Source organism: Pseudoliparis swirei, chromosome 22, assembly GCF_029220125.1.
Source record: "Pseudoliparis swirei isolate HS2019 ecotype Mariana Trench chromosome 22, NWPU_hadal_v1, whole genome shotgun sequence".
NCBI classification, from domain to species: Eukaryota; Metazoa; Chordata; class Actinopteri; order Perciformes; family Liparidae; genus Pseudoliparis; species Pseudoliparis swirei.
In genome coordinates, this window is record NC_079409.1 from 14,832,183 (window position 1) to 15,113,129 (window position 280,947).

The window sequence follows — 280,947 nt, forward strand, 5'->3', positions numbered from 1 at the left end:
CACTGAGCTCCTCTCTCCTCTCCTCTCTCCTTATGGACGTTTAGGATACACTGAGCTCCTCTCTCCTTATGGACGTTTAGGATACACTGAGCATCTCTCTCCTCTCCTCTCTCCTTATGGACGTTTAGGATACACTGAGCACCTCTCCTCTCTCCTTATGGACGTTTAGGATACACTGAGCTCCTCTCTCCTTATGGATGAATGCACATCTCTTCATTGCACATTACTAGCTCTGCTTCCTCCCTGAGTCCTTGTGACTTCTCGCCCTCAGGTTTCCATTGGGTTGTGTCTGGAGCCGGTCCAGTCTCCTTGCCCCTGCCACCTGCCTCCTGCCTCCACGGCCCTGCTGATGCTCCTCCTCTCTACCTCCTTCTGTTTCATGTATTGTGGAAAGCTGCATCGTGCTCCATGTCTACGACTAATTATTCATACACTCTGTCATATTCATTGAATGTTGATGTAACTCTGTTCATCTGGTCACATGACATCTGTTCTTCTGTCCATCCTGTTCTCTCGTGAAGGGTTCTTTAACTTTTTTGTTCCTGATCCGATGTGAGGTCAAAGGTCAGGGATGTCATATGTGTACAGATTGTAAAGAGGAACATTGTGATTTGTGATTTTGGGCTCAACAAAACAAACTGAATTAAAATTGAATTATACAAGTACAATTAATTTATCATTTATTAATAATTCACAAGGACATTGTGTGGCGTAGTCCACCGACTTCTACCTTCTCTCTCAACCACACACACACACACACACACACACATGCACACACACACACGCAGTGTCAATTCAATTCAATTCAGTTTATTTGTATAGCCCAATTTCACAAATTACAAATTTGTCTCGGAGTGCTTTACAATCTGTACACATAGACATCCCTGCCCCAAAACCTCACATCGGACCAGGAAAAACTCCCAAATAACCCTTCAGGGGGGAAAAAAGGGAAGAAACCTGCAGGAGAGAACAGAGGAGGATCCCTCTCCAGGATGGACAGATGCAATAGATGTAATGTGTACAGAAGGACAGATTTAGAGTTAAAATACATTCAATGAATATGACAGAGTGTATGAATAGTTCATAGTAGGCATATTCCACGATGGAGATCTCCACGATCCATCAGGCAGATGGCGGTGGGGAGGAGGAGTGGGCGGAGTCTCAACAGTGGGCGGAGTCTCAACAGGACAGTGGCGTAGTCAGGAGCAGGAATTCCACGACCCAGACCTCGATGATCCATCAGGCAGATAGGATCTATGCCGTCTCATAGGGTCCGATGACCCCATGAGACGTGAAGTCACAAAGGACTCCGGGGAGAAAGCAGAGTTAGTAACGTGTGATTGAGAGATGAAAATTCATCCTTAAGGAGAGAAAAAAAGAGGATAGGTACTCAGTGCATCCTAAAACGTCCCCCGGCAGCTATAAGCCTATAAGTCAATACTTATTCCATAAAGATAGATGTAATAATTTCACAGGTTTCTCCTGGGATCAAAAGCAGTAAATAAGTGAAGGCACTTAAATATATATATATATATATATATATATGAATGTATATATCAATATATCTAAATATATATATATAGAAATAAATATATAAATATATATATATAATACTTGTACTGATGTCATGTGACCAGATGAACAATAGATGTCATGTGACCAGATGAACAATAGACAAAGGGAATACATATGTGAGGATGCTGTTCATTGACTACAGTTCAGCATTCAATACCATCATCCCCTCCAGACTCGTCTCGAAGCTCGTGGACCTGGGACTAAGCACCTCCCTATGCAAATGGGTCTTCGACTTCCTGACGGGGAGGCCACAGGTGGTGAGAATCGGTGACCGCACCTCATCTACAGTCATCACCAACACAGGCACCCCCCAGGGCTGTGTGCTCAGCCCCCTCCTGTTCTCCTTGTTCACACATGACTGTGTAGCTACGCACAGCTCCAACCTCATTGTCAAGTTTGCTGATGACACAACCATTGTGGGCCTCATCACTGGCAATGATGAGTCAGCCTACAGAGAGGAGGTTGCTACCCTGACTACATGGTGTCAGGATAATAGCCTCTCTCTCAACATCAGCAAGACAAAGGAGATGATTGTGGACTTTAGGAGACGGCAGGTGGAGGAGCACGCACCCCTGTATATCAACGGTTCTGCAGTGGAAATGGTCAGCTGCTTCAGGTTCCTCGGGGTCAACATCAGCAACGACCTCACCTGGTCTGCTCACACAGACAAGGTGGTCAAAGCGGCCCGGAAGCGCCTCTTCTTCCTGAGGAGACTGAAGAGGTTTGGCATGGATTCAGTCATCCTCACCAATTTCTACAGATGCACAATAGAAAGCATCCTGACTGGGTGCATCACAGTGTGGTATGGGAGCTGCACAGCCAAGGACCGCAAGGCCCTACGCCGTGTGGTCAGGTCAGGACTGGGTTCATCATCGGTAGGGAGCTCCCAGCCCTGCAGGACACATACCGTACACGATGCCTCAGGAAGACTGGCAGGATCCTAAAGGACTGCCATCATCCAGCCTTCAGCCTGTTCACCCTACTGCCTTCTGGAAGGCGGTACCGTAGCATCCGGTCTCGCACACAGAGACTGGAGAACAGTTTCTTCCCGAGAGCCATCAGGCTGCTCAATGGACACTGACACGATCGACACTTTTGCACTCGACACTTTTGCACTCGACACTTTACACTCGTCACTTTACATACACTGTCACTTTCAGCCTGTACTTACACTACACTTTCTATTGCACTACCTGCTTTCACTACCTGCTACTCCCATTTGTCTGTAGTTTAGTTATGTGTATTATATGTTAGTATTATGTTCAGAGTTCTTGTACAGTGTGTATGTCATGTTATATTATGTTCGGCTATGATAGTTGTTGTGTGGGGCCTTGTCCTAAGAATTTCAGTGCCCAGTCTGACCCTGTGTCATTCTGTGTATCTGACAATAAAAGACTTGAAACTTGAAACTTGATGTCATGTATTTTTGTTTGTGTATTTTATTCAGTCAATCAAATCAAATACAATATTATTCTATATCATATACGAAAGAGAAAGACTGAAAAGGTAAAGAAGCAAAAAATGCTTCTAAATTCCTATCCTAAATTATAATTAAAATAAATCAGAAAATATAAAATAAAGAAAAAAACAACAAACAAAATATATTTATATATACTACCACATACATCTTCCATATAAATACGTTTTTAATCACATTTATAACTCTCAAGAATTGTTTTATAAATAATTCCCTTGAAAACCCAAAAGGAGTTCACCAGTCTTACATCCATTTCAACATTATTCCATAATTGGACTCTTACAACAGAAATACATCTTTGTTGGAGCTATTTAATTTGACATTTGTATTTAGGTTTTATTGTAAAGTAATATTGATTGTTTATTGCTTATTTAGGTTATATTTTGATATGTTAGTTGTTTCTTATGATAGTTGTAGCTTAGTTTAATATATTTAGTTTTAGGTTCACTGATTGGGTAACACTGGGCACCTGTGGTTATATGTAGAGGTGGATAGGCACAGGACCAGCATGCACCAGGGTGGCCAATGGTTTTTTACCACAGCACAGGGAAGTGTCAACATTTTGTTTGTTCTTTTTTTGTTGGTTTAAGAAATAAATTATCAGAATACTAACAGGCGGAAATGGACACTGTAAAAAAAAGAACGTAGATTTTACAGTGAAAAACTGTTAAATCACAACAGTAAGAGACCGTTAATTCAAAATAGGTTATATTCCGTTTCTATCACATTGCAACACCGTATATGTATATATCAGCCCAAACAGTAATTTATGCATGTATTTCTTGTAAAAAATACATTTTGTCACCGTTAATTGTACTAAACATTGTACTGATAACGGAAATACACCGTATTATGAACAATAATCAATACTGTCATTTTTACATCCAGAACTTTTAGAAAATACAATCTGTCACTGTTAAATGTACGTATTAATGTGCTGACAACCGAAATGTAACGTATCATGACTAACAGCCAGCTCTATAATTTTCACATTTATTGATTGTACAAAATACAGTTTATAACTTTTAATTGCACTAAACATTGTACTGATAACGGAAATACACTGTAATATGAACAATCAATACCATAGATTTTGCATGTATTACTCTTTAAAAATACATTTTGTTACTGTTAAATGTACGGACTATTGTGCTGCAAATGGAAATATAACGTATTATGAATTTACCAGTCCTGTATTGTTTGCATTTATTATTTGTAAAAGATACAGTTTGTCACTGTTAATTGCACTAAACAGTGTACAGATTACAGAAATACACCATTATATATCTAGGAAGGCTTGACCGATCTTAACCAGAGTGGTGTCTCGCTATTGAACTGTGTGCACGGCTTGTCCATAACGAACACCATTTTCGAATATACGGTGGATCATAAGTGTACCTGGTACCAGAACACCTTAGTGTGGGGGGGATTTTACCAGAAAACAGAATTGTGAACAACAAAGTCGGTTTGACATAAAACAGGAAACAAGTGAAGATGTTTAATGAGCTTCATTCAGCCGTGTCATCGTGTGAATACAGCATCAGGTCCCCCTCAGGTGGTGTACCATGCCACAGATGGTTCAAGAGCTTCATTCAAGGTCCTGAACACGGCGGGTCACGGCCGGCGCCAGGAGGAGATCCCCGAGGAGGTGAACACGGCGGGTCACGGCCGGCGCCAGGAGGAGCTGGAGAGGAGACAGGTGCTGTGGCGCCTCATCGTCAGGCAGGTTAGGGCCGCACCGCGACGCTCAGAAATATTCCCATTCTTAAAATGTCTCGTGGCTTCAGAGCTTCTGGGAACGTTCCTCCTCCAGATCCGAGTGGTGAACACCTACATGAACAACATATTTTCCCTCTACGAGGGCCGGCAGACCTTCGAGTTGCGCATCGAGGACTTGGCCCCCGAGATCCCCCCATGGACGAGGGCGACGCCCCCCGCCAAGCGCAACAGCGTCGTCGTCCCGCCGCCTCCGGTGGACGACCAATTGGACGACTGGCCGCCGCTGCCCGGCCTGATCCCTCACTGATCCCTCCCTGATCCCTCCCATTCCAGGGAGCCCGCTGCACAGCCTGGAGGCCCTGTGTAGCCAGTTCCAATCATTAAGGGGCATGCAATTAAAGTTTGTTCATCCAGCAGGTGCATCATTGTTTGGATGAATTTATATGTATTAATTAATCAATTGTATTTAATTCAATTCATTTAATTTATTATCTGGTACCAGAACACCTTAGGCCAGAGATCAATGATCGACTTTGTAATTGTATCATCTGATCTGTGGCCATATGTCTTGGACACTCGGGTGACCTGTTAGTGAGGGTGAATAGGAATGTCTGGCGGACGATCCTGTCCGGCAGGTCTTCAACTCCCACCTTTGGAAGAACTTCTCACACTTCCCGAGGGAAGATGGGGACATTGAATCCGAGTAGACCATGTTCAAAGCCTCTTTTGTGAACCCAGCCGCTAGGAGCTTTGGCCAGAAGGTCATAGGTGCCTGTTTTGGCGGCAACCTGAGAACCTGGTGGTGGACACCGGGGGTGAGGGAAGCCGTCAAGCTGAAGAAGGAGGCCTTTCGGGCCTGGTTGGCCCAGGGGTCTCCTGAAACACAGCTCTGTAAAGTACCAGCAGGCCGGAAGGGCTACAGCTGTGGTGGTCGCAGATGCTAAAACACAGGCATGGAAGGAGTTCGAGGAGGGCATGGAGAAGGACTTTCGGTTGGCCTCAAGGAGGCCATATCCCTGGCAGAGGTGGCAAGGCGCCTGGGGTGGATGAGATCCACCCTGAGATGCTGAAGGCACTGGACATTGTTGGGCTGTCTTGGCTCAGATGCCTTTTCTATTGAGTATTTTTTATTTTGTAAACATTGTTTTGTAAAAAATAACACTGCTTTCAAGGCATTTCTGCACATACCAATGTCTCCTCTTTTTTTACAATGACAACGTTAGTCACACGTTAGTAAAGTTAGATACACGTTAGCCACACGTTGGTAACGTTAGACACGCGGTAGCTAGCAAGAAAGAAAAGATTGACAAAACGTATCTAAAGGGAGCTAGCGCACCAACACACACATACATGGTGTTGAATTAGACAATTTACTAAAGCAATATGTAAATTAGGATTTACTAATATACCATAACTTCTGCATGTTGTTATGGAATGTGTGTTATTGTTTAATAATTTACAATATTGCTTGGTAAATGTCTGTGGATTATTATTTAATGGATTACTGTAACTCGTAAAATGAATATTTCTGTGACAAGAAACAGATCACTTGCAGCAAGGAATCCCCCCCCCCCCCCCCCCCCCGGCATGGAGAGAGCCCCTGAAGGAAACCCCATTCATGCAGTGGACCGCATGTCAGAGGGCAAATGGTGGCCGGAGTGATGACATCTTGTGGATATGCAAATCTACCAACAGCCAGACGGCTCGGCCAATGAGCGAATTGGGGAAAGGTGTTACCAAGACAATGTATCCAATGAGAAGTGGATATTTCCCCTGGGGCGGACGCCGAAATACAAAATGAACTTTCGGATGCTGCGAGACACTTCTTTTAGGTGGAGCAAGAGACAGTTAACTACGATTGGTATAGCCAGGAGTGGTCTGTGGATTGTGAAGCCTTAGAAGTCCTCGGCCGAGAATTTATACTCTGTATCTGAACAGTTATTAGTTATTATCAACGATTGATAATACTTTTTATTAAATACATTTTATTAGAACTTTTCGACTCCGGACATTTTCTTCGGTTCAGCACCAGGGGATTTCTGAATACTTAACAATGGCGACAGCGTCAGATAAGCGCTCCAATAATTTTTTAATTTACACTAAACTATTGATAACTGATGCCGTTATCAACTAAATGAAGCCAAATGGTTTAATATTACAATTTAAAGGCAATATTAGTAACACTAACGCTCGCTTACTAGTGCAGAAAAGTGTCTCCCTACTTCTCTCTGAAAGTCATGTAGACAGCTAACAGTAACTTTCCTTGAGAAGACGACTGCTTCTGGGCCCCATAATTCGTCTTGCTCACTCTCCCAAGTCCTCGTACTCCCATGAACCGATACCAGAGCTACAGATACTAACTGCACAGCCTGGCCTTACAAGAGCATATACGTCCATTTTACATGTTTATAATACAATTCAAACATAAATATTAACATAAACCACAAATAATACTCGAGAGGACTCTAAAGTGACTTGGGAGAGCTCCCCAAGTTATGTAAATATTATTTTTTATAACCCTAGCTTGATGCTACACATGATTGGCGCACTTTTGTGGAAAGCTTACAACCTACGGAATCCGCCAATTTCGCCAAAACCACTGTCAGACAAAGCCTCAGCAAGATATCAACCACATTCCAGTGTGAAAAAACTGAAATGTGACTTACTTATGGATTAAATAATACTTGCTTGGTATGTATTGGTGCATCTGCTTGAGCAGAGCCCCTCTGTTGTGGAACCACAGGCTTCCAAAGTCCAGGAAGAAAGTTAGGGCATTTTGGCTCTCAGCGGACCTAAACCTTACGGTTCACGAAATGTGCACTAAACGAATTACTAAATATATTTAACTTCACTTAATCAAAGTCAAACTTTGCGGAGATACACTTAACACACAATGCTATTTTATCGTAGGAAAAAAAGCGATGATATGCATAGTTAAAAAGAGGAAATACATCCTGAAGTTTTTCTCTTTTCGGAAGTTCAGCTCTGAGAGAAGCAAGTGTCCATTGATATATGAACATATGGTCTGTGTCTGCATCATAGGAAAAACTAACAATTCTATTGGAAATAATGCAAGATAATTCAATCTGATTCATGTTTATAGCCTACTGGTGAAAGAAATGACTGTATTGTGATTGACTTGACTTTATTTGATATGGACATCACCATTGCATTAGAATTGTAACTGTGATGCACTGTGTTGAAAACTGTGGTGGCCATATGGGCTCTATGGCAGATATTGCTATAAAAACGGCATTTTCAATTCTGTAGACAGTTTCATAGTTTTTCTCCTTGAACAGAGAAGACTTGTCCAAATGAGGTCTTGCATAGAAATACGACAGTTCCCGTTTCCTGAGGCCTGTGTGTTCACTCTGCTGGTGTGCTGGTGTCTTGTAACAAATTATTTAAGAAGGGAAGGAGTATGACCATGTAGGCCTTTCAAAAATAAGCTTTAGACCCCGTTTACACGATGGGAAAACAGATATTCTCATGCGTTTTGGCCTTTCATTTACACAAAAACTGAGGTTTTATCACGGAAAACAATCATTTCTAAAAACTCCGGCCAAAGTGGAGATTTCTAAAAACTCAGTTTTTGTGTTTGCGTGTGAACTAGGTCAAACAGAGTTTTATGTTGTCAAACGTCACAGTATGCGACTAAAAATGCTTCACGTCATGTGAGCGTCCTATGTTTACAGTTAGTTTGGCGCTCCTACGTCCAGTGTCGACTGCATTCCGGTACTTTCCTCTGACTGCCTTCATTTTCGTTGTCAGGTGCGCCCAAGTTATTTCCTCCTTGACATGAGGATACTCCTCGGAGGTCTCGGACGGGTACTGTTCTAAGAACAATGCCAACATATCCCTATATTTAGTTTGGCATGATTCCCAATCCACATTATCGAGTGCTGCATTTGCCTTATAATCTAAGGCGACTCGAAGCAGCAGCTCCACTTCGTTGTCTGTCCATACAAATGAACCTCATGCCATATCTCTTAAGGAAAAGGAAGTTGATCGTGTTTTTCGTAGTTGTTGTTGGTTTTGAGAATTCTGATTGGTTTGCATGTCTTTATCCTTCTACACTGCCAACTACAGGTTTGGCATAGTTATGATGGCGCCTGGCGTATTTATGCGGGTTCATAAAGCAGAAACTTTTTTGAAAACGACCTTGTGTGTACAACATTATTTTTGAAAACAGAGGGGCAGAAATATTCGTTTCTGTAAATACCCAGCTATGTGTAAATGTGGCCTTAATCTTGAATCGCTTAAAAAGCTTTCAAAGTTGAACATAATATGTTCTTGCAAGATCTGACAATGGTGCCACCTCATTGTTTTTTGTCCATAATTTTGATGGGTTGTATAGTTATTTGATAGGTGTGAGAATATTATGGCATGCATGTAAAGCTGGGCTGTACTGAATGGCAGATACTTTCTGATGAATCTGAAGCAGTTGAAATATGTTTTAACTTTTTTGCTGATGTTACGTACTTGTATACACAGTAATATAACTGTGAAAACTAGAGAAACGTGTTACAGTTCAACACTTTGGTTTTTGAAAGACATTTCATCAGTTTCAACATTCAACATGAACAAAGATTAACAAACAAAACAAAATAATAAGTTCTAGTTGCTATTTAGTCTGCCCATTCAAAGCAGTGGAGAGTAACCTTGTACCCCTTGCTTAAGTTCTCCTTGTTTTGACGAACTTTTTTTGCAGAGCCTAAATGCATCTCACCCCATCCCCCACCCATGCTTTGCAGGTGCAGATGCAGATCTCAGGAGAGAAAGGGGGAAAAAGGGAGACAGATGGAGAGATAGAGAGAAACACATAGAAAGAGGGAGAGACAGACAGAGAGAAAGAGGGGAGAGAGAGAGAAAAAGAGAGAGATAAGTGACAGTTTAAAAAAAATAAAAATAAAAAACACGACGTAGCTACATGACGTTTGGAGATTGAACTTTTCAAGTCATTTTAGCGCCATTTCTATGAAATGGACCAGCAATCTTGAGCTGAAAAAAGTTTAGAAGAATACACATTTGTTCATTCGGTTATTGTTATTTATTTTTCAAAGCCTTTTACCAGCCCAGAATGGTGTTGTTGGCTAGCCGCGGCCCACACTTTGGGAATGGCTGTTCTAGGTCATTGAAGCTCAGTTTAACACCAGTGAATGTTTCTCTGCTCGAGGACTGCATCAATCTAACTTTTCCTTTGTTTCTGTTTTGAGGCTGCAGAGAGGATCCTCCCAATCCACAGTGAAGATGGTCAACATGCGAGTCCTCAAGCAGAACTTCCTGAACAGCTCAGCTTCCTGAACTGTGTGTCCGTGTTATGATCAAGTGGCTAATCTTTTCATGTTTATTCATGATATACCTTCATGTCCACATGCTGTTTCTTCAAGATCTCAACAATGCCTTGTGAGTATACGGTTAAGTTATTGGATCAGTGCAACCTGTTTCTCACAGAGAATGTTAGTTTCTTAAGGTTTATCAACGATGGTCTGAATCTTGATTTACAATAGGCATTATTTGATATTTCCATTGTAATTTACAATAAGTGAATGTTGACTGTAAAATCTATGCCAACCAATTGTAATACGTTGTACCATATTTTTTGCAACGGAACTTGGGCAACTGCTGGCCATTTACTTTGAACTTGGTAATAAAATACCGTAACTCATACAGTTGTAGCCTACTGTGTTTATCTCTGAGAAAAACTGTAATTAGGTTTACAGTATAACTGCTGTTTTTTCAAAACATACCGTCATGTATTATACGTTGTCATTTTACTTTTTACGGTGAATTTCTGGCAACCATAGCTGCCGGTAATTCACCGTTAAGTTGAACTTTTCAATCAAGTACTGTAATGTATTATACAGTTGTACTGTGTTTTTCACTGAGAGACTGAATTAGCTTTACAGTATAACTGCTGTTTTTACAAGAATTTACTGTAAACACGTTTATAACAGCTGTTTTTTCTAAAGCAAATAACCGTAAACGGATTTATGATATATCCGTTTTTTTAATATTAATTTACCGTAAACAAAAAGCAGTTCTCAACTGTGAATTTTACGGTTTCAAAAACGTATACCGTAATGTCTTATACGTTCTCACTTTATTTTTTACGGTGAAGTTCTGGCAACCACAGCTGCCAGTAATTTACCGTATATTTCACAGATTTTTTTTTACGATGATTTTTAAAAAAAATAGTAATTTACCGTAAACAAAAGCAGTTCTCAACTGAATTTTACGGTTTCAAAAACGTAGAGCGTATTCACGTGACGTCAGAATCTCAATCGCGCCATCTTGGGGTCCCACTTATTAATTGTCAGAAGAAGTTGACCTGGCTATCGTGTCCGCTGTTTGATTATGCGGGGCATAGTCGGGGGGTGGCTTTTTCTTTTTCTCGCCTCTCTTCCCTCATGTTATGCTGTCATCTTTCATCCACCCTTTCCTAGATGGCGCCATGCTCGGTGTCTTGGTGCGCGACTCTTGCACCTTCCGCCAAAAAAAGTTCCTCGTTTGTTTGTGAAAACATTCTTTGGCAATAAACCTGTTTCTGATTCTGATTCTGATTCTGAGAGCCCAGCAACCTCATGTCCTTCTGCATTACCAAAGAAAGATTTCAGCGGTTGGAATTGAATATTTGCAACGCTTTTTTACCTGATTTTACTCGCTCAACACTTTGTGATTAATTTGCTAGTTACCAGTACATAGCCCGGTCACATTCCTGTAAAACTGTTTTCATTTCCGCTATCGACCATGGGACATTAACAACTATTTCTGCGTTATACTTGTTGTGGAAATACCACAAATATCGGAACATCAAGCGCCCCGTGTCTGGGTTCATATATGATCCGTAGTCGCACAGCTCCGCCTCCAGGACGAGTGTCTGGATGAAGCCGCTTCCAGCTCCTTCAGGACCAGCAGTGACTGTTTGGCTGGCCGTGCTGAGTGCTGTTCCCATGGAGCCAGTGTTTTATTTTACCTTGAAATGAATCACAGAGTAAAGGCAAACATCGCCCGACGGAGTTGCCATGTTCATGGCTTCCTCCCAAGTTTCCATCCACAGTTCCTTTTGCGCAAGTGAAAGACTGATTTTCGCTCGGCGAAAAAGCAAAAGAGATTATTGACGAGAGTGTCAATGGAAATGTGCCCACAACCCGATGTATCAACAGAATAGTCCTAACGCTCATGAGTGAAGCCAAGTAGATGCATGACAAGTTGAAGTAATAGCCGCCTTGTTGATAAACCCATATTCTGAATCATTAGTCCCACATCCAACAGTGAGGCGCAGCACCATAATCACAAGGCACACCGCTTTGAACTGAAATCGTGTCTACTTCAGAATATAATGGTCATTTCTAAAGAGCGGCATACAAACAAGCAAAACAATGCCGTGCATGGACCCCAACATGGCCGTCAGAGTTTGTTGTGGTCACGTGAGTGAATACGCTCTATACCGTAATGTCTTATACGTTCTCACTTTATTTTTTACGGTGAAGTTCTGGCAACCACAGCTGCCAGTAATTTACCGTATATTTCACAGATATTTTTTTTTACGGTGATTTGTTTTTTTAATAGTAATTTACCGACAAAAGCACTTCTCAACTGTGAATTCTACGGTTTCAAAAACGTATAGAGCGTATTCACGTGACGTCAGAATCTCAATCGCGCCATCTTGGGGTCCCACTTATTAAATGTCAGAAGAGGTTGACTTGGCTATCGTGTCCGCTGTTTGATTATGTAGAGCCCAGCAACCTCATGTCCTTCTGCATTACAAAGAAAGATTTCAGCGGTTGGAATTGAATATTTGCAACGCTTTTTTACCTGATTTTACTCGCTCAACACTTTGTGATTAATTCGCTAGTTACCAGTACATAGCCCGGTCACATTCCTGTAAAACTGTTTTCATTTCCGCTATCGACCATGGGACATTAACAACTATTTCTGCGTTATACTTGTTGTGGAAATACCACAAATATCGGAACATCAAGCGCCCCGTGTCTGGGTTCATATATGATCCGTAGTCGCACAGCTCCGCCTCCAGGACGAGTGTCTGGATGAAGCCGCTTCCAGCTCCTTCAGGACCAGCAGTGACTGTTTGGCTGGCCGTGCTGAGTGCTGTTCCCATGGAGCCAGTGTTTTATTTTACCTTGAAATGAATCACAGAGTAAAGGCAAACATCGCCCGACGGAGTTGCCATGTTCATGGCTTCCTCCCAAGTTTCCATCCACAGTTCCTTTTGCGCAAGTGAAAGACTGATTTTCGCTCGGCGAAAAAAGCAAAAAGAGATTATTGACGAGAGTGTGTCAATGGAAATGTGCCCACAACCCGATGTATCAACAGAATAGTCCTAACGCTCATACGCCGAGTGAAGCCGAAGTAGATGCATGACAAGTTGAAGTAATAGCCCGTCTTGTTGATAAACCCATATTCTGAATCATTAGTCCCACATCCAACAGTGAGGCGCAGCACCATAATCACAAGGCACACCGCTTTGAACTGAAATCGTGTCTCCTTCAGGATATAATGGTCATTTCTAAGCGAAGAGCGGCATACAAACAAGCAAAACAATGCCGTGGTGGGACCCCAACATGGCCGCCAGAGTTTGTTGTGGTCACGTGAGTGAATACGCTCTATACCGTAATGTCTTATACGTTCTCACTTTATTTTTTACGGTGAAGTTCTGGCAACCACAGCTGCCAGTAATTTACCGTATATTTCACAGATATTTTTTTTTACGGTGATTTGTTTTTTTAATAGTAATTTACCGTAAACAAAAGCACTTCTCAACTGTGAATTCTACGGTTTCAAAAACGTATAGAGCGTATTCACGTGACGTCAGAATCTCAATCGCGCCATCTTGGGGTCCCACTTATTAAATGTCAGAAGAGGTTGACTTGGCTATCGTGTCCGCTGTTTGATTATGCGAGAGCCCAGCAACCTCATGTCCTTCTGCATTACAAAGAAAGATTTCAGCGGTTGGAATTGAATATTTGCAACGCTTTTTTACCTGATTTTACTCGCTCAACACTTTGTGATTAATTCGCTAGTTACCAGTACATAGCCCGGTCACATTCCTGTAAAACTGTTTTCATTTCCGCTATCGACCATGGGACATTAACAACTATTTCTGCGTTATACTTGTTGTGGAAATACCACAAATATCGGAACATCAAGCGCCCCGTGTCTGGGTTCATATATGATCCGTAGTCGCACAGCTCCGCCTCCAGGACGAGTGTCTGGATGAAGCCGCTTCCAGCTCCTTCAGGACCAGCAGTGACTGTTTGGCTGGCCGTGCTGAGTGCTGTTCCCATGGAGCCAGTGTTTTATTTTACCTTGAAATGAATCACAGAATAAAGGCAGACATCGCCCGACGGAGTTGCCATGTTCATGGCTTCCTCCCAAGTTTCCATCCACAGTTCCTTTTGCGCAAGTGAAAGACTGATTTTCGGCGAAAAAGCAAAAGAGATTATTGACGAGAGTGTGTCAATGGAAATGTGCCCACAACCCGATGTATCAACAGAATAGTCCTAACGCTCATACGCCGAGTGAAGCCGAAGTAGATGCATGACAAGTTGAAGTAATAGCCCGTCTTGTTGATAAACCCATATTCTGAATCATTAGTCCCACATCCAACAGTGAGGCGCAGCACCATAATCACAAGGCACACCGCTTTGAACTGAAATCGTGTCTCCTTCAGGATATAATGGTCATTTCTAAGCGAAGAGCGGCATACAAACAAGCAAAACAATGCCGTGGTGGGACCCCAACATGGCCGCCAGAGTTTGTTGTGGTCACGTGAGTGAATACGCTCTATACCGTAATGTCTTATACGTTCTCACTTTATTTTTTACGGTGAAGTTCTGGCAACCACAGCTGCCAGTAATTTACCGTATATTTCACAGATATTTTTTTTTACGGTGATTTGTTTTTTTTATAGTAATTTACCGTAAACAAAAGCGCTTCTCAACTGTGAATTTTACGGTTTCAAAAACGTATACCGTAATGTATTATACGTTCTCACTATATTTTTTACTGTGAAGTTCTGGCAACCACAGCTGCCAGTAATTTACCGTATATTTCACAGATTTTTTTTTACAGTGCATGTTTCAGTCTGTTAGATTAAATACATCAATAAATACGAGATGCTGATGAACAATTCAATTTATTTGATTTATTTATTCAGATGATGGGGAGCTCCTCCTCCTCCGCCTCCTCCTCCTCCTCTATGGTAGATACACAAGACGCAGTGCCCTCTTAGATTTCATAATTTGTTTGAGTTCATCAATAAACATTTGAATGTGACTGTTTCACACCAACAAGCTGTTCAGTGGGAACAAGCCGGCAGCATTTAGGACTGAGAGGTGGATCTTCATACCTCTTCAGCTCCGTCAGACTCTCGCTCAGCTCCTTCCTCTTCTCCTTCAACTTTCTGAACATATCCTCCTCCTCCTCCTCCTCCTCTATACCCCTATGGTAGATAACATGACGCAGTGCCCTCTTAGATTTCATAATTTGTTTGAGTTCATCAATAAACATTTGAATGTGACTGTTTAACACCAACAATGTTCAGTGGGAACAAGCCGGCAGCATTTAGGACTGAGGTGGATCTTCATACCTCTTCACCAGCTTCTTCAGCTCTTTCCATTTCTCCTCGTTCCACTTCCTCAGCTCCTTCAGCTTCTTCACCTTCTTCTCCAAATCCTCCCACTTCACCTGCTTCATCGCTTTCTTTAGCTGCTCTTCCCACTCATTCACTGGTGTCAAACACTTGCTGTCTCCATCCGGTGGGAATAACTGGTCGTGTCTGACCTGTGGAGACGTCGCAGAGGAGCGTGGTCCCTTTTTCGCCAAATGGAACCTCCTCCAATTGCAGTCCCGTTGTTGCCGTCCTCAATTCCTGCACGCCTGGGTCCGAAACTTGATCCTCCGCCATCTAAGCATAATCCAGTCCCAAATGAACCGGCCTCACGATAGCTCTTGATAAACAATCTGCGACCAGGTTATGTTTGCCTGCCACATGTTGAACATCAGTGGTGAATTCGGAGAGCTGGCGCTGCTGGCGGCCTGACCATGGTTCAGCCGTCTTACGCATAGCGAATGTCAATGGCTTGTGATCCACAAAAGCTGTGAACTGTCGAGCTTCTAGCAGGAACCGGAAGTGTCGAATGGCAAGAAACAGGCCAAGGAGCTCCCGATCAAAAGTGCTGTATTTTCTCTCGTTTGGACGCAGCTGTCGACTAAAAAAAGCAAGTGGCTGCCATGCCCCTTTCACCCACTGCTCGTACACGGCGCCCACTGCAAAATCTGAAGCGTCAGTGGTAATGGCGATCGGAGCCTTGGGTGCGGGATGTGCCAGCATCGTTGCCTTTGCCAGAGCAGTCTTGGTATCCCCAAATGCCTGGTCCCTCTCCTCTGTCCAGTCAACCGCTTGTTTGACAGTCTTTCCTTTCAGGGCTTCGAAAAGGGGTCGCATCAACTGTGCTGCCCGGGGGATGAATCGATGGTAAAAGTTTACCATTCCTAAAAACTCCTGCAGTGCTTTCACTGTGAGCGGGCGCTGAAAGTTAGCCACCGCGTCCACCTTCGCTGGAAGGAGAACAGCCCCGTCTAACTGCACAGCCTGGCCTTACAAGAGCATATACGTCCATTTTACATGTTTATAATACAATTCAAACATAAATATTAACATAAACCATAAATAATACTCGAGAGGACTCGAAAGTGACTTGAGAGAGCTCCCCAAGTTATGTAAATATTATTTTTTATAACCCTAGCTTGATGCTACACATGATTGGCGCACTTTTTTGGAAAGCTTACAACCTACGGAATCCGCCAATTTCGCCAAAACCACTGTCAGACAAAGCCTCAGCAAGATATCAACCACATTCCAGTGTGAAAAAACTGAAATGTGACTTACTTATGGATTAAATAATACTTGCTTGGTATGTATTGGTGCATCTGCTTGAGCAGAGCCCCTCTGTTGTGGAACCACAGGCTTCCAAAGTCCAGGAAGAAAGTTAGGGCATTTTGGCTCTCAGCGGACCTAAACCTACGGTTCACGAAATGTGCACTAAACGAATTACTAAAAATATTTAACTTCACTTAATCAAAGTCAAACTTTGCGGAGATACACTTAACACACAATGCTATTTTATAGTAGGAAAAAAAGCGATGATATGCATAGTTAAAAAGAGGAAATACATCCTGAAGTTTTTCTCTTTTCGGAAGTTCAGCTCTGAGAGAAGCAAGTGTCCATTGATATATGAACATATGGTCTGTGTCTGCATCATAGGAAAAACTAACAATTCTATTGGAAATAATGCAAGATAATTCAATCTGATTCATGTTTATAGCCTACTGGTGAAAGAAATGACTGTATTGTGATTGACTTGACTTTATTTGATATGGACATCACCATTGCATTAGAATTGTAACTGTGATGCACTGTGTTGAAAACTGTGGTGGCCATATGGGCTCTATGGCAGATATTGCTATAAAAACGGCATTTTCAATTCTGTAGACAGTTTCATAGTTTTTCTCCTTGAACAGAGAAGACTTGTCCAAATGAGGTCTTGCGCATAGAAATACGACAGTTCCCGTTTCCTGAGGCCTGTGTGTTCACTCTGCTGGTGTGCTGGTGTCTTGTAACAAATTATTTAAGAAGGGAAGGAGTATGACCATGTAGGCCTTTCAAAATAAGCTTTAGACCCCGTTTACGATGGGAAAAACCCAGATATTCTCATGCGTTTTGGCCTATCATTTACACAGAAACTGAGGATTTATCGCGGAAAACAATCATTTCTAAAACTCCGCCAAAGTGGAGATTTCTAAAACTCAGTTTTGTGTTTTTGCGTGTGAACTAGGTCAAACAGAGTTTTATGTTGTCAAACGTCACAGTATGAGACTAAAAATGCTTCACGTCATGTGAGCGTCCTATGTTTACAGTTAGTTTGGCGCTCCGCCCAGTGTCCAGTGTCGACTGCATTCCTCCGTTCCTCTGACTGCCTTCATTTTCGTTGTCAGGTGCGCCCAAGTTATTTCCTCCTTGACATGAGGATACTCCTCGGAGGTCTCGGACGGGTACTGTTCTAAGAACAATGCCAACATATCCCTATATTTAGTTTGGCATGATTCCCAATCCACATTATCGAGTGCTGCATTTGCCTTATAATCTAAGGCGACTCGAAGCAGCAGCTCCACTTCGTTGTCTGTCCATACAAATGAACCTCATGCCATATCTCTTAAGGAAAAGGAAGTTGATCGTGTTTTTCGTAGTTATATTCCGTTTCTATCACATTGCAACACCGTATATGTATATATCAGCCCAAACAGTAATTTATGCATGTATTTCTTGTAAAAAATACATTTTGTCACCGTTAATTGTACTAAACATTGTACTGATAACGGAAATACACCGTATTATGAACAATAATCAATACCGTAATTTTTACATTAATAACTTTTTAAAAATACAATGTCACTGTTAAATGTACAAACTACTGTGCTGACAACTGAGCTATAACGTTTTATGAAAGTAACAGCCAGCCTTGTAATTTTCACATTTATTGTTTGTACAAAATACAGTTTATAACTTTTAATTGCACTAAACATTGTACTGATAACGGAAATATACCGTAATATGAACAACAATTAATACCGTAGTTTTTGCATGTATTTGCATGAACTCCACAAAGATCTATAGAGTGAACAAAATGACAATTACATTAAACATTCTTATACTCCGACATCCAACGCAAGCTGGGGGCGGCCGGGGTGCCGACGAAACACGGATAGCTGGGGGCGGCGGGTCACGGCCGGCGCCAGGCGGAGATCCCCAAGGAGGCAGCGGCGGCCAGTCATTCAATTGGTCGTCCTCCTCCGCCTCCTCTATAGCCCTATGGTAGATACACAAGACGCAGTGCCCTCTTAGATTTCATAATTTGTTTGAGTTGGAGAATTGGAGGAGGAACGTTCCCAGAAGCTCTGAAGCCACGAGACATTTTAAGAATGGGAATATTTCTGAGCGTCGCGGTGCGGCCCTAACCTGCCTGACGATGCGGCGCCACAGCACCTGGCTCCTCTCCAGCTCGCCGTGGTCGATCTCGTCCTCCTCGGGGATCTCCTCCTGGCGCCGGCCGTGACCCGCCGTGTTCACCTCCTCGGGGATCTCCTCCTGGCGCCGGCCGTGACCCGCCGTGTTCACCTCCTCGGGGATCTCCTACTGGCGCCGGCCGTGACCACCTCCTCGGGGATCTCCTCCTGACGACTTTTCACGTAACTTATTACAAGCTGTCCTCGTGACTGCCGCTTGGTTTAATTTTGTCACACTAAACCCCAAACGCTGAAGACATCTTGACGCTGATTGGCCGAGTTCTTCACATATTTACCTTGGACAGGTGAGGTTCTCAGTCTGGTGCACAGTCCGGCCACGCCTCCGTAACTGGTGGTGATCTTGTTTTTAGCGACTTGTCCTCTCAGCTCCATGAGGGCACATAGCTCCTTCAGCGAGCAGCTGAACTCGGCCTCGATAATGGCCTCGGCGTGCTTGGACCACCGAACAGAGTTGTTGGCCATGTCTCCTTCCTATAGGCCTCGACGGAGGCCTCCCGAAAAACACAGACTCAGTGGTCGGGTTGACTTGTATTATTTTTTTAGAAAAACATTGTTTTAATTATACCCAAGAAAATATTGTATCGTACTGTAGCAGGCCTGAGGCCGCCGCCCGTGGGTTTCCCCCCCCAGCACCAAGGATCCGCCAGACAGCAAGAGGTTTGGTCCAAGGACATATTTATTTCCACACACACGACACCGAGCAGACCGCAAAACACGTGCCTCTGCTCACCTCTCCCTCTCCACTCTCGAGTGGGAGCTTTTATAAGAGAGGCCTCGGCTGCTGAGTGATTGCAAATCACCAACAGCCGAGGCCAAATCAGACACAGCTGCCACACTCCCCACCACTCGATTTAGGCCGGGGCTCCATCCGGCCTGACCTCTCCCCTCCCCCATGAGAGCTTGGGGAGGGGCCCTGGGGACCGACCGGCTCGGCAGGAGGGGCTCTGGGGTCGACTGCTTAGGATGTGGGGCTCTGGGGTTCGGGACGGGGGACGGAGCTGGCGCCCGCCGGCCGGGACACCGCCGGACCGGCGGGAGCAGCGGTAGCTGGTACCTCCGACAGGGCCCGGGATCCAGTCGGCCCTCCACCGGCGGGTCGGCTCGAGGTCGGCAGCTCCGGATCCTGGACCTCGGGTTCGACGGCAGCACCGGCGGGTCCTGGACCTCAGCGGTCGGCAGCTCCGACGAGTTCTGGACCTCGGGGTTCGGCAGCTCCGACGAGTTCTGGGGCTCTGGGTCCGGCAGCTCCGGCGGCTCCTGGACCTCGGGGTCGGCAGCTCCGGCGGGTCCTGGGGCTCGGAGGTCGGCAGCTCCGGCGGATCCTGGACCTCGGGTTCTGCAGCTCCGGCGAGTCCTGGGGCTCTGGGTCCGAGCGGTCCTGGACCTCGGGGTCGGCAGCTCCGACGGGTCCTGGGGCTCTGGGTCGGCAGCTCCGATGGGTCCTGGACCTCGGGTTCGGCAGCTCCGACGGGTCCTGGACCTCGGGGTCGGCAGCTCCGACTGGTCCTGGGGCTCTGGAGTCGGCAGCTCCGACGGGCCCCGGACCTCGGGGGTCGGCAGCTCCGACGGCTCCTGGACCTCGGGGGTCGGCAGCTCCGACGGGTCCTGGGGCTCTGGAGTCGGCAGCTCGATGGGTCCTGGACCTCGGGGTCGGCAGCTCCGGCGGGTCCTGGACCTCGGGTTCGGCAGCTCCGCCTGGTCCTGGGGCTCTGGAGTCGGCAGCTCGGCGGCTCCGGGGTCGGTCCTGGAACGGGTCACTGGTCGGAGTCGGTTCTGCCACAGGTCTGCGCGACGGTCACGGGAACGGAGTCTGCCACAGGCGCGGGTTTCGGAGGGTTCTGAGGAACAGGCGGCTCTCCTCCGCCTGTGCCCGCCCCATCTCCTCTATCCGGGCCAGTATCTGGCCCAAGCTGCTCATCAGCTGTTCCTCCTGGTCTGGCTCCATCCCTTTCAGGCACTGGGTCCTCAGGGGCCCCACGTTGGGCTCCAATGTAGCAGGCCTGAGGCCGCCGCCCGTGGGTTTCCCCCCCCAGCACCAAGGATCCGCCAGACAGCAAGAGGTTTGGTCCAAGGACATATTTATTTCCACACACACGACACCGAGCAGACCGCAAAACACGTGCCTCTGCTCACCTCTCCCTCTCCACTCTCGAGTGGGAGCTTTTATAAGAGTGGCCTCGGCTGCTGAGTGATTGCCAATCACCAGCAGCCGAGGCCAAATCAGACACAGCTGCCACAGTACTTATCGCATGTCCAGCGGTTTGGGTCCATTTAATTTAAATCAGTGAGGGATCAGGCCGGGCAGCGGCGGTCAGTCGTCCAATTGGTCGTCCACCGGAGGCGGCGGGACGACGCTGTTGCGCTTGGCGGGGGGCGTCGCCCTCGTCCATGAGGGGGATCTCGGGGGCCAAGTCCTCGATGCGCAACTCGAGGGTCTGCCGGCCCTCGTAGAGGGAAAATATGTTCATGCAGGCGTTCACCACTCGGATCTGGTTTGATTTATCTTTTTGTTTGATTACGGACGACAAATGGCCACTACAATCTTCTTTTAATCCCTTTTTACTGTGAACTTACGAACATCTCAAATCATATTTACACTCATGTATTGAAAATAAATTTTGTACACAGTCTGGCAGTGACTTCACTTTCGCTCTGTACATTGTCTGCATTATTTTATAATAAACCAAATCATTAAATTTCATAACACGTGATCTGTAGAACAAAGGGTTTGTGTGCACTTAGTCGGGTTAGGGGTAGATGTTTTATGATTCCATGTTTCAGTCTGTTAGATTAAATAAATCAATAAATACGAGATGCTGATTAACAATTCAGTTTATTTATTTATTTATTCAGATGGGGAGCTCCTCCGCCTCCTCCTCCTCTCTGGTAGATACACAAGACACAGTGCCCTCTTAGATTTCATAATTTGTTTGAGTTCATCAATAAACATTTGAATGTGACTTAACACCAACAATCTGTTCAGTGGGAACAAGCCGGCAGCATTTAGGACTGAGGTGGATCTTCATACCTCATCAGCTTCTCCAGCTCCTTTCTCTTCTCCTTCAACTCCTTTTGAATCTCCCTCAGCACCTTCCTCTGCTTCATCCACTTTCTAAACGTATCCCCCTCCTCCTCCGCCTCCTCTATAGCCCTATGGTAGATACACAAGACGCAGTGCCCTCTTAGATTTCATAATTTGTTTGAGTTCATCAATAAACATTTGAATGTGACTTAACACCAACAATCTGTTCAGTGGGAACAAGCCGGCAGCATTTAGGACTGAGAGGTGGATCTTCATACCTCATCAGCAGCTGCTTCTGCTCCTTCAGACTCTCGCTCAGCACCTTCTTCTGCTCCATCCACTTTCTGAACATATCCTCCTCCACCTGCTCTATAACCCTATGGTAGATAACATGACGCAGTGCCCTCTTATATTTCATAATTAGTTTGAGTTCATCAATAAACATTTGAATGTGACTGTTTAACACCAACAATCTGTTCAGTGGGAACAAGCCGGCAGCATTTAGGACTGAGAGGTGGATCTTCATACCTCTTCTCCAGCTCCTTCCGTCTCTCCTTCCTCTTCTCCAACTCCTTCTGACTCTCCTTCCGCTCCTTCCTCTTCACCATCCACTTTCTGAACATATCCTCATCAGCTTCCATCTGCTCTATAGCCCTATGGTAGATACACAAGACGCAGTGCCCTCTTAGATTTCATAATTAGTTTGAGTTCATCAATAAACATTTGAATGTGACTTTAACACCAACAATCTGTTCAGTGGGAACAAGCCGGCAGCATTTAGGACTGAGAGGTGGATCTTCATAGCTCTTCACCAGCTCCTTCAGCACTTTCCATTTCTCCTCGTTCGACTTCCTCAGCTCATTCATCTTCTTCACCTTCTTCTCCAAATCCTCCCACTTCACCTGTGTAGTAGACCGTGGGTCTCCGTGGGCACAAAGTGGAAACGCACAAGCGGGTTTGACAGGAAGAACAACGTTTTATTGATACTCCGGCTCCCAGGACGCTGCTGCTCTGCTGCCAGGTCCTTTTTTCTGCTCACTCGCTAGCTCTGCACATATATTGGACAGAAAACACACCTAATTTGGTGCAGCTGAGGCCACTTTGCCACTCCGGCACCGTTCCTCGAGCCACACCCCCCCCCGCCTGCTTGCAGCTGTGCCACACGCCGCCCCCGCCTGCTTTACCTGCTTTATCACTTTCTTTAGCTGCTCTTCCCACTCATTCCTCTCCTTCCGCTTCAGTTCCACCTCCGTGATGAGCCTAATGGGCTCCTGGATCAGGCGGGTTTGAGTCAGCAGGGAGAGAAAGAGCGGTGTTAGAAATGAGTCACTTTACACCGGACACGTTCAAACGCAGCGGGCAGAGCTCGTTCACAACCCGACCGTCGCTCCGGGGCGCCAACAGGAGCCGGATCTTTGAGGGCGAAGAGCGGTGTTAGAAATGAGTCACTTTACGGACACGTTCAAAGCGCGGCCGAGCAAGCTGCGTTCACAACCGACCGACCGCTCCAGGCGCCCCAACCAGTGAAGCTGAGAGGATCGTTGCGTATTTAATAAAAGTGAATTAACTCCAGCGTTAAAGCTAAACACAAGAACCCAGAGACCCATTTCTCCTCCGAGGAAAATGACATGAAACAGATTAAATAGACCCCAAATAACACGTCTGTGTCATTGTTCCTAAACACAGGGTTCACACACATGTGGACGAATGGATTTCAGGACTTTAAACCAAATTTACACGACCAAACTGTTTATTTAATCTCGGTGTGAACATGAAAATGTGGTATTTAAACTAACAATGAGAATTGCAAAGCATACAGTATAAAACCTTAAATGACTCAAATGAATGAGAAAATAGTTTAGATTAAGAGAATAAACTATTCTTTTCAGTTATGGTGCGTTCACTTGCAGTGCAGAGAAATAGCAAAATGAGGTTTTATATTTTGAGCGTCATTCTTTTAAAAGCATATTAGTTATTTCAAACTCAGCGTGAATGCACATGTGAATATAACACAGTTACACGACTTTAACAAAACCTTTTGGGATTTTTTTCTCACAGGCTTGAAAATAAACATTTTTAAATATTTCATGACTTTTCCATGTTTTCCAAGACCGTGCGGACCCTGAACACAGAGTCATCATGTTGAATGTTACATGTACCATCGGGCTGTAATGGTACACTTTAAAAAAAAAAAATTTTTAATGAATATAATGTGATTTCTTTTGGTTTACATTTGTTTTGATATGGTTTGAATTGAACAGTATAAAATCCATGAGCTAAATATTGAGTCAGCCGAATGAACCGAGCAGATCATGATGATTTTATATCAGTTTGTTCAATACGTGTGTTTAATATAATAAAGGACATGTTGTATAAGCTTTATCGTTCTTAAACGGGTCAATCTGACATTTCGGCAACAGAAAAAAAAACAAGCTTTTTTAAAATTGAGCCACTTGCGTCTAATCTCTCACAACCGGGGAGAGAGGGCGAGTGCAATCACTGGCACCGACAACTCACTGGCAACTCTGTGGCAAGTGCCGCTCGGTGCCAGTACAAAGCGACAACTCAGTGACAATTCACTGGCAAGTCTGTGGCAAGTGCTACATATATATATATATATAATGTATATATATAGCAGTGTTAGCTCTGTTCGCACCATTAGCATCTTTAGCTCTGTTTACAACAGTTAGCAGTGTTGGCACTGTTAGCTCTTGTTAGCAATATTAGTAGCTTTATATATATATATTAGACTTACACGGAAATTGTTGTAACGGCAACACACTAGCTAAAAAGCGGTTTGTGAGTGTCATGGACAGTTTAAAGCTAAGAACAACAATCTTTACCACATTATAAACTCTTAATAAACACAGCACTGGAACTAGTGGAGGTTGCATCAGGAGCTCTGGACCCTCGGCGCCTCTAAAGTGAGTCGGGCTTACCGGATCTTCTTTGATTGTCTCCTGGAGGCTCCCGCTCGCGTCTGTTTTCCTGCTGGTCTCCATCTTGTTTTAAACTGACAAACTGATCGATGGTGACCGGTCCCCTTTCAAAGCATCGCATTGATCACTGAACAACATGTTGTAACCGTGACGACGGAATACCGTCTCATAGCACAGTTTCAAAACGAAACGGAGCAAAATATTCTTTTTAGATGCCTAAAAAATATGATATTAAGATGACACAACAGTGCCTTCTTAGATACCCCTATGGTAGATACACATGACACAGTGAACCAGGTTGTTTATTGTGACACGTTGCTAGCCGTCACCAGTAGGTTCTCCCTATAAGCATCAGGAACGGAGTAGTCGGGGGGGATGTTTGGCAATATCTTTTATTCGTCTAGACCAAGACAGCGTCTCTGCTCAGCACTCCACCCCGTCTTCAGTCCATCCAGCTCCTTTAAAGACCAAGCCTCACAGATACACAAAACACAGATTGTCATCAGCTGGACTAATTACCCATCAGACCAGCTGATGACAATCAGACACCGTTCCCTGAACCACACCCCCGCTCCACCCACTCTGCAGCCGAGCCTACACACCCCCCACTGCCACATACCTCCACCGCCCGACTTAGGCCGGGGCAACATCCGGCCTAACCTACTCCCCCTCCCCCCCATGAGAGCGGGAGAGAGTGACCACGACCATCTGTGTCCCCGGCCTATGAATCACCTTGAAATTAAAAGGCTGTAAAGCCAGATACCACCGAGTGATTCGGGCGTTGGTATCTTTCATGCGGTGGAGCCATTGGAGCGGGCGTGGTCCGACCAGAGGGTGAATGAGCGTCCCAGGAGGTAGTAGCGCAGGGAGTCGACCGCCCACCGGATGGCGAGCACTCCTTCTCCACCGTGCTGTACCTGCCCTCCCTCTCCGACAGCTTGCGGCTGATGTACAGCACGGGCGGTCAAACCCCTACCTGCTGGGACAAACGGCCCCAGCCCTCTGTTCGACGATCGGTCTGCAGAGTAAAGGAGAGAGAAGTTAGGTGTGTGAAGGTGGTTCCCCACAGAGAGCTTGCTTTACCTCCTCAAACGCCAACTGGCACCGCTCCGTCCACTGGACGGATCTGAGGCACCTTTCCGGGTCAGGTCAGTCATGGGGCTGGTCAGCTCCAAAGTTCGGGATGAACCGCCTGTAATAGCCCGCCAGCCCCAAAACTGCCTCACCTCTTTTTTAGTCTTGGGCCGCGGGCAGGCTGCGATGGCGGCGGTCTTGTCCACCTGAGGGCGCACCTGCCCGGCGCCCAAGTGGTACCCCAGATACCGTACCTCCCTCCGTCCAACTGCACACTTCCCCGGGTTGGCCGTGCCCGCCTGCCTCAGGGACTCCAGCACCGCGCCCACCTGCTGCACATGCTCCGCCCAGGTGGTGCTGTGTATGATCACATCATCCAGGTAGGCGGCCGCATATGCAGCGTGCGGACGCAGCACCCGGTCCATGAGGCGTTGAAAGGTGGCCGGGGCCCCGAACAACCCAAAGGCGTGGTGAATTGGTATAACCCAAGCGGAGTGGAGAAGGCCGTTTTTTCCTTAGACTCTGGCGACAGAGGAATCTGCCAGTAGCCCTTGGTTAAATCCAGTGTCGTAAAGAAACACGCAGTGCCCAGTCGGTCCAGGAGCTCGTCGACCCGGGCCATTGGGTAAGCATCGAACCGTGACACCTCATTCACCCTGCGATAGTCCACGCAGAACCGTATAGACCCATCCTTCTTGACCACAAGAACAATGGGACTACACCAGGCACTGTGGGATTCTTCTATTACCCCCATCTCCAGCATTGCCGCTAATTCCCGCTGAACCACTTTTCTCTTGTGTTCAGGTAACCTGTAGGGTCGTAACCACACTGTCACGCCCGGAGGAGTCTCAATCTCGTGCTCTATGAGGTTTGTGCGTCCTGGAAGGAGAGAAAACACATCAGCAAACTGCTTTTGCAACCGGGCAATGTCTGTTTTCTGGGTCCCGGAGACTGTCTTCACAAAGGAGCGAGGCCGGATTGGTGGATTTTGGGACCTCAGGCCCCAGCTCCTCTCTCTCAGATACCGAGGACACCAGAGAAACAGACTCCGCCTCCCTCCATGCTTTTAGGAGGTTGAGGTGGTAAATCTGTGTAGCTCCGCCCCTATCAGAACGCACCACCTCATAGTCAACATCCCCCACTCGCCGTGTGACCACAAAGGGCCCTTGCCACTTGGCGAGGAGTTTAGAGCTGGAAGAAGGAAGCAATACAAGTACCTTCTCTCCCGGTGTGAATTGTCTCAGCCTGGCACCTCTGTTGTACAGCCGCTGCTGACGCTCCTGGGCCTGGAGCAAATTCTCACGTGACAGCTGACCCAGGGTGTGGAGCTTTGCTCGCAGGTCCAGGACGTGTTGGATCTCGTTTTTACTGGTGCTCGGCCCTCCTCCCAGTTTTCTTTAATGAGGTCGAGCACCCCCGTGAGTCCTGCCGAACAAAAGTTCAAAGGAGAAAATCCCGTGGAGGCCTGGGAACCTCCCGTGCTGCAAACAACAGGCGTCAAGCCATTTATCCCAATTACGTTCATCGTCATTAATAAATTCTGGATCATGGACTTCAAAGTCTTATTCAGTCGCTCCACCAGACCGTCGGTCTGTGGGTGGTACACACTGGTCCGAATAGACTTGATGCCCAGTAACCCGTAAAGTTCTCTCAGTGTTCTTGACATGAACTGGGTGCCCTGGTCAGTCAGAATCTCTTCGGGATTCCGACTCGAGATGACCTGAAACAGCGCCTGTGCGACACTCTTTGCAGAAATGCTGCGCAAGGGCACCGCCTCCGGGTATCGTGTTGCGTAATCCACGAAGACTAACACAAAGCGATATCCGCGTGCACTCCGGTGAAATGGCCCGATGAGGTCCATAGCGATTCGCTCAAATGGAACCTCCATTAATGGCAGAGGGCGCAAAGGTGCCCTCGGAATGGCCGGGGTTTACCAATTGACAGTCCGGGCAGGACGCACACCAACGGCGCACATCCGCCCGGATGCCCGGCCAATAGAATCGGGTCATTATCCGGTCCAGAGTTTTATCATATCCCATGTGACCAGCCATCGGGTTATAGTGAGCCGCCTGGAAAACCATTTCCCGGCTCTTGCACCAGCAACTGGGTGCTTTCCTGCCCTGTGTGAGTGTCACGGCTCACTCTGTACAGTCTGTCCCTGATCAATGTGAAGTGCGGATAGGTCTGCGCTGCGTCAGGGCGCACCAGCTGACCATCAATTCGTATCACTTGGTCAAAGGCTGAGCGTGAGTATCATCCGAGACTGCTCGAGTGGAAAATCTTCCATGGAGTGAAACTCGGGGCGGAGGAGTCTCCTAGGAGGCTCCGCGGTTCCCTCCCGTCTGCAGTGTCGGACAACCTCGCGTCACCGCTGAGCACGGCGCACACACCGCATGACCCTGTCTGCCGTGAACGCACCCCCGCAGCCTTCCCCATTAACTTGCCAAAGCCCGGCCAATCGGTTCCCAAGATTAAAAGTGCGTAAGCGGAGCTAACCGCAACCTTCACGTTATGCTTTTCCCCGTATCTAATCTCCACTGACACTATGGGATACTCGTGAATGTCCCCATGCACACACCTTATCTTCACCCACAATGCCTCCACCAATGCCCCTGGTCGAACCAGGCTCTGGTGGATCATCGACTGTGTACAGCCGGAATCCACCATTGCCTGATGTATACCCCCCTGGATTCTTACCGGTACGCGGTATGTCGCTCCCGGACCTGGGGAGGTGTTGGAGAGCCGGCAACCCGGATCACCTGGCCCACCTCCATCAGCGGACACTCCCACCGGATGTGTCCGGGCTGTCTGCACCTCCAACACGCCTGCCCTGGTGTTTGAGGGACTACCTGTGGGTTGGGAAGGGTGCCGGTGTTTGCTGGGGCCTGTATGGGTCGCGTCGGTCTGGCCGGAGCCAGTGAGCTGTCGCTGTCCACCTGCCCGCCGGGGTGCACCGCCAGGTGATCCTCCGCCCGTGCAATGGCGGTCTCCAGCGACGTGGGGCCGTGACAGCGGACCCACTCTGCTGTTCCGGTCGGCAGCCCCTCCACGAACTGCTCCATAACGACCTTCTCCACCGCCGCCTGCGCCCCTCCGGAGTTCCCGGGCTGTAGCCATCTGGTGGCGGCGTCCTTCAGCTGGTGGCGTAGGCAAACGGCGGTCCTTGGGTCCCAGCGTTGCCTCCCGGAACCTCCGCTGGTGGTCCTGGAGTCAGTCCCAGCCGATCGATGGCGGCTTTTCGCGCAGCTGCGTGTCGCGCCGCTCTGTCGGGGCAGCGACAGCGCCGCTGTCTGCGCCTCCCGGTGAGAAGAGGCAGTAGACGGACCGCCCACTCCCCGCCGCCAGCCACACGCCTCCGCCACCTCAAACATCTCCAGAAATGATTGGACGTCGTCTGCCGTTGTCATCTTTGAGACCTCCACCCCCGCCAAGGGTGGAGGGTTTGGTGGAGCCGCAGCTGTCCGGGCGGCGAGCCGCTCCAGGGCTCCCGTCTGCCTCTCTGCCTGGGCCAGGAGTGCCCCCAATAGTTGCCGGTTCGCCTCTGCCTGGTCCCGCTGTATAGCTGCCATCCCCTCCAGCATCTGACCCAGCGCCATCAAAAGCTGGGTCGGTAGATCGGAGTGTTGCTGGCTGCTCTCCATGTGCTTTAAAAAAAATATATATATATTTTTTTTTTTTCCAAGAAAGGGCTTCACGTTTGGCTCCAGTGTGACACGTTGCTAGCCGTCACCAGTAGGTTCTCCCTATAAGCATCAGGAACGGAGTAGTCGGGGGGGATGTTTGGCAATATCTTTTATTCGTCTAGACCAAGACAGCGTCTCTGCTCAGCACTCCACCCCGTCTTCAGTCCATCCAGCTCCTTTAAAGACCAAGCCTCACAGATACACAAAACACAGATTGTCATCAGCTGGACTAATTACCCATCAGACCAGCTGATGACAATCAGACACCGTTCCCTGAACCACACCCCCGCTCCACCCACTCTGCAGCCGAGCCTACACACCCCCCACTGCCACATTTATGTTAATAAAGTTATTGTTAGGACTCAGCCAGCCGGGGCTCCACCTCCAGAGCACACCTGAAGCCACTCTGCACGTCGCAGCTGTAGCTCGTTAGACAGAGAGTAAATAGAAGGACTGCCAGTAGCTCGCTGCGAGTTCGTTCTTGAAGCTTAGTAGGAGAGCTCAGTCAACCCTGGAGTTTTTGATGTCAGAGCGTTTTTGGATTATCGTGGAGTAGACTTTTCCCGTGGATTATTTCAAGAGTGAGTTTTTGTTTTTGTTTGCGTGCTTCCCTCTGCCAAATTAAGGAGACTAACGGGCATACGGAGTGGATGAACCAGAGCGTGGAGTCGGCACTCCGCTGTGTGGCTGCCAGGAACCCATCCTCCTGGAGTCTGTTCCTTCCCTGGGTCGAGTACTCCATCAACTCCCTGGTCAGCTCTGCCACGGGCCTCCTCTCCCCGAGGTATCTCTGGGTACCAGCCACCGCTGTTTTCTGCACAGCAACCAGAGGTGGCAGTTCCTCAGATGCAGACCCATCTGGACAGATGTCGCCGCATCATCTGAGGTCACCAAAGCCGCCCTACTCCGAGCGGCAGAACGTGGCCGCCAGGGGGCCAACCGTCGCCGGAACCCAGCTCCGAAATACCACCCAGGGCAGAGAGTTTTGGCTGTTCTCGACGAGAAGCTCGGGTTCGGGGGAACCTGCCTGTCCTGCCGGGACGTGTGTTGCTGGTTACACGATGGACGAGTGGGGGAAGTGGTGTGTCTTGTGCCTAGCAGCCCTTTCCGTGGAGGACGTAGAAGACATCTACCTATTCGGAACTATGATTACAGGATTTCTGCTGTTTGGATTTGGCGCTGTCCTGCCTTATCGGAAAATTAAGGAAACGGTGACAGCTGTTAAAAGCCCCCTAAGGCTGCCCGACATGATTGACGCGTTGGGAGTTGTTGGCACTCAGACTGTGGCATTAAACCGCCAGAATGACAACATCGTGGAGAAGCTGACGGCTCTGCAAATGAAATTGGATCGATTTGAAATCCTATTGGGAAATGGGAGGAAAATGGAGGAATAGTAATTGCGCAAATTGAAATGCAGCTACTGGAAGACCAAACAATCCCAATCTTATCTGCTTTCGGCTCCCTCTACCAGGACGGGCCTTGGCCAAGGCCGTTACTGGAACAACAACTCCCCCGAAGATCACTGAAGCGAGAATCTCTCTCATTCCCTTCCCCCTATCCACAGACACCTGTGGTTGTTTTCTCCCCAGGACCCTTCAAGGCTATCTCCATGGCAACGACCATCTTGCGATCTGAGAACTCTGTCTGTTGTGGCCTGGGGGAGGACGACATACCAGGCCACCCACACACGAACTTCAACACACTGATATGCATTCACTACCCACCCCCCCATCCCACGCCTTCGTCTGCTTCGTCCCCCCAGTGTGACAGGACGGGGTCTGTGGCTGGCGCTGTAATGGCTGACGGACCGGGCTGGCTGCTTGTCGGTGCTGGTCACCTTCTGCCTCCAATGGCTGGGCTTAGATCACCCAGTCTTTGGCTTACCTCCCCTCCCCCCTTCCTACTCGTTGCAAGTCATGTTTAAGATGTATGTGCTAAGGTGTTTTTTCCTGCTCCCACACTGTACCCCTCTAGGGGCATAGTCGGGGGGTTGTTTTTTTCTCGCCTCTCTTCCCTCATGTTATGCTGTAATCTTCCATCCACCCTTTCTTTGCAATTTCGTTGCTTTTGTACCTGTATTCTAGTCAATGACAATAAAACCGAATACCATACCATACCAATACCATCTTCCCCTCCAGTCGGCCGCCAAGAAGCTGAGTCCCCGTTTCGTGGGCCCTTTTGAGATCACGAGGGTGCTCAGCCCTGCGGCAGTGAAGCTGAGACTTCCGGCTTCCATGCACATACATCCCGTGTTCCACGTATCGAGGATTAAGCCCGTCTCCCTCAGTCCCCTGATGCCTCCTGCCCCTGATCCACCTCCACCTACAATCGTAGACGGGCACCCTCAGTGGAGGGTCCGCCGACTTATGGACAGTCGGCGTCGAGGACGAGGGTACCAGTTCCTGGTGGACTGGGAGGGCTATGGCCCGGAGGAACGTAGCTGGGTGTCCCGCCAGCTCATCATGGACCCGGGGCTTCTGACCGATTTTTATCAGGCCCATCCCGACAAGCCTGGCAAGTCGCCAGGTGGCTCCCGTAGAGGGGAGGGTATTGTTAGGACTCAGCCAGCCGGGGCGCCACCTCCAGAGCACACCTGAAGCCACTCTGCATGTCGCAGCTGTAGCTCGTTAGACAGAGAGTAAGTAGGACTGCCAGTAGCTCGCTGCGAGTTCGTTCTTGAAGCTCAGTAGGAGAGCTCAGTCAACCCTGGAGTTTTTGATGTCAGAGCGTTTTTGGATTATCGTGGAGTAGACTTTTCCCATGGATTATTTCAAGAGTTTTTGTTTTTGTTTGCGTGCTTCCCTCTGCCAAATTAAGGAGGCAGTTTTTCTTTTGTTTTTCTCTGAACTTTCCGCTCCCTTGAGTATTGAAATAAATTACGCCGTGCTTTCCCGGCTAAACAGTAACAGTCTGTTGTCGTGCAATTGGGGTCGAAGACAAATCATAACAGTTATATGAACCAGGTTGTTTATATTAATAGTTATACTATGAACCAGGTTGTTTATGTTAATAAAGTTATACTATGAACCAGGTTGTTGATAGTAATAAAGTAATACTATGAACACAGGCTGCAGTGTGTCGTGAGCTCCTCTAGAGGGCGCCCTCACAGTTTATGTATGGTTCAGTGCTCACGCCCAGCCTGAACCATCAGCACATGATCTTACAGAACATGTATCTGACATGTGATGGGGTGTCAGTCAGCTGATGGTGTTTGAACCAATTCAATTTCAATTCAGTTTATTTGTATTGCCCAATTTCACAAATTACAAATTTGTCTCAGAGTGCTTTACAATCTGTACACATAGACATCCCTGACCTTTGACCTCACATCGGATCAGGAAAAACTCCCAAATAACCCTTCGGGGGGAAAAAAGGGAAGAAACCTTCAGGAGAGAACAGAGGAGGATCCCTCTCCAGGATGGACAGAACAACAGATGTCATGTGACCAGATGAACACTAGATGTCATGTGACCAGATGAACAATAGATGTCATGTGACCAGATGAACAACAGATGTCATGTGACCAGATGAACAATAGATGTCATGTGACCAGATGAACAATAGATGTCATGTTTGTTTGTTTGTGTATTTTATTCAGTCAATCAAATCGAATACAATACAATATTATTCTATATAATATACTAAAGAGAAAGACTGAAAAGCTATAGGTAGAAGCAAAAAATGCTTATAAATTCCTATCCTAAATTGAAATCAAAATAAATCAGAAAATATAAAATATAGAAGAAAAAAAACTAACTATATTTATATATACTACCACATACATCTTCCATATAAATACGTGTTTAATCACATTTATAACTCAAGAATCGTTTTATAATTAATTCCCTTGAAAACCAAAAAGGAGTTCACCAGTCTTACATCCATTTCAACATTATTCCAAAATTGGACTCTGACAACAGAAATACATCTTCTTTTAATCCCTTTTTTAGCCTTTTGTACCGTGAGCTTACGAACATCTCAAATCATATTCACACTCATGTATTGAAAATAAACTTTGTACACAGTCTGACAGTGACTTCACTTTCGCTCTGTACATTGTCTGCATTATTTTATAATAAACCAAATCATTACATTTCATAACACGTGATCTGTAGAACAAAGGGTTTGTGTGCACTTAGTAGGGTTAAGGGTAGATGTTTTATGATTTGATGTTTCAGTCTGTTAGATTAAATAAATCAATAAATACAGAGCTGCCAACTTTTCAAAAAACCTTGGAGTGAGATTTTGTCGGGGGTGACCAATATGTTGCCGCGCACGCAGCCACACATGTTGGTGGCTCAAATATCAGGAATCTTGATTTAATGTGGCGTTGTACCCATGTTGTATCCGGCATTCTGGCCTGGCAAAGGGCTTTTACGAGACCTCTTTGCTACCTGAAAGAATTAAAATGTTTTTTAATAACTCTACTCTCATTTCCAAAAACATGCCTAATTATATTGCACAAATGTCCTGTCTTTATGTTAAATTCTTTAGAATACATCTTACTTGTTCAAAGAGCTGTTTTGAAATTTTGTGAGAGGGTCCTTTTCCTAGGCCTGCAAATAAAAAGATAAATGCTTTGTGGGCAGCCTTCATAAACAATGCTCTGATGTGTTGAGCATGCAGTCTACCAAGAGGTTAACACGGTGCTCTCCTGCTGCTTGTTATGACAGCTGAGTTTACATCAACACACAAAATCACACGCACAACCACAACACATTATTTTTTTCAAGATGTAAAGTTTAAGAGAGTGAGTACTTAAAGCCCCATTATGTAGTTTTTCCCTTTTAGCGCCCCCTTCAGTTTTTGAGGTATTTAACGTTTACTTCAGTGTCGTAAATACCCAGTTACGATAGATGCAGCCTCGCATAAACTTGTATTGAGTTGGGATCATGTGTTGTCCTGTATTATAATAATAATTATTATTATTGTTATTATTTGTACGTGTCACGGGTTAGAAAAGGTGACGAGGGGGAGGTGACGCAAGTTTTTTTTTGTTTGGAGCGCGCTGACAGGCGCGCTCCAAACATGCTGATGGAAATGTCATTCTTGCCTGTCTTCAAAACTTGAGAGCCCTGCTAATACGAAGACTGCGCAGGAACACTGAACTGGGCCCAGCACCTACCGGACTAGGGTGAAGTAGCGCGGGGATTGAACGCGGCGCCTCGCCACGTTTCCGCCTGGTCGGTCAGCTGTTTGCCGGCTTTTGGGGGAGGGGTGTGTGTGTGTGTGCGCGTGCAGTCATTTACTTTTTTGGGGGGACTGCAAAGACTTTGGGACTGTCGGGATCCAGGGATTATACTTCGTTTTGAGTGGGTTTGATTGTTTGTAGTGGATGTGTTCATTTTGGGGGCTTGCCGATGCATTGAATTTGATTTAATATAATAACATTTGGGTTTCCGCATATCGACTGTGTTTTTTTCTTTTACGACCATTTGAGCAGAGAGAGTTAACACCAGAACTCGCAGATCCGCCCATTCCCTTTTTTTTGTGTGCGTATTGTACCTTTTCCCCTTGATTGAGTTGCTAAGGGCGAATTGTTACAACATAACCAAAAGAATGACAACATTTAGTTTAGATGAAATACCAATCGCGTTTTTAGCCTATATACGTTGTTTTCTAAATGTTTGAATGTGGAGTACGTGTGATCGAATACAATATTGTTGACAACACCAAAAAGCTACATAAAAAAGCTACCCTTATACTGTAGCTGCGAGCGTGGAGTGGCACTATATGACATTGCGTAATCACTGCCGGAAAGCAGGTCGAAGTACATCCGCCCCGGAGCGGGCGGCTCCAGAATCTTACATAGCGGAGTTATTTCCCCACAGACCCCCGATGGCAATGGCGGAGACGCAAATCGCCATATTAAAAGTCATTGTAGCGGCACAATTTTTTTCAAGCTGTTATTTTAACGTACAATTGTTACATAGTGTTGCTTTAAGTCTTAACTCTGGCTCTTTTAGCCATAAACCTCATTATATCACTCGAGGGCGGTCTTACACTTTAATCAGCACCTGCAAAGAAGCAAATGCCTTTCACCTGAGAAGATATATGTTGGTGAAACATGAGGGTATGAACACATTGCCAGGCTCAGGGAGGAGTCCATTGGGCACATTGTGCTTTTTGTCTGGATAATTACACAAAGAATTAAAAAATCATGATTCTCCTTAATTATCATTAACTGGTATAAAAAAAAAACATAAAACATACATAATCATAAATATAAGAATAAATCCTAGAACAAATGAATGAATTATAATAAAAAAGAGAAAATGATATGACAGTTTGTTGCCGTCTATGAACATTTCTCATGTGCAGCTCTTCCCGGCTGTCTGTGTAAACATAACTGTGTGTAGTCCACATATTACATTACATACACATTAAGACAACTGTTCCAGCTGTATTGGTGTGTTTTGATACACCATGAGTTATTGAAGGGATTGTTTTACATGTGAGGGCATGTTTGTCTGATAAAAAGCTTCATCAGTGAAACATACAGTGCTGAGCGAAAGACACATGCATACATGATTAAACACATATACAAATATTAAGTGTTAAATTGTTCGGAGTCCCCTGATAGAAAATGTGTTTTTGTGTGTATCTGAGGATTAACAGACAAAATGACAGTCTATTATTTAAATGGTTGGAACACACATCCTCCAGTTGATTTGAAAATTCCTTTCATACAGGACGGTATGAATTAACAACGTGATCACAGCATAACATGTTGTTGGTACATTTGATAACAAGATTGTATTCTTTATTTCCAAAAATATTTCCTGAAATTGATAACAATGTTATGTTTAGTAGAAAAGTATGTCCCCCCCCCTCATCTTTCCTCTCTCATACTTTTATGTTGCATCTATTGTCTCCTTAATCCAGTCCACATAATTAGCCACCTTGGTGTAATAGCCCTTGTACTGCCTCTCTTGACAGGGGGGTCCCCAGGACACAATGCCGGTCAGGCGATACGGCTCACTGCCTCCAGTCAGCATGGGCAAAACAAACGGACCCCCGCTGTCTTTCTTGCAGCTGTCCTTTCCCTCTGCTCCAGCACAGAACATATTATCAGTGAAAGTCATACGTTTCTCAGTGAAAGAAGTATTCTTACACTCTGCAAGGGAGTAGATCCCAATATGAGCGTATCTTAATAAAGCAGATGTGATGAAACGATCCTCCTCCACCTTTGTTATCCCCCAGCCTGACACGGTGCCTTGCTCATTTTCCAACAGGTCCCTGTTTACCATTGGCAGACAAATGGGAAGGAGGTGTGGACCTAAATTCACCCTGGAAGCGAATATAATAAGAGCAATATCATTGTCAAAATTGGTGCGTTTTACAGGAGGAATGCCTTTTATGTATTTTGGATGAATTATGATCCTCTCACTGTCCATGACGACTACATTAGACGACCTTTTTGATACGGTTCTTCCATCCATCAATCCAACGAACAGGCTCAAAGAGGTTTCCTCTGCCTCTCCCACGACATGAGCTGCTGTGACAGCCCATCGGTCATTGATCAGTGAGGCTCCTCCTCTACTCGGCTCTTTAATCAAAAGATGCCACAGTATCTCTCCCATGGTTGCACTTCTAACTCCTAAAATTCTGGCTGCACTTGGAGGGTGATTTTCAGGCTTCCCGCACACTGAAATACACAAGAAGTCTTAATATAAATTTGTAAGATTAAAAAGTGGCTAATATGAGAAAATGTGAGAAATCATTGAAGGTCATACCTTCAATGCATTTCGGCATCTCTGTCTGGCCTCCCCTTGATACCCATTCACCACTGGCACCGCAAGTGTACACGTCTGAAAGATTAGAGAGCACTTTGGTGAAACAAAAGAAAACTTTACATCCTTAAAAGCTTGTGAAGGAATCAGAAAATAAAGTGTACACTCTTCTTATATTCACCATCTCCTCCCAGTGTGTAGTACGTTGAGCTGCAGTTAAACTGAATCTGGTCTTTGCACCGAGTATGTGGGTTATCTGAGCCCACCAACTGAAGGATGCCATCTTCTGGGATATTAGGATATCCACAATCCACAGCTGCACATGGGGTAAAAAAACATTGTGGAAGACAATGTAAAAAAAAAACACCAAGAAATTCAATAGAACATTTCAGATAAAATGGTTACAGTCAAACTCACGTTCACAGGCGTCATTGGGAGTCCATACACCCGTGTTCTGACAGACCGCCACATACTGTGATGACGGGGTGTCTTGCTACTTATCAAAAGGATAACTTAATTAGCTTAAAAATGAGCTTAAATACAAGCAATGTACATATATGAAAACTTCTGCTTCTCTGTATACTCACAGTATCTAAAAAGTGGCCAAGATCACAAGTTACTGTCACTGTTTCACCCTCACGATATTCCGCCTGCTGAGGAGTCGCAGTGGAGTGCGAGGTCACCACAGACGGACAGACCACGTCTGTAACGGACATGTGAAAAGAACAAACAGGATCACTTGAGATCCGTCAACGACACATTTCATCACAAATACTGCTTTCCCATCGTGTCACAGGTGAGGAGGCTGCAGCACCTCTGGTCCTGAAGTGGAGCCTGAAGCGATGGTTAGTGCCGAAGCCATCAGAGGTGAAGCGGATCTGGACGCGATGTGAGTGAGTGAGAAAGGGAGATGGGGGCGGCGTGCGGCCACAGAACGGCCCCAGAATCCCAGAGGGAGTCTCAATCTGCAAACACCAGAGGAGACGTCTCACATGGTACGCGTCTCAAGCTTCTCTCTGCTCAGGCGCCTCTTGAAACATACAGTGGGTACGGAAAGTATTCAGACCCCTTTAAAATCACTCTTTGTTTCATTGCAGCCATTTGCTAAATTCTAAAAAGTTCATTTTATTTCTCATTAATGTACACTCAGCACCGCATCTTGACAGAAAACAGAAATGTAGAAATGTTTGCAAATTTATAAAAGAAGAAAAACTGATATATCACATGGTCCTAAGTATTTATACCCTTTGCTCACCATTGAGTAGAAGCACCCTGTGGAGCTAGTACAGCCATGAGTCTTCTTGGGAATGATGCAACAAGTTTTCCGTACCTACTGTACATGTGTCTGAGAGTCAGTCTGCACAGGGCCTAGAAAATGACTAACCGCAAATATAAATAAAAAAACAGGTTTGCACAAATATTCCAACTGAAGAGAAAGCCACCATTATTATTATTATTATTTTGTAACTTGTCTGATGACTAAATGCCATGAAATGACCTGGTAACACGGAGAGCCTATAAAATGTTAAAAATAAGATGTGTACTAGTTGTTAAATTCATTTGTCTGAACTTCCACTTTGTTTCCGGCTTTGTCCAGTGTAGAACAATCTGGTATTTAAGTATTTGAACTCAACACCTACCCTGAGTGCATCTATGCACTGGCCATCAGGGCTTTGCTCCACATTGAAATCTTCATAAAAGTGCAACTCCAGCTGCAGGGTGGCCTCCGCAGACAAGGTGTAGCGACAGTTAGCGTTCTCTGCATAGGGAGCAGGAGCCAGGAGGGTCTGGATACGTCTCCATTGTTCAGCTCTGACAGATCCTGAGTACAACTCACTGTGTTGAAGAAAACATTTCATTGTCATCCCCGTCAACAAAATCCATGATTACACAATCATCCTCTGGTGTGATTCTCCTCCTCTCCCTCCTCTTCTCCCTCCTCTTCGCCCTCCTCTCCCCCAGTTGGCCTGCTTCTGCTTCCTTTATTGCGTCATTTTCACTTCATCTTACAGTTTTGATTCGCCTTCCTTGATTTGTCTTCCTCCGTCTAATTTGAACTCCTCATTCTGTACGTTATTTACTGGTCTGAGTCGTGAGGCTATTTGTACCTGTGCAAGTGTGTTTGTCCACATCCAGGTAGTCGCCATGGCGACAGGAGCAGTGGTACCCTCCGATGTCGTTGTGACAGAACTGTGTGCAGCCGTTGTCGGGGTCGTCCTTACATTCATCAAAGTCTGAGGGAGGAAATTAATGAGAGGTCAGTTTAAAGGAATCGTTGGACCTTTGTTGTTTCCGTGGTGATGATGATTCACTTGCTACAAAACCCCAGGAATTATAAAAATATAAAAACACTCTCACAGTAAAGCACTGTCAGAAGCAGAAGATCAACACGACTCTCATTTCTATACTTTAAAGACGTGGCTGGAGCCACCAGCTGTTTAGCTGAGCTTAGCATAAACTCTGGAAACAGAGGAAACCACCGGCTCTGCACAAAGGGGTCAGGAGTGAGATCAGACACCAGCTATACGGTCAGCACCTTTCAAATGAAACTCAAAGACTTAATATGCAAAAGATGGTTCAGAAGCATAGGCGTTACTTATTTATTTCATATCGGAAAATAAATGCAATTCACCATAGACAAAATAACCCTGGATGATGATTATTTTTTTACATTTTCACTTATTCAATTCAATTCAATTCAGTTTATTTTGTATAGCCCAATATCACAAATTACAAATTTGCCTCAGTGGGCTTTACAATCTGTACACATAGACATCCCTGACCCAGGACCTCACATCGGATCAGGAAAAACTCCCAAGAAATAGAAAAAACCCTTTCATGGGGAAAATACTTATGACATTATATATATATTATAACATAACTGTTTCCAATTCAGCTTTAACAGCTACAACCTACAGCCATTGTGAATTGTTGTCTGACAATATCACCATCCTCAGAATTAACAGTGTGATGACAAAAGCATTCAGAGTGATGGAATACATTCATGTACACATTGAATCTCCTGGGGAACATGGATAAATAAAGAGGCGCAAAACAACAGACTTTGGTGGGACTCTTACAACTCAGTGTTTCATTTATTTCCTCCTCCACATCTCACCTTGATCGGTGTAAAACCCTCTGAAGCCGCTGTGCCTCTTGGTGTTTGAGTAGTCGGAGTGGAACGTGAGGGAGAGGCAGCCGCCCGGGGAGGAGACGAGCGAGGGATTAACAGTGGACTGGAGATCCTCAAATTCCCTTTTGCCACACAGAACTGAGATTCGGTTTCCATTTGAAAAGACCTACATAATGGTGTTGTAGAGGATACAATAACATTACTGTCATCAGTTATTAACCGTGACTTCTTACGGGACAACCATTTGAAGTTTACCATGACCCCTGACCTTTAGTGCGTCGTTTTCACAGTCTTGGCTATCCTCCAGGTCCAGGTGGATGAGCTTGATGGAGAGGGTGTGACCCTTATGGGCACACCTGCTCCAGTTCTGACTGGCATGGGGCAAATATCCAGTGGGATACCCTGGAGACTCCACCCCTCCCAGCAGCATCGAGTCGGCCGGGCGGGAGAATAGGAGAATCAGAAGACTGGAGAAGGTATGGAAGATACAAATGTTCAAGAGAGGAGGTGATACGTTGTCAAGGAAGGAAGAGGGAAGCGGAGAAACAGCAAAGACCACAAAGTTTAGAAAGAAAAAGGTATTATTTAATGTGAGAAAATCCAGTACATTAAACAATTCCAGAGAGCCAGAGACGAAGATGCATAAATCACAAAAACACTCATTCACAATGCCATAATCTAAATGTATTCACATCTCCTATCTTACTCCACACATCGTGCTTCTCATTACAGAGCGGTAATCTGTTTTAATCAACTGAAAGGAAAAAATCCAAACCCACCTTAATCTTATCATCGTGATCCGATCAAATCCCTTTTCTCAAATAAACTACATCAACATCTCTCCTTCCCCTTTTCTCCATAATGTATTCTTTCTCTCTGCCCTCCTTTCTTTCTCACTCATATTTTGCAAACGCAGGCGTTTTATAAAGCGCCATATTTTTGGGGTATGTTTGCAGTAACGAGGGAGTGACTGCTAGAAAGTGGGATGGCAGGAAGACAGACCGAGCCAAACGCCTTTCAGATCGTCCGTTAACTACAAAACCTCTTTGCAGTGTAAGCTGGGCAACATGCCCGCGCCCCTGGGACAAAGGTTCAGTGGAAACAATGGCGATGGACTGAGAGGAAAGGGTGTAGTGGAGAGAGGAAATGTATCATTTGTGTGCTAAAATCAGTCTTTGGTCCTGTAGCTATCCGGAAACACACACACACAGTTCACTACGCAGTGAGAGGGCTAGTACAGGAAGGAAACGAGGAGAGAGACACAGAGAAAGAGACCGAGAGAGAGAGACATGGAAGGGAAACCAGCAGATTAGGGTCACTGGGGTTTTCCACTGTGTAGGATTAGAAAAGCCATGAGAAGTAGTTAAGGCAGACCGAGAAGGGGGAAACACATGTGGAGTCACAGACAGCCCGGCAGCAGAAGGAGAGTCGAGCTCGTCAGAACAGGACAAAGGGTAAAGACGTGGCACCTTGAATGACGCTCCTTGACTTGAGATAATTAAATAGCTGCTTCAAGGAAGAGTGAAGAGAAAGATTGTAGTTTTCAACTGAGATATTTAACACACAGGTGGAGGACTGTCATCGAATGGGCGACAACTGCGAATATGAATTGCTCAAGTGAGGATAAGTACACGAAAAAAGATGGGATATGCTGTGATCGCTGTGCTGCAGGTCAGTCACCGTCTTAAAGCTACAGTTACCGGCTTGTCTTTTCTCATTGGATACACACTTCTTTGTAGAACTGTGCACCACAACACAGTATTTACTCAGCATTCCTCGCACACTGTATTTGCCTTCCAGCCTGACATCAGATGAATCTGTATCTCTCTGTGTTCTCTCAGGTCAGTACATGCTGGCGGAGTGTGACGACACACACACAACCAAGTGTGGTCCATGTGGACCTGGTAGGTACACAGCCACCAAAAATCACTTGCCGAAGTGTTACGTCTGCAAGGACTGCAGTTCCAGTAAGTCACACACACACACACACACACACACACACAGTTTCTTAGTACATATTGCAATGATCACAAATAGCATCACAAATCAACTTTTTCTACATCTTCCTCTTTCCCATGTTTATCTCATAAACCTCCGAGCTACCTTTTACTTTACGTAAAGGAGTATCCTCAACAGGGACCACATGTTTACACACAAATACACTGAAAAGGAGAGACCTCAGTAGCAGCAACAGAGGACTGACCCCCCTTCCAGCCCAGACTATGCCTCTCTTTGACTCTTCCAGTTAACAACCAGAGGAAAGTAAAGGACTGTACAGAGCAGGAGAACACGGTGTGTCGGTGTATGCCGGGTTTCTACTGCGTCAACGACCCCTGTGACCACTGCTGGGAAGTGACCCTCTGCCTTCTGGGAGAAGGGGTCAAGGTTCAAGGTCAGCTTCCATTGTCAAATGCAAAGTGGATTCGCAGTACAGCGAGTATTTCCCACCATGCAGAACACAGTACGAAATGGCAACTGAACTTTTTTTACTTTTCACAGCCGCTCACACGAATGACACGCTCTGCGCTCCGTGTCAAGACGGAACCTACAGCAACGTGACAGATTTCCACTCGGCCTGTCAAGCACACACCAGGTGAGGCTGCCTCTCCACTATTATTGTGTATTTTAAGCTGAAGGACGCCTCTTTGAGTGTACTGATCCTCACTTGAGCAATTCATATTCGCAGTTGTTGCCCATTCGATGACAGTCCTCCACCTGTGTCTGTAATGTGATGGGATATGACGTGCATCATGTATTAGTCATCCATCGAGATGGGTTGACGTTATCAGTCTACGAGCTCGCAATATCCCCTCCACATCTTCTGGGACTATATTTCCTCCACACTCAAGGAACGGTTTCTTGAGCTTCTCTGGAGCGTTGACATGTCCCATGCAGTCGGCTGTACAGGGACCAACATTAAACATTCCCTGTGAAGAAAAAGGTGTCATTGTTTCGTAAATTTATAAAGAGTGTAACTTCCCTTGGAATATTTCCTTAAATATTCCCCCAAAATCCAATTTTTTTAACCCTAGTTGTAGATACACTACAGATTATGCAGGTACTAATTTGTTTGGGTTTGTATGTTGTTTTCAGATGTGAGGACTTCGGAAGAGTGTTGAAAACTCCAGGAACCCCAAAAGCTGACGCCATCTGTGGCAACTTCAAATCTCGTAGGTCTCCATATTAACATTAAGGCTGTTGGTACAGATGTAGATCATCTCTTTAGATCGTAAAATCTTCTAAAGTAAAAGAAAGAAGAGAAAACGTGTGCAATGAGCTCTTATCATGCGTGAGTTCCTCTCGACCTTCAGTTCCTCTGTCACATGACCAAATGAGAGGAAGTAGAAGTATCACAGCAAAAATCATTCCTGAGGAATAAAGTAATGGAGGCCACTTGCTGCAGTAAGTAAGAGTCAGAAGGGCGATTCTGTTGTGACTATGGCAATAAAGCGTCAGCCTATGAGAATAGACATTAAAGCTGCAGTAATCATAACATAAATGTATCAAATGACAATGAGAAGATAATAAATGACCATAAGAAGACAATAAATGACAATGAAAAGACAATAAATGACAATTAGAAGACAATAAATGACAATTAAAAGACAATAAATGACAGTGTGAAGATCATTTATTGTCTTCACATAGAGGGATTGAAGGGGTCTCTGGAGCTTCATAGCGACTGGTGAGTGTCAACGCATTGATCCGGGTCTTAACGTTGATCCTAGCGGCTCTCACGGAGGCATTTCTGGCCAAAACTGCTTTAAAAGGCACCAACAGTTAGCGAGTAGCTGGCAGACTTAATCGAGCGTTTCTGGAAACTAAATGTTTTCATCTGACGAAAAGAATAATCAGTTCAATCACAGGTGCTGAGGAGACAATAACAGTTTACATGATTGATTAGTAGTAAAGCATGAATAGTTCATATATCACTGGTGTAGAAAACATAATAGCACCGTAGTATTAGTTGTGTATGTTATTCACATTAATACAGTTTCAACCCACATGTGAATGACTTGTAAACGTGTATAAATAGTTAATAAAGAGGAGAAATAACTGCTGACAAACACATTCGTTAACACATCTCTCTTAATATTACAATATACATGTAACAGACATAACCATCACGCTCGTTTAGGTCACGTGATACCTCCGACCCCAAGAACAAACCTCCTCAAATGTAGATATTTTATGTGCAATCATTGCTTGGAATTTACTACCTCATCATGTATCTCATAGAGGTAATACATTTTCATTTAAAAAACAATTAATTTGATACACTTGGTATTAACTCCTTTTGTAGACATCTGATCTTTCTTTGTATAAATTACTGATGTACTGCACACATCCCGGTCCTCGATTGCACTTTATTTATTTATTATTATTCTGTCCGTACTATTTTTAACTGTTTGTTTCACGTCATGTTTTGCATGTTTGTATGCATTACATGTTTTCCTTTCTGTGGACCCCAGGAAGAAGCGCCAGCTAACGGGATCCCGTTAATAAACTGAAGTTTCTCCTCTCTCGGTTCTCCAGATTGTCCCTGGATATTACCCACAGGCCTGTGGTCCGGACTCTTGTTGACGGCACTCATCCTGTTCGGTCTCATTTGCTGGAGGGCCAAACGCAAGTCATACAAAGCAGGTGTGTACAACGTGTAGCATGCACAGGACTGTTCCTCACACACTTTGGTTAAAGTCTTCCAGAGGAGTCAACAAAGCGACGTACAGACATGCCCACTCGCCGTAGGAACTAAGCACACAACTCAGTTGAAGGTCACTGCATGAGTGTTTCACCAACACCTCGCCAGTGTTTCCTTCAAAGCCAATCTATCGTTAAAATCAGGTCGAATCCAATTTGCACACCTGATTTTTTTCATATTACTCGGTGCGGTCTAGAATTAATCTATGCAAAAGGAAATGTCACAAAAGAAGAAAGTGAAATCCCCAGAAAGGTCAAATAAGAAGTTGTGTACGGTGACGTTAGAGGAGCTCGCCGATCACGACAAACTGAGTGAGGAAACCACATCCTGCACATATTCAGACTCACACAACTATTTGGTATGATGTGACGCACGCTTCACAGGCAACAACTCATACAGAGAAAGCGACGCAGAGCGTCTCAGGATTGTTTTGGCTGACGTTCAGTTGTATTTCTTTGACATTTATGTGTTTCCAGTAAAGCAATGTGGCAATACTGGAAATCACAGACACCATACAATTAATTGAGACAAGATTGTGCTTAACTAGTTTAAGATTCCAGTCTGCATCTTACACAATAGGAGTGCAGGGATGATGTAACCTCAACAGTTAGCTCTATACTGGGTCCCTTGACCAAAATCCAATGGGATATTTCCATTGGACTTTTGATTATTTCAGAAAATAAAAAGTATAATACTTATAGATGTTGTTCAGCAAGGTCATCTTTTCCCTGTCTGCCGGAATTTGGTTTGACCCAAATATATCCAGGAGCATGCAGCGTGTCCCTTTCCCCACACGGCCACGAGACCAGATAACCTGTTGATTTGTAACTGCTGTGAGTCAAGTCAGACTTTTTATCCACAGAAAAAAAAGAAACGAGGACATTTTTACAAAACCCTTTCACGTCTACAGGAGGTGAGTGTTTCAGATATGTCTGAAGAGCACCAATTACATTTTAAATCACACTGAGTTTTGCTGAATTTTGTGTTTGAATGTTGTGTTTTGATGTGATTTAAATATAAAAAAGCTTTTCCTCGAAACAAATTTGTTCAGATACAAAAGTCACACTTCACATCTGAATGAATATTGGTGCCGAATAAATGATTGTTTGAATGTGAGAGATTATAGATTAAATCACACAAACCTTTTGTCTTGAGGTAGATTACCAAGTGAGAGACACTATTAAACTATCTTTTTACTGTAGATCGTGATCACAGTGGATAATGATTGTTGCATTAATACTGATGACGCCCTACATGTGACAGCCGACTCCTGTGTCGCCATTTCTCTGGTTGAAATGGCGGCGGCAGCACCGAGCCCTCAGCCGGAGACGTCTTCACCCATCACAGAGGGTCACCACCGGGACAGCTGCCCCCTGGAGGGCTGCACACCACCACTGTTTATCCCAGGTGCTGAGACCTTGACCACTGCTGCACGCACACCCACATACACATACACACACACACACACACACACACACACACCAGGTTTACACAATTCAATTAAAGTCTTTGTATATTGGCCTTTCTCAAATATCTTAATAAGAGATTATACATTTGAGAGATGATAGGCAATGTGAGCGACAGGGTGTGACCACGCAGTAGACGGATATGACTTTGTGCTTCATGGCCGGTGACGTCAATGTCATCTCTGAACCCGAAAACTACTTCAGAGAAAAGAGATAATCCACGTGTTACTGTTATTCAACTGAGCTCATACCCGTTGGCCATATGCACTGTCAGTTTGGGACGCCATGTTTGTCCAGTTTGATCTCTTTGCTAGGAATAAATCACAGGCCAAAAGCAACAACAACAACAACAACAACAACAACGTCTTCTTGGACAAACTTAAGTTTGAATTGTTTGTATCTGGAGAACCGCTCCCCTTTAAATGTGATTAGTTTGACCAGAAGATGAGTTCATGACATGTTCCCGCAGTTGTTATCTTCTTGAAAAAGACATGAGTTGCTCACAACGTCTGCTTTCCACGAGCGCTGTCCCCAAACTCGGGGCGATTCATTAAATATTGAGCGCGAGGCATAGCTGCCTATCATGCCGTGCTCATTTAACCCTTGTGTTGCCTTCGGGTCATTTTGACCCGATTAAATATTTAACCCTCCCCCCGCCTTTGGGTCATTTTGACCCGATTCAATGTTTCACCCTCCTGTTACCTTTATATTTACTAACATATTTTACCCTTTGGGTTCAATTTGACGCCAGCAATTAAAACCTCCAGAAAATTATTAGAATTAATATTGTTTTCCAAGTTTAAGTGTGAGGCACTTTATGTTTGTTTGTTGACTACCGAAAGAACACCGACATTAAACATTGAATGGGGTCAAATTAACCCGAAGGCGGCAGGAGGGTTAAATATTGAATCGGGTCAAAATGACCCGAAGGCAACACAAGGGTTAAAGCACATTTTAAAAAGTGACCTCATATTTTAGAGTAATAGTAAATGAAAGTGTGTGATTTTTATGTCATTCATTAATCTAAACTATATCAACTTCTAAGCTGACTAGTACCACACTTGTTTTCCTACTGCCAACCGGTATAGTATAGGGCTTTGTCTCACTTGCCCTCAATGACCTGTGACCAGTGTCCACATAAGTAAATGTTTTGATAAGAACCAACTAGGAAAATGTACACTACCGTTCAAAAGTTTGGGGTCACTTAGAAATGTCTTTATTTTTCAAAGAAAAGCACTGTTTTTTCAATAAAGATAACATTAATCAGAAATACACACTATACATTGTTAATGTGGTAAATGACTATTCAAGGTGGAAACGTCTGGTTTCTAATGAAATATCTCCATAGGTGTATAGAGGCCCATTTCCATCAACTATCACTCCAGTGTTCTAATGGTACATTGTGTTTGCTAATCGCCTTAGAAGACTAATATCTGATTAGAAAACCCTTGTGCAATTATGTTAGCACAGATGAAAACAGTTATGCTGGTGATATAAGCTATACAACTGGCCTTCCTTTGAGCTTGAAGTTTGAAGAACAAAATTAATACTTCAAATATTAATCATTATTTCTAACCTTGTCAATGTCTTGACTATATGTTTTATTCAATTTTCAATTCATTTGATAAATAAAAGTGAGTTTTCATGGAAGACACAAAATTGTCTGGATGACCCCAAACTTTTGAACGGTAGTGTAGATTGGTGACAAACCTGAATAAAAGTTAAGCAACATAAGAAAGCAGAGGCTTTGATCGATGATGTGGCCGCACAGTCACTAAATAACAACTCCTTTGTTAGACGGCGCTCTAAGTCAGCATCAAAACACCAGACGGGGTTATTATCTTTCGGCCGGTTTTCAACCCACAGGTATCACACACTTTTTGTTTAAAACAAATCCCTTTTCCTGCCAAGTCTATGTTGACTTCCCATGCTCATAAAAGCTTTCTGCCCCATTAAGATGACCCATAATCCACACAAAGAGCAATGCGTGTTTGAAGTAACTTTGATTGTATTGTTCGTCGTCCTCCTCAGATGACAGTGTGGTCAGTTGCGACACACATGAACACGTGGATGGCAGCCACCCCCAAACTCCACTGAGGGCTTCAGTTTCATTCACTGACTCCCACCACATCAATGGGAACGCTGGATATCGCCCCGGACACTTCTTGAGGACCTACTCAGAGCCACAGGAGGACGAGTGGTGTGGGACATGATCAAGTAAATATTCTTGAAACAGCAGAGTGAGCTCAGAGTCCTCTTCTGGCTTGGAGAAGCTCCAAACTGGACGAGTTTATACCAAAATAAAACAAGATTTCTCTCTTTATGAAGAGTTTAGGGGGGGCTGACGGTTTGCTGCCCCCTGCAGGACTGTAACAAGAAGTTCATCTAAAGTAATGAGATATTTCTGTGACGCATGTACAATAAACAAAACCTGTTATTTTAGAATCAGTCTCTCTGATGAGAACTCGTGTTAGTGGCTTGTAGCTCCAGCTCAGACGTGCCTCAATTAAAGTGAGTCTGGTATATTCTATATTTGTATTATTCTAGTCATATCCCATGAAAAAGCCCAAACCAACAATTAATGCATCCTTAACGAGTTGAAGGGTGACGTGTTACTTCATCACCATGACGATTAGCACTGCAGCTGAAGTTGAACCTATCCCCCTGCAAACGCTTTATTTACTCCCATTAGTAACTATTGATAAAAACTAGTGTCCAGCCACTTCAAATAATTACTGAACCCTTTTTTAGGTTGAACTAAATATTTGTGAGCAAGTCTCAAGTGCTCTGTTTTATTCTTTAAATGACATCTTACGACACACACACAGGATTGGGGCTGAGTGCCAGAGGCTGCTGAGAGACCGATCCACCGAAAGTCTTTTCATGGGATTCGTTTAACTATTTCCTGGCTTAACCTTTACTGTAAATGATGTATTTTGAAACGATAACTTAAAGGATATCTAATTAAACTTATATTGTTAAGGATTTGGATTCATAATTGTAATCTTTTAAAGTATAAAGTATTTCATATGACCATTACATTTCAGTATTTGTAAACTATAAAAAACTTTAAAATGTGTCGCGGCGCTGGTGTAATGAATTAAAGACGCAGCAGTGATGACGGATGTATGATTAGTTTATAACATATAAGATCGGTAGTGCAATACGAGGAAGTCGGTTGGGATGTTTACACAAGTCGTTCTTTTTTTCAGTTAGTACCACCAGACGATTAAGATGTACACGTACATTTAAGTATTTTCAAAGATGTTCAGTCATATTTTGACATTTCAAAATAGAGTTGATTAGAATAAAAATTAAAAACGATAAACATTATTCAGACTTGTACCTTATCCTTAACTACATTTAATTACGTATGAGTCCACTAAAACACATGTGCGGCTTCTTCAAACGGCCTTCTTGAAGACTTGCTTTGCAACGACGCCTTCAACTCTCATCTCCTGCAGAGAGGAAAACACCACATGGTGGGAGAAGGGGGGGGGAGACAGTGTGTCACATCAAAGGAAAGTGAAATAAGTGGCACACAAACCGCCAGGGACTGTATACAAAATACAATCCCGTCCCCACACACCTCCCTCTCCGACCTCTAATCCATCTCCTATTCAATCACCATCTACTCATCTCCTCCTTTGACCCCCCCTAGCCCCCTCCCCCAGCTCCCCCCTCATTCTCAAACACTCTTAATTATTCTCTCGCTGCTCTCCTCTCCTGCTTTGTGTAACCTTTCAAATCCACCATCTTAGAGCCTGATCCTCGCTGGTATTTCTTGAACAACGCGATACTTTGTCCTGCAACTTATGAGCGTTCCTGCCAGAGCTCTTTAGTGAGACAACGGAGAGGGAAATCTTAATCAGCATTGACAGATTATCTGACAGCTTCCACTGTTTTACAACCAAGACGAGAAGAAACTCTCTCTCTCTCTCTTGTCCCGAGTTAGGGCAGCACTTTATAAAAGGCATGCATTCAAGAGTCCTGCTGCCCTTCTTCTAGGCTCCTACTTCCCCCCTCAAGCCCTCAAGCCTCTTTCTTCCCACAGAGACAGTAGTGTAGTGCAACGGAAAGAGGAAATGATTACTTCAACTGAGTTATTTGCATGTTTAGCACATCACTTTTACCCCCCCCCCCCCCCCACACACACACACACACACCCTTACCAAGTGCAGCTTATCCCCCTCCAGCCAGTGTGTCCAGCCTCGTCCTTCCTTCTCTCCTTGCTGTTGACAAAGCAGGTTGTCTCCTTCCCAACTCACTGTGGTCTACATGAAGACAGACGTGTGGTGCCATTAGTATGTAGAGCAGCTCTCTGGAGTCTCTGTTCATTCAGGGTGACCGGGAGTTCACATTTATTTTCTTGTGTTTTGCTTCCGTTTTCTCTCTTTTTTTCGTTGTTATTTTGTCCACTGAACGTGCTGCTGTTTCTGATTCCTGGAAGGGTTTGGTGTTTTTTTTTATCCTCTGCTTTTTGAACACACGCATCCCTCAAAGGGCTTTAAAGCCAGTTCCAACACAAAGACACAGCGGTAGGTCGTTTGACTCTCCGCAGACATTCCTAATTAAATCTAACAAGTTATGATTCTATATATTTATTGTATCGGCTAGCCTGTCCACATGTCCACACAAGATCACGTTTATATTCAGAATAACACAACACACCTGACAAGTACGACCGTCCACGGGTCCCAAGTCTTCGGTGAATTCTTTTCCGATAGTGAAATCCATGTTGAAGTTCTTGAAGGTGGTGAGAGTGCGGATCTTCATGGCCCCTGTGGCCGGGTCATGGACGATCTCCTTGCTGGGCTTCAACAAACACACGATCTTCCTCAGGGCAAAATTAATATCTGAGAGAAGATAAGTAATAACAGGATTAATATACCATGAGCTCGACTGTATTGTTGCTTTATTAAAAGTGGATCTTTGTCTTGTCCCACAGACAGAGTGGATACACCCATGTGAATGTGTGTGTGTGTGTGTGGCTCCGGGGTCATGGAAAGGACAAGGTGGTGATTTCATTTCACTAATGTGCAGCTGCAAATGGAGATGATGCACATTATGAAATCAATGATTAAAACGATTAACTCAAAGCATCAAAAACAATAACAAATACACTAGTATCTAATTAAAGGTGAAACAAAGTCTGAACGTGAGGTTTAATACATGAAAAGCATATTCCGGGCTTGCAGCTGTGTGGGAGCTCCACCGGTGGACTGGCTTACCTAAAGCTGCGAGGTAGGAGTCCATGTTGTCCTGCTCCACCATATGAAACGTGCCGGAATAATCAGGTTTAGACATTTTGTTCCCTCCAAAACTCCAGGCGAGCAGAGATGTTGTACTCGGCCTCCTCTTCTGCTTCCTTCCCTCCTTGAGTCCGGCCTGCAGCCCGGGGCAGATGTGCTGGCGCCTGGCTGGAGATCAATTTCACTTGCGCAACGTTCCTGGATAATGCCGCGAGTCAAGACGCGTAAAATGAGACTGTTACTCGGTGGGTCGGTCTGCAGTGGACGTCCTCTCGGGTGGAGACTCAGCCGTGACTCAGAGGGGAGGGGTTTCATCCATCTCTGTACTCAGGGGGATCAAGTCAGAGGCGGTGCTTCGGATCCCTCACACATGTGGTGGGTGGGGTGAGGATGCACTTTGGGTTGGTTGCCATTTGATAAAGGTCCAAATGTCCAGCTGAAAAGCAGTGGTACAGCTCAGGAAATAGAGAGAGGAAGGTTCGATGATTTATTTATTATGGGTCTAAGAGGGAAAATAAACTGACTACAAATTTGATGTAAAAATGCAAAGTAACATTTGGGTAATTGTCTGAAGTAGAGCTAAAACACTTTGCTTCCCTAAACAACAAATTATAAACATATATCCTGCTTGTGATGCACTTATGTTCCTCTCAATTGCATCTAAATATAAAACAAATTTAGCTCGAGGACAAAAGAATAATAATTTAATTAACCTAAAGTGATGAAGTCTTTACATCTGCTGCTAAAACCCAACTGCTTTTAAATACTGAAGCACCCACACATAATGTGTGTGAGTTCAGATTAATGGCATTTAAAGAAAGACAATTACACAACAAAGTGTTCACACACTTTATTCTCAACAGATGCTTCAAACACACCGGATGTCCACTAACTCACACATTTAATTTGGTCTCCACTAAAATACAAATTCTTTAACAAAAGAGGGCCTGCATAAATATAACAGCATGAAGTACTTTGACAAAACAACTTTATTCTATCTTTTCTTTACGGAGCCACTTTTCTTGTCAGACTTTGGCTTCTTCACATCTTTTTTTTCTTTTGACAGATTCTCGTAAACGTCCTCCTTGTTCCTGGAAATAGTGGGAAAAAAATGTACACGGCTTTGTTAGAAGTGAACCAAAGATGCTTGAGGGGTTAATGAACTGAGATTAATAAACTAGAACTCTTAAAACAAACTAACCAACCATCAATACCTCAGAGCTGGCAGCAACTCTGAGATAAATAAAATGCATTATTATTATTTATTTAGCTCCAAGTGGTTCAAAGTTTACGCTGCGCTGGGCTCTACTGTTCAGTGTTGTGTGCTGTTTTGCTTCTTCCCTAATTGGTTAATTCGAACTCAGTTCATTGTGGCGTCCGGCCTGTGAGGTCACACACACACTCATATCGTGTTTATTCTGTTGTTGTTCTCTAAAGGGAGGCTCCACCCTTTTTACACATGAGGTTCAGTTTACTTGTCACGAGGAGTTAAACCAGTTGGATAATCTTTTCTGTTGCTCTGGAGGGGGATTTATTGAGTAAAAAATGACAAATTGCATACGTGTCAAGTTGCACGATGGAATTGTAGGAACCAGCTTTTTTTGGAACTTGAAGTCAGACTAAAACTCTAATAACGCGATGGTTAAACATTCAGGGGATCACAGAGCTTTCATAGCCATCCATCCAATAGTTGTTGAGACGTTTCAGTCTGCAGCAACGTGGTGGACTGACGTACCACGGCTGTGCATAACACGGGTATGTACTGGTACTATGGGACACTGTGGAAAAGGCTCCACAGTTTATACATTAATCAGCTTTTAAACAAAGATTAATTTCCAAACTCTGTTTTTTGTCTTCAGTTCTTTATATTCCAGAGATTAAAGCTAGACAACAAACACTGATTTTGTTTTTAGAAAGAAAATAATATTTCAAATCTGTGCAATGCAGTCCCTGAGATAAAAAACAATGGCCGTGAGGATTTGAGCTGCGACGACAATGCCTCGTCCCTCCAGCCACAACGTCTTCTCTAAACACGACTACGGCTCAAGGCTGAAGACCGTGTTTTTAAAGGAATGTTGTTGTGAGGTTTAGAGGCGCGAAGTAACTGTGTCACAGACATCCAATGCACACACACTTTGTTCTCTCTCTTATTCACAGACACACACTCGCTCGCTCACTTTGAGACCTTCCTGCTCGCTGGTTGGTGTTTAAGTTGCAGATTTCCATACTCCATCTCGGTTTCCTGGGGAAGAGAGAGACATTTCCGATATGACTTGAGGATTACTCAAACACGGAGATAGAAGGCATGCAACTGTTTTTGGTTGCCGTCGATAGTTTCTCTGGGTCAACGTTCATCTTTCACAAGCCACTCTGATAACGTATCATCCTGCTGACATAGACCAGCCGGCTCTGGACTTCAAATCAGCAGCCAAAAGTGCAAAGGCCTCTTGGCATACATATGCTCTCCTGTTTCCTATACGTCACCCACAAGATAAGACTACTTCCTGTATCCTCTCCGTAACGCCCTCCTGCCCTGTTGCTCACCATGGAGGCGCAGTCTTTGGCCTTGGTGGTCTGTATGTACTCAGACACAGACAGGTAGATGAACTTGTACTGGGCTTCCGTCTGCACCATCCCAGAGCGCTGCTCTCGCACCATCTGGATGTATTTCGGGATGTCAAGATCACAGTCCAGACCTGCAGTGTGTGAGGTATGAAACAATTGGATGGAGGCAGTATAGAAAAGGAAAATAAACGGTGTATTTTAAAAGTTGTTGTTGTTGAGAAATGATTTCAATCAACAGAAAAAAAAGTCACCTATTGTATCAATGGTCTCAATGATCATGTCGATCACCACGATGGTGCCTGTTCGACCGATTCCAGCACTGCAAGAATTCAAAGAAGAAACAAAGTTAAAGTATCTTTCCATCAATCAATCAAGACGGGGACATCATGACCTCTCCAACGCTCTGCCGCCATGCTAACGTGTTGATGTTCAGCAGGTGCAACGTGTAACATGTTCACCACCTTCGTTTAGAAGTCCAATATGTTGGTATTTGCTGAGCCTGATAGGATTCAAGAGGGTCATATGTCGGACGTTTTGGTCAAATGAAATAATGGGACATCTTATTGCTGCTGTGCAGCTTTGTGAACATGCTTGCATAAATACTTACACAAGGGGCATATAATCCTTCAACAACACGTTTTAAAATAGTACAAGCGGCCTCAGTGTCCCTCACACTACACATTCCTTAAGGACTCAAAACCTTTGGTTCAGCTACTACTAATCTTTATATGTAATCATTTAAAATCGTAAACCTTGAAGTGTTATGACCCAATTTATGGAGAACTTAGCGCTGTGTTGTTTTTCACAACATTACACCAGAGCAGACACGTCTTCCACATTTGGGGCGGCTGTAGCTCAGTGGGGTAAGGGGGTCATCCTGCAACCCCAAGGTTGTCGGTTCGATCCCCGCTCTCCCCATTAGTTGCAAGTCGAAGTGTCCTTGAGCAAGGCACTGAACCCCCAGTTGCTTCCCGGGCGCATCACTGCAGCCCACTGCTCCTTAATAACTAAGGATGGGTTAAATGCAGAGAACTAATTTCCCCTTGTGGATTAATAAAGTATATATCTCATCTTCATCTTAAAGTTTGAGGATTCACGATCTCCCCGACAAGTGGGACCCGTCGTTGCCTCGGATATTTGAAGTTTTTTAAAATATTTCTTGGGAGTTTTTCCTAATCCGATGTGAGGTCAAAGGTCAGGGATATCGTATGTGTACAGATTGTAAAGCCCTCTGAGGCAAATGTGTAATTTGTGATGTTGGGCTGAATAAAATATACTGAACTGAATTGAATTGAACAATAAGCGTCGTGAGGCGTTTGGCCCTCCAGGTACCTGCAGTGGATGATCATGGGTCCAGCGTCAGGATAGTCGGCCTGTTTGGAGTTCACCTGACTGAGGAAGCTCAGGACACCCCCCGGCTCCTGAGGGACGCCATGGTCCGGCCAGCTCATGTACTGGTAGTGCCAGATGGTGCGAGGATTATCTGGCTGGGAACGAGACAAAACGATGGGATTATGAAATAAAATTACATGTTTTATGCCAGCACATATACAGCGGTGAGGTCCGAGGGTACCTTGTCGACAGCAGCGATCTCCAGAACTCTGACTTTGTAATCAGCAGCTTCCTTCTCTGACTTACAGGTCACCACGTACCGACCCACGTCCTTGGAGGTCTGAAGGTCGGGCCAGTAAGGCACACATTTATTCTGCACAAAAATAAACAATAAATCAATGAAATTACATTTTTGTCTGCAAGAAAACTTTGCGTTTTCTTTGTTTTTGTTTATGTTTGTCTTTAGAATTATTTAGAATAATTTTGCATATTTTTTATGTTCATTCGACCTTTGTATTTGAACCTTTCGCACTTAAAAGTAAATAATTTTGTTCATAACTGAGGTACTTTCTATATATTCATACTATATGTTCACTAAATTCACCAAAGTCAATTTATTTTTCATGCTTTCAGTGATAAAAAATAAATAAATAAAACATTTAGAAAAAAAGCCCAAAGCTGCTTTCACGCTTCGTGTTTTGAAACTGACCCGCCCTTTCTCGACCTCTCTTGTTGTCATGACGATCACCCTCGTGTTCTCCTGCCATACCATCTGCCAGAAATCATTGACAGTTGTTGCGAGGCACCCCTGGGTGGCGATGTAAACCTTCTGATCGCCGGACTCCCACAGGTTGTTCTACAAACACAAAATGAACCAGTGAGCGCCGCTCGACCAACATCCTCCTGAAAAACCCAAAAGAGGACGACATCAGACGGCGTCGGTGTTCGTCATCGACGATGCCGGAGGCGGCGGAGACTCACTCTCACGAAGTTGGCGTTGATGTAATCTGAACCCACGACACCCGGATCCGTGTCCTGCAGTCTGACCCGGGTGTCATTGACTTGAACAAGTGGACGGGGTGAAGAAACGGAGGGAGACAAGAACATGTGTTCATGTTTTGTTAGCTTTGGTTAATTTTAAAAAGAAGATACGGAGAGGATTAAAAACTCACAGGGAAGAATGTTCTTGTATCTGTTTTTGCTCTTATTCTCCGGCCTCTGACCCTCCTCTCTGCTCTTTTTCATCTTGGCCTCAAACTTTTGAAGAGCCTTTTGGGAGAGACAGAAGACTCTGTGATACTTCCTGTGGCCCACATTACTACTACATACTAATATTAAACAGTGAGTGTTATACATTAGTTATGACAGTGTACCGCTTTAGCTGAAAGTCATTTAATTTTCTAGACCATTTCATGAATATAAGTCAATCAAACTATGATTTTGTCATGAAACTGGAGCTGAGTCCCCACTAAAGGTGATCCATAGCACATTAATAGATTAATCATTTAGGATTTGGTTTTCTGAAAAAATGCTAAATGTTCCCAAGTTCCAACTTCCAGATTATGAGAGGTTTGTTTTCTTCTTTCTCTTATACATTTTACATCATTAATTTAATATGTATGGGTTGTGGACAATTGTAGGAAACATTTATCAATTTAAAGACGTCCCCTTGTCCTGTGGGACATTGCAATTACCATTTTTCCAATTGTCTGACATTTAATGGACCAAACAATTGAGAAACTAATCACCACATAAGCCAGTAATGGAAATATTCATCAGTTGCATCCAAGCCACCACATGTTTATTTATTAACTTTCTGAAGTAGCTTTTGCATTTAATTACACTCAAAAGTGTTTTTGTGTGTGTAGTGAGTGTTTTAAGTAAAAAGAATATGGTCGATGCAATATCATGTAATATTGCACCGGGACCACAGGATGGTGGTAGAACTCCTCTAGTTCTGTCACACAGGAAAGAAGTCTTGGCGACCAATTTGTAATAAGACAACTGAAGTATCGTTGACTTCTTCCCACTTCAGGACGACCCTGAGGTTTTCTCACAAACGCGTCCCGATCAGAAACCGTCCCGAGGAACATGAGCGAGGCCGGGTCAGGTCTTACGTCAAACTCCTCCCAGAAGCCTGCCTTGCTCTTCTCTCCCTCCTCCAGCTGCTGTGTGGTCTGATCCAGCTGCTTCACTCGGCTGTCGATGTCTGCTGCATTCACTCTGGTGGAGTAATAAGGCTGCAGGGGAGAGATGGAGATGGAGAGAGAGAAGGAATCTTATTATAGAGATGGAACAAAATAGGAGTAAATTGAACCCAACACACGACCTCAGTCGTTAAGGCCACATTAAGACCGAGCTGTGAGTAATATTTCCTTTCTGTGGGCTGCTCGTCTCATCTTTTAAATTAATTAACGCCTGTTTCTGTTTTGCACAGCTCACTCACTTTCAACTCGTCCAACACAAAGATAAATCAGACATGTTGCAAATGATTTGACCTCTGTCATCTTGGGTTCACCTGTTTGAGATGCACCCAGTTCCCAGAGATCTCCTCGATGCCTTTGCGTTTGTAGTGCTCCACCAGCTCCGTCAGCGTGTCGAACAGCTCCGACCCCACTGTGTACCGGTCGACCTGCACACAACGCACAACAACACACGGCGCATCAGCCTGGATGACAACACAGAGGATGTAGAAGAGCAGAGGAGAAGATGCTGAACAAGTAGTTGTGTTAACACAAGACGTTGTGCATGTCCTCTAATCAACATGGTTGACTGCTTTCCAACACATTAATGGAGTAACTAACATGAATGTATCTTGTGTAAACACAGGTATACTGGTGCAGCCTCTTCACTGGCCAGCAGGTCGTCGGCTCAGGTAACTAATCTGCCACGTGCGAATGAAAAGGCCGTTGTGACCCTCCACTGATCTCACATTACTCTTCTGCACCTCATTGGTGCATAAAAACAAGGCCTCCATTTAAATGAGGCCTGGACAGTGTTTTCTGTAAGAGGCGGACACCACCTCTAAAAATAAAATGCAAACGTGGTGATGACGGAAAGACACAATCTATGAAAATGAGTTTGAGGACTGCGGTGTGACCTGTTGCTACAGCGTGAATATCACAAGCAACTGTTTCCACCGGCTGTACTAACGCCCGGATACAAGCGTTGGTTTCACGTATGCTTTTTACTGAGACATAACTCTGTTTCCTTGTGAGGATAACTGTTGGGGAACATCTTAAGTGAACCTGTGCCGGACATTTATGAACAATTGCAGAGTTTAAATATGAGCAACAGTCCTTTATTGCCTAAGCCGGAGGAAATGAGACTTTAAACATATTTCAAAGAGCATTGCACAACCGTGGGAAAACCAGAACACATTCTACATGATGTCAGTTTCAGAGAATCCACACACACACACACACACACACACACACACACACACACACACACACAAAGACAAATGCCCACCTGGCACATTATCTTGATGTGGGAGACCCTCTTTCCTCCAGTTTTGCTCTTCTCCTCCGTCAGAACCGACAGGACGAAGTCTCCGGGTTTGGACAGCGACTCTCGGACCAGGAAGGTCCCCGACTCGTCTCGAGCTCCCAGCAGCTTCTCTGCATTCGGCCCAGACAGGTGACCGTGGTACCACCTGAGAGGAAAAAAAGGCACTGAATATCCAGACTGCGAGCTGCATGTTTGAGGCGACGGTTCACCGCTCTGCAAAAAGTTAGTTGACTGTGAATTACTTTTCTTGAGAAAATGTCTTGACGCCTGACATGATGTCCGCAGCAACTCAACAACACACCTCCTCCTGCTGTATTCACCGTCTTGTGTGAGCGGAGCCCCGTTAGTGACTGACATGTGTACGTCTATTCAAGGTGGAGCGGTTGTCAGACACTCATGCGGTACACAGGACACAGTCAGGTGTATTGTTAAAAAGTAAAAACAGCTTGTACAGATGTTGTTCTAGCAGGCAGGTTATATTTATGTCCACCACCCTATCTGTGTGTGTGTGTGTGTGTTTGTGTGCAGCGTGTGTGAATTAGTGAAGGTGCACTCGGCTGTGTTGGGTTGTGGCTTAATTCTTTATTTTAGGCACTGTTCTCGATTTCTTCTTCTAAACTTCCTGCTTTGCGGTCGGAAAATTTCAGATGACAGATTTCATGGCTGAAGAGAACAAAGTATTTATAGCCTCTATGTAACAACCACAGATATCCCATGCACACACCGTGTGTCTGCTCCCTTTATAGCCTTATGCACATGTTTTTATTGATTCAGTTCTTTGACTGACTCGTCAAATTACAGTGGATAGATTTACATAAACTTAAATTAGACTCTGGTTTTTAATAAGAGCACGTTGCATGAAGCTAAAGAACAGCCTCTCCAGGGGAATAGTTGATGGAGGTCTAACATACAAACATGCCCTGCCAGGTTTGTTCCACCTATAATTGTGATTAATGCCAATAACATAATGGCCTGATCATATTTATCCTCTTTTCTGAGACGAGATCAGCCGCCACCGATCGATACATGACACGAGAGTTCCTGAGGTGCAATCACGCTGGGAGATGAGAGGGAGAGAGAGATGGGCTGAGATAAGGAAGACGGCGAGTGAGCAAGAGTATGATGGAGTGTGTGTGCAATAGAGGAACACACGTAGGGTCTGGCCACTGCTTTCAAAACGGTGTCAAAACCTAAAGTTTCCAACCGCAGCAACAAAAGGGAAGTTAGACAACTGACAGAAAGAGAAGGACGAGGGGGGGGGGCAGAGCCTCCAACTAGGGTGAAGTACAAAGTCACACACACACTCACACACCATAGAAAGGAGTGCCCTCCTCGACTAATAAAAGGAGTGCAACTGTATATGTTTATACGAGTTAATTTTAACCTACTTTAAGAAGATAACAGTTGCACAATGTTTCCAGCTGGAGGGAAACCTGCAGCAGCAACGGCTGCAGTCAAATGTTTAACGTGAGCAAATTAGGATAAAAACTCAAAGGTTTTTTTTTCCCGTGCATTTGATGAACAGTAAACAGAATGATAGTCGTGTCTTGTTTATGGCAGATTCTTTGTTGGGGTCGGCTCTGCATGCAAACACAGACAGACAAAGAGAATACCTCAAAGGAACTATATATATATATATATATATATATATATATATATATACAGTACTGTCAGCTATTATTTGTCAAAATAAAAGTTATTTAGGAGCAATACTACAGCAGCAATATGCATTGGTGCAAGTACACGCCCTGTATTCAAAATCATACTTTAAGGTATAATCACAGTCTTCATCTAAACTACTGCGAAGAGTCATTTATGTCAGTAACTCTATGCAAAGGCTGAGTTAAAAGCAAAGTGTCTATTCTGTTCTGGGAATTGTAATGCTTCCAGACTATTTGATTAATCACATAATGATTTATAGTGAAAAAGATTAAACTTTAACATAATATAGAAACTAAAGTCTTCCCAACAAATGAACATTATTTACTAGTTTATCTAATGTTGAATGTGAAATCTTCATTTGCAAAGCAACCAGCAACGACAGATGACGGATTCAGAAAATGCATTGAAATAAAAAACTGAAATAATCCCCGGGGTCGCATGACCTGGTCTCTCTGATACAGTTATATCAAATCATGAAATAGAAGTAGAGTAAAGAAAGTTAATTTAATTTAATAGAAGTGATTTGAATTTAATTGATTGCCTTTAAAGGCTTATTTGATGATAAGTCAAACAAAGCCTTTGAATTATTGATTGCGAGGACAAATAATCACGAATGACATTTTTCAATATAATATAATACTAAGAATATTTTACGACACGTTCTATTTATTGAAATGATCCTTCGTTTTTTCTGTTTATTAGTTGGTCTAACTTTAACCGTTTGTTCTGTTCTCTGTAAATGATCTTGTGTTGCGTTATAGTTTTTATTAACCCCCTCCACCCAAATAAGCTAAATTAAATGATGTAATATTCAGTTAAAAAAGACTTGACTGACACAGTTTCTTTTGAGAGGAATGCATCAGTTTCAGTATAAAGTTGGACAAAATGGACAATTGTGCAATAAAAAGGAACTTGAGTAAAGTTCCTCCGTGTTTCCACCTGTGATCATGTCGATCAGGATCCAACAGCTGCAGCAGATGTTGGGTTGATGCTCTTTTTATCTTCATGTTATTTTCACTGACTTGTGATAAAGATGCAAACAAATCAAAATGCAAAAGCTCGGCATGCACAGACCTCTCGGTGGTGGGGTCGGAGCAGTTGAGTGGGTACTTGAGCTCGATGGCGGTGCCGTCCCGGTCGTACAGGATGCCGTTCTCCGCCGTGTAGTACTCCACCAGCTCGGACAGGGTGGCAAACTTCTCCCCGCCATACAGGTCGTAGTAGTCTCCTGTGTTCTGGATCCGGATGTGGGTCACCAGCTCGCCCACCCTGAGGAGATAAAACAGTCAAACTGGCCGACAAAAAACTTCTTAAACACTTCTCTCTCAGGAGCGTTTAAGTGTGAAGGTTAAAACTGCACAATCATATTTATTCAACAACAATCAAAACTACAAGAAATGCAGAGATTTGGTGCTCGGCCTCAAATCTGATGACACATTTTACTAAAGTTGATGTACTATATGCAGTCTGTTCTGTTCATAGTACATCTGTCAGTCTATGACACACATTTTAACTTTCAGGAGTTGCACATGTTCCTAATTCGCAATCCACATCACATTCATGCAGTTTGAAGCTGACGCGTTCGTCTTCTCCAAAACAGAAAAGCCCTGAAGTGTTTGTCGGTGCATATTCACTGATGTGGTCAATGTTCAGTAAATATGAAATTCAAAATACATAATTTACCGACTGCTGAACTGTGATCGATAACTTGATGATCTGATATGATATATACTTTATTAATCCCCAAGGATTGAGAGTTAACCAATCAACAGCTACGTTGCAACCTTCCTTAATGTCCGTAACAGAAATATTAACACAGGAAGAGCAACTATCACATATTACTGTGTAAAATAGCTCTGTGGGAAAGTCTTGAGTTACTCAGTTTAACCCTTGTGTTGCCTTAGGGTCATTTTGACCCGAATCAATATTACACCCTCCCCCCGCTTTAGGATTAATTTGACCCCATTCAATGTTTAATGTCGGTGTTCTTTCGGTAGTCAACAAACAAACATAAAGTGCCTCACACTTAAACTTGGAAAACAATATTAATTCTAATAATTTTCTGGAGGTTTTAATTGCTGCCGTCAAATTGAACCCAAAGGGTAAAATATGTTAGTAAATATAAAGGTAACAGGAGGGTGAAACATTGAATCGGGTCAAAATGACCCATAGGCGGGGGGAGGGTGTAATATTGATTCGGGTCAAAATGACCCTAAGGCAACACAAGGGTTAACAGAACTGCATCAGATTCAGTATATGTACCAATATAAACACGCATCTCTTAGATCTACACACTGCAGCACTGTGGTCAGTGTATAACCAGATGTTAAACATATTTACGTCATGAACAGACATGGAAACATGTCATCAGTCAAATCAAAAGAGCAAGTTGATTAGGAGTGACTCGCTGTGTGTCCCATGTCATGTTGCTTATCACGTTTCACTATATGCGGTTCAATTGATTTGATACGGTGTTAGTTTTGGTAACGGACACTAACTTTGGAATCATATTAGTATTTCAATATGTATCTGACACATATCAATGCAAGGTTTGATTTCATTGAACCCAAAAAGTACAGGGAAACATTCTGCAGAGTATAATATTCACATGTCCATAGCATGTAATAATTGTGCAACAGTTTTTGAATTAACAGGGAAGTTTAAAGACGGCATATTAATTTAGTAGGTCAATTAAAAAGCAGTAAAGGTCAGAGTCCAGTGTCCAAAAGGGAATTATAAATGTGCTGCAGCTACTAATCCGGTTCCTTAATAACAATGTATTGTTGTTTATGTTCTTTAAGGTTTGCGATGTGAAGGAACCACATGGTGGAGCTTAAGGCACATTTTTAAAGGTAAGGAAAGTAAGGTTTTTTCCCCGCTGGGGAGATAGAAATGTCGGAGAGAGATGAGGGTGTTGTTGCCGACGTTATTACCTGACGGAGAGAGAGAAATCTCCCACGTTTTTCTTGCTGGGTCGAGCCAGAAAGCTTCCATGAATGCCTCGAGTCTTCAGCCGGTCCTCGGCCTGCAGGCCTGTGATGTCTCGGTGGAACCACCTGCACCAAAGTCAAAATATACTCAGTATGGATAGAACTGCACGTATACTCACACGTATGAGGCTGGTATCTGATAAACATGATAAACGGCTTTATTAGCACAAACATCCACGTACACACACACAGTTTTATTTTTCACAAAGTTCATTATTGGAAGGCGATGAGCACAAAGATATTTTAGAGAGAAAATACTAAATGAATCTACAAACACATTCTGGCTTTTTTCTTTAATTGTAGGTTATTTATTAATAACTCTCCAGTGATCTCAGCACAGTGTCGTCTAGTTAAGGATTCATTAACCTGTAATTCTTCCAGTCAATTAACAAAGAATGTAGCATTCTTATAATATTACACATTATTTGCCGGTTAAAGTCTTGTAGATGTAAATATTTCCTTGGTGTCTGTTAACCTCTTTATATGCTTTAGAATAAATAATGAATGTATTAATGGGTAACATTACTGATATTCAAACTGTTTCATTCCCACTCACGTTTTTATCGTATTTATCTTTCATTATTATTATAACTGTATTCTTTCCTTCTCATTCTGTAGAAAACGCTGCTCTGACTACAGGAAGAAACACGTTCTAATTCACTTTTAAAAACAAAAGAAGTGTATTAACCAATAGATTAACACCGTAAATCAACCTCTTTACCATTGGCTCAATTCAGAATTGTCTGAATACAAAACTGCATAACATAATGTGACTCGACACAACGACAACACAAACAAAGCCTGTCAACAACACTGGGGACGAGAGTCACTCAATGCAACATAATTACAACAGCTCAGATCATTTCATCATTTCCTGGCGCTGTTTGACGGTGTAAAAAGTCTATTTAGTCTAATTTGACAAACAGCTTTTGAGCTAACAGTAAATAAAACTAAAGACCTGTTTCTTAAAGTCTGACATGACATTCGAAGGAGTCACCAACACGTTGAATTCTCATTTCAATCGCCTTCCTGCTTTTATTTAGTTGTTAATATTAAGTTTTCCTTACATGTTCAGGGTTAAAACATACATTATATATTGTAATGTTGCAGAATACAACTTTTAAAAATGTAGAAGGCACAATCAGATTGTGTCTGCGTTATAAAGGAACATATACACTTTTATACAGCAAGAAGAAGAAGACCCATCATCTCCTGTTAAAGGCACCGTTGTAAAGAACAGAGTGAGAAGGATTTCTCACTCAACCACCGGACTAAAACGTCCTTTGTGACACGTTGTCGTGGCACAAACAGACGCCGAACAACACGCAGCACAAATCACATGAGAGAGGAACAGAGCAGGACGAGGAGGAGGAATGGAAACAGAGAAGTTGTCGTCACGGCTTGCACAAAACACAGAGAACACAACCGGAGCGCTGCGTCGTTCAGCCGGGGCTTGACTCACCGAACCATGTCGTCTTCTCACTCCTTCTGGGACCAAAGAGAAGGAGAGCGAGAGGTGAGAGTCACTTGTGCAGACTCACAAGCGTAAGCACATTTTTTTAAATGTCGGATTATCTCTCACTCGTTAAGGAAACACCCAGTTCCTCAAATCTTCATCACTTCACTAACCAGAAGAACACTTTCATGCTCATGCTTTTACTCTTGTAAACACAGACTCTACAATATAGGACACCTGTCAAATCCCCCCCCCCCTCTCTCTCTCTCACACCACAGTCACAAAACAACCCTCAAACTACCAGCACTCTCTTCCTCCTCCTCCTCCTCCTCCTCTCCTTCCCTCCGCTGATTCCTCTTCCTCCCCAACCCCTCTCCGTCCCCAAAGGAAAGTAGGTGATCACTTACTCTTCTCGGCTTCCTATGAAAACAAGTGACACTCGCCGAGACGTCTGGACTGTATACGTCTCTCTCTCTCCTCCTCTTTAGGTCGTTCTCTCTCTCGCTCTCCCCTTCCTTCCTTTTTACATCTCCTTTCACAAAATAGTGAAAGCAAGACAGGAACTAAAACAGCTGACGGGCTCAAAGTCCTCCGACAGATAGAGGCGTGTATTGTTGTTAATGTAGACAGTCACAACAAAAACTCGTTATAAATAACAAAGTCGGTTTGGACTCTGAACACTTGCCCTCCATCGTTTAGTTTTTTTGTGCAGATCTCGAAGACACGGAGGGTGAAACAAAGTGCTCCATTCACAGGTGAATCATGAGAGTAATTCCACCTTTAGGAATAAACGATCCACAAATGGTATCAGGTTCGAGGAGCCTCTCGTGGACGAGCCCACACGTCGTCTTTCAGTCCCACATTTGCAAAGTGTCTTCTCTCCGCACCTGTCTGCTCCCACTGTCGTCCACTTGCTTTTACATCCAGGTGTGTGTGTGTGTGTCACTGACAAAGGTCATCCTGGCAGAACACTTCCTTATTTGTAGTTCAACCTTCCCCCATCCCCACTATGCGTGCGTGTGTGTGTGTGTGTGTGTGTGTGTGTGTGTGTGTGCTGCGTTCAGCTAGTAAACCATTTGCACCCGAGTGGCTTGGAGCAGATCACCTTCAGCCAGGTGTTTTTATTTGGTATCTCAAATGCATGGAGGCCTGCAAGATGCACTAGTTTCCATATTATTAACACAAACTGCACCATAAGGGAGGCTCGTTTACCAAATGCCACAAACACACAAACTAACAGTTTACAACATGTGGAACAAACATTTAACTTGCAAATCACTTTGACCTACAATAGGTTTGAAAGGAGTAGAAATAGAACAAACAACACGCACAACACAACTGGGTTTGAGCAACACGCACAAACCTATGAATAAGTGGAAGAACCTAACCTTTAATGAATTTACTGCAGTCTCAAAATTATTCAACCACTTCATGACAAGCATCTTCAGTACTTCAGAGAAGAGATCATTGCCTTGCACAAACAAGGAACAGGATACAAAAAGATAGCAAAAGCACCGCATGTCCCTCGAGATACAGTTGGAAGCATAGTCTGCGAGTTCAAAGTTGAAGGAACAGTGGCTACACGACCTGGACGTGGCAGAAAGAGGAAGCCGTCAGCGGCTGCCACCAGATTCCTGAGGAGGAAGTGGTCGAAACTCCTCGAGTGACTGCAAAACACCTGCAGCGAGACTCGGTGGCAGCAGGCACTGAGGTGTCAGTTTGCACAGTCAGGCGCACACTGAACACCGAAGGGTTCCAAGCCCGGACTCCAAGACGCACACCGCTACCGACCCAGAAGCACAAGAAAAGTCGGCTGCAATATGCTGAAAACCAAATCAATAAGCCACCAAGGTTTTGGAATTCTGTTCTGTGGAGCGATGAGACAAAAGTGGAACTTTTGCGGCCTGTGGATCAGCGGTATGTCTGGAGGAAGAAGAATGAAGCGGAGGCTGAAAAGAACACGACCTGCCTCCAGTGAAGCATGCGGCGGCTCAGTGACGCTCTGGGGCTGCTCTGCTGCCTCTGGCACTGGAGACCTGCAGCGTGTGGAGGGCACCATGGAGTCAGTCAAGCATCAGGGAATCTTAGGAAAAAACGTCATGCCGTCTGTGATGAAGCCGAAGCTTGGGCGTCATCGGACCTTCCAACAGGTCAATGATCCCCGGCATACCTCAAAGTCCACCAAGGCTCGGTTTCAGAAGAAGAAATGGAAGATTCTAGAGTGGCCGTCACAGTCGCCTGACTTGAGCCACATCGGAAATCTCTGGTGGGATTTGAAGAAGGCGGTTTCAAAACGCACACCCAAGAATATGACTGAACTGGAGGCCATTGCCCATGAGCAATGGGCTCAGATTCCTCAGGAACGCTGTCAGCAGCTGGTGTCTGGCTCTGCATCACGTTTGCAGCAGGTCATGACAGCAACAGGGTGCTCGACTAAGTGCTGAAGATGCTCGTCATGAAGGAGTTGAATAATTTTGAGACTGCAGTAAATTCATTAAAGTCATTAAAAGTAGCATTGTGTGTTGAATTTGTATAAAACCCTTGTAATATTAGTTTCATTAAACTACTTAAACAATTCTTGTGTAATTTGTTTATTGCAAACAGCTGAGAAATTGTATGTTTTGCCAATAAACCTAATGTGCAATGGGGGTTGAATAATTTTGATTGATTTGCATGTTTATCTGTTGATGCCGGTTCGGCTTCTGACACAACGAAGCGTCGCTTCTCCGGCTGTAGGATGAATGCAGCAATGTGGCAGATAGCTCACAGCCTCAGTGTCAACAAAGAGACAAATATGTCACATGCGTCAGAATTTCCTATCCGTCTAAGCCTCGGAAATATTAAAATAGTATTAACGCTGTTGAAACAATGAGTTAATTAATCCTCGTTTTCAATGTTTCCTCCTTCTTGAATGTGAGGATTTCCCATTTTATGTACAATTGTATATAATTTCCTATATATCTATATATAGACATATACATATATACATATAGGAAATTAGATGTGTTGTGTTATGTCAATATTACTTGGACTCTAGGAAATTGTGTCAGTAATTTTTTCCTATTTTCTTGCATCTGGGTTGCACATCTCCCAAATATTTTAGGATTTGTCAACCAGAAGTCTTGGCACCATGGCAGCTATCCCGATAATATAATAATATATAATAATTCTTGGTGTGTTAATCCATGTGGGCAACGGTGAAAGTCGATGCAGAAGACTGTTCTTTTGGCATTATTAGATTTGAGTATTATAAAATGTAATATATTGTGATGTACAGCAATACAATATATACTTTGATAGAGCATGTTGGTCATATCACCCACTTTGGAAATATTATATATTGGAGTACTAAAGCAGCACGTGTCAAATAAAGAGTAAAACATATTAAAGACATGAAACAAGAGTTGAAAGACACAGGAAGATTTTACATTAGCAAAAACACTAAAAGATACTCACCGACAAGACATCTCAGGTTAGCAGTCTGGGCTCGTCTGCACCAGGAAGCGAATGCTTGGATCCACGTCTCCTCTGGGCTGTCGACTATGACGTACGTCTCCCTCCTATGACGTACGTCTCTCGTCTATAACGTACGTCTCCCTCCTATGACGTACGTCTCTCGTCTATAACGTACGTCTCCCTCCTATGACGTACGTCTCTCGTCTATGACGTACGTCTCTCCCTCCGAGCGGTCAGACTCGGTCTGCTCTCCCCGATTTCTTCGTCTACGTTCAGCCTCCAACTCTCTCGTGATCACATCTCAGGCGTCATTACCAGCCGAAGCTCCCGCCCTGCAATTTACTCTAAATGATCCAACTATCTACAGCAGGAAAAAGTGCCGCTTCCTGTCCCCTTCTTCCTCTCCTCCTCCTCCCACAACCTTCTATGTGCAAATGCTCTCCCGCTTTTCCGCGTCTCCTGCAAACCAACATTTGCCTCCATGCAAAGTAGGCCTTGCTCTTTACGCTCCTCATTAGTTTCATTTGAACAGTTACACTTGGTATCGGCAGCAAAATAAATATGTTGACAAACTAAGCAACAAATACTTTAATGTAAACAAACCAATGCAGGGGTCCCTGAATGAGAATCATATCGGCTGCAGTGGAATGGGAGATATGGACCTTCTCTCCAGAACCATTATATAAACACCAAATGAGAGAATATCTTTTGACATCTACAAGCACAGCTCAAGACCGCCTGTTCAGAAGCGTTGGTTGAATTTGCCTGCGGCTCAACGTCAGACGCCAACGTGCTCGCCAGGACTTCTATACGGAGATCATTCATCTCCATGTTCTACGTCTGTACAGCTGCGGATGATCGAGTTCAAGTAAGTTGTGCAGATATTGTTCCGTAAAGTGTTGAACGAAGAGGTTCTGACCCGTTTCCGCTGGATGAGAAGTTACTTCATCGCCGTGGTAACTACTCCCGACGGTAACTTCACCGTTTACACCACATTTCATGGCAATTCCTAACAAATTGAAAACAAATCTTGAAAAGCTGTCGACTTTTTATTGTAGTTCATAAAAACAAAACGTCAATGATAGAAACAACAAGGCGGTAATCATAATAATAATATTCAATAATGTAAAACAGAACAATATACAGTAAGAAATTAAATTAATCGCTCAAAACCATCCCATGTACCTAATAGCTATTGCATGCCCGTATTTCGGGAGAGTTTCCAGGGAGCAAATCTGTGGTGCAGTTAGGAATGTCGAGGTGGTGGTTGGGGTTTGGGCACAGAGACGATCCTGGATCACCTGACGTGGAGGTGTTGGGTGGAGGGGAAGGACACAGGAAGAGGAAACACGACTGAGTGACTGATAGAAAAATGACAGTAACAGTCGCTCAGCGTCGGGGGCATTCTGCAGTAGGTGCACATTAATATGCCCCGTTGTATACATACATACAGGAAACACACTCTCTACACGCACGCACACACACACACACACACACACACGGGCGGAGACATTAGAGTTGAATGAATCACAATTTTCTAAAGGTGAAATTGGGCACAATAAAATCCCTTGACTTCTTCAATAATTCAAAAATGACTACAAAGCACCTGTATACTCCGAGCATGCTGCTTTTTCTCCCGTCTAGCTTCTTCATGTTACATACAGTTACATACACATGTTGGAGGCCGTGGCGCTGCCCACCGCTCAGTCACAACAACAGTGCTCAGGTTACGGGAGTTAGATCTGAATCCCAGTGGAGGAGAAACACTCGTTTCCATTCGCTCCCGTCTCGTATCTGCAGTTGCAGTCTTCTCAAATCAAAGTCCAGCAGCAGAGCTGACGCCCTTCTGAGTCCAGAAATGGGTGGTGGGGCCAGGAGGAGGAGGACTGACCTTGCTGTGCTGTACATGGCGGTTGAAAGGGAGGACGTCTGCTACATGGCGGTGAGGTGAGGGCGACTAGCCTGAGTCAGTGAGAGTGAAATGGAGCGAGGTGATTGGTCAGCGCGGCCCTTGCGTCTGCTGCGAGGTCTGGTTCTGAGCGGTGAGGTCGGGGCCCCGGCTGGCCAGTCGGCTGAGGATGTTCCTCTCGGACATTTGCAGCCGAACGGCGACGGGGGGTATCCTGGCGATGGTTGCCGGGAGACGCGTCACGTCGGCCTTCATGTCACTCAGTAGCTCCTCAAGTTGTTTGAGAACTAGAAACAAAAAGCACACGAGCGGTGAGCACGGCGGGACGCCACATGAAGGACTGTTTGTCTGGAGACAGTTTTCTGTCTGGTGAAATTCAAGGACTCAGGCTGGATTTTGCTCGACAGCATTTACAAAATAAAGCAGGAGGAAATAGCGTGAGGGGGACTTTAAACAACAACTATGGGAGCTAATGTGCTAATGCTAACAACACTGGTACAGAGGTGTGAATTATACTTCTACCACCAACATTGTTCTTACAGCCAAACGAGGAGTTATTGATCAGCGTGTGTTGAGAACAGAGTCCACAGACCGCTTCTTCAAAAAAAAAGTGCTATTTTTGAAAGACGTCACCTTGGACTCTGGGATCATGTGATGGACATTTTATAGGTTAAAATGTTATTGGGGAAAACTAATCGACAGATTAACCGATGATGAAAATAATAATTAGTTAAAACCAAAGCCATCGTCTATTCAACCTCGAGAAGAGACACAAGTCTGTGTTCAAACATGCAAGCTGCCCACAGTGTTGCACCCGTCACTAATAACTGTAGCGGCTCCAATTAGATGTATAAATATTTGTGTTTACCTAAGTTTCCCTTTTCCCTCCTCCTGATGCCACCACTATGACGGTCGACACTTCATTCTCGCAAACACAAGCTCCTCTTATTCAAAACTGGCATCGGGCGACTGCATAGGGGGTTGGTGGTTCAATCCCTGCCCCAGTGGATGTGTCCTTGAGCAAGACACGTAACCCTGAATTGCTCCCTGTAGCTGTGTATGAATGAAACATGATTGTAAGTCGCTTTGGATAAAAGAGTCGGCTAAATTATGTGTCATGTAACAAAATGTTACAGAAAAGAAGAAAAAGTATTCATACTAAAGGAATATTATTGTGTGATGACAGTACAGAAAATTATAAACAATTCTCCTGCCCAGATCTGAACATTGGAGGACTTTTTGTATTCAATTTTTTATTTCTTTTCAACTCCTACAGTGCAGCCTGCTAATCAAGAATGTTTCATTTTGCTGTCGAGTTGCATAAAGCAGACATAATTATATTTATTCTTCAAAACAGCAACGATACGGACAGAGACAATAACGCCTGTGCAGTACACACAAGAACCCTCCGTTGGCTCTCTTTAGATCTCAAGTGTTTTACCTTTATGCAGAACTGCATTGGCAGGCTTGTTTCCAGACATGGACTCCTTGCTGAGGTGCTGGTGGGACTCTGCGAGGCACTCCACCTCACTGAAGCGAGTGTTGAGGGCCATGGAGGGGTGGGCCGGGTCCTCCGTCATGTTCAAGTAAGCCGCCCTGCGCAACTGCTCCTCAATCACCAACGCCTGCTCCAGTAACTATATCGGAAACAAAGAACGGCAACAAGCCCAGTGAGGATGGATGGGAGGGAGGGAGGATGAAGGGAGGAACACTCATCTCTACAGGTCTAGCCTCACGTCATCTCCCCCTCCACATCTCTTTTTTGGTCATTTAGCTCCCGCCCTCTGCTCTATAGCATTAATCTGAGCATCAGGCCCGTGGATTACAGATTGAGAGGCATGCCATTCATTCTCTCTGCACTTTTCATCCGTCACTCGCCCACTTCCCCCCTGCACAAAACACACACACACACTTTACCTTGAACCTGCGGGCCAGAAACTTGTTCTTGATCTCCAGGAAGTTTCCTCTGCTCATCTCCCCTTTGAAGGGCTCGTTGAGGATCGCAAACCTCACATCATTCTGCACATCCTGCCAACGAGCGTAGCCGTGTCTGAGGCGCCGTGGTCAAGTGTAACAACATGATGGTCTTGCGAGGGTCATAATTATTATACGGCAAATAGTTTCTCAAGTGGAAGTTTTAGGGACAATTACTGCTGATCATCTTGCCTGGAAACTTTACACATTGGCAAGTAGAGCTGTGAATGTAAACCAGTTCACGTTTTCGTCACTGCACAACCGGGCCTGAATATTTGGTCTGGTTTCCTTTGAATAGATAAATAATTCTCAATGCACACCAACTCCTCACTCTCATAACAGAGAACCACAAAAGACAAAACAAGGGTCTGAGAATGCAGCATGGCCTTGATTTCTACACATGTTTACAAAAGCACAAACGTCCATGAGATGAATACTCGGCGCTGGACAAACATGCACAGGACGAAAACAATTAGTCAGCACACTAAATTATGCTCCCAACGACACATCTTAAATGTGGTGTTCCAAGTTTTTAACATCTAGAATGCAGCATGTGACGCGACAGCTCAGAATTATTTTTAATTAAAGATTACAATGGATAATTTGATAATCGTTTTGTTGATGTAATTTTAGAAAAAAAGGGAAAATATGCGACAATCTTCCCAAAGCCCCAGACGACCGCGTCAACTGACTGGTTTTGTCTTGCCAGAAGTAAAAAACTAAAACAAAAGATATTCAACTTTCTACTATAGTAAACTGAACAATCTCTTCATTCATTTTTGAGAAGTCCGAACCAGATTCTCTAAACAGTGCCAATTAATTAATTAGTCCACTAATCCTTTCAACTCTGTGATGGGAAGACAGCGATCACACACTAAGAATTTAACGAGTATTTGTTCATTTGAAAGGATACTGTATGATTCCAGCCAGCAGCCAGTAGTCATGGCGACGGTGCCAAATCTCAAAGGTCTTCTTGGTGACGGTGGCCGCCCGCTCTTCATTCTGCCACAGAGAGTGAAGCTCTGAAAGGGAGGACAGAAAGGTCAAAACACGTAAGAAAAGAGAAGAGACAGAAAGAAAGTATCTGTGTGTGTGTGTGTGTGTGTGTGCCCGTCCACCTGTGAATCCTCCGTCAGCGATGTTGAACATGAACCTCTGCTTGGTGGCTTTTTTCTTCTCTTCTGTGATGTTGATCACCGGCACCGCAGCTGTTGCTCCTTCTTTGGCGTTCTCTCCGTTCTGCAGTTTGCCGGACTCGTCTACTTTTACAGCGTCCTTCTCCTCTTTTTGCTCTGAGAAAGCGAGAAACACGTCAGCATCGCCACACTTCAAAGATCTACACTCGCATGAAAATAAACGTGAATCCGAATGGGATTGTTGAAATGTATTTAGCTTTCCCCTAAATAGATTTTGAGGATGTCTAGATCTGGGTCAAAGGTTCCAACACATTTAACCCTGAGATGCACGAGTGACTGGACCCTACACTCTTCCATAAGTGGGTCAAAAATGACCCATATTAGAATCAATGTGCTTTTATGCCATTTTGGTTTAGAATAATCACTTGTATAATATTTAGTATTATATTAGGACCACACAAGAATGATTTCATGTTTGGAATATCTTTATTTTTCACTTTTTAACATTTTTGAAAAAGAAAATTACCAAGAACAGCAATAGAAAAATGTGAACATCCTGAGTGTGTGTGTGTGTGTGTGTATGTATGTGTAACTGTCCAGTCATTTACAGTTCCTCTCTCTTTTCCCTGTTTTGCCTTCTTGTCTCATCACTGTATGCAGTTCAGACACACTACCCGTTTCTGGCTGTGATCATTGCACACAGGTACATTGCATCTCCCACACCTATTGTTGACTTTGCGATCTTTGTTACTTGGGCAGATCTGACACCTCCTTCTCTTTGGTTGGCCCTGTCTGCTTCTTTCCTGTGGCTGGGTTGTGGCTTTTGTCACCCCACACCTTTCCATTGCTTCAACAATTGGGGTTTGCAGTTGGGGGCAGCCTTCCAGTCGACTCCTCATGTGTGGTGTGACAAGCTCCTTTGACAGCTCTTTGAGGAAGAGCCGTCGTGCATTGGTGATGCCGCTCTTGAATTCTGGGTGCTGAGCCGTGAAAAAGGTGTAGGCATTCAGGGTGGCGATGTCAATTATGTTGTACCACAGCACCATGGGCCACCTCTGTGTTTGGCGCTTGCAGGTGTAGGTGCCAACCATCTGGTCAGTGGTGTCTACACCTCCTTTTGTCTTGTTGTAAAATGTGATCACTTCTGGTTTTTTCTTTCTGCTATTTTCATCCACTACTTGGTCGTGGTGCATCGTGCTCAGGAGCACAACCGCTTTTCCTTTCTTTCTGACATAGCTGACCATGGTAAGGCTGTTGTTGAATCCAAACTCTGTGCTGTGAACCTCCCTGGACTTGGAAGGCTTCATCAGAGGAGGGATGTCTGGCTTGTTCTGACGTAGAGATCCCACAATAGTGAGATCCTTCTCCAGGAGATGTTGCGCAAGAGGCACACTGGTGAAAAAGTTATCCATGGTGATGTTGCGACCTGTGTTTCTAAATCTACCACACAACTGCTGGACAATGTTTTCCCCCAGATTCTTCTGAACTTCTTCCCCTGGTTGTCTCCCCGTGTAAACTATACCATCTATTGCATAGGGGATGCGTGCATCACAAACCCAGAAGATCTTTAGGCCGTACTTAGCGGGCTTACTTGGCATGTACTGTAGAAACTCGCACCTACCCCTGAATGGCACAAGCTGTTCGTCCACAGTGACACAATCACTGGGGATGAATCGCTGCCTGCAGTTGACCAGGAACAGGTCCCATACATAGCGAAAGGCTGCCATATGGTCGGTTTCCAGTCGGAAGGCTCTGGTCCTCTTATCATCGAAGCGCAAGGTACGACGAATGTCCTCAAATCTTCCAATAGCCATAGTGGCCTTGTACATGGGATTATGTAGAGGACTCCCAAACAGCTCACGGACTGATACATCACAGTTCTTCTCACTTCCTGCAAGCAGGGTCAATCCAATGAAGGCTATGAATTCATCTTTGGTGACATTTTCCCATTCTTTTCCTCTAGCTGTAGCCACTCTCCGCCCTTCCAAGTTTGTGCACTTCATCACCTCTTGTATTATATCATCAGTGATAAAGAGCTCCCATGCTTCTTTTGGTGAGACAGTGGTGCTCAGCCCTTGTGCAGGCCCTGACCGACTTCTGAGGATATTGTGGCTCTGTGTTCTGCCCTGGGTGGGAGGTGACTCGCTCCAGAAAGAGCCCTTCCGACTCATTCTGTTGGACATGATTTGGACACTTTCTTCTTCAGAGGACACAGAAGAAGAATCTTCTGAGTCAGATTGATCCTGTTCAGTTGGATTTCCAGGTGGACGACTGCCACAGCCACCTGGACAATAGTCTGGGTCCTCATCAGAAATTTCAGACTCAGAGTCCAACCCCGTTACTGCCTCTCCATCATCATTCATCAGCATCTGTAGGACCATTTCAGTTGTGTATCTAGCAGCCATGACACCTTGGATGAGGAAACATAAATGTAATGTTTTCAATAGATCAATATGTAGCTATATAAATAAATACACTCACACACTACATATAGTAATGATAGCTAACTTAGTTAGCTAGCTAGTGTTAGCTAGTTATAAAGTAGGCTAATTTGTTGAAAATTATAACATACTCTTTCACACAACAATCATGAATGACACGCACACACAAACACATGCATACACAATACATATAGTAATGTTAGCTATCTTAGTTAGCTAGCTAGTGTTAGCTAGTTATAAAGTAGGCTAATTTGTTGATAAATAATAAATAAAATAAATATACACTTTTATTAATCCCCAAGGGGAAATTAGTTCTCTGCATTTAACCCATCCTTAGTTATTAAGGAGCAGTGGGCTGCAGTGATGCGCCCGGGAAGCAACTGGGGGTTCAGTGCCTTGCTCAAGGACACTTCGACTTGCAACTAATGGGGAGAGCGGGGATCGAACCCACAACCTTGCGGTTGCAGGACGACCCCCTTACCCCACTGAGCTACAGCCGCCCCCATAACATACTCTTTCACACAACAATCATGAATGACACGCACACATGAAGATAATACTTACACGTATCAGCTCTTGCTGTGTAAAATAATCTTTCTGAGGGGTGACACTTCTGATATAGTCTTTGTGGTCCACAGTTAATTTATTCCTGACAGCAACAGTTGATAAGAATCAAAGGTTTCCATTGGATTCCATAGAAAATGCATGCGGATCTTTTAGGACCCACTTATGGAAGCTTGGGGTAGTAATACAAAAACTACAATTTCTTAAAATGTATAAATGGTAAGTTAAAAATGTAAATGGCATTATATCAAAAACATGTTTTTTGAGGAATACCTGGAATGTGAAATGATAAAAATTTCATGACGAAGATATTTCAAGAAAACAACCTCACCGGGTCATTTTTGACCCACTTATGCATCTAAGGGTTAACAGAGAGTACTATTTAATTTACTTGCAGCGTGTGTGTTTTGTACCTTTCTTCTCCTCTGGAGTCGAACTGGTGTCCAACTTCTCATCCTTTCCTTCCTCAGCTGAAACAAGAGAAGCACCGTTAGAATGCTAGAAAAGGGGAAATAAGGAAACAAGACGCGATGGGAAACGGTCTGGCCTCACCTTTAGACTTAACCTCCTCTGAATCCATCTTGCTCTCCAAAACTTCTCCCTTCACCTCAGCAGGAGCTTCCTTCTCCTTTTCGGAAGTCTTGTCCTTCTCTTCTTTCTCTTTGCTTGTATCATCCGCCTCCTTGTCCTTTCCTTCATCATTCCCTTTTCCCGTCTCCTTCTCTTTTTCCTCCTTCCCTACAGCAGCGGAGTTGACCACCTCTTCTTTCTTTTCGAGAACGGGGGATTTTTCAGACTCATCTGGGATTTCAATAATCTAGGGGAGAGGTAGGCAATTTCAAATTAGAGGAAATCTGCAAATGTAAGTATAATGTCGCAGCACTGAAAACATAAATGCATGATATGGGTATGAAAGCAGAATTTACATCGGGATCATCCTTCTTTTTGGCTCCTTTGCCATCCTCAACCTCCTTCATGTCTTCCTTATCCTCTGATTTGGACAAATCTTCTGACAAGAAACAGAAACACAGATCAACAAGGAAGGTAAACCAAGAGTGCATTTTATCCTCTTTCTCTTATAGCCGTCAATAAAACACAATTACATTTTCTCCAGCCTAATAGTTGAATGTGTTAAGTTATTACTGGTTTCATGTTTTTCTTGTTGTATCCACAAGAGGGTGTCAGAAAACAAGCTCATAGTAGTGAAGAGATACTTGATGAAGACTAAACATAAAGTGCAACACAGAGAAAAGAAATCCTCGCAACTTCTAGGATTATCACTTGGATTTAAATGTGAAGTTAAAATTCACATTACGTTTTTTTCAGGGTAAAGTAGTCTTGCAATACCAGACATTCGATTGGTGGAGATCTACGATTGTACAATCACAACGTCTATCTGCATGCCGAGGGGAGAACGGAGGTACAGCGAAGTGTTGCCGAGCTTCGGGCTCGGAGGATACCCATGAGGACGGCGTAGCAACACACATTTTATGTGATGTTCTCATTGCAAAAGAAATCTCACAAAAGGATAATGAGTACAGAAGCTGAAATGAAATGACCCCGTCTGCAGTGATAACTTCTACATTGTAAGAAATCATATGTAACTAAGTATGACGTGTGTGTGTGTGTGTGTGTGTGTGTACCTGGCACAGGAGTGTTGGGCTGTGTGTCTGCTGGGGTCCCAGTCGAAGGAGTCTTTGGGTCCTCACCTGCAGCCAACGCTGCCGCCCTTTTGTTCTCCTCCAGCTCGGCCATCCAGGGCATCGACCACTGGCCGTTCACATGCTCAAACTCCTGCACCTGTTCATCAACACGTGAACCCGTCAGCCCATCACTCAATCCGGGGTTGAATACTTTATTCATCTAAATGTATTTTGTTGCGTTTCTTTTCCAAACGTACCTTTTTTCTTATCAGTGACATCACACCAATACGGGTGAGCACGTGTTGCCGTGACAGACCCTCGCGTGGGACGCCGTCTGCGAAGGTCTCGGCTCCGTCTGCTCCCGGCTCACAAAGGTGACGCATGAACAAAGACACATAGGCCCTGAGCACATAGGGGAAGAAGAAGGTGGACATTTGTCACGGTAAATACATTTGAAAAATATCTAAATCTCCACGAGATGCACATTTCACAGAAATAAACCAAGAACATTCATTGCAGATCAAACAAAGTGATCCATGTATCCGGATTCATGACGGCTAAAAGCTTGAAGAGGCTTCGAGTGCAACTCGAGCCAGTAAGCCGCCGCAGTTCTTAAGGCTGGGTATTGTGAAAGGTTTCCATTATATTGCCAATACAATTACTCCTGTACTATGAAAATATTTTTCCAACAACATTCAACTTTTTAAAGCGGCCACACTTCGTAAATATCACGAGAATTGTAACCTACATAAAATAGTTCAAACAGGCAACTATTTGACAGTTTTTATTTCAGATGAAATAAAAGTGAACTATACTATTTGGCCAATACAAGTGGAAAAACATCTCATTGAGACTCACTTGAATTCTTTCTCAGACTTCCCCCGGAGGTCTCTGACGAGCCACTGGTTGGTGAACGCGTCCTGGGGAGGCATCCCATAACGCATCACTGCATTTAGGAACGCCTTCCTCTGCCGTGCATTGAAGCCCAAAACCTGACGGGTAATAAAGAGGTCAAGATGTTTACAAATGTAAAGACACTTTAAGAAAAAGGCATTTATCGTTGTTTTTGCTCTTCTCACCTCGATGTTCCCGCCCACTCGGGCCAACAGCGGCGGCAGAGGTTTGTCCCGGTCGTTCCTCAGCCCTTTGCGGCTCGGTCTGCGGGCATTTGCTAAAGCGACATGACATCGAGTCAATAACCGTTCACCGAGATCACGTAACTTAAAAATCACAAATCAAACATTGCATTTGGAAGTATCATCTTAACGTCCTCAAGATGCTGTGAAATATGCTCCACTTACGGCTTGTCACGACTCACTCTGATACTGCTGCTCTGTCCCTCCTCCTCCTCCTCCTCTCAGCCCTCAACTTTGCACGCTTCTTAAACATTAAAGCGCAACACTTTCAAAACATTTACAACTGAAAGCATCGTTGTGGTTGTATACTTCATTTAATGCAATTAAAGTAACAGCCATAAAAAGACATTTTAAACAGATTTTGTGCATGTCAAATAACTGCCAGGAGAAAATTAATAAACCTATAAAAATGTAATAAATACCAACTTTTTTAAAAACAAACTCTGATAAGTGCATTTCAAGACAACTTAATTAACAGTAAATATGAACACCAACAATGTCTTTAAAATTGCAGGTAGATATTTCAGCTGCCCGAGAAGCCGTTGCTCATAATCGTCTTTCCCTGTTTCTCTCCTTTTCTCTTTTGTTCCTTTCTTCCTTTTCTTGCGTCTCTACGCTCAACGCAGACGATGCAGCAGCAAGTGCCGTTTTGTGAGTAGTTGTAGAGGTTGTCAATGAGCATATCATAGGTGTCGTCTGAATCTGAATACACATCTGTAGAGGTGGTTTGAAGGATGTTAGAGGGCAAGAACAGGAAGGGCTACCTCCACGTCTCCGGCATCGCTGGGACCAACTCTCAAACTCAAACACATCTCAATGACTTCAAACGACTCAGGTGGAAACTCTGTATCTTCACATAAGTCGTTGACCGTGGTCACTCACTCAAAAGCAGCGATGATGATGATGATGAGCCTTACCTTCAGCCCGTTCATCAAAGTCCTCGTCGCCCTCCTCCGACGCCACCGAGTAGTCGGACTGGTTGTCGGACTGATCCTCCTGCCAGTCTAAAGGGAGCGCAGACGGGAATGTTGGGGGATCAAATAGAAGCAGGACCGATACTCGAGATAAAGAACATCCAAACTCCTCAAGGACAAAAAAGTGAACGCCTAAATACGCCCCCTGCTGTTCTTGTCATCCTGTATTTAGTGGACCAAGGGGAGAGACTGCAGGAAAACCAAGGTGGCGGAGTAACTGCACTTAGAAGTCCAAGTTCCCCTATGAAGTATTATTATTACGATGTTCCCCTCAAAGACTTCTCAATTCTGTAATAATGTTTCTTTAGGAGGATCCCCTAGATTTAAATAGATAGTTTTAAACATGCTAGGTCTGAGAAGAAAGAAACTATCAATTTCTAAACACACAACTAACTTTCTATAGCAAATCTAAAAACACTAATAACTAGGGCTGTCAGCGTTGACGCGTTAATCTATGCGATTAATTTGGCCGCGATTAACGCACTAAAATATTTTACCGCAATTAACGCAACTTTGTTTACTTCCGGTGTGCGTTGAAGTGTTTGCAAACAATTATTTCTCCGCGAAAATACGGAGCAGAAATCAGTTTCAACTCGTGGATGAATCAGGAGGGTTTCCTCCTGCTCCTCCTTCCTCCCGTCTGCTCCTCCGATCCACAGAGGAACGGAGGGGCGACGTGGCGCGGAAAGAACTCGTCACACGAAACCGTCACCATGATTTGTCAATCCGTTTGTCAGTCAACATTTTGCGAAAAAAACAACCACTCAGTAAATCACAAAGGACCACACACCTCACAGGTGAGGCTCATTGGCCACCTGTCAGTCAGAGAAGACAGAGAACACGGTGCGAGGACAATTGAGCCTCATTTTATAGAGATGAGATCGTTCTGGAATGTTTGATGTAGAACACGTGGGTATGTGTCACATGCAAACGCCTTTAAAAGGTGAATTTACATTTTTTTTGTAGAATGGAGATAATGAGCCCAGCCTCCAGAGGGTTAACGTGACACATTTGAATGTCAGTCAGTTTACCAAGGCCACTGGTTCTGCTGTCCAATGTTAAAGATGACAGGACCAATGGGGTCTCAAATATATATATATATTTTTTTACTAATCTGGATGTTTCACTGAAGAAACAATTTATCATCCATGATATTAAATACCTCGCTCGCACTTTATAGGTAGGAGCCTCTTTGAAAACACAGCTCTGTGTGAAGTTTGGTCTTTAAAAAGAAGAAAAATTAATTAATCGCGATTAATGAATTTCAAAATGTGCGATTAATTAGTTCATTTTTTGTAATCGATTGACAGCCCAACTAATAACATAAAACATCATGCACACACTGAATATCCACATAGAAACACCAGCACACACTCACAAGAAGAGATTATACATTGTTCTTCACCTTGTCTGATACCTCGGTCCTCCTGGGAGCCGTCATTGTAGTTGACTGGCTTTCGAGTTCTTTTGCCTTTGCCCAGATTTCGGGCCAAGTCTTCCTGCTGCTGCTCGTAGTGGTGACGCAGCAGCTTCTCCCAGTAGTCAGGATCAACACTCTCCTCCTGCTTGATCACTTCTCTCTCCACCTCCTCTTCCTCATAGAGCAAAGAGTAATTCAAAGTAATCGAAAAGAATACAATTTAAGTTTATTTCTGGCGTGAAGACATTATTAGACAATTTGAAGAACTACATCCTCTTCCCAGCTGTCATAAAGTACCTCTTCTTCTTCCTCTTTGACCACATACTGGGCCACTTTGAAGGAGCTGAGGTATTCGTTCATGCTCTGGAGCTCAGTGTCATCTGTACCATCCTGGTTCCTGTCTAGCAGCCGGTCGATTGCGTGGTCGTCGTAGTGGATCACACTGCTGTCGTCCTCCTTGTTGTCCCCTGGAAAAAAGGACGAGTCAATTATAAGAGGAAGGAAGCAGAAACTACAATTCCTCCCCGTAGCATCTGTGAGGTTAGACTGGCATCCCAGAGGTGATCTTTCCACTTCAGACAGACTAAAGTCTCCCCTCGTTTAAATACTACATCCCAAAACTGGTACCCGTGTTTGTATCCGGCTCATCTCCCAAACACAAACACGCCAAACCTTTCAGACTTAAATGTTTCATACAACTGAGAAGCCATCCATTGACAACACAGATTATCTTCTTTAAGAAACACACACTAAAGTTATGGACAATATATTACATCCAACGTTGCAATTTAAAGGTCCAATGCAGAAATCTCTCAATTGCCGTGTAAATTATAAAAAAGAGAAACTCCGATAAATATGAAAGCAAATGGATTCGTACTGGATCTTAAATCTGTCGGTGGGTTAAAGTTGACTCACCCTCTCCAAGTTCATATTTAAACAACTCTTCAGTTCCAAACTTGAGGATGTCGTCGAGCTCCTGTTTGGACATGGAGCCGGTCTTGGAGCCGAGACCGGGTCGCACCACCAGGTGAGTGAGCATCATCTTCTTCTTCGCTACCTGGTGGAGTTAGAAGGTAGACGGAGGACAAACAAGTGGTGAGCACGTGTTCACAGAATCCTGACATGGGCGAGACCATTTTAATTTCTTGTCGTTTTCTTTTTCACAAACCTGCGTGATCCTCTCCTCCACCGAGGCTTTGGTGACGAAGCGATAAATCATCACTTTCCTGTACTGGCCGATACGGTGAGCTCTGCTGAATGCCTACGAAGCACACACACACACGCACACACACATACACATGAAAGAAACAGCATCACCCCCTCTCATCCAAACAAACCAACATCCTGACGTGAATGTGAAGTTAAAATCAGGGTTTGCATACCTGGATGTCATTGTGGGGGTTCCAGTCAGAGTCGTAGATGAAGACGGTGTCAGCAGAAGCGAGATTAATGCCCAAACCACCAGCTCTGGTAGAGAGGAGGAAAGCAAACTGGGGAGCACCAGGAGCTGTTGAAAAAAGAAACGCAACGAGAAATAAAATTAGAACCAGATTTCAGATCAGAGCAGCAGCTTTTAGCTCAATACAAATGATGCACGTACCATTAAAGCGGTCAATGGCCTCCTGTCTCAAGCTGCCGGTGACCGATCCATCAATCCTCTCATATTTGTATCCTTCGTTCTCCAGGAAGTCCTCCAGCAGGTCCAGCATTTTAGTCATCTGGGAGAAAACCAAAACCCTGTGGCCTCCGTTCTTCAGCTTCCTCATCATCTTCTGGAGCAGCGTCAGTTTCCCTGAAGACTTGGTCAGAGCGTTGCCCTCATACATGCCATTTGGAAGTTTTGCTGCTTCCTACAGTCAGAGAGAAATCTGAATAAACAGAGCAGTCAACACGTTTCCATAGTCGGATATGGATCACCCCCAAAAGAAACAGTTTGTTCCCCGACAATGTAAATGTCATACCATGGCAGCTGTAGGAAAGAGGTAGGGGTGATTGCAGCACTTTTTCAGGTCCATCACCACGTTGAGCAGGGACACTTGGTTTCCTCCTCCACGAGTGTTCAGGGCATCGAAGTTACGCGTCAGGATGAACTTGTAGTATTTCCTTGTTACAACAAAGAGAAGAAGGTTGAAAAACATCAGGAGAAAAGAGAATTCAGAGATTAGACAGAGGAAAACACATCATAGACGTAAACAAAATGGCAATCATATTTTTCAATATGGAGACTGGTAGCATTTTCATCGGCGTGTATCTTTTACAGTTATAATATTTAGCTCCAGATCGTTCTATAACGTACTTCTGCATGGGGCTCAGCTCCACTCTAACAATGAGCTCAGTCTTCGAAGGCATGTGTTTGAAGACATCAGCCTTCAGCCTCCGGAGCATGTGTGGTCCCAGCATGTCATGGAGCTTCTTGATCTGGTCCTCTTTGGCAATGTCTGCAAACTCCTCCAAGAAACCTTCCAGGTTGCTGCAGAGAATAGACCAATAAATAAATATACGAAGGGGGTGGGGTGTCCTCCTTGTATCTGCAATTCAGTCAATGTGGCTCTACTGACTTGAATCTCACTGGCGTGAGGAAGTTGAGCAAGTGGAAGAGCTCCTCCAGGTTGTTCTGAAGAGGAGTGCCAGTAAGCAGCAGCTTGTGTTGCAGCGGATAGTTGTTCAAAATCCGGAAGAACTAACAAACAGGAAGTAAAAAAAACAAAAAACTTTATATTCAATTCATTGAACAAATCATTTTTGATAATCAGAATGTAATCTTAAATGAAGGATAAACACTTCTACAAAGTTATTACCTTAGACTGGTTGTTTTTGAGCCTGTGAGCCTCGTCCACCACCAGGCAGGCCCATTCAATGGAGCCCAGCACAGCCTGGTCAATGGTAATCAACTCATAAGATGTCAGCAGGACGTGGAACTTGACTGTTGAATCTTTCTGTAAATCAGAGAGAGAGAGAGAGGGGGAACGTTAGTTTAGGGCTGCCACATTAACCGCAGCATTGTTCTGAGTCTGTTCTTAGTTCACATTTTTTTAATGCCCGCCAAAAGTTGAAACATGTTCAGCTTTGGGTAAAACGCCGTTATTTTATACGCAGCCATCCAATTACAATGTAAGAAGTGCTGAACAACAACAGTGAGGGATAGAGACCGCCGGGTCGATCCCCTCTCTTTGTACTTCTGCCTTCACTTCGAAGTAAATACTTTACACTGAGGCGACATTTTTTACTTCTGCAGATAATCTGTATTAAAGCCTGTATGCCCGTTTGCCCTTCTGTGTTCTGGATTAACAATAAACAAGTGGGCAATTAAATTAGTTTAAAAATGTATTTGACTTCTTTGTAAAAGTCTTTGTAAAAAGCGACATAGTAGCCGAGCAATAAACCTCGTTATATAGCATCAAAATCAAGATAAACAAAGTCATTTTAGCCTCAACCCCAAAGAAAATGCAATAAAAACTCATATTGAGCCACCGTCACAAGGGAATCCCTTCCCAGCCATCAAGTGCCACAAGATAAAACTGTGGATGAACCTGTGGATGATTTGGCGGACATTGTTGCCACGTCAATTCCTACCAGTGTAACTTTCAATACTATATTGGACATCAAGTGCTAGTGCAGTGCACCAATTCAAACTGACTTCACCAAGATTTCCTATCAAAGATGTCGAACATTTTCATTTGATATCATCACCCTGTTACCCTCCATTCTTCCTTACCTTCATCTTGGAAGCCTTTTTCCCGCCTCGGATGGCATTTCCCTCAAAGGAGAACTCGTTCTCCCTGGTGACGGCCCTGCTGTCTTTGTCCCCTATGTAGGTCACCACGTACATGTCAGGGGCCCACATCTCAAACTCTCTCTCCCAGTTAATGATGGTGGACAGGGGAGCACTGACCAGGAAGGGACCTTTGGAGTGACCCTGTACCAGGAAGACAAAGTCAATATTTACATGTAAAGAATGGCTAAATGTATAACATTTGTATACAAAGAGCCTTACAATGTGCTTGTGTTTGCTACAACACACACACAAACACCTGTACCGTCCTGCCTTTAGGGTCGAGTTCCTTACTTGGAACTGACCCCCTTTAAAAGGACAGAGTTGCTGTGCGTCACATGTCTGAAACCTTTCCCACTAACATTGATTGACAGGGGAGGGCAAACTGGACGCAGCCAGTTCAGATGTTGGAAATAGCATCAGAACAGGAGAATACAAAAACACTTAAAATGCCTTGGAGGCGATCATAAAAACAGTTTTACCTCCTTGTACAATGAGTACAGGAAGACGGCGGTCTGTATGGTCTTCCCTAAACCCATCTCATCAGCCAGGATTGTGTCTGTGGCCTGAGCCCAAGAAAACCTCAGCCAGTTGAGCCCCTCCAGCTGGTAGGGGTGCAGGGTTCCTCCAGTGCTCTCCACGTAGTCAGGCTGACGATCAAACTTGATGGTTGGCTGGAAGGAAGAAACAAAGAAGAATATTGAATACATCCTGATTCTAGCTCATTTTATTCTGCCAGGGGAATACGCTTGACAACAACACTTTATTTCAGAATGAATAATTAATTAGTGCAACACAAACAAATTAAATGGTGCCACAATAACCAATGCTGTGTTTGGAGATTTAGTTTTCTTTGCTTCAAGGTTTCATAATACTTACATCAACAACTGGATTAGCAGGTGGACGCTCTGCCTTTTTGATTTTGACCATCTTCTTTAGCTTCTTGAGAGGTTTGCCATCATCGCCCATCATCAACTCTCTAAAGAAAAATGACAGATAAAAAATAAACTTATTTTCAGCTGCATTTATCATGAGCAGAATTATCCAACATGTTGTAAGTCTCTGTACCTGTGATTCCAGTACGTCTGTTTGAAGTTGTCAAACTCTGGGATGTCCATGTCTTCGCACTCCCATGTTGCCTGGTCATAGGCCAGATCTCTCCATTTGATCAAGTAATGTATGTTGTTCTTTTTATCAACACTATCATGAAAACAAAGCACACACAAGAAAGCTGTTGATGACAAAGTCCTGCGACTGCGTTTGCTCTCCAGATGTGTGCGACTGTGTAAACCAGCATTTGGTTTGTCTCATGGCACCACACCTTCAGAGCAAACTAAATGCACTGTTGCTCTTTGTAAAGGTTAAATGTGTATCGTATATGAGAATATATATGTGTCCTACGTGTGGTTGACGATGCGGTGGATCATCATCCACTCCATTTTGATTCCATAGCGGTAAAACTCTGCCTCCATTTGGATAAAGACAGGATCCTTGTTCTTCCTCTTGGTGCTTATGTTTTCATCCCCCTCACCAAAGTCGACCGGCATCGGTTCGTCCATGTCGGTCTTCCTCTGGTAGTTGCGGAACATGACCTGGCAGTTCAGCTCCAACTGGGCGGCAGGGAGGTAGAGAAAGAGACCATTGGGTTGTGTTCATCTTGTCTTGTGCGTGCATGCAGAGAAAAATACACATTGTCAACTACAAGTGGATACAGATTCAGAGAATGTGCGCTACCTGTAGCTCCTGCACCCAGGAGCAGTGCCAGTAAGACATGTTGCACCATTTTACAAAGAACTCCCTTTCCTTGCGGCCTGCCAGCGGCTGGGGATCAGTAGCATCAGCAGGGAGGTCAGCAGGCCGAGGGACAGGCGTGGGGGCCGGCGGCTCCCCCCATCGCCATGTGATTAACTTCTGGACCTTTCCTTTCATATGTGGACACTGTTAGAAAGCAGGAAAGGGAGGGGGGACACATTTAGGATATAATGCTCCTCAACGAACGGAAGCTCTGGTTTAAAAATAATAATAGTAGGAATGGGGAAGTTTTAAGACATGAGATATCAGCAAACTAAAAGCTGCTATGGATTAACTGAAATACTGGAGACGTGCACAAGATGGACTCTACATCCACGCGCACGGCGACTCCCTTGCACCAGTGCACAGCGCTCACCTTGCAGCGGGGGCAGATCCATTCTCCATTGGGAATTTCCGGGAGAGGAGGGTTGAGGCAGTGGATGTGGTAGGAGGAGGGGCAGGTGTCACAGCAAAGTAGCTCCCCACCGTCCTTGCACACCCGGCAGAACTCAATGTGGTGGTCGTCTTCCTCCTCCACCCCTTCATCCCGCCTGTCTTCTTCTTCCTCCCCTTCGACCTCAGAGAGCTCATCTCTGGCCTCCCACTGGATCCCCTCCTTCTCCTGGTGGTGGCAGAATTCCAGACAGAGGGAGGTGGTGTGGTGTGAGTGTGAAGGGGAGGGGGAGGGGGAGAGATGGGAGGGGGGCAGAGAAGGTATGCGGAACGGAGTGAAAGGAAACAAGGGTGTGGGGTGATTTTCCAGAGCGCGGGGGGTGGGGGGTGTACGTGCATTGCGCGTGTGCAGCCATATTGGAGGGGGAGGGAGGAGGGGGGGACAAGAAGAGGAAATGGGGGATGGGGGGGGTGAGACATGTGGTGGGAAATAGGAGAGGATAAATGGAAACGTGAGCAATGGGGTTGGGGGGCAGCAGAGGACAAAGAAAAAGAGAGAACAGGAAAATATATATTTAAAAACCTTTAAAAAGTCAATGCAACTTTCCAGTCAGACACTTCCACACAACAGCCCGACAGACAGGTGTAATGTTTTGCACCGTTTCTTACTCCAGGAATCGGGCCCAATCTTTTCTAACATAGGAGCCAGCGGACTTCTCTGGACAGCTCTGAGAGGTACTCACACAGTGTGGGCAGCTCCACTTGCCCTCAGGGGCCTTTTCCATGTCCGGGTCCAGGCAGACCATGTGATAAGCTCGGGGACAGGTGTCACACAAAATGATCTCTCCTCCCTGCTGGCACACCTCGCAGTAGTCCTGGTGGTCTGTCTCGTAGCCATCGCCGTCCTCCGTTTCCACTTAGAGAGGACACCCAGCGAAAATTAGCACCAAAAAAAAAATAGCTACCTGGACACAGTTAGTGTAATGGCCTTCATTTCAGCCTCGTATTTAATCTTCTTTTAATCGTCTCGGTAACAGAAACAACATTTTATTAAAGGGATATTTCAATGCCAACCTTTCTTCTTTTTCTTTGCACTCTTGGGTTTCTTCTTCGGACGGTTGCTGCGGTTGGAGCCATCCGACACCGAGAAACTCCCGTCATCAATGTCACTCTCTACCTCGGGTTCATCTTCGTCACTCTGACGGAGAGAACACGAGGAGAGGAGATTGGGAAAGAGAAAAGCAACGCGTTACATTAAAGTACATTATCAATTGTCTGATTAAACGATTGTCTCATTCTAAAACGTAATGACTGTACTGTAAAACAGAAAGAACGGGGGGCATGAAAGTATCTTACTGAAGAGCGCTTCCTCTTGCTGTTGAGGCTGCCTAGTTTGATTTTTAGTGGAGCCACCTTCTTCGGTTTGGGCTTCAGCGGAGGCTTAGCCGCGGGCTTCGACTTCTTGCGAGCATTGGGACCTGAGAGATTAAAGTTTAAATCAGGAGACGGTTTATTTTGTATTATTCATAAACAACAAACCCCCTTTATCTTCACATTTAATCATACTGTTCTCTGAACAATGATGTGTCCTTCACCTTTCCCCTCTTTGGTTTTGGCCTTGCGGAGTGGAGGCGCCGGGGCTGGAGCAGGGGGTGGAGCAATGGCCGGAGCAGGAGCAGGTGAAGCGGCCGCACTGGTCTCTGGCCCTCCGTCCGTTCCCGCCACCACCATGTTCTCCACAGCGGCAGCCACATTGGCAGCTGCTAGCGCTGCAGTGGCAGTGGCGGATCCCTACATGAGAGGACACAGCGCCGAGTAAGAATCTCTCCCATGTCAAACACAGCAAATGTTGTGAATTACAAATCTGACGTGCAAACGGCTTCAGGATTTCAATACCTTAAGAGGGTTGTTGGTGCTGAATTCTCTCCATTTAGCCATCATTAAGGTCATCATCTTGGACACAGCGATTTTGGGGTTCTTAGCTGCAATTAAAGGCCTAAAAACATAAAATGAACAAGATGTATCGTGATTCTTTATATTTAAATACATATAGACATCGCTCCTTCAATCTACTGTTGATATACAAGGGGTATCCCCACCTGACGAACTGGCTGAAGGCCTTGTAGTTGGTGAGGGAGCTGTAGTCTTCCTGAGTAAAGACGTGGTCAATGTCTTTCATGCCCCAGGCCTCCAGCAGCTGAGTGGAGCTTTTAGGCTGAAGTGTGAGGAAAGGAGGAGTTGGAAATAACAGCCAAGAAAGGCAAATTTGTCTCGTTAGTCCTGATGGCATTAATTAATTATTCACTCGGCAGCGGAGGCTAAATTAATCTTTACCTGGCAATCATCGTCATCGTCGTCATTGTCTTCTGGTTCTGGCTCTTTACGTCTGCTCTTTGAGCTGGACGAGGCTCCTTTCTCTGCTGCCGCACCACCTTTCTTCTTATCTTTGGCATTGCTGGAACGTTTCTTCTTCTTCTTCCCGGGGGCATAATCACTTCCTTCACTCGCTGACCGCACACCTCCCTCTTCTGCATCTCTATCTGCTGCTTGTACTCCAATCAGGTGCTCTGGGGAGCTGACTGGCAACTCCTGCAAAACAAAGACTTTGCAAATTACAAAAAGACACTGGTGCTATATATATATATATAGTATGTTTAATAAATTCTAAACGAAAGTGTCATCATTTTTAGTCTGATTTCTGGTAATAAATATGCTACTCTATACAGTTGTGGAGGTCTGCATGGAAAATCACACAGCTGTGCTATCATCTATTTAGCTTTAAGGTCAGTACACAGTTCATCACTAAATGCAGGTATCAAACAATCAGTCACCAAATATATTAGTCAATTGACAGAAAATGAGTTAACAATTAATCAATTAATCTATTTAATCACTGTTAAAGCTGAAATGTAAAACACTTTGCCGTCAGTGAAAACTTATGGACACCAGAAAAATTCATATTTGAGAAGTTGGAATCAGAGATTTGCCATTCTTCCTTTAAAAAGGGGTCATGACATTGAATTGATTATCAAAATAGTTGAGTTCCTTTTCTGTCAATTGACTAATTGGAAAATTTGCGAAACCCAACAATAAATCAATGATATCATTCTAATCCGAGTATGTAGGTTTTGGACTAACGGATGAAATAGGCAGTTTGAATCTTTCATCTTGGGCTCTGGGAAGGTATAGTCTGTATTATTCACCCGTTAGAGATATAATATAATCCAACCCATTAATTGAAGATTAAGAGAAAACAATCTGCAGATTCCTCAATAACACTCAGTTATTTGCAGCCCTGATTTCAGGAAATGCATATCTCTCTTATTTTAATCCCCATGCAGACTTCTCCTGGCTGATGTCCAGTCACAGGGGAATGAGATGGATGAACTAAGATGAACCCAGCAGGAGATCAGAGACATCATGATGGAGAACTGGCTCCATCGTGTATTTGATGGGCGGATCAAACATCATCAACGATGATGGACATTGTTTCCCTGATGTCAGTGTATATTTAATAATAAAGTGGCAATTGTCAAGATTTTCCTTTAAATAAGTGGCTATTAGCACATCTATCGCAGGACTGCTCAACTTAAATAATAGTTTCCTTGATTGTACTCAAATATAAATCAACAATCAACCAGGACTTGAGTGAAAACAAGGGAATTGTGCATTAAGAATGTAGAGAAACTGTATTACAAAAACCTAGTTTGTCCTCTGCAGATATATAAATATTGCAACACTGTCTTCAGTGGTCCATAAACTCAATCACAAGTGTGTTACCTTGTTCTACAATCTGCATTTATTTAAATTTTGCACTTTAAGATGATTGCCATATGGCCCAAAGAATTGTTTTTGCTGCGGTTTGAATTACTCCTGATGCAAACAGTTTTTGCCACGACTCCTTGAATTATTGACATCACATATGCACAGTAATTATGATTAATGCATTTGTTTTTCTGCTGTGAATACAACTCAAAAACAGCAAACTATTTAACAACAAAGAAATGCTTTACATAGTGTTTCAAGTAGACTTGGACAAGTCCTACTCACAGGTGCCCCTTGTGATTGTTTTAGTGTGGCCCCCGAGATATAAATTGACAGATTTGTTTACCAGGTCAAATCTGATAAGTAAAACCTCATAACAATTTTGTTCCCCGAGTCAACAAGTTGACAATGTACAGAAAAGTTCGTCAAACGGACCTCTCTGACGGGCCTCTGCCTCTTGCTGCTCCTGCACTCTCGGCTGCTCTTCTTGGCTTTCTTCTTCTTCTTCGTCTTGGGAGCCTCCTCCACGTCAGACACAGCTTCCGGGAGCTCGTCCTCCTCACCTGCGGGCGACACGCTGTCATTAGCGGAAGAAGACACGCGGGACGACCGGCTCTGCTGCAGACAGGAGAGGATGAACAGACGCGCGCACTGGCACGACTCCGGTCGCGTGTCCGTGCGCGCGCACACACACCCTGAACGCCACCACAGAACAGGTTGAAACTTGTCTGTTCTCCGGTTTGCGAAAAACTTTGACAGTTCACGCCCGCGCGTGAGAGGGCACACGCGGGAGGTTTGTGGCACGAGAGGGGTTAATAAATAAAACCCGTAACTGTGAACTCTTCCTGGATAAGTTAGCTAACTCGTCCGTAATGGCGAGTGACGGACGGGCTAGCTCGAGCTAACGTTAGCTCCCGCGAGCTCCGCGAGAGATGGACCTCCTTCAGAGGAATAAAACACGAGCTTACCGTGAAGAAGTGAGGGCTCGTCTGCGGCTCCGAAGTCCGGTCGCTCATCCTCGCTGCCCGACATGTTTGCAGCGTTTTAATTGTACGTCTTGCTGGTCGAATTAATCCCTCCTAAACCTTGCTCCTCGGTCGGCGAGGGAGGAGGGAAAATGACGTGGGACTGTTGGAGAATGGACCGGGGGGGTGTCCAGGAAGGGAGGGGGCGGGCGGTGGGGGCTGAAAATAAATAAATAAATGGCATTGGTTGGTGTAGCTTCGGTAATCCTTTCCTCATTTCCACAGCATCTCATCTAATTAACCACCTGCGTACTCAAAGAAGTTAGATAACTGGATCATCTACGCTTTGACATGATGTTGATTTGCCGGCATTATTAGTCCACGCAGGAGTGGATGAAGTAGTGTGGCATCCATCATTATTTAAAGTGTGGGCTTCAATTTCGCATTGGCGAGTTAAAACAGTACGTTGAAGTAAAGTTTAACCGTTGAAACCCAACAATCACACGTTAGAAACTTACTGTGGCGAGTGTGAGCTTAGTCCCGGGTCGAGGTGTGTGCTCTCTCTCTCTCCTTCCCTCTCTCGGCGCTAGAATGAAGTCAGGCTTTTTGTGCGGTAGTTGTTGTCATTTTGCGCTCATTCGTGAAAGCCGGCTGAATCAATGATCAGCGGAATAATAAAAAAAAGCATCCGTCAATGACCCAGAACACGTTGCTCCCCTCTTCTCTCCCCCAACCTCACAGGCAGAGCTTAGCTAACATCCTCACAAACACACAAAGGGGCAGACATCCCATAATAATCCCCCCTCCCACACTCACACAGGACTCTGCATAGTTACCTCGCAACGGACAGACCATAATACTCTGGCTGCCCCCACCCCCTCCACCACGCGCACGCGCGCGCGCGCCCGCACGCACGCACTCTGCTGCTAGACATGCACGCACCAGGCTCATTGCATGCACACTCCTTCCCCTTTCCACTAGTTGTCCCAGCCCCCTTAGCAACCCCGTTGTCATGGTGACACTCCCTCCCCTTCGCTCCTCGACAGACCATAATACTCTAGCAGTCCAAGCATACATCCCATAATATACAACTCCTAAAAAGAGAAAAAAAGAAGAAAGAAAAAAGCAGTCACATGGTCACCAGGGGAACTCAAGTCCACTGGTGACAGACCATAATACTCACTGAGCATCCGTCTGGGAGTCAGCAAGAAGTCAAAGAGCCTTCACTTGTGTCCATGTGACCCAAACACAGGTAGACTGGAGCCTTCAGTGGTGTGCAGGTCACCCAGCTGCTGAACCTGCTGCTACAGAGCTGGATGTGTGTCAAATACTTTACTGATGCAGGAGAGGCCTCCTGCTGCTATGTACTCATACACACTGCTGCTATGTACTGCTACTATACACTGGTACTATGTACTCATAGACACTGGTACTATGTACTGCTACTATGTACTCATACACACTGCTGCTATGTACTGCTGCTATGTACTCATATACACTGGTACTATGTACTGCTACTATGTACTCATATACACTGGTACTATGTACTGCTACTATGTACTCATAGACACTGGTACTATGTACTGCTACTATGTACTCATACACACTGCTGCTATGTACTGCTGCTATGTACTCATATACACTGGTACTATGTACTGCTACTATGTACTCATATACACTGGTACTATGTACTGCTACTATGTACTCATACACACTGCTGCTATGTACTGCTACTATGTACTCATAGACACTGGTACTATGTACTGCTACTATGTACTCATATACACTGGTACTATGTACTGCTACTATGTACTCATATACACTGGTACTATGTACTGCTACTATGTACTCATAGACACTGCTGCTATGTACTGCTACTATGTACTCATATACACTGGTACTATGTACTGCTACTATGTACTCATACACACTGCTGCTATGTACTGCTACTATGTACTCATACACACTGGTACTATGTACTGCTACTATGTACTCATATACACTGGTACTATGTACTGCTACTATGTACTCATATACACTGGTACTATGTACTGCTGCTATGTACTCATACACACTGCTGCTATGTACTGCTGCTATGTACTCATAGACACTGCTGCTATGTACTGCTACTATGTACTCATAGACACTGGTACTATGTACTGCTACTATGTACTGTTCTGTACTCATATACACTGTTACTCTAGACACGGTTATATGCAGTACTTTGTACTGCTACTACATGCACTGCTGATGGAGGTCAGTACATTGATTCATAAAACACACAGATGTTGCCTTCAACTTCAGTTTGTAAAGTAGTAAATATGATTTAAGTTGCTGGATATCAGTGACACATCCAATCCGTTAATATGAATTAAAAAATGTTTAATGACCAAGACATGACATTCAAGGCACAGCATCAACTACAGCTGGTAACTACGCAGTGCAAAAGAAAAATGGTAGAATACATTCCCGAAAACTTCCATTCCAGCCGGCTCCGTCTGCACGTTTCTCCGCTTTGTTCTGATGCTGCAGCACATTGTAGCTTTATGCTTACTTTGTGACATCTTTAAAAGCAATAAATATAAGCGGCCACAAAATGATCATTTTGGCTCCGCAGAATCTGTTTTGTTTCATATTTCAAAGCGAAAGCACTTGAATGTGCAACAAGTCCAAAATACACCTGAAGGCCAAATGTTCTGAATACAGACTTATTGTTACACGTAGAGAGCCACGATCTCTTAATTGCCCTTATTTATCCTGCGTTGCTATAGCAGCCTCACTGCATCGCGTCTGTCTCTATGACCAAGAACATGATCTGGTTGTCTTGCAAGTCCTTTGAGAACAACAGTCATGGCAGGTGCACGTCAAACACGTTTCCTGGTCTACAATTATATGTTGCAAGTCAAAAGCAAATGCAATCATGAATATAAAAATATAAAAATCATAAATAAGACCTGTGCCGCTCATCTCAGACTCATCCAAGTAATACATATTTGTTTCCTTCTGCACCAGAAATGCCGTTTAACAGTTTCAGCAGATTGGCCTCATATCACCTACAGGCTAAAACAGCATTTACAGATACATTAAAACATGCCTGCTGCAGCTGCACAGTTCTCCATAAATAAATAAATAAATACAAGTTGCCGTCAGACAGTCCTTTAGGCTTTGCACGGTTTGCTTTGACCCCACCGGTCTTTTAAAATGAAATAACTTGAACGTTCGACAAGCAATAACGTGGCAGTATGAGCGCCATGTTCCTTTGGTGCTGTCGGATACAATCTTTAAATCTCTTCGTCAGGGATTAACCCCTTAACGTAGACAATTTTTTCACTTTGTATTTTTTTCAAGTCATTTGAATGATCTCACCGTCTGTGACAATCATGACATATATATTACGTGTCATCCGGTTCCAGCTCTTTAGTGAAGCTTTATGAACTTAATGTGGAAAGATTAACACTGAGACGGGGCGCCATGGCTTACTATAATACCACATGTGCGCCTCATTAGGTTTCCTATACATTTTAAATGTGTATCTTAGTTTTTAAAGATGCACATAAGATTTCATTTCAGATGGTAATATCATTTACAGTAGCCACAATATTATTAATTTCATCCCAGTTTAACAGCTATTACCATTTGAAGGCCTAAATGCATTCATAGAGAACAAACATTTTTACACTTTAGCTGCATTCATTTTGGTCTCTTCTGGTTCACAGAAGATTTCTGTTGCATTAGAGAGAATATTTTCTGCATGTTGGGATGTAGAAATGTCCAGAAAAAAGGGGAAGAACGGTCCCAGCATGAGCCCAGAGGCCTCCACGGATCCTCCACAACTATGGCCTCTCTGCAGTTTTCCCCACTGTACATGCAGAGCGGAGAGCAACAAAGGCCTCTGTGTGGCCGTTGTCTGTTACTGTCGCTTGAATGGCCTTCTATATGCTCATGTGTGCGCGTACACATGCACTCACGTGCAATGCCGTCACCAACACCTCCTCCTACTCGCTCCATATCCCATATGTACTGCCATCTTTCCACCTCATACACCCCCACCACCACCACCATCCCATAATATTCATGGATCGTCCATTCCCTCTGCCCCCTCCCCCCATGTGCACACAGCTCACCGCCCACTCAGCCACCCCCACTTCCCTGCCTGACAACACCACCGCCCGCCATCCCATAATATTCATGCACACGCTCCACACACATTCATACACAGCCGTGCGTTCGGCTCTCTGTTGGCTGAGCAATGCGAGCGTGCTCATGCACAGCAGTCATGTTTCTGCCGGCGACCATCATTTCATCTGGACTGCCGAGGCAGGTTGTTGCCCTCGAGGGCAGAGAAGCAACAAGACGGAGCAGGGAGAGAGCAAAAGGTGGTGGGTTACATTTCCGTCTCACGATGACCTTGGGCGGAGATGTTGGTGAAGTCCAGAGTCCCCATTAGGCCCATCATCCATCTGGTGGTACGCGTCAGTAAGGTCAGTTTAGAGTCGAGTCCTCTGCTGCCTCCGCAGGGGCAATACAAGTCATCCCTGTGTCATGCTGAAGCTTTAACAAGCTCCGCAACCTGGATACAGTCAATCAGCACTGGACCATGTCAGCATGATAAAATGTCCACAAAATGGGGGTAAGATAAAGATATAAAAAAATAGAGGGCAAGTTATTTACGAGAGAGGGGTGAAGGGATGAGCATAACAGAGGCGCCGGACATGACAGTGGCCAGCTCATCACCATGGCGTTGCTGTGGGAGACGGCGGAAGACGTCATTTGGAGAAACAGGGGACACAAAGGAGGAATACGACATGAGGAAGACAAGAAAAGGAGTGAAGGGGGCCTACAAGAATCGCGTCTGCAGATATAGACAGAGGAAAGTGTGTGTGTGTGTGTGTGTGTGTGTGTGTGTGTGTGTGTGGATGGGGTGACCATTTACTCAGGATTTGGGTGTCAGAGGGTTCAGGTAGATGGGCCACCACACTCATCTGACTCAACAAAGCCATGTGAGCAGTTTCATCAGGTGTGGAAAGGCTGCAGCGCAACATTTGTGCTTTATTGGCCTTTATTAAAAATGTCTTTACGGTTTAATATATTCATCCACAAAATTAAGAACATGACAATGTTTCCAACCTTATCAGTCAACACTAAAAACAGATAAGATACAAAATGAATACCCATAAAAAAAATTGGAAAACAATTATTACAACAACAATAGACTTCTTACTTTGCTTTTAAAAGTTCTCACAGGCGCTTTACATACTATAGAATTTAAAAAAGGAAAAAAAGATAAATAAATTATTTGATACCGACAGAAAAATAGATTCAAATGAAATAAATTATTGCAATAGAATAGTATCAAATAGAGCATGTTGAAAAACGTCATCTAGCCCTAAAAGCTAAAGATGATGTTTCCCACTTTTTTTCTTCTCATGTAGGATCATTGAAAATAGATTTTGATGCTTCAACATTTTAGAGATTAGGTTTGATAAAACCCAGAAATAAGACTGCAGCTGAATCCAATTATAACCGAGAAAAACTGTTCAGGCTAAACTAGCTCGCTTCCAGCTAACTCTAGTTGCAGGGATAATTAAAGGCATAATATTAAGGTGTTATGGTTTATATATACACTACCGTTCAAAAGTTTGGGATCACTTAGAAATGACTTTATTTTTCAAAGAAAAGCACTGTTTTTTCAATAAAGATAACATTAAATTAATCAGAAATACACTCTACATTGTTAATGTGGTAAATGACTATTCTAGGTGGAAACGTCTGGTTTCTAATGAAGTATCTCCAGAGGTGTATAGAGGCCCATTTCCATCAACTATCACTCCAGTGTTCTAATGGTACATTGTGTTTGCTAATCGCCTTAGAAGACTAATGGATGATTAGAAAACCCGTGCAATTATGTTAGCACAGCTGAAAACAGTTATGCTGGTGATATAAGCAATACAACTGGCCTTCCTTTGAGCTTGAAGTTTGTAGAACAAAATTAATATTTCAAATATTAATCATTATTTCTAACCTTGTCAATGTCTTGACTATATTTTATATTCATTTGATAAATAAAAGTGTGATTTTTCATGGAAGACACAAAATTGTCTGGGTGATCCCAAACTTTTGAACGGTAGTGTATATTGTATATATATATATTTATGTATATACATATACAATATATATATTGTCATATTACACAGTTTGACTAGGTTGTTTAAGGGGTTGTACATTCCACAATATATAACAATTAAAGCATAAAATGATGCTTAAAATCGGAATAAAATGTGGGTTTACAGTCTCACCATAAATCTTGGTTGCGTCATATCTCGTGTGGGATGAAAGAAAAATAATAGGTTATTCTTTTACAACTCCAAAAAAGAAACACAACTGGAAGAAAAGCTTATATTGCACCTGCAGATAAAATGATTTAGTGCTGACCTCATCTGTACTGTTCTTAGAAGTTTCACATTACTTCACTACGCAGGAAGACAAGAGGAGGGAAAACTACCAAAGGAACTGTGAAAACTTGCACTGAAATTGAATCATCAATAATCAGTGTTAATCATTTCCAAGAAATGAAAAACAATCATGCAATATAGACTTTATGCTATAAATGTTACGTATTCTTCAGTACATAAAAAAGGAAAACATTGTTTCGAGAATACTATTAAATAAATCCACACATATAATGTATTTTTTTCTAAACGCATGTGTCACAAACTTGCTTTGTTATTCTTTACTGCTTTTTTTCCAGTGTAACACCCATCCGCTCTCTCCTTGTGCCCTCCGGTCCCTCCTTTCCCTCCTTTCCCGTGATTTATTTGCCTCAGTTCCAATATTTGTCGGCAGTGTGTTTTCTTCCCCTTGTCTAAATGTCATCCCTTCTTCTAAGACAATATGGGCAATGGGAGAGAGGGAGAACGAGAGGGCAAACGTGGGGGAGATAGAGGAAGGGGAGGTGGCGGGGGACTCGTAAAATGAGCAACAAAGTTTGGGAAAATTAAACATTAGGTAAGACGCAGACATGTCCACTAATGCGGAGACAGAAATGCGACGTCATAGTTTGTGATGTGAGGATTTCTTGCGAGACGTCTGAACGGCCAATACTGCTGCTGTCGTATTTCTAAAGAGGAAACAAAAGGCTTCAGTTTGTCTTCTCATAAAATGTTTCTCAGCTCCAAATGCACGACACATACACACACACACAAACACACACACACACACACACACACAATAACACACATGAATACAAGTGGGACAAAGAAATAACACACACATAAAGTTGTGACAATCATTCAAAGAGCATTATCTCCATCGCCGGCTCAGATTTGAGGTCACATGCCAACACACACAATAGAAAGCAGACTTACACTCGTAATACTTACGTAGTACAACTATTATCCATCCCCAAACCCCCTCCTCCTCCTCCCCTCCCTCCGCGTCACTCCTCACCCTGGATCACGCCTGTCCTCTCTCTCCCACCCTCCTTCTCTACCTCCTTTATAACTCATCACTCCCATCTCACTGCTCTCACTCATTCTTGCCGTTTCAACCTGGAATGGGCACTTTATGGACACTTGCTGACACAATGTTTTTGTAAAAGTTTAATTTTACTTCTGGATTTACATTTTTTGTTTCTGCGAGGAGAAAGATCTACAGAGTTGTTCAATTAAATATTGAATATGGACATATGGACTTACTTCTCTCGGATGAGTTTGGCTTGCACTGTGAGCATGCGTCTGCTGTCACTGACAGCGTGAGGGAAGAAACGGATGAACAACTCAACTGATTGAAATTGGGATTCAATTCTTATTTGATCAATTCATTATAATAATATAAAAAGGAAGGGCACCAAAGGATAACTGGTTATCACTGGCTATGATCTGGTAAGAATCAGTGTTACTTTTGGAGCTGTGTGTTCAGTCGTCGAGCGGCAGCGGCTTCACACGAAAGGTTAAAACCTGAATATTCATTGAATAATTGTTCATTTAAAAGGTTATTTTAAACTATCCTGTCTTGCCCCTGTTCCCTTGTCATTGCAACAGATATGCGGGGGTCCTCCCCAGACTCTGGGACTCAGACGTAAACCACCACAAAGGGACGGAGCTCTTTGACTGGAGGCGGGCAGCGTGCCGTCCAAAGACCCGGCCTGACGCACGCAGAAGGACAGACAGACAGACAGTCTGATGCCAACTGTCTCCACTGTCAATCTCACGGCACCACTCCTCCTCCTGTTGCTATGGGCAACCCACCCCACCATGGCAACCAACTGGCTGTAAGTCTAGCGTGCGAGGGAGAAAGAGAAAGAGGGAGTTTGTTTGTCATGCTATAACTTTTAAAAGATGGTGACATGTCTCTAAATCTCTTTCAGTCGCTCCCCTCTCCTTCTTTGTCTCACTCCTGGTGACCTTTTCTCTTTTCTCTCTCTCTGCCTGGTCTTCCCCTTGTTTCCATCCTCTCTAAAAACTCAGCCCGGTCGTTACCTCTTCATCCTTTTTGTACTTTCTTTTCTCTTCCTTATTCCCTCCCTCCCGCTTTCTTCATTATACATCCTCTCTTTTTGCCCCTCTGCCCCATATTTTTTCCCGTTCAAAAACCTGCTCAAAAGTCACTTTCACCACTCCCCGCCTTTGTGTCCCAGCTCCCTGGCGCGGCTGCCTCGCTCCAGGCCCGTGTCCGGTGCTGCCCCATGTGCGAGGCTGAGGGGGCTGACCCCGGGGCAGGTGGGGGTGTGCAGGGCGCGAGGGGAGGTCATGGAGTCCGTACGCAAGGCAGCCGAGATGGTCATAGAAGAGGTTTGTTCAGAGGGTCTCAGCGTCGACCTGCAGGCCGTTGATGTCGTAACACGTTATCTCACTGCTACGCATGTCATTGTCAGTGCCAGCACCAGTTCAGGAACCGACGCTGGAACTGTTCCACCACCCCACGTGGGATCAATGTATTTGGCAGAGTCATGAACCAAGGTTTCAGCATATCGATAATGTGTCACGGAGAATTTTTACATGCTGATAAATCCATACATTGAACAACTTGAATTTCTGCATCATGTGCGCTATCTTGATTTTAGGGACTCGTGAGGCGGCCTTCGTGCACGCTTTGTCCTCAGCAGCCGTGGCCGTGGCTGTGACCCGAGCCTGCACCCGCGGGGAGCTGGAGCGGTGTGGCTGTGACAGGAAGGTCAGGGGGGTCAGCCCCGAGGGTGAGCTTGGATTCCATTGTATCAAACTCGAGTCACACACATATAAAGCCAAAAAACTGCTGCTACACTTTTCTGTGGGTTATTTGGCGCCCTGATGCCTGCAACAGTGACGCCAGATATTATTCCATCAATACCGTCTCTCCGTCCAACCGCAGGTTTCCAGTGGTCAGGGTGCAGTGACAACCTGTCCTACGGTGTGGCTTTCTCCCAAACATTTGTGGATGAACCAGAACGAGCCAAGGGGCTTTCGGCTGGGCGCCCGCTCATGAACCTCCACAATAACGAGGCCGGCCGAAAGGTTGACGTCTCAGTTCATTTACACGTCTGTGACCTCCGTGAGATTCAATGTACACTTGCTTATAATAACTTCATGTCATCCTCAGGCCATCCTTCACAACATGCAAGTGGAGTGTAAGTGTCACGGCGTCTCCGGCTCCTGTGAGTTGAGGACCTGCTGGAAGGTCATGCCCCCATTCAGGCGCGTTGGTGTTGTGCTCAAAGAACGCTTTGACGGAGCCACGGAGGTATCAGAAAACACATCGTGCTTCTTTCAGCTCAGTCGCTGAACATATGAAGCGGCCACTAAGATATGAAAGCACATTCTCAGTATCAAAGTTCCCAGTCCGTCTCTTCCTCCTCTTAGGTCCGCCTGACTCGTGTCGGATCCAGAACCGCTCTGCTCCCCCGTGATCCGCAGGTCAAACCCCCTGCTGCCAGAGACCTTGTGTACCTTGCTCCGTCTCCAGATTTCTGCCATCTAGACCCTGACAACGGTATCCCTGGGACCATTGGTAGGAGATGCAACGGTAAGAATACCTCACAGGGCACACATCCAGATTATCCAATTCATCAATCACAACAATCACATAGAAGTGATGCTGCCGTCTTCTAAAACATTCCCAGGAACGTCTCGACTGGCACCAGATGGCTGCGAGCTGGTGTGCTGCGGGCCGGGGTACCGAGCCGGCCGGGCAGAGGTGGTGCAGCGCTGCTCCTGCAAGTTTTCCTGGTGCTGCTCAGTCCGCTGCCAGCAGTGCAAGAACACAGTCACCATTCACACCTGCAGAGTCTAGGAGGGCTCAAACTAGACCGAACCGGTGGAGCAGAACGATTTGAAACAAACCCACGGGACCGACACTCGTGAACACGAGACGGGAAGAAGACGCCGTAGATAGTGACGCAACAACTCGTCTTAAACTCTCGCCAAAAGCAGTGGTAATTCAACTCATTTTTGACTGAGTCAAGGCGGCCAGAGTTAAGTTTGAGGATTGTTGTAAAAGCTGCAAAGTTAGTAAAAAAAATGACAAAGCATCAACAGTAAGCAAGGTACACACTAATATCACCGCCAGGTGGGCAGGCACAACGCGCTCACACGCCGTTAATCTCGAATTTAACTGACAAAGCGTTAAAAGCTTTAATTAACTCCAACTAACAGGGAAATGTTGCAGCACTCTTCTTATTTTATGCAAATTATTTTTCGTCAAAGACAAGCAGGTCTTTGAACATTTACTGTGTTTAAGTTTAGGTTTATTTATTTGTATACCCAAGTATTTGCTTCACTTCAGCAGACATCTTAAATAGAAAAAATAACTTCTTCTTCTGTTAGTTTCTGTCTTGTGTTCTGCTCCTCGCCTTGTGTGTCCTGCTCTTCTCTTCCTCTATGTTCCTGCTACAGCAGCACTTTTAAGGCTGTTCAAGAACTCTAATAAATACAGTAGTTTTATCCAAAATACCACATTATGTTTGAGTTTCTTATTGACCTGACGTGTCGAAGATATTGTCACACTTGAAATTCTTGACTCCGACAAACAGGTGAGCTTCCAAGTGAAAGGTACCCTGTCGAGTGTTTGACCAGCGGATATTGAGTTCAAGGCCGGGTCAGGATGGTCCAGGCTGGACATGAGTGAATGAATATGCATGCTTCGTTGTATGTGTATCTTATATTTTAAAAAGCTAGTATACGTATGCCAGCCCTAAAACAAAGATTGAGTAGTAGTGCTGTGACACATTAAAAACATTGCAATTCACCGGCAGAAGGCAGGAAGAAAAAGACGGCTAACTAATGGAAACTATGCAGGTTGCAAAATATACAAAGATTAGAAACAATGGCTTTAAGAAGAATAAAATGTATTCAACACATTTGTTAGGCCTCAAGGCACGCACAATGTTTTTAGTGAGTAACAATGAATGTGGACATGAGAAATACTTTTTAAAGTGGCTAACTAGTTATCCCTCTTATGATTTGTCATACATGCAGTATTTTCCCTCCAATATACAAAACAATGACTACTTTCCATGTCATTAAACCGTTTTATTAAAAATATCCTGTGATTACAAACACCCAGAAAATTACTAGCAAAGGTTAGCATCTCAATCTGCATCAAGATTAAGATATATTCAAAAAATTACAACTTAATTTGTTATATTATCAATTGCTCCAAATTGGTAGACTAGCAATGAAAAAAAAAAATCTTGATAAAATAAAAAGGTAAATTTAAAAATGAATAACTGTTAACATTTTCCCAAAACAGTCACAAAATTAAAACAATATACATAAAATGACAATAAAATAGATATTCATAATTCAACTGAAGAGGGGGACATTGGTGAAAATGCACTTGGCCTCCCCAGAAGTCAGCAACCTTTACAGACATCTATCTTTTTTTGGAATGACAATACATTTCTTGTGCTTCCATCACTTAATCCAAAAGAGTCCGGAAGGAACGCAAATAGAGTAACACTCAGCATTAAGTTGCCCCTTTAAATGAATGAATCAAAGTTCACTGAAAGACTAGATGCTAAGTGTTTCCCCATTTATATTTCACAACACTGAATGTTAAAGAACAAATGGGCCAAAATGAGTAAAACAGAGGAGGTAAAACTATTAACTATATAAAATAATCCGTCTTGAAAATAAATGGAGAAATAGTGGCAGGCAGGGGGGGCCCGCCCCACCTGGATATTTATAGAGAACACTGCAATTTCTAAAAGCTTTCCAAAAAGGAGATGGGTGACATGCTGAACCTTTGCTCCCCCAGCCTCTTTTAAAGTTTATTTTGAAGGCACAATCAATGTACACGCGCTTTAGAATAAGTCTCAATGGCATTGTACCTCCCTTCCCCTTTTGGTTGGTCCTTTTTTTCATCATGGCCATTGATCTGTCTCATGTTTTGATTCACCCCACCTATTACTCCGGTACGTCTCCCGTTGTCGTTGTTCATCTATAGCAGGACACACCTCTTTTTGTTTTTCATCTCAGGAGGCTCCAGTGCTGCCAGGATGGCCTCGTCAAACACATTCTTAAGTCCTCGCTGGTTGCAGAGAACAGAAATAAAGACAGAGAGTGATCATTTAAAAACAGACTATTATTAGAGCCTGGTTTATCAAATCAATTTCACAATGTGATGAAAACTCAACAATGCCTCATACCTGTGTCAGAGCAGAGCACTCCACGTATTTGACAGCCTTTAGCTCGCGAGCAAGCTTCTCTCCGCTCTCAAGATATAGGGGGCGCTGTTTGTTCTTCGCCAGCTTCTCGATCGTGTTGCTGTCTTCCCGAAGATCCACCTGAGTGCCCACTAACAGGAAGGGTGTGCGTGGGCAGTGGTGAGAAATCTCAGGAACCCACTGGAGGAAGTAAAATATTAAGATTAGATGCATGTTGTCTTCACCCCTTTCTAGAACTGGGTACCTCGATACTTTTTGGAACTAAATAAATGTGCTTCATGCTTGAGATTTGAAAACTGTCATAGTTTTATATGAACATATAATATTGTTTGTGTTTAGGCAGCATGTAATATTTGAGAACTGTAGTTTGTTTAATGAAAAAAAGAGTACAAAGAGTAAAAATTTAGATTTCTCAGTTTCAGGAATAAAATAACAAATAGATTATCATATCTTCTCTAGTTTTAGAAAAAGTGATACAATCTCAGTCCTTGTTATATCAGTAGAACTGACAGGATTAATAGAAAATTATATTTCAATATTTAATTAACTATTTTGATAATAGATTCATTTTTAACAATCTAGTGAGAAGAAACTACAAATTTCCCCAATTTCAAAGACATTTTATTTATTTATGTAAAATGTATTATTTGAGAAAATAAGAAGAATTCAAACCTAACCCTACAAGTCAAACTTAACACAAACATCAAGGTCATGTTTTTTTCTCAACCAGTGAAAAGAAGAAAAAGAAGATTTTTAAACTGACCTTTTCTTTGACGTTTTCAAAAGATGATGGGGAGATGACGGAGAAACACACGAGGAACACATCCGTCTGTGGGTAGCTGAGAGGACGCAGCCGGTCATAATCCTCCTGACCTGTGAGCAACAATCACAAGAGAAACAAACGTTCTTCTACTGGTTTTAAAGTGACCGACATGAAAACATTTTTAAAAAGAGTCCTTCACAAACGTTCTCGTTACCTGCTGTGTCAAATAGGCCGAGTGTGTAGGGCTCCCCCCCAATCATCACCGTCACTGCATAATTGTCAAAAACCTTTTTGAAGAAAACACACAAATACAAATAATTAAAAATGCAGCATGTTTGATTATCGCTTTGAAGAATTAATAAAAAGACCAAGCATTTCAAAGTCGACGCGTTTACTTTGTACTGCGCTTTTCAACACGACTCAGCCTTCAATAAATCCTCTTACCGTCGGCACATATTCTGAAGGGAACTTGTTGGTTGTGTAGGAGATCAGCAAGCAGGTCTTTCCGACTGCACCGTCACCTACCACGACACATTTTATAGTCTGCATCTACAGAGATAAAGAGAAAATAGGAAACATCATGAGCCCAGCATATATCAGAGTATAGCCAGACAGAGAGGAAGTAACCACATGTTTACATTAACGGGCCAGGTAATGTTACGGATGACAGGCTGACAAAGAGATACCACAAACATAACAATGTGCAACCACTTTGCAGTACAAAGCAGCCAGGTACATTTACTAAAGCACTGTAATGTTGGGCTAATTGTACTTTACTTGAGTGTTAATTTGGTCAAGTTACACTTCTCCACTACACAAGGGGAACATTGCATCGGTTTGACTTTTTCTACACATTTATTTGACATGTATAATTACTAGTTGGTGACTCGTAAAAATGATCTGTTCCTTAACTCGCTCCAACATTTCAATGCTGCTTGCACAACCATGCATCAGTAATTATAACCCAATATTATAATATACCACTTTATAGCGTACTGCTGTCTAATGAGTACTTATACTCGACTAAAATTATCCTGAAGAAATAGCCAAATAAGATTTTTAATAGAAAGATAACTTTATAAAGTATGACTCATTAGTACACATTAAACGGCACCAACAGTTTTTGAAGTAGTTAAAATCAGCTTAACCGAGATCAGCTACGACTTTACATCGCTTTTCACAAGATCATGCATCAGAATCAAATGATACACAGGAGTAGTTCTCTCAGGGACCTTTCTTTGGGAGAACTTTTTTAGGAGTGGAAGTGTAGAAGTATAGTTCTTACATATTGTTAAATACTTTGTAAACGATACAGTACATTACTAAAAGATATCTTACTGAGAAAGATTTATTTCTTACATTATAGTAATGCATTATTCGTAGTTATTGTCTTATTTTAATCCACCGTATTTATTTGACAACCAATGTGACTAAATATTTTTCAAATTGAGATTTCACTGTATACAGAATACAGAATAGTGTTTCTGCTATTTAGCAGAGGAATACCAAAAAGACAAAATAATAGAAATATCTTCCAACTTCAACTGAAAGCCTCTGTAATGAAACTCTTCACGTGTTATCATATGCAGGTGTGAAAGGCAACCAGGTACATATCACAACACACGACAGGGCTCGTGTCGATTGCTAAGCAATACAGTGCATCTGCTCCAGGCTGAGAACTTGTTTGATATTGTTCGAGGCCATTTTCAGGACTGAAAGCAAAGTGTGTACTAGTACAATTTATCAATGAACCGATCACATTTCTACACTTTTTAATGGTTTTAGTACACTAAAGAAGTGGTATTTTGGGGTGCAAGTAAAGAGCAATTATACCGCTGGAAGTAAAAGTACAAATATTCACATTAATTGTGCTGTGCTTGTTACTAAACGCGGATTAATGACAGTGAATCACTTCCGCATCGGCGACATACCAAAGATGTTGGAGAGAGAAAAACGACGGCCTATCAGCCCAATGCAGCTCTGACGCGGATACTCTCCACACTTCCGCTAAATAAAATAAGCAGGTAATTAGACTAACTGAGGTTTAAACTTTAGAAAATCGCTTAAACTTGATGAGCTATAACTGACATAGAAACGAGATGTTAAAGTTGAGCCACATTAAATTACGTGAAGTCAATTAAGTGATCGTTTTGGCTCAGATTGATAAAGTGTAAAAAGGAAAAGTGTCAACTGTCAAACTGTTTTCGCCCTTATTAAACTAACAACAGTTTAATCTGTAAAGAAAAACACGATTAAATACTCGCTCAAACAGCGGGGAAACAGACAACAACTTCAACACCCAGATTGACGTTAGCCAACTCACTAAACTTGATGGCTCGGAAACTTTAACATTACGCAAATTTAGAAACAAATTCAAAATATTTGTCCTCTCGGTAGGAGCTTTGTATTGTTAAAGAACCACTCCACAAGTTTGCCACTGTATAGTTAATCAGAAATAGTCATTTCAGACTGTTTTTCTAACTCTACTTACCGTTTTTCTTCGGACAGGTTAGGCGTTGGTTACATCCGGGTTTGAGGGTCGAATTACTTAGTGCGCAGTCGCAGACCGTCCTAGCCACACTTACATTTTTATAATATGTAGAATAGAAACAGTGCCGACTTGTGGACAGAATGGCACATAGCATGACATTTAATCTATCTATCCATCCATCTATCCATCTATCCATCTATCCATCTATCTATCATTGTGTGCCTATACCACACATATGTGACCTGTACACAGATTATGATTATGTTATGTTTTAATAGGTCATACAAACATATTTAAAATAAACCAAACTACCACAAACAGTGGGAGCCATGGACCCTGTCAGGGTCTGGGCCGTGGGACCAGTCGGTTCTGAATCCAGCTTTGATTTCCTTTTCACATAAGTATTGACAAATCACAGTAGGAAAAGCTTGATATGTATTTGCATTAGTTTCAAGGTCCTGTCATTGTTTATGTTGAATCATTGTCACATGACTTGGAGACTTGAGTAGATATGGCTTTCTCAAGTCAATATGCTATGTATGAAAAGAGATGATTGTAGAATACTGCTCTTTTGGAATCTGTTTTAATATTAAACTCAATTTCTCTAAAAAATAATAACTCTTAATATATGTTTATTATTGTCTACTTTATTTGTTGATTTTTTTTAATTAAAAAAATATATTTTGCTTGGCACAATTTCGAATTCTAAATCAGGACATTATAATCAAAACATTGCTATGAAAGCCTCTAGGGAAATACTTTATTTTGAAAAACAAAGAGGCCGGAAGTCACTGACGTTAGCTCCGATGCTAACTTCATAGTAGAGTTGCTTCTCTTTGTCAGAGGACTGACTTCCGTTTTCATGTTTGGTCCAGGTTTCTGGAATTCACTATCTCGTGAGACTCTGGGCCATCTCTTGATTTGATTAACAGAAGTTGTGACTTCGTGTTTTCGAGACGGAGCTAATAAAAGGAGCTCCTTTTCAGCCTGTTCTCAGTTTGAGCCCGTCATTTTATTTTATCCTTGAAAAACACGACTGTTTACCCAGCTAGCTGGCTAGCATCAGCCAGCTGAGTAAAATCACCTAGCATGTTTCGGTTCTTGAATGACGTTGATGACGACCCCTACATGATGTAAGTACTGGCATTAATTTTGTTTTGTTGGGACGCTGTGATCACCACGTGCTCTGCAGGAGCTGGAAAACGTGCATCTTGGCACGCTGAGTGCTATTTTTTCCACTGTGCTTTAAGCAGGTACCTAACGTTACTCCAGCCAGCTGTGGGGGCCTACAGTGGTCCACCATATTGGATAGACAATAACAAAAAACAACAAAAAAAGCTGTCAGACCGCTGTAGCATTTGGTTAACCAATCAGTAGCTAAAATGGCCAATTAGCACTACTTGTAGAACTTCCCTTTCTTTCCCAATTAACTTTGAGATTGGGATTTTGCTAATTGATGGCAGTGGTTTAGTGGTCTCGGTCCTGAGACATCTTTTACATACCGGTACCTGAAGAGTATCACCCCCCACACACATGTAACAGATCCATGAAACCATCCTTCTGTTTGCTAGATACGTTTACATTCATTGACATTTACAAAACACTGATTTGGAAACATCTATCTTCAAGATTGAACAACCAATTGAGGAGTTGTTGAAGAACTTCTTGCAAACAACACAAAGAACAGCATACACACGTGTATGTCATCTTGAGTTGAACCTTCATTGATACGTTATTTAAATAAACAATTAACCCGCAACAATGTTGACAATCTATTAGTCATGCAAGTCATTTGTCAAGCTTTTGTCTGTTTGGAACTTATTGTTCTGGACATCTTTTTGTATACTATTAAATCGATTATAATTAATAACAATTAAATTAAATTATTTTACTTAATAAAACAAGCTCTGAGAAAATACAAAACAATAATCTATAAATGGTAAAATTATAATTGAAATCTGTACATATTTAATAAAGGAATAAATACACAAGATTACAAATCTGACATTTTATACAAACCTTCTGTACTCGAAACATAGTTCTATGTACACTTCAAGTTGTACAAGCTTACGCCCTCGTGTTATTTTCATATAGTTACCCGGCTCCACCCAGTCAATCCTCAAAAGGTCACCAGAAGTCAAAGTGTTTCTGTGTGATCTGTGATTTCTTCTAGGGATCCATTTGCAGCTCACAGGCAGCAGATGAGGCTTATGTTTGGACCTTTTGGAATGGATCCCTTCGCGCTCACCCCCCAGATACAAGCACCCCGTGTGCCACGCAGACAGGTAACTGTCCTCCATGTTGACCGCCTGTATTCATCTGTTTTGTTTATTTCATGTGTATGATATGCCCATTAGTTTATGGATTGTATTTTTAATGTTTATTTTAAGATGTATATTTCTTTCTAGGCTGGTCCACTGACCCCATTTGGCATGATGGGAATGGTGAGTAGCTGCTTCTATGACCTCCTACAATACCTTAAAAAATACAATGTTAATTTATTATTGCAGATTACACGTGTCATCTGTGAACTGACACTGTGATCAAAACATTACCCGGGCTTCAGGTGGAAAGCACAGCATTGGGTGAACAGTGAACTTCAGTTATTCTTGTTTCTGATGACATGAACCAGGGTTAGGATTTAAAATAGATGTGTGGTCAAGATTGGGTTTTCAAATAAAGTTGCGTTTCCTAAAGTTTACATAGATATACTCTGTAAATGCACATTGCGCTATGAGGTGAGAATAGACGAGTCTGTGCTTGTCTTTTCTCCCCTTATCAACAGATAACCAGTGATCACTGGACAAAAGCCAAAATAATATGATGACAGAACTCAAAAAGCGTGTTTTATGCATCTTCTTGCTCTGAAAATGAAACTGAGGGCTCAAAGGACGACAGCTGTGGCACCGAACTGACAACGAATGCTGCCATTTCATATACTTGACGTTTCATCAGATGAGATTTTAAAATATCTGCTTGAATGTATTTTTGCAGGGAGGAGGAGGAGGGTTCATGGATATGTTTGGCATGATGGGAGAAATGATGGGAAACGTGGTAAGTAGCAAATAAACAGAAAGGTACACTTCGTGAATGAATCCTTTGTTTGAACAGTTCTTCTATTTACTCTGTATTATTTTTCTTCTTGTAGGACAGGATGTCCGGCTCGCCGAACTGTCAGACGTTTTCCTCGTCAACAATGATCTCCTACTCCTCTACGGACTCCGGGCCTCCTGAAGTTTATCAACAGACCAGCGCGACGAGAACGGGCCCGGGAGGGGTGAGAATACCTTGTGAATAGTGTTGAAATGGTTACGGTAACACCGAGGGAGGGCTGATGAGTGACACATTAGTATGATTTCTCACCTCGGCCTCCGAGGGCAAGCCTGTCTGGACGTGTTGCCGCCATGCTTTCTCAGTCCAGGCGTGCCTGTGGCCTTCTGGCCTCATAAACCATGAAATCACCAGTAATTGTTGGGATGATAAATAGATCATGTACACTATAAAGTCAGAGTTGTCATTCAAGTTCATTCAGAGTGCAGAGCGTCCGGCTTGTTTTTGTAAACCGAGGGTTCACATCTTCCACCTCAGATCCGTGAGACGCGACAGTCGATGAGGGACAGTGAAAGCGGCCTCGAGCGTCTTGCCATTGGCCACCACATCGGGGAGCGTGGACACGTAATGGAGCGTTCACGAAATCGCCGCACCGGAGACCGCGAAGAACGACAAGACTTCATTAACCTCGAAGAGAGTGAGTCGTTGCGCCAGAAAGAGATTTCTGTTGATGGGGATCCACTGTTCTTGTTCGACGCCGATCGTGCGCCAGCGCCACGAGACGTGTTGTTTGTGTCGCTTGACAAGCTGCCGTGTGCTCCCGCTAGCTGAAGCTGGAGCGTTTGACGAGGAGTGGAGGAGGGAGGCAGTAAGATACGTCCACCCGACCGCCCGGGGGATGGAGTACGGCCGAGATCGACGGGGAGGAGGCCAGCAGCTCGCCCTTACGGCCCCTCCTAGCTCAACGACCCCGCCAGGCCTTCGGGACGACTCCCCAAGACACCGTCAGGCCCAAACCCGTCCGCGTTACGACTGGTGAGAGGTAAGAGGGAGTATCTGCTGCAGCTTTGATTCTCGGGATCAGTCGAGTCCAGCCGTGATGGGTCGGGGGCATCGGGCTCTAGTTTCGCTAAACTTGCTTCAATGTGGATTTTCATTTACATGACTCTTTTTAGCCAATTTTAGCTGTTTACGTACACTTTGTTTTGTGCCTGCAGATAAAAATTAAGAAATTACAGTCATAAAATATATACATTTTTTATATTAACATTGTCCCCATTACAATTTGAGCGCTGACTGTTTCTCTATTTCTGTAAACTAAGCTGCTCGATTCATTTTGTGGTCACAATTCCTGAAGCTAACTTAAGGAATTTGGTGCACAATTTTTTGTTATATTCATGATTTAATTTGTTTTGGCCAATACAATCTTATGCGTTTTGTTTCAGCTGTCAAATATCCGATCAATATAAGCCTTTAAACTTCAGTATCCAGTATCAACGAGTCAGTGTATTTAGTTTCTTGAATCAAAGTAGCTGAAACGATGTCAGTTTTCTCAGCACGTCTGAAACATTAAGTTTCCGGTGAGAGATTCAGTTCATCTTGAGGACAAAAAGCTGCACAGAGAACAACGTTTTGTCCAGATATGATGCAATAAAAGGCAAACAAGTCAGTTAATTGTTAGACCCTCGATTCAGATACGACAAAACTCCCCCCAAAAACCTTTTTAGGGGGAGAATTATGGCAGAGATTTCAGGAAGAGCAAGAAAGGAGGACTCCTGAGTGTAAATATATGAAGAATATGGATTTACATGGACGTCAAGCAGCTACCAGCGGCCGCCAAACAGAAGTTGTGAGATAAGACGGGGCTACCGACGCTTTTTAAAATGATGTCATTCTGGTAACCGTGTGAGGCTCCCGCTGTGTACACTGGACAGTGACCGTTATATTGCACTGTGAGAAGGGTCTAATGAACTGTATCACACTGCACAATATACAGTTTGAGTCATGTCAGATTGCTTGTTGAATATTAAGTCTACAATCTAAATGAAAGAGGAGAAATAGTTCTCCCACTGAGGATTTGTTCCTAATTTTTTTTTTAACGGTCGAAACTGAAATATCTTCGAACACCAAACCGCTGAATTTGCTTTTGTTGCTTGCATCTGCGATCTCCTTTTAACAAGTTAAAGATTGTTGAAATGCTCTGTGGATCCCATCTTCTGTCTGTAACCAACTCTGGGGCCTTGGTTGACTCTCCCTGCAGGTGTCACACGTGGGCGACTAGATGGAAGAAGTGGAGGGAAGATTTCCCCGATGCTGTGAACCACGCTGAAGATGGAAGTTGATGATCATCACAACTGCCCGTCATAAATGTTTGATATGACTGGACTGTCTATTCATGAACAACATACAAACACACACACACACACAAAACAGAACCCCACACGCTTGGTAGTTACATTGACAGGTCTCCTTCTCCTCTGCTACACTCGACACACACACTCAATGCACCCGTGTGCAAACATGGGTATAACTACACTCACTTTATATATACTCATTCTCAAAACTTGACATGTGTTTTTGCCCACTGCACTTAAGTGCTACAGTATACAGTACATAGATCTGCTGTACAGTCCATTTTATGTTTGTGAAGACACTAGTGTCAGTGAATTGAATTGTATACTGTTAACCAATTAATCTAACGAAATAAAAGCTCATTAAACATTGTTAGATAATAATTCAAATGTGTCTCTATTGTGGTTGTTTGAGATTTCATGCCTTGTGTAATAAATCATTAAGTGTTTTCTAAAACCGAATCGCACAACTTATCAACGTACAGCTGCAAAGCAATGAATGTGTCGAGTCCTTTACGGGTCGTTTTCTGTCTGTTGTGTTCAGAGTGATTGGGTCTCTGCAGATGTCGAGCGTGCTCCGATTCTGCTGCTTTGGTTCATTATTGAACTGACCAATCAGCTGTATGTATTTTTCCCCACTGAATGTGCAGTATGGGTGCTCCCTCTTCCCTCTGCCGTCATGTCTGCTGGTCATGTGACATCCAGATGGAGCACACAAGTGGAGCAGCCAATGAAAACCTTCTGGTTTGACGAATCACTCCCATAGCAGGCTCCCTGCCTGCCTCCTTCTGTCCTCGCTGTATTTTTAATTACATCCAAGACTATTTTTAAAACGCTCGACCTTCCCCCAACAAGCGCCGCTGTCCCCGTCTACCTGTCTTCCTGTCTCCTTTCATCTCCGTCATCAGATCTCTGAAGTCCTCTGACGAGGCAGCTCGCTGTGTGCATCTGGCTTTGCTTAGATGTTTTCTCCTCACCGTTCCCTTGTTCAGATATATTCTGCATCCACATCTAAAGTAATCAGATGCTTGATTCCTAAGTGTTAACTTCCCAGCCATTTGTTTGCAGGATAACGGCACAAATCAAAGGTTAATGTCAGCAGTTTCCTGGGGAAATATTTGCACACGTCATGAGTGCCACAGCGATTTGTTAGCTGATGAGCAGATGTACACTCAGCAAGCCGTGCCAAACAAACAGCAGCTGGTGGGAAGTCGGGGAGACAATGTGGAATGCAAATGGAGTCCACCAAGAAGGGTGACTGTGCACATCACAACATAGATTCTCCTGCAGCTTCACTTCAACCACAGAAATACATGTAACTCCTGCTATCCCGCTCTGTCCCTCTTTCCGCTCTCTTCTCCCAGTTTGCTTCCCTCCCCTCTTCGTCTTCCAATGACTCACACGCTCCCCCTCCCCCCGGTGTGTCATACGTCCCCCCCACCCCCTTCTCTCTCCTCCCCATCCCCCTGTCTCTCTCCCTCTCAGTCGCCCACATCCGCTCACTTTCTGCACTCGCCTTCAAACAAGCTGCAGGTAACGCTTAAAAAGATTGATCTATTTCTTCGTTGCCTCCATCCCTCTCAAACCTCCCTCTCCCTCCTCATTTCCTCCTGTTCTGTGTGTTCTCATCGCCTCGTCTCTCCATTGGTCCACATTCTCAGTCACGGACCTAAACAGCTCAACATTTGAGCTGCTTGTGGTCCGGAATAGGTTGACAGTAGATTCATAAATAGGAATGTGTTATTAGCTTTTGATTTGTGTTTCCTTCCATCTGTATATGTGTGCTTGTTTGTGTGTGCCAGCATCTTCCTATAGGGAGCATCTCCTCCACAGCTTGCCATCCCCGAGGCTGCGTCACTATCGTCACAAGGTGTGTACATGTGAGGAAGAGGAAGAGTGTCAAGTACTTGTGACGAATGCATTTTTGACATTTGCTTATTCCTATTTTCATATGCATCTGTCTGTTTGTACACCGATTCCCTTTCCCATCCATATTTTAACCCCCCCCCCCCAAAGAGATGATCGTGTGATCTTTTTTTTCCTACAGAATGTCCATCGTCAATATTGTTGCCAGGGAGATCCTGGACTCCAGGGGAAACCCGACTGTGGAAGTCGACCTGCATACTGGCAAAGGTTATAAACCTAAATCTGTTAATAATTGCATTAAACATTTACTGTGTTTGTACAGTTGGGTTTTTGTCAGACCACGGACCATGTCTTATCTAAACCTCGAACGATATCCGTGCTGTATACTGGCACAACTTACCTTCACCAACCATCTTATCTCCATTCCAGGTGTGTTCAGGGCCGCCGTGCCCAGCGGTGCATCCACCGGCATCTACGAGGCTCTTGAGCTCCGAGATGGAGACAAGACTCGCTACAAGGGCAAAGGTGAACATGTGTATGGAGATGTATCGTCTGTGCGTTGGTCTCTTGTCTTTGCCCGTGTTTCGCTCTGAGCATGGTCCTCTCTGGTTTTGTGATATAAATGTGGACTGATAGTAGAACATTTTCATGGCTTCACATATCTTCTGTCCGGCTGTCTAAGGTGTAACCAAAGCTGTTGGTCACATTAACGACACCCTGGGCCCTGCCCTCATCCAGTCTGTGAGTACACGTGCAGCATTTGATCATTTTACAGCAGAAATATAGCAATATTCAAGATTGAATATGTCTGACATCTACTTTTTCTTTCAGGGAATCAATGTGTTGGAGCAGGAGAAACTGGACAACACCATGATTGAAATGGACGGGACTGACAACAAATGTAAGAGCTCCTTCGTGATGACAGACATGTGTGATGACATGTTTCCGCTCCGATGCTCACTGACTGCACCCATGTGTCGTGTGGCCGCGTCGGTATCTCTTCCAGCTAAATTTGGGGCCAATGCTATTCTTGGAGTGTCACTGGCCATATGCAAAGCTGGCGCAGCAGAGAAAGGTGTCCCCCTGTACCGCCACATTGCTGATCTGGCTGGAAACACAGAATTGGTCCTCCCAGTTCCTGTGAGTCCTGTTTTAATGGATTCAATGCGGAAAAAATCCGATTGAATCCAATCTCATCTCTCCTATCTATCTCTCACTTAGGCTTTCAATGTGATCAATGGGGGCTCCCATGCTGGGAACAGACTGGCCATGCAGGAGTTCATGGTACTTCCTGTAGGGGCGGAGTCTTTCCGTGATGCTATGCGTGTGGGGGCGGAGCTCTACCAGACCCTGAGAGATGTCATCAAGGAGAAGTACGGCCAGGATGCTACAAATGTGGGAGACGAGGGAGGCTTCGCCCCGAACATACAGGAGAACAGTGAAGGTAAGCACACGCACGTGTGAACCGGTCTCCTCCCTGAATGTCCTGTGATGCTACATCTTTCTGTTTCTCTCCATCAGCCTTGGAGCTGATTAAGACGGCCATAGAGAAAGCAGGCTTCACAGACAAAGTGGTGATAGGAATGGATGTTGCGGCTTCAGAGTTTTTCATTGAGGGCAAGTACGACCTGGACTTTAAGTCTCCACCCAGCGCGGCCCGCAACATCAGTGGTGAGGAGCTGGCCGGCATCTACCAGGGCTTCATTAACAACTACCCAGGTGTGTATTCTGATGTGTGTGTGAGTCAAATGGGTCCAACACATGTCTCTTACAGCTGTTGTCCTGAAGTGGACAAGTCATCGTGGAATAAGGGAAATGTGTTCCCACAGGTCACTGAGCGTCCAGGCGCAGGTCTCAACGTCAGTTGAACCAGTAAATGGACAAACCCGCTTATTTTTTATATTGATACAACTGCCATATTCATTTCATCACGTTTTAGACAGAGAAGTTGAAGTAACCAGAGAGCTGGATGTCTCCACAGTCCTGTCTCTCCTCCCCACACTCGGGCCCGTTAAAGAGGTTTTAATTATGCGCTACAGTGCACATTTGGCAGGCAGGGACCTCCTCTGATGTGGCTCTTTACCCTGCCAATGGTGTGCTTCCTGCATGTGGGCATCTGTCTGTAATGTGAGTGCCTTATAAGACATTACTCCCATCAGCATCTTTATTGTCTATGTCACTGGTGCTCTAGTCAGATGCTCTTGGAAGTGAGTAAAGGAGAACACGAGGGCTTCACAAAGGTTATAATATCAGACTCGTGCAGATAAATGATCTTACTCATTTCTCCTTTTTCCAGTGGTGTCTATTGAAGATCCTTTTGACCAGGACGACTGGCCGGCTTGGTCTCAGTTTACAGCCTCAGTGGGCATCCAGGTACACATGGCCCTTGTTATCTGGAAGTGAATCAGTGAGGTCCTAGTATTGCACTTCCAACCATGAAAATAGTCCAATTTGATGCTGCAGTTGCTACTATGGCTGCAAAATGCCATAATGAAGGCATATTTTATGGTCCGTCTTTGCCCCACATTGGTAATGCAGACTGATCTTTATAGAATATAAATGGATTTCCTTGGCTCAGCTGATACAATTACTGTGAGTAACAAAACACACTTCGATCTGCCTGTAACTTTGTTGCATACATTCTGCAGGTGGTTGGAGACGATCTGACGGTCACAAACCCACACAGGATACAACGCGCCGTGGAGGACAAGGCCTGCAACTGCCTGCTGCTCAAAGTCAACCAGATTGGCTCCGTTACAGAGTCCATCAAGGCGTGAGTTTGTGTGTATTTGATGCATAAATAACACATGTCTCTGTACCGGCCCGCCACGTGAGAGCATGCGCCATTATTTATATATTTATGTATACTTCCCATGCCTCTCAGGTGTAAGCTGGCCCAGGAGAACGGTTGGGGTGTGATGGTGAGCCACCGCTCGGGAGAAACCGAGGACACTTTTATAGCTGACCTGGTGGTTGGTCTCTGCACTGGACAGGTAACACACACACACACACACACACACACACACTCACTCACTCACTGAGAAGTGCTGTCTTTTCTCTATTACCTACCTATTACCTATTTTAGTTTCCATTAGAATTCTAAACGTGTAGTTGTCACTTTGACACAGTACCTTCAGGTGGAAACTCCTTTGAGGCTAATTTGTAATTTGTAATGTTAAACTATATAAAATAAACTGAATTGAAAATAAACTGAATTAACTTTTTACTGCAACAGTGCATTTTGGAAACAGGAAAATACTAAATAATAATACTTGTGCTTTTGCAGTAGTGGCACAAGTAATACTTTAATATACAGAAGTGGAAGGCATCGCAATTTTATCAGTATTATTAAATAACTACGTACTGCTTTCCTGAAATAATAAGTTGGCAGCTACAGAACACCAAAAACACTTTAGTCAATCAGATCTTGAGGAAAACAAAGTAAACATTGGCTGGTTACAGATTCAAAATATTAAACTTACAGGAAACTGCTTCTCTGTGAAAATGTGAATACCTTTGGAGTCGTTGCCATAATTATAGACATATTCTAGATGTGATTTATCTGAAAAAAACAGTCTAAAGATCACTTGATAGTGAAAATATGCGTCGCTCGCTGTCCAAATAGCGAGAGTTAGCGATTATGCGGATGTAGCTGTAACTCTTCTTGGTATTTGTGTATTTCAGATCAAGACTGGAGCTCCCTGTCGCTCAGAGCGTCTGGCCAAATACAACCAGCTCATGAGGTGGGTATTCATGGCTCCATGGGTATGTATAGAAGTACAAAGAGAAAACACTACATATGCCGTTTTTATATTTCCTTCTTTTTCCCCTCTTTGTTTCATCTGCTGTTGTCTTCTTTCACATTCATCTGCCTGCTCGACATTTCGATCTGTTTTCTTCCTCACCTCCTCTTCGTCCTCTCAGGATTGAGGAAGAGTTGGGTGACCAGGCTCGCTTTGCTGGACACAACTTTCGTAACCCCAGTGCCCTTTGAGTGCCAGTGCATTAGCAGTGGCACATAAGAAAGCACCCAAACATATGAATATAAAGTTATATTTCCCTGATAGTAATGAAATCGTGAACCTGTTGTTACAACTAATTAGTTTCTTCAAATGATTAAAATGTACAGGTAATGCACTGTAGCTACAGCATATATGACCAGACGCTTCAGCGAGTGAGTTACTTAATTGGTTGCAGCAAATCCTGAACAAAGCCTGGAGGAAAAGAAAAGAGTGTTTCACCTCTCAGCAGACGAGCACCTTCCCTTGTTAGTTTGTCTCTCTTTCTTGCTTTCTCTGACTCTCTATACTTCAGACTCACTGCAGACGTGTTTGGATCTTATGTGCCCTGTGTTCTTCTTTCTCTTCCTCGTGTCATGTATGATGTGAACCCTCAGCAGCTTGCTTCAAAATTGTATGTGTCACTTTGTCTATAAGGTCATGCTTAATAAAGAACTGGATCCAAATTAACTCGAACCAAAGCTGTGTGATGTGTATTGATTTTAAGGGGCGGCTTTGCTGTGTCATCTAAGTGGTTTTTTTAATGAAACGTAAATAATCACTGAATCATATGGCTGAAACACTTCTGCACTGATTGTTTGAACGAAGAAATATTCAAGCATGTTGCACTTCTGGCTCCACTGAATCTTGATGTCACAGCAGGTGTTCAAATATTACAAAAATGTTGTACAGGAAAGAAAGTGAAGGTCATTATGGAAAATAACATTATGGAGAATACTGAAGGAATTCAGAACTCAAGAGGAATACTCAGAAATCTTTATGGTCATTTGAGTTATGTAACGATTACTCAAATTACTACAATGATTATACTTGATGATACAATATTCTAGATTCATGTGGTATATATGTAACTTACATATAAACCACAGGTATCGAGTATATTTGTATTATCAGTAAGGAGTAATTTGCTGTATATGCAGGTGACCATTAAATCAACAACGACTGGATATAATCAGTTGTCAAAGGCAACACAATACACACACACACACACACACACATTATTGTATTTATATATATATATATATATATTCATATTTGCAAACTCATGAGGGGTGAAAAAGGTGACAACGGAGGTGCAGGTGACTTTCTTGTTGTCTCCACACCACATCCACGTTGTTTGACACCTCAAAGCTTTTTATAACTACAGTCTTTTGATTGTTCTGACCGCAAATCTAAATAATAATAATAACAAACATTTTAAGAAAAAAGGTCCTCTGAATAATTCAGTGATCGGGCCCTAATAATAGTAATAACAACTTTACATTATCATTATATATAATATGGTTAAAGTCATTCATGAACCAACTTCCTTTTTTTAACTTGTGTGCTCTGCTGAGCTTTGAGCCTGTTCCATGATTCTGTTCCATGAACCTGTTCCATGATTCTGTTCCATGATTCTGTTCCTCTTCCATGACTCTGTTCGAGGAGCCTGTTCCTTCGACGTGTCCCATTAAAGATGTTTTATTGCGAAGATCACCACATCTCATGTTCTCCGTGTCTCACTCCAATCTCATAAACGCCGGCCGTCCAATTTACCCCCCCCCCCCCTACCCAAAACAAAAACTTCGGATCTACACTATTCACGTGGATGACCTATTTTGATTTCAAAACGGCGAATTTCGCCAAAAGGTGACAAGTTTGCAGGTATGTATATTTGTGTATGTTAATGTAACCGATATATATATAAAGTTGGTTCCATTAAATTAATGACGTGAGGTTGGAATAGCCCTATATTCTTAAATGTTGTGACTTCATCGTCATCATAAGGCGACCCGGACTCGCAGCTGTCGCGACGTCTAACCGGCGCGCGGCTGTAGTTTAATTACCAGGCGCGTGCTGATCGTTACGATGTGAGCAGCAGAGGGAGCGAGAGCGCGCGACGAGGGCTGTTGGTGATGATGATGATGATGATGATGCTGAAGGAAGGCCAGAGCCGCGCATGCGCAATTGGTACAGTCTCCGGCCCGGTTTCCATGGTTACCACACAATAGGAGACGGGACAGGGGGCTGCGTGAAGGGGGGTGGGGGGAGGGGGAGGGGGGGGGAGCGACAGCAGCGGAGCGGAGGGAGGAGGGGATGAGGAGGAGGAGGTCTGCAGAGCCGCTTGACTGGACACACCGCTGCAAGCTTCCCCCCCAGACAAGGCAGACAGACAGGCAGCCGCTGGACAGACCACACGTCACACAACAGAAGGCACAATTCAATTGTTCATTTCTCAATTGTTTAATTCTTCCAAATGAGTTGGAGCTCCTGTGAGCCGCTGGCATTGTAATTGAACGCGTTGAGCTGCGGCTGCGTGTGTTTTCTCTTCAGTCCTCCAGCTCCGTGGCGGGGAGAAAAGTGCGGCACGAGAACAAAGACCTATTGGACACTTCTTCCCCTTCAGGGTTCATGGCGAGATGAAGCTGAACAGCTCGTTATTCTGTCTGAAGCGGAGTCTCTCCATACAGTAAAGGTGACTCTGGAGGGACAGAGAGAGAGAGAGAGAGAGAGAGAGACCCTCCCTCTTGATCCCCTCCCTCTTCACAGTGTTGGCCCTCTCCCTGCGCCTCTCTTCCTCCTTCTCTCTGCCTCACTACTCCCTCCTCCTCCTCCTCCTCCTCCTCCTCCTCTATCCTCCCCCTCACTCCTCATGCAAATCACGCCCTCTCCTCTCTCCCTTTCTCTCACCCGACGTGCATCTCTCTCTCTCTCTCTCTCTCTCTCTCTCTCTCTCGCTCACCCCTCCGCTAAAAATGTGTGACTGTAAGACCAGAGAGGGGATATAAAAAAAAAGAAAAAAAAGTGCAAGTCGTCTTAGAGGAAGAAGGGGAGTAGGCAGGCTGGGAGAGAGGGGGTGGGAGGGTTTTGGGGGCAAAAGAAAAAAGAAAAGGGGCGAAAGGGGGTGGGGAAGAGGCGAGGGTACGCATCAATTTGTAGTCTTCAGTTGGCACCCCTGTTTTTTTCCTGCAACGAATAGAAAGAGGTTCGTCTGCATTATTGTTGTTATCGGTGCCCGTTGCAATATGAGCCAGCACAAGCCTCTGTTGACAGACGCCTGGGCTCTGAGGGGTGCGTGTGAGCGTGCAACATAAAACGACAAAACAGAGGGAGAGAAAGGAAAGGGAGAGTGAGAGTGAGGGCACGCATCGCTGGATACCATAGGTAAGTGAAAGGGGGGAAAATGGATGCTTATCCTGTTTATTTGGGGCTATTCCTGCTGGCCACGTTTGTCCTCTCCCTCCCATTTTTTTCCTTTGTGCTTTAATTATCGTCATACTCCTGCGTTGTGGCTCCATTCCGTCCCGGTGAATTAATGGGAATAGGGTGCACGACGCGCACCCACATTCCAGCGAGGAAAAAAAAAAAGGGGAAAGGAGAGCCGGTGCGAGATGCCATGAATCGCCATTCCATATCATCTTTCCCTTTTTTTCCCTTCTTTTTTAGGATGTGCGGCGTCTGGAAAGCGGCACCGCGCGCGGGCCATCCATTCTGATTGTGAACATGTATGTGCCGCCGCACACGGAGGGGGACCGTGTGCTCCCCCGTCGTAGTCGGAGAGGCAGCTTCGGCCGCTCTCCGCCGCCGCATGTGTATCAATAACATTTCGCAGGGAGAAAGAAGAAAGAGTCGTTGCGGTGCCTTTGCTCGCCGGTGATGTAAGCAGAGCAACTGCACGCCGCTGCTTTGCAACGCATGCGGTGCTCACGCGAGTTTGTAAAGCAGATGTTCCGCGTGCAGGCGGACTCGCGGCGTTCATGCTGTTGCATGTTGGTGATGTGTTTGCGTCCCGGTTGTTTACCGACCACAGCGGAGGAGCTGCCAGTAGGCCACAGACAGGCCAGGAGCTGCCACCTGTAACTGAGATGCATTCTGTACACAGTAGATTCCTGTGTGATGAACTTACTCATATGTATGGTAATTAGACTGACTGTGCACACACCGAATGGCCTATAAATACAGATAAATGTGCCGTGTTTTTTCTATTATGCATATAAAATATGAACAGGGATTTTACTCTGATTGGATCAGTCACTGCAGCATGCACTAATAATTAATGCATAGCCATGTGTAGTGGAGCTGCTACGGGATTCAAACACACACACATATTCGGATGTGGCTCCTATATCTACCGGCTGCAAAACTGAGTGTACAACAGCTCTTCTTACTGCTCGGCCAAATATATCTTTTCTTCTTACATACAGTGGCGTGGACTATTTATATCCTCATTCATTATACATGAGCTATTTGTTCATCATAGTGGTACATGAATGAATGGATTAGGCCGGTCCTTGAAAAGTAGTCCACCTATACTGTCAGGCACACCCAAATGGATCTTAAAATGTCCATGTCCCTGCTGGCTAGCTGAGTAAATAAGAATGTGATTGTGCCAGCTATAACCAGGTCATGTGGGTGAACCACAAGTAGCGGTGGGTTTTGGCTGTTGTGGTGAAGGTGGAAGAGGAGGGTGGGGGGTGTGGTCCCATATCCTCAAGATGTTTGCTGGAGTCTTCTGCAGGCCGCCATCCAAAGAGGAGTCCAACAATCACTCTTATCTGACCGCTCTTTTTTCATCATGCTAGTATCCAATTAACAATACCCAGCCCAGTGCATGCTGGTAGTGCGAGAGGGTTAACCGATGGGGCCTGTGGATATTTGGGTGCCGGAGTGAAGACAGTTTGGAGCGCAGTGAAAAGCAGTTGTTTCGATACAGTGTGAAGCATGCTGGGAATTTATATGTTGCAACAGTGCGTTTGGAGTTTTAAACTGAGATGTTTTCATAATGTCACACACATGGTGCAGATAGCAAACAGCATTGTTGAACACCGCATTCCTACTAATGTTCATCAGCAAAACATTAGATTATCTGAAGGATTTCCAATGCAGATAAATATCGAATAATGCCTTCTTTGTTTATCTTCTTTCCAGGATTTGGTAGATCTCACGGCGTAACACACAGCCCAGTAACCAACAGGAACCAGTTCAGTCCCTGCAATGGCTTGTTTTGTAAAATGGTCATTTTAAAGAAGAAATAATGAAAACACGGACACACAAAGAATCGGTATGAACAAGGACTACATATATTTTTTCAGGGCTTGTTTACCTGCCTAAAAGTAGTACATTTGGGAATTTCTACACCATAATTAGTTCAATATGTGATAATATTAAAATAACCAAGATGACAAAGATGTAATTTATTTATTTGGTTGTGACAGTCCACGTTTATATTCTTTCCTCTTCCAGTTACTTCCTCTTTCCTGGGTCTTTCTCTCTATGGCCCGCTCTTCTTTTCCCCTCCCTCACAAAATATATTCTCCACTCTCTACATCCCAACTTGATTTGAACATACTTGTCTTTTTTATTATCTTGTATGAACTCTATGTTCCTCACGTTCAACACATCTCTTAATTATCTCTGCATGCCTCCGTAAACCTGTAACTCGTCATTATTTTAACATGTAATGCTTTGCCATCCTGTTCATATCTTGCTCCTTTGCTGGGTTTGCAGATGCCCATGCGCAGTGGGCGGCGGCGGGGGGCGAGTGAGGAGCGAAGGGGCAGACGCCCGCACACCAGCCCCACTCGCCCTGAACGCAACGATAGACAGACGGTTAGCGCACCTCTTATTTGATTTGGTTCTTCCTTGTCCTTGTCTTGGCCATACGGTTATGTGTGTGCATGCAAGTACAAGTCATGAGCAATAATAAAATGTCCCTGTGTATAGTATTGTGTGTGTGTGTGTGTGAGTATGTGTGTGTCTGCTGTCAGTGCATGAGTCATCAGTATGATTGCCTCAGACGTACCCTTGCAGTGTCAGTATTGGTCATAGTGTGTTTTACAACATAGCGCTTTGAAATCCTTGATGTTTAGTGTTTGACATTGATGTTGTGTGTGTGTGTGTGTGTGTGTGTGTGTGTGTGTGTGTGTGTGTGTGTGTGTGTGTGTGCGTGCAAGTGGCTTTGTTCTAAAAACAGTCATGGGCTTATTAAGGATTCAAATGCATCACTACAGAATTAAAAGTCTTGTGTTGTTTTAGCAAAGAGGTGCTGGTGAGGAATTGGCTGGAAATCGCTTCAGTCGCAGATCACAAGGGCATGATTCATCAGAGAGTGAGGGGGAGGAACTTGTGTCTCCTCCAAAGAGGCAGAAAGTTCAGGTTTGTGTTACATTGCATCAACCTGTTATATAAAGACTAATTACAAAGCTTTGATTCAGCTAAATCATCCAAAAAGTCTAAACAGTTTTATTTTTGGCTTCTACAATATGAACACGTTTACAACATTTATATTTTTACCTCATCCAAAAATGCTCTTTTTTTGGTCAGGATTCGGCCTCTACCCCAAACCCTCCAACATCAACACACTCGACTGACAGCTCGGCTCCTTCCACTGTCCCACCTCCAACCTCAGTTGCCAGCCAATCCCGTGAGAGCGATAATGAAGATGGCCAATCCCAGGGCAGTAGGTGTTCAGTTGTAGGGAGCCTGGCCAATAGTAGCAGTAGTCTGAGCAGTGGGCGGGATATAGACCAGGACAATCGCTCCTCGTCCCCAAGTCTCTCCGCTTCCCCTTTGGGTAGCTTGGACTCTGATTCCGATGGCCCCGATTCACCAAAGCAAGGAGAGAGGGAACGAGAGAAAGGAAAAGAGGGAGGAGTGGGGAAGGTGGCGGCAGAGGATAGGAGAGCGCAACGAGAGGGGAGAGGGGAGGAGTCCTCTGGAGATGGAGAAAAGCGGGAAATGGATGCACGAATTGAAGACTGTCCGTCTCTTAAGCCCTCCTCCACTCCCTGCTCCTCCTCCGGTCTGACCCCCTCTCTGCGGGGAGCAGGGGATTCATCAAATGACAGCAATAGCGGGAGGAAGTCCTACTTCTCCCTGGACTCCAAATTGATGTGTAAAGTTGAGTACAGTGGACCGACAGGCGTTGACGGTGCACTTAGTGGCAGCAGAATGAATTCCAAAGCCGTCACGCAGTGTGTGACCAAGACCACTATCCCGGGAGGAGATTTTTCCCATAACAGCCCCAACATTCCCCATTCTTTACCCCCTCCTCTTCCTCCTCCACCTGCACTGAAGCCCTTGGAGCTTGGGGGACAAAACCTGCCCGCTGAGGTTAAGATAGAAAGAGACAAAATCGAAAAGACAGACAAACTCCTGGACAAGTCTCAGTCGACTCCGCCTTCTCTGTTGCCACAGACTGCCCCCCAGCAGCAGTCCCAGCCTCAGACCCAACCCTCCACCCACCCTCACCATTACAGCTCCACCAGCTGGGAGGGTGGTACAGCAACCGGTTGCCAGGAGAGCTGGGGATACACCCGTTACCCCGGCAACCACCACCCTCACCAACCACAGCACCAGCCCCCTGTGCAGCAGCAGCAACTTCCTTCTGTTTACAACCCTCCATCCTCTCGCCACTCCTCCTCCCACCCCTCTTACCTCCCCCATCCTCACCCCCACCCCCACAGGGAGTACCTTCCCAGGTACACTGGAGGGGGAGGGGAAAGAGAGAGGGGGGCTGCAGGAGAGAGAGAGGGGGGAGTGAGGGGGGAGTGTGTGGGGAGGGAGATCAACAGGGAGTTCTCTGCTCCCATTGCCAACAGCACCAACAATAGTAGCGGGAATAACAGTAATTCTCCTTGTGGTGGGATGGGTGGATCCAACAGCATCCAAGGCAGGGAGTTTGGGGGTCTGCCAGTGGGTCAGAACCGGGATTTCCAAGGTTCTGGCAGGGATGGACCTAACCGGGGTCCTGAAAGAAGAGACTTTGGTCCAGGTTTCAGAGACAGGGAGCGGGAAAGGGAACGGGACGCAGGGAGGGAATTTCCTCTGCCAAACCAAAACCAGAGTAGAGACTTTGGCCCCAACGGAACTGGAGGGGGGCATTCCAGAGACAAAGATGGAGGCAGATGGGGTGAGTTTGGGGTTCAGACAAGAGAGGTTGTCGGCAACAGTAACCCAAACAACAACTCCCTTCCTCAGGGAAACCCCCCAAGTTCAACCGGGGGGCTACCTGCCACCCCCATGTTGAACCGAGACCCACCTGCATCACCCCAAAGCAACCCAAGTCACCCTTCCCACTCTTCCCTACCCCCGCACCCCCACCCACATCCCCCAAACTCATCCAGCCGAGACTTCCCTCCTCCCATGGACCAGGCACAAACCCCTCCCTCTGGAGCAGACCACTTTCACAGAGAGTATCCTCCCACAGGGGGTAAAGACTTTCCTGCTGGGGCTCCTGCTTCCACCGCCACAAATCGAGAGTACCTCAGCCCCCCTCGGGTGACTCCAAACTTGGGAAGAGAGTATTCGGGGCCTGTAGGAACCCATCACCCCCACCCACCTCACCCCCACTTCCAGTCTGGGCCCAGAGAAAGAGAGAGAGACTCAAACCTGAGAGATTCTGCTTTGTACCAAAACCGGGGTGGACCAAATCAGCCTCCTGCCCTGTCTCCTTCCTCCTCTTCCAGCCATCATGGACACCCTTCGAATACTCCATATGCCCCACCACCACCTCAGCCTCCTCTACCCCCATCTCAGACCTCGCACACCCAGCCACCCCCATCAGGTATGGCCCCCAATGTACGTCCCCCACACTATCAGTCCTCCGCCCAGACTCCTCCAACACCTCTATCTCCACTACCCAGCCCATCCACAAATCAGATGGGAGGCTTCTCATCTGGACCCAACATGCCCCTTCCCGGGCCAGGTGTGTCCCCTGGATCTCGTCCCTCCCCTTTCCATGGTACTTTGAACAGCCACCCTCCCTTCAGTGGAACGTACCACTCCAATGGGAGTGGCAGTAACATGGCTAACAGCAATAACAACAGTAGCGCACCCAATAGCAGCAATACCAACTCGCGATCACTCTCGCCTCAAAATGTCTTAAAAGGACCTCCACCTCTTAGTAACTCAGCCAACAACAACAACAACAGCATGTCGAACCCTGCCCCCAGTTCTTCACTCCCTGGTGGAGACGGGCGTTTGGATTTGGGCCCACCTCCCACGCCTGTTATCAAAGAAGAACCAATAGAAGAAAGGGAAGAGACTGAAAGCCCACCAGTGGTGTTGAGAAGCCCCTCTCCTGAACCCAAACCTGTAGACATTCCCATCCACGCCAGCCAATCAGCAAGGTAAAGTCAAAACAACATCTCCGTCCTATTTGAGATTGTCAATGTGTCGCTCTGGTCAGTCCCTTTGTATGTGAGTAATGATGAATATGACTGGGACTCCGTGATGATATTCTACTCTGCTGTGTCACCCGTGTCCAGGTTTCACAAGGTCCTGGACCGTGGCAGCGGGAATTCCTGCGCCCGCAGTGATGTCCTCTTTGTCCCGTTGGACGGCTCCAAGCTGTGGAAGAAGAGGAATGAAGTGATTGAAAGGGCTCGCAGGGAGGTGGAGCAGCGGGCCAGAGACCTCAGAGAAAAAGAGAGGGAACGGGAGAGGGAGCGTGAGCGCGAGAGGGAACTGGATCGACATCTACAGGTGTGGACTTTTAACAGTGATAAGCATGTTAGATTTGATGGATTCGTTTACATTGGTTATTTTAACAAGAGGGGAGTAAAGCAGATGTGATTTACTGTTTTTTACTGTTTTCTCTGCAGCAGCAGAAAGACATCAACGCCGCTGGAGGGGGTCGCCAGGGCTCTCTCTTCTTCCCCTCTTCGTCTTCTATCATCCTCGACCCATCTTCCTCTTCCTGTGGCAACTCTGGCTCCCATTCTCACGTTCACCCCCAGCATCATCACTCACACCCACATGCTCACCTTGCTCAAGCCCACCATCTCCACCCATCCCTCGCTCACTCCATCCCCCACTCCCTCCTTATGCAAAACATGGGTGGGACATCAACAGTCGTTGGCCCTCAGGGAGCCCTGGGAATAGGTTTAGGAGGTCCATATCTGGGCCCTGACACCCCAGCGCTGAGAACCCTGAGCGAGTACGCTCGCCCTCATGCGATGTCTCCTCTCGGGGCAGCAAGTCGTGCCCAAGCACACCACGCGCAAATCCACCATGGCCATCCCCACGTCCACCCCTCATTCTTCCTTCCTCAGTTCCAGAATCATGCTTTAGGCCACCCGCATCACATGCCAACTGATGCAGCTACAGCTGCAGCCATCCTGGGTTTTCTGTATGGTGGCAGCCTTGAAGGGGGTCCAGGTGTTGGAGGCCACGCTGGAATGGCAGGAGGCCCAATACCTGGAGGGATTGGTGGTGCAGGGTTCGGAGGAGTCGGCTTTCCTCATGCAGTGGCTGCACATCGAGAGCGAATGAAGCAGGGATTTGAATTCAAGAGTGATGAGCGGATCTACCCGCATGGGGCCATACCTGATCACGCTGCTCTGGCCCTTGCTCACTCTCACTCTCATTCTCATGCCCATGCCCATGCTCATGCCCATGCTCATGCTCAAGCACATGCACATGCCAATGCCCATGCCCACGCACATGCACACGCACATACACATGCACATGCACACTCCCTGCTACTTGGAGGAGGTGCAGCGGGAGCTAATGAGGTGATGCTCTATGGCACTCCTCCTCCCTCCGCTCCCAGCGGCCCCCAGCACCTCCAAAGCCCGACCCCTGCCCCAGTAACTCGACCTCCCAACCCTCCTGCCCCTCAGTCCCTGTCCAATCCACCCCCTTCATCTCGCCTAACACCCTCTCTTCCCCCTCACCCATCATCTGCACCACCGGCTGCCCCCCCAGCCCCAGCAGGCCCTGCTGCTCCTCCGTCAGCTCCTCCTCCACCTGCTGCACCAACGTCCAATGCCTCCTCACTTCATCACCCGCTCCCCCATTCTTCTTTTCCCAGCTCCCTGTCCTCTCATCTGCCACCAGCCACTGCTCCAGCCGCTCCCCCTGAGAACTACCCCACTCCCACTCGCTCTCCTGCCTCCTATGAGCGAGACAGGAGTGGGGAAAGAGAGCGAGAGCGGGAGAGAGACAGAGCAGCTTTACCGGCTTTTGGGGACAGAGAGCGAGAAAGAGAAAGGGAGAGAGAAAGGGAAAGGGGAGGAAGTAGTGGAAGTAGTGGAAGTGGAGGAAGTGGAGGAGGAACGGGAGGAAGTGGAGGAGGAACGGGAGGAAATGGAGGTGGAGGAGAGAATCTGGGGCGTCTTCAGATGTTGAACGTGACGCCTCATCATCACCAGCATTCACACATCCACTCACACCTTCACCTGCACCAGCAAGACACAGGTACTAACCACTTCTGATACAAATGCTCTTGTTATCAGTATAATCAGCCTTGAGATTATCCAGATGTGTTACTATGAAAACATTTTGTCCAAAAAAATGAAAAAATCTAAGAGTCACGAGCTTCACGCTGTAGTGGATGACACAGTCCTTCTTGAGGATGGGTATTGTAGTTTTTATGGAGTCAATCCCACGTGCACCATGCTGCGGTGAATGCTGGATTGACCACATGTGTCTTCATCTATTTGAGAAACAGAACAACAGTTTTATTTTTTACCGACGGCACAGAACTGATGATTTTCTGTCTATTCGTTGGAATTGTGGACAGTAAGAAAAACAAAGCCAGCTTTATCCTTCAATTTAATTTGGAATATTTTTATATTTGTGTAGATTTCTTAGATTTATAATGACATTTGGTCAGTTTTCTCCCAGTCATCTGACTCATTTGTTCAAAAGTTATTTAGAGCTTTAAAGTTAAAAGTCACTCAATAGATCTCAGTGTATTAACACCAATTATCAGAAATGTATGACAACAGTACAATACTTTTGTCTCTTTGAAAGAAGTCAAATAAATAAACTGCTTACTCGTATTTGGGGTGTCAGGGTGGGTAGCAGTTATCATGGTTTCTCACAGTCAGAGGGTTTATGGTTCCAACCTGTCGGTCAGCTTTGGCCCTTCAGTGTGGAGTTAGCATGTCCTCCCCATGTCAGCGGGGGTTTCTCCGGCTTCTTCCCCATCCAAAGACTTGCAGGTTAGGTTATTTGGGTCATTGGTGACTCTAGATTGCCCCTAGATGTGAATGTGAGCTCAAATGGTCGTCTGTCCTTATGGCCCAATTCCAATCTGGTTCCCTACAACCTTCCCCGACTCACTTCCAATCGGAGGGTCCGCCTTTGGGTCCCCACTTCCGGGAGTGAAAATGTGTTATAAACTAAAGAGTTTGTCCACATCAATCCTGATTTAACCAGCTGCCCCTACTGACCACGCGCCATTTTGTGTTTGTCATGGAACACACTGGGATGACTCGACTACCAGTACAAACATTACAAGCTGCTCAACCTAAGACAGACATGTCATATTGTCATCCTGTCTTACGGCATTTTCACACACTATACAATCGTAGACACTATTTCCAGCATCAGTATTTAAACTGTTAATACATTGTATTATAATGCACACATGTTCACTACTTATTTATTATTTTCATATGTCTCCACGTTTATGTATATATGCTATTATAGAATGGGAGCAACCGTAACGTCACACCATTATTTCTGATATTACATTACATGTCATTTAGCTGACGCTTTTATCCAAAGCGACTTACAATCCTGTTACATACACTGTAGACGCAGCTACAGGGAGCAACTCAGGGTTAAGTGTCTTGCTCAAGGACACATCGAGTAGGGCGGGGATTGAACCTCCAACCCCCTGATTGAAAGACGGACCTGCTACCCACTGACCCATAGTCGCCCATAGTCGCCCTGATATTCATGTATCTTTTCCTTGCTGGAGATTCGTCCTGTGACTTGCGATTTGTGCCTCTGACTTAAAAAGAAAAGGTGCTTCGTTCAGTTGTGAGTGTGAGGACAAACAGACCGGATTGGAACTGGGCTGATGTTTCAGCTCTGTGATTGCCTGTCCAGGGTGTACCCCGCCTCTCGCTCAATGTCCAGCCCCCTGCCACCCTGTAAAAGGATAAACTTTAACAGATAATTGATGGATTCAAATGTATTAAAAATGTGTATTTGTATTTCACATTTCAACATTAGCAAAAGCTGCCATCCAGATTTCTTTGACTTTACTCGATTGTCTCAGCTGCTCATGTGTTACCGAGAATCAGACATCTCTCAAATGGAGCATACTGTATTAATGTTAATATATTACATGTGGTGTGCATTATCTTTATTTTGAATTCATAATTTGACTCTTATTAAATATTTCCTGTATTTCCTATTACATCACTGGCATCCAGCGACGGCCGGGGTACACCCCCTGATGGACCCGCTGGCGTCGAGGTCTCCTTTGACACGCCTCCCTTACCCAGGAGCCACACTAGGCAACCCCATCCTGGCTCACCCCCTCACTGACAGCGAGGTGCTCCGCCAACAGCTGTTCGGTGAGGAGAAGGCTCCTCGTCCATGTACTTGTTCAGTTTTTCTCTCTTAAAAACTTATCAATGCTGAAAGTTTCTGAAGAGATTCTTTGAATATGATGACGATGATTGACCTCGGGACCCTTTTGGCTCCATTATTTCTCCATTTTCCTTCCGTATCCCCACCTGCTCCTCCTCTTTCCTCTTTCTTTTTCTTTTTACAGGTGCTCCTTTCCGTGACCTGCCCCAGCCGTCCTCCCTCACTGGTCCCATGTCGGCAGCCCATCAGCTCCAGGCCATGCAGCAGGCCCAGAGCGCAGAGCTGCAGATCCAGAGACTGGCCCTGGAACAACAGTGGATCCATCACCATCACCACCACTCCCTGACCCAGGACGAGTATTACAGGTACGGAGGCTGCGGCTGGGCCTCTGTTAATGCAGCAGTGACCTATTCTGTTTCCGTTTGCTGTTTCATCTTCCGATTGTTTTTTCCAGTAATGTCTCAATGAGATGTCAGTGTTGACTTCATTTCGCTCAACCAACAGTGCAAAGTCCAAAGATGTAAATTAAATATGATTTAAGAAATAGAAAAGGCTGGAACCAGGACAATACAATTAATTGAACAAAGTAGTTTTAAGGTCTAAACCTGACCCACGACCCAAAGATATGTTTTCTATCGATATAGATATATACAGGACTGTCTCAGAAAATTAGAATATTATTGTGAGTTCTTTTATTTTTTTATGCAAATTAAAAAAAAAAAAAAAAAATGTTCATTCATCATTACAAATCTGAATGATTAATTTGCAAAATTTTTTTTTATTTTGTTGTGATTATAGCTTACAGCAAAAACTCAAATATATATATACTTCATCTTTAAGTTGTGGTTAGCACACCAGGTTAATTCATTGGTTTGATTATTTCCCTCTCCCCATTGTGAATCTACTTAGGCCAATGACCTTCATGGATGGGGGAGACATTTCTTAAAATAACCAAACTCGACCTGACAAATAACAAAGGCCTAAATTTGACACAAGACCTGGTACTTTATTGGCCCACGTCAGGTAGCAGAAAACTCCATGTCTGGTTATTACATTTTGATCAACTCTTAACAAGCCGTAATCAGCTCAGATTAATAACACTCCTACTGCTGGCGGACATTTGTCAGCCTTGGGCGTGTGCACAAACGGTCGATTAGTTTGTTACAATTAGCCTGTAAAAGTCAACTCGGCTGTGCGGCTCGGGCTGTTTGAGAAATGTTCGTTACCTCTGTGCATATTTCATTCCTGAGAAAGGCAATCTACGGATTTAAATGCAGCTTTAAAAACGTATCCCTTTTGTAAGCCATTATTTCGGACCCTAACCGTAGCTGTGACCTTTAACTTCCAACTGCACTCCAACATGATTTCTCCTTTGACCTTTTAGTCACCTGAAGAAAGAAAGTGACAAAACCCTGTGAGGGAGGGGCACCACAAAGAGCAGCATGGAGAAAAACGAGGGAGAACGTGTGCAAAATGAAACGCAAAGGAAAAAGCACTGCAAACAACGAAGGAACAAAGACTCTCAATAAAAGCTGGACTAATGGACGAGGAATCCACTGAAGGAAACAGGAAGATTTTTGAAGGATTAACAAAAGAGAGAGGAGGGCGTGACCACGCTGCACACAGGCCCTGCTAACTGCACCACGTGGAAGATCCAGACTCCGGCGCTTCCCTGCATAATGTTCTCCAACTCCAGTCCCGTTTTGTATCGTGCTCTGTACAGTATATTAGATGGGGAGGCAATAGTGAAGTACAGTATGTGTAAAATACTTGATGCCAGAAGGAATGTGTACATGAGTCTCTTTTATGTCTTTGCATGTAGCTAGGCGCTTATTCTGAACTGGTGGAACTTTTGGTTCTATTTTTAGTAGTTACCCCCTCTTTTGTATCTGAGGGGCGTTCTATATGCATGAAACCAGCAATTTAGTGTTATGTTATGTTTATTATCAATAGTATTGTTATTATGATTAATGTTGTCTGTTTGTTGATAATTATATAATTATATATACAGTACATATTATTTGTATTATTTTTTTACATTTTCATGGTATGGCCGTCGGTTTTTATTTTTTATTTTTATTTTCAATTTACCTTGTGAAACAAGATGCAAATGAAGGCAAAAAAATCTGGAAATAAATTATAATCTTTTTTTGCTAGTCTCTGGTGTATTCATGTGTGTGCGATCCCCCCCGCCCCCCCGCCTGCACCCCCCAACCCCAACCCCCACCCCCCCCCTCACATACATTCAGACTATTTGCCCCGTCTTTGTTTTATACAAGTCACTCATGCACAAAGCATATCAAATTCCGGACTCTCCTCCCCCTCCCCCCTCTCCCTCTCTTTCTGACTCCCCCCTATTTCTCTACATCCCTCCTTCTGGTCGAGTGTAGCTAATAGGAGACACATGGGATGAGTGTGAGACATGGGAGTTGAAGCGCTCCAGTGAACACCAGCCACCCTGTAGAGCGAGCATTCCTTACTGCACAGTAAAAAGGAAAAGGAAAAAATATATATATATAAAGAGAGAAATGAGAAAGAAAGAAAAGAGGCGCTGTGAGAGTGTGATTTACTGCTGAAGGCTCAGGGCTGTGTGTTCTCACCGTGTCCGGCTGCAGGAATCTCCTTCAAAAAGACACGGATCACTGAATACGGCCTTCGTGTTGCGAGACAGAACCACTGCTGCAACCAGGTTTGTAGATCTGGCAAAACACCGCTTATAATATTCATGTTTTGAAACAATGAGGCACTAGGCATTATTTTAATAGTCTTGAAGTAGTCTTGCATGAATCTCCAGAGGCCCAACGTCTACTACATCCCTTTTCTTTCATTATTTTTGCAATAAAATCTCATACTGATTGATTGAAAGCATTTTCTGTAAGAACCATCTAAGTCAGGAGATTGACATATGATGCGTATACTGCATAGAGCATGCTTGTGTGTTGGTATGTAGCTTGTGTGTCATTTAAAGTCACCTTGAATAAGTGTGTCAACATAATGTAAAGTATCCTCTAGCACGACCAATCGGATTTTCCCCTCTGGTGGCATCACATCTGGGGGATATTCTCATCACTTCATCCGTCCTCTCAGGGCGGATGAGGATGTTATGAAAGGTGTGGATGAAATATATTTGAACATCTGCATATAGACCTAGCAATTTATGATGTAAAATACAGGTTTTTCATAGCAGCTTGTTTTCATATCTGCGACAACTATTTGAAAAATAATAATAATTATTTCTTGTCCTATAGTGCTACATGCAAACTGTTTAGTGCATGAGGATAATGCAGTGTCAGGTTAAGACTCCTGAGTGCATCCCTGTGGTTTATGAAATTATCTGTAATTACATGTATTGTCACTGATGACCGACCGCCATCTGGGAGCAGCAAGACGGCAAATACTACAAATGATTTGTGAGCACTTTAGATTCATGTGATACAAATGTGTGTGGATTAAACAAACAAGGCCACAGATCAACATCCTCCTTGTATTATACGGTGATTAATTAAAGTCACACACTCACTTCTAATCAGAGCCAGGTTGTATCTGCAGTGTAAACATTTCAATTGCTTAATTATAACCAAAGAAGAGTTCGTGCAAGACTAATACACTCTAAAATGTTCCCTCTAATAATATTTAGGCCTTAATTTGAACACTCAGATAAACAATGTCTTCCAACATTTCCAAAAGTGAAATAAAAACACAAACAAAACACTGGTTCTCCGTCCAATGAGCTCTGACTATCATCCACAGAAAGCATCACAGACATTCAGACAGTCAGAACAGCTGATACACCGACTTCACAGACTATGTCCAGCTGTCAGGGATCGTGTGTTTGATGCTCACACACACTTTGCACAAACAGTGACTGATTTGGTTCGGTCCTTGTCCCACAGCTCCCTCCAGCAAAAATATCTTCCTTTTTCTTAATTTCACATTTCATTGAAGCTCTGTTTTGCCCGAGAGGGCCGGCTTTAACACACTTTGCTCTCTGCTCCTAAACCATCGTTCTCCTCCTGTTGGAGCTGTCATGCTTCATAAAGTTGATCTAATGACCACCAGTAACTCTGTGATGCGCCGGGCCGCCGTCTCTCTGCCTGGGCACTGACTCTGGCTGCCACTCTGCTCCTCTTGAGCTCCACTTTGACTCCCACACGCCTGTTAGGACTGTCATCTCCAATGTTGCTGTTACGTGAGAGATCCTATGTTCATGCCATGGGGAAACATCTGGTTGCTCTGCAGCCAGCAGCATCGAGAACACCTGCAAAGTGGCACACGTTGCCTTTTTCACCTCCTCTCACCCGTACAAGGAGTCTCTCCTGCCCTCTTCCTCGCTCCGCTCCAGCCTGGAGAAGACGATCCCACAGGATCTCCTCGAGCTCTTGCTGAACATTTCTTTAAGTGGTTGTAGACAACGTGCGGGTGACCAGAGCTGTTCGCCTCCTTCCACCACACATCACGTCTCAGCAACCAGCTTAAACACTAAAGCGGGTCCAGCTAAGCCCTGAAATGGAAAGCTGTCACTTGCCAATGGCAATTACATTAGGAGTCCACATTTAAAACAGTGCATGATTTGATTAAGACGATGGATGATTGTAGTGTGGGTTGAGAGACAGGGTTGAAAGGAACCGGTCTACAAACATCCCGGCTACCCGTTTATTAAACAACAGCTGTTTGACCCAAGGAGGTGATGACAGTCGCAGAAGCAATCATGGTGTTTGTTTCATACTCATCTGTCTTGTGACGGAGGCCCCACTTTGATTTGACTTGCCCGTTTTTTCCCCCTTTGGAGTTGTTCTTGTCTTCTCTGGGCATTCAAGGTACAAAGTAAGATAGTCTTTCCAACATACTATAACTTTATTTCTATAATTTCTATAATCTGCCCAGTACAGTCCTGACCTCCACGTCGTTGGATGTGATTAAGCATAGAAATGGAATAGGTGTGTGTGTATGTAGTGGGGTATGTTCTTGTACTACAACATGTTTTACAGTTAAATAAAGAGGAATAGACAGCTGGTTTGTTAAGTGTCGTTAAACTCACTAATAATAATATGAATTGAAAACAGTGGCATCGAGGAAAACCACGACATCACTGTGGTGATTGTTGATAATGAAGCTTCTGTTGGACCGAACACAATGTTGGCTTTGAGTTGTTGGGCATGAAATATCTTTGAAATGTGAAAACATATTTTAAGGACATGGCTCGTGTTGAGGATGACAGCAGCACATAAAGAAGTGGAAAGAAGGATGCTGATACATTTATTCTCAAAGTGTCAGAATAAGGGACGATTTCATTCATATACGTTCTAGTGCACAGCAGTTGATTTGAAGTGTTGCATTTGACTTCTTAGCTGAGAAATTTGTGTGATGTTTTTATTTCTTTATAATATCTGGAATGATATGAATCAGTCAATCCCGCAGGTTTGTTGTTTCCAGTCATGGATGTGTTGGAATAGAGATGATCAACTGAGACCTACATAACAAAATTATCAAATAAACCACCAACTCTTTGTTTAAAGGGAACAAAGAGCGAGGGAGCCCTTCGGCCACAGAGCTAAGAGGAAACACATTGCTCTTTTTGGAGATTCATCGTAAAATCTGCCTATAATTTCTGAAAAGTCGAGCGAACCGCAGAGAAGATGCCGTTTTAAAAATCACACACAAAGGTTGTTTCCAGTGTAGGGACACATATAGTCACACCTTGAAGCGATTCCTACAACTGGTTCAGAGCAACACTTTGAGGAGAGCCCCATCACATAACTCATCTCTATGTTCATCCAGATTGTACATTTCAAAGAGATTCTCTGCACACGTGTAGTAGCAGTAGTATGTACATGAGAGCTCTCAGAAACATATCTCTCCAATAAGTGCAGCCTGAAATAATATTCCAGTTCAACAAGATCTTGTACAACATTCAGCCATGAAGGCGCCGGCCACGTAGCACACTTATTATCAGCTTTTCAACTTGTTGCTTTTTCAATCAAGCAAGACTATTGAAATGTCTCTATGGGCTCCGTGAGGAGGTGAGGCCCCCACCTGACCGCAAGATCAATGATCTCTGTATAACTGAACTCTATTACTTTAAAGCCTTGTAGCTTTTCAGTACACAGCATTGAAATACCACTGCAGCTGCTGCATAGACACACTCCCACCACAACAAATCTCAATTTCACCCCTGAATATAAGTAATGGCTTCATAATGACAGTGAAAAGAGAGGGTAGGGGGGGGGGGGGATGCAAGTGGACTGAGTCTCTGTTTCATGTGTGAACTGGAGCAACATTCCAAGTTGAAAGCTTTTCCCAAAGTTCCCTCGGGGTACTAAAGTGAACATTAACCTGAACATTCGACCCCTTGAACCCTCAAACTGTGGCCTTTAATACGCCACTGTAATGACATTTGTATATTTAGGCTTCCCACCAACTTTTTGAGATCTGGCGTCTGGGATTTGCTGCCATTCAGCCCGAAGAGCCGTGAGTGAAGCTGGACACTGATGTTGGGAGATGAAGCCTGGCACACAGTGGGCGTTCCAGTTTGTCCCAAAGGTGTTGGGTCGGCTTGAGGTGCGTCAACCACAACACACTCAGAAAAGCATTCTCGTTTTATTCACCTTTGTCAATCTGAAACAGGGAAAGGATTTCCCAAATTGTTGCTGTGAAGTTGGAAGTATGTCGGCCTTTCTCTGGCTGACATTTAGACTTGTCACAGATGGAAAATAACAGGTGCAGCCAAATAAAGCAGTGAGTCAGCATGCTCAGTACCAGCACACTGAAGCCCAACATATATAGATACTGAATTATAATTAAAATGTATATGTGTACGCATCCCTTTAATGTTGCAGCTGGTAAAGATGGAGCTATAGTTTTAACAACTTTATATACTGCTGGGTTTCTTCATATATATCAATACATCATTTGTTTCTTCATTGTATTTTGCAGTTATAGTCTGAGTGTGAAAATTAACAGAGATACAATATTTTCTTTCTGAAATTGGAGATACTGAAGTAAAATATAACAACCTCAGTACTTGAGTAAATGTCCTTTTTGGCTTTTCCCCACTCAGAACAATGCCTTATGAGCCAATAATGTGCACATGTTTGACTGTAAGTGGACTACTGACTGAAAGTACACCCTCAACACATTACACAGATGTAGATTGATGTGAATTGTGAATGCTGTTACTGCCCCCTGCTGGAGGACTGCACACACTACCTTCTATAATGTGTCCCTGCAGCAGAAAGCGTAACACATTCAACAACACCAGTTACATTGTATTCAGTCATAAAACATGTGGCCATAATTTATTTATAAAATGCCTTACCTTTCCATTAATGTCTACAACTCGTTCACACGTCATGTACTGGCTGTCAAGGGCCAATGAGGTCCATGCACAATGTAATGCATCATAACACATAGAAAACACTACATTCTTTGTTCAGGTGTTTTACATTTAAATAATAGATAACAAACATACAGTAACAACATTATCTAGTGGCCATCAGTGTATGGAGTCATACAGGCATGTTCTCCCTCTTGTGAACACTCCTCACGTGCCGGCCCAGAGACTCCATCCACTTGAAGGATTTACCACAATAATTACAGACGAACTGTTTCCCCTCGGTGTGGATCGTCTGGTGTCTGTTCAGCGCGCTCGTGGTGATGAAGGTCTTCCTGCAGATGTCACATCTGTACGGCCTCTCCCCGGTGTGTGTCCGGATGTGAGCCGCGAGGTGGGAGCAGTTACTGAAGCGCTTCTCGCAGACGGAGCAGCAGTAGGGCTTCTCTTTGCTCTCCTCGCCGTGGTGGTGGTGGTAGGGGTGGAAGAGCAAGCTGGGGTCCGGCAGGCTGCTCTTCAGGCTGGAAGGAGACGAGATGAAGTCTTTGATGTCGGACTCGAGGCTCTCGAGCTGCTCCACGTCGTGACCGGTCCAGAAGTCCCCGTGGCTCTTCAGGTGCTGCTCCTTCTTCACCTGCGAGGGCTCCGGGTGCTCCTGCTCCATGCCGTCGCCGCTCCCATCCTCCTCACACGGCTGGGACTCGGGAGGCTCCGCTGAAGGCACTGACTGATGGAGCTGCTGCTGAGGAGGAGGGGGAGGGGGAGGAGGAGGAGGAGGGTGATGGTGGTGGTGATGGGTGAGCTGCTGCAGCTGGGCTCCCAGGCACCTATCCAACCGCGGCTCTGGGTATGAGACAAACACCAACATCACAACCATGTGTCGGAAATAATACAGGAGAGCTACACGAGGGCTGGCTGCACGCAGCTTCATTCAAACCAACCTGACTTGAGAAGCTTCAGCTGCATCCTCAGACGACTGATTTCTAAATCTTTGGAGCGAGAGATCTCCTCCTTGTACTCGGCTATGGTGTTCTCCACAGCGCCGCATATCTCCTCCGCCGCGGCTGTCAGTCTCTCGCTGAGAAACACTCTCAGTGACTGCATCGCGGACGTCTATGTATATAATAAAAGGTGTTTAGTAGCGCCGGGGAACGTTTTCTAGCGAGTCCCTGAACGTCACGCTCCGCTTGTAAACACGGACGTGAGATTGAGCCACACAGTGTTCAACGTGACGCACTACCGCCCCTTGCCGGGCCGGGGTGGAAAGGTACGATAGCGGGCTGAATTAGAGCGAATAACCTTGTGATATATATGCAGTGCAATACATTAAAACAATGTGTTGACTCAATTATAATTGTACATTGTATTAATTAAAAATAAACTGTATAAAAGGTGGAAAGTTGTGTTGCTATTTTAAAGGGAAATACCATTTATTGTAGGATACATGGCAATACATTTTTAGCTCATTTCTTGAGCTGATTTCTTTTTTAAATTTTGGGTTTGATATGCCTACAACTAAAATCTTATTAAATCAAGGCTGGATTAGCAGGGACATTTTGTGTATTCTTAATGAAAGTCGTGTTCAATCAAATGATCACCAACCCACATAAAGTAATAATCCGTTACTCGAGCAGTGGATAGTTTCTGGGACTGAAATGCATTTGTTTCTGAATTGAGTCGGTGGTAAAATGTACGTATTTATACTCGATAACTGCTAAATGCTTTTTTATTCTGTTTTGATAATGCCATCTTTTATTTTCCCATAAGTGAAAAAAATGTCCCATTTTAAAAAGAGCTATTGCATTGGATTCAATCTTATTCTGGTTAATTGGTCCTCCTGTACAAATTGTACAGCCTTGTGATGAACGGTTCAGGGATTAGGAGTGTGGTAATAAAGTCATGTGTGCACAGTGCACTTTGGGGTTTATTTTAACGGAGATCTTTATGCTCAATTAGTTCTGAATTGAACTTTGTAACTTTCACTGCTGCGTGTCAGTCTAGTCCCGGGATAAAAATAGCTGTCAAATGCTTCTCTGCGTGTTATTGTCTACATAGAAGGTCACTTCTGTAATAAGATACTCTTTCCCTGCCAGCCTGAGAATACCATCCTCTGTGCATGAACATACAGCAGGTTATGCAGCCTATTGGGACATATATCCCCCACACAACATCCCTATAAGATATAGAATAGTCAGTCATTGGATAAACTCGTCAGAGAATAAAAGAAATCCAACACACTGAATCGGTCTCTGAAGGGTTTATTATAACGTTTCCTTATACCCATCAGCCATGACACAATATGAACATGAAATGGACGGTTCCCTCTCGGCAAACCAGCCGATGAACTAGAGGATCGTGCTGGACTACAGGGGGGTAAAATCCAGAGCATCATAATGACACAAAAGAGACATCTATATTAAAAAGACAAATACAACTGATCAACAACAAGCTGTGACACCATTTACACAGAAAAAGGTTGGTAAACTCGTCAAGTAAAAGGCGGGGACTGTAGTTGTACGTCTTTATAGCTTGAGCACTTGGTGTGAAGTTAGTTTGCACACAGACTTTTGTCAGTGGACTTAACTCCGTTCAGTGCAGTACAGTGCATGTGTCAACCTGTCCCTTTTCTTCATGACAAAATATATTTCAAAACAAAATAAAGGAGAAAAAGGGAATGACACCGTTACACAAATACTTTTTAATATAAAGGGGGAGAGTAGTAAGTGTTGATGATCTGGCCTCTGATCTGGACGCGGTCACGTTGCAGCTTCCCAGGTTTTTATGCCTTGGCGTTGATGATTTCAATAAACTCTGGCTTGAGGGAGGCTCCGCCGACAAGGAACCCATCCACATCCTTCTGGGAGGCAAGTTCTTTGCAGGTAGCACCGGTCACAGAGCCTGAAAAGAAGAGATTCAAGGGAAGATATTCATGAGGGAAAAATCAAAATAAGAACACCACAAGAACCATCTCGTCACACCGACTGACCTCCATAGATGATCCTCACGGAGTTGGCTACAGCCTCAGACACGTTGGTCTTCAGCCACCCCCTCAGTTTATCATGAACCTCTTGAGCCTGAGATATCGTGCGGGAAACGGACACATTATGACGAGTTATGGGAAGAGATCGCGGCCATCTTTTTCTAGTGGTTACTTGTATTTACCTGCTGGGGGGAAGCGGTCTTGCCAGTGCCGATGGCCCACACGGGCTCGTACGCCAGCACAACCTTGCTCCAGTCCTTCACGTTGTCTGTGAAAGAAACGCGAGACGAGACTTAAATAAGACAATAAACTTCCCCTGAAATGTATGATGCAACATTTAAACTCCCTAGTGCATATAGACTCTGAATCAGGATGGGCAGGGGTCTCATACCTGCGATGACCTTGGTCTGAGCAAAGACGACCTTCTCAGTCATGCCGCCCTCTCTCTCGTCCAACTTCTCGCCGATGCAGGCGATGACACTGAGACCACTCTCCAGAGCATGGGCTGTCTTCTGACCAATGAGCTAACACACACACACATCTGATCACAGAGTGTACACAACTGTGTGTTTTTGTTTGCATTGAACTTAATATATGCAACGGTTCCCATTTAACGCTGCACATCATGACGGCCAATGGAGCTGGTGCAAAGTGGAAGACGATGAAGTCAGAATTACCTCGTCGCTCTCTCCGAAGACGTGGCGCCTCTCGGAGTGCCCGAGGATCACCCAGTTCACTCCGCAGTCCTTGATCATCGCAGGGCTGAAGACGGAAACTCACAATAATCACATCTGTTCCACTTAAAAAAACGTTTTTTACAGAGACATGAAGCATTAACAAGATTTCATATTATTAATCAAACCTAATAACCGAGACGATTTTGTATGAAGTGATGAAGTTGTTTTCACTTTACTGAACATGTCAAGAAAAACTCTCATTTCACATTCTTAATATTATTGCACTTATATTTACCACACTTCATACATCTGCCTTCTAAGCATTGTGGTTGAATGTGTTATACATTGTACCATTATGTTCATAATGTACAGAGTCCCATATATGTATCCCCCCCCCCTCTGAGGGACACATGACGCACCTGATCTCCCCAGTGAAGGCCCCCTTGGCCACTTTGTAGCAGTTCTGAGCAGCAACCTCAAACTTGGCGTCCAGCTTGGACCTGGCAAAGTCCAGGTAGATCGATGGAGCGCCACACACCACCTCTGTGAGCACAGAATAAAACAATGCTTTGGTTTTATGCAGTCCACATATATACATACATATTAGTACTGAGAGATACTCATAAAACTACATTTCAAGGACATTTTAGACCAACCTCCTTGATGTTAATGATGTTGTAGTTTGGGATTTATTTTTGGTAAATTAGAACATTAACTGCACATTCAAGTGGGATTCCAGGCTTTGCTTAAAAGATACTCGGAAACTTTATTAAACCGCTATACTTTCACACTTGCATACAGGTACGAACCGCCCTGTGATAACAGGACTATCTACCAACAATGAGCCTTAGCCGCCCTTCAACAGCGGCCCTGAAACACTCAGTTTAAGGGCAACGTCTATAACCACACTGCTCCGCTGCCAAGTACAAGACCCACATCCCAAAATATGTCAACACCAGAGGGATTAAAGAGACAAATTCAGATCAGTCTTTTTAAACACGATGTTTAAAAGGGTCCACTCATATCACAAGTAGAAACTAAAAGGGTCGATTCACAACTGAAAACAAATAAAAACAGGACTGGATAAATCAAACAATATCAAGGTGATTGACTGGCCACCAGATGTGTGCATCCAACCAAACGAGCTACATCAATACTCAGACGCCTCGAGGGTTCATGGAACTTCTCAAAACAGATACGTCGATACAAACAAAATGTTTTCCCCTTGTGCAAACAGGATTTTACCCAATTCAACAGCAGCAGTCTGCATGGGTCAAGAAGAGTTCAATAGAGTCCAGACACTGACATTCAAAATGAAACTATATCTTAAGGGTTAGCAGAGTCTAAATTAAACCCGTTATTATTGGTTTGGTAAAGGTCATTTCTCCACAGCCAGGCCAGGCTGCTCGGCATTAAAGGTCCGAGTTCAGCCTCCTAAAGGTCACCAACATTGCTGCATTCTGCAGAGGTCAGAGAAAGGTCACGATACAGAGTTCAAAAAGGCCATAGAAAAAAGAACCAGTGTTTAAATATCCAACATGTGAAAAAAATAAATCAGGGGAGGAAACAGCTGAACTTTGACTTTAAAGAGGCCGGTGGGAAAAGTGTGCTGTAAAGGGGTGGATTCATAAATGGAGCGAAGTCCAAGGATAGACCGAACCAGGGTAGCCTAAATAGAGGCACAACATTATAGTTGCACAACACCAACTTTGCAGGAGGAGCACAGCTCGCTCTGTGACAGCGGAAGCAAGTCTAGACAAAGTCAACGTCCCAAGGCTTGTTTTAATTGTCAGCAGAGTGTAATGCACGGAACGAAAAACCAGAGGATAATGTCTACTTCTGCTCTGGGGAAGATAAACTACAACTATTCGTGTCATCTGTGGCCTTCTAACTCCTCCTCGTGTAAACTGCCTCAACATGCAAAGGGCAGCTCACAATAAGCTACTGTATTCGGTCTGCAGATGAAAGAAGACCGACATCATTAGCGAGTAGCTTCACTTGAACGCACCACGTCCGTCTGCTGGTCTACGTGCTGCTGCAAACGCTCACACACCACCGACATTACCGCAAAGCCACCGAGCGGCTTTCCTTTTATACAGTTATGTCTGAGGCTCATAGACTGGGTTAAAAAACAAACACAGAAAATACGAAACAGAGATTACACTGAATAAGATTATTTAGATGTGGGTGTGTGTGGTGTTAATGGTGTCATTGAATTATTGAATGGCCGAGCCATTTTGAGTCGGTTGTGACATTGAAATGAGAAAAACACACAAACAAGGAGGTATGCTTCATTCTTCATCACGATAATAATAATAAAAAGTGCCTACAAATATTTAAAAAAAAATTAAAAAGGAGAAAAAGGATTTTGTGTCAGGGCTGTCAAACCGCACGTACCGACATTGGGGTCCACCTTGGCTGCGTTCATGGTCTGCGCGAGCTCGCCGAGACTTTTCTTGTCTCCATTCAGCTTCCAGTTTCCACCGACGAAGAATTTCCTGCTCATGGTTGCGATTTACTTTCTGGGGGGATGTTTTAGATGAGAATTAACTGGGAGCAACAGACCACCGGGGTCTATCTTTCCTGGGGTAAGAGAGCGGACGTGATAAAACAGCTCAGAGTATTTATGAACATGGACAAGTTAACCCCTCCTCTCCGGCAACGCCATTGGTTTATGCCGGCACGCCCGTAAATGCATCTCCCTATTTGAGGAAGGGGAAGAGCGAGAGTCATGCTGCGTTCAAGTGCTCTGTGAAACACTTTTTCATACAAGGACTCACTGCGACGGGCCAAACCGAAATGCCAAATGCCGGAATTTGACATATACTGGCATTTGGCACATACTCAAATCCTATACTTAATTAGGTACAACGTTTACATACTTGTTCTGCACAGTTTATCTATGTTATGCTTTATACTTTTACTGCATTACATTCCAGAGGTAAATAATGTATGCATTTATTCTGCACGTAGGAATCATAAGATATGCAAAACCAATCTACCCAGTAGTTTTCAAATTGGCTCCACATTGACGAACTACAACGTTCAAATGCATGTATGTGTTAGTGATACAATCGCAAAAATAAAATACTCTATAATTAAAACTGTTAAATAACCCATGCACTTTTCCTGGAGGATTTATTCTTGTGAATGAGCCTTTTTGACCATCGCAATTTTGCTTTTAATAATAATAATAATGCAGGATAACCATCTCTTCGCCTGGCTTTATTTTTTAAAGTTGCTGGGAGTAGTTTAGATATTTGTGTCTGTATATATACAGACACAAATATATACACTAAGAAGCAGGGATGCACCTCCACTATCTCTTAGTGTTGTGTAAGTGTGGCATCCACTAATCTTCTCAGTACTACATATGCAGCATTTGTATATAGCAGCACTAGAGCTCTCGTTAAAGGGGGCGGAGCCTCTATAACCATGGCGTGCACAGGTGACGTGCATACCGGGATTGGGATGTGATTTGTTTGTTTTTACACCTGCTATTCCAGCTGAACCATATTTAATACATTGTATTTGTATAGCTTTAAAATGTACTCAAGGGAAATATAAACAAGGCAGAAATATAACATTATATCAGTAATAAATCAAACACAAACATACATAAGTAGCATCACATGTTAAAGGCAGATTGAAACAGGCGAGTTTTAAGTGCAGTTTTTAAAGTGGTGAATGATTTTACTTCAGAAAAGGATCTTTAACGACAACCTCTTGTTTACTTCCGCAACAATGAGAACCTAATCAAAATTAATAAAATACCTCTATATCGTCAGAGATTTTACATTTACTTTGAATTCAATTATTATTAATCAAAGCCACGCTAATCTTATCAATTACTATTACATATATAACATCTTTAATCTAAACCTTTAGACTTGCTAACATGAATTTATTTCATGCAGTGCCAACAATCACAAAATGATCCACAACGTTGTGCAGCCATGACGAGCCACCGTTTGATTGGCTGAGGTGACTAAAGTCCCACAATGCTTTGCGCGCAAGAGCCACAGTTTGAAGAGCTCTGATTGGAGGATTTTCAGCCCTGTTTTACATACCCAGGCTGCACTGCCGTAAAACAATACAGCTCTTACGCGAATAAAGTTACATTTTCAGGATTGTGAGTGGTCGTTTGTCATGATAATATACTCAAGCCTTGTTGTTATTGCTGTTACGTTGTTCAATGAGAGTGGCTCCAACGGGACACCGTAGCACTAGGGCATGTCATTAATGTAGAAGTACTGCTAGTCACCGCCCAGACCGACAGGAATCTATTTGCTCTTTAGATATTTATCCAGCAGGTTTCTCGTAAAGAGAAGCCCCACACTGTTGTAAAAAATAATAATATAAAATAATATTATAAAATAACCTTCGCGGTTTTATGAATTCAGGCATTTTTTTAATTTGCTCATTCAATTATTATAATTCAAATATAACAAACATCTTTTAAATACCTACGAAGTTTGCGTTTTAATATATATCCTTTTAAAACTATCTTCACATTTTAACCCCAAGTAATCTACTGATGTGCTCATGATCGATACTGTCTACAACTGTGTGTACTTGACGTTGAAATATTCGGTCCAGGGGTAAAACTTTTTGAAATTAAAATAATTAGCATACTAATAATGTGTCACTGGATTTTTATGGTAAACAAATGATCCGATTATTGAAATAACTTTAATATGTACAGGACTGTCTCAGAAAATTAGAATATTGTGATGAAGTTCTTTATTTTCTGTAATGCAATTAAAAAAACAAAAATGTCATGCATTCTGGATTCATTACAAATCAACTGAAATATTGCAAGCCTTTTATTCTTTTAATATTGCTGATTATGGCTTACAGCTTAAGAAAACTCAAATATCCTATCTCTAAATATTAGAATATCATGAAAAAGTATACTAGTAGGGTATTAAACAAATCACTTGAATTGTCTAATTAACTCGAAACACCTGCAAGGGTTTCCTGAGCCTTGACAAACACTCAGCTGTTATAAATCTTTTTTTAACTTGGTCTGAGGAAATATTAAAATGTTATGAGATAGGATTTTAGAGTTTTCTTAAGCTGTAAGCCATAATCAGCAATATTAAAAGAATAAAAGGCTTGCAATATTTCAGTTGATTTGTAATGAATCCAGAATGCATGACATTTTTGTTTTTTTAATTGCATTACAGAAAATAAAGAACTTTATCACAATATTCTAATTTTCTGAGACAGTCCTGTATATAGAGGAGCTTTAATTGCTGCTGTTCCTGTGAGTCGTCACAAGGGGGCCCACTGATACTATGACGGGTGTTAATCTGGTTAATCTTCACCCACTAGTTCACTGGTTTGCTCCCATTATGTCATTCTGGGTGCGCTGCTCCAGATACCTGTCAACCCACAAGTCCAACCTGAGCCAAACACCTGTGAACGCCGAGCCCGCAGCCGCCTGGTAAAGATAGCCGGGGGGGGGGGAGGAGGAGAAGGAGAATCACCGGTTTAACTTCGCAGGAGGCTGAGCCGCGAACGGCCTTTAAAAACGGGAGTGTGCGCGTGGATGTCTGCCGCGAGCCAGTAGAGTTCACTGAACCGTCGCGAAAAGACGTTTCCGCCCACAAGCAAGATGGCGGCTCCCTTGCTGGAGAATCTGTCGGAGTCCTTAGGTTCCCCGGAGCCAGCGGTTCGACTACTTCTATCTATTTTAATCGGTGAGTTTCCACCTCGCGTTGTTCCGGTAGCTGCCCGACGTGCCGTTAATCCGGGTGACATGTTTTCGGTGCTCTGTGGTGACCGTTAACGGAGACGCGCACCGCTAACACAACGCTCGTTTGGGTTGTACCTGACACACAGCCACAGGCTTCAGACCAGTTGTGTTGGTCTCCTGCCGGCTGTGTTAACAGGACGTTAGCTTCACGGGCTTCCCCCAACCGCAACACGCGTCTCTAGCTGAGGGTTTCTCACTTAGACGTGACGGGAGACAGCGGTTTCCTCCACAACACCACCGACCCACGGTAAGTAGTTGCACCGACAGTGAACTTGTGGCTCCCGGCGTGATGGCGCTCCCGTCTGTCTGGTGGCCAGTTTGGTGTCGTGTCAAACATCGTCATCTGTCGGAATCTCTCCTCCTAAATACCGTGTTCATGTTCGACGGGCTGACTTACTGGACAGTTGAGGTCAAGTTAGTTTGACGGTTGCACAATGCAGACTACACAGATGACAGTGTCTGTCGGCTGTGGGATTATCATCTTAGTTTGAGACTGGAAGATGAATGGGGGAGGGAAATTATTTGACAAACTGAGCACAGACTGACAAAATATGATCCCAATCCTCCATTTCTCCACTCAGTTGAATAGAAGAGACACCGACTCTGAGGTGTTTACGTTGGTTTAACAAGGCCAGAATGTACTTTTCATTAAAATGTGCAATACTTTAGGATCGGCTGTTTCATTGAAGCTTGTATGAATGTCATGTATGTCTGTGTGTGTATATATATATGTGTTTGTGTATAGATATATATTGTGTGTGTATATATGTAAGTCTTTTGTGTGGATGGGGTGGGAGATGGCTTCCTCTATGCTGGCCTCTTTGAACTTTGCTCTGACACATGGACACGTCTGTTTTTCTCTGTTGCCTCACACCAACAATGCAAGAGTGAACGTGGCCTTTCAGATCAGGCTTTGGTCTAATGCCTGAACCCCCCTCAGTCGCCCTGTTGCATGCTACTTGTCCTACTATTGCGCAATTTGGTTTGCATAATCTTGTTGCCATGTTGTAACTACCTTCCTCTACAACAGTGGCGCCTGAAAGCCTCAACATTTCCTCTTCTGTACATTTAGGCTTAGGTCAGTCACCTGTTTTGCAAAAGCAACCTCATGGTAATCCGCTGGCTGGCTAGCAACACTGTGGAGAGGACGAATGCCCTCCAGCAGCTCCATACTTGATTTATTGGATTGAAAACATCTTCAAAGAAACAGCTGGAGTTAATCTATATTTCTCTAACGTCAACAAACAGCAACAACATGTTACTCTTGTCCATCCAGACTTCCATATTCTATACATACAGTTTCCTTTTGTGAAAAGGAAGACCTCCTAGCAGGGCAATGCAAGCAAACATTACTCAAACGGTGCATTTCCAGCCAAATATGCAAAGTGTTAATGTGCACCTGTGAATTATTCTGGCAGCCGGCTGGTGAATGGGGCGTTGACTCAAAATAAACCGCGGTGCCCAGTTTCATCATCATGGAACATGTCACCCTTTGGTGACTATGCAAAGAGCAATAAACTATATCGGGCTTTGGCGACGGCAGCGGTACTTGGTAGTGACACCTCTTCTTTGTGTGCCATTTTCATGCGATTTGTTGATTTTTATAAAATAAATCTAGAAAATGACATGCCTTTTTTTTAAAGTAACTCTGTAGAGGCAGAAGGGAACTTCTTACTTGACTGCTTCTTTATATTACAGCTATAATGGAGAACCTTTTTATATTGAGCTTCATCTACTCTGCTGCAGTCCCTTAATATATTAATTATAGAGATGTTACTCGTTCCCCGGAAGGACACAGGTTCTGGAAAATAGTCTTCTCATTCAATACATTTTAAATGGCAGGCCGTTTAAATTATACTATACTGTAGATTACATTCACACTTATAAAAAAAAGTTCACATTACAATTCTGTCAATATTCAATATTTACATTATATTTCTATTGGAGCAGATTGAAGAAAGATGTTTACATGAATTGTCAAATGTGATCAAGAATGAGACTGAACCGGTTGGAAGTAGAAAGAAATTGAACCCTGATCACAGGTGAGTGTTCGTCCTTTTCATAGGCCTACAGTTATCTTCCTCCTTGAGATGCCAGATTTACAGCAGCACTCCTTACACGTGTGTTTGTGTGTGTGTGTGCTTACTGAGCTGATATGAAGATGCATGCTGCAGCTTTATTAACATGTATGTTCTTCTCATTCCTGCAGGGTATCCCTGTGCTCTGGTGTACCGGCGCTTCTTGTTCTACCAGCCTGCCACAGTTATACACCTGTTCAACACTTTCTCTGGACTGGCTCTGGCAGCATTCAACTTTGGTGAGATATAGAGCGAGCCTGTTTTTTTTTTAGTGCCTCAACTCCTTAACTTAGTTATTGGTCTTTAACATTTTGAATTCTGCATTGTTTACTTCCTTGTTGGCACATTTCTTCTTCCCAGCCTTCGATGGTGCATAGCTGCAATTCTTTTGTGTGCACTAGACGATTAAAAAAAACTGCTCCACGGCACCGCTGGAGACAACAAAACAGAGACCCCCTTGTTGGAGAAAGTGGTCCAACAAGCAGTGCAGTGCACTTAAATGCTTCGCATGCGTACTTTCACAAGATATTAAGGTCAAGATATCCTACCTTTGTGCGTTTCTTCAAGTATTTCCCCCTCATTTTACTTAATATAAATGTTATATTAAACTTTGAATTACATTTTTTTAAATGTAACATCCAGAAGAATACAGACTTCAACAAAATGTACTTCTGTTTCTTTGTTTGAACATTGTGGTTTAGGGATCTGTGTCGATGAGTCATCACTATTGAGTCATTTCGGGGTTGATGAGGAAGCACAGGTTTTGCTTTTTAAAAGAATACGCCAGCTGGTTTGACGACTCGGTTTTTATATGCAGTGTACAGTTCATTGAGGCCTGAAAGTACTAACTGCCGATAATTTGTTTTATTTATATGATTTTAAAATAGAAATTACAAATGTTGCAGTTTTTTGATTGCTTGTTTTGTCTAACCAACAGTAGAGCTGCAAATAAACTAATGGATCAATCATCAGAATATTGATAATTGCTAAACAATAGCTTGCTCCTTTTTCTTACATGTAACTATTTGAAGCCTTCTTTTGCCATATTTAATTGAGAACTAAAGATCTTTGAATTTTTGACTATTTGTAAAATTCAACATGGTGGCACCATTTGTCACCTTGGTCTGTGGTAGATTATAAGAGTCAAATCTCACCGTTTTAATCGATTAACTTGCAGTTTATTGTCTAAGCAATGCTGTCCATTATCATTAGTTGCAAAGGAAAATTATTTTAATTTGAGAAGCTGGAACCCCCAAATCTGCTGTTCCAGATGAGATGAAAGGATGACAGGATGAGGCATCCAGTACAGCTGGAGTAAAACTGCTAACGTCAATCTCTTTCTCTTTTCTTTATTCTGTTGTGGCTGCACTTGGATTTTACAGCAGGTCGGTTGCTTTATCTTTTTCCCGGTGGATTGCTTTTCCTTCCCAGCCTCTTTCGATTCACAGAGCATTGTGCATGTGCCTCGTTGTTCTGTCTCCAGCTCAGCAAATACTGAACTGAGGAGGAGAACAATAATGTTCCATGTCCAGTCCTACAGTTCACACTTGACTGACCCTCTCCCTCCTCTCCTCCCTCGCTCTCTCCCAGGCTCTCAGATCTATCACTCTGCAGTATGCGTCCTTGTCCAGTTCCTGATGCTGAGGCTCATGGGAAGGACAGTAACGACTGTACTGAGCAGCTTTACCTTTCAAGTGGTGAGGTGTCCCAGTGTTTGCTTTTATTTTTCTTCACCCCATTTCTACACATCCTTGTCCACTGTCAAACTGATGGGCAGTACACGTCTGTCTGCACGGCCTCTGCATTGTGTGATGGCCTTAATGCCTCCGTATTGTTTGACCCATGCTTTTAAAGGGCCATTATAACCAGTAGTTGTAAGATGTTGTCATATGCGTGTTGGAGCCTTCATTTGTGCATCCCTTTGCAGTAATTGTTCTTGCACTTTAAAAACTGCAGTAATGAAACTACAATTTTTCCTTTTCCTTCCCAAATGTTTGTTTTGTTTGTGTATTTTATTCAGTCAATCAAATACAATACAATATTATCCTATATAATATACAAAAGAGAAAGACTGAAAAGGTATAGGTAGAAGCAAAAAATGCTTATAAATTCCTATCCTAAATTGAAATCAAAATAAATCAGAAAATTAATATAAAACAACAAAAACAATAAACAAAATAGAAAACAAAATATATTTATATATACTACCACATACATCTTCCATATTAATAAGTTTTTAATTACATTTATAACTCAAGAATTGTTTTATTAATAATTCCCTTGAAAACCCAAAAGGAGTTCACCAGTCTTACATCCATTTCAACATTATTCCATAATTGGACTCCGACAACAGAATTACATCTTCTTTTAATCCCTTTTTTAGCCTTTTGTACTGTGAATTTACAAACATCTCTCAAATCATATTTACACTCATGTATTGAAAATAAACTTTGTACACAGTCTGGCAGTGACTTTGCTTTCGCTCTGTACATTGTCTGCATGTGCTTGCGTCAGATTTTGTTTTAATGGCACACTTCCTGTAATTCCGTCGTCACTTAGAACTGTAGTAAACATCCGCTTGGAGATGTTGGCTAATGCAGAGGTGTCGTAACTGGATGGCTTTGCACCGTCTTCTCGTTCCGTAGGTATACCTGCTGGCAGGATATTACTTCACGGCGACGGGGGAGTATGACATCAAGTGGACCATGCCTCATTGTGTCCTCACACTCAAACTTGTCGGTGAGTCGACGGCGGCGCTCGTTGCACTCTGCTTGACCAAACCAATAGTTTCATAAAAACAAATGTTTTCTCATTTGATATCTTCTTGTTGTGATCCTTTCCCCTTACTCTATCAATTAACACACTGATAAACTGCTGACGTGGCCTTTGCATGCTTAATAGTGTTCAATTAAATGATAATGACGGCATTAGTCAACCTAACATAGTTTCTGACACAAGTTGCATTTTCTGATTACAGGTTTGTCATTTGATTACTATGACGGCGGGAAGGAACCAGTGAGTTGGTTGATCTCTCTTGCTCTTGCCTGCTTGATCATTCGTCTACATGTTGATGTTCTCTGTCTGCCAATGTTGTTTGTTTGAGTTTTGCTCGTTGTTAGTTCTTGCAAGAGTTATTTTTTTAACTTTTTTTTTACATTTTCAAGTGTAAAAGAAAGGTAGATGAGTTTTCTGATGGAAAGAATATTGCTAGTTTGCACCACAAACTAGTAGATGTTTCCGATGTGCAAAGCAAGAAACTGGCCCGGTCGGTTATTAATGCAAAAGCGTTAGAGTAATATTTACGTAAATCTGTGGTCCGTACGACCGTATGAGAGGGGTGATATTTGCATCAGGGGTGTATTCACAAAGCATGGATTGTGCATGTCGATGCACCTGCCCGGTCCAGAGGGCCAATTCACACAACGTATTCCGCCAATGATAAAACGGCTCAAACACTCCCATATAGTTTTGCAGCTGAGTCCAATCTGATTGCAATTATTCATGTGGGAAAGTATAAATGTGAAAGATGAGTCTGAACAATGACTCAGAGTATATTTGTGCCGAGCCATAAAGACTGGGATCAGGTCAAAAAACGGGCTCATTTAATATCTCGCCATTGATTATGCCCATATATGCCCGTGCACTGTGGAGCAAGCATGCAAGGGTGAAATAATTCATCATAATGAGGATATTAAGTGCGCCATACATAAACGGGACAGTTTTTATAGTATTTTGAGCAGCTTTTCCTATTCTTTCACTCCCTTGTGTCTCTGTGGCATGCTTGGTTTCTCTAGTGCAGCGAGTGTCTGACAGCTGTGAATAGCATCTTCAGCTTTATTCTGAGTGTGTATGTTTAATTTAAATTACGGTTTATGTTTTGTATCGGTTCATAAACGTGAAATGTAGAGAAGAATTTCCCCACGGGGATCAATTAAGGATATATTGTTATAATAAACACGCAACTGGTTAATATCACTTTTCAGCACACGGCTTACAGATGTTGCGTTTGTCTGTCTCGATGGTGATTGCTACATCTTGCATCAATTTTCTCTTTCTCTGCCCCTTCATCCTCCTTTCATATCACTCGTTTATAATTGTTCTTCTCGTATCCTTCAACTCCAGTCTCAGCTGAGCCCAGAGCAGAGGATTGCAGCCCTGCCGTCTGTGCCCTCCCTGCTGGAGATGTGCGGCTTTTCCTACTTCTATGGAGGCTTCCTAGTGGGGCCCCAGTTCACACTGCGCAGCTACCAGAAGCTGGTGGCAGGGGAGCTCAGCGACTGCCCCGGAAAGCCTCCGAACAGGTAAAAGAGCAAGAAAATGACGAGTGATGAAAAATTAGCAGAAAGCTATCTTTATTACGTCTCCATAAAATGAGTCAACTGTGCAGTTAATATGATCACCTTCCAATCTCCCATCACCGCCTTGTTTCATTCTCCTCAGTATCGTACCGGCTATGAAGAGGTTCGCTCTGGGGTTTCTCTGCCTGGTGATATATGCAATATTTAGTCCCTATTACGCAGACAGCTACTTCCTAACGGATGAGTATGATGTGAGAACGACAACATGTTCAGAAATAATCACCGTGTATGCCTTAAGGTGTTTCAATGTGAGGCCAGTCGGCGTGTCTAACATGTAATGTCCTCCCCACAGGCTCAGCCCTTCTGGTATCGCTGTGTGTTCATGCTGATTTGGGCTAAAGTCATCCTCTATAAATATGTCAGCTGTTGGGTCATAGCGGTAAGTAACCTCTTGATCTGCTAGTGTGTGTGTGTTTGGGGGGGGCGCTACAGCCTCCTGATTTCCCTCTTGAAATAAACAATTTGTTTAAATGTTGTATTCAAATACAGCGCCTAGCTTGACACTTGTTGTGCACCTGTGTTGACTGTAAAACCCCACCCCTTGAAATACCTTCGACAATTACTAATACATGCATGCTTGGATGTCATGGCACACCCTAACCAGCCCAACGTACCAGTTTAGGAGGCTTTTGTTTGTCATGGTGTGATCTCACGTCAGCCGACGATGACGTGTTTTTGTTGCGTCACAGGAAGGTGTATGTATATTATCTGGACTAGGCTACAATGGCGTAGTGGATGGAGAGCACAGGTGGAACGCCTGTGCCAATATGAAGCTGTGGCTCTTTGAAACCACGCCACTCTTTGGAGGAACCATCTCGTCCTTCAACATCAACACGAATGCCTGGGTGTCCAGGTCAGTGTGGCGCCAGAAGTCTGTGATGCTCTCTCGCTCGTCTTCAAAGCCGAGTTGTGAAAGTTTAATATTTACCCGGACGATAACGGTGCGTGAGAGGAGTAGTTTCAGTCCAATAGGCTTATAATGAATGCTTTAAGTAAAAGCGATGGCGTGGTATCGCATGCCAGGGCCTCTTTGGGTTATTTTAACACCAGAGGAATCATCGCAGGGAGGGAGCCAACATGCTCAGAGGGGTTTTATAACATCGGCCATTTCAGTTGGATTTATCTCAGTGATGTGTATGCATTAAGCCTTCAAGAATAGCTAAATACTTACATTTTAATTCAATTGAAGTGGCAACATGATATAATGCAATGTTGCCAAAGCACCTTGATACAAACTTCTCTATTATTATACAAGATGCAAAAGGACCGGGTCAAACTAAAGGGCTTTAGATGAGAATAACATGGATGACAGTTATGATTTGAGACGTGGGGCTTTGCCGAGCTCGTGCCGAGGAAGTTAAGTCTCACTCGGTCCTTTTCTTATTCTGACGTGCGACAGCTGTAAAGCACACTGATACCCAAAGGCCGCCAGCAAGGCTGTCCTCCAGCCTACGCTATGTACTTATTCATCTGACTCTGCACTCGACAGCGAGTTCTGCCGCTTGTCGCCAGTAAGGACGACACGCCACCATGTTTGAAGTCCAACGTGTGTGTGCACTTTTGTAAGATATTGTCACAGTCTGAGCCAGCATTGAATTGAGGCGTACCCTTGAAGAGGATGTAAAGTTGTGTTAATATAACCTCAGTTGCTATGCAACAAGAACTTCAGGTAAGTGAGTGCTTACCATGTCGGCAGTGATAGCCGTTGCATTATGTTTTTCTGACTGCATGTACCCAAATTATCATCTTTTTTTCTGTCCAAATGAAGCGATGCAAAACTCTTGATTTGCTTTGTTTCTCTTTTTGAAGACATGTCTTCAAACGGTTGAAGTTCCTGGGCAATAAGTCGCTGTCTCACGTGGCCACACTCGTCTTTCTGACTTTTTGGCACGGTCTTCACTCCGGATACATCCTCTGCTTCTCCATGGAGTTCTTCATCATCACTGTAGAGAGACAGGTACATCACAGATGCAGGATGTGAGGATGGGCAGCCTAATGATTAGCATTGTGTATATGGGTCTCTGTATTATTCAAGTTTCTCAGGAAAAGCTGACTTTGCACTTTGTCCACATTATATTAAATTAGATTCAACTTTATTGTCATTACACATGTACAAGTACAGAGCAACGAAATGCAGTTTGGCATCTAACCCGAAGTGCAACAGAAGTATCATAATAAATCATAGTATCATAATAAATACATGTAAACCAGTTAAACTTAATCACAAGAGTCCACTGCTGAATGTTCTTGTAATTAAATATTGACGACAGTCACAATTGGGCTTTAGTTTATGATGTAACCGTTTTTCTTTATTGTGTTGAACTAATATGCGAGTGTGTTTGTATGTGGCAGGCTCTGGCTCTAGTGAGGGACAGCCCCTTGCTGTCAAAGTTGGCCAACAGTTCACTCTACCCCCTCATCTACGGCGTCCAGCAGTTTCTCCATTGGCTCTTCATGGGCTACCCCCTCGTGCCATTCTGCCTCTTCACCTATGACAAATGGCTGAAGGTAACGCGACTCTCAGAGACGCATCATCCTTTAAAAAAATAATGTATTGACCGCAACCAACACATCCTCATTGTATTTTTTTTATATGGGGGGATGGAAGCAAATTCAGGAAGAGCAACAGCAATAATAGTGTATGTGTACAGAATAAACGGAACATTACTGTATTATTATATTGTAATGCAGTATTTGGCCAGGTACAGTTTGACGTTCATGGAGCAGAGTAATTTACCAAGAGCGATAACTTGCACTTGGCCTTCACAGCTTGATGTGGAGATGGTTCACTTCCGCCCGGCAACAAGAGGAGCGTCTAGTGGCGGGGTGTTGGTTTGGGCTAATTGGATGATGACGCTGGTGTTTGTCCACTGGGGTTTGGGGAGGATTGAGGGAGGTATGCCAAGCGTAATGGGGTCAGGTCATTGACATGCTGGAAACCTTCTGGTGGCGACAGCTGAGAGCAGGTGTCAGCATCACATTCTGATGATTAAATCGAGATATTAACTTGACTCTTCTTTTGTTTCTCAGGTGTATTCGTCCATCTATTTCTGTGGTCACGTATTCTTCCTCATAGCCTTTTTAACCATGCCATACATCCGTAAGGTGCTGGTGCCTAAGAAAGAACGGAGTGAGACGAAGCAGGATTAAACCGTGGTACTAGAGCTTGGCATGGTAAGCACGTGCAGGCCTTTTAAAATAAATAATAAAAAGGGACGTTGCATCCAGTTTCAGTTCTAATGTTGTGAGACAACGCTGTGAATATGTGTTTTAATGTTGTGATATCTGTTTCTTTCCAGGTCCATCTAAGGCTAAATATTCACTGAAGGGAACTGACTTTCAAGGAACAGAATGGAAAATATTTTAAGGCCTTTAGTAATATATATGTCCATGTAAAAATAAATTTCTATATTTTTTTTTGTGTTTTAAATGGGAAGGGTGTTTTTATAAACATTTGGAGAAATGTTTACAGTAAATGACCATCGTGCCACATGCGGTAAATGTGAGCTAATCGGAGGGGGGGGGAATTGAAGAGACGTTGGACTTGAGAGACTTACATGCTGTTGACACAGAATTGCACTCACCAGTCACGGGTTCAGAGTCTGTAATTGGCTCCGATGTGTTTTTCTTTTTCATTTCGCTCATGTCTACCAGCCGCTATTAGCAGCAGGCTTCACAGGAGGTTCAAGCACAGCGCCAACGTGTGTGGCACTTTCTTTAATACAACAATACTTTCTGCAAAAGATAGTTTATGATAATAATGGTGATGATCATTTATAATCGGGGGAGTTGTTTCTTGAAAATGGCTGCCGGTGGTTATACAAGCACTGTAAATCACACACTGTACACTAATCCCCATCTCAAAATGGCTTTTAGTAATGAATGTTTTTACAGTACATTTGGGTTTGATTTTATAAAGTTTTAACGGCTTTTATGAAAAAGAACATTTTGTAGCTTTGGGATAAAACTTCAAGACATGGTTTGCATTGTTCTCCTGCCTTTCCTCATTTGATGCGGCCGCTCTCCTCCACGCCATGTCTCCTCCTCCCTCTGTCTCCTCCACTCCTCTGTCGACTGGATTCAAGCCCTCAGCTCTTAAATGCACAGATGTGAAAGAAGGAGACTTGCGCACTGCCCGACCACAGTCTCAACGGTTGATCGTTTGGGTTCACCGACACGCTGATCTCAAATACTTTTTTCTTTCTTTTTTTTGGAGGAAACTCCTTTCTAACTGGAAGAAAAAGAAACGATGTGTTTCACTCCTTGCCTGCTCTTCGGTTAATAACAGCAGGTGATATTTAAAAGAAGTGTGAAGTGGATGCATCCCATCCCTCTGTGGGAATGCCGCTTCATTTTGTTTAATTTAAATATTTGGGGGGGCTCTGTGTCATCTGATCCACAGCATGCTGGAGGAAGGCCCAGCACTGCTGCTGCTGCTGCTGCTGCCGTCCTCACGCTGACACACAAGGACAGGACAAACCTCACTGTAGCAGCAGCCCAGATTTTAGTAATATTTATACATGACATGGTGATTATTAATTGATGTAAATTGTTATGTTAAGAGACTACTTTTTTGCCTTATTCCTACCAAATGTACAAAGTAAAAGAAAACTTGGGATGGGCTTGGGGTTGGTTGGGAGTGATTTTCAAATACAATTTTATAATGTTCATTAAAAATGCTGCATTTCAAGCGAGGACTCTGGTTATTGTGTGTCCGAGCACGGGGTGATATGACGTCATTTTGCAGTCTGGTGATGGAAAGCTTGAGCGATTGGGGGGGAGGGGGGATTTATATAAAAACACATGACATTATTTATTTTTTAAATGGTTTTGGTGGGGTTAAGCCATCAAACATCGAGCTGAGAACCACCGTGATGAGATGAGTCCCTGTGTTGGGTCTGAGTCACTCGATGTGCGCGCAACAGCACAAAACAGCCAGAGCAGCAGTCTGGTCCAGAGCTGGTGGGGGCCGGAGAGAGGGAGAAGGACGCAGTGTGGGCGGGTTAAGAAGCGCCGAGAGGGAGGGGACGCCAGCGTAATATTCCCACCGTTTTTTCTCTCCTTCCACCTCCGTATAGAGCCGAAAAAACAAGGGCATCCATCGGTCTCATCTTCCTCACACCTCATCCCCGAGTCTCGCGCCAGGCTGAACTATCCGCTCTGTCGTTTCTTCAGCTGCCGTGTGAAGACTGTCCGTGTGTCCTCTCCTACACCTGGAGGTTTGTTTTCACCCTGCGGGGTGGGGGTGGGGGTGGGGTGGGGGGGAGCATAGCCGAGCGGCAGGGGCGTGAGACGCGGATGCTGTGAGCGCATAGAGGCTGGGTACCAACCGGGAGCATCACCGCGACTCACCACGGTAATGTCACATCTTGCTTCAGCTAACATTCATGTGTGCGACATGTCGTCTCCTGGCTGGAGGGTGAGCTCTCGACATGGCTGGTAATGTGTGCCAATACCAGCCCGTAATGTACGTCTGCCGATAGTGTCGCATAGCATGTTCCTCTGCTCTCGGATGGATGTGACGCCGGAACAACATGTGCACAGATGGAGTCATCATATATGTTCCCTCTTCTGTTTCTATAGATGTGTTGATGTAATCTAGAGGAGCATGTTGTGCTGAAGCCTATCGATGACTGCAGCAATTGTGATGTCCCCCCCCCTCCCCCCCAGGACTCGTTTTTCAGTTGTGGCCACAAGACAGCAGATGCGTTATTTTAACCTCACACACCACAATTAAAACATGGGAACACACCCACACAGCCACATGCAAAACCTATAGTGACACACACACGCGCGCGAGCGCAGCACAAGAGGCTACACAGCACGGGTATAGGCTACGTGCATGCAGGCTTTTCTCTGCAAGTGTGTCAGTCTCATTTTGAGGAAAAGGCAGAAGCAATGATGGTGTATTGGTTGATTCATTCTGACTCCATATGCAGCACCAAATCAAGCCGGTCATGTCGGGTCTCTCTTCTACGTTTAGGCCTCCAAACACATGCATGACTCCCGAGTTGTGTTAAATTGCACAAACGGAGCATCCGGCCCCTCTCTGTGTGTCTTGTTCCTGTACCTGTCCCCTCAGTGCCGATCAGTTATTGATGTACTTTATTCCCCACCTTGTTGCCCCCTCTACCTTTCCTGTCCTTTCAGATGGACAGAATGAATTTTCTCTCCTTCTTCCTCATTTGCTTGACTTCGGTTGCCAATGGCAACAAAGGTCAGTTCCTCATCATTTTGACTGGTAATTGTGATGTGTTGAGATGACGGTTGACATCAACATGGCAGCATGCAGACCTTGAAATGCTCTTCATGACTGTAATGCTCTCCCCACGAGTGTATTAATTAGATATCAGTTTCCTCAAACAGGCCACACACACACACACACACATTTGTACATTTTGTGTTTCGTGACCCAGTGTGCGTCTGTTTCAACGGTGCCGTGACTGACAGGATGATGCATGTGTTTCATCCTCTAGAGCAGATTCATCATCATGGATAACCATGACTTCCGATGCAGCCTCATTGTTCCAGTGACTATCACGCTGAGGGGAGGTGAAAAGAAACAGACAGCGAGGAGGGAGGATGTCAGAGAAGGAGGTGGTGTAGGAGCGTGATGCAGGGAACACAAGGAGATTTAGGAGAGAGTGTCAGAGAAACACAGAGGAAAGGGGTGGGGAGGAGGGGACAAATGTTAGGAGAGGCAGAGGAGAAGGAGCTTTGACAGGAGAGGACGTGTGTGAAAAGACGCAGGCCGATGAAGAGGAGGAGGAGGAAGAAGACGAGGAGGAGGAGGCAGTGGAGGAGAGAGAGGTAGTACGTGAGATCAGGTGATATGAGTGAGAAGGGAAAGCTACAGATAACGAGACATTTGTGTGTGTGTGTGTGTGTGTGTGTGTGTGTGTGTGTGTGTGAGAGAAACAGACAGACAGAGGAGGAGGGGTGAGCGAGTGTCGTGAGGCGATAGAATGACACAGAGATGTAAAGTGCCAGGAGAGACGGAGAGAGATGGAATAGGATGCTTCTCAATCTGTAATCCCGGATGTAATCCACAGGCCTGATGCTCAGATTAATGCTATAGAGCAGAGAGGGGGAGGGGGGAGAGGAGGGGAGAGATCAACTGAAGGGACAGAGGGCGGGAGATAAATGACCAAAAAAAGAGACATGGCAGAGGACTGGAAATGGAGGAGGAGAGGACCTTGAGAGGAGAAGATGAATATCTTTGATATCTTTGATTTATTTATATATAATCCTAATTAAGTAGCTCTGGCTGTAACCAACAACAATATTCCTTGTTGATTAATCTGCAGATAACTTCCTCAATGAATCATTTGGTTGATGAAACATCTTATAGAGCCCAGTTTAGTCCCCAAATTGTTTATTAAGGACACAGAGATATTCAATTTGTCTCCATGAAATAAAAGAGAAGCAGCAAATCTTCTCAACTGAGAAGCAGCAACATACAAAAGAAGTGTTGATTACTTTTGCTTGAAAAAAAATCTTAAAACTATTACTCAACCTTCAGAATAGTCACTGGTTATTTTTCTGTTGACTGGATGTTTATTAGTTAATTATTTCCGCTCTAAAAGTAGCAAAGCCTCAATGTAAAAATACATCTCGACAAGTAAAAGTAGGGAGATGTATTATCACAAGAAATTGCTACACGGTCTATTTAATACCCCATTATTGCTTTAATTAAATATACAGCAGAATGACCTCTTTCAGAGTGGAAGATTACTTAGATTATCATTATGGATGTTACTGTGTAAAGAGTATTTTGATAACATAGGTTGTTGAGCTTTATCTGTAAAATATATGCTATGGAGTAAAAAGAACAATATTTCCCTCTAAAAGGTGATGTTAGTGAAACTACACCAGCGTCAATTAAAAACAAAACAAGTAAAGTTCCTTCAAATCGTATTTAAATTTTTTTTTAAAGTAATTTTCCTCCACTGAGAAAAAAAAATGTATATTCTTCAGTAAAGTATCAAAATCAGTTAAATCAGATTCAGAGCCAGCAGCCTCGTCCTCTGTTGGCTCAGAGGACGAGGCTGCAGTCAGACATTAGGGACAATTCACTGTGAAGACAAAAAAGCAATTACTAAACACAAGTCTTGCAATTCTGTGTGATTTAAAGTCCTCTGTGCTCAAAAGATGGAGGACAACAGAAGGGAGGCTTTTGTGTTGTGCTCTTTGCTGGGGAGTAAATCATCATCCTTCCGGCTCATTAACTTGCCCTTTGATCAATCAGCTCTGAACATTCAGCACGAGGATGAATTATTAATTCTCAATTAAAGGTTAAATTCACAGTAAACCTTGGGCATTTGATTTGGACACGGCTGTTTTCTTTTCACGCGTTATTGTGCGGCGCCCGTGGCGGGCCAGTTTGGCTGATTGATACGAGCAATAAACATCTCCGTGTGTGAGAAGGTGAACTCTGACTGGCCTTAATTACACCGCCAACCAAGAGCGGAGTGATGCGTGATGCGAACAAGAGGAAGGAGGTCTATTTGGGGAAAGGAAGAAGAAGGGAGATCTGTGCGGGTGTGAATGGGATTAAACCGTCCTTGCGGTCACACATCTCACATACGTTGTGTAGTTTTCCACTCATGCTCACCGTGTCCTTGCCTGTAATGCAGTGTTAAAAATAGAAACGTTGGTTCCTTCTAATTGCTCCATTTAACCCAAAGCCTCTTCGGTCTCTTCCCTGTGCCGCTCAGCCAATAAGCACAAGCCATGGATCGAGACGGAGTACCAGGGGATTGTCATGGAGAACGACAACACGGTGCTGCTCAACCCCCCTCTCTTTGCCCTGGACAAAGATGCTCCACTTCACTACGCTGGTAACACCAACCGCATGCAACTGCATGGGAGGAGGCAGGATGACAGAGCTGGGGAAACATAAATGAAAAAAATCCTTAAAATATGTACAATCTTCCATGAATTTACTTGAACATCCATATAACTAACTGGCTGCTGTGTAAAATAGGTCAAATCAACTGGCACAGCCACATTGAAGGTGATCTCCCCGGGCCGGGCTCGGGCTTTAATAGTGAACACAATGCTGTTTTTTACAGAGGGTTGCAGCTCTCAGACGGCGGCCATTCCCAAACATTTCCCCAACAGAGCAGCCTCAATAGTAAAGGCAGTGTATTCAGTCAGAGAGTCCACTATGTTTAGGCCATCATAGTGTCATTCAACCCTTCGTTGCTCTGCAGCCTCATGAAATAAGATGGTCTTGTTGGCACTCCTGGAAATAACCGTGTTCAGTCAAATTGTAACCGATTGACTGGAATTACTAAGCGCTCCCTGAAATTCACGTTGTGTCGAAAAGGAAGAGAAAGTATGTGTTTGAGCAGGAAACCTTCCAGACCTTCAATTTATGTCAGCTGGGAAAGATCAGCTGCTAGAAAGAGGGTTTTATTTTCATTCTGAGCTGTAATCTGTTTTTATTCTATCATTATTATGATAAGGTGGAGGTGGACTTAAAGGAACACTTCCGATGTCGATCTCAACTTATATAGTCGGAAAGAAATCGAGTCAATTTTAAGATGAATTGCCCCAATTAGTTTCACAGTGATAGATGTAATGATAGGTATTTACTATTTATACTTCAGTACATCGGTGCTTTCCTTTCATTCTGGTTATATGTCACTGGCTCTTTTTGCTGTTAGAAAAAAAACCTGAATATGTAAAGCATATAGTCTGCTTCACAGAAATAAAATAACATGAATGATTGGGAAAAGCATAGAAAGACTTCTTAATGAATAAAGTTTTTAGTAAAAGTTTAAATAACTGTTGAGCAATTTAAAGAGAAAGAATGTTCTACGATTTAGAGGCATTGGAAGGTAATACATCTCCTTTACTTTCGAGGCTGCAGAGTGTTGCAGCACAATCTAAGGCTGAGTGTAAAGTGTAACACACAAACGTATGAAACGCTTTAGAAATGAGAAATACCAAAACTCTACAATACACTGAACGCCAAGGCGAGAGGGAACTTTGGAATTCCGATTTTCTTCCTCCTGTATAATCTTTGAGCAGCCACTGCCATACAAATGTTAAATAATAACCCAATGTTTGACCGAATAGGAAGTTAATTAACATTATATAATTATACTGGATATTTAAAACTTTATTTGGATTTTTAAAAAACCAATATGTCTTCATTTGGATTCACAGTGTCTATGATTTGATACATTTCGTCTCATCGCTCTACTTCCTCTTTCAGGTGAAATCTGTGGCTTCCGGGTTCATAATGGCCCCTCGGGTTCAGGCTCGGTCCAGTTTGAAGCTGTGGTTCTGGACCGCTCCACCGGCGAGGGCCTGGTCCGGTCCAAGGAGCCGCTGGACTGCGAGAGCCAGCGAGAGCACAGCTTCACCATCCAGGCCTACGACTGCGGAGAGGGACCTGACGGAGTCAACAGCAAGAAATCCCACAAGTGAGTTGGTCCACTCGCTCCTCCCAATTCAGACACAAGATATGTACAAATGTATACAATAATTGCTTTCTCTAGCTAAAGTGTCTCTGTCTGTAAAGACTATCCAGCCATGTCTGCTTCCTGTTGTTACAACAGCCCACCCATCTGTCTGTGCTTGTGTCTTGCCTCCCACTCCTCTCCTCAGGGCCACCGTGCATGTTCGTGTTAACGACGTCAACGAGTTCTCCCCGGTGTTCGTCGAGCGGCGCTACGAGGCTTCGGTCCCAGAAGGACGTCTGTTTGACAAACTCGTGCGGGTGGAGGCGCTGGATGCCGACTGCTCCCCGCAGTACAGCCAGATCTGCTTCTATGACATCATCACTCCTAATGTGCCCTTTGCTATCGACAACGATGGTGAGATATGTTGTGTCTTGTAGCAGTGAACCAGGAGAGTGTGGGACTTCTAGACCTATTATAGTGGTCTGCTACACTATAGCCACCACATAATCTTCCTCACACGCCGTCTGCTCTTTATGGTCTATCGCAAGTAGAATCACTAAATTCAATATTAAGTATTCAACATCTAAACCGCGGATACCCTCAACACATGAAAAAGACTCATGCCGGACGCTGCTGGGATATTGATGTCTGCATAGCGGCGGAGTGAAAAGAGTTGCAGGTACTTAACTCCTCGCACAGGTAGAAACCGAGCGACGCTAAAATAGACTTTGTGTGGGTGGACTGTTTTCCTGTCTTTGTAAACACATTGCAGCAGCTGTTTTGGTTTAATATAGTATCCTTTTTTTGTTACTGGCTGCTTATAGATTCTCTAAATTCGTTGTTGTAATTGTATCCATTGACTGGTTGGTGGGAGATCGATTGTAAGGAGCAGGGGAGCCTCTTTTATCATGACTCTGCAGATTCGTCCTGGACTCGGAGGGTTCTGCAGAGCGGCTCCTTTCTTGTTTTATTTTGGGTCAAACTGGTACGGAGACCTTTTGTTCCAACCTCCGTCACCCACTGTGGGCTTGTCAGTCTATCTTCCTCTATCTTCACTTTGCCTTCTCCGTTCCTCCCACTGTCTATTTCATTCCAAAGTTTCTCCTCTCGCCGTGTCTCGTGCTACCTGTTGTCTGTCAGCTCGCCTGCTGAGCGCTGTCAGCCTGTCGCGGTTATTCGCTGTTAAAAACAAGAAACCCTTCTCTTTTCATTCCGCTCTGTGCAGCGTATCCTCTGCTTTCCCTTTCTACTCCTGGATGCAGTGCCCTCCGTCGGGTAGTTTCTCTGTGATGGGAGCTTTATCAATGAGCGTTCATTGGCGCTGGGACAAGTTATGCAAGCTCGTCGTTGATGACTAACCCTGCTATTTCTGTTTCCCCTCTATTCTCGTGTTTCATAATGTATTTTCCTTTCTCTCTCTCCGTCTCCTAGGTAACATTAAGAACACCGAGCCGTTGGACTCGAAGCGCCAGCGTGTTTTCACCTTCTGGGTGACCGCCTTCGACTGCGGAAAGAACCGAGCTCAGGCCGATGCCCAGGTGGTCGTCACCGTCAAGCCGTCCTGCAAACCCGGCTGGATCGGTAATCCGACACCGATCTATCTCTCTCTCTCTCTCTCCGTCTCGGTTATCATGCTTGGAAAACTCTCGGGAGGTTAGAGAAATGTGTTTTTCTCGTTCAATCTGTGGATGATATCGCTTTTAGTTGTGCGTAGGCCGCTGTTCGGATGAATCACCTTTGCATCCTTATATCAGGAGCTGAGTTTTCACGATGTGGTGCTGAGCCTGCGTAATATCACGGGGAAGGCAATTCATTAAACTGTGAGCAGATCCTTGGATTGTAGATACTACTGCAACCCTTTCTGTGGATGGTCTCACATTAGATTCCACCACTGGGATGACCACACTTTATTGACAGCGAATTATCATTTAAATAGATTGAATCCAAATGTTGAGGGTCAGGTTGTAATTGCACTCCTTTTTCAGGATGGACCAAGCGTGTAGAGTACACTCCCGGGTCAGGCAGCATCCCCTTGTTCCCCAGTCTGCATTTGGAGACCTGTGAGGAGACTGTGTGGAACATCCAGGCCACCGTAGACCTCCAGACCGGCCACATCGGGAAGGGCTGTGACCGAGACAGCTACTCCGACCGATCTGTCCGACGGCTGTGTGGTGAGTTCTGGTTACCTTCGCATTGAAAATGCGGAAGGTTATGTTTTGATCGCCATGTATTTATTTATTATTTATTTATTTGTATGCGTGTTATTCGCAAAACAAAAAAAGTTTTAAACCGAATCGCATGAAATTTGGTGGGATGATTGGTTATTATCCGCGGACCATTTGATTAGATTTTGGGATCGATCGGGTCAAAGGTCATGGTCAAGGTCATGAAAAGGTAAAAATCTTCTTGAATCCCATGAAATTTGGTGGGATGATTGTTTATTATCCGGGGACCATTTGATTAGATTTTGGGATCAATCGGGTCAAAGGTCATGGTCATGGAAAGGTCAAAATCTTCTTTTTACCATAGCGCGGTCAATTTCTATCCAATTGGCATGCAACCAATGCCAACATGTTCATAATTCAATACCCAATATTGTGATATGCGAAGGTATGCGCTCTACCGAGTGCCCGTTCTAGTTTGAATATGTAAATGTGCAGAGAGGGCCTTTTCTTTATTAACATTGTTTCTCTCTTTTTCCTTCTCAGGTGCTGTCAGGGGTGAAGTGGACCTCCTCCCTCCTCCATCTCCAGCTGCCAACTGGACCGCCGCTCTGCCCACTCTCCCCTCCTCTGATTCCTCTCTGGTCTTCTCCTTCAATGGATCCAACCACGTCGCCGTGGTGCCGGATTCGGTTGTCTCCGCGTTGTCGGGCGACCACTTCACCCTGCAGCTGTGGATCAGGAGGGGTGGAGCCAACATCCAGCCTGCGACCACTCAGACCAGAGGCGGTCGCAAGGATGAGGAGACCATTGTGTGCAGCACTGTCAAGAACGGTGCGTGTTATGGTAGAGTGATGCTTTCACTGAGATTTGAAGGGATTATAAGTGTTTTCAAATGAGGGGTGGTAAGGAAAACATCAGCCATGAAACCCCCAGAAGGTTATCCATCCAAGTCAAGGCTGAAAGAAAAAGAATACCGAAAGCATTTTATAGCTCCAACATCTACTATCAAGGTGCTCTTGAGAGAGACGCTTAACGCCCTGCTGCTGCTCCACTTGAGCCGCTAAGTGGACGGCAGCAGCAGCAGAAGAACAGTAAAACACTGTAATAGTGTCTGGCAGAATATTGTGTGGATATTTTCCCCTTATGACTTTGTAGGGGCAGCGCGAGAAAACGGAGCGCTCGGCAAACCTTCCCTCGGGTTAAAACAGAAAGAACATTTCCAGTTAGGAATGAGAGAACAGAGATTACAGTCTATATTTAACGCATTGCACGTTTTGATGTCTTACTGTGGGTATTCTCTGAATTGCTTGGTGGTATTAACACAGACATATATACATAAGACCTGACTGACCCACCCGTTGTGTTCTGTTCTTCTGCTCTGCAGATGATTCTTTCTCCCACTATTCCCTCTCCGTCCACGGCTGCCGCCTCTCTCTCTTCTACTGGCCCGACGTCTCCGCCGCGCGACCCGTCAAGTTCTTGTGGAAACTGGAGCAGGTACTGAGGGAACCGCAACACTTAGCTTTGATGTTCGTCTGTATTTGTACCTTTGAAATTAAACTGAAATGGGGGAAATGCAGTTGATAATGCATCTGTGAAAAGTCAAACATCTGGCTCAGCTATTTGATCACTTTTTTTTCTTTTCGGTGATACATCAAAGAACTCAAAACTTTCAAATTCTTCTATGTCAGATCTCAGCACCTTGGTTGGTGAAGTTTGTTTTGACTGACGCTCCTGGTCCCAGACAGATTGAAGCAGCGTGGATTAAAGGAAGCTTATCTGATACAGAGAAGATTTGTCAAATCCCTCCGTCTGACCCACGACAACGACCTAACTTTGTATAAAGTAATTCTCTTCAAACAACAGAATCAATAACAACATGATACTTTCAGCACATTTTAATGGCCTTGTAGTTATAAAGAATTCTAATAATTATAAATGCAGGACTTTTATTTAACAGAGTATTTTTACATTGTTGTATTGGTGCTTTCGTAGATAATCTGAATACGCAGAGAGTAAACGTCCATTCCTTCACCTTGATAGACAGGTCAGGCTCAGGTTCACTCTGTTGTCTCTCTGTCCACCAGGTGTGTGACAGTGAGTGGCATCATCTGTCACTCAGCATCCAGTTCCCCTCCGTGACCCTGTATGTCGACGGTGTGACCTTTGACCCCGCCCTTATCCATGACAACGGAGCCATCCCCAACCCCGCCCCCCGCCAGAGGATGTTCATCGGCGCCTGCTGGGGTAACACACTGACATTCATGCTCTGCATCTCCACAACTGACATATTTTTAATTTCAGCTTAATGATGGATTCTGACACTAATTTATGCGAGCGGAGAGCGAGGAGTCCTGTTGTTTTCTTTTTTTGCATAAATGCTGAGCAGCAATTGTGCCGTGTGCTTCCTCTTTGGCATTCCTCCGTTTATGAAATGTCATTCAGATCACACATCGTGATAGCCGGCCGCCATTTCTGGCAAGAGCGGCGGCAACTCACCAGCCCTCATACGGCACCTCCAGACAATCTGTCGAGACATTTTGCCTCGCGCCATTCACGCCCTCATTTCACTCTGTTATAATTTGGTTCATGCATTTTTGTCTTTAAGGGCTAATAATATAACAGACTTATCAATTATTCAGAGCAACAGAACAACACAAGGGCCAGACAGCTAATAGCCTCTTACACTCCAATCACTGGTTAAAATGGGAAACTGTGGCTGTCAATTAGCATTAAAATACACACACACACACACATACACACACACACGCGCGAGAAAGTCGCTCTGCTGCCTGCACCAGCTGCTGCTGAATAATTAGGAGATGGTGCAATTATGAATATCCACAATTCTCTTGCTTGCATTTTCTCACTTGTTTCTCCGCGTTATTTCTTATTTGTTGTTGTTCCTACCAACCTCTGGCACCTCCCCCTCCCTGCAGAGCCCGAAGAGAAGCAGAAGGAGATACTAAACAACACCATCCCGGAGGGGAGAGACTCAGGTGATCTCCCTGTTTCCACACATCTGACTGAGCATGACGGGGAGCAGTCAGTCAATTAGCTGTGTCTCTGTTGCTGTATTATTGATGTGCATATTACAATTTACATGTGGTGTTATAATCTGTATTCATAGACTGTCTCTGGTTTCCAGTGAAATATGTAGGAGGTTACCACGGCCTGTTGTCAGGGGTGACGGTGCGTCCTGGCACCGTGGAGTCTCACAGTGTGGTGGAGTGTCTGTACGCCTGCAGGGAAGGCCTGGACTTCGGAGACCTGGAGACTCTGGGCTCCGGCATGAAGGTAAGACCTCAGAGAGCCGTGGGCCGCCAGGTTGGGATGACGCTCAAAGACTCCCGAATGTCGTTCTTTGCCATTGGTAAAATGTACTTTCTTACCTTCATCCTTGTGATGTATTCAACACTGAATGTATACATTGACAAGAGGAATATAAATAAGAAGACAAAACATATAATATTAGAACCAACTTTTTTTTAAATGCACCAAAAAGTGTAAAATTGTGAACCTGAAACTTGTGGATAACCTCTATTTTTAAAATTATCTTTCTCTAAAACACTGCATATTAAAAGATCTTTCTATTTATAACACTTACAGGTAACCTATTCATCAGAGTCTTTGGCTGATTTGACCACTTCCCTCATTTAGCTAAAATATGTGTCCTCAAAAAGATTCTTTTTTTTCTGTTATCCACTCAAATCTGAATTATTTTTAAATATAACTTATTAGTTGTTTCTGCAAGTAGCTTTACATTCACAGATTAATTAAACATTTTTTTTAAATGTTAAATTGTGATTTCATAGTCTTAATTGTCTCCTACACATTGAATGATAAGTATGTTGTGCACATGATGTGTTCAGATCCTTTTTGTTTTTTATAATAAGGACGTAACAGCTTTGTCAGAAGGGAAGTCGCAATAACATTTCTTTAGTTTTAAATCTGAACTGAAAGAAGTAAAATCTGTTTTAATCTTCATATGAGCGCCAGACTTTGTGAACTTACAAATGCAACACAAATTGTTGGTATGAAGTTTTTCTAACCTCCTCTAGTGGTTTGGTGTGTTTTGAGGCATTTGCACAAAAGATATATCTATTTTTGTCCAATAAGTGTAAAAGAGATCAAAGGGGAATATGTCTGCGAATTCTTTTTACAGTTTTAACTTTGTAAATAGTCCAATTTGATGATGTCTTCTCATGTAACTTCTCTCTCCTCCTCTGGCGATGCAGGTGCATGTGAACCCCAGCCAGTCAGTGCTGGTGCTGGAGGGAGACGACATCGAGAGCTTCAACCGGGCAGTGCAGCAGGTCACCTACAGGAACTCTCTCCGCTTCGCCACCCCCGGAGTCCGACCCCTCAAACTAACCACCTCGCTCAGGTACACACACACGCACACACACACAAACACACACGCACAGACAGGTAACTAACTGTCGTCAAAGGTCCTCCTGTGAAAGGCAGGAGACTAACTGGAGCAGTAGAAGAGGCCGACGGAGGGAACGAGACGCCAGCATTGTAAATGATCACACACTTGCTGAACGCCACAAATGATTTGATGTGAAGTGAAATGATTTGTTAATTGGAGTGGCTCCCTCTGGACTCTGTGCCTCCTCATCAAACCTTGGACCTTGCCTCAGCTGCGATAAGGACTGTTGTGGCACCAAACAGGTGATTATAGGGGAGAATACGTCAACGCCAGAGATAAGAAGGAATATCTTATCTCTCGGTTCATTCAGCCATCAAGTGGCCTTTTGCTTTGACGGAGTAAACTGTCGACTACATGAACCCCATCGGGGTTTCACTGGTTGTTGAAAGAATCTGAAGAAACTGTTTCCTCTTTTTTAATTTCAAGTCATTTCAATTGTATTTATGTCGCTGGCTTTTTGAGAAATAATTTAGCATGTGTCTAACTGAAAGTGGTTAAATTATTTCTGATTAAAGTATTGCACAAACAAAACCAATATCCCTAATGTTGCGAAACGCAGACGTCAGAAGACTGAACCGGGGATTCAGTCTTCTGAATCATCTGGCTGTGAAATTTATAAGCACGCAAACTCTGTTTCCGGGTCAGTGCTCGGCCGTGCTGAACATCTCCGAACTGGCTTTCTGGCTCTACAGTCACTTTTAGCTGATGAAATATTAATTTACTTCAAGAAGTACATCTAGCTAGCGCATACACTATGTGTTGTGTATTTAAACTATAGCTGCCTGCCGACAGCTCTTATCTCCTCAAACTTTCAGGATATTCTCATGCTGTCTTTGGGACGGTTGTTGTTGCAGCATGTTTTTGAGATTACGCTGATGTCCAGCCAACAAGATGTTTTTGAGATTACGCTGATGTCCAGCCAACAAGATGTTTTTGAGATTCAAGGTCACGGGCAGATTTATTTCTTTTCACTTGGTTTCTGCCAGAACATTCTTTTTTCTTCTGTCCTCTGGCGTGTTTTATTGCGTGTGTGAAGATTAGACTGATTTGAGGCCAGGAGTTACCCAGATGGCTGAACAGCAAGCCCTTCTGGAGAGGCCGATAGAAGCAGCTGCTCACTCTGATAGTGGAAATGTAACACACACACACACACACATAGACTACGCTTAATCCCCTTTCGAGTGGAAAGCTGAATTATAGTGCAGATGAATACGTATGTAAGCAGCCTGTCATCAATCTGATTGCACTTCCTTTCTGGCAGGAAAATGAAATGTGTAACAGCCGAGTTTGATATTTGCTATGTTCAGACCAAAGTTAATGACAGCAGTGGAATTAAGGAACTGGGAACTGAGAACCTGTTGTCCATCATCTTGGACATGTGTGGTTTTTAATGTTGCTGATTTGAGAGCCGCGGTGCTTTGACTCATCAGCGTGCCGATTGGCTCACAGGGACGACGAGGCTGATGTTTAGGCTCTGGTGGAAGAATTAAAGGTACTAATAACAATCTGGGAAAAATACTTCACTACAAATAAAAGTGTTGTATTAAAAAACATACTAAAGTAAAATGTATAAGTATTATCAGCAGAATGCATCAGTAAAAAAGTAACAAGTTAAGGTGTTTATTGTGCAGTAAAATGTTCCCTGTCAGTGTTTAATAATGTATATTATATATGATGTTATTAAGTTAATATTTCTCTACCATTAAGGTATATTTAGATATTTATGGTTGTGCAATATTCAGTACTTAATACACTGTTGGGTTTAAACTACAGCAATGCATCATAGTATATCATTGCTGTCCTGTGAGAACCATGGATCTTTAAAAATAATGGTGTTTTCAGAGCTCAGTAATATATTCCTGTTTGAAGCTTCGCATTTTCCAGCTCAGAGGGTTTTAAATTGTTTATATAACCTAAGAAGTAGGAGAATTATCTCACTAAGTAAACCCTACACTTTATCCTGCAGTTTCTCACAAACAATCAATATCAACATCTGGAGTCACATGGGTTTCACAACTGGTAGAGATGAAAAACTGTAATTAGAAAATATCTAAACATACCTCAACATTGTTCTTCTGTACAGTACTTACGATTAAATGTGCTTTGTTACATTCCTGCACTGTGAGCAGGTATAATGGTACCTGGATGACCATCTAAGTTTAATATTTAAACATGTTCACATTTACCAATTAACACTTATCACAAAGTACAGCTGGCAATGTGAATACCGGTAGTTATGAACCAAAATATTGGACAAATTACAATTTTGACCTGGTGCTGGTGCACACATTAAAGGGTAACTGTGCATATTTTATACATCAAAGTGTGTTGGCAGGTCTCGGGGAGTACAAAGCCTCGTGTGGCTCCAGAGGGAGCTGTGCAAAGTCTGATAAAAATCCTCGAGTGACGTCTGCCTGCTCTTCATCTCTGCTTGAGGCCAGCGGCTCATTCTAGTCCTGACTTTCATAACACACTTACATCTCAGAATTAGATATTTGACTTAAATTTTGTGTAATGTTGTTCTCGTGTTATGACAAAGAAGAAGATTGCACAAAATAAAAATTACAATATCTTTGGTTCTAATGCATTTTTATGCTTTTTAGATCGTGATGATTCTGACAATGGTAGTAAATTGTTGCAGTGATCTTAACCCTTGTGTTGCCTTCGGGTCATTTTGACCCGATTCAATGTTTAATGTCGGTGTTCTTTCGGGAGTCAACAAACAAACATAAAGTACCTCACACTTAAACTTGGAAAACAATATTAATTCTAATAATTTTCTGGAGATTTTAATAGCTGGGGTCAAATTGACCTCAAGGGTAAAATATGTTAGTAAATATAAAGGTAACAGGAGGGTTAAACATTGAATCGGGTCATATTGACCCGAAGGCGACAGGAGGGTGAAACATTGAATCAGGTCAAATTGACCCGAAGGCAACACAAGGGTTAAAGGGACCCCCTCTATTGTTATTAATTACCGTCCGTACCCTGTCCCACGGCAATCCATCTGCCATCTGTTGAGATATTTTACTGCAAAAAAGGTCAACTTGAAGGTGGAGTGAGAGAAAAGTTCATGGATCACCAAAGTCAGTAGCATGTGTCACCTGGGACTGATTGTAAAACAGTTTCTATCCCTCTGTTATTGTCTCTCTTTCTCTCCTGGACTGACATCACACACTTCCTTTGCCTCCGCCAGATGTTTCAACGAGGAGAGCTGCCTGTCTCTCAAGCAGCTGGAGGGATACCTGGTGGTCCTCCAGCCTGACGCCCCTCAGATCTCTCTCTCTGGGGTCGGCCCTCATCTGGCTCGTCCTGCCCCGGAGTTTGAGGGTCCCCGTGGGGTCCCCCTTTTCCCTGAGCTTCGCATCGTCTGCACCTTGTCTCATGCTGTCAACACAGCTGCACAGGGGATGGAGGGAGGAGGTGAGTCACGCATTAAACAACTAAAATGTCACATCTAGTTTAGGGAGATTTGAAATATGTATCATGTTTGTTTGCACACAGCCCTTTCTCACCATTTGTCTCAGTATCTGTGGATGAAAATGAGTTGAAGAGACCATCTGTGGGTCTCCATCCTTTCTTTCCTAAATTGGCGTGATGATCGTCTCTTAGCGCTGATGTCTGACGCCGTGGCTCACACTTTGGACGGCTGTGAGGTCCAGCCCCTTGGGGAGGAGCTAAACCCAGAGAGGGAGGAGCTTCTGGTGGATATGGATGTCGTGCGAGAGAGGGGACTGGAGGTCATCAATACTACTGCTTATATTGCCATCACAGGTACTGGGCATAAAAGCATTCATCCTTGTGATTGAAAGTGTGTACTTGCCAACATAGACCGCAATTTACAGATAAACATGAAAGGGAGCCTAGAATATGTGACATCTGAATTGGATAGTCTGTTAATATCTGTTTGTGTTTCTTATGCTTAAAATCCCTGAAGTGTTTCTCTATAACATTATTTATTATTACTAAATGAGCAGTTCAGAAACAGTTCTCGTTTGAAATCATTTTTTTTTTAGCTCACATGTTAATTGAAATATTTCTCCAAGAGTTCCACCAAGTTATATGTTAAGTTAAAATAATAATTTATATAAGAATTCATATCTGATATTAAGACATTGATTTGGAAAATTGGTTTTCGGGGCCTTTAAAACAATATAACAATATAATAGTTAAAAAAGACCTGAGACATGTAACAGTCCCCCCCATCTGTCAATAACTAGCTGCAGACTACTTGTCTCTTCTCCTCCTCCTCTCTGCAGTTCCCGTCTCGGTGTTGACTCTGTCCTCTTTTTGTTCTGCGCTCCCTGCAGGTGCCGAATCCATCTCTGTGTACGAGGACGTCCTTCGCTCTGTCCGCTACCGGCTGGCCAAAGGCTCAGCCCGCTTCGAGAGGCGGTTCCGCCTGTCCTGCTCTGAGATGAACGGCAGATACACCAGCAATGAGTTGACTCTGGAGGTGAGAAGAAACAACAAACAGCCACACCTCTGGAATAAAGACACATGGACTTGAGATACGAGCATGAAAGCTCAGTCTAGCCCGTAATTATTTTGTTTCATATTCTTGTTTTCTTTCTCTTCCTTCAGGTGAACTTCCTCCACTCTCTGGACAGTCTGTACCACCCGTCCCACCTGCTGGCCTCCCAGCAGCAGTTTCTCCATCCATCCCACCATGCTGGAGAGCTGAGCGGACACACCCTGCCCAATCCACACCGCAACTCAGGTGACATTCCCCTTTCATACACTTTTACTTTCAAGAACAGATATCACAAAGAGCTTCACACAAGCAAAAAATGTCATTAGAAAATACAGTCAGAGTACAAGACGGATAAGAGGAGCCCTGGTAACCTCATGGTTGGCGTCTGCAGCGTCCGCCGCTTGATGACCGACAGCAGACCGCTGTTGTCGTTCCATCCTCTGTGTTTCCGGTCTCTCTTTACACACTATCAAATGAAGGCAACACAATTGTGATGGGTAAAAGTAATACATTAAATACAAATTAAAATGACTAAACAAAGGCAAACTGTTTGTCTTGAGCTGCTTTTTAAAAGTGAATACCGTGTCCAAGGATCCAAAAGGTTCCCTGTGGAGTTTCAGACCTCGAGGAGCACCGGAGGGTTCTTCATGGGTGGGTCCCTGTGTTGTTGATCACATGATGATGTGTCCCATAGATCCTCATGTTGAAATGCCCAATTGAACAGGAGAATGCCTTTGTGGTTTTGTCTCTAGCTTATAATCCCATTTATGGCAACTGGAAAAGGGGGGAAGTGTTATGTAACTCGCTTAAGTAAAGCATAATTAAGGGTGCGGACGCTTTGATTGACAGGTGGGTGTCGTCTCAGGCTGCCGTGTCACCCGGGCCCACCTCAGCTCCATTTGTGGATTAGCTAGGAGTTAGACTGTCGTCACAAAGACGAAGTCTATATTGTAATTCATAGTCCGACCAATGGTGTCACAGTCTTCTACAAATCAATAGCTGGCGGTGAGGCGCTGAGATATGCTGCTATGCGCCAGCAAAGACACGGATTAAAAAAGACTGCAAATACATGTGAATGTAAACCATTCTGAATGTATAGTACTTCATAACAACGCTTAAACATACATACATGTACCTGGCTTGTTTGTTAGACCTCAAGGAAACAAACAGTCAGTGTTGGTGAACGACTGAGTGCAAACACACCTTCTGTTTGCACGAAAAAGACTTCAAAGGAAGAGAATTTCATGGTTTATGAGCCTCAAAGGCATGATCGTCTTTAGTTTCAGGCCTGGAGGAACAACCCACAAACCTTCATCAAAAGACCTCAGAGACCAACTGGTTGAAAGGGCTGCAGCAGCACTCTGATGCAGGCGGGGGGGGGGGGGGGGGCAGTGTGCATGGTGGGGCAGCAAACATTGTGTGATGGTCTGCTGCACCTCTGCGGTTTTTATTTATGCAGCAACTGCAGCTGCACAGAAGAGGATTGTCAGGTTTAATCATGGTACCCACATAGTCTAGCCCAGTGGTCCCCAAACTAAGGCCCGCGGGACGGATACGGCCTGTCTCCATATTTGGCCCGGCCCGCTGAACAATACCAGAGACGCATTATGATTTTTTCTTTTTCAGTCTGGCCACGCAAATCCTAGACTAGCCGCTGTCAAATAGAATGTGTGAAGATCCCGGAAAGGGTTGTTAATATTTGGTTATGTGTGGCTTTCTGCAAAATAATACATGTTTACATTTAGGCACCCCTGCGATCGTCACACTTTTTCTGTTACAAAGTGACCGCGGCCCCCATCAGAGAAGGGAAAAGTTATGTGGCCCTCACAGGAAAAAGTTTGGGGACTCCTGGTCTAGCCCCCCAGAAAATATTGCTTTAAGGATATGGTTAGTTTGGATAATTGTGCTATTTTTGTTATGTTCATACTTGGTAAGTGGCTTCTAATGAACTCACAGGCTTTCAGTTATCTGGTCAACAAATGTTTGACTTCACCTGGTGATGAAACGATGAGTCTTTACACATCGGAAGGAACATTTGGTACAAAATCCTTTAAAGGAGACAAAACTAGAGTCTGAGTGATTTCTCACACAGGACTAAATAGGGCATTTCAGATTATTTCATCCACAGCCATGAAACAGTGTTCATTGAGTTAATTGTTGGTTGTGGTATTTTAATGATGTGTTAAAAATATAAATTATATAGAATATCACGTGATTTATAGTTTAAATCTGAAATTCTTTTCTGACACACAATCATCACTCGTGTTGTTACAGTGGTGCCAGGAGCAGCCACAGTCATCATAATGGTGTGTGTGGGTTTCCTGGTTGTCATGGTGATCCTCGGTGTTTTCCGAATTCGCTCCATCCATCGCCGGGGTGAGGGTGCCAGGGGCGGGGCTAAGGAGGGAAGCGGCCAATGGGACGACTCTGCCCTCACCATCATCGTCAACCCGATGGAGGTAATAAAAAATAAAAAAATAAGTTTTGATGTGACGGTGAGAAATGACCACACTGTCAAGCTCCTGGTTTCACCCTCAACCCGCTCTCTCCTGCAGTCCTTCGAGACTCGTATGGGCATCTCCGCTGACACAGAGGGGGAGGGGGAGGAGGACGAGGAGGTAGCAGAGTCACCTGAAGACGCGAGCGACGACCAGCGAATCATCATAAAGAAAGAGGGGCGCGACGGCAACGCCCGCCGCTACTGAGCCACGCGAGTGCACCAGTTCTCATGGAAACCACCAACCGGCTCACACACTCCAACACTTTTAATATCAACGACTGCTGACACGACTCGTATAAGGAATGTATGCTTACAAACACTACACACAACACAGTCACTGTAACAACACTTCTCGACACTCAACACCATATGTGACCTATAGCCAACAACGGGCAGTTGTTCTTCACCTAAATGTTCAATGGCACAATGTATACATTTAATGTAATTTAACCGCCTGAGCAAAACCCCACCAAAATTGTATGTGGTGCACCAGTTCTCGATCACAAGATTGTATTGTGTCTGTAAAGTGTAATACTGGTTGAATCGGACTGCTTTAGTTTCAACAAAAAAGAAGAAGATTACAGGAACAACCCGCATCACGCAGGCCTTGAATAGACGAGGAGGCAAAGTCCCGACACATCCCTTATTAGACTCGACTCACGAAGTCTCTGCACAAGCTCTTTTCTCCCTCTTTGCATCCTCTCTCGACACATTCCTCGACCTCCGTTAACCACAGAGTGAAGAAAGTGAGGTCAGACAGCAGACAGTCACTCTTCTTAAAAGCTAAAGAAGAACCATGCTACACTTGCAGGTATTTTTCTCTCGGTATTGTGACTACTTTAGTGCTTCAGCTATTTTACGTGGGGCCGATGATAAAATATCAACCGTACACCTCGTCATTTACACAAGTTGGCACTTATGCAATACCCAGAAGCAGAGCAGAAGCCTCCAGGTGTTGAGTCAGGAGTCTTTGCAAAGTTTCAGTTTGTGCTGCTAAATGTCAAAACATCACAATCCACAGTAAACCTGGTCAAACCTCACCTCTGACCCCCACAGTGACCGCTGGAATGTCTCTCAATGACTCTCACTGCACTCTTTCACTCACTGCACACTGCTCTTTCAATAACTGCAAGACGTCACACGCATTCACACACACACACACACAATCACACACACACACACACACACACACTCCATAGTGCTACCCCTGCTGTTTCCAGAATGTCAGCTCAGCTTGGGCAGTTTTGATTGTATTGATTGTAATGAATTTTCTGTACATACATTGATGAATATTATATTATTGTTATTACTATTATTATTATTGCAGCCACTCTACTTCTGCACATGTTGAGAGGGAGCAGATTATGATTTACTTTTTTCCATTTCAGTAATCACCTTTACAGCATCAGAAAACAGTGTGATGATGGTGATGATGATAATAATAATAGTAGTAGTGACACGGATGATAATCCATGGCTTGATGAGTGTCTCTAAATTTGTGTGTAATATTGTTGTAATTTAAGAAGTTGTCAATATCTGAATCACAGAAAACGGAGGGCACATTGTTGTGATACTTAGATACGTCTCACTCATTTCATCTTTAACACATTTCAAAACTGAACCTTTAATTTATTTTATATTTCCCTCCATCTGGTATATTTGGTTTAATGAATGTACAACTGTGTGCTTTTCCTCACCTCCCCCTCTGCCTCCCTGTCTTTCTCGCTCACCTCTCCCTCACTCTCCTCTGTGTCTCTTGCTGTCTGTCTGTGTAACCTATCAATGTGCAGTGCTAAACCTGTCAGTAAATAAAGCCTGTCGTTTTGAGTGTGAAGGAAGGAATACACATCGCATTGATTAATAACTTATATTATTACTATGTTACTATTGGAACATTACCTGTGATTATTGAGACAATGATGACATGGATAATGCTGACTAATTGTTATTGAGAGCTGTCAGAAAACATTACAAAATTCATAATAAAAACACTATATGACGTCTCCATGAGAGAGCTTTCTTATCGATACCGAAATAACACTAGAATTTTGTAAAACGTTTTTTTTTAATTGAGGTCGTATATGAAAAATAACCTGGAAGATTTCTAAATGTACAATATGTTGATATTTTCTTATGACAAACATGCTGTCTCTGCTGGGTTCATACAACTAACTGCACTTGAGTAAACTTGTTATGCTACTTAATCTACTTACATTTCAGTTGGAAATATACATTTTACTCCACTACATTTATCCGACAGCTGGAGTTACTCAGTCACTTTATAATTTGATATACAAAACATTATATTTTTTATGAAATCTAAAACACTGTTTTAGATCTAATTAACCAATAGTATATAAAGTATTTAAAACCAACTGCACCTCCACCAGCTTAATAATAATCTTATATTATAATGTATAATCGGTGTTGGAAGTAGTATTCAGGTCCTAAAGTAAAAGTAGGCTCACAGTATTGACTGCATTATAAAAATACTTATTTACAAGTAAAACTAAATTCATAAAATGCCCGTTATTATATTAAAACATAAATGTATTTGCAGCAGCAGTATAGACTTGCACTCCTTATGCAAAGTGGTCAAGATGTATATGATTACATTTAATTTGAGATGCATATATTTGTAAGAGTAGCAGTAAATGTTAAAGCTGTTTGTCACATTGCATCATATTTTATGAGATGATATTGTTTTGTGGAAAGATTTTAACCTGTATACAACTTGTTATAACTATCATAAAGTAGGTCTATATAGGATGTCTCAAAATTGTAATTTAGTGCAATAGGCAAATTGTCTAAATGAATCTGATTATATTCCTCCCCAGTGCACAACAAATTAAACACTGTCAAAGATGCCATTTTGCATGAGTAAATTACTTTCACACTTGAAAATTAATCTGCATTTTGTTACCTCTACACTTAAATGTAGGTTACATGTTACATGCAGGACTTTTCCAAGTTGCTATTACACATCGTATGAGCATACAACTCTCCCTCTGTGTCTCTTGCTTTCTAGCCTATCAATGTGCAGTGCTAAACTTGTCAGTCAATGAAGCCCGTCGTTTTGAGTGTGAAGGAAGGAATACACATTGCATTGTTTCATAAATTATATTATTACTATATGCTACTGTTGGAGCATTACCTGTGATTATTGATACAATGATGACATGGATAATGCTGACTAATTATTATTGAGAGCTGCCAGAAAACATTACAAAATGCATAATAATACAACGTAAAGAAAAATATGTTTCTTCTGTAAAGGTGTTTCTGAGGACGCGCTCCTGATTCGTCGGACTCTGATACCCTGCGCAATGCGTATTTTACGTAAAACCTTTAACGTTACGTTCTATTTTTTCCCCGCAAGCCCCGACATCTTCTTACGTAAAGCCGGTTTGAGAATACCAACCCGCCGTAACGTTCCGAGAGGATCTGTGACGGGTTCTGTGGGTCATGGAGGGAGGAAGGTAAATACACAAGAGGCGCTAACGAACACACAGCGGCTGTCTTCACGCGGTTACCGGGGGGGACGTTGGACACTGAGGCAGCTTAAGCCGCGCTACGGTCGGAGAGGGCGGAGCGGAGGGACCGGTGGCTCGGCGACAGCAGCGGCAGGTCGGCGGTGAGACGAACACACACAACACATCACTGGCCCTGCAGGGGCTAGCTGGCTAGCACGTCGCTATTGTTGAGCGGTTCAACGGACCGTGGACACTTCGACTCGGCTGCGTGAGTTGCCGTTTCACGAGCGGCACGTTGACTGTAAAGTTGGTAGAAGAGACGCTCCGAGGAGCATCGACGGGGCTCAATGTCGCTGCTTGTGACTGAAGCCTCAGTTAGCATCGGGCAAAACAATCAGCCGTCAACGTGCACGCTGCAAATCAGTTCCCTGGTCTGACAGTTTATCTACTCACCGGGCTCAGAGGTGCACGGTTGAGTATTTTCCTATAAGTGGAATTATGTTCCCAATAAAATGAATTATGAGTGAACGTGCAGGACAACAACACAAACGTGCAGGACAACAAACACAAACCCACAGTCGGTGCACCCAGTGGCGGGGAAGTGAGCACTTTAGGTGTTATAGCTGTCTGGGACACTGTGTGTATTAATATCTTTGTCTAATCCTCTTACTTTGACCCGAATCACCACACAGGACAGCAGCTCTTGGAATCAGTAGATACACATTGCACTTAAATCGATAGCTGTACAGACTATAAGAGGTGTCTGCAGTCCGCCTGTAGAATTAACTCTCCACATGCTCTGTGGGGGTTTTAGGTGAACGTTGCTTCAGTGAAATAGAATAAAAATGAAGAGGAGAAGATGGGGAATCACATTTCTATTCCTGACAGTTCATGATGCAAAGTGTATCCATTATTTTTCCCTCCAGGGGGATAGAGAAGTTGAGAGGCCAGCTTGTGCAGCAGTTTGTCAGCTGTTCATCGTGGATGTAGGTCAGTGAGATGAGCAGCATTTCCTCTAGGACCACTCATTATTTGCAGGGTTTGCATATTGGGAGTTTGGGACTGAATCATCCTCATAAGGATTATTGTTTTTCTTTTGGAGGGATCAGGTAAGTGATCATCAGAGATCGTAAATGGGGATCAAATATAACCTAAAATCAATATCTTAGTTATTACATGATTATTGGTCTTGTAAAATGTCCTTCTTGTAAATTGGAATACAGATACCAAAATGTCAAGTAATTCGTTCAGTACCTTACTTGTAAATATAAAATGCGAAATTCTTTATTACAAGTCATATTTAGAGAGTAAATGTTGTCTCAACAAAAGTCTCAACTCTTTTTTCATTTATCTTAAGAAAATACATCATTACAAAAAAAACTAGAATGGGCAGTCGGCAGAGCGCATACCTTCGCATATCACAAGATTGGGCATTGAATTATGAACATGTTGGCATTAGTTGCATGCCAATTGGCTAAAAATTGACCGCACTATGGTAAAAAGAAGATGTTGACCTTTCCATGACCTTGACCTTTGACCCGATTGATCCCTAAATTTAATCAAATGGCCCGGGATAATAACCAATCATCCCACCAAAATTCATGCGATTCAAGAAGATTCTGACCTTTTCATGACCTTGACCTTTGACCCGATCAATCCCAAAATCTAATCAAATGGTCCCCGGATAATAACCAATCATCCCACCAAATTTCATGCAATTCGGTTTAAAACTTTTTTTGTTTTGCGAATAACACGCATAAAAATAAATAAATAAATACACGGCGATCAAAACATAACCTTCCACATTTTCAATGCGAAGGTAATAAAGAAGATAACAGAATTTTATAGTAACTTTCAGTACTGGACAGTTTTTGATATTTGGTGCTAATATATTTCTTGGCTTGGTACCAAAGAAGTATTTGGGTCCAATACCCAGCCCTGTACGATAGGAATAATATTCAGGAGTCTATATTTACTTTGGTTGGAACAATAGGGTGATAATAGCATGTTGTTGTAGCATGCAGCTAAAATCGTCTGGATTTACCAGACCAGCTGAGTGAAATATGCAGTGGCTGCCTGTGCCTGCCGGCCCATCATATCCACATTATTCATGGTTCTCTAAGCCAGGAAATGACACGGAAAACAGCAGCTGGAGCTTGAGTTTGGTTATGTGACTATCTGTGCTCTGTTGGCCATTTTGAATACGTAGAGAAGACAAAAGGAGCTTCACTTTGACTGAATGCTCTAAAAAAGATGATTCCATTAACTTTCCTGAACACAGGCTGAACTCTTTGGAGATTTTTTCCAAACACAAACTGATTAATTCATCTGTTCTTTCTCTTCTTAGTTCTCTTCTCAGGTGGTCTGATTGAGTTTGCCTCATCCTTGTGTTGCCATGGCGATGCGGGAGTTGGTGGAGGCAGAATGTGGGGGAGCCAATCCCCTCATGAAGTTGACCGGTCACATGACCAAGGAAGGGGGGGCATGGCGGCACCGCTCGACACCTACAGTGAGTAATTTGCACAAAACCGTTAAAGATTAAAATAGTTGAATTTATCATTGATATAATGTGTCAACAACAGACGTGTCACAAGTTCTCTTACCTCGTTTGTTCCTTCTTGTTTTCTCAGATTGCCCCGTCTCCCATTGAAATTGCAACTGAAGAAGAGGTCAGTGCTCATGTGCCCTTATAATATTCAGCATATTGTGTTGACTATGATACTTTATAATTTTTAGTTCAAGTCTCTTTGACTTTGGGTGTGTAACTCTGTGTGTACCAGGTGCAATTTCTTAACATAGTAAAATAATGTTTTTATTTTGGCTGCAGTTGGTGAATGAGTTCCTTCAGGCGCCCCCCCGACCCCCACACACATTTGACATGGGTCAGCTGTTGGAGGAAATGCAGCAGATTGACCAGCAGAGCTACAGACAAGCTCCACAGAGAGGTGTGCTTGATTAATATCATTATATATTTTATCTACCGGTTTCAGGTATTTTTCAATTATTTTCCCCCAACATTTTATTTCCATGTCATAGCTCCAGATGTGGCAGCGTTGGCCCTCTCTGGTGATTGGACTGGCGAGTTCCTCTCCGGTCCTGACTCTGCCTCCGCTCCGGGGATCATCGCTCTCGGTGATGCAGCAGATGCTGATTGGACGAAAGAATTTATTGCTGAGGCGGCAGGTAGTTTGAGTTTGTTATAGTTTATTATTGCACTCTGGACACACACTTTGCCTGATGAAGCCAAGTTCACACTACACACCTTTAAAGTTGTCAAACCACTGGGCTGTTCACACTCTGACGCCGACAGGTGCTCACACTCTGCAAGATCTCTGGACACATCCAGATATTTAGCATGCTTGATATCTGGAAAGTGTCTGAGTGCCAAACAACGTAGATTTGCATCCTATCTGAAGTTTTTCTCCTGGAGCGAGAGGAAAATAAAGAAATTGTGAAGTGTGAACTAGAAATAATGAGCCCTTTATTTTTATGGTACCATCATCAGACTGTCAGATCTCATCAAATGTTACTGACATCAGAGCAAGCCTGCCTTGAATTAATGCTTTTATTTTTGCAATGTGTGTACTTTTTTAGTAATGTGCCTATCCACTGTGTTTTGCCTCCTTTTTTCACTTCTCTGCTCCAGATCCTGGACGCTGGGCGGAGGAGTATCTGGAACAGTCAGAGGAGAAGTTGTGGCTGGGTGACCTGGGAGACCAGGAGAAGGAATGGTTAGAACAGGACATGGATGGAGAGAGTTGAAAGTTTTCAGTTGAAAAAGGCTTAATAGATACTTTAGGCACACTTGATGAATGTTGAGCGGAGGCCAGAGTAAATGATCAGAGGAGCTCAGGTAGACAAAGGAGAGCAGACTAAGGAGTCTAAAACGTCATCATGTTTTTCATGTCTACTTGTTGGGAGGATGTGTGAGTTGAGTTTGAATATTTTAGGCTATAATTATGTCTCAGCGTGTCCGTCGTTGATGTCTAATCATCAACATAGAGCACTGACCTCAAAAAGACTCACCTGTACAGCCTTCAGTCTGAATGGAGTTGGTCCATCCTTCAAAAGCTGAATGAAACCGAACGGTTCCTTCTCGTGTGTAACTCCTCACAGGATGATATTTATGTGCTTGTTCATGTGATAGGACAACAGAGTACCAAGCAGGGGAGGAGCTGAAGCAGACAGCCAATGAGCTGGTCTCAAAAGTTGATGACCCCAAGTTGCAAAACACTGAGGTGAGCAGTGGCTTCATGTCCATGTCACTCATTCACTGGATCATTTATCTTCTATCACCACATGATTTTGCTTTTTCTTATACAGTTTACACAAGGGAGCATAGTGCATTGGTGACGCTGATGACTTAAGCTTCATTGTGACTTTTCAAGGTCATTGCCTTAGTTTGGATAGGAAGTTGTTGGTTTGGAAAGGAACAGTGTATTTAGTATACATTTGACCGATAGTAATGCTAAAATGCATTTTTGTTCTCATGCTTTTTTTTCCGCTGTTGTGTAGTTCCTGCGATTCATTAGGCAGATTGGCGAGGGCAGTGTGACAGTGGAGAGCAAGACAGACAAACGGCTCAAAGATAAAGCTCAGGCCCAGGAGGCTCAGAACTGGGCCTCCAACCTCAACCAGGTACGGTCCCTTCCCACTGAGGAGGGGGTGGTTGCCACTGGGAACACATTGGGGAGGCACGGTGGTTCGCTATTGCACAGTATAGACGCTGCCATGTGACTCATCACCCCAGAGTAACATTTTCCACTAATGTAACCAAAAGCAGCCGCTGCACTCGCTGAAATATGAAGCTCAAGGCTGCACAGCATTGCCGATGAAAAGTGTTCAGCGGCGAGAGGATGCCGACCGGCTTCTCTTCCCACAGCGACTCAGTTTGACTTCAGTTCCTGAGTTTACTGAGGTTGAGTAATTAATTGGACTTCATCCAGCTCAGGCAGAAAAATGCCGATGCCAGGATTTTTACTAGATTTCCCCCTGTAATCCCAAAACTGTCGAAAAGAGAAGAAAAAAAGTCGAAAATTAGATATGAATAACCAAATTAAAAATACTAATACAAAATGCAAAATTCACACAAATACATAATTTGTTCAATCATTTTTATTTAGTAATTCTATTGTTTGACTAATATTATTATAATTTGTACTTTTACTCCAGAGTTTTACTTATTTCCAATGAAATAGTCAAGTGTTTATAGTTTAATGTATTTTATAATTAATAGTAAATTATTATTTTCTATGAAATGGTAAGAACATTTATTTTGACTTACCTTTTCATTTTTATCGTTCCTACGTTTTTCTTTTTTTCTTATCCTGGCTGTAAAGGGCGTCCATGTTATACTGTGCACGTGCAGCTCTCGGCCTGTTTTTGATGATTATCTGACAACAATGACTCCAGTGTACTTAATTGCCCCATAACTCTGACATGTACTTTTCCCATCTTTTTAATTGCCTTTGAACTCCTGGCTTGCCATTCCCTCAATTAACAACCGACATTCATCTATTCCTCCTCCTACTTAAATTCCTCCGACTCTGCACACCCCTTAAAAAAATCTAAAAATATTCACCAATGCTCCCTCACCACCTCCTCCTCAAAACATTGCCCCATCCCCACCGCCACCCCTCCTCGCCTCATGGCATAGTTCCTGACAGAGACGGGGGGAGGGAGTCTTGCCCTGGAAGCCCCAGAGAGGAGTAAGAAGATTGAGAAAGTTAAAGCTAAACAAGCAGAGCAGTGGGCCAAGGTCATCAGGCAGGTAGGACCTCTGGTCGTGTCAGCGATAGGTCTTTTTTATTTATAACTGCAGTCAATGCAGTAAGATACGCTTTGTCCTCCACATAAACAGGAAGAAGCACTCATTGGATAAAATGAGCTTTTTTGTGTTGTTTCTTCTTTCATCTCCTTTCATCTCCTTTCCTTTTTTAATGTCCTCATCCTCGGCTCTTGTAACAATTAGCAAAGCCATCTCGTGCTTCCTCGGGTCAACCGCTGTCATTGCTCCTCTTTGTTCTTCAGGTGTCGCAGGACTCGGCTGAAGCCTGGGTGGATGAGTTTGCCACGTCAGGACCGGATTTCCAACATACTAAAGCTGCAGTGGAGGTGATACAAGAATCAGTGACAACTTCAAGTCTAGAAACAAAGTACTGGATATTAAATGGGAGCAGTGCACTCTGTGCCCAAGAAAACAAACCGCTGTCTTTCCCTTTTAACTCACCATAAATACACTCCTGTCTGTCCCTTGGAAAACTAAAGGTCAATTGAGCGTATCAACGAGGATGATATATGATGTGATGAGACTGAAGTAATGATGTGCATCTGTCATTCTGTCAGAGTGATGTGGATTTCTGGGAGAAGTTGCAGCAGGAGTGGGAGGAGATGGCTAAGAGGGACGCAGAGAGCCACCCCTGGCTGTCTGACTTCGACCAGCTACTCAGCACTTCTTATGACAAGGTAGTTGTCGAGCTGCTCACAACCGTTTACACGGTGCAGGGTTTCAGCATTTTTGCACACACAGCTCTACTTGATGTATAAAAGACATTACAGTGCGTCACAGCTGCTCGTGGGTTTGATTTTGACTCGGTCCATATGAAAAAATGTCTTCCTTGTGTTTGTCCCAGGGGTATCAGTTTGAAGAGGACAACCCCTATTTATCCAACCCTGACCCTTTGTCAGAGGGAGTGAAGAGGATAGAGGCGGGGGACATTCCTGGTGCTGTGCGCTTATTTGAAAGTGCTGTCCAGAAAGAACCAGATAACCAGCTGGTGAGACGGCCGGCGGCTTCATTTTTATTTTTTTCAGTTTTTTCAGCCTCTTATCAATTCATGTCAGAACAATCCAACAAGTATCCTTACTCGTCATACTACTCACAACTGTACATTTATTTTAATTAAATTGCAGGCGTGGCAATATCTGGGATCCTGTCAGGCAGAGAATGAGCAGGAATTTGCCGCCATCAGCGCCCTCCGCAGGTTGGGAACCAGAGTTAAAGTTACATTTATACACTACCGTTCAAGATTGGGGTCACCCAGACAATTTCGTGTCTTCCATGAAAACTCACACTTTTATTTATCAAATGAATTGAACATTTCATAGAACATATAGTCAAGACATTGACAAGGTTAGAAATAATGATTAATATTTGAAGTATTAATTTTGTTCTACAAACTTCAAACTCAAAGGAAGGCCAGTTATAGTTTATATCACCAGCATAACTGTTTTCAACTGTGCTAACATAATTGCACAAGGGTTTTCTAATCAGACATTAGTCTTCTAAGGCGATTAGCAAACACGATGTACCATTAGAACACTGGAGTGATCGTTGATGGAAATGGGCCTCTATACACCTATGGAGATATTTCATTAGAAACCAGACGTTTCCACCTAGAATAGTCATTTACCACATTAACAATGTATAGAGTGCATTTTTGATTAATTTAATGTTATCTTTATTGAAAAAACAGTGCTTTTCTTTGAAAAATAAAGACATTTCTAAGTGACCCCAAACTTTTGAACGGGAGTGTATATATCTATATATAGAGAGATATGTTGTAGAAATTGTAAATGTTATAGTACTCTTCTGTTTTAGAATGAGTCTTGATTCACTTGGTTGTAGCTTAATAATGAGCTTAATGGCTCTAGTTAAGCAGTTTTTTTCCTGCCTCTTTTGTGTAAACATCCACAACAAATTTGACATTATTTGGTACAAAAATGAACCAGTCTAAATGACGAGATGGATTCCATCCTGTTACCTTATCAATATGATCTTCCTGCTCAGATTGTTGTCTGTAGTTACCAACTTTCCCAGTTTCCCCTTCACCCATAGATGTTAACAGTACAATTAAACTTCAGTAACGAAGCATTTGACCATTTCTAACGTTTGCTTTCTCAACTGAAAGCATGTCGTTGTTCCTTTCTCTGACGTGTCCCCTCTATTCTTTCATTAGATGTATAGAGCTGAAGAAAGAAAACCTGACGGCTCTGATGGCGTTGGCTGTCAGTTTCACTAACGAATCGCTGCACAGGCAGGCCTGTGAGACTCTTCGTGATTGGCTAAAGCACAACCCTAAATACCACTCCGTGTGGGAGCAGAATGAGGGTGAACACCGGCAGGAAGGTGCCGGACAAAGGGAGAAAGAGAGGGAGCGCTTCGGCTCACTGCTGCCAGAGTGAGTATCACACACGTGGGATTCTGACTGATCCACGTCTTTTTCATATCTTGTATTTATTTAATCTTTAAACTCTTCGGCTCTTTCTTTTCGTTTTGTTTTTCCCTGCGCAGGTCTTTGTTTTCTGATGTTCAGTCCCTCTTCCTGCAAGCGGCCAACTCTGACCCCGCCCAGGTGGACCCCCAGCTGCAGTGTGGCCTGGGAGTTCTCTTCAACCTCAGCGGGGAGTACGACAAGGCGGTGGACTGTTTCAGCGCCGCTCTGTCCGTCACACCACAGGTGAGTGTCGGAGCCGTGCTGACGTGGTGACGTCGGTCTTTACACCGCGTGCTCTGGCGGGTTCTGAGCTCTCCCTTTTTTGTGTCTTTTGTCTCCATCAGGACTACCTGCTGTGGAATAAGTTGGGGGCCACACTCGCCAACGGCAGCCGCTCAGAGGAGGCTGTGGCCGCCTACAGGAGAGCTCTGGAGCTGCAGCCCGGTTTCATACGCAGCCGCTACAACTTGGGAATCAGCTGCGTGAACTTAGGGGCACACAGGTGAGGGGTAGAGTCACCACCATGTTAACTGCTTCCTGTTGCATTAGATTGATGACGTGAACGAGTTGCCTTCTTTTCAGAGCAACATAACAACATTGGCTAAATGTTTGACACTCCACTGATGGGTTATATCATTCTGAAATGATTTTAGAATTACAAAAAACAAGAAAATAATGGAGGTTTTTCTAAACTTCTAAAATGAATATGTTTGTATAAAATGGATGAAGGGAACATTAAGTGCCCAATGCAAGTTTTCAGACTAAATGTTTTGAAGTCGATTTGATTATTTTATAAAATAAGTAAGTACTTGCTTTCACAAAATCACTTTACTCTAAAAAAACTAAATGTTTGCCTGTGTTAGTTTCAGATGTAAGACCAGTAAAATCATCTGTTACTGGTGCAGTGTGAGCCTTCTATGTCCACTAGATGGCAACAGCAGTTTTGTAAACCGATGTAAACCAGTTGTCAGTTTATTAGGTACACTTCAGTGGCTCTGAAATAAATCCAACTTTTTATGATGATTATAATAAAAATGTGTATTATTACAAATGATTATTTTCTGTTTAAAATATCTGCGAGGGAGGATGATTTAACCGGTTTGGGGTGTTAAACTGTATTGTATTATACTGAGAGTTTCTTATATTTGGTCCACCTCAGGTAGATTTGAAAAAAAGGACTTAATGTGATTATTATATTTGACAATTGCATATTATGTATTCCATCACGACAGATGTTATCTCATTGGGCGACAAGCAATTATGAAAAGTTGTATTTGTTTATTTAAAATAATATCAGATACTTAATCTGCTTTCTCTCCCTTTCATCATCAGAGAGGCGGTGGAACACTTCCTTGAAGCTCTCTCTCTACAGCGGCAGGCCTCCGGGGACGGAGCGAGAGCGGCCAGGGGACCGGGAGGTGCCGCGGCCACCATGATGTCTGACAACATCTGGTCCACCTTGCGCATGGCTCTCAGCATGATGGGAGAGAGCCCGCTGTACGCTGCAGCAGACCATCGGGACTTGGACACGTTGCTGGCTCACTTCTCCCAGAGAGAGGTGGACGGTGGGACAGAATGAGGACCAGCCGGGGGGGGGCTCATCGAGTGCGAGTGTGATTTGCTGGGAGGTAAATGTCTGGGTGACGAAATGAAGAGAAGAGGATTCAAAGCGGTAACGGTTACAGAGAAACAGACGAGGAAGACACTGTGAATCATCCACCATCCGAGAGGCATCATCTTGTGGTTCTGAGCGCTCGAAGGACTTCCCTCAAACATTGCAGTATTAGTCTCTCCCTGGAAGACGCAGCCAGCAGCAATACAGTCACGTCACTGTATTTGAGATGTTTGACAGTCCTCATACTTCATCTTCCTCTGTTGCTCTGCAGAACTGGGTTACATGTCACTTTTGTTGTTGATATGAAATTTGTATTCGATGAAGAAAGTAAATAATTAAGAATGATGATGAACTCAATGAGGACAATTTATTACGCTCAACACTCTCACCGTTTTTCTTCAGTGCAGGTTGCAGGTTGAACCGTATGCTCACTACGGTGATGTAGATTGAAGGTACAATATTAAAAAGAGTGCAGCTTTTTTAATCAAAAGTGCTCCCAAGAGAAGTATTGGGCCGGTCCAGAGTACAAACACTAATCATACTTGCAGCAGCTTGTTTTCTTTTCTTTATTTTATACATTATTTAATTTTGTATAGTGATCAATTATCAACCAGGAAAATGAACAGATGGACTGTTACTGTTATGGTAAGAGGTGTGTGTGTGCGTATGTGCGTGCATGCGTGTGTGTGTGTGAGGCAGGGATCAGATGGGGGATTTGATTGTGCATCGCGCTGATAATAAGATCATATAATTGTCCTATCATTGAGGACGATTTCTCTGGGCTCCTCCCTTCTCTTGCTCTTTTTCATATCGCTCTTGTAAAACAATTTGCTTCATTGTGAAATAATGCTATATTGCGTATTTTAACATAATTGTTGCACTATAATTGTGTTCAGGCTAGTTGTATCCTGACTGCAATGTTTAATATAATACTCAGCAATAAAGCTTTGATTCAAATCATCTGGAAGTCATTTTTTTTCTAAAACAATTAACAAAATGGCCAAAACTAAAGTATTGAGAGCTAAAAAGAAACACATGAAAACAAACAATGTCATTCTAAATGGTTTTATGTAACAATAATAATAATCACAATGTTAGATCATAGACATTTTACTGACAGCGTTTTTGTATTACGATATGATATTCCTTTATTTGTCCCACATTGGGGAAATTTCAAAAATCACAGCAGCGGTGCACATCAGAGCATCAATGAAAATAAATATAAAACACAATATTAAAAACTAAATACTAATACTAAATATACAGGGGGGAAATAAAGTAAAGTGCTGAGTAAAGTAAAGTGCCGAGTTTGCCAGGATCTCCAGCGATCTACTGTGTTCAAATATACTCTGCTTTGTTCTCCTTGATTTCAATTTCCCTTCTTTACGAGTCAGTTATATTATGGAGGCATGTTTGAGCTCCAACGTAAAATTATTTTTTATCCCCTCACGTGACAAAAACAAAGCAGCCATTCATTTTAAATTTCAAACGCGTTTTCTGCGAGATACCACGCCCAGTTCCTGAACGCGTGCTCTCAGCCAATCAGCGTCGAGGAAGCCGGCGGTGATTGGTTCGTTCGAAAATAACAGACACGCAACCCCGCCATTTAAATGTTGTTTAAAGTCTTGAGCCTCCCCTGCTTATTAGAAGTGTGGACTGTTGAAACAGTGAGTATAGTTCCTGCTGCACGACTGGTCGCCTGTCTTCGTCTCGTGTTAGGTAAGCCAGCTCTTCTGTTAGAGACTGAACCTTGAAGTAGTCTGTGCTCTTAAAAGGATTGACGCTCAAAGGTTCACGTTAACGTATATAATTACATGTAACCACACGATTACAAAAAATAACTTTAACTTAAATGGGGATAACTTCTCGCTAACTGACCTTAGCTAACCTAGCTGTTTGTTAACGTGCCAGTAAATGCTAACTACTTCTTTAATGTTCAGCCAACTTCTGTTATGAAGTGTGTTTGTGAATCGTTCATGGACGTAGCAATGCAAGGTAACAGCGATGTTAAATTGAACATCATGTTTTCTGTTCCTGTAGGCTACGAGGTTACGTCAAGGTTAACGACTGTTCTGTAGTACATACACTCATTTGCATAGCTGGAAGTCAGGAGGCCACGTTTTTCATTGTATGGAAATGTGCTTTTTGCATTGTATTTAGAAATGAAGACATATTCCCATCTGTATTCTACACGTGTGCTGTGATTTATACTTCTATTGTGTTACCATATATTTTATTTTGGTGTTAATATTGTTATGATCTTGCTCATCGAGTCACTAAATATTTATTTTATTGTGTTCCATTTACCTGTGATCCAGGTAAAACGGCATCATGGGATCCACAGAGAGTAAGTTGGTGTCGCCAATGAAACCAGAACCAGCCATCAAAAACAGCCGTTTCACTGATCTGATCGATCCTCGCTCTCCTTCGTTGCAGATTGATCGTACACCCATCCAAGTAGGTTACCTGGCTCACTTGCTTTCAGACATACTGTAATTTGTGTGTGTGTAAGGGGAGGCACTTAATAAATGAGTTAACCATACTAAATATGATCTCAAGGTCGATGGGCTTTTTTCAAAAACCAAGTGTCCACTGGGCTTCACTGATCCCCGCTCACCTACTATTGGCATTAGCCGCACCCCTATCAGAGATGTCATGAGAGGTAATAATAATGTACACTTTATTGATACTACCATTTGTTAAATACTAATGTTCTGCTTGTCTTTATGCAATATGTCCTGTGACCTGATGTTCCTGTATTTGCCCCTCCAGCAACAGTTGGATCCTTCGCCCGCCGCCTGGGCATGTTTTTGCACATTGAGGCTGAAGAAAAGCTCAATGAAGCCCCTCAGAAAAGCTTCAATGATGCCATGGAGGAGGTGGTCTTGGCGGAGGCGGAAGAGCTCGCTTCCACCGAGCCCCTCCTGCCGCCACAGCCTTTCCTGGTTGAGCATGCTAACCTCCTGGCCACAGCTGTGCAGCCCCCTCTCAAAAATGTGGGCGACTCGAGCGCCTTTGTGCTTTTTGATAAACCCCATTTCCAGGTGGAATTAGAAACTGAGGTAGACATTAGTCTGGAGGAGGCTGAAGAAGCAAGAGAGTCTCCTCTTAACAAGAGACTGAGCATGAGCCTGATAACCTACCATGAGGGGGCAACCTCATCCCAGATCTTTGCTGAGGTGCACCATGACAGCATTTCATCCCCAGAGCCGAGTGTAGAAGTGGAGCCCCTCGGGGACGTTGTGGATGATTCCTATGCCCATCCCTCTGTCTCTGTTGATCTAGAGACCCCTGTAGAGCCGTCCCTCCCCTCTGATTCAGAAGGGTCCCCAGCTCAGGTCTCCCCTGCACAGTCAGAGGAAACAGAACCATCTTCTGAAGAACCCAAAGAGCTTCTTGAAGAATCTTCTTTGCCGTCTACACCAGAGCCACCAACTGTCCCCAGCCCAGAGCAGCCGCATCTCGGCACCGGCATCCGCTGCCCCACCTTTGACCCAAAGAGCCCCAGTCAGGTGGTGTTCAAGCCGCAGTGGTTGGGAAAAGGTTTTGGCGCCACTGGGCTGAGAGCTAGAGGAGTGCAGGGTGGAAAAGGAGGCTCCTCCCCTCTCGCTGTCCGGATTGCCGTGAAGAAAGTAACCAACGAGAACAAGCGTCGGTCTGGAAAACTGAAGCAGAAAGGTGTGTAGAAAGTTTGTGGCGTCGCGTTCTCTCCGATGAGATGTTGCTTGACCTTTTTCTTTCTTTTCAAGGTACTGAAGGTCGTTCCCCACTGCAGATCCTTAAGGGGACCAACTCACCCCAGGACCAGCGTGCTCAGGTATTAGGGTTACTTTTACAAACATGCACTCACTGCTCATGATGGCTGCGCTCCGTATACACTGGAACCTAATCTGAACCTGTATTGACTTAATTTAATTATCCTGAAGTTAATTCGACACAGAAAGGTAATAAGCTGCTGAGATAACGTGATGTGTCATCCCCGCTTTCCAGGCGAAGCTGAAGGTGTCCACCCCCGATAAGCAGCGACTCGGCCAGATTGATCGCAGAGTGCTGGCTGTGTCTTTGGATAAGGAGAACCGATGATTCACTGCAACATGGACAGAATCCGACTACTTTTATTCCTCTTAAAACAAGCTTTTATGTGTACAGCTTTCTTTTTATTTATGTTTTCCTGTGTGTTTGTTTTTATTACTGCCATTTTCTATCCTGTTTTGACTTGTAAATATAAATGTCATTATCTGCTTTAAATCTTTGTATTGATTGTCTTTTGCTTTCCTTTTTGTATTTGGAAAACTTTTTTATAACTTTAATTTCTTAACCCATTTGTAAAATTCCTATTCTTTATTGTCGCTTAAACAGAATAAAAGCTTAAAACTAAATATTCATTAATTTTGTTCAACATATATTCAAGAAATCTTCCGTTGGACTTCTGTTTGATTCACATAACACCGTGACAATTATTAGACCAATAGATTATATGAAGTCAAACACTAGGAACCCTGAAAATGAACTATTACTTTTTCAGTTCTACCTTCATGGAGATTCTTTCACAGCAGAATTAAACTTAAAAATATCGAAGCAATCTTTTATGCCTCACTCAAAATTCTGTGAGTTTAAATATAGACACGTGATGGACACATGACTAAACTCGGTCAGAAATAAACAGTTCAGACCTGTTTAATGCAGAATTCCATGTTTATTGAACGGTCTTAAAGAAATGATGTATTGCTTTATTTTGCATAGTGTGTATCCAGTCAACATATATTTTCTGTATGTACACACAAACTGTCCTTGAGGTTTATCTTGGACCATGCAGATAAAAAAGTACATACAGACCCAGATATATTGCTCATGTGCACACTAGTCGTTATCATCCATGTTAAGTCGTCCACAGTCCTGTCCTGAGACAAATGGGGTTTTATTTTTTGTAAGTGCTTAGTCAACCATGAAAACCATTTTTATTATCCCATCTGTCAGTACAACAGTTTTACCCAAAGCACTTTTCAGGTCTAGCTAAATATTGTCCATCAATCACATACAAAACAACTCAACACTAATATAAACATCTGCAAACTAGCACTCTATTTTAATTAAAGTTAGAAAATGAAAAGAAAGTAAATGTAAGCATCTAGGGACTCTACCAAAACTAAGAACAAACAGTCTGATACCAAAACAATGCAAATGCTCATATTATTCATATGACATAACTTATGCTTTGATATAAAACATTAGTATAGCTAGTGTGAACGTTCACAGGCTGTAACTTGACACGTATTCAATTATTTCTCATCCAGCGTGCTACCATTTCCATTTGGCAATTGTTTTCATTGGGTGACCTGCTAGAAATGTGCATATGTTATGGTTATTTAAACCGCATTATCATAAACTACGAAGAGGAATGATCTTTTACTGAGACCCCCCAACCCCATGTCCCACCCCTAAATTCCCCCATAACGTGAGAAGAAAGGTGAGACCGCGATGTGAGAGGAGAAAACCTTTACATTACAACCCCTCCAACATGAGATAGGACTTGGCACAATTTAAATACCCTCTTCTCACCCTATGTGAATCCCCCCCACCCCCTCAAACTCCTGTTCCTTCTTATCTTCTTCACTTTCTACCAGGCTATAATAATTACGTCTCTCTCTCTCTGCTCGCTGGTGAGGAACGGCCTCAGTTCCATATCTTGAGGAAGCTGTCCCAGGATCCTGTGCAACACGCCATCCCATCTGAGGACACCCCGATGCAGCTCACTCTGTTGTCATGACCAGCCAGCACTCCTTGACCACGGCACAGAGGATACATGTGAGCTGAGCAAAGTACCACCGACCCAGATGCAGAACACACCTTCCAATATCAAAAGCTTAACACCGGAGGTTTTAAATGCTTTGAAACTTCTCTAATTTCCACCTGTACTTACCCACTCTCTCAGTTTTCAGTGTGTCCCAGATGTTGACATTGAAGTCGTCATAGCCAGCCAGTAACAGGCGTCCAGACTTGGAGAGGGCCAGGGAGGTGACCCCGCACATGATGCTGGAGTCCTGGTAGGTGATGAGCTCCTGGTCAGATCGCAGGTCGTACAGTTTACAGGTGGCGTCATCCGACCCTGTTATCAATGCGTTACCATTGGGGAAGAACTGGAAGAGAGAGAAGTGATGAGCACAACCGGCCTCCTTTGGGCTTCGCTCTGATACGCAGCGAGGTGGAAATCTTCCTCATCCTCACCCCAATTGCGTTGATGTCACTCTCATGTCCCGAAAAGGTCTGTCTGCATTGGGCCTCCCTGATGTCCCAGAGTTTGGCCGTGAAGTCACACGCCCCTGAGATGAAAAAGTTGAAGTCTGGGGACACGGCCAGGGACATGCAGTCTCCCATGTGTCCTGCAAAGATTGTCTTCTGGGTCCCGGTCTCAATGTCCCATAGTATGCTAGAAGGAGGCAATATGTATTCATGTTTTAACTACACAGAGTAAAGTTGCAAACACACTTCTTAGTTCAGTAAACTATATTCGTACCAAGTGCAGTCTCCAGAGCTGGTGATGATCTCAGTGTCACTGAGGAAACGGCAGCAGGACAGGTAACCTGGGCAACCAAAGAAATACCATGTGAGGAGTAGTGTAAGTGAATTAAAGGAGGACTCAGTCAAATTCAATGAGCATCAGTAGCTTCTATAGATTTGACTTCTGAGCTGCTTTGTCCTACCTGTGTGTCCCGCCAGCTCGCGCATGACCTTGACGTTTCCATCCTTGCCCTTGAGGTTGTAGATGGAGCACATGTTGTCCAGGCCGCCACAAGCCACGAGGTTCCCCGAAGGTGCATAGGAACAAGTCATCACCCAAGATGACTTGAGCGGGATGGCATTCACCTAAGACAGAAGACAGGTGAAACTCTTGTCTTCAAATGCACGTGTTACTTTGAGTTATGCCAGTTGAATAGTTGTTGATCACGAGTTCCAAAAGCACATCTCAAGGATTTTCAGTGTTTGATTGGTTTACAGGTAAAAACTTCTTTTATTAAAAATCTTAACTCTTTCAAAAAAAATCTTAATGTCTTGTCTTAATGTCTTGTATTGAAGTTTCAGGGCTATTTGGGATAATACTTCTAAGAAGATAACCTTTTTTTTTTATGCAAGAGAACTGCAGCTGATTTAATTTTACTTCAAGAAACACTTTCTTGTGATTCAGATATAAAACCCACGAACTTTGGACAAACTTCATCTCACTTTTTTATTATCTTTTATATTGCGAATAAATGCAGATGATGATGCTTTTCAACATTTTGTTTTATTATTTTAAATGCCACGTTTTTACCTTTTTTCTTCAAATTCTCTCTCCTCATCTTACTTACTCACAACAGAAAAAGTAAAAGCCTCTTGGAAAATTATGTATTATGTGAAATGTCTTTTGTGTGTGTATTATGCTACCTATATGTGTTTTGTATTTACTGAATTTATCAAAATTATTTGTATATTGCATTTAATCAACAACAAGGAAAAAAGTTTTGTTTCATTTTCTGCGGCGTTTTAAATTAATGGATTTATTTGGTGTACATTTGCCTTCATCTAAACCATCGTTATTATTATGATAGACTTCTCTCTTGCTCGTTCCTACCTTGTTGGTTGAGATGCTGTCCCACACTATAAGTTTTCCATCTTGTGAGGCACTGACACACAACCTGGGGGTGTAACAAGGACAGCGATATAAAAAAAAGGAAAACAAAGAAAAAACTGAGACTAAGAAAGGGGACATGTAAGCTGAAAAAGTAAAGGCCACATATTCTATTATAAATCAAGTGCTGTATAAATACTGGGACATCACAACTATACATTGTACAGACTTCGTCACAGTGTTCTACGTAAACATTCTTAAAAAATCCCAGTTTATTTTCGGTTGCAGTGTATGTGAATCAGCTGACAGGAAGTAAACACAAGATGTGTGGCCTGACGGAGGGTGAAGACGGGTGTATTCAGGCAGAGAGAATGAACATTAATGCCTGAACGTGTCCTCAAAGAAACCCAAAATCTGAATAAAATATGTCTCCTCCTATGAATTCATCCAGTTAAAAAAGAAACATAAGAATTTACCAATCAGAGTCGTATCTTTCGGCTCTCCTCACTCTAATTTAGTTAATTATTTGACTATAATCAGATGCTGTGAAACGAAGCAGCTCTTTCAATACATGTACGACATGCAGTGTATTTACGTGGAGTCAGCACCCCAGTGCATCGCGTAGATCTTGGCCAGGTGACCCCTGAGTGTTTTCCTGTTCTTCAACTGGACCCGCCCCACCACGGTGGTCCCGGCTACTGCTTCCTGCAGAGTGCTGTCCTGCACCGCCTTACGAGCTGCCTGAGGAGCGGACACAAACACGGGCACACCGGTTACTGCCAGCATGGATCTAAGATGTGGTTATACATATTTGGGTAAAGAAACGTCTTCAGGTCAAAGTGAAAAGCGAAGCCACATGATGCTGATGATGATGATGATGATGATGATGATTAATACTGCGGGCAGCCGATGGGTTATTAAAGATGATATGGACGAGCCTACTGACAGTGATCTGGTCTTTGAGATTGTTCGCCTCCTTTTGCAAGTCCTCCAGTTCACCCATGGCGATGGTTGTTAGGTGCTGTCACCAATGGAGACAGGAGAGATGACAGGAAAGCTGATAATCCTGATATGAAGAAGAAAAGAAGAGAGAACAAAAACAGAATTTAGTTACTCACATATTATAATATAAAGTTGCGCTTAGTATCATTTCCAGTAATTCTAGCCTTTTGATGTATAAATACTTCATGCTCTAAGTTTACCTGCGCGATGTTTAATCCTCCCTCGCTCCAGTCTCCAACTAAGTGCTATTTTGCAAGTCAAACTGGTCTTCGTCTACTTTGCAAATGTTCATAAACATGCAGGAGCACACACAGAAACCCACAGAACAAACCTGCACACACACACACACACACACACACACACACACACACTCACACGGAGACTGCGTGAATATTCAAGCACAACATTATTAACCGCAAATGTATTTGCTCTTCAGATGATGTGACACCTACCGAGAGCACACATCCTCACCCCGAATGTACACACAAACCAGTATGTCCTGTAACAATGTCATCAGTGTTTCAGCTCTCACTTCTCAGCAAATTCACCTTGATGACAGGTGGTTTGAGCCATTTAACACTCCAGTGAGCTCTCAACTAATGTTGATGGCTATTGAATTTGGTAATGTCGTGATTGAATGAGCAATGTTAAGCAGTAAACCAATCACCTGATGGACAAACTCGTACACTTTGTCAAATGTAATCAAACAACAGAGTCACAAAGCTGATTTAACAGACTCAACCAAAGAGACATGACACTAACTTGATAGTAAAGCGGCACAATGTAACCACCTCAACAACAATACCCATTCCTTCCACTGTGCAAGTGCAGATCTCACAAATAACGTTTCTCGCTTGTAAAGAATAAATTGCCATAAAGCTATTTTCTTTTATCTTACCTTGACAACTGATAGGAGGGAATACTTGCGTTGATCTTATCGTATATGCGTCCCTGCAGCAATCCCTCTCTTTCTCTCTCTCTCTATTTGAATGAATGTCCCTGTCAAAACACATGACCGAGAGGATTTGCTTCTAATTTGTTTGAAGTGGAAAGGAGAGGAAGGGAGTGAAGGAGGGAGTGACTCTGTGAAAGAAAGATTTGCTTTAATATATCTCTTATGCTCAAAGTGAATGGAAGGATGGCCTGAAATGTGTTGAAATTAGGGCTGTGAAACGATTACAAAAGTTAATCAAATTAATCACATGATTCTGTGGATTAATCATGATTAATCACATATTACCGATATTCTCGGTATATTTTTGTGAGAACATAAAGATTTATGACAAAAGACGGATATATACATTTATACACAGGGGTGCACATAACTTTTTCAGTGAGTTACTCAGGTGAGTACCGGGAGATGGTGTTTGGTACTCACTCCATATGTAGCGTCAGCTTTTGTGACGTCCACCTACGGGGGGTGCTCGAGCCGAGAAGAGTTGTTGGGGTAAGTGACTTTTGTCACGAGTGCGCACACGCCAGCATCGGAGCTCTGCGGCGCGCGAGACGGAGAGCCGAGACATGTTAACGCGACACGTAGAGACAGAAATGACATGCTGCTGGTTAGAGACGACCAACAACAGACCTATTGGAAGCTCATTCTGCGCATGCGTTAAATGCGTTAAAAAAACAACTAATTAATCCTGTAATTTAATCATAATACGTTAACGCGTTATTTTTCACAGCACTAGTTGAAATACAATAATAATGTTGATTTATGGCCTTTATAGTCGTGCAATGCTCCAAATAACTCAGCAGCTACAGTATAGGTGTCCATCCCTGAACCGCTGATGTCTACGTTGTCCCTAAAGTTGGTGACAGGGGTTTTTAGTCCTTTGGTCCAGATGGGAAATTGCTTCGATAATGATTGTTGTAATGAAGGCTTGAGTGTTTTAGTCGTGCTATTACCCTTTTGCCATTCTGTTCCTGGGTGCCTGCGATTGTTCCATGTGATTAAATGACTGCTAGAGCTTGCTGGATGGTGAAGTGCATTAACACCGCCAAAGAGAAGAGGAGGCCGAGGGAGGGGAGGGAGAATGGGGGTGGGGTGTAAGAGGCAGGAGAGTGAGTTTTAAATCCTACTGGCTGAGATTTTAAAGGGAAGCCTTTTGAATCTAATCTGCTCTCATCCGCTTACTGACTGCTCTTTGCATCTGGATAAGAGATGGAGAAAGGGATGTGGGGGCAGATAGCCGGAGGAGAATGAGGGAGGGGGCAGATGGAGGACGCAGAGAGAGTTGTAAGAATGAGAGCCTGTCTTCGGTGTGAACGGGCCGGTGAAGTTGTCTGATCGGTGACTCAGAGCTCCGGACCCGTCACACTCCTGCATCTCTGGTCCCGCAAACAGACAACACATGAGAACATCACTGTTGGGACTTTTACTAAATGGTTGTCGAGTGATGCCTATTGTGCTGTCCTTCTTCCTATTCCATATTATGTACAACCCTTATTCATTATGACCTGTATTCCCGATAGACTGTATTCCTCGTGGCCTGTATTCCTCAAATCCTGTAGGCCTATTCCTGATTTCCTGTATTCCTGTATTCCTCATAGCCTAACCTAACACAAAGTGTCTGTGCAGTATTTTAACACATTGTTTAGACTGTGTGACACGTTTCTAGCCGCCACTAGTAGGTTCCCCCTCGAAGCACAACGGAATGAGCAGCCAGAGTGATATTCAGTAATATACTTTATTGGGTTCGGACCACAGACGGTGTCTCTCCTCTGCACTCCACTCCCGTCTTCAGTCCATCCAGCTCCTTTTAAAGACAAAGCCTCGCAGATACACAAACACCGATTGTCATCAGCTGGACCGATTACCCATCAGACCAGCTGATGACAATCAGACACCGTTCCCTGAACCACCCCCCGCTCCACCCACTCTGCAGCCACGCCTAAACACACCCCGCTGCCACAGACTGCAATAGCAAACCGCTCAGCATGTGTATAAAGCTGTTGTGGGCAATGTTGTAAATCAATGCCCAGGTTTGATTTACAGTACTATTGATGTGTTTTTTACATTCACATTGTGTCAGGCATTTAATTTGCTTTGTTAACCCAAAGTATCTGTCTATTTCATTGTCAGTGTCTTCAAACTTTCCGTGTATCAATATAAAATAAAAAAGCTGTAATCTAAACTCACAATGATTTTTCTCATCAGTCAGTTTAAGAAACAACTTTGAATCTGAATTATACGTCCTCATAACCACACAAACAGCCACACAGACAACCTAACATGGTTTCATCATGCAGATTATATCTGAGGGTATTAAGAATTAGAGAACAAAAGTGTTTTTTTTGTCAGATTATCAATCTACAAGACAAAACCATTATTGTACACTGATCCCATGTAAATCCCTCTGCTGTGTGTTCGCCACCAACAGGAGATAAAACACATAGAAGTGCATTAAATGTGTGTTGTGACATTGTTTTGAATGGCAGGTTCACATTTGATATCTCGAGATATATATATATATATATACAGGCACGTGCACAGATAGAGCCCTAGTGGTGCTCAAGCACCAGCCCCTTTGCCCTGGATGAGTAAAGTGCCCTTTTTGCTGGAGAAACATTTTTTTTATTCATCCGTATTTAAGAATAAATGTTACTCTCTCTGTCATCAAGTCCCCCCAAATGTGTTTTATCATCCGACGGGGCATTTATTTGAGTTCTTGTGAGAATTTCGCCCTGACATGCTCCGCGACGCTCACGGGCCCCCCCTCCTCTCCCTCCCCCGCCACGCTCCTCCTCCTCCTCCTCCTCCACTTCCTCCTCCGCGCAGTGCTCCTCGCGCCACCAAACGGGTGCACCTCCTTCTCCTCTGACCCGCAGCATCAGACACACAGATCATGACGGTGTTTGTCCCCTGACGTTGTTTTGTGATCAACCACAACATTAACGCTGCTGAAAACATGACGTCACAACTGGTCCGACGTTTCCTAAAAAAATGTTTTAAACTCCCTGATTTCAAAGCCTCGTCCAGCTGTTTACTGACGTTCAGGGCCGGGTTTTGCTACAGGCGGTATAGGCCGACGCCTAGGGCGCCATTCAGAGGGGGGCGCAAAAAAATGCGCCTTTTTGCTGGGCAGTTTTTTTTGCACCCCCATCTATATCTCCAACCAATATTTTGACGGCAATGCCAGCCAGAAAACAAACAAAAAACATTAAAGCTGCAAGCAGCGTCGAACGGGTCCTCGCTCATCTGCGCCGGCCGGAGCGGAGACTCTGGCGGGAGAGGAGACTCTGGCCGGAGCGGAGACGCCGGCCGGCGACTTGACTTGACTTCTCTTGACTTCTCTTCTCTTCTCTTCTCTTCTCTTCTGCTGGAAATCACTGCTATATACTCTGTTTCGCTGATCCGTGACGTCACGACTACGAGCGACGTCACCGCATCAAAGCGCAGACTGTTTCCATGGTGACTCAGTGACGTCACGGAGAATGTCTTGTCCGCGAGCGCGCGATTTCAGTTTTTCTCGATTGCTTAAAGGGTACCTGTAGTGCAAAACAACAACGTGCTACATCCATTCGGCGCATCAAATAAATCATATTTACCCCGTGGCTATTGTCAACAAGTCACGCATAGCCCGAGGATTTACATTTCTTTGTCAACATTCCGAGTCCGTGGGCGCAGCCATTTTGCTAGTTATTTACTCCAGCTCAAAGCTAACTATGACGTAGAGTCGTTGAAAGGAATTCAGCCAATCCGGAGCCACTTCTACACGCGTTGCTTCTTGGGATAGATCGGTGGCCTCAAGAATTACACAATCTATATCAGGGGTGCTCAATACGTCGATCGCGGCGTTGTATGGTAGATCCCATGACATTAAAAAAAATTGGCCCGCCCCCCTGTCACTTTCTCTATAGCGCCACATTACAGCAGCAGCATGTCATTTCTGTCTCTACGTGTTGCGTTGACAGTCCTCTGCCCGCCGTCTCGTGCGCCGCGGAGCTCCCGACACCGGTTTGCGCGCATCGGGACGGACGGAGCAAAGAAAAAGTCACTAGCACCCCCGAACATGTCGGCCGAACATTGCATCAATGAAAGACATCTCCAGCGCTGGCTTATGCGCGATGTAGCTATCAAGCTCACTCTTTTGTGTGAAGCAGATGAGGTCTAATGACACTATATCAGGGCTCTCAAGTCTCACGCATTGAGCGTGAGACTCACGCATTTCGGTCTTATCTCACGCACTCCGCCACATCTAATTCCTCACGCTGAAAAAGCCTCTCGGCTATTTAATGCTTGAATGCAGGGGTGCTCAATACGCCGATCGATTGTTGAGTAGAAATAGTCACTAGCACCCCCCCCCCCGTCGACAACTCTTTTCGGCTCGATGCCGGCGCGCGCAACAGTCAGCTGTATCGGGTGCTGATGGAAATCTCACGCTTGCCTGTCTTCAAAACTTGAGAGCCCTGCTATATCATCGGACATAAGTTCGTGCTCTTTACAACAAATGCACTCTATGTCTGTTTTTTGTGCACATTTCCCACAACTGCACCAAACGTCCGCCGACTTGCGTGCAGTCCGCACGGTGAAGCATCTGGACCGGCGGTCCTTGCATCAACTTCATCAGAATCATCGCTATCATCGCTGTCACAATTAACTAAATGGGGATAGTCTGCTTTTAAAGGTTCAAACAAGTATCCAGTTGCTGAATCAGACAATCTTTCATCGTCCATATTCTCAATCTCTCAGCATTTGTTTGCGAGCGCTCGACGTTGTTTACATTGGTATCTGAACACATCCGCTGTGGCTGGCTGTCGATCTATCAACGATCTGACGTCACACCACCCGCGACATATTCAAGCTCCAGTGCAATGTCGCATGTCGGAGTTGAGGACTTTGAACAGCCTAAACTACGTATTGTTATTGAATACTGGACCGTCAGTGCATGAATAACCTTTAGAAACACATTATCTTTTGATCTGGCTACATATTGTTTTGCACTACAGGTACCCTTTAAACACATTTTTTGAAAGCATGCCTCGTTTTCTCAAAACTCTAAACACAAATCCCAAAACCACTCACACAAAATGCAAAACCCTTTATATCTCCTGCAAAATGCAACTTTGCTTTCAAAACAGCGTTATGTCACCTCAAAAGGGTATTTTGTTTTCAAATGACAAACACAGCCCATTATATGAGTAGACATTCTAAGCATCGATTGAACACTGATGTGCTCAATGGAAAACACTATGAAATGGGAAAACACCAGTATGAAGGCCTTATCAGGAGCATTATGCCTTTTCATTTCCAGTGTTACTGTATGCTTTCTCCTGTTGTAAAATATTGTGAATGTATAATGTTTTAACTCAAAATATAAAACAGCACACAAATATACAACTAAAATGTTTCTTTCTTTTTTCTAATTTTTTCACAGAACAAACAATAGAAAATAGACCACTACAGTCAACAAAAAAAGAAAGAAAAGTGTAAATAAAAAAGGACAAAAAAATACTCCTCTGCCTCTCTGGTCTCCTCTACCTTCCATGTTTTCATCCATTCTTCTTCAAATCAGGAGGTCACCTGTGGCCCATATATTGCTAAAGCCTTGATTCCAAATTGCACAACAGCCGTGGAAATGGAAGTTTTGCCAATTGAATAGCAGTGTGTTCTGTCTGAACACAAGGAGGTTTTGGCATTGATGAAGTGTGCAAAGTAGAGAGGATGCTGTTTAGTGTTTTGAAGAAAGTGTGGTTAACAATTGAAATCTGTGTCTAAAGCAGATAATTGTGCTTATAGTTTAGCAGAATTGGTTTAGGGAGTTGGCACATGAGTTACAGGTTGTGGTTATTGTGTTCTAAGTTCCAGTTTTTGTGTGGAATCAATCGAGAAAATCTGTAACATCCGCCAGCTAAATCTGCCAGTAGGTGGCGCTTTGAGTCTGTGAACATAGTCATGCATCATGTGTCCCTTCGTGAAGTGTAGACCACTTCATGTAAATTCAATGTAAAAAAAAAAAAGTGATGAAAAAAGGCGGTCACATTATTTTGGGCACGACGAGGGAGTGAATGTGCACCGTTGATCAGGGGCGTGGCGGAGCGTAGTTCAGCACAGATGTGACATTTTCTCAGGGATTTTGTTCTTTATTTAATGTTTGTTCATTGTTGCGATCGTTGTTCTGTTTATTTGAAAGAAATTCAGTCTTGCAGGGCAAAATAGCGTTTGAAAGTTGAAATTCCGTTTTCGTGCAAAATCGTTTTAAATGTATTTTTGGGGGGGGGGGGGGGCGCCACGAGTGAAGCTCGCCTAGGGCGCCAAATGTGCTAGGGCCGCCCTTGCTGACGTTAGTTATGTTTAGAGAATAGAGAGAGAGAGAGAGAAGAGAAGAGAGAGGGAGAAGAGAGAAAAGAGAGGAGAGAAGAGAGAGAAGAGAGGGAGAGAGAGGAGAGAGAGAGAGAAGAGAGAGAGGAGAGAGAAGAGAGAGAGATCATTCTTATTCCGTTCTATTTAACAGGGTGACACGTTTCTAGACTAGTAGGTTGGAATGAGCAGCCAGACTGATATTCAGTAATATACTCTATTGTTCAGAGGACCACAGACGGTGTCTCTCCTCTGCACTCCACTCCCGTCTTGAGTCCATCCAGCTCATTTTAAAGACAAAGCCTCGCAGATAAAACACCGAGGGCAATATGGATCCGTATCAGACCAGCGAGGACAATCAGACACCGTGGCCACCCCCGCCCACCCACTCTGCAGCCACGCCTACACACACCCGCTGGCACAGACCAATAGCCAATCAGCATGTGTACTGTTGTTGCTATATAATAAATCAATTCTTTATTCCGTATAAAGAAAATGTAAGCTAGCTCATCAGTCAGGAAACAACTTTGAATCTGAATTATACGCCTCATAACCACACAACAGCCACAGACAACCTAACATGGTTTCATCATGCAGATTATATCTGAGGGTATTAAGAATTGGGTGCCTTTTTTTGTCGACAAAACCATTATTGTACACTGATCCCAAAATGTCTGCTGTGTGTTCGCCTGTATATATATATATATATATATTCGTCATGGCACACTGTAAAATCACATGTGTATGAGCTTGTCAGTGTGCTGCTTCTACATTTTTCAAGTTTTAGAACATATTAACAAAACGAATACTTCAAGCTTCGGGATTTTACAAAAATAACGAAGATGCTGTTAATAAACGTCTTTTCAGTCCGACCCTATGACTCTGATCTCCATCTAATCAGCATGACACAACTTCACAACCAGCAAGAACAAAAAAAGGTGAACACCAACATAAGACCATCCACTCACCAATTAGGAGACTCCACTCAAGGTGATGTGGTCGATGTTCACTCTTCCTCCAGCGGTCTTCCTCTGGTCGTTGTCATAAGTTCAGCCTGCCTGTCACTACACTTTCTCATTCACTTTTGCTATCACAGACAGTAGGATATTCCTCCGTCACTCACTCTCTCCACTGCTCCTATGAGGAACAGATGAGGATTGGAGGGATGAAGGGAGATCAGTGATGAGGAGATAAACCCTGGGATAGACAGAAAGAGGGGTGGAGGGGTGGAGAGGAGGTAAAAAAGAGACAGAAAGGGAGAGGAGACAGTGGGGGAAACCAAACAAGGTGCAGAGCTTGGTTATGGGGTCATGAGACATAAGCTGGGGTGAATCCGAATCAAAAACTAAGAGATGGAAATCACGGAGGGGAGGGGGGTACGAAGATAAATAGAGGACCTGGGAACATGGCTTTTTATGGTGCCGAGTGAGACGTTGAAAGATCTATGACTGGCAGGAGGGTTTCTGTTTTGTAAACCTGAGGTGAAGCTAATTTTAGAACGTGTATGTGCAGAGATCAGACAGGTCACAGCGGTGAGAGAGACCAACAGAATTCACGAGAGAGTGCTTTCTGGTTCCTTCTTACTCCGCGTCTAACAGCATCACCATGTTACTCACAGTGAACAGGACATGTGCTACTCCAACTAGTGTCTGTCCTCCTTGTTCTGACTGTCCAAATACAGCTTTTTCTTTCTTTCTTTGTTATTTCTGACCTAGTGACACACCCCTGGGCCCCCTCCTTGGCCCAACAACCCCTCAAGTTCTGCTCTGGTGGGACCTAAGTACAAAACAAACACCTAAACTGGAAGGTTCCTCTTTTAATGTTCGCCCTTATCCGGCAGAGAGTGTGCAACCTACAGCTGTTACACATTATGTAACCGTAAATCACCTGTTAATTATGAAACAGCACAGCTTAGCTCGCTGTCATGAGATAGCACTTTCCGGCAGGAGGGTGCTTTGTTAGTACGGTGACCACGGTTCACCCACAAGGCCCCACAAAGCCCCTCGGTCAGCTGCTGAAGTGCTGCTGAGCAAGATTGATGCCTTTGACTTGTCTTTCATTGAACTCATGTTTTCTTTAAAGGACGTCCTCCGTTTCTCCGTGAAGTTTTCTCATTGATGCTCAACAGCCAGGAGAGCAACTGTGTTGACTTACTGATGCACATTGTGTTTTGAATAAAGAGCAGCAGTTTACAGTGAACAAACATGGGAAACAAACAATGAATAATGTTGATGAACTTGCACATCCGGCAATAAACACATTATGAGTAAGACATGTTTTATTTCCATATTGCTGATACTTGTAGTTCTTTGGCATGCTGGAGTTATTTATCCCTCCTTTTTTGATAATGGATGTTGTGTAGAAAAACAAGGAAAACTCATTTAAATGAAATGAAACAGGGTCTGAATTGCTGTACCTGATCGTGAACTTTGACCTCCCTGTCCGGAAGGGAGCAAAAGTAAAGTCAAGTTTCCTACCTACTTCCTGTATCTATTTCATGTTTCAGTGTGAATAAATTCAGCCTGAGTTGCAGGCTGTGAGACGGAACGAAAAATGAGAGAAAACCAACAGAGGAGGAGAGATTTGGGATTATTATGTACAGAGAGCAGTGTTGTCTATCTCTTGCCTTAATCATACTATAAAACGTTTTAAAAGATTCAAAACCAGGAACGTTTTCTTTTACCAAATTTGTTTGTGCATACAACGAATTTGACTTTGTGATTGGTGCATGACAATAAACACAGTATAATAGAATATAATATGATTACAGTAAAGATAAAAATTAGAATATGAAAAACAGTCAAGAGTATGTTAAAATACGTCTGTTATTTCAAGTTCAAAGAAGACTTCTACTTTTGGTAGTTTGCTTTATAACTCACATTGCTTTAGTTATTGTGTCATTTAAAATCATATGGAGTTTGTACAAAGACTAACTCATTGTTGGGAGAGCAGATTTTTTAAAGTCTATAAAGCCCAGCAAGGGTCACTAAACCATTAACCATTAACCAATGAATGGGGTGTGAGTGAGTGGGCAGGGGAGGGGGGGTGATGGGATTAAAGGCCATATTGGTCAGTCACAAACAACTATTGTGGCATTAGTGTAGAACCATGAATTTTAATCCTCCCAATAATTCTTATGTTATGTTTGCACCTAAAAGTAGAACAAAGCATCACGCAGGGGGGCCCGAAATCCTTCGCAGACACACAAATAGTCGGATAGTTAATGCGTGGAGGTGAAGCACAAGGCACGAATGCCAACTGCTCACAACACTTCACTCAGTTATGACAACAGGATGCGATTATTTCTGTTTTATAATAACGCTGTTCGGCCTTACATCGTTTATGCTAATCATATAAAATATGGAAATATGACATCATACAGCTATAAATGGTATGCTCTTCTGCCAAGTATGTAATTAGGACAGTAGACGGCCAGGGTGCTTAGAGTGACGATATCTAGGATGCATTAAATAGACATAACACCTACTTACGAGAAGATTAATGCACAGGAGGTTGAAGAGGAGGCACTGGTTGTAATGGGGAGGATAAGATAGAAGTGGGTGGTCAAATGTCACTCAGCTGGACGTGAATGATTAAATGATCTCTCGCTGGATTACTATTCCATATTCTAAATGGGCGATTTTTTAAGCTTCATAAACAAATGCACTCATTTATGAGAGATTAACGTTAATCTCTCTATTTCTATCCTTTTCTCCCCCTGTGCACGTCTCCCTCTCTCTCTCTCTCTATGTTCCCTTTTTTCCCTCATACCGTTTAGAACTGTAGTTTCTGATGTCCTGCACTCATGTAACTAATTTTAGTTTCTTACTGCTGTGAGATCTAATATCATAATGTATGACTTGCTTCTACTCTTAACAGAAAGGAACAGACTGAGGAGAATCATCAGCATCTAGTTTTATTTATAATCAGCAGGCAGCCCCAGTGGGAGTGAGGTAATCTCTTAATCGATTAACTTGAACTTTTCTGTCCTCTTTTTGTCTTCGATGCTCTTTAGTCCCTCACTTGTGTGCATATGGTATATAGTACTCATTGGTTTAGAGTCTTTTTATTTCTTATTCTGTTCTTTTCACCTTTAAAGGGAGTGACAGTAAGCTGCTAAAACAAAAGTACAGAAGTGTTTCCCTCACTCATCTTCATCATATACAGTATGAATACAGTATAAACAAACAAGCAAGCAGCTTCACATAAATAGGCAGCAAGATGAAAAGAGTGACCGTGTGGCTAACATCGGAAGAATCCCGTGTTCATGGTCCTGTTATGGGAGGGTGGATGCAGATGAAAATGTATTCCAGTGGGTTTCAGTCTGTCAGATTAGTTCTGGCTCTCACAGTTCGTCTTTGCCCCCCGTCACCCTGCCTCTCCCTCTGCTCCTCTCCGTCGGTGCTTGGCTCCGAGCGTTCCTGGCAGGGGTGGCGCCGCCCGCCGGCTCCTCGTCGTCCTTTTTTACCACACTCTGTCCATCTGCAGCCCACATGGCCTCGGCCTCCTCTCGCTCCTGGGGGAGGCAAACAAAAGCAGAGCGATGACTGATCAAAGTGGCGCCAACGGATGAGATGTATTCCTTTTGAGAGTCATTTTCATCCAGGTTCTTGTTCATTCTGGATACATATTCTGAAACCGGTTATTTTAATTGTTCTTGTTTGCTTTCCTTCTGCGGTAAGTGTATTAGTGAGGAGGCTGTGCAGAACAAAATGGTTCTCCTCTCAAGGAAGTGAGATGTAGCTGTGGCTGAACAGCAGCAACTGAAGCTACTACATGATGGTAAATATTACAATTTAAGGGAATACCAATAAAGTAATAAAGCAAATACTTTACCCAGCATAACCTACTGAGGACACTAGACCATGTGAGGGTTTGACAAGAATGCCATTTTCAAGAAGAACAAGTTATTTTCTTCCTTTTAAAATGTACTAACTTGAGTTCAACAGTCTGCATGATGCAAACGTTGAAGCATTGAAGTGGGTTAACTACGGCAACTAGTTCAAGATTTGTACCAATACACAATGAATCTGGAGGACACTGTTGGGTGTGATCGAAGGCCGGGCATTGTGAATGCTAAATCATGAAAATAACCACTAGATTTGCATTGTACACCAGCTGCTCTGGTTATCCAACACCGGTGTCACGACATTAACAAATACTTGACCCGAGGTCACTGCTGTGTGCCGTCCTTTTGCTCACCATGTCCCTGTATATCTTCTCTTTAGTGAACCAGAGGGCGAGCGCACACCGCCGGCCACTGGTCACTGCAGTGACACCGTGAGGATTCACTGGACCGGAGGAGAAGCCCACCAGTCGACCGCAGCTAGGTTTTACGCGAGCCTGGAGACATGGAGGAAGGTGTTAAGGAAAGTGAGCTCAGATGGAACCTGGGATTAAGGATGAAAAGTGACTTACTGTTATTGTCTTGGCTTCCCTGTTAGTGAAGAACAAGTCTCCTCCATTAAAGTTGTCATTCAGGTAGAGAACGGCACTGTGGGAGAAGCAGGTCATTCAGCCATAACAATAACCATTATGGTGTCAGTTAAGTTGTGAATTTAATTACATTCACAACACTGTTGAAGCATAGAATATAAACATCTTTTTGAGACTTGATCATGAAGTGTTTAATGTCCATCTTGTTTATTTGTGTGTACCTGAGGTCTCTGTGTATGAACGCCGGTGGTTCCCTCCAGCACTGTTTGGTGTCTGGCTCCAGGAGACAGTTGTCAACATGGACAGGATGAGACAGATCCAGCCTGCCCTTCTGATCACCTAAGGGCACAGAAAGCCAAACAACAAATACATTCACGGTATTAAAGTCCTCGTAGTTGTTCTATTTCCACATGTCCAGGGCGGTTACATTTCCTTCAGAAAGTAATCATGATCTCCGTCAAGAGAGATATGGGTAATGTTGGCGTTACCTGCAACAGCACTGCGGCAGACCAGGTGTGTGAAAGAGGTGAAGAGTCCTGGGGGGCTCCTGAAGTAGGAGTGCAGCAACACTCTCACTCTCTCGCCCAGCTCATGTAATAGCCGGGCATCTGACTGGTTCACCATACCATCCCGCGCCAACTGGGAAAGAAGATTGCGTGAAGAAAAATACCGGATTTGTAAATGATGTTAAAGCATGAGATCAGCAGTGCACACTAAGATAACGTGATGCCTGTTTCTTTCATTAATTCACATGTAATTAATTCATTTTAAAACAGGCTATTCACGCTTGCTAAAAAGCACGTCATATTTCTGTTTCTCGTTGTCTTCTGTTCACCCACTTTCACAGCTCTGAGGACAGTCAGGCCCTCAAATGTCTCATGAGGCGTGTGCGGAGACCGTCGTCCCCGGTAACCGTCCCCGACAGACGCTGCAGCCTGTGAGAGACAAGATAGAAGGATAGGTGAGAGTCCTTCTCTTTCTATTTCAATAGGCCGGACTCTTTAACGATCTGCACTCACTGTTGCTAACTGCAATATTCTGTCACACTCTTTCTCCGTCATGACTCCGTCGAGTACTACGCGATTGGTCCCGTTCATAACCTGGTCATCCATGGTGATGGTCACACCCACCTGGAGGACTGGACCACCTGGAGCGAGGACAAATGAGAAAGGATGAGAGGAAAATGGTCAAATCTTAACTACTACAGACTGAAACAAGCGAACTGACTGTCTCACCTGAAAAAAAGCCACTGTCATCCACTTCCTCCTTCTGCTCTCCTTCCTTTACTTTAGCATTTATTTTCTCTTGTTCAGCTCTGAGAGTGAAACAATACATAACATCAACAATAACATCAACAATAACATCACAAAGCTCTTGACACAGAATGGATTGTTCTTCATTCCCACCTCCAATTATTCCTCAGTGATTCAGGTACAACATCTTCTGGAGTCCAAAGATCCTAAAAGGGAAAGAACATTCATTCCATGTGTGGTTGTAATTTTGAGGATGCAGAATCGCCTTCGTTTGCCTCAGTACTTACTGGGTCAGTGAAACTAAAGGCAAGGTTCTCCATCCCAAAATACAGAAGTGTCTTCTCCTCTAGAGCACGACTAATGTATTTAACAATCTCCTGTGTGACACACACACACACATACACATATATATTATCAGCACAAACACAATTAAGGAAATTAAATATATATTTGGAAGTCTGCATCTCTGAAATGACTACACAGTTATGCCATGTTGTGGTTAGATTTGGGCATTAGGTGTTACCTGAGCAGGTTGTGTGCCCTGTGACTCTGTGTCTCCCCCTAGTGTCTCATAGTAGAGCTGCAGATTTTCTAAGGAGTCCTCGTCAGAGGGGTAAAACAAGAGAAGGGAGCGAAGGGTCTGCACTGCTCCACTTATATCACCAGCTGTGAGGAAGTAGGAAGGCAAAATAAGAAGGAGTGGCACCTACTCCAGAGGAAGATACACAGACACTGAACCATGACATTGAGTTATCTTCAGTTTGACCTCTAAACTCTGACCTTTAAACTGTGCAAGATGCATATGCTCCAGCTGCGTGGGCAAGAAGTCTTCCTGAGAAGAAATCCTCCCGGGTCTTGTGGATACCTGAGTCACACAGGACTGCCGGCACGAGAGCAAAGAGAGGGAAAGAGCTAGACGGAAAGGAATCGCAGGGTCAACGGCTCCTTTTCATTCTCTTGCTGCGGAAAAGTTTCAGTCCGGGAGCCTTTGTTATGTTTTATTTATGTATATACCTGCAGCCTTCTCGAACACGCCATCACTGCTGTCCACTCCCCTGTCCTCTGGCAGCCTTTGGGAGGCCACCTCACATTGCACCCTGCACTCGTCTGTCTGCCGCAGGGTTCGGTTCACAGTAGCTTTCCATTTCTCTGCTGCCTGCAGCCAGTCAGAGGAGGCCTCAAGCTGGACTGCAGAATCATACAGGACCTGAGTGCGATGACATGTAAAGAGAGAGTAAATAAGATAATGTTTTCAAGAAGAAGATGCTGCTTTCATTATATTTAAATAAAAGTAAAAATGTTGACTTGTCCATAACGTGTTGGCCGTATCATGTTATAACAAGTGTCTCTGATACCAAAGTAAGTTTCTTCGTCAGAGGTCTTCAATAAGTAAAAACAGGGTTGTATTACATGGTTGGAAAATAGAAAGTGAGAGAGAGTGACAGCGAGGATTTCAGTCCCTAAACTCACATCTTCAACTATTTTTCTGCAACAAAGAAGACTTCCTGTCCTTTTGATGTTGACCCAATAGATTAACCAAATAAAATAATGTGCTTTGGTATATGAAATCCCACACCCGTAGAAAGGGATGAACTGGAATGTAAAATAATAATATTGATCCTTTTCCTCGTGAACAGATATGGCTCATCCCTTTACTATTATATATCATATAATCTTCTATTTCCTTGAGCTTTATTTTGCATACAAACAGACAAACCAAGGCAGTTTATGGATTTTACACAGCAAGATTTCTGGGTACAGTTAACCTAATTCCTGCTGCTTCTCCATGCCTCCCCCCTTTACGAAGACATCGTCCCTCAAACCTCACCCAGTGTTTCTCGTTCTCAATCTCTCTGTCCTGGAAGGCCTCCTCGGTCACTCCCTCCATGCGTCTGTACTTCTCAATGTTGTTCCTCATCTCTAAGTGGCTGGGGTTGGCCACAAAGAAGGTATGAGCTGCTGTTGCCGCCTTCTGCAACTCTTCCAACTAATGTGCAGGAAGAGGAGAGTAAATATGGTTGGAGAGCCACAATAGACATTGAGCTGTATGTCTCCAGATGTCGCTTTGAGGATTACCTTGTAGTATGTGACCTGCAGAAAGTTGTAGGGGTTGCGCGAGTTGAATTCATACTCTATATCGGTAGAAACAGGGAGCTGTCCTGCAGGTGTGACGGAGCGTCCGATACAGAACCTCAAACATTCAGCCTTCTGCTGAACCCAATCCCAGGTCCAGAGGTCCCACAGACTCCCCCCTTCAGAGTCTAACAATGCAGAAAACATGAATCATTTGTGGAAGTGAAATATACCGTACCGTTGAACATCTTTAAAACCAAAAAAAAACATGTCTAATTAATAAATATAGTTTAAGCATCGTCAACATTTGGAGAATACATTTGCAAACAGTCCGAGTTGTCGACTACTTTTTAAAAAGTACTTTTCCTTTCAGTTAACTTGCGAGCTGACTCATTCCACACTGGAGGAATTTAACAAATTAATGGATTTATTTGGCAACTTAATGTTTTGTGTCTGCTTATGATATGGCAAAAGGATAATTTCTATCTGCGTATGACATGGTAAATAGTCTGCCAGTGATTTTAGAGTTGTCTAGTTTTCCACCAGTAGTTATCAGTCATGGCCCAGGGGTCTCCTGAAGCAGCTGACAGGTACCGGCAGGCCTGAAGGGCTAAAGCTGCGGTGGACGTGGATGCTAAAACTCGGGCATGGGAGGAGTTCGGGGAGGCCATGTGAAGGACTTTCGGTTTGAGTGGTGGAAAGAGCACTTTGAGGAACACCTAAAGCCGGTCAACGTGTTTCTTGGAGAGGGAGCAGCGCCTGAAGACTTGGGGGTGGTTGCATATCCCTGGCAGAGGCCGCTAAGGTTGTCAAAAAGCTCTTTGGTGGCAAGGCGTCCCTGAGACATTGTTGGGCTGTCTTGGCTGACACGCCTCTTCAATGTCGCATGGGGGGCAGGAACAGTGCCCTTGGACTGGTTCCCTTCTTCAAAAAGGGGGACCGGAGAGTGTGCTCAAACTATCGTTTAACACGACTCAGCCTCCCGGGGAAAGCTTATGCCAGGGTGCTGGACAGGAGGCTTCGACCATTTGTCGAAACTCAGATTCAAAAGTATTAGTGCGGATTTCGTCCCGGTCGTGAAACAGTGAACCAGCTCTTTACCCTTGCAAGACTACTGGAGGAGTTCTGGGAGTTTGCCCAACCATGTGCTTTGTACACTGGGAGAAAGCTTTTGACCGGGTCTCTCTGGGGATTTTTTTTGCGGGAGTTTGGGGTGCCAGACTCTTTTGTAATAGGCCATCCAGTCTCTGTACGCCTGCAGTAAGAGCTGTGTTTGCATTCTCTGTAATAAGTCACACGTTCCCGGTGGGTGTTGGCCTCCGCCAGGGCTGCCCTTTATCACCGGTCTTGTCCGTGACTTTCACAGACAGAATATCTAGGCGCAGCCGGGGGGCAGAAAACGTCAGGTCTTGGGATCACCGCTCTGCTGTTTGCTGATGATGTGATCCTGTTGACCTCCGTGACCTCCAGCATTCACTGTCTTGGTGAAGAGGGAGCTGAGCCAGAAGGCGAAGCTCTCAATTTACCGGGCAGTCTACGTTCCAACCCTCAGCTATGGTCACGAACTCTGGGTCACGACTGCAAGAACGAGGTCTCGAATACAAGCGGACAAAATGAGTTTCCTCCATAGGGGGCCGGACTCAGCCTTAGAGATAGGGAAAGGAGCTCGGACATCAGGAGGGAGCTTGGAGTTAGGGCGCTACTCTATATACTATATACTATACTATATATGTATATATATATATATATATATATATATATATGTATTCTGTTTTACCAAATTAGATTTACTGAGGTTTCTTTTGGCTTTTTCTTGGAAAATATTTGATTACTTTCAGCGCTGTCTTTGGGCCTCAAAACTTCTTCAAAACAATCTGAGAATGAAAAAATAAAACTGGTTGAACTGCTGTATTGATACGTATTGTAGGTGCACACTCCGGCCATAATACAAAGCATCACAAGTAAACATGGCTTCCTATTAAGAGGAAAGGTTCGGAACACAAGAGACAGGCTATGACGACTTAATGGAAAATATTACATTTTATTACCAAGTTACTGATCGTGTGGTATAATTCAAATGTGAGTTTAATTGATATGTACGTTGTCCATGTAGATAAAGAAATTACTCATAAATAACTACTGAATAGGCCCATAATAACACATTGGCCCACCAGTGACTCCATACATAAAAACTCTGTCTATCTCTACACCCCCCACACACACACACACACACCATAACTTACCCAGTTCATTGAATGCATCTCTCCCTGCTGCCACACACTCATCGTGACATCGCCTGCGCACTCTCGACAGTGACTCCCTGGTTATGATCGCTTTCTCCAGCAGCTCTGCAGACTTCACCCACTCCGCGTCGAAGTACGAGCGCACCCCGGTGTAATATAACAAGTCGTACGGCTGCAGCACTGACAACACATTTGAGCCGCCTCTCCCCGGAGTTGCTGTAGTACAATTAAGTAGTGCTATGATGGCTAAATGCAACGCCACGTATACAGTGGAATGGTCCGAGTGCGGCGCCATGGTGAGAGAAACAGAGCCCGCGGAGGAGAGAGTTGGGAGAAGAGGAGGGACTATGGAAATAGTTGGGGAAAGAAGGAAAGTGCCATCCAGAAAGTTTTCCCTCGTTTTAGGAGAATACGGATTGTTGTTTCACATGATGCATTCACTACTGCTCCACGTTAACACCTCCTCTCGATCATTTCGTTAGTTAAATGTTCAAATTAAGCTAAAAGGTGATTAATTGACGTGCGTTGAGCTCGTCCGACGACATATTATTATCCAGCCAGTCGAGCTGCAGTTCACCCATGTCGCCGCTAGAGAGAGCCGTTGATAGTATTCGACCGCTGTTACCGTAAGTACAAGTAGAAGAAGACCAACTGAAATGAATCATTATCTGGAGAACGTGTAAATCCCTAGTGTCATTCTTAATATAGTCTTTATGTGCATATATAATTGTAAGTAGTGACTTGGCTTGAGTAGAAACGACCTCACGCTAAATTTAAATTTATAATTAAGCATTATAAAATCTCAACGATCGCATCTATACAAAATGTTACGGTAACGAGCCGCATCCCCTCTTCGTTCGGCCTTCGCTCGACACAAGGCGGGGTCTCGGGATTCATTCAGCCGCACACAGACGACAACAGACACTCTTCCGACCTGGGGTTATCAAAGAGGCTGGGGGGTCCAAAAAGAGAGACGCAAGTGTCCCACTGAAAGGCGGAATTATCTATCTGGTCATGGCGGAGGTCGGTGAGGTTTTGATGTCGGTATTGTCCACAATCCGGGTCCCGAAGCCCGGGGACCGGGTCCACAAAGACGAATGCGCCTTGTCATTTTCCTCGCCAGTGAGTCATCTTCCCTTCACACATATAAACGTCAGCCAACTCAACAGTGTTGTTTCATGTCTAATTCACGTCCACTCGTTCCTATCTTTGTCTAACGGAGCGTTTTGTCTGCTGTCTTTTACTTAAGAGACAACACGAGATGTTCTGTTTTCAAATAACTAGCAAGCTAGCCTCATGCTAAGCTAGCAGCGCCGTGGAATGTGACCGTCGCTGCTCCAGCGCGTTCGCTAGCTAGCCGTAGCTGTGTCGGTGTGTATGCTGTAAAACGAGCTAACGAGCTGACTCAGTCGAGTTATTGTCACGCATGTGGCAGCCATGTTTGTGCTCCTCAATGTATTATCATAGCTTCTAAGTCTTTTGTTGTTCGTATTTTTTCAATAATATAACCTGTTTTGCGCTGAATTGCAAGTGTGAGCAGGATGCGCGACTATTTTAACTGATGATGGGACTTCTAGGACGTCCGCATTGCCTTCAACTTTAACTCCCTAGTGTCGTGTCACACAGAGATGAGCACAGGTTGTAACATCGCCTGTTTCTTCTTTGCAGGAAAGTGAAGGAGGACTGTACCTGTGCATGAACAGTTTCCTTGGCTTTGGGAGTCAGTATGTGGACAGGTACCATGCCCGGACTGGCCAGAGGGCTTACTTACACATAACCCGGACTCGCAAGGCAAAGGTACCGATGAACACTTTAATCTACTTTCTGACTTTATTTTCCTCAACACTGTGGTCAATTCCACGTTTGCTCATACTCTCATTATGTTTGACACTATCTTCACTATCTCCTAACATGTTGACTGAACCAATATCTACACTCACTGATGAGCTATGTTATTCCCACAGAAGAAAGATGACAATAACTCTGGATCTGGACACCCGCCAAAGAAAAAGCCCACCAGATTGGCTATCGGTGAGTCCATGAGAGAGTATTTACACAAACACGGATAAAACAGGCTTCCTCGTTTGTGACTGGCCTGTATCTACCTACCCTCTTGCTTCTGTTCTATCCAGGTATTGAAGGAGGGTTTGATGTTGAGCAGGAGCAGTATGAGGAGGATATAAAGGTGGTCATTTTACCTGATAGACAAGAAGTGACATCAGAGGACCTTGCTACCATGCCTGATGTTGTGAGAGAGCGGGTGAGATCTTGTGCCTCTTCTGACAAGAGAAATGTGATCACTCTGTTATGGTTGTGTCTGCGTCACAATGGCAATGTACTTGCAACTACAATATGGGAATTGACTATCACATTAACATGTAATGTCTTACGACAGAAAACCGTTTAAAATGCTTTCAAACAATATATTGTACATTTACCTTTTAATAATATTAGGGCACATGCACAATGAAGGCATGGATAATCAATTGTGTTACCTTCAGTGATCAAGTATTTGAAGTTTTCTCATGAGTTGTTAGTCAGGTCTAATTTGTTCCTGTTTGCTGTTCCTCAAGGTGTCCCTATCAATGGCGGGTATCATGGCAGCCGACTCAGTGTCTCATACCTTACAAGTTCAACAGTGGGATGGAGAGGTGAGACAGGAGTCAAGGCATGCTATTGAGCTTAAACAGCTTGACAACGGAGTGAAGATCCCTCCCAGGTGAGACACAATGTCACAAATGAAGTCCCTCTTAGACTGGTGACTTCCTAAAAAAAAAACCTTCACTTAAATCACATTATATTTTTTCCTTCATCCTAGTGGCTGGCGGTGTGAGGTGTGTGACCTCCAGGAGAATATTTGGATGAACTTGACAGACGGCAAATTGCTGTGTGGTCGCAGGTATTTTGATGGCACCGGGGGCAACAACCATGCCCTTCTACACTTCCAGGAGACAGGATACCCAATAGCTGTCAAACTTGGTACCATCACTCCTGATGGAGCGGGTAAGCCGATGGCAGGATTCAATCAAACTGTGAACAGCAGCCCGCCACGCAACACAATATTATGCTTAAATCTCCCGGAGCAAAAGTTGTCCTGCATCTCTGCTTGTTGAACAAGTCACCCATCAAACACTAGCCCAGGGGAAATTCACTGCTAACATCAGTTTTCAGGCTAAATAGTAAATACTCTGCTCAGCTGCAGGACATTTAATGGCACCTCCACTTCCTGCAAATGTTGCTTTGGTCCATTTAGATGCTGGTGTGGGCCTCCCTCGTCAATGCTTTTGTAAACAACACACTGTCGGCTCAAATTTCAGTTTTTTTAAGACTGCAAAAAAGATCACATGGGATTTGGGTTGGACTTAGAATATTGCTGGCATAATATGGGCTATAGGGCTTTCTATTATTCAAATGCATTCGTCTAAAGCTTTAAACTTCAATGCCTTTTAATTGCCCCCTCTGTTTTGTATGACATGTCCAGATGTGTATTCCTATGATGAGGATGACATGGTCCTGGATTCCAAGTTACCAGAGCACCTGTCTCACTTTGGTATCAACATGATGACCATGGAGAAGGTAAGCTTGTGTTTCCGCTTTGTTTAGTGGAAGCAGACTTTATTCTTTTCTTTTTTCTTCACATAGATGATTGCAAATATGAAATCGGCCCATTTCCCAACTGGTTTGCTCTGTTCAACATCGAAATAAGTTGTCATTGCACCCTTTACTTTACGATTAAAGTGGTACAAATGTATTCAAAGGTATTGTATTTTTGTTGTTGGCAGACATCCAGACAGTTGAGGCAGGCTCTACCTCCTAGATTGGGTACATGGTATTAATAAGGGGTCTAAATTCAGCTGCAGTGTTCGAGTGCTACGTTATTCTAATGCCAACAAAACAAATAGCACAGATAAACTTGCATTAAATAAATGTAATTCTTGTGTATACATAAAATCATATAATTAAACAATTATTATAGTATTATTTATATTTTGGACTGATGTGTGTACCTCTCACTCTTCACTGTAATGCTGTTTCTTGTCTCGTTAATGTATTGTTGCACACGCATAATGATGTTGCTCAGGCGGGCGGTGTAAGCGTCGTGCTACATTAGAGCCGGAGACAAAGTGCAGCACTTAGTGCGGTGATGATGTGATCTGTAATGTCTTTTCTTGTCTGCTTGCTTTCGTTGCTCCTTCATATGGGCGCATTTTGCTTTTCATTGTCGAAACTTGCGTTGAAGGCTGCCGCGTAGACTTCCATTTGCTTGTAGCCTGCGTCCTTCATTCTCTTATCACTTTGACCTCTCTGCTCCTCTCAGACTGAACGGACAATGACAGAGCTGGAGATTGCCGTGAACCAGCGTGTGGGGGAGTGGGAGGTGATTCAGGAGTCGGGGACCACCCTGCGGCCCTTGTTCGGCAACGGTTTGACTGGCATGAAGAATCTGGGCAACAGTTGCTACCTCAACTCTGTCATGCAAGTGCTCTTCACCGTTCCAGATTTCCAGAACAAGTCAGTACCCTCTTCTACTCATAGCCTCCATCCTCCGGTTCTTCCAAGTTTGTACAGTGCATCCGGAAAGTATTCACAGTGCTTCATTTTTTTCCACATTTTGTTATGTTACAGCCTTATTCCAAAATGGATTAAATTCATTATTTTCCTCAACATTCTACACACAAAAACCCAGAATGACAAAGTGAAAACTGTTTTTTGCACATTTATTAAAAATAAAGAATGAAAACATAACATAAGTATTCACAGCCTTTGCTCAATACTTTGTTGAAGCACCTTTGGCAGCAATTACAGCCTCAAGTCTTCTTGGGTATGATTCCACAAGCGTGGCACACCTATTTCTGGGCAGTTTCTCCCATTCTTCTTTGCAGAACCTCTCAAGTTCCATCAGGTTGGATGGGGAACATCGGTGCACAGCCATTTTCAGATCTCTCCAGAGATGTTCAATCGGGTTCAAGTCAGGGCTCTGGCTGGGCCACTCCAGGACCTTCACAGAGTCGTCCCGAAGCCACTCCTTTGTTATCTCTGCTGTGTGCTTCGGGTCGTTGTCCTGTTGGGAGATGAACCGTCGCCCTACTCTGAGGTCCAGAGCGCTTTGGAGCATGTTTTCATCGAGGATGTCTCTGTACATTGCTGCATTCATCTTTCCCTCAATCCTGACTCGTCTCCCAGTTCCTCCCGCTGAAAGACATCCCCACAGCATGATGCTGCCACCACCATGCTTCACTGTAGGGATGGTATTGGCCAGGTGATGAGCAGTGCCTGGTTTCCTCCAGACATGACGCTTGGCATTCAGGCCAAAGAGTTCAATCTCTGTTTCATCAGACCAGAGAATTTTGTTTCTCATAGTCTGAGAGTCCTTCAGGTGCTTTTTTGCAAACTCTAGGCGGGCTGTCATGTGCTTTTTACTGAGGAGTGGCTTCCATCTGGCCACTCTACCAAACAGGCCTGATTTGTGGAGTGCTGCAGAGATGGTTGTCCTTCTGGAAGGTTCTCCTCTCTTCATAGAACAACGCTGGAGCTCTGTCAGAGTGACCATCGGGTTCCTGGTCACCTCCCTGACTAAGGCCCTTCTCCCCCGATCGCTCAGTCTGGCTGGGCGGCCAACTCTAGGAAGAGTCCTGGTGGTTCCAAACTTCTTCCATGTCCGGATGATGGAGGCCACTGTGCTCATTGGGACTTTCAATGCTGCAGAAATCTTTCTGTACCCTTCGCCAGATCTGTGCCTCGATACAATTCTGTCTCGGAGGTCTATAGATAATTCCTTGAACTTCATGGCTTGGTTTATGCTCTGATATGCACTGTCAACTGTGATACCTTATATAGACAGGTGTGTGCCTTTCTCAATCATGTCCAATCAACTGAATTTAGCACAGGTGGACTCCAATCAAACATCTCAAGGATGATCAGTGGAAACAGGATGCACCTGAGCTAAATTTTGAGTGTCATGGCAAAGGCTGTGAATACTTATGTACATGTTATGTTTTCGTTCTTTATTTTTAACAGATTTGCACAAATTTGCAAAAAACAGTTTTCACTTTGTCATTATGGGTTGTTGTGTGTAGAATGTTGAGGAAAATAATGAATTTAATCCATTTTGGAATAAGGCTGTAACATAACAAAATGTGTAAAAAGTGAAGCGCTGTGAATACTTTCCGGATGCACTGTATGTTTACCATGTCGCTTCCTGTGATGTGACAAAAGACGATGTGGATTCGTTTGACAAACTGTGATCAAAATATTGCCATCAAGTTGGCTATTACAGCTGTAGAGATAAAATAATTATTTAGAAGTTACACTTTTCAAAGTGCTTATCATTAATGGTAAGATACTGAATGGAAATAATGTGTTCATATCCTTTTCTTCATGCCTTCCAGATATGTGTCTAACATCGACAAGATTATTGATGAAGCCCCAAGTGACCCCACCCAAGACTTTAAAACCCAAATGTAAGTGTCCTCTTCTCTTGTGGTTATTCTCTCTGACAAACTCTTGTATTGCCCTTCGATGCCCAAAAAAGCACTCTCTCTCTCTCCGTTGTATGACAGGGAAGCAAAGGACAGTGTTTGAAAAGATATTACACATTTCAAAATACACATAAACACCCTCACTGTCAGCTGTCAACCTCAAAGCTGATAACAGATTCATTTTGCAGGCAGTTCATAATTTAAATGGTATTTTAATTTTTAATGTGGGTTATCTTCCTGAATATAAATGTTCGATTGAAATCAGCAGAGTTAAGACGGACCTATATTGCCACTTGATCTCTTGTCATCTTAGCTCTATGCCATTGCGAGAAATATAATAATTAGGGATGCACCGATCTGATCGGCGCCGATCCATATCGGCCGATATTCCCATTATCGGTTTTGATCGGCGTTCTCAAAACGGCCGATCAAATGACGTAACATCTGCGAGAAAAACTATCAGAGACGTTTCAATCGCCGCGCACCGCAACGGAGACGATGCGCCCGGCGAGGGCCGCAGAGTGAGAGGTCAGAGGGGATCCTCTCCACCGAGCGGCGTCCCCGTCCCCCGAGTTGAATCACTGGGTCGACTCAGCCGACTCTCACATGTCTGAGCCCCGATAGACTGATGCTCACGGTAAACACATTCGATCGGGAGCGCGTGAGGGTTTTGATAAAGTTAGCGGAAGGATTTAAGTGACAACATCCGGTTTTGCAAAGTTAGTGGAAAGAACCACGTGAAACAACATCCGTTGTTCAAAATAAGATGTCGACAAATCATGCACTAACAAATACAAGTAAACAATGAACTGATTTTGTATCTTTATAGATCGTTTCTGAGATTTAGCTTAAATTATGCTAACATTAAAACATTGTTACTGTACCAAGGAAGAGTTTATAAAAATAAGTCAGACTTTTGTATGTTAAAAAAAGTCCTGTATATAGATTTCCCCAAGAGTTCCAGGAAATGAATGATGCAGATGTGTTCCATACATATCTGAAATCCCCTACAATAGCAATCAAACAATTTTAATGTATCAATTAGGACATTTTTCAAAGTAAAAGTCCTAAATGTTTAAAGAAATCTGTAATTTCTTTAATGTTTGAGTTGCTTTATATATGTATTTCCTCATAGTCCTAGGCAATAATGCTACACAATAAATAGAATGCTTCAATCGACACCGTGATCGGTGATCGGTATTATCGGATCGGCAGATACTGATTTCGGTGATCGGTGATCGACACCAAAAAACCTGATCGGTGCATCTCTAATAATAATGTATAATCTAAACTGATTGAATGTCTCAATTTAGGAACAAAAGTGAATGTCCTATCCTCATTTTTCTAAACCCCACAACCATCAGATATGAGATGAAAATCACATTATATTGAATATAGAATCTTGTGTTTTCCCTTTTTAAATTGAATTCTGCCAGATTGTATGTGTATGTGACCCAATTCAAACAATGTCTACTTTTGTGGCTGAACGAAAACGTTCTTGTACCCACCAGATTTTTCTCCCTGATTAGATATTCCCCCAGAAGAAGTTAAAAATACATTTAGGTCTTTATCCAAATCCTACACCTGTGTGAGCCACTGTTATATTGTTGGATGTAAAGTGATGTCAGCTTTGTTTGTTTATCACAGAGCCAAGCTCGGCTACGGTCTGTTGTCAGGAGATTATTCCAAACCAGCGCCAGACCTTGGAGAGGAAAATGGTGCATCCGAACCGAGGGTAGGAAAAAAAATCAGTCACAGTGGATTTACAAGTCTTAGTTTTAACTGTTATCTGTGGCACATGTGGGAATTACACTCCGAAATAAATGAAAATGTGGTCTACCGCTTAGCTCTCGCTGTTGATAAAACTGACTGTTCCTGCTTTGTTTGCAGGGAGACCAAATCGGTATCGCACCACGAATGTTCAAAGCACTTGTTGGGCGGGGCCACCCAGAGTTCTCTACGAATCGACAACAGGATGCTCAGGAGTTTTTATTGCACTTCATAAACATGGTGGAGGTAAAGTAACACTCACACTCTGCATGTCTTTATGCTTCCCAGCTTTTCTCTTACATTATTATTTCTTTTCACCCGCAGAGGAACTGTCGCTCTGGGCCCAACCCATCTGAAGCCTTCAGGTTCCTGGTGGAGGAGAGGATTGTTTGTCAGCAATCACATAAAGCCAAGTACACGCAGCGGGTGGATTACATCGTCCAGCTGCCTGTGCCGATGGACCAGGCTACCAACACAGGTGAAGGGCTGACACGTTACAACATACAACTCAAGCTCTAGTTATTAGTATTTTTTTTATTGGATAGTCAGGACAGATAGACAGGGAAAGGGGGCGAGAGGAGGCATGACATGCTGCAATGGGCTGCGAATCGGATTCAAAGATGTGCCGCTGCTTTAACGACTCAGCCTTGGAACATGGAGCTCAAATTGGGGGTGTCTGTAATGGATTCACAACTTCAAATAATTGATTTCTTAGTTTTTGTGTTTTTTTTCTAAAAAAGAAATTAGGTGTTGCAGGCAAATATGAAAATGAATATTGTATTATACTGAATATTGCCTTATACTGGGAGGAGACCCCGGGGAAGACCCAGGACACGCTGGAGGGATTACATCTCCCGGCTGGCCTGTGAACGCCTCGGGATCTCCCAGAATGAGCTGGAAAATGTTGCGGGTAAGAGGGAGGTCTGGGTCAGCCTGCTGGGTCTGCTGCCCCCGCGACCCGACCCCGGACTAAGCGGATGAGAATGGATGGATATTGTATTATGAAATAAATAGAGCAGCACCACCACAACTATACGCAATAAATGCACCACATGAGCTGCGTAACATTACTTTTCATTAATTGAAAAGGAAATGTAAGGTAGGGTCATGGTAACCAAGAAAATAATTCAGCAAAAAATGTAATGATGGCAGAGAACTCTGCAAGCATTATGTAACCTCGCGGAAACAAACCACGTACTTATCAGCTCGACGTCAGACATGGATGTCACCTCTTAAAAGATGTGCGAGTGATAGTAGTGTTTCTCATAAATGAATGTATTTGTTGAACAGAAGAGCTGGAGGAGGCGGAGCGCCGGCGTGAGGAGGGAGACTCCTCCTTCCCTATAGTGCGTGCACAAATCCCCTTCACAGCTTGCATGGCGGCCCTCAGTGAACCAGAGATCCTCACAGACTTCTGGAGCTCGGCTGTGCAGTCCAAGACTACTGCTACCAAGTATGAAGAGAGACGGCCGCACATACTTAAAGCGATGAAACAAATCTCAAGATGTATTTATTAATACCCACTCCCGTCTCATTTTTCAGAACAACCCGCTTTGCCTCTTTCCCCGACCACCTGGTCATCCAGATTAAGAAGTTCACTTTTGGCCTTGACTGGGTGCCCAAGAAACTGGGTGAGCAAAGATATTATTAAATAATTGTGTTGAAGACGAATGTTTTTCTTTCTCCACACAAAAGTGCGTATTCCTAATCCTAACAGAATTTGAAATCTGTTTGTTGAGACGCATTACTCCTTAATATAGTCTGAAGCACTGAGTATTGCATTAAAACCTCTAATACATATTCTTTGTTGTACAAGCTCAGTGTCATTTAGCTCAGTGTCATTTAGCTCAGTGTCATTTACCGCGACCACATGCAAAACGCTTGTGGGCGTGTTTAGTGGCGAGTCTGTAAATACATAACCGAATCACAGCTGTTCTTGACCTGGATATTTACCAGCCAATAACACAAGGGCAGAGGAGGACTCATATTTAGCAGCTGGCTTTCACCAATTTCTAAAATGGTGTGTAAAACAAACATTGAACCAAAGTGGATAATTGGTAATTGATGGTTTTCCTCTGCAGACGTGAGCATTGACGTTCCAGACACTCTGGACCTGAGTGACCTCCATGCAATTGGCCAACAGCCAGGGGAGGAGCTTCTACCAGAGGTGTCCCCGCCCCCACTCATGACCCCAGATGTGGAGGTTAAAGGTATCCTGGGTTACCAGGGCAACGAGGAGGACGACTCTCTCTACTCCCCACTGCTGTGTTAGTCTGTCTGTAGTTTCTGCTCTTTTCCTTCTAACTCCTATTTGTCCATCCTTGCGTCCTTCTGTTGCCTTATTATTTGGTGACGTGATTTGAGTTACATTCCAAGTTAAAGTGACACTGTGTCACCCGCTGGATATTCACATGATTTTTTTAAATGTGAATTTCATGACAAAGTAACAATGTGTAAAGTGTAAAGTAATTGAACCTTTTCTTCTCATCGCATTCAGCTCCAGTCCTTGATGACTCTACGGTGTCCCAGTTATGTGAAATGGGATTCCCACTGGAGGCCTGCAGGAAAGCGGTGTACTACACTGGGAACACTGGAATCGATGCTGCCATGAATTGGACCATGAGCCACATGGATGACCCAGGTGTGCAGAGCGATGGGGTTTTACCAGAAAGCAAGTCGTTGATCAGTCTGGTCGCTCCTCTCACTCTCAAATGTTCTGCTCTTTCCGATTGGCTGCAGACTTTGCCGCCCCGCTGGTGTTGCCAGGCTGCAGCTCCGGCGCCGGGACCACACCCATTGAGAGCCTCTCAGAGGAGCACCTGGCAACCATCGTCTCCATGGGCTTCAGCCGAGACCAGGCAACCAAAGCACTTCGAGCTACGGTCAGAATCACTCTCCTCTCAGTTTGAGTTTGGGATTTGACTTATTTCATCTGCCACTAGTCTAAAAGTAGAACAGTGAACACGGGCACAGCTGGCCCCTTTTCAGTCCGACAGTAATGGCTCATCATCAATGGAGACTTACCAGTTGTTGGCATTAATACCTCAACAAAAATAAGTTGCACTGCGCTGTCTCAGAAGCACTGGTCAAAGAGATGTCTTAGATCTGATTTACTGCGTGTGGTTTGACAAAATAATTTACAGTAGCCACCACATGCCGACGGAAACTACCAGAAGAAAACTTGACACTTGAGCAGCGCTGTTCTTAGTATTATATCCTGACTGTTACAGTGATATTATTGTGGCAATATACAACATTTGACTGAATTTACAGAAGTGGACTTTAACCATCGGAGGTAATTTGATATGTTTCTATTATCCGATTGCCAATCCATGAAGAAACTTGTAAAATGTTGTCCCTGTAACGGCAAAATAGACTCGAAGAGCTCATATTTGACCAAATAGTCCCTTTGTTGACATTCTCCAATGTCTTGTTGAACCGTTTGTTTCATTAGAGTAACGTCCTGGACCGGGCCGTGGACTGGATCTTCTCCCACCTGGACGACCTGGAGTCCATGGACGTGTCTGAAGGCGGTCGCTCAGCCGCAGAGAGCGAGGGCGGCAGAGATCCTCCTCCGCCTGGGCCGCGCGTCAAAGACGGGCCAGGAAGTGAGTCTCGAGGATGTGTTGAGAAACATGAAATGTAGACGGCGACGCCATTGCGACATCATTTGATTTCATATTTTATAAAGTATTTCTTGTATGTGGTCTAATTATAATTTAACATGGTTTCTGTCTTTTATCCAGAGTATGAGCTGTTTGCGTTCATCAGTCACATGGGGACGAGCACGATGTGCGGCCACTACGTCTGTCACATCAAGAAGGATGACCAGTAAGTGCTTTTCTTTTGCTCATACGTAGGTTTCTGGCTTTGAGGGATATTAGTCTGTTTTAAAGCCAAAATATGTCATTTAAAAAATGTCATGAACATCCCATATTCTCAAAGAGACAACAATAAAATCTGTTAGTTTCACACATGCTGTCTGTTCTCTAATCAGAAGTTAATTTATAAGTTTGCTCTTTAAATAAGTTATTATAATGCAGTGTTTCTTGTACCTTTTCAATAATGTTACTTGTTTGAAATATGTTTGACAACTCCCAAACTATTTTTTGTTTTGGTTGAAAAAGATAAATCTTTGCTGCAGCCAACTGATGTATTGATAATAAGCATATTTGAATATATATGTAGTTTATTTAACCTAAACTTATATTTGTTTATTGAACTATTTATACTTTCATTATTTTGTGAAGTATATATATTTTATTAACGTTAAATATAAATATCTGCAGTACTCCAAAGTACCCCTAGGGATGCTAGAACCCTAATTTTGGAAATGCTGTGTCGTGCAATGAAGTGGCTCATTTTCCAGAGCCTCAGCAGGGGGCACCATCCTGCTGGCCCGGTCTGACCCTGAAGCACCGTCAATGCTTATATTCACTTCAGGAGAATAGCCTGATTGATTTTATATTTTGAAAAGAGTAATTATTTTTGACAAATATATGACTCAAGATTGCTAATAAATTACCTTTTATATGTTTATAATATGATGTCGTTGTCAATTTGGGAGAAGCAACTGTCACTTTACCCAAGTGGTGGATATTTTATTCTCAAATAAGATTTAAAAAGCCACTCTTAGCTTGTACCCTGTGATCGAGTAGCTCTTCTCTCCGTTCCACAGGTGGGTCATCTTCAACGACCAGAAGGTCTGCGCTTCAGAGAAACCTCCCAAAGACCTGGGATACCTCTACTTCTACCGGAGAGTGACTGAATGAGAGGAGAAATGTGGACGCTAACACAAACACACGAGACGGCAGTTATAGTCACACCCCACCGAGCTCTTAAAAAATGCCCCGGCATGCTTCACAACTGACTTAAGTGTAAATAAATCTCTCAGATTGCATATATACACAGTTGAATACATTGGTGCGGATGTACAGATGAGGTGTTTAGGAGGGACGTTTTACCTTTTATCCATTGATTACAATCCATGGGCCTGTTCAGAGGAGCACATTCAGTTACTTAGCTGGACAACTATGTTGCGTAAAGATGGTTAAAAGGCGTCTTCCAAATTTTACTCAGTAAATGTATCCAGATAATTCACAAAGCTTCATGGAACAGGACATGAGGGGGTTGCTTGGTCCAGTCGCTCCCTGCTCACTATCGCCTCTATCCATATCCTGACTATTGATTCCTCTGCCATCAGTAGTCGCCGCCCCACCATCATCATATGTTGCTTCCAGCCCCTCTTTTATTGGACGGCTGCAGTTTGCTGTACCCATTTGACTTCTCCTCTGTCCGGTTCAGAGAGGAAGTAAGAAACAAATTGTTAAAACATCCACGATGAGAGGAGATGTCAGTTCATCAAACAAATGAATAGCGGCTCAAATGTGTGTTATAAAAACAGTTATTTCTTTAAAGTTAGGTTAGGGTGATATCTGGGTGATTCTTGTTTTTATTTGCAAATGAATCCTTTTGTTACTTCTGCTGTAACAAATAAAGAATTGTCTTTCTGTCATTCTGCCTTTTTTCCTTTTTTAACTAGTCAGGAGTTGCCTAGTTACCTTGAGCTTATTTCTCTGAGATTTAAATAGTTCACACCTCTGTTGTAAAGGTTATTTGTACACTGTTGTTTTATCGGCTTCGGGTAAAAACTGTTCAGAATCCTTGGCCTAGTTTACGAGGCGGCGGCACAAAGCTGAACCCACAAAGCGAGGGCTGCTCGGCCGTCAGCTCCTCTGCACCTCCTTCTCGGAAGTCTTCCGCCTTCTACTCACTTTGCATCCTTGTGCTTTTGTTTTCGATGTGAAGCAGAGGATGAGGAACGATTTTGGCCTTCAGTTATCAGCACTGCTTTAAAATTAAGGTAAAATCTCAGACGACATGATGAAATCAAGTTTTATAATCTAAACGGCAAGTATTGGATCTAATGTGATCAATTACGGTTGATCTGAGTTTAAAAAATAAGACTATCTGGCCAGCGAGGCAACATATTGATAAGATGTCAAAAGAGTTTTTAGTTGTAGAATTATTACAATTTAGTATATAAATTATCTGGGCAGGAAAAATCATTATTGCAGCTTGCTGAAATTAAATCTTAAAAATTCATGAAATGGCAAAGACAAAAGACATTTTATGATAATTTTGTATTCGTTTGCCTTAATAGTCAGAAAGCTGCACATTTATTTCATAACTTCTTATTTCCAGCAAAGCATCTTGACGCTTTATCAGTGTTAATTAATTGCTAAAGAGCCAAAACACTGAATTTTTTTTCATTTTTTTATGCAAGTCTACAAAGGGACATTCATCAAGAGGTCGAGAGAGGAAGGAAGCAGCTCGCTCGGTGGTTAGGGATGACATGTTGTTGGTGAAGCGCTCGTCTCGAACGGGAGCCGTGTGTGGCGACATGAACCGCTGCATTCAATTAGATTTCCTGAAACACTTTAGTCTCGACTGTAATGTACATTTATCTTACCTTCTCCACTTAGACACAACTTTTAAAATGAAGACGATCGCGTGGTTCGCGTTTGGTGAGTTAAAATACTTCTACTAAAAATCATTGTAATTCATTCTTCAAAATAAAGGAGTAACGAGTAGCCAGTAACATATCTAAATATCTCTCTGTGTATGAGACGAAGAGCAATACTCCCAGATTGAACCTGATGCATTGCCCTTTAACATCATACTCACTCAAGTATCGCCAATGCAAAGTAGCCTAATCACATATTATAGTATGCAGTTTGTGGTATTCTCCTGTGGATGTATTCATGTGCTTCACGGGTGTGATCCCCTCTCTTCAGCGCTCGCTGCTCTTTCTGCTGCAGCCAGAGTCATCCTCACTAATCCAAGACACAAGGCCACGTTGGAGTGCGGGGTGAGCTCCTTCACGGACATCCTGCAGTGGTTCCACGGAGAGGACCTGCTGCATAGTGTTTCTGGGAAGTCCGGCATCCCTCGCAAAGGTACAGACGGACGTGAGAGCAACAAACAATCTGAATGACCTGTAGCACAATGTACTGTAATGTATGTAGAACAGCTTTTAAGTGATCTAGTCTTTTTATGCAGAACTTTGGTTCCCTTAATTTAGTTGTCTTTTTTTAATTTATTTGGTTTTTAATTAATTAATTAATTATTTTCCATTTTATTTTTTATTTTAATATATACTTTTAAATGTAATATTGTTTTTTTGCTATTCCACTTGTTTTGCTTTGACTCTCTGTGGAGCACTTTGTAAACATTGTTTTTAAAGGTGCTATATAAATAAAATTATTATTATTATTATTATTATTGTTTTACGAGCCTCACAGTTGTAGATTACACACATGCACGTTCTGCTTTAGGTCATTTTAATGTTGCCGGAAGGTCAAAGGTGAGGTCAGAAACAACGCTCGAGATCTCTGACGTGAAGGAAGAAGATGCCGGAAAGTTTGTTTGCAATGCGGACGGGAGACGTGAAGAACACACACTGCTCGTGGCCTCAGGTGAGCAGGAGACAGAAGTCTCAATGTTACCATGAGCTAAATGCATGTTATAGACATGTTTTTATTGTGGGAAATAAAAGTGAACAAAGAGAAGTTACATTCATTAAGGGTTCTGACTTTTCAAACAACTGTTTACTCATTAGTGTTACTTCATTTACTGAACGAATAAAGTAACTTTAGACGTCTTGATTTGAAAAGAAATGTGGGCATTTAAATCAAAAGATTATGTACACACATAATATACACATATGATATATGTCACAATTTTTACGAGTGTATCTTTATAAAAATTGGGGGATATAAAAGATACATATTTAAGAGAAAGGTTGGTCAAAATCACACATCCTGATTCTGCTCCCTCATACGGCTCAAAGTCCCAAAAGCACTGCGTCCTACATCACCCACAGTACAACGAGATAATACCTTTCACTAGACCCTACCTGGCTGCTAAACTCCTACATCTTTAAGACGAACCCCAGCGTATCACTGATGGAGAGACCTTTAATTTCATGATTGAACATCCATAAAATGCAGAGAAAGTGTCTTCACATCATGTCATAAGGGGTGTGTCACGGTCCAGATGATCTGGATGAAGTCCTCCATCTGGCCTTTCCTCTTTTCTTTGTGGTTCTCACCATATCCCCCCCCCCCTCTCAGTCTGGGCCAGCCCCTCCGCTGACCTCCAGCTGGGCAGTGAGGCCACGCTCCACTGCAAGGTGAGCGGTCTGGACCGAGACTCTACGGTGAGGTGGACGAGCCCGGCTGGAAGTCCACACTCTGGGTGGCTCGAGTCTGTAAGGCGCTCTGATGCGGGGACCTGGCAGTGTGTGTTCTCCCAAGACGGGGGGGTGTACAGTCAGAACCTCGCCATCGAGGTTCAAGGTGGGATGCTGGCTTTCACCAAAGTCTTTGGGTATGGTTTCAACCGTGCAGGACGAGAGCGACCGATGAGGCCGCGGTCACGATGTGCTGTGTTTTTACTCCCAGTACCTGCTCCTGAAACGACTGCGCCACCATCATCCCCTTCCCCGAGCACAAGCTGCCTCGACTGTGAGTACCACCTGACATCTCTTTTGGGTAAAAACCTTTAACCCGCTGGAAACTTTGGTCACTGCCTTGTGTATATATTTATTTTTATTTTTTGTATATATTTAGTTTCCTCTGTATATTTAGTATTTAGTATTGTTATTGTTTTTGTGTTTTATTTGTATCTTTTATTTTTATCAATGCTCTGATGTGCACCCGCTGCTGTGATCCTGAAATGTCCCCACTGTGGGACGAATAAAGGAATATCTTATCTTATCTTAAACCCTCGATGAGCACGGACTAACACAAGAGGTTCATCTCTCGACGTGTCGTTGACTCCTCGGTGTTTGCGGCGGTCTGTTGTCGTACCTCAACCAGGCGTCACTCGCCCTCCTCCATCTGCTGCTGCTCCGCTGCTGGGGCTCAGCTGGTGGGTGTGGCTCACAGCTGGAGGCGGCTGCCTGGCTGTGGTTCTCCTCGTGGTCTTTGTCGTCGTCCTGTGCGAGAGGATTAAAAGAAAGGTCAGTCATGAAAACCTTCCGGGGAGTCTTCATACGCTGCTTCCTGGATTAGATTTAGCAGGTGGGATGAAGTGGGATGGGTTACTGAGGCAAACAAAACAATTAGAATTTGATTTTTTCTTTTCCTGCTGCAGAGAAAACATCAAGTGATGAAGAATGGCCGACAGAAGCCAAAGAGCTACTGCCAGTGCGACTGGTAAATGTTCTCTACTGGCTTCTATCTCGTAAAGAAATGGCTTTATCCCCTCTCCAGTTATATCTTTTCACTTTACAGATGCCTTCTAATCGACTCTATTCACTTTATATTAATGACTGCTTGACCTTCATTCTCACTGCGCCTTTTACCAAGTGCTTCATTATTGTGTCGTAATTAGTGTGAAACTTCTCTTCTCTCCTTTCTTTATCGCAGCCCAGCAGCTGCAGCAAAACCACAGCGAGGACGGCGGAGAGAGAAGCCGTCAGCCCCCGCTCTGCAAGCAGCGCCGCTGCTGTGACGTGAAAGACTGATCGAAGAAAGGAAAGAAGGACTTGAAGAGGGAGAGAGAGGGAGGGAGGGAAAGTGAGGAATAGATAAAGAGAGAGAGCGAATGAAAAGAGAACCCTAGAATGCGTCATGAATGTAAATTGGCTTTTGAATGCTCAACATGGAAATACAAATCAAGTGTAATGATGTGGGCACTTAGAGCTTTTTCACCGAATATAACCAGTGAACTGAATGCAAAGAGGCTTCTGCACTGCGAGGGAGCGCGGCAACAGTTTCTGCTTATTTATGTCATTTATGCCTCGTGGAATATTTTTAAATACAGAATTGTCAACTTCTGATTTGCTTTCCCTTGAAAAATAAATGTAACTAATTTTGAGAGATACTTTATTTGTTTTTCTGTGTATAATTAGTTTTTTTCCAGTGGGTTGTAATTGAAAGATTAGAGGACTATATTGCAGTTTTATGTTTTTTCCCTTAGCCAATAAACCCAATGACTATAAGGAAATTAAAAAATAATAATAATGTAAATCCACAAAAGGGACCAGGGAGGCTTCTATCCGTGAGATAAAATCACAAACAGCTGAATGTGTATTATTTCCTGTGTTTTGGTAATTTGAAAACAAAGGAGGGAAGGCCGCCAGGAATAAAATATGAACTACTTTTTAAGGAGGTAATTATTGACAGTGTGCGCATATTTAAGACTATTTCAAGAAAAAAAGCCAACCGTGAGCCAAAAGCTTTAAAAAATCTAAAGGTTCAAGATAATAACTTCGACCTTGTTCAACATAATATCAAACAGTATCTTATGGTATGCTCTTGAATATTCTTTAAACTGAGCCTGCGTTGGTTCAGAAGCTCTGAATCCCCACAACTGGTACAGAACAATGCAGATGTTGACACCAATGCAGCACTACACGTAATACAGTTTTTCTCAATTGCTAAAACACTAAAACCCATTGGCTGAACAAAGTTCTCAGTTGCCTGAACTCATTTAGCTAATCGTGCAGTCTGTTGTCAATAAGTATTTCACATGGTAAAACACAATTTGCAGATCTCACTGAGACTTTTCAGCAAAACTCTAAACACATTGTGCACTCTAATGCACATGTAATCCATACTGGTAAACACAAGGGGCAACAATCAAATACAAATAGAGAACACATGTAAAGACATCATAAAGACATGCACCGCAGCCTCACCCCGGCTCGTATGGATGTGAATGAATGTTGGTGGTGGTCGGAGGGGCCGGAGGCGCTGATTGGCTGCCACGCTTCCGTCAGTCTGCCCCAGGGCAGCTGTGGCTACTGATGTAGCTTACCACCACCGGGACGACTGTGTGTGTGTATGACTACTGGACTCTGGACTCTGTAAAGCGACTTCGGGTGACTTGAGAAGCGCTATATAAAATAAATGATTATTATTATTATTATTATTATTATGTCATTGATTAAACACAAACACTCAAAATTGATTTCACACGCATCAAATGATGTGACACAACCAATATCAGCCAGTTTAGAGAGCAAACAGGTGGTTGAAGGTGGGAAGGAGAAAGACTGAGAATGGATAGAAGAAACAATGTGAGAGGACGAGGACAAGTGCGTATGCGAGGTGGGTGACGAGGAGGAAGAGGAGCAGGGCAATAAAGAGGAAGAGGAGGAGGGCGTATGCAAGGTGGGTGACGAGGAGGAGGAGGGCGTATGCGAGGTGGGTGATGAGGAGGAAGAGGAGGAGGGCAAGAAAGAGAAAAAGGAAGACAAAGAGTGGAAATATCTGATTAAATTTGAGCAACAGTCATAGTTATAGTCCACAGACTGACAATGAGGGCAGCAGGAATTGCACATTTACTGTACTACACTATGTGCAGCTGTTTCAATAGACATGTGTAAAGTTCATCACTGTATATATTGCACTGCATGAATATTTATACAGTAGGCCTAATTGAACTCTACTGTATTCTGTATTCCTACACAGACAATATTTGACTTGGCATCCTTGGACAGGCCCCATGAGCTAATCTTTGTCGATGAAGCAGGCTTGAAATAACAAAGAGGAGAAGGAGAGGCCGAAACGTGATTGGACAGCGGGTCATTATTGACGTCTCTGGTCGACGAGGTGTCAATGTCCCAATCTGTGCTGCTATCAGCAACCATGGTGTTGTACATCACCATGTTACACTCGGGCCGTATGACACCCAGCACCTACTAAGAGATATTGTATTTGACCAGCAGGGTCAAAAGCCAAATGAGAATCCCATTCCCACCAATGCGATCGTGCTGGACAATGTCAGTTTCCACCGAGCTGCTCAGGTAAGGGAATGGTTGAACATCAATGACCTTTATGACCTTGCACCTCCCTCCATACTGTATGATAGACAACCCTACACCAGAGTAGATCTGCTGCAAGCCATGCAATTAGCCTGTGGTGATAGGTGAGGAATCATGTCAGGGCTGGATACGGCACACGAGGCTGCTTCCCCCGTCGCCTCAGGAGAGAACATATTGCTTGTGATGTCGACGAAGTGCTCTGGCCTGACCCAACGACGAGAAGAAGCACATTGAGGACATGTTGACTCCATTGATTTGTGTCCCTCTACTGTAGTACTGTATACTGTAGTCGGCCTACAGTGCATTGGAGGCTGTATAATGTACAATAAACAAAGTGTATGGCCTGGAACATCGTGCTTTCTATTTGTTACAGTCACAGTACTGACTGCTCAATAGGTTTTGACTGGTTGCAGGTTCATATCAACAAAGAACAAGAATTACAGTATCACAGAGACAAAGGACTCGTTTGTGAGATGCTCGGTACAGATTATAAAAATAAGGATTCAAGGAGGAGCAAGAACAAAATAATAGCAGTAATCTCTGATACATTTTTAGCTACTGTCATAGATCATGTTTTCGTTCACATGAAATTTGTTTTGAGATTAAAAATCTACTTCTCCCTGAGAACTATATGTTTCGAACAATGTGTTTTCTATTTATTGGTGTATTGTTTACTGACTGTTTGATAGTGTATATTATTTTGATCACGTCGTTTATGATTTGAGAGCAGTGCTTGAGTTTGAGCAAAGGTAAAACTGTTTTGAGGCGAAAGTTTCATTTGTCAAGAGGATTCAGAGGTTTTGTAAATTGAGCTTGAAGATGAGCTTTTGTGTTTACAGTTTTGAGAAAATGGGTGACCGTTTAGAGAAATGTGTCTTAGCAATCACAGTAAACACCTGGTACACACAGTAACACAACACCACCAACGGCACTCAACACAAACATACAATACATTCGTTTGTATGTGTTTCATGCAAGAGTGAGAACATATATGCTATCTTGTATGAGTTCAGGAATTATATTTTTTGTAACATTAATCTTTCCAAAACCTCTACACTGCTTACATTGTGTGTGTGTGTGTGTGTGTGTGTGTTTGTTCATGTGTGTTTGTGTAAGTGAGACTTTGTGAACCCAAATCTTTGTAATCCATTTAGTACACAACAGAAAGAATGGGATTGTAGTGGTGTCTTACTTCCTGTGTGTGTGAGAGAGAGAGAGAGAGAGAGAGAGTGTGTGTGTGTGTGTGTGTGTGTGTGAGCCACCTGCTGTGCATGCAGTCTACCAAATGTCAGAGCTCAATGCATCACAGCCCTGAGAGCATCACATGTGAGTACTAAACATACTGTACACACATACAATCAGCATTCTACTTGTTTTTTTAGTTTTAAATGCTGATTTAAGGCAGATTGTTGGAGAAAAAGGGCTCTGACTGCCCTCTGGCTGCCCTCATGGCTAACCTCTGGCTGCCCTCTGGCTGCTCCATGGCTGTCCTCTGGGTGCCCTCTGGCTGCCCTCTGGCTGCCCTCGGGTTGCCCTCTGGCTGCCCTCTGGCTGACCCCTGGTTGCCCTCATGGCTGACCTGGTTGCCCTCTGGCTGCCCTCTCGCTGACCTCTGGCTGCCCTCTGGCTGCTCCATGGCTGTCCTCTGGCTGTCCTCTGGCTGCCCTCTGGCTTCCCTCTGGCTGTCCTCTGGCTGCCCTCTGGCTGCCCTCTGGCTTCCCTCTGGCTTCCCTCTGGCTGCCCTCTGGTTGCCCTCTGGCTTCCCTCTGGCTGCCCTCTGGCTGCCCTCTGGCTTCCCTCTGGCTGCCCTCGGGTTGCCCTCTGGCTGCCCTCTGGCTGCCCTCTGGCTGACCCCTGGTTGCCCTCTGGCTGCCCTCTGGCTGCTCCATGGCTGTCCTCTGGGTGCCCTCTGGCTGCCCTCATGGCTGACCTCTGGCTGCCCTCTGGCTGCTCCATGGCTGTCCTCTGGGTGCCCTCTGGCTGCCCTCATGGCTGACCTCTGGCTGCCCTCTGGCTGCCCTCTGGCTGCTCCATGGCTGTCCTCTGGGTGCCCTCTGGCTGACCTCTGGCTGCCCTCATGGCTGACCTGGCTGCCCTCTGGCTGCCCTCTGGCTGCTCCATGGCTGTCCTCTGGCTGCCCTCTGACTGCCCTCTGGCTGCCCTCGGGTTGCCCTCTGGCTGCCCTCTGGCTTCCCTCTGGCTGTCCTCTGGCTGCCCTCTGGCTGCCCTCTGGCTGACCCCTGGTTGCCCTCTGGCTGCCCTCTGGCTGCTCCATGGCTGTCCTCTGGCTGCCCTCTGACTGCCCTCTGGCTGCCCTCGGGTTGCCCTCTGGCTGCCCTCTGGCTGCCCTCTGGCTGCCCTCTGGCTTCCCTCTGGCTGCCCTCTGGCTGCCCTCTGGCTGACCCCTGGTTGCCCTCTGGCTGCCCTCTGGCTGCCCTCTGGCTGACAGGAGCAACAGGCTGTGAGGCGCAGCGCTGTGCCACATTGTTAAACCATTTGTCTTTCCTTCAACACACTGATTGTTTTGTGTTGCCTTGGTTTGGTTTCCTCTATCTTGTTTGTAAATTGGCTCAAACTGAAACAAATGATCTCAAATAATTAGAAGAAAACAATGAGCCAGAATATCTCCAACGTTCTGGCTGAGTGTCTCGGGATATTAATCTGATCACAGATTACTTGGATCGAGTAAAACGATGCTGCACGATTGGCTTGTTTTATCATTAGCCTTGAATGATTATTTTAATGTGTCAGCCCCGGTGTGTTCATTGCACCCTGATGATCCTCTTTGTGTTGTAATGTTCAACAGGAACGATTTCAAAATCTCAAATCCGAAACTCCTAAAATAGAAGTCTTTGCTATTCAGTTTCTTGAAGTGTAATGTTCAGGACTTATGCAACATTGGTGGCGACATTTTGTTGATTTTGCAAACCATGCGCTGCTGAACTCAAGTAGTACTGAAAATAATTATTAAGGGAGAAATCCCTGGAAATATAAAAAGCAATAAACTAGGAGATAGTTGATGTTGTTCCTGTCAGCTGTTGCTAAGGAACCGACTTTGAGGCCATAAACTTTCAAACATGAGCGATAATTGTTGCGGCTTTAAAGCTCATAAAGCTATTTAAAGATATTTGAAATGGTTCACTGTTTTTCAGAAGCTGGGACTGACATCTTTCTAATTCATTTATTTTCAACTAATGTAGTCTGATTAAAAAATATATATTTTTATTGTACTTTTAATAATTCCTTAAGAAATGTCATGTACACAGTTGACACATGTGTGCTTGTTGCAGTCCACATATTTAATGTGGAATACAGAATATTATATAAATGTTTAAAAAAAAAGACACTCAATAATCAAACCGTAAACAATGAGAGCTTGATGGAGGTGTTTTTAATAATTGTAACTTAAAACAAAACTTCTGCTTTCATCCAATCGAACACTGAAGAAGAAACGATAGCCGTAGAACTAATACAGTTGTAATTTATTTGAAACAAGACTTGACTTTACAACAACATGCTTTGCTTATGGGTTGGAATCCAAATGTTAAGAAAAATATCCTATTTTTTCGATTCCGATGAAGCGATGCAGCTGCCCCCGAACAATACAGTAACACACAGAGATAACCATCGATGTGTACGAACGACGGTGGCAAAGTGGTGAGTGGGAGACACAGCTGCTGTTTCACGAATCAGAAGTTTCAAAGAAGCTTGAATGAAGTTCTCTCACACGGAGAAACAGGCCTTCAGCCATTGAGCAGAATGTCTCTTGTTTCTGATTCTCAACCTCTTTTCCACTGACATTGTGTTGGTTTCTGTAACATCAGAACAGTCACATGCAGCACACACTCGTGCCTTCCTGTATCCGCAGGGCTTCAGACATCCTCCAGTGTTTTGGTTACGTGCCATTCCTCTGACTCGAAATGGTTATAAAACACACAAAAAACAAATCAGACAGGAAATAGAGATTGCATGGTGAAGTAAATCCTCAGAGGGAGTGAATAGAGGATGAAGAAACACAGAGATGTATATGAAATAAAGTGTGGGCCACAAGCCAGAAGGCTTGTGGCCCACACTTTTAGTCTTTTTCTCTTTCAGTAATGAAACGATGTGTGCCACACGCCCTCGTTAGATGTGCGACTAATGAGGGAGTCCTCGCTTTCAGATGTTTTTCATGTGTCCACTGAGAAAGCATCACATTTATGTCCAGATGCTCCGTGAGTAAATATGGCGGGCCTCAGAAGTCGATGTCTCTGTACGGCAGCCATGACTTGCAGGGCTTCGTTCTCAGGAGCAAACAAAAGGCTTGTTTCATTTCAAACTCAGAGGCAACCGGAGCAGGTGTGTGAGCTCTTCATGGAGGCAGCACAGAGGCAGGCAAACATCGGAGAGACTCATGAGACGTGTGTGAGGTGTGGCTTTGTCCTTGTTGTGGTTCATGAACCCCCTCAGCACTGTGTGTCTGCAGCTCCAGCTTCAGGGCACATTTATATCTGTTAGGATGCCGATGCATGTGTCAATATGGTACAAGAACATGTTATACTGAAATGAATCTTAAACCTTGACGCCTTCAGGCTATCTGTATTTTATTGTGCCTCATTTAGCAAACATATTTATTAATAGTTATCGAGTTTAGCATTAAAATAAAGAAAAATAAACTAACGCCGACTGTTCGGGCCGTTCCAGTTTATTTTATATTTAGTCACTTTTTCAAAAACCTCGGCTTTAAATGTATAAATTAGGGCTGTCAGCGTTAACGCGTTAATAATTTGGCAAAATATTTTAACGCTTTATTATATATATTTATTATTTTTTTACATTTATTTTAAAATACTTTATTAATCCACAAGGGGAAATTAGTTCTCTGCATTTAACCCATCCTTAGGAAGCAACTGACACTTGACTTGCTTCCCTGAGTGTCAAACCTAAAACAATTATTTCTCCGCAAAAATAAGGAGCAGAAATCAGTTTAAGGATGAATCAGTCGGGTTTCCTCCATTGGTCAATCCATTTGTCTGTCAACATATCAGTAAATCACAAGGACCCACCAAGCAGTTTGTCTTTAAAAGAAGGAACAAACTTTCAATTGCGATTAATTAGTTAATTTTTTTTAATCGATTGACAGCCCTAGTATAAATGTTCACGAGAGGATTTCTTTCTACTCAGTGCAGCTGTGAAGCGACATTGTTACAGTAACAATCGTTGCACTTGTGTGCATCACTTCAGTTTGAGAAAAACAACAAAGCCACAGATGTCATATTAATGAGTATTGAGAGCAGACGAGACAACAGGAGGTTAGGAGAGGAGAGGAGAGGAGGCGGGCAGAAGCTCGGCTCCTGCACAGGTGTACATTCACCTCAAAAGTATGACAAGAACTTGTCATGCATAGCGGAATCTGAATTTCACACTGGACAGTTGTTTTTCTTCATTTCACGAAAATACATCATATTATTTTGTGTAATGTGAACTGAAACACTGATTTTATCTACTTTAAAATGAACTGCACTTATTCTGTTCAAAAAGAAAAACACACATATACAAACAACTAATCAATCCTCTGTGAGTACAGGACTATATTTAGTTGGTATTTATTTAGGGACATTAAGGGATATTGGTTATCACAGTGCTGGAACCTGCACTTTGCATTCACGTGTTTGTTTATTAAGACCCCGGATTCTGATTGGCTTGTTTATGATCATTGAATATAAGTCATCGGAATAGAAAGCAACAACTTGATCACATGAACACACTCAGTCTGAACTGTGCGGACCGTTTGACAGGATCTTGTTCAAATCTTTAATTATATTCCAGTCAATTTCTTTTTTATGATTAAACATTCAATATATTGAATACATATTTTGGGCACAAATGTTTTCTAAAATTATGTACATAAAGTTGCTGCCAATAACAGTGTTTTGGATTTGAATTGGATGTGTGATATATCATCAATGGAGCGCTCCAGGCAGAAAATACAGTTTACATGTCAGGTTATCAAACCGCGATGGAAAAATAAATTGCTTCAGTGTTTTCACTTCCGTAAGAGCAGTTTGACTATTTTGGCAGAGACATTATGTTCTCGAGTCTTTTTGTTTGGAAGACAAATCACCCACTAGAATATATTTAACTCTTACAGCCATCCATCTCCGATGTTTGAAGACTAAAAGCTTCCAGTTTTCCATGTTTTATATGTATGTATTAAAATCATATGATCACATTTCTCTGAACAGCCATCCCAGAGAGACAGTTTCCCTCACACAATATTTTACTGCTCGCAGCACTTTATCTGTCTCATTATTTTTTCATTTTCAGCTGCTTTTGTGAAGATTGGTTCAGCACTGCATGGCTTGAATTCAGCTAAACTAATTATGTATCAGTACAATTATATGACATGGTGAAAATTAACTGAGCAATTATAATAAATTGGGTCGTAAGCTGCCCATGTGCTATTCAGAACATGCTAAAGATAGATAATAAGTCCCTGGATATTGTTATCAGGCAGCAACTCAAAAACAAATGTAGCCAATTAAGATGAGTTCTTTGTTTTTCTGTTGAACAAAATAAAAAGTAAAAAGGAACAAAGAATTCATGAATACATCATTTACTGATTAATAAATGGCACAATTACTACCCACATTATACAATATATGATATGATTTAGTACAAAGCAGATACATTTTGTACACATTAAGTGATTAGTTACTGCTATCTACTGTCTTTAGTGATCTTTCAGCCAATCAGAGATCATTATTCTGATTCTGGCTTCTTTTGATGACTGTGTGTTTTATTTCTAGACAAATCGGTGATGAGGGAGGTGCAACGGCACTGGAAAAGAGAGTTTGTCTGATAAATATTCAACATGTCTGACTCCACAAGACAGAACACAGAACACAGAACACAGAACACAGAACACAGATCACAGATCACAGAACACAGAACACAGAACACAGATCACAGATCACAGAACACAGAACACAGATCACAGAACACAGATCACAGAACACAGAACACAGAACACAGATCACAGATCACAGAACACAGATCACAGATCACAGATCACAGAACCTGATAGGTGTTATCATGCCCGGCGGGCCCGAAAGAGCACACAGGGTTTTATATTCATCTAATTAAAGCGGCTAAACGAGATGCATTTTTTAAACGCAGACACCGATAATCAAAGTACAACTGATAGAAATATTAGAATATTAAAGATGAAAATAATTAATCAGATCCAACAAACTTAGCAGCTCAAATAGTTTGTTGTTGTATTTAGTATATTTATTCTTTTTTGCTTCATCTTTTACGGAAATTTAAAAACGGTATGCACAATTTACAGATTAGAAACATAAACTATCATTGCATTTATTTGATATGTTAGGAATACATTTAAAAGACATTTGAATAGAACAATATGAACCAAACATGTCGAGAGCCATTAACGGCGATTTGTGTACCTCCGAGTTTTTGGACCGATATTTTTGATATTTTTTGTTTAGCATTAATTTAAGAAGTAACATTTCAAAAATATGTTACATTCAGTTCAGTGAAAAGCAGATGCACTTGAATCAATAAAGTACACCGTGATCCTACCTGTCCTTTTCCTTTTGATGCTCTCTTCCCCCCAGGCTTTGAAGACCCTCCATCCTGACTCAGCATCTGTCATCAATATCGCTCTGTCTCCCTTTTACTAACTATTTTACAAAGTCTGACCTCATTTATAAAAAATAAAACATACGTACACCTTTTGCTTCGAGTCATTTCTTTTGGGCTCACATCACCGCAGATTGTTTAATGTTGCTTTTCTGCAGGTGACTGACTGCCATTTGACGTGCGAGGCCTGAGACAGCTGATCGTAATATTTGAAAGCCATAAAAGACTTTGATTACTGTCTGTGCTGGTATGAGTGACGTAAAATGTGACCTTCTTACATTAAAATATTCATCCTGATACCTTTATGTCGAAGGCTACAACTCATTTTCGCGGGACATTAAAGATTTGCAGAGATTGTTTGCCTCTAATAAGAAGACGAAGAGACTTTGTAGAGATTTTTGGGGCATTTGATGCGAAGAGAGATGACAAGAAACAATGGAAATGACATGCGACAAGGACACACACTGGGGACGTTGCTTTCATGGCTGGCGCCTTGACCTCTTGACCTCTTCACTCCTTGTCCCCAAAACTTCCAGGGAGCTCAAACGTTGATGTTTTATACCACACAAATATTTGTCAAAACCAAATACAAACCTTCTATTCAAGGAAATATTGTTTTAATGAGAGGAACAAAGTAACTCTTGGAATCAAGCTGATTATTTTCTCATTCTTATTAAATATCATTTTATGAGTTTTTTAAAATGTGCAAATTAGAAGCCAGCGTGCACCGTGTCTACTCACCTATTTATACAATATGATTTATTTAATCTTGAGTCATAACACCTAATAAACATTAATGAAATGAATAAATCTGCATTGATTTGGAAGTGAGATTTTATTTTATTTGCTACATTCACAGTCCTTCAATCAAATATACACATTTATTTATAATTTTGATTTATTCTGATCTGATCTCTTAACCTCTGTGTTTGATTTCAAAAGGTTAAATCAATATAAAAGCAACAGTAAAAGCCTTTAAAAATATGTTTTGCACAATCACATATATTGTACAAACCATAGAGATATCAAAGGGGAGGAGAGAGAAGAGGAGGAAAGGAAACGTCTTTGAACTGGGTGCTGCTGGGTGCTGTGTGGGTCTTTTTTTTTTTCTTTTTGTGAAGATCCGTCCGTCTTCGTGAATGAATGGAGGAGAGAGAGAGGGAGAGGCAGAGGAGGGAGAGATGGGAAAAGAATCTTACTAAAATCGGCCACCACCAACTCTCTCTCTCTCTCTCTCTCTCAGAAACCCCCACACAGCGCCACACTCTCTCTCTCTCTCTCTTTTCTTTTTTCTCCTCTCTCTCTCTCTTCTCTAAATCTGAGACCAAACCAAACCAAACTTGCTTCCCTGCTTCTTGATTTTTGCAAAAGTAGAGACACTGAAATAATAAGACATAGTGAGATAGTATTATTGTATGTCTCTCACAGATTCAGTTACTTTTTAAATGTTTACTTCCAAATCTGCCAATAACGTCATTAAAAGTCAGGGCTCTGAAGCTTATTTATTTCTGTGTGTATTTATTTATTCATGTATTGATTTATTGATTTATTATATATTGATTTATTTTCTGTCCATAATTTAAACCTTGAAACAAGTTATTTGTTTGTATAAAGGAAAGTTCAACTCTATGTAGGCACTGTACTGGTGCTGTGTCAACTAAAAACCATCATGGTTTAATCTGTCAAGGTATATTATAAACAGTTACAAAGCCTCTTTAGGGATAATAACATAGTGTTCCACAGGCCTCTGTACTTGGTCCACTCTTCCCACTGTACATCCTCTATATTCTTCTAAATTATTTAACAACATGGTGAGAAATTTCATAGCTAGGTGAACGGCACACAAATGCATCCAGGCCCTGCAGCTTTTACTCGGCTCGGGTGTTGTTGCACTTAAACTCTCTGAAATGTTCCATCTCAGAAATATTTAAAAAGTCAGACCACATCTTGATCCATGCTTTGGCCTTCTCTGGTATTCACTATTGCAATGTTCTTTGAACTGGACTAGAAACCAAGACATGTGCAAAGGAGAGCAGATCACATCCATTCAAACATCTTTACAACAGCACTGCACTTCCCTTAAAATACATTTTAACATTAATCACGCATAAAAACATTTTCTTTTGATTAAGCTACTTTGAACTGCATTGTATGAAGGATAAAGGAAAGTTGCAATACAACTAGAATGTATTATTATTATCATCGTAAAGGATTTATATGTATATCTGTATTTTTCTAACCTTTTCTTCAGTGTGACTGAAATGAGGAACATAATTCACTCCGCTGTCCTCCTCCTCCTGGCTCATGTCGAAAGCAGGTGAGACTGCAGATGATTTATACATTTTTACTTGAGGGTTTTTGTTTTTTTTGCAGCAACAAATAACATCTGTCTCTCTCTCTTAGGGGCAGCGGAGATGATATATGCTCTGGTGGGAGAAACGCCGACCCTTCAGCCTCCGGGGGGTATTAATTTACAACATTTATATGTCTACTGGATATCTAATAGAGAGGATGGCCCTGAACTCGCCTGCCGCAATTCTTTTGGCGGAAAGTGGACCACTACAGGTGAACATTGCTATGAACTATAATTCAACCAATTAGGGTGCTTTTGACAGCAACAACCATTTAAATCCTCCGTGGCAGATGAACCCTGAAGAGACCGGCTGTCCTTATCTGACGACTCACTGATCATCAAGACATCCAACAAAAGGACTTTGGGACTTTTCTCTTTAAACACACTGATGTTGCTTCCTTCCTTTATACATATAAACTGCTCTAACTCAGCGGTAAGAGTTAGAATAATGTGACATGATCAGCTCAGTGCTACATTTTCATTTAAAAGGACTGTTTAGGCATACTGTTCTAACCGCTGACCCACGAAGAAGAAATCGTGGACGTGAGCCAGTGTGGGTGGAGATACCCAGTGCTCCAACCAGGCCGCTCTGTTCTAAACTTAGCTCCGCCTGCAGCTTTGACTTTAACCAATAGGCTCCCTTCAGGAGAACCTATGAAGCCCACTGCGCACTATTGATTAAGCGCCTTATTTCTTAGTTTCGTCTGCTCCCCACGAGCTGACGTTGAATTAGGCCCGTGCACGTTTAACTGCCGGACAACCTTTCAGTTACTGAATAAACTCTATTGCTTGAATTGAGCTTAACGCCTCGAACTCAGTCTGTTTTAGGATATTTCTCGCTCAACAACATCCAAGAGGTTCACTGGTACTTTGTCCCCGACCCGCAGCTTTGAGTCCACAGAGGCTCTTCTCCCTCTCTGGACCTGGGAGGCAGACCAAGACAGAGGACCAGACCCTAAAAATGGAACTCTGTCTTTGACTAGAAATCGAGGGAGGGAAGAAGACAAAGGAGATGATGTGTGCCCCCGATAAGTTAAAGGTGGTGTGACTCTGAACAGGACTGTCCAGTAAAGGTGCTGCAGAGTAAGTCAGCATGACTTGCTTTGCACCAGCTCCGCTCTGTGATGCATTCACATCCATCAAATGATGTGTATTTCTTTTGTTATCGCCGTGTCCTCATTTATCTTCTTGATGTCCCATTTCTTTTTTCCTTCTTAATTGTCATCCTTGTCGGAGACAGTCCTTTCTTTATCTCCTCGCTGCTTCTGCTCCGTTGTACCGTGCACACGTTTTCATCCCCCCGCTGCAGTTTGTTCTGGAAGTGTCCCCGGTGTGACATTTTTAATTCAGTGGCTAATACACTTGTCTAGCTCCACTTGTTTTTATGGAGTGCAACAAGCTTTTCCTCCACCGTTAGAGTGTGATCACACAATGCATTTTAATTGGACTCTGTGTTCTGAGGATTTATGGTGTTAAACAAAAATTGCTCATTTTTATTTGAGCTATTATTTAACCGGAAACATTGAAACTACCTGCTGCAAGTTGTGTGGTTCTCTCCAACTTTGCCCCCACTGGAAGCCACCACCACCGTCCACCAGACTACATTGAATTTGTTTTTGTTTTTTCGATGCTTGCACGTTTTTCACATTGGTGTCATCACGTTTAGCTGTTTCTGTTCTTATTTGAACCCTCTCAGTTTGAACCCTCTCAGTTTGGCAGGTTGGGCTGGCAGGCTGCAGCAACAGATGCTCAGTCAGATTCAGATAGTTAATGTAGAGGAAAGGAGAGCACATGCTTTTTATAGCCTGCCAAGTCTTCTCACACTCGTGATATTTTTTTCTTCTCTCTTTCTGTTTCTTCAGTCCTCTCCTCTCCGGGAACACATTTCATTTCTGGCCAGCAGCTCAACCTGACACGCGGCCTCGGCCATCCGCTGACCTCCGACCTACAACTGAAATGGTTTCGGCCTGAACGGTCGTCCCTGTCGTCTCCGACATCTGACCCCCGTCTCACCATTCCGGAAGTGGGGGCAGGAGTTGGCGGAAAGTGGGCGACTATGGGTGAGTGGGTAGCAGGTCCGTCTTTCAATCAGGGGGTTGGAGGTTCAATCCCCGCCCTAGTCGATGTGTCCTTGAGCAAGACACTTAACCCTGAGTTGCTCCCTGTAGCTGCGTCTACAGTGAATGAATGTAACAGTATTGTAAGTCGCTTTGGATAAAAGTGTCAGCCAAATGACATGTAATGTAATGTAATGAGGAGCCGTGGCAGAGCGACTCACGGCTGAAGTTGGCCGAGATGATGCTGAAGGTCGGTGAGCGCAGGAAGTGAAAAGGGAGCAGGAAATATGAGATGGTTATGACCTCGTTGCCACAATCTCTTTTACGACAGTCACTTTCCATGATTCAGTTTCAGTATTATTTGTATTGCCCATTTTCACAAATTACAAATTTGTCTCAGAGTGCTTTACAATCTGTACATAAAGACATCCCTGTCCCAGAACCTCACATCGGATCAGGAAAACTCCCAAATGATGATGTGCTCTGTGTCGACTGTATGCTGGTTGATGCCTCTCTGCTTCTGCTGCACACAGAACTCAGAGTGAGATTGTGGATGCCGGCGGTCATGTGTAGTGTCACAGTCATCGTGATGCTCCTGCTCATCCTGGTACTCATCCTCTACCGGCGCAGACATGTCAAACCATTCACATTCCTTTAATGTCGCATTAACAGTTCTCTCTCTCTCTCTCTCTCTCTCTGCTGATGACATGAGCAGAAGATGACACACCTCAGGCATCAACTCTGCCAATGTTAGCCATTTTCCTGGTCTCGTGAAATGACTCAAGATGCACATTCAGTCATCAGCCCTGAAACATTTTGCCACTAGGAGCTTTATGAAGAAATACATTTGAATAAAATCAACATCTGCAGTTTGCTTTGTCTCGCTCTGTGTCTCTTTCCATAACTCAAAAAAAGAAACCTGTGATTTTTTTTCTGTTTCAGCCCCAAACCAAAAGGATTCCACAGAACATAAAATCTCCCACGGAGACATTTTTCAAGAGGACGTCACAACCTATTGGATTTATGTCCAGATATGATGTTAGGTGTGTCAGTGAAGGTCTGAAAGTGGAAAACAATGTCCAGTTCAAAGAATGGTATGAATCAAAAAGAGGTTTACAGTTGTACATATATGGTGCTATATTAAACAACATTGTTTCTCAACATGTAATGTCATTTTTATGAAGCTCTATTATAATCATGCACTGACAGACCTGGTTAGTTTTTTTTATACAGACTGGTGTCGCCCACAGCCCCTTAAGAAGGTGGCTGTGGTTTTGTGTATTTTAACCAGTTATGACTAGGAAGATAATCACAAAATAAAATAATGATGTTCCAGGTCAAAATAAACAGCACAACATGAGCTAACAATTAAAATCGTTTTCAAATGCTCCAAACACAACTCACCAGTACATTTGCTTCTGTAAAAATGTATCACCAATGCACATTACTAACTCCAGGGATTTGTACAGATTGTACAGGCATAATGGAGAATTGTGTAAATAGTTTATTGTTTTTTTCCATTTCTTATTGTTAGAAGTGTGTACAGTTTGTTCAAATAAAATATGTTCCATTTATATTCAACATTCAGTTTTGTGGTGTTTTTAATAGGTAAATATAGATTGTCTGGTTAATTAAAATTAAGATTTAAAATGTCTAAATATTAATAATTTCTTTTTGTAGACTGTATTCGCATGTGTTGAACCCCATTAGTGATATAAAAGTGAGATAAATAGTCTGGTACATGAGAAAACTTGAACGTGCCCAAATGCCCATTTTGGAGACCTCGTCTGAACTTTCTTTACGAACAACGCTCTCATTTAGTTCTGCTTCCTCTTTTTCAAAATCAAACTCTGCTTAGATACTGTTCATATATTGTGCTATAATCTTGAGAAGATAATCATAATAACAGCATTTTACTTTGTGTTGTGTACTATCTTCATTTAATCTTAACCTGTAACATATAAGATGATATTTAGACAGCGGGAGTATTCTCACAAGTGTTTCCTTTTATTACAACAACAATTATTCAAATCCCCTTGTGGTAGTGGAGATACACTTTGTTTAGTATTGATATGCAAACCTTCGCAATTTTTGAGAAAACAAGGCTGGGGTCCAAAATGTGTTAAAATGAGTGTTTATTACTTTCTCTTTACGGGGCATGTTCAATAATGAGCTTTGCAGGTATTAACTGACGTGAAGCAGAACATGTGTCGGTGTGTCCGATGTCCATTCATGAGAGGGAATCGTCGCTGCTTCTGGATATCCTAATGATAATACCCTTACATCTAATTGAATTACCTTTAATAACTCACAATAACAACTAAATATCCATTAGACCTTCTCTCAAAAAGTGAACTAGAACATATTACATTTATAAACTAAGTAGTTTTTCAATCAGGTATTGTATTTTGTAGGAATAAGCCCTATTTAGACACTCATGGTCCTCAGAGGATGAATCCTACTGAATTGACCCCTTGACTTTTTCATTTAGCACTAACATGAGACTGTGTGCCACATTTATTCAATGGATTGTTCTAATGACTTTAGTGATTCCTTCATGTTTTATTTAGTACATCATCAGGTAACAATTACAAGTTGTCCAAAACTTTGGTTTATGACTAAATACATGAAATAATAGGATTATGTCTTTAACTCCATTGTATTCATTGTGTCAACCCTCCAACCTGACACTCTGCGGGTGCCTCACACACACATTGCTTATATGTTTTTGTTTGTCAGAAAAGTGCCTACAGTATATCTCCTTATTAGAAGATATTTAAACCAAATTGATTTTGAACAGCAAATATATTAAAATACAGAGAACAAAACGTACACAGAAACTCTTATACGCCGTTCTTTGGCGTTTAAGATGGCAAGATACCATCTCTGCACACTAATTGGTACTATTAAACCTTCATCCCTGCCAGTGCTGATGAAGAGGCATTGATCCGCTACGTGAAGCCTACACTTGATCGCTGTGGGAGAGAGAGACCTTGTGTTACTTCAACAAACAAAGACTGCTGGACTAAAGGGAATGCATGTGGGATTGTCCACATGCATCTGCAGGAGCCTGAAAGAGGAAAAGTCCAGAACCTGGAGCTGAGCAGCTGGTTGCCAGGTTGGAGAATTGATTACCCAGGAGTCTGTCTCGATTCATCTACACGTTCAGTTTCATCTTCAGAAAGGACTCCTCTTCCTCTGGAGTGCCTGCAGCTGGAGAGGAGGCTCCAAGCAACAGCCCGATGAGAACATAGAGGACAGGGTGGCCTCTGATGCCCACGGTGCCTGAACACACCACAAGCATACAACACATTCGTGTAAATGCAGATACACATATATGTGCACACTGGGGGCTTGAATATAACAAGCAGTACTGCTGGACTGAGGATGGCAAGGTGGGGGCCCATAGAGCAGGTCAAGGTGGGGGCCCATAGAACAGGTCAAGGTGGGGGCTCATAGAGCAGGTCAAGGTGGGGGCCCATAGAGCAGGTCAAGGTGGTGGTCCATAGAGCAGGTCAAGGTGGGGGCCCATAGAGCAGGTCAAGGTGGTGGTCCATAGAGCAGGTCAAGGTGGGGGCCCATAGAGCAGGTCAAGGTGGTGGTCCATAGAGCAGGTCAAGGTGGGGGCCCATAGAGCAAGTCAAGGTGGGGGCCCATAGAACAGGTCAAGGTGGGGGCCCATAGAACAGGTCAAGGTGGGGGCCCAAAGAGAAGGTCAAGGTGGTGGTCCATAGAGCAGGTCAAGGTGGGGGCTCATAGAGCAGGTCAAGGTGGGGGCCCATAGAACAGGTCAAGGTGGGGGCCCATAGAACAGGTCAAGGTGGGGGCTCATAGAGCAGGTCAAGGTGGGGGCCCATAGAACAGGTCAAGGTGGGGGCCATTAGAACAGGTCAAGGTGGGGGCCCATAGAGCAGGTCAAGGTGGGGGCTCATAGAGCAGGTCAAGGTGGGGGCTCATAGAGCAGGTCAAGGTGGGGGCCCATAGAACAGGTCAAGGTGGGGGCTCATAGAGCAGGTCAAGGTGGGGGCCCATAGAACAGGTCAAGGTGGGGGCCCATAGAGCAGGTCAAGGTGGGGGCTCATAGAGCAGGTCAAGGTGGGGGCCCATAGAACAGGTCAAGGTGGGGGCCCATAGAGCAGGTCAAAGTGGGGGCTCATAGAACAGGTCAAGGTGGGGGCCCATAGAACAGGTCAAGGTGGGGGCCCATAGAGCAGGTCAAAGTGGGGGCTCATAGAGCAGGTCAAGGTGGGGGCCCATAGAGCAGGTCAAGGTGGGGGCCCATAGAGCAGGTCAAGGTGGGGGCCCATAGAGCAGGTCAAGGTGGGGGCCCATAGAACAGGTCCAGACCCTTGTGAGTAATTCAAACTGCCACGTCAGAAATACGCCTTTATAAAAAAGGACACAGCAGCAAAGCTCCCTAAACTAGATTCCTTTCCTTCCATTGCTCATAGGATATAGTACACTTTCTCTCTGCTCTCTGTGTGTTTATTCGAGCAGAACTACGGACCGGAGATGATGTCATGATTCCCAGAACATGTAAACTCAGATGGTGAAATATCTTGTGGCCTAACGATGACCTGCCAGAGGGGAGCGGATTAAACAAACGTTCCCGGTGGAGCTCTGGCATGCATTTTCCGTTACGTGAACAAAGACAAATATGTTTTTTAAGAATTGGCAAAGATGGAGGTATAAAAAATATGACTCAGCATTAATCAGCGCAGTGTGTGGCCGTGTGTTTCTGTGTTGAGAGTTATTTGTATACTCTTCGTTAGTAGAGCAGCTGCAACAATATCACCTCTACACCACACACACACACACACACACACACACACACACACACACACACACACACACACACACACACACACACACACACAGACCAGATGCCCACTCTGTTTATGTTTCTTTTTTGGGGGGTATATGTCCCATTTATCATTTTTTTCTTGGCACCTAATTGCTCCAGCCATTGTCAGCTATTCTTCTTCATGAGGTTTTGTTATTTAAACCACACTAATTAAAGCAGAGGAGGATTATGTTGTCCTTCTTTATTTCAGTGAATTCTAACATAAAACATGTGTGGTTGCACAATCACCGCACATTCCTGTGAATCTGTGGACTTTCTATTTGAGTCAGAGTTCAATTCCTTATTTTCTTTTCACCATGCACGTCGCTCCCATCACAGCCTTGTGATTTTCTGGGAGTTGAAGCTACTCAATGTTTTTTTCCAAAAATTGTATTTCTGTTCTGAGTCACGCCCACATCCAGAATCAGTGATTATTAACTTCAAGGAGAAATATTGCTGCTCGGGAGAGGAGGTACCAAAGCCTTTAGGGACAGGAGGAGGTGCAGTATAAAGAGAGACAGAGTGTTAAACAAGGGCACCAGAGCCATGGAGGAGAGAGAAAACTACAGGAACCTGCAGGAGTTCACAGAGGAGCCGACCCCTGGAGGGAACCGGCTCATCCACCAACATAACAACGGTATTGTGTGTTTATGTGACAACGATACTGAGAGATGTCATGTCAGTAAAAGCCAGTGGGGAAATATCATGTACACATAACTACCAATACTCAAGTACTGGGAACATACTGAAATACTTGTACCTCACTTTTATTCTTCGTAGAGTAAAGTCTACTTCACTTGACGACATTTCATAGGGACATTGTATACTTATTGCTCTTAATAACAATGGTGATAGACTCTATTTAGAGTATTTACTAAAGTAAAAGTAGCAATACCTGTGTATGTGAAAACATCAGCTTTGAATTGGAAGTATTCCATTAAACTTTTACTCAAGGAAATGTGCTGTTTATGTTTTATGAATGTTCTGAAAGTATAAAAGTAGAAGTTCTCAAAAAGCAGCCGACATGAGCTTTATCGTTGTTACACTATCATATATTAAACTACTGAATTACTATCCATGAGTAAGCAGCATTTTAATGTCATAGGTGGTTGTCCTAACTCTGTTGTTTTTGAATGCAAGATGTTGACTCATTACAGTATGTTTACAGAGTGGCTTTGCTACTTCTACATCACACAGGATCTGAATACTTTGCTGCTGCTGAATCTGTCGACATGGAGATGCATCTTTGTGTTTGAGAGAGAGAAAAATACAGAGGAGTGACCACTTCACCTAACTTTCACCAATGTGTTATCTTTTGGGAACATGAAGCTAAACTGTGGTCAAACACTTCTGTTGCACAATCTCTTTTTACTCGAAGGCTGCACTCTGGGCTTCACCACAGGATTTAAAATGGTGAATAGACCGCTTTCACATTTTGTGTCTAATCAGGCTCCCAGGGACTGAAGCGGGGCGTTGAGTGTTTGAGGAGTCGGACGGCTCTCCTGATGCTTATTGGCTTTTTGGCCTCCATCTGCGCCAACATCATACTCACTGTGCTCTGTAAGTATGAACCACCTGCCCTCCAGGCTGAGTATGTATATCTGCCTGTCTGTCTCTCTCCCTGTGAGGCTCTCTCTCGCTGATTATTTTCTCTTTATATCAGCTCGGTGCACTTTTGGACACCTATAATTGGCAATAACAAAGATAAAGCGCTCCTCTCAGTCCAGTGAGGGTTATGTAATAGAAAAAGCAGAAAGGTCCATAATTGTGAAATATTTCTCTTGCAGGGCCAACATGCTCTGGCAGCTCAGCCTGATAATGTGCTTGTGAGGACACACTCATTTAAAACAAACACCACTGGGGAAGCACATGCTTGATCTATTACCATCACACACACACACACACACACACACACACACAGAAGCTATTGAATACAAGTTTAGTATCTGAAAATGATGATTTGCAACAAGAGAAGATAAAAAGAAACACCTCATACTTTCTAATTCAATATATTGTCAAAATTAATTAATTCTACCTTGTAAATATGGAATTACCCATTATGTTTCATGATAAATCAGCCAATATTCCCAGCGTTTAAATATTGTGGGCCAAATGATTTCACTTTATCCTGCTAGACTCTTTATTTAATTTTCCAAATATCTATCTCAGGAAAATGTTGTACTACTGTTCATGGGTATATCATCGTTTGTGTGATCGATGTGTTAACCACATTTACCTCTCTGCAGCACCTGAACCTGTGTAATATATGTGACAGGTAATATGTGTCATTCGTTTTTATCAAGAATGACTTATTTTTTTTTTTTATGCAAACTCTGATATGAATGAAAGCAAAATGTTCAGTTCCCAGTGAATACATTTGAAAACAACTATAAAAGGGCAGCTATCAAATTTAATATTGAGATGTTTTTCTGTCCCTTTAACCGTATTTTCAATTCCTCTAAGAAAACATCAGATAACTATTGTTTAGTAGGCAAAGGGGAAGTGGGAAGTGGCAACATAAACAGAGGAAACACAAATGTGAAAAAATACGAAACCAGAAAAAGTTAATATTGTAAATGATTTGGTTTTTTTTACACCCGCAAGGGAACTCAGATAAACTAAACTATCTCCAGAAACAGCAGCTGTACAATCAGAGATTCTCAGACTGTAAAGAGGTGATTCCTGTTTTAAGAGGAAGAAGTCGGTGGTGGCAAAAACACAACAGCATGACGATTATAAAGTCAATACAAAGTTTCTTTTCAGGGCTTTTGTTGGTGGCAATGTTGGTCCACCCATTTGGACCAGACTGTGTTGTAAATGTTATCTCTCTATCTATCTATCTCTCTATCTATCTATCTATCTATCTATTTATATATACATTCATCCATCCATCCATCTTCCTTCCTTGTCAGTGATTGGTCGGCCGCTGCCAGGTGCCCCCCAGGACTCCTCATCTCTGGGTCTGAAGCTGAACTCGGCACAGAGGCGTCTCATCCAGCTGTGTGAGGACTACGCCGCTCTGGGCCGGAGCTGTTCAAAGACAGGTGGCGGGATGGAGATCGAACGTGCACACAATCTTAATTTCCGGCTGTCCTTGCTACACTGTTAACCCTCGTCCTCTTTCCTATCTCGGCCTCTTTATCTCATCAATAGTTAAGCAGTGCAGGGAGTGTCCAGAAGGGTGGCTTCATGTCGGAGATCAGTGTTTCCACTTCAGCAACAACAAGCTGGACTGGTGGAAGAGCAGAGATAGCTGTGCAGACATGGGCAGCCATCTTACTATACTGCACACCATGGAACAGCATGTGAGTGTGTGTGTGTGTGTGTGTGTGTGTGTGTGTGTGTGAGAGAGTGTGTGTGTGTGTGTGTGTGTGTGTGTGTGTGTGCATGTGTGTGTGTAAGGGCAGGAAATCCAAAGACATCTTTGCAAGGCAAGGTCACTTCTCCGGTCTTTACTTTTGCGAAGGCATAAGACAGGAAGTTAGATGTAAGTTATAAACTGAACATGCCTTTTTAGTTCTGTTATATTCTTTATCTCAGTAAGCCATGACAGCGTGGCAACGGACCAGCATGCACAGTAACTCTGAAGCTGAGGAGCCTTCATTTTATTATTTAAGCAAAACAATGAAGTACATAATCAAAACACAAAGGTCTCAGGTCTATATCCCTGTGCGCTCAGCCGTGGTCCATCCACAGCGGTGATTCCCACTTTATTTGTGTGATTAAACCATAGAGTGTAGAAAAGGACTAAACCTTTACTCAGGAACGTGTGGGTGTCGACGGAACGTGCTCGACTGACTGAGTGTTTCCCCTTTTCGCTCTGCAACACCTTTTTTTAGGGACGGGACAAAGTACATGTTATTATCCTTTGTATACACAGAGTTCAGGGACCATTTTTACAGCGAACCTTTTAACTTTTCAAAACGGTTGTAGATAAGGAAATTGATAATTAGCTGCTTCAGGGTCCTGGTATTGGCTCAATGTCACACTATCATCATGACCTCCTGGGACACATTATTCATGTTATTGGTATCACTTTTCTTACTGTGACAAGTCAATATGTCTGCTATGGAAAGGGCTCATATGCCTTCATTGTATTTGTTTACAAGATTACACATTGGCTCTTTACAGAGTTAGAGATGTCTGTTTAGTTCACTGCAATCCTTCCAAGTAAAATAATATATAACTAGAATGGGCACTCGGTAGAGCGCATACCTTCGCATATCACAAGATTGGGCATTGAATTATGAACATTTTGGCATTAGTTGCATGCCAATTGGATAATAATTTACAGCGCTATGGTAAAAAGAAGATTTTGACCTTTTCATGACCTTGACCTTTGACACGATTGATCCCAAAATCTAATCAACTGGTCCCCGGATAATAACCAATCATCCCACCAAATGTCATGCGATTCGGTGTAATACTTTTTGTGTTATGCGAATAACACGCATACAAATAAATAAATAAATAAATAAATACACGGCGATCAAAACATAACCTTCCGCATTTTCAATGCGAAGGTAATAAGAAAGTGAGTGTTTGAATTTGTGTTTTCGTACACTATTGGAAAATTAAGACATTGAGTTTTGTCTTCACTTCTAAATAGAACTGTCAAAGCGTTAAGACGTGGTCTTAAAGTTAAGGATTAGGATTTACGGTTTGGCACTAACAAAGGCTGTGTGTCAACGATGTGTTTGTTTGTTTACTTTCAGGACGCTCTGGAAAAAGAAGCCAAGAGAATTGGTGGATTTGATTACCACTTCTGGATCGGCCTGTCTGACACAGAGAAGGAAGGAGACTGGAAATGGGTGGACAACACCACATTGAAACACAAGTACCATCTCATTTATTATTTCATCCAGTAAACTAGTTATTGTTTATGTTTTATTTTAAAGTTGCCATCCTGAATTCATTTTCGATGACACTGATTAAACTTTCCAGGAGTAACCTAAACATCCAAAGCAAAATAAGCTGCCTGTTTTACCTGGCCTATATACATATATATATATATATATATATATATATATATTGATATATGTATATAAATATATATATATATTCATACATACATTAGACACTATATGCTGCTTCCCCTCCAGCCTTGTTTTTCACAACAAATATCATCAAGTCATGTATATATATATAAAATAACATAATAGTTGCAACATCAAAGAATAGTAAGACACGCATCATGTCCATTCTTTTATTAAAATCTCAGACACGAAAGATCAAAAATGGCATCAGTGGGTGGGGTGAGCGTGTGTTTTTCCATTTGTCAGAAGTGTTCACAGTTGTTATTTATAGCTTACCATATCAATCCATGTGTCCTCCTCTCGTCTGTCACAGATACTGGGATAAGTGGAGCTCAGAGCCCAATAACCATCAGTCAGGAGGGGAACATGGAGAGGACTGCGCCACCTTAGACAGCCATGCAAAGACATGGTTTGATGTTCCTTGTGAACACATTTACAAACGGGTCTGCCAGATGGATGCCATTCAGCTCAACTGAATCACAATACTACAAATCTGCATAACTGGGAGGTCTGGAACTAGGTTAGGGTTAATACAACCAAAAAGGGTTACGGTTAACACAGAAGTAATGGCTGTAAGATTACAGAAAACATAACTCGGCCGTAAGGTCATTCTTGTGATGTACGACATGTAGGCACACAGGATTATTATTTCTTTTTTACTGAAGGTATGATTGCTGAAAATCTGTTGAATTAAGATAAAAATATATTGGGGGGAATTTAAAAAGAATACACATTCTGGTATTGCACACAATTTAGATAGAGTAGGATTTCAGTATATCATTTTTAAAACATACAATTTGATGGCATCAGCTAGGCCAACATGTTTGGAGTGTGCCCATTCACAATGAGAGAGCCTATTATTTAATTCAGCTTTGAATGTCAGGTCATCCAGGTACAAAACAAGTATTCCTGTTGCAAAGCTGAATGCCACAAATACGCTCATTGTGTTCTAGACATTTGGGCCTCTGCTGTAAATCTGTGCACATTCTCACCTCAAAACTGAGCTGCAAATTATTCAGAAATCTGATTTAATATTTTTGTTTTAAGATTGTTTTCCCTTTGAAGGTGCATAACAAGAGAGTGGGAGCATTTTGATTGCTTCTCAACGGCTCTCAACATGGTGAGGCAATAAGCCGACAGATCGTAGTTAACGGTGATAACAGCACTATAACAGTACAAACTACGGCAAGCGTGCTGGCCCAATAACAGTGTGGATGCTATGCTTCCGCTACAGCGCTGTCTGTCGATACGATGCTATCAGAAAACAGTGCAGAGCGGCAGCTGTGAGCTCGCCAGTGGGGAACGCTCACGTGCACAAACACGTTTTCAGTTCCTCCAAGACATTCATATTTCTCAATAGGGTAGACACTCTTTTCAATGTCAATGAAACACCTGGATTCAATAGAGTGAAATACGATAGATTTACTGTGCATTACAAATTATATGGCGAGCCCGGGGCTGGTTCATGGAGCAGCTTGGTGTGATATCCTATGTCAGTTCTATACATTATTGTATCAATTGATCTTTTCTTTTAACCATATGTGTAGTTGTTTTTCAAAACACAACCCTGTCTTATCTAGCATCTCTAATTTTGATTTATTGGTCAAACTGACTGAAAAAGAGCTGCTCTTGGATAACATATTCTTATCAAAATCGCTGCAATTTCTCACTGAAATGTAAAACATTGATTAATATACTTCTCTTTTTTAAATCCCACATTAAATAAAACTGGACACACATTAGATGAATAAAGGCATGTGCTATAAGACAAGTAATATTCAGTAAAATACAATAGCAGGCTCAGCTCTATCAAAAAAGCATGGAGAAGCTATAACAACTATATATTGTCTATCTAATAGTTGTTTGTCGATATATGTTAATGCTGTAAATGTTTAATGTGCTCATCTAAGATGAATAATAATAGCTTTCCTGCCCTATGTTAGACTTTTGGGAATAAATGTATGTCAATAAAATTGTCTACCTTGATTCTACGTTTTCTTCTGTCTGTGAGATCCACATTTACACACATCTCACAAACAAGGTAACCAGAAGTCTCGTCGTTGATGTAACTGCATCCTCCTTTATTGGAAAAACGGTCCACAACCACAGACTGTATGCTCACAACATATTTAGCTTGTGACGACTTGTCACATATAGGGCGGCCTGAGTGTGGACATGAGTTGTGCGAGTTATTGGATGTTACATTATTTCACTTTACAGACAAGAGACAAGAAGACAAATGCCCTCTCCTAAATCGCTTTATGAAACACTCAGATGTATCTCGTTAATCCTGACCTCTAGTTTGTTTACCGCGGCTGATCAATGTATTGATCTCGACTGAACCCAGTGTGAATCAGATCACCGCTAGGAGGCGCTGTTCTCTCTCATCCGCTGACACAGATCCTGATTGACAGCAGCATTTGTCCCGCCCACTTCCCTTTTACCGTCCAATCAACGCTTACGTTGCTTTGTTGTCGTACGTGTCCTAACAGCGGAACTGAACTCTCGAGAGGGAGGCAATCTGCTAGAAACCAACACAACAAGGTACATTTGGACACATTTGAACACCTTTGCGGGGATATGTATTTGCGTGTTTACTTCCCAGTCACTTCCGCAGTGCAGTGATGTGATTTAAACGACTAGAAAGGCTAAAAGTGAGCTGAGGCCTAACGTCAATGGATACGTGAAGCCTTCGGATGCTTAGCCGTTAGCATCGAGCTAGCGTGACACATTGAGACCGAATAATAGCTGACATGCATTTTAATGAGAACTAATTAAATACAGACTAACTTTTACACGTTTTGTAAATTAAACGCTGTGTCCGTCATTTGCTTGCATGTCTGTTGACGCAGTCGTTCGTTAGCTTTACCGATACCCGGCGTTAAGCTAGCGGTAAAACAGGGAGTGGATTATCTTTTAAATGAGACATGTGGTTTTAAATGCTCTCGTGAAAGTACATTACTGTCCGAGACTTCAAAATAATATTGTCATCATAGCCACACCACTGGATTAAGTATGTTTAAACACGTGTTCACGTATGTTAACGAAAATGTGTGTATTTGTTTTGGATATTTAACTTTGATCAAATGTACTCAGTCACAGTTATTGTTGAGCAGAAATGGCGTCGACTCTTCCCTTTTGTGAGCAACAGAAACCTGACAATATCAGTCTTTCATATCCATTAAGTTATTAGGATATTAATTGAAAAGTCGATCAACAAACACTGACACATTGCATCTTTTCTTGGCTCAATAGAATTTTAAACATTATTCATTTGAGTTTTAGAGAGTTGATTTGATAAGGCTAAACATCACCGTGACCTCTGGAGAATTGTGATATTGTTGATACTTTTCTAGCTAGTTATTTATGTGCTCAATCAAATATTGGCAGAGATCATTAAGCTGCTTGATCGATAATAAAAAGCGTTGTCAACAGCTGTGGCAAGAGGTCCCTGTCAGTCCCTTTCTCATGAACACAAGATCTTAGGAACACCTGGAGGGATACAAAAAAAAGTGGCTCAAATGTATACTTTGATTTTCATTGTGTTCAAAGGTCAAGGTCCCAAACATGTTGTTGGCCATAATGCAAGAATCCATATGATAACATGGTGAAGTGATGACATTTTAGACAGATGTGAACTGCAGCTTCACTTTTTTGAGGAGGCAGTAATTCTAGTTATCTTTAACCCTTGTGTTGCCTTAGGGTCATTTTGACCCGAATCAATATTACACCCTCCCCCCGCCTTTGAGTCATTTTGACCCGATTCAATGTTTCACCCTCCTGTTACCTTTATATTTACTAACATATTTTACCCTTTGGGTTCAATTTGACGCCAGCAATTAAAACCTCCAGAAAATTATTAGAATTAATATTGTTTTCCAAGTTTAAGTGTGAGGCACTTTATGTTTGTTTGTTGACTACCGAAAGAACACCGACATTAAACATTGAATGGGGTCAAATTAATCCTAAAGCGGGGGGAGGGTGTAATATTGATTCGGGTCAAAATGACCCTAAGGCAACACAAGGGTTAAAGTAAACAGGCGTTCACTTGACTGTGCCATTGGAATAATCTCATCACCACTGCCCACATGCAGTTAACACCGTAACATTCATTTTGTTTTCCCTTCAGCAGCTTTACGATTATTAGTCATTCCCAGACTGTTCCACGCAGCTTGTTTTAACTCTTCATTGAAGCCTTGTTTACACTGAGTGAAAAGACCAGACCGTTTCTAAAGCTGCAACATTCAATCCACTGCTCCATGTGTTGGGAAGTATTTTTTCCTCATTTCCCTAAATTTCAGGACCCATATTCTCAGAGAACTCCTACAATTTCGAGCAAGGACTCTTGGCTTAAGAGTGATTTGGGAAACTTCTCAGAGCAACTTTGACAAGGAAGGGACTGACACTTTAATTGAGGAGGTGTGGTGGACCCTGTTGCTCGGTACGATGCATTCTGTTAGAGGTGTGATTAGTTGATCCAAAAAAAGATCGGCACCATCTAATATGTCGTCATTCAGTGTTTGGTGAATGTTTCTTCTTCTTTGTCTTGCCACCATTTCTCCTCTGCTTAAGAAACTCTTTGCCTCTCAAACGTCCTCCTTCCTACTTGTTTCCGTTTTTTCACCTCAGGTGCTTTCTTTAGCGCTAAGACACTCTGTGAATATCTTTTATCTCATTAGCAAAATGGCAAACATCTGTCTGCATATCTGTTAAAACTCTGTTAAGTCCATAATAAAAAATGTCCCCAAGTTGCACTTCATAAAACGCGTTTTTTAGTTCTTTAGTTTTTATAGCCAATTAAGATCCACTTTGGTTTGAACTATTATTTGCATCGTTGATTATTTTTGGCAGCAAAACAATGATGAATATTTTAAATGGTGTTTATGGTGCCCTTTGTGCCGTACAAAGAGAGCAGAAGGTTTTTTTTTTTTTTTTTACAATTCTGTTGGCGTGGTTCACAATTATACATTAATGACCATAACAGGCTAAATGAATTGAGAAGAGTGAAGTCATTATCTAAGGTCATTAATACAAGCCAACACAATGTGACAGAATGAGTTACTCTGTGGCCCTTTTGTCCTTTGGGATCCTTGGAACTACACTAAGTTATTTTCTTAGTTATTGTATAGTGTTAGTATTTTATCTTCTACTTTATCTTTTTTTATTTCTCAGTGGTCCCCAAGATACTTTATCTGAAGGTCTTCATCCTGCATATTGAGCAGTTTCACATTTGCCTCCAGCCATCTCTCGCTGATATGCAGCCAGTTCTGTCCTTCTTTTTAAACTCAATAAGCATAATATACACCCAAGGAGCCAATCCAGGTTGATTTTTTTTATTTTTTATCTTGAAATCAAGAGGTATGCTACTGTTTCTGACAGGGTTCGTACGGTCATGGAAAACCTGGAAAAGTCATGGAATTTTAAAATGGTCATTTCCAGGCTTGGAAAAGTCATGGAAAAAACTTAAAACATCAAAGTTTTGGAAAAGTCATGGAAATTTGTTATAATCACATGTTCATTTACGCCGAGTTTGAAATAATTAATATATTTTTAAAGAAAGACGCTCAAAATATAAGCCGGCGTACGCTCTCAATACGCAACATTTTCTACATTTTTCATGTTTATACCGAGATTTCAGTTTGGTCATGGACATTTGGTTTAAAGTCCTGGAAATCCATTGGTCAAGATGTGTAAGAACTCTGTTCTGAGACAGTGTGGTTTGTTTACCTTATCATCTGTTCAGCTTGCTTGAGGATATGCTCTTCACGCCTCACATTTAGATGTGCTTGTGTGAATCTAAATGCATCAGATTTAGGATGATACAATATATTCGCACCCTCTGTACTGGCTGTGACAAATAAGACTCGTCTTAGCTCAGCCGTTGGTATCCAAGACTGTTGCATTTAAGGAGTAGCCTCAGGTAATAAAAACTGTCTGATGAAACTGCAACAATTTTGTCATGCTTATGTAAAACTAAACTTCTTCTGTGTCCCAAGATGTGTCTGCTGGGATTAGGATATCTTAAAATAGCCCATCAAAATCAGCATGACAGCTTCTCAGATTGGGATATTTTTCAGTTAAAGCACTTTGGTATGAGAAGGAACGCACAAATAGAGCCAGACATCCTGCCCATGTCATTTGTTTTTAAAATATTAGGTACATTTTCTACTATAAAGCTTGTACAGAATCGGGGAATTGTCCTTTTTTTGTTATTTTTTTGCTTTTTCGGGATACACTTTCTGGAGACTAAGGCTACATCCACACTGATATGTTTCCGTTTTAATACTGGAGTTTTAAAACAAAAACAGGTGTTTCTGCAGTGTGATTTCCGTCCAAACTAGCACACCTGAAACTATCGCTAGATTATCCGCGTACACCAGTTATGTTGCTGCGGGCGTAAACAGGAAGTGAATTGGCTGTTTGACGGATATTGTTTACATTTTAAATGAAGGCTTATTAGTGTGAATGTAGCCTGGATGTCGCTGGGTAGTTATTCTGGTGTTGTCCAAAGGGCGTCTGCATTGTGTATGAAGGGGATTTGCTTTTGATGACTAAACATGGCCTGTTCTTTGCATTCATTACCCTGGTTGCCAGCATTGGTGCTACCCAGAGCAGCTACTCCTCCACGGTCTGAGTAGCTCATCCAGGTAATTTGAGGGTTATGTGTGCTTTGTTCAAGAGGACTTGGCTGCTGTGCACGACAACGAGACCGACGACCTGTGGAGTCCTCGTGTTTATTAACAGAGCTTTGCAATCGTGTTGATCACAGATTGTGATATGCTGACCCTCGTGTCCTTTTTCAGATTGCACAGCCAAGGCGGAAACAGAAATATAATTTCCTTGATTTCTATCCGTACATTCTTCACACTGCTGCCGCTTGTATGTGTCTCTCTGTAGTTGTTCTGTCTCACCTGCTAACCTCTGTGCTAACCTCATCAGATGGAGGTGGAGCAGCTCCTGTCTCTGTCAGGCCCAGCTCTGGCCCAGGCTGTCAGCTCTCTGCTGGAGACCCCAGGCCTCTACGTCTTCTCCGACATCCTGGAGCTGCCTAATGTCAGAGAGGTAAAGACACACGTGCACGTCATCTTCCTACCCGTTTGTGTCTTTCGCGACCTTTTCAGGCTTGGCATGAAGATACGCCATTTTAATCGCAACTTCACAGTTAATCTCCCGGGTGTTAATTTATCCAGCACACATTGAGAATCTGGCGAACCAAATCACATTCAGAGAGGTCAGTGATGCGTGTGACCACATTGTGAGTGCAGCATCAGCACAAGTGCACTCCCTAACCACATTGATCATCTGTGCATGTGGACATGTGTCTCCATTTGTGCGTCAATGATCAAAGTCATGACTACCCTCCCAATCAACACATCTATAAATGGAGTTCCTGAGCGTGATGCAGTTTCAAAAAGTACATTGCCAACATATTGCGTATGTTCAGCGCCGCAAAAAAAATCAAAACACAAAATAGGCAACTAAAAAAATCCTCATAGTTATAATAATTATAATGCCGATATTATTTCAGTCTAGAAATATTAGGCACCTTTTAGGCAAGTATATCACAAAACAGGCAGAACAAGAGATATATAATTTATATTTAATCGCTCAGCACCCCCCCATCCCCCCCGTCAACAATTCTTGGCTCGCACTGGCTTCTTGCTTCAATATATGTTTAGCTCTTTGTTTCGTCAGAGGACTTTTAAAGTAAAATATCCCATCCATTACTAATCTGTAGTTGAGCTGATACCATTGTCTGTTTATACCATTTCTTCATGTACTGTCGTCCTCTTGGGGGGATGATGCATTTCCTAAAGTTTCTGTTTTTTCAATTTCAATATCAGGTTCACATCTAAATACAAAATAGCAGCAGTTAGGCTAAATGCGCCCCTGGAGGTAATTTCTGGTAAACTTTGCCAATGCCCCACTGGTGTTAAATTATAGTCGAGAGTCTTGCAAAAGCTTCCTGTCAGCCAAAAGGAAAGTCTCTAAAAGTTATCCCTCTGTTCACTGGAGACAAATCAGACTAAAGACGCCCACTGGGAGAGTCGCAGCATGGATGTCCCAAACCCAAGGAGGTGTCTCAGCTGTGCCTCATGCACCAGTTTCAAACGTTTTGATGAGCTTCACATATCCTTCTTAGTTATTGAAAGTAAATGTTTTTCTAAACTGTCGATGCAGACAGACAATCACTCGTAACCAGCAGCATGGAGTCCCACAAATGGGCCATTTCAGTGACATCGCCGCACAACCCTGCAGTGAGTGCTGCAACGCCTGTTGTGGTGAATGCAGCCTCAAAAAGAGTCTCAGCAAGACTCAAATTGCAGTTGCACCGTTTTTATGTGGAGTCTCATTACTTCAGTGTTCTGCCACTTCATTTTTTCTTTCCCCTCGTCTTCTTCTTCTCCACCACAGATGGAGAATGGCCCTCATGCACCAATGTACCAGCTCCTCAACCTCTTTGCCTATGGAACCTACTGTGACTACAAAGGTATTGCAGTGGCAGCACAGTGTAAATAAGTAATGGGGCATCCCTGCAACTCTTTATTATTAGCTGTATTTTCTTTGTTGCGAAGCAGGTACCCTGACGCATGTTTTACACCCTCACCTGAGACACTGCAGGCGGGTTATTACAAACACATTTACTCCTGTGCTTTTATCTGTATGGGAAACCTTTCCTGGCCCTGACACGCAACACCCAAGTGTTCTGATTGGCTGATGATTGTCTGTGTTGCAGCAGTGCTCTCACAAATGGGCAGTAAACTAATCTTTTGTGAATTTGCCGTCTGTGTAATGCATCGAGAGGCTTCAACGAGAAGTGGAATGTTAATTATTTCAAATTTTATGCTGAACATCAACCAATAGCCTGGACAAAAAAATTAGCCTACTTTATTGTTCCTTTCCCTTTGGAGTCACGCCGACAGGAAACACATTCACTTTCATAGGGCTGTGTGGTGAAGCCCTCAGAGGAGCTGTCAGCTGCTTTCTCTGAGGGTGTGAGTCCCGTCACCAGGGGAGCATAGCAACAGGACACACAGTCGCTCGGGACCGATTTCCTCCCGATTTCCTCCCGATTTCCTCCCGACTATGTTCTCAGGCTGCTTAGAGCCCCACACTTACCTGCGTGTCCCTGCGTAACGTTACACTTCAAAGTAATAAGTAGTGCCTCGGTGATGTGTGACCCTCTTCAAGTGACACTTCCACACTACTCTGGTACATTTTTCCCATTGTGTCTCTTTTTGACTATTTCCTGTTCTTGTGTGCTGCTGCAGAGAGAGCTGCCTCTCTTCCCGAGTTGACCCCCGCTCAGAGAAATAAACTCCGTCATCTGTCCATCATCAGTCTGGCATCCAACCTCAAGGTACTGGTTCATTCTTTTCACTGCAGTTTAAACAGCAACATGCAGATTCATTGTGTAATGTTGTGTTCGCCTCAAAAATAGAAAACATGTATACTTTCTGCAGCCACCTTTGCTGTCGGCTTCGCAGAGCAAGATGTCAGTGCTGTGTTAATAATGCTGCTGCTTTCAAATATGGCCACGTAATCCACCTTTTTTTTTTTTTTTTTGTGTTTAGGTTTGCTGTGAATTTACAAAGGGACAGATCATGAGAAGCTCACTTTTCAGTGTACAAATACACAACACACACACAACAAAAACTGTAAACAACGAAGTTGTTCAGTTTTTTTTTTATATTATTTATATGTAAATCGTATGAGTTATGTCTACCTGAGCAGAAAACCAAGTCTCTCTCTCCCTTCTGTGTTGTTATCATGGAACCTGAAAATTAACTGGATATGTCCCTTTAAACTTGTGGCTGTTTCATATCAGCTCAATAAAAATGACAGAAACCAAAAATCCTTTCAGTCTCAAGCTTCTCAAGAAAGAGTTACCAGCACAGCCGCTACTGCTCATTTCATATTGGACTTCTTACCCCTCCCTCCATGTGCATGATGAAGTATATTTAATGTTCTTTTATTAAGGCATATTTAACTCGCTCCTGCCAACCGTTGTGCACATCTCCTGCCCTTTTCTTTCTCTGCTCCCGATAAATAATTGATTCATTATTCTCACCAGCGCTGTCCTTTTTTTAATTTTATAAACTTAATCTCACTTTCTACTATCATTGCTCCTTTCACTCCTGACCTTGTTTTTTTACTGTCACTGCTTTCCCCCGCATGTAGGCGTGGACTCTCTAATTGGCCAGTGAAGGATTGCTAAATTTAAAACGGTCCTTTCACCTTTCTCTGGCAGTGACATTTAGACAAATAGGCAATTTTACTGTAACATTTTGTATCATTTCCCATCAAACCATTAAAGCGGAATCAAATTATCTGTCTTTATACCTTAGATAAAAAAAGAAGATAAAATGTTAAGTGTCCATCTCTTTTTTTTACCTTCAGTGCCTGCCGTACTCGCTGCTTCTGCAGCAGCTCGAGCTGAAGAATGTGAGGGAGCTGGAGGACCTGCTGATAGACGCCGTGTACTGCGATATCATCCAGGGCAAGCTGGACCAGAGGAACCAGCAGGTGGAGGTAGACTGCAGCGTGGGTCGTGACCTCGGGCCCAACGAGCTGCCAAACATAGTCAACACGCTGCAGGAGTGGTCAGCATCCCCTCTGTGGGCCTGTGCACACACATTGTTATGTCTCAGTTATCAGATTTCTAACTCCATCTCTCTCTCTCTCTCTCAGGTGCACAGGCTGTGAGACAGTGCTGTGTGGTATTGAAGAGCAGGTCTCGAGGGCGAACCAATACAGAGAGAGCCAGTTAAAGGTCAAAGTCCAAGTGGAAACGGAGGTTAGTCCTTCATCTCGTCAGCCTACAGTTTTTTTCCACCCAGTAAATCCAGTAAATGTGACTTCCCCTTCAGCATCTGTTTATGCTTCCAGCCTCCTGTGGTCTTTTAGTTTTCTTACTGACTGCATATTTCTTTTTTGTGCATTTTGTTTGAGGGTAAGCTCATACTGCAGCGTGTTCATGAACACATTAAAGTATGAACATGCTTCTGTATGAATGTATCCACAAACCTGACGAGTGTTATACAACCAGTGTTACTGTGATATGATTACATTCCCCAGCAATGAGTCGTGAAATGCTAAGTTCAGCTGCGCTGCTGCTTTGCCAGAAAATGAATTGTGTTTTGCGCAAAGTAAGGTTATGTTGTGTCGAGGCGAAACGCGGCAGGTCAGTTTGCATCACGTCAACTTTCAGGTAAATATCCCCTCGGCACATATGTGACTGAGCTGAGGAAGAGACGGACCGGTTAGGTTTAATATTTTTAACCCTCAGTTGAAATTTTTATTTTAAAGGCAGAGCGCAAGACACGAGGCACACAGACTGCGTGGCGGTCGCCTCTTTCTATTCTGGCTAAAGCGTAACGTGTGAAACCGGCTGGGGGAGGGAGGATATCGATCAGCAGGTGGGGGATTTTAATTAATTTCTTAGCCAGTCACATAACTGGTCTCATGGTGAATCAAATAATCTATGACCAGACGTCTCCTTCTGTAAACGAGCAGAATGGTGAGTTATAACCAACCAGTGGGGCAGCAATAGTATTTTAGTATTATAACTAGTAACATAACTGATAACCTTGAAAGCAAGTAATATTATTTTATTTATTATTATACAAAAGAAAATAAGTAACAAGTATTTTCCTGAGTAACTGTTCCAACACTAAATGAAACTTTAACTCACCCCCCCTCTGTAATTTTGAATCCATCTTTCAGGTCTCAAACCTCCAGAAAACATTAAAGGCCAGCGCTGCCTCTCCGTCGTCAGGCCCCGCCCCCGCTGGAGCCGCCTCCAATCAGGATGCAGATCAGCCTGCAGAGCCACGAGACCCCGCATCCTCTCAGGAACCACGACAACCAGGCAAAAAAAGTTCAAAGGTGAAAGGGTGAGTACCGTGATGCAACCTTTTGAACTGGCAGCGTCGAAGTGCGTGGCGACACACACAGACACACACAGACACACACACGCATGACTGGAGTTACGGCCTTCTGAATAAAACGGTCAGTTTGCATAGAGATTGCGTTCATAAAGCATGGCCCAGAAATTGAACACATAAAATGTGTTCGGCCATGTAGAATAATTGACTGAAAATTGGTTTAGTCCGAATTGTTGGTAAATCAAGGGGGGGGGGGGGTTCCAGTAACAAATGCTATTTATTAGCCATTCCTCAACAACAGCAAAAAGGAAAGCTGCCGGTGTCGTTTTCTTCCATCACATTTCTTTTATTGCTTCTTTTGTTTTGTTAAAAAACGTTGGTACCGTGGTTTTTGAAAAGTGCTTTATAATTACAAACGCAGCATGACGAAGACAAGAGAGGGAGAGGAATTTAACACAGAACCGCTATGTTTCTATTTTTTCAATCAACATTAAAAAGCCAGCTGCCGTTGTAAGTGGTTAGTGTGGACGTGTGTCTGCATGAAGTAGCTTTATTATCACATCAGTGTTTTGCAGAAGTCTGCTCACCCTGCTTTCAGGGACTCTTCCTGCTCTGCTCCCATCCGGCCCAATTACCGATGGCTAATTCCACATCTGTCCTGGATTGTAAAATGTCACTGGATGCACAGATGCCCCACGTGCTCTCCTGAAGGAGCCGCCGCCCCCTCCAGTGATCCAAAGAGACGCTCCGCTCGTCTGCTGGTTATGTTGTTGCCGTCGAACAGAAAGCAGTGATTATTTTTCTCGTATTTGGATGAAGCTTTGAGCTCTATAATTTTCATCACTCAGCACTGCACTTCATTCAAATGAAGATCCACTTGAAATCCGAATTAATGATGGCGTAACCTCAATCCTCGAATTAAAAATGAGTTTTGACACTTTCTTTATGAAGCTATTAAAAGGACGCGACATAGCGCAGCGATTATTATTAGGAATAGGTTCTTTGCTGAATTTCTTTTTCATTTGTCGGAAATAGAAAATCCGCTGAAATCAATTCCGATGCCAAAATACTGCCATTAGTTATCACAAAGACACCGTTGCACCGAGGTTGCATCAGTAATATGCTTGTTTAGTCGTGCAAGTGGAAAGTAAACATGTAAATCATGTCGGTACGACGATAAATCCCCATGTGCCGGTGCAGTGGTTCACTCTGTTTCTCCCCGTCAGGCTGCGCGGCAGTGGGAAGATCTGGTCCAAGTCCAACTGAAAACAAGAGACTGAGACGTGGAGACGAGGCACTGAAGGACACTATCACTGATCGACGGACATGATGGACAAAAAGATGTTCATGGACTCCCCTGTCACACACACACACACACACACACACACACAATAAAATCAGGAAGCTTCATGGGAAGTTTTCTTGTCACCCAATCTCACCTTGACGGATTCAGAAACACACCGGCTGATGGAAAAATAGTTGATGGTCGAGGACCGTCAGTGTACACACACACACACACACACATATACATATACACACACACACACATACGTGTCACTTGTAATCCAGACCATGAAGACAGATCAGTCTGCAGCAGGAGTCGGTTGCCTTTGAGCTGAAGCGGGATCCGTGTATTCGATGTGTAAGTGTGTATCATTATTGGTTTAAGAACTTTGTTTTTTTGTTTTGGATTCATTCTATGTTGCTTTGTATGTTTTTCTCTCTGCTGAATTGAGACATGTATAAAATCAGAATATAAATTGTCGGGAAATAAAACAACGCCCTGTACTTACTTACCCTGACTCACTCATTAATGACTGTCAACTTCTTTCATTAAATGCACTTCAAAGTGCATCTGGAGGGTGCTCAGCTAAATGTTAGCTCGCAGAAGGGGGCTACCCGTTAGGGGGTCAAGCCATTAATTAGGGCACGTCCCTAAAGAGACTAATGTATTATAGAGCTGAGGCTTCCCCCTGTGCGCAACCAGCATGGCTACATACACACCAAGCGCATTCATATTTCATACGCGGGTGTTTTGCCCAGAGCTTCTAGTTCAATGTCAAAAATTGCCAGCCACCCTCGTACCTCCACCACGCCGTGAGGATTGCCTCCATGGCGCCTGCTCCACCCGTCACTCACTCTTTATTCTGTTTCCTCTAATTCTCCACTATTTAGCCTGCGTGACATTAATGATGGCAATAATCTGACCAGCAGCAGCAGCAGCGAGAGGGAAATAGACGACAGGGAAATGATGGTCCTGTTTCATTTAACCCTGCATATTTCTCTACAAATCCCATCCCACCTCTATAAATAGGGCTGTTAATTCCAGGCAGTGTGATTGAGTCTCATTGGTTCACAGTTGTTTTTCTGCCAGATTGAAGCTGTGATTTCTAACAGCTGTTCACCCCTCAAGTGTTTGTTAGTGACAGGGTGAGCTGGCCCACGTGTAATGTTGAGAGCCGTGGCAGGTGAGTCATGTGTTATTATGCAGCGCGTGAGCGATGACTCCGCAGACGTGAGTTCACACCTAACTTCTGCATTAGTGGTTGTCGTTCGTCCGCCAAGGTTCCAGATTCCTGCACCGTCTGCTGGTTTGCGTCTCATAACTAGACGGTCATTAACATTTCTGAGTTGGAACAAAAGCAATCAATCGATTTGATTGATCAGTAAAATGCCCGCAGGAGATGGAAACGGTCGCTGTGCAGCCGACTGGTGGAGAATGGCCTGGTTGTATTGACATTTGTTTGAATAACGGTACACAGAGGTAATTATTGCTTAGCATGCTGTTAATATTTCAGAAGCGAGAGGAATCCATATGAGGTGAGGAGATAAGGAAAAGCTTCAGACACAAGCGGTCTCCTGATTCTTCGGCCTCCTTCTCAGCTGCTCCTCACGAGTAAAAACATGATTGGCACACACAGTTATTTTTAATGCCAAGCTCGTGGTTCAAAATCAATGCAAGCCGGTGGACCAATTGTTCACTTCAGGGAGAAAAAGATAAAGATACACAGGGAGCTATTAAAAAGCACATTGTTAGCGTTGTCCTTCCCGTATAAGTCACACAGCTCCAGGGGACTTCATTCAACATGCATAGAAATAAACACATAGACGCAGCGCTAAAACGACAGTGTTGAGTCTTTATTGAACTTCCATGGTACAGAAAGACCACATTTCTACAGGAATGCTACTAAAAATTCACAAGACTAGATATCTGGAGGATAGCATGAGCCACGCATGACGCCACCAGCACTATGTCTGTATGTCTGTAGTGGAAATATGTGTAAGTAAGTGCATGTCTCGAAGCTGCTTAGAAAAGTTGGCAAACAAACTGACATTTGGCTTTGAAAGGTTGGATAAGACACCACTGATAGATAAAATAGACATTTATAAATAACAGATTTGAAGCTACTCTCACAGGTCTTTCTTTCTCTGTACATGCAGATTCACTGGAGACAGAGATGATGCTCCTTGATGTACTGCTTTCCTTTGGTGCACCCAAGACAGTTGATATACTGTGACTTGAAAAGTGATATGAAGGGAAATGATGGTGGTTTTATCTTCCAGATTAAGATACTTGGCTGTCAGGTGGGGGGAAAAATCCTTTTCGTGGTAACATCAGTCCTTTGATCACGCGTACAGTTCAAAGATGGTCATTTCCATGACAACATCAATCTGTCTTTGTTGTGCTCCACCGAAAACCATTTGGGAGTCATTGATTTTCAACACTAATGCATCCATCCATTCCCGCTCTGAATATTTTCCTCCACTGGAAGTACTAATATGTTAACACACGTCTGACACAGTCCAGCAGGAACAGAGGGCGCTCACGAAGACGTGAACATCAGCCAGAAAACATACCATGAGGAAAACCTCAAACAAAACAGACTCCTCTACACACTGCAGAGGGAAAAAGCCACACTATTTGCATTCCAGGCGCCCAAAGCGGGGAATAAACATCAGTTTTTGGAGCGTGACATGTTAAACACATTGCCTGTTGGCTACAATCGTGCCAAACAGCTTTGTGAAATACCCCGTTCAGTGTGTGGAGATGCTGAGAATGGCTTTTTAACCATTTGTGAACCAGATACAAGCCTGCTGAACTGAGCTCGATTTGAGTGAAAATATGAAAGAACAAAGAGCTATGATGAGAATGAATACTGAACAGCTTCACATGTGCAGCAGTATCACTGTTGTGGGGGCGCAGGTTATGAATTTGTGGTGTCATGGGATGTCGCAGGTCTGTTAAACTGCTTGTTTGTGAATTAGTCATGGCGGGTCGAAGAGCAGAGCAGTTGGTTGGCTTGACAGATCCCGGGGCCATACGGGGGGGGGGGGGGGGTGACAGGGAGCAGGTTACAGCGACGCATGAGCCACAGGAAAGACATTTATACCAAACACCGAGGAGGGAGGGAGGGAGGGAGGGAGGGAGCTGCAGGGAGATGTGTTTGGGTTTTTCACCTCGGGGAGCCCCAGGTGTTTTGCGATGGCTGGATACCTGGGACCTCTTGATTCAATTCACAGTTTCAGAGAAAATAAAGAACGCTGCAGGCACACCCTCTGGTCGTGTTGATGTTCCTCTTCAGGCCCGGAAGAAATGTCTACCGTTTGGAAAAACAGTCACCTCAGATGTTCACAACTGGGATCCTGACACAACAAGAGACACAGAGAAGAAGAGTGAGAGAAAACAAAAGGGACTGAAAGGAGGTGGTGGGAAGCTTCGGGAAGTCTGAGGATGGGAGCGGAGGGAGCGGAGGAGAGGAGCAGGGAGGCCCGAAGCTGGAAAATTGGTGTACACCCAAACGGAAAGCTGCATCGCAGGAGACTGAGAGGGTGGCGAGGAGAAGAGACTGAAGAGAAGGAGGAAGAGGAGGACGGTGGAGGAAAAGCTGATGGGGGGGGTGAGGAAATGAGCGGGAGCACTAGAGTAATTATTCTGATTTAGATTAACTTTGAATACCCTCAAATAAAAGCATCATTTCATGGCCAGTGACTGGGGCCCAGTATGACTCATGTGTAGAGGGAGTTTAACACACTGAAACATCTTACATCAGAAACACTCCAGGCTGAATCCTCCTCAGAGAGGACCACTACTCCATGTGCATCCTTATAAAACAGAACAAGTAGTAATGCTGCTTCACACACACAAAGGAGCACACTGGCATGTTGAAACTCAAACATGCACATAAGACTCTAAGACTAAGACACACACTTTGAAGAATGTGGAGAGCTGGTAAAACGACTCATTACCTCTCCCTGTCGGTGAAGGAGGAGGAGGAGGTGCTGTGCAACGTCTGCCGGCTGTCCTCCGAAGCGAGGGAACGAGGGAGCGCGAGGGAGAGTGGGGGGGCCACGCCACGAGAAAGAGGGGCTGGGTGCTGGGAACAGCTGTGATCGTAACTGGGAAGAAAGGTTGACACAGATGGGGAAGATGGGGAGAGGGGATGGAGGGAGGCGAGAAAATTGGGGGAGACTCGTGGAATAGGGATAGAGGGGTAAAGGGGAGTTGGTGAAGGGGGGAGACAAATGAAATGGCACACAATCCAGATGGAAGGATTGGAAAAGAGACCAAGAAGAAGAAAGAGAGGAGTAGAAGCCAAGAAGAAATGACTCAAAGAAAGTTGGAGGTTTAGAGAGACAGATAACAGTAAAAGGAGGTTAGAGAGGGAGCAGGAGATGGTAGAGAAGGGTGGAATTAAGGGAGACGGACAGAGACACAGATAGAAGGAGAAAGGGCAGAGGGAGGAGAGACAGAGAAACAGAGATCAGTCGAGCCATTTAGCATCAGTGAACACATTACTCTGCCACTGTGTGAGAGAATTAGTGCACTCATCGGACTCATTAAAACCCTGTCGGCTGAGGGTCGCAGGGGGGAGAGCGAGAAAAGGAGGAAGGAGGCCGGCACTGTGCGACGGGGGAGGGGAGGGAGACAGGAGGGGTGAGGGGCGAAGGATGCAACAAGGTTACGGAACGGACAGAGGGGCGACGCATCACACAGCCATTGTTTCAGAGAGGAAGGTGAAGGCCGAGAGCCACAAGTTCACGCTCGAGACGCACAACAAAGCTGTTCTTGTCGCCATCAAAGCCATCCGGCACCCTCATCTTCCCTCAGTAACACCTGTTCTGGCTACACACACACACACACACGCACATATATACACACAAACATCGTCACGCTTGATAACATTAGTCACACTCACGGTTTTAGGGCTTAGAAAATCACTGAGCACATATGCCGCTCTGCTATAATCAGAATGAACTGGACGATGGCCAATTCCCACTATAGGCTACCATTTCAGTCCATCTGTACCCTCTCTCTCCCGTTCATGTCGCGGCCCTCTCTCCATCTGACACATGGCGTTATTTACACATTTATGACACTGAAGCACAAGAGAGGGGCTGCTGCCATGTCTCCAGC

At 43.5% G+C, this 280,947-nt stretch overlaps 23 protein-coding genes, 1 long non-coding RNA gene, 1 other non-coding gene and 1 pseudogene across 43 annotated transcripts; 16 read left to right on the top strand and 10 right to left on the bottom strand.

Annotated features, from left to right (window-relative positions):
* Window positions 1-36,052: 36,052 nt before the first annotated feature.
* Window positions 36,053-41,291, bottom strand: c1s.2 (complement component 1, s subcomponent .2). The gene is given in 12 exon segments (XM_056445191.1): window positions 36,053-37,246; window positions 37,335-37,409; window positions 37,513-37,647; window positions 37,749-37,824; window positions 37,919-38,034; window positions 38,146-38,296; window positions 38,972-39,106; window positions 39,109-39,167; window positions 39,440-39,565; window positions 40,450-40,630; window positions 40,733-40,931; window positions 41,244-41,291. Coding segments are annotated over 12 exon segments (2,061 nt in total). The 5' UTR covers window positions 41,258-41,291; the 3' UTR covers window positions 36,053-36,452.
* Window positions 41,292-41,515: 224 nt separating this feature from the next.
* Window positions 41,516-49,617, top strand: LOC130213471 (tumor necrosis factor receptor superfamily member 5). The gene is made up of 10 exons (XM_056445155.1): window positions 41,516-41,918; window positions 42,032-42,135; window positions 42,306-42,431; window positions 42,710-42,856; window positions 42,964-43,057; window positions 43,558-43,634; window positions 45,001-45,108; window positions 46,029-46,079; window positions 46,430-46,573; window positions 48,664-49,617. Exons 2-10 carry the CDS (start codon window positions 42,069-42,071, stop codon window positions 48,843-48,845), a joined length of 996 nt encoding a protein of 331 aa, XP_056301130.1. The 5' UTR covers window positions 41,516-41,918; window positions 42,032-42,068; the 3' UTR covers window positions 48,846-49,617.
* Window positions 49,618-49,750: 133 nt separating this feature from the next.
* Window positions 49,751-52,156, bottom strand: rbp5 (retinol binding protein 1a, cellular). Its single transcript, XM_056445184.1, has 4 exons — window positions 51,864-52,156; window positions 51,304-51,488; window positions 50,805-50,906; window positions 49,751-50,090 (listed from the first exon to the last, which is right to left on the bottom strand). The coding sequence occupies exons 1-4, from the start codon at window positions 51,937-51,939 to the stop codon at window positions 50,037-50,039; spliced, it is 417 nt and encodes a 138-aa protein (XP_056301159.1). The 5' UTR covers window positions 51,940-52,156; the 3' UTR covers window positions 49,751-50,036.
* A 563-nt stretch (window positions 52,157-52,719) lies between these two features.
* ptpn6 (protein tyrosine phosphatase non-receptor type 6) lies at window positions 52,720-68,881 on the bottom strand. Of its 3 annotated transcripts, none has more exons than XM_056445090.1 (16): window positions 65,807-68,004; window positions 65,406-65,428; window positions 63,887-64,009; window positions 62,028-62,222; window positions 59,253-59,436; window positions 58,300-58,413; window positions 57,899-58,021; window positions 56,954-57,050; window positions 56,763-56,842; window positions 56,491-56,637; window positions 56,023-56,154; window positions 55,782-55,936; window positions 54,701-54,768; window positions 54,429-54,580; window positions 54,062-54,126; window positions 52,720-52,975 (listed from the first exon to the last, which is right to left on the bottom strand). In XM_056445090.1, the coding sequence occupies exons 2-16, from the start codon at window positions 65,411-65,413 to the stop codon at window positions 52,879-52,881; spliced, it is 1,740 nt and encodes a 579-aa protein (XP_056301065.1). In that variant the 5' UTR covers window positions 65,414-65,428; window positions 65,807-68,004; the 3' UTR covers window positions 52,720-52,878. The 3 variants fall into 3 exon arrangements, with proteins under 3 accessions (XP_056301065.1, XP_056301064.1, XP_056301063.1); XM_056445089.1 differs by having other exon boundaries at window positions 65,406-65,431; XM_056445088.1 differs by lacking the exons at window positions 65,406-65,428; window positions 65,807-68,004 and adding an exon at window positions 68,856-68,881.
* Window positions 59,460-65,386, top strand: LOC130213503 (uncharacterized). The gene is made up of 3 exons (XR_008835474.1): window positions 59,460-59,513; window positions 63,755-63,805; window positions 64,562-65,386. It is a non-coding gene; the product is annotated as an uncharacterized LOC130213503 (long non-coding RNA).
* Window positions 68,882-69,891: 1,010 nt separating the features above from the next.
* chd4b (chromodomain helicase DNA binding protein 4b) lies at window positions 69,892-93,450 on the bottom strand. Of its 3 annotated transcripts, none has more exons than XM_056445023.1 (40): window positions 93,257-93,449; window positions 92,742-92,957; window positions 92,209-92,336; window positions 90,343-90,597; window positions 90,108-90,223; window positions 89,905-90,004; window positions 89,604-89,799; window positions 89,365-89,486; window positions 89,083-89,206; window positions 88,752-88,924; window positions 87,992-88,237; window positions 87,559-87,762; window positions 87,226-87,434; window positions 86,893-87,024; window positions 86,704-86,803; window positions 86,307-86,498; window positions 85,768-85,968; window positions 84,851-84,988; window positions 84,611-84,732; window positions 84,349-84,522; window positions 84,014-84,155; window positions 83,653-83,902; window positions 83,435-83,559; window positions 83,221-83,313; window positions 82,968-83,109; window positions 82,350-82,519; window positions 82,038-82,227; window positions 80,576-80,662; window positions 79,602-79,693; window positions 79,381-79,514; window positions 78,780-78,924; window positions 78,523-78,679; window positions 77,806-77,885; window positions 77,432-77,696; window positions 77,293-77,349; window positions 73,857-74,030; window positions 73,652-73,760; window positions 72,682-72,814; window positions 72,206-72,401; window positions 69,892-71,051 (listed from the first exon to the last, which is right to left on the bottom strand). In XM_056445023.1, exons 2-40 carry the CDS (start codon window positions 92,803-92,805, stop codon window positions 70,855-70,857), a joined length of 5,934 nt encoding a protein of 1,977 aa, XP_056300998.1. In that variant the 5' UTR covers window positions 92,806-92,957; window positions 93,257-93,449; the 3' UTR covers window positions 69,892-70,854. The 3 variants fall into 3 exon arrangements, with proteins under 3 accessions (XP_056300998.1, XP_056300997.1, XP_056300999.1); XM_056445022.1 differs by having other exon boundaries at window positions 77,806-77,888; XM_056445024.1 differs by lacking the exon at window positions 69,892-71,051 and adding an exon at window positions 71,065-71,817 and having other exon boundaries at window positions 77,806-77,888; window positions 93,257-93,450.
* A 7,468-nt stretch (window positions 93,451-100,918) lies between these two features.
* On the top strand, window positions 100,919-103,004 carry wnt4b (wingless-type MMTV integration site family, member 4b). The gene is made up of 8 exons (XM_056445156.1): window positions 100,919-101,007; window positions 101,374-101,527; window positions 101,611-101,695; window positions 101,800-101,931; window positions 102,087-102,229; window positions 102,315-102,455; window positions 102,575-102,737; window positions 102,835-103,004. The coding sequence occupies exons 1-8, from the start codon at window positions 100,919-100,921 to the stop codon at window positions 103,002-103,004; spliced, it is 1,077 nt and encodes a 358-aa protein (XP_056301131.1).
* Window positions 103,005-104,227: 1,223 nt separating this feature from the next.
* On the bottom strand, window positions 104,228-108,691 carry cdc42l (cell division cycle 42, like). 2 transcript variants are annotated; one of them, XM_056445179.1, is made up of 6 exons: window positions 108,633-108,691; window positions 106,586-106,690; window positions 106,356-106,428; window positions 106,142-106,251; window positions 105,361-105,558; window positions 104,228-105,242 (listed from the first exon to the last, which is right to left on the bottom strand). In XM_056445179.1, exons 2-6 carry the CDS (start codon window positions 106,688-106,690, stop codon window positions 105,153-105,155), a joined length of 576 nt encoding a protein of 191 aa, XP_056301154.1. In that variant the 5' UTR covers window positions 108,633-108,691; the 3' UTR covers window positions 104,228-105,152. The 2 variants fall into 2 exon arrangements, with proteins under 2 accessions (XP_056301154.1, XP_056301155.1); XM_056445180.1 differs by lacking the exon at window positions 108,633-108,691 and adding an exon at window positions 108,073-108,164.
* Window positions 108,692-109,476: 785 nt separating this feature from the next.
* Window positions 109,477-114,418, top strand: mlf2 (myeloid leukemia factor 2). Its single transcript, XM_056445166.1, has 8 exons — window positions 109,477-109,765; window positions 110,806-110,917; window positions 111,041-111,076; window positions 111,627-111,686; window positions 111,781-111,909; window positions 112,221-112,380; window positions 112,511-112,725; window positions 113,944-114,418. The coding sequence occupies exons 1-7, from the start codon at window positions 109,722-109,724 to the stop codon at window positions 112,720-112,722; spliced, it is 753 nt and encodes a 250-aa protein (XP_056301141.1). The 5' UTR covers window positions 109,477-109,721; the 3' UTR covers window positions 112,723-112,725; window positions 113,944-114,418.
* A 1,090-nt stretch (window positions 114,419-115,508) lies between these two features.
* On the top strand, window positions 115,509-120,379 carry LOC130213459 (gamma-enolase-like). 2 transcript variants are annotated; one of them, XM_056445130.1, is made up of 14 exons: window positions 115,509-115,567; window positions 115,837-115,904; window positions 116,082-116,167; window positions 116,330-116,425; window positions 116,583-116,641; window positions 116,732-116,801; window positions 116,907-117,040; window positions 117,122-117,344; window positions 117,422-117,619; window positions 118,197-118,273; window positions 118,549-118,673; window positions 118,785-118,893; window positions 119,585-119,643; window positions 119,825-120,379. In XM_056445130.1, exons 3-14 carry the CDS (start codon window positions 116,083-116,085, stop codon window positions 119,892-119,894), a joined length of 1,305 nt encoding a protein of 434 aa, XP_056301105.1. In that variant the 5' UTR covers window positions 115,509-115,567; window positions 115,837-115,904; window position 116,082; the 3' UTR covers window positions 119,895-120,379. The 2 variants fall into 2 exon arrangements, with proteins under 2 accessions (XP_056301105.1, XP_056301104.1); XM_056445129.1 differs by having other exon boundaries at window positions 119,585-120,379.
* Window positions 120,380-122,834: 2,455 nt separating this feature from the next.
* atn1 (atrophin 1) lies at window positions 122,835-135,382 on the top strand. Of its 5 annotated transcripts, none has more exons than XM_056445027.1 (11): window positions 122,835-123,063; window positions 123,346-123,557; window positions 124,828-124,960; window positions 125,407-125,508; window positions 125,935-126,054; window positions 126,223-129,029; window positions 129,168-129,384; window positions 129,504-131,100; window positions 133,074-133,241; window positions 133,418-133,598; window positions 134,618-135,382. In XM_056445027.1, the coding sequence occupies exons 3-11, from the start codon at window positions 124,934-124,936 to the stop codon at window positions 134,649-134,651; spliced, it is 5,253 nt and encodes a 1,750-aa protein (XP_056301002.1). In that variant the 5' UTR covers window positions 122,835-123,063; window positions 123,346-123,557; window positions 124,828-124,933; the 3' UTR covers window positions 134,652-135,382. The 5 variants fall into 5 exon arrangements, with proteins under 5 accessions (XP_056301002.1, XP_056301005.1, XP_056301003.1 ...); XM_056445030.1 differs by having other exon boundaries at window positions 133,074-133,217; XM_056445028.1 differs by having other exon boundaries at window positions 123,346-123,404.
* A 5,132-nt stretch (window positions 135,383-140,514) lies between these two features.
* Window positions 140,515-141,735, bottom strand: LOC130213476 (zinc finger protein 568-like). Its single transcript, XM_056445163.1, has 2 exons — window positions 141,505-141,735; window positions 140,515-141,406 (listed from the first exon to the last, which is right to left on the bottom strand). The coding sequence occupies exons 1-2, from the start codon at window positions 141,665-141,667 to the stop codon at window positions 140,739-140,741; spliced, it is 831 nt and encodes a 276-aa protein (XP_056301138.1). The 5' UTR covers window positions 141,668-141,735; the 3' UTR covers window positions 140,515-140,738.
* A 1,070-nt stretch (window positions 141,736-142,805) lies between these two features.
* On the bottom strand, window positions 142,806-146,808 carry tpi1b (triosephosphate isomerase 1b). Its single transcript, XM_056445169.1, has 7 exons — window positions 146,618-146,808; window positions 144,640-144,763; window positions 144,221-144,305; window positions 143,935-144,067; window positions 143,726-143,811; window positions 143,550-143,637; window positions 142,806-143,461 (listed from the first exon to the last, which is right to left on the bottom strand). Exons 1-7 carry the CDS (start codon window positions 146,724-146,726, stop codon window positions 143,343-143,345), a joined length of 744 nt encoding a protein of 247 aa, XP_056301144.1. The 5' UTR covers window positions 146,727-146,808; the 3' UTR covers window positions 142,806-143,342.
* A 1,691-nt stretch (window positions 146,809-148,499) lies between these two features.
* Window positions 148,500-148,556, top strand: LOC130188030 (U7 small nuclear RNA). The gene has a single exon (XR_008830549.1). It is a non-coding gene; the product is annotated as a U7 small nuclear RNA (small nuclear RNA).
* Window positions 148,557-149,583: 1,027 nt separating this feature from the next.
* lpcat3 (lysophosphatidylcholine acyltransferase 3) lies at window positions 149,584-161,107 on the top strand. 4 transcript variants are annotated; one of them, XR_008835467.1, is made up of 14 exons: window positions 149,584-149,925; window positions 152,191-152,298; window positions 153,647-153,756; window positions 154,705-154,798; window positions 155,037-155,074; window positions 156,182-156,360; window positions 156,500-156,608; window positions 156,710-156,796; window positions 157,107-157,270; window positions 158,227-158,374; window positions 158,770-158,925; window positions 159,448-159,591; window positions 159,717-160,708; window positions 160,820-161,107. XR_008835467.1 is itself a non-coding variant. In XM_056445131.1 (13 exons), exons 1-12 carry the CDS (start codon window positions 149,841-149,843, stop codon window positions 159,565-159,567), a joined length of 1,398 nt encoding a protein of 465 aa, XP_056301106.1. In that variant the 5' UTR covers window positions 149,584-149,840; the 3' UTR covers window positions 159,568-159,591; window positions 159,717-161,107. The 4 variants fall into 4 exon arrangements, 3 of the variants coding, with proteins under 3 accessions (XP_056301106.1, XP_056301108.1, XP_056301109.1); XM_056445131.1 differs by having other exon boundaries at window positions 159,717-161,107; XM_056445133.1 differs by having other exon boundaries at window positions 149,585-149,925; window positions 153,650-153,756; window positions 159,717-161,107.
* A 146-nt stretch (window positions 161,108-161,253) lies between these two features.
* On the top strand, window positions 161,254-182,409 carry clstn3 (calsyntenin 3). Of its 2 annotated transcripts, none has more exons than XM_056445055.1 (19): window positions 161,254-161,773; window positions 162,568-162,634; window positions 165,135-165,257; window positions 166,643-166,853; window positions 167,038-167,246; window positions 168,264-168,413; window positions 168,818-169,003; window positions 169,541-169,828; window positions 170,382-170,494; window positions 171,085-171,244; window positions 171,937-171,996; window positions 172,146-172,294; window positions 173,236-173,384; window positions 176,629-176,855; window positions 177,045-177,206; window positions 177,743-177,888; window positions 178,017-178,152; window positions 180,181-180,365; window positions 180,462-182,409. In XM_056445055.1, exons 2-19 carry the CDS (start codon window positions 162,568-162,570, stop codon window positions 180,609-180,611), a joined length of 2,871 nt encoding a protein of 956 aa, XP_056301030.1. In that variant the 5' UTR covers window positions 161,254-161,773; the 3' UTR covers window positions 180,612-182,409. The 2 variants fall into 2 exon arrangements, with proteins under 2 accessions (XP_056301030.1, XP_056301031.1); XM_056445056.1 differs by having other exon boundaries at window positions 161,254-161,636.
* A 1,468-nt stretch (window positions 182,410-183,877) lies between these two features.
* On the top strand, window positions 183,878-194,670 carry pex5 (peroxisomal biogenesis factor 5). 4 transcript variants are annotated; one of them, XM_056445068.1, is made up of 17 exons: window positions 183,878-184,040; window positions 186,227-186,388; window positions 186,510-186,548; window positions 186,707-186,824; window positions 186,916-187,062; window positions 187,526-187,610; window positions 188,027-188,117; window positions 188,395-188,517; window positions 189,536-189,649; window positions 189,910-189,993; window positions 190,225-190,344; window positions 190,512-190,655; window positions 190,792-190,862; window positions 191,838-192,059; window positions 192,173-192,338; window positions 192,440-192,597; window positions 193,428-194,670. In XM_056445068.1, exons 2-17 carry the CDS (start codon window positions 186,275-186,277, stop codon window positions 193,672-193,674), a joined length of 2,043 nt encoding a protein of 680 aa, XP_056301043.1. In that variant the 5' UTR covers window positions 183,878-184,040; window positions 186,227-186,274; the 3' UTR covers window positions 193,675-194,670. The 4 variants fall into 4 exon arrangements, with proteins under 4 accessions (XP_056301043.1, XP_056301044.1, XP_056301045.1 ...); XM_056445069.1 differs by having other exon boundaries at window positions 183,878-184,033; XM_056445070.1 differs by lacking the exon at window positions 189,536-189,649 and having other exon boundaries at window positions 183,879-184,040.
* Window positions 194,671-195,375: 705 nt separating this feature from the next.
* cdca3 (cell division cycle associated 3) lies at window positions 195,376-198,095 on the top strand. The gene is made up of 6 exons (XM_056445136.1): window positions 195,376-195,429; window positions 196,029-196,167; window positions 196,270-196,372; window positions 196,483-197,388; window positions 197,460-197,527; window positions 197,701-198,095. The coding sequence occupies exons 2-6, from the start codon at window positions 196,042-196,044 to the stop codon at window positions 197,791-197,793; spliced, it is 1,296 nt and encodes a 431-aa protein (XP_056301111.1). The 5' UTR covers window positions 195,376-195,429; window positions 196,029-196,041; the 3' UTR covers window positions 197,794-198,095.
* Window positions 198,096-198,386: 291 nt separating this feature from the next.
* On the bottom strand, window positions 198,387-210,813 carry gnb3a (guanine nucleotide binding protein (G protein), beta polypeptide 3a). The gene is made up of 9 exons (XM_056445154.1): window positions 210,590-210,813; window positions 202,263-202,382; window positions 201,912-202,057; window positions 201,320-201,383; window positions 200,412-200,574; window positions 200,225-200,291; window positions 199,936-200,137; window positions 199,631-199,847; window positions 198,387-199,490 (listed from the first exon to the last, which is right to left on the bottom strand). The coding sequence occupies exons 2-9, from the start codon at window positions 202,317-202,319 to the stop codon at window positions 199,384-199,386; spliced, it is 1,023 nt and encodes a 340-aa protein (XP_056301129.1). The 5' UTR covers window positions 202,320-202,382; window positions 210,590-210,813; the 3' UTR covers window positions 198,387-199,383.
* A 2,706-nt stretch (window positions 210,814-213,519) lies between these two features.
* On the bottom strand, window positions 213,520-220,979 carry p3h3 (prolyl 3-hydroxylase 3). Its single transcript, XM_056445091.1, has 16 exons — window positions 220,627-220,979; window positions 218,387-218,571; window positions 218,139-218,297; window positions 217,325-217,517; window positions 217,091-217,222; window positions 216,834-216,976; window positions 216,598-216,687; window positions 216,464-216,516; window positions 216,293-216,372; window positions 216,077-216,204; window positions 215,897-215,992; window positions 215,546-215,696; window positions 215,279-215,396; window positions 215,040-215,115; window positions 214,824-214,964; window positions 213,520-214,137 (listed from the first exon to the last, which is right to left on the bottom strand). Exons 1-16 carry the CDS (start codon window positions 220,919-220,921, stop codon window positions 213,967-213,969), a joined length of 2,211 nt encoding a protein of 736 aa, XP_056301066.1. The 5' UTR covers window positions 220,922-220,979; the 3' UTR covers window positions 213,520-213,966.
* A 536-nt stretch (window positions 220,980-221,515) lies between these two features.
* On the top strand, window positions 221,516-234,390 carry usp5 (ubiquitin specific peptidase 5 (isopeptidase T)). 2 transcript variants are annotated; one of them, XM_056445057.1, is made up of 20 exons: window positions 221,516-221,748; window positions 222,295-222,423; window positions 222,591-222,657; window positions 222,759-222,886; window positions 223,200-223,345; window positions 223,445-223,629; window positions 224,108-224,202; window positions 224,945-225,138; window positions 227,016-227,087; window positions 228,753-228,840; window positions 228,996-229,121; window positions 229,200-229,353; window positions 230,166-230,328; window positions 230,418-230,506; window positions 230,957-231,142; window positions 231,373-231,516; window positions 231,615-231,757; window positions 232,330-232,483; window positions 232,622-232,706; window positions 233,554-234,390. In XM_056445057.1, the coding sequence occupies exons 1-20, from the start codon at window positions 221,641-221,643 to the stop codon at window positions 233,645-233,647; spliced, it is 2,550 nt and encodes an 849-aa protein (XP_056301032.1). In that variant the 5' UTR covers window positions 221,516-221,640; the 3' UTR covers window positions 233,648-234,390. The 2 variants fall into 2 exon arrangements, with proteins under 2 accessions (XP_056301032.1, XP_056301033.1); XM_056445058.1 differs by having other exon boundaries at window positions 221,517-221,748; window positions 230,957-231,085.
* Window positions 234,391-235,321: 931 nt separating this feature from the next.
* Window positions 235,322-238,394, top strand: LOC130213473 (T-cell surface glycoprotein CD4-like). Its single transcript, XM_056445157.1, has 8 exons — window positions 235,322-235,402; window positions 235,673-235,834; window positions 236,213-236,353; window positions 237,011-237,235; window positions 237,341-237,403; window positions 237,758-237,900; window positions 238,035-238,096; window positions 238,310-238,394. The coding sequence occupies exons 1-8, from the start codon at window positions 235,375-235,377 to the stop codon at window positions 238,392-238,394; spliced, it is 909 nt and encodes a 302-aa protein (XP_056301132.1). The 5' UTR covers window positions 235,322-235,374.
* A 3,713-nt stretch (window positions 238,395-242,107) lies between these two features.
* Window positions 242,108-243,196, bottom strand: LOC130213264 (basic salivary proline-rich protein 2-like). Its single transcript, XM_056444764.1, has one exon. It carries the CDS (start codon window positions 243,194-243,196, stop codon window positions 242,108-242,110), a length of 1,089 nt encoding a protein of 362 aa, XP_056300739.1.
* Window positions 243,197-250,866: 7,670 nt separating this feature from the next.
* LOC130213265 (uncharacterized) lies at window positions 250,867-254,346 on the top strand (annotated as a pseudogene).
* Window positions 254,347-257,936: 3,590 nt separating this feature from the next.
* On the top strand, window positions 257,937-264,630 carry cldc1 (C-type lectin domain containing 1). Its single transcript, XM_056445165.1, has 6 exons — window positions 257,937-258,245; window positions 259,058-259,168; window positions 260,521-260,652; window positions 260,762-260,913; window positions 262,324-262,445; window positions 262,958-264,630. The coding sequence occupies exons 1-6, from the start codon at window positions 258,155-258,157 to the stop codon at window positions 263,118-263,120; spliced, it is 771 nt and encodes a 256-aa protein (XP_056301140.1). The 5' UTR covers window positions 257,937-258,154; the 3' UTR covers window positions 263,121-264,630.
* Window positions 264,631-265,116: 486 nt separating this feature from the next.
* Window positions 265,117-276,328, top strand: cops7a (COP9 constitutive photomorphogenic homolog subunit 7A). Its single transcript, XM_056445164.1, has 8 exons — window positions 265,117-265,188; window positions 269,584-269,706; window positions 271,060-271,135; window positions 271,917-272,005; window positions 273,046-273,248; window positions 273,337-273,442; window positions 274,372-274,541; window positions 275,759-276,328. Exons 2-8 carry the CDS (start codon window positions 269,584-269,586, stop codon window positions 275,796-275,798), a joined length of 807 nt encoding a protein of 268 aa, XP_056301139.1. The 5' UTR covers window positions 265,117-265,188; the 3' UTR covers window positions 275,799-276,328.
* Window positions 276,329-280,947: the final 4,619 nt, after the last annotated feature.

Coding starts and splice junctions, on each gene's coding strand:
- mlf2 (XM_056445166.1), top strand. CDS start 109,722: ATGTTTCGGTTCTTGAATGACGTTGATGACGACCCCTACATGAT. Junction 109,766..110,805: donor GATGACGACCCCTACATGAT/GTAAGTACTGGC, acceptor GATTTCTTCTAG/GGATCCATTTGCAGCTCACA. Junction 112,381..112,510: donor CTTCATTAACCTCGAAGAGA/GTGAGTCGTTGC, acceptor TGCTCCCGCTAG/CTGAAGCTGGAGCGTTTGAC.
- cldc1 (XM_056445165.1), top strand. CDS start 258,155: ATGGAGGAGAGAGAAAACTACAGGAACCTGCAGGAGTTCACAGAGGAG. Junction 258,246..259,057: donor CATCCACCAACATAACAACG/GTATTGTGTGTT, acceptor GTGTCTAATCAG/GCTCCCAGGGACTGAAGCGG. Junction 260,653..260,761: donor CCGGAGCTGTTCAAAGACAG/GTGGCGGGATGG, acceptor TCTCATCAATAG/TTAAGCAGTGCAGGGAGTGT.
- gnb3a (XM_056445154.1), bottom strand. CDS start 202,319: ATGGGTGAACTGGAGGACTTGCAAAAGGAGGCGAACAATCTCAAAGAC. Junction 200,575..201,319: donor ACAGCATCTCAACCAACAAG/GTAGGAACGAGC, acceptor CTTCTGTCTTAG/GTGAATGCCATCCCGCTCAA. Junction 200,292..200,411: donor CGAGCTGGCGGGACACACAG/GTAGGACAAAGC, acceptor TTGGTTGCCCAG/GTTACCTGTCCTGCTGCCGT.
- LOC130213264 (XM_056444764.1), bottom strand. CDS start 243,196: ATGTGGCACAGCGCTGCGCCTCACAGCCTGTTGCTCCTGTCAGCCAGA.
- cdc42l (XM_056445179.1), bottom strand. CDS start 106,690: ATGCAGACTATAAAATGTGTCGTGGTAGGTGACGGTGCAGTCGGAAAG. Junction 106,429..106,585: donor CTTCAGAATATGTGCCGACG/GTAAGAGGATTT, acceptor TTCTTCAAAAAG/GTTTTTGACAATTATGCAGT. Junction 106,252..106,355: donor CGGCCTATTTGACACAGCAG/GTAACGAGAACG, acceptor TGTTGCTCACAG/GTCAGGAGGATTATGACCGG.
- lpcat3 (XM_056445131.1), top strand. CDS start 149,841: ATGGCGGCTCCCTTGCTGGAGAATCTGTCGGAGTCCTTAGGTTCCCCG. Junction 153,757..154,704: donor GCAGCTTTACCTTTCAAGTG/GTGAGGTGTCCC, acceptor CTCGTTCCGTAG/GTATACCTGCTGGCAGGATA. Junction 156,609..156,709: donor TCCTAACGGATGAGTATGAT/GTGAGAACGACA, acceptor TCCTCCCCACAG/GCTCAGCCCTTCTGGTATCG.
- usp5 (XM_056445057.1), top strand. CDS start 221,641: ATGGCGGAGGTCGGTGAGGTTTTGATGTCGGTATTGTCCACAATCCGG. Junction 222,887..223,199: donor CTGATGTTGTGAGAGAGCGG/GTGAGATCTTGT, acceptor CTGTTCCTCAAG/GTGTCCCTATCAATGGCGGG. Junction 231,143..231,372: donor TCTCTACTCCCCACTGCTGT/GTTAGTCTGTCT, acceptor CATCGCATTCAG/CTCCAGTCCTTGATGACTCT.
- ptpn6 (XM_056445088.1), bottom strand. Junction 62,223..63,886: donor GATTTCTCTCTCTCCGTCAG/GTAATAACGTCG, acceptor TTATCTCCTCAG/GGTGGGCGAGCTGGTGACCC. Junction 58,022..58,299: donor ACTGGGTGCATCTCAAACAG/GTGAACCCAAGA, acceptor TCTCCCCTGCAG/CCTTATTACTCCACCAGAGT.
- LOC130213473 (XM_056445157.1), top strand. CDS start 235,375: ATGAAGACGATCGCGTGGTTCGCGTTTG. Junction 236,354..237,010: donor CACACTGCTCGTGGCCTCAG/GTGAGCAGGAGA, acceptor CCCCCCTCTCAG/TCTGGGCCAGCCCCTCCGCT. Junction 237,404..237,757: donor GAGCACAAGCTGCCTCGACT/GTGAGTACCACC, acceptor TACCTCAACCAG/GCGTCACTCGCCCTCCTCCA.
- LOC130213459 (XM_056445129.1), top strand. CDS start 116,083: ATGTCCATCGTCAATATTGTTGCCAGGGAGATCCTGGACTCCAGGGGA. Junction 116,642..116,731: donor GCCCTGCCCTCATCCAGTCT/GTGAGTACACGT, acceptor TTTTTCTTTCAG/GGAATCAATGTGTTGGAGCA. Junction 117,041..117,121: donor AATTGGTCCTCCCAGTTCCT/GTGAGTCCTGTT, acceptor TCTCTCACTTAG/GCTTTCAATGTGATCAATGG.
- rbp5 (XM_056445184.1), bottom strand. CDS start 51,939: ATGTCTAAACCTGATTATTCCGGCACGTTTCATATGGTGGAGCAGGAC. Junction 50,907..51,303: donor TGGACGGTCGTACTTGTCAG/GTGTGTTGTGTT, acceptor GTCTTCATGTAG/ACCACAGTGAGTTGGGAAGG. Junction 50,091..50,804: donor AGGGGGATAAGCTGCACTTG/GTAAGGGTGTGT, acceptor TCCTCTCTGCAG/GAGATGAGAGTTGAAGGCGT.
- atn1 (XM_056445027.1), top strand. CDS start 124,934: ATGAAAACACGGACACACAAAGAATCG. Junction 129,385..129,503: donor AACTGGATCGACATCTACAG/GTGTGGACTTTT, acceptor TTTTCTCTGCAG/CAGCAGAAAGACATCAACGC. Junction 133,599..134,617: donor ACCCAGGACGAGTATTACAG/GTACGGAGGCTG, acceptor TTGACCTTTTAG/TCACCTGAAGAAAGAAAGTG.
- LOC130213476 (XM_056445163.1), bottom strand. CDS start 141,667: ATGCAGTCACTGAGAGTGTTTCTCAGCGAGAGACTGACAGCCGCGGCG. Junction 141,407..141,504: donor GCTGAAGCTTCTCAAGTCAG/GTTGGTTTGAAT, acceptor TCTCATACCCAG/AGCCGCGGTTGGATAGGTGC.
- LOC130213471 (XM_056445155.1), top strand. CDS start 42,069: ATGAATTGCTCAAGTGAGGATAAGTACACGAAAAAAGATGGGATATGC. Junction 42,136..42,305: donor CTGTGATCGCTGTGCTGCAG/GTCAGTCACCGT, acceptor GTGTTCTCTCAG/GTCAGTACATGCTGGCGGAG. Junction 43,058..43,557: donor GCCTGTCAAGCACACACCAG/GTGAGGCTGCCT, acceptor TGTTGTTTTCAG/ATGTGAGGACTTCGGAAGAG.
- chd4b (XM_056445022.1), bottom strand. CDS start 92,805: ATGTCGGGCAGCGAGGATGAGCGACCGGACTTCGGAGCCGCAGACGAG. Junction 82,228..82,349: donor TCAAAGAGGAAGAAGAAGAG/GTACTTTATGAC, acceptor TTGCTCTATGAG/GAAGAGGAGGTGGAGAGAGA. Junction 73,761..73,856: donor CGCTGACGGAGGATTCACAG/GTGGACGGGCAC, acceptor CCTCCCTTTCAG/AGCTTCACTCTCTGTGGCAG.
- cops7a (XM_056445164.1), top strand. CDS start 269,584: ATGGAGGTGGAGCAGCTCCTGTCTCTGTCAGGCCCAGCTCTGGCCCAG. Junction 269,707..271,059: donor AGCTGCCTAATGTCAGAGAG/GTAAAGACACAC, acceptor TCTCCACCACAG/ATGGAGAATGGCCCTCATGC. Junction 273,249..273,336: donor GTCAACACGCTGCAGGAGTG/GTCAGCATCCCC, acceptor TCTCTCTCTCAG/GTGCACAGGCTGTGAGACAG.
- cdca3 (XM_056445136.1), top strand. CDS start 196,042: ATGGGATCCACAGAGAGTAAGTTGGTGTCGCCAATGAAACCAGAACCA. Junction 196,373..196,482: donor TATCAGAGATGTCATGAGAG/GTAATAATAATG, acceptor TTGCCCCTCCAG/CAACAGTTGGATCCTTCGCC. Junction 197,528..197,700: donor CCCAGGACCAGCGTGCTCAG/GTATTAGGGTTA, acceptor CCCGCTTTCCAG/GCGAAGCTGAAGGTGTCCAC.
- tpi1b (XM_056445169.1), bottom strand. CDS start 146,726: ATGAGCAGGAAATTCTTCGTCGGTGGAAACTGGAAGCTGAATGGAGAC. Junction 143,638..143,725: donor AGACCGCTTCCCCCCAGCAG/GTAAATACAAGT, acceptor ACGATATCTCAG/GCTCAAGAGGTTCATGATAA. Junction 143,462..143,549: donor CGTGAGGATCATCTATGGAG/GTCAGTCGGTGT, acceptor TCTTCTTTTCAG/GCTCTGTGACCGGTGCTACC.
- wnt4b (XM_056445156.1), top strand. CDS start 100,919: ATGCCAACTGTCTCCACTGTCAATCTCACGGCACCACTCCTCCTCCTG. Junction 101,696..101,799: donor TGGCAGAGTCATGAACCAAG/GTTTCAGCATAT, acceptor TCTTGATTTTAG/GGACTCGTGAGGCGGCCTTC. Junction 102,230..102,314: donor ATAACGAGGCCGGCCGAAAG/GTTGACGTCTCA, acceptor TGTCATCCTCAG/GCCATCCTTCACAACATGCA.
- p3h3 (XM_056445091.1), bottom strand. CDS start 220,921: ATGGCGCCGCACTCGGACCATTCCACTGTATACGTGGCGTTGCATTTA. Junction 216,977..217,090: donor GCATCTTGCACAGTTTAAAG/GTCAGAGTTTAG, acceptor ACTTCCTCACAG/CTGGTGATATAAGTGGAGCA. Junction 215,397..215,545: donor CTGCCGCAGTGCTGTTGCAG/GTAACGCCAACA, acceptor CTGTGCCCTTAG/GTGATCAGAAGGGCAGGCTG.
- clstn3 (XM_056445055.1), top strand. CDS start 162,568: ATGGACAGAATGAATTTTCTCTCCTTCTTCCTCATTTGCTTGACTTCG. Junction 167,247..168,263: donor CTTTGCTATCGACAACGATG/GTGAGATATGTT, acceptor TCCGTCTCCTAG/GTAACATTAAGAACACCGAG. Junction 171,997..172,145: donor CCCGGAGGGGAGAGACTCAG/GTGATCTCCCTG, acceptor TCTGGTTTCCAG/TGAAATATGTAGGAGGTTAC.
- pex5 (XM_056445068.1), top strand. CDS start 186,275: ATGGCGATGCGGGAGTTGGTGGAGGCAGAATGTGGGGGAGCCAATCCC. Junction 186,549..186,706: donor AAATTGCAACTGAAGAAGAG/GTCAGTGCTCAT, acceptor TTTTGGCTGCAG/TTGGTGAATGAGTTCCTTCA. Junction 190,863..191,837: donor GCCATCAGCGCCCTCCGCAG/GTTGGGAACCAG, acceptor TTCTTTCATTAG/ATGTATAGAGCTGAAGAAAG.